This window comes from Ipomoea nil, unplaced genomic scaffold (genome assembly GCF_001879475.1).
Source record: "Ipomoea nil cultivar Tokyo-kokei standard unplaced genomic scaffold, Asagao_1.1 scaffold1932, whole genome shotgun sequence".
In the NCBI taxonomy this organism is placed as follows: domain Eukaryota; kingdom Viridiplantae; phylum Streptophyta; class Magnoliopsida; order Solanales; family Convolvulaceae; genus Ipomoea; species Ipomoea nil.
Window position 1 is genome coordinate 479,774 of NW_017618360.1, and position 276,772 is coordinate 756,545.

The window sequence follows — 276,772 nt, forward strand, 5'->3', positions numbered from 1 at the left end:
TAGCCCAGTAAAGGCGAATATCTAGGCGATAATCACGGAGGAGATTATAACTGACATACCTGAGCCGGATTAGACGGATGACGCGAATCTCTGTCAGAGATTAGTTCCATCAGATCCGCCCGGGAAGAGCAAGATTTGCACGCCAACGCAGAGAATATTGGATTTGCCCAAGATACGGGGAATCTTGCAGGTGTCAGACTGAAAAGAGTCTGATGATGTGACCGACTCCTTGACCAGTCGTCAGGATGGATACGCAAAGAAACACGACAAAACATAAGGCAAGGCGAAAGTAGCATTTATTATTATTATTATTATAAAAAAGGAGGGTACAAGTAGCAAGGAGCTTATTACAATAAGGAATATGAAAATGCTCCTAAAAAAGATTCCTCCGAACTATGGCCGACTCTGGTACATACGATCACTCGCCGGGCGAGGAAGAGTCGCCCCCAAAGAATCCCCCCGGTGGTCCAGGTGGGGATGGACAGAACGAGTCCCAGAAAGCTGGCATGAGTGGTGGCGCAATTGGCTCCTCATCATCCGGATACGCCTCCAGGTAGCGGGCGTAATCTTCATCATTCATTAGGCCCGTAACTGGCCCATCCAGGTCGTCCAGCGGGATTGAAAAGGTCATTCTGAAAGTAAGTTGCTCTGGAACCGCCACCTCAACGAAGGACCCGTCTTGAGAAGTCACTCGGGCAGTTGTGGGAGTCGGCGGAGGGCGTGAAGATGGAGCGACCTCACGTCGAGGAGGAGTCGGCGGCTGAGAAGCTGAAGGAGTAGCGCCGGCAGGAGATCTCTGAGAAGCCGGGCGAGGAGTCTTCTTTTTGTGTTCCCTTTCAGGCCGAGTCCGCTTGGAAGGCAGCGGACGCCAAGGGGACCCAAAGTCAATTCGTTTTTCTTTCAGAGGAGAACGACCCATGATGGACTTGTGAAAGAAAGAAAGAAGGGAGGAGGCCATTTATAGGTGCCAAGTCTAGACAGAAGAATCCAAACGGCCCCGTGAGATCCGGAGAGAATGGCTGATGATCCGGACGTTACAAAAGGTTATTCAAGGCGTGGATACGGTGATTGAAGGAGATGGACAGTTGCTACTTTTCCAAACCCAGGCTAGCGTACCGGGTATGAAAAAGTGAGGGACTAGTTGATGGGGTAAGGACCCCGGCCCAAGAGATAGGGGCCCAAAGGAAATGGGTCGAGACAGGAGAAGTGGGCCAGCGTCCGAGGAGCCCGAAGAGCAATTGGGCCGAGTCCTGGAGTCGGCCCAGGCCCAGGCACGGGCCTGGTTCAGAACTGCTAAAGAGGAGCCCAGTGGGAGCTTAGGCTGAGACGAGGAGTCGACCAAGGCCCAAGCCCAGGGAAAGACTCGGTTCAAGGAGCCGTTGAGAGCATTGAAGAGGCTCGTTTAAAAGGGAGCCGTTAGGGCATTGAAAGCAGGACTCGGTCAGGCTGTTACAAGCCTGGAAGAGCCGTTGGTCGACCAAGTAATGGCGTCCAACGGCTCCATATCTTGATTAGTCTTGAAGTCAGCCATTAAGGGCCTTCAAGTCGGTAGAGGAGGAGCCGCTATTTAAAGGCTCCTCCACTCTTGTAAAAGGACAGACGATTGAATACCCGGAGAGGGGAGAATACCAAAGAGATTCCGAGCGCTAGCATTATTTCCAATATAGGCATACATTTTTATTGAAAGGTGTATCCTCCAGCCGAAGGTTGTGTTGGACCTCCTTGGGCCTGAAAACCCAAAAACCATCACCGAGTAAATTAAAAGGATAAATTTCTAATTACGCACTCCTATTCCACTCGCATTCTTGTAAGTTACAGCTACTCAACTATCTCCAGCTAGCTACTACGTAACAATTTCAAAATGAAAACCTCTTCAAGAAAGTGATTGTGTCTATAAATTCAAATATAACTCAACAAGGAAATCCATTAAACATTAAACTCTAATCGCCTTTCTAATTCCACGGCCAAGAGCTTGCAATCATTACGTATATATACAAACTCAGAGAAATAGTGGTGGAAATTTGATTTGACTTAACTAAAATATTCGATGTTTGATTTGACTTAAACTTGGAAGGTAGGTAGTCGGCTCCATGCATTATTTGAAGACTGGATAAGCTGAGCAGTGGTCCAATAAATGCGTGCGGACGGAATTTCACGCGTATGTACCACCCACAATACTTATAATAATTTGTATTTTAAAAAAAAATTCTCAATCACTACTCGGTTTTGTGATCATGATAGACAAAAGATTGACAAAAATTACAAAAAGATAAACCAATTTGTCCATAATTGACTATCTAGTTCAATTAAAAAGGGTCAATAAATTATTCAGGTTGAAAATTGAAATTGTAATCTTGTGATTATCATTTTTATTTTTTATTTTCTATTCTAAACCATTATTGTATCCTTGTTTTAGTAAGCAAAAAGCTATCCCAAAACGAGTATCCTCCACTTCGTGAAAGAGACAAGTGGCAATTTGGATGGATGACCACAAAACCAAATCCTTCTTTTTCGTGAATGGAAACCAGCTATATATACATTTGCTGTACTTCTGTTGGGCATGTTCGATCAAATCAATTATTGTATTTTAATGTTAATTATTTAATTAACAATGTTGCTTATCTCGTACACTATTACCTAACCTTTTCATGTTTGTTTGATCAGATCTCTCCATCTATAAATTCAAACCAGCTTTTGTACTCAGCTGATAAACACCACCATTCTTGTAGTCTTCTACTCTGATCTTAATCACTCCATTATCATCTTCCATTCTCGATCTCAAGATTGATTTTGTTGTTTGAGATTGCAGAGATATATAGATGGCTAAGTATGATATCTTCACAGTGATGTTTGTGATGAATGTAGTACTGAATGGATGGATGCATGGAGCTATTGTGGATGGTCTGAGGATGGATTACTATATCTTGGCATGCCCCATAGCTGATTTGATCATTAAGAACACTGTAAACAGGCACTTGCAGAAAGATCCTACTCTTGCTGCTTCTCTCGTTAGGATGCACTTCCACGACTGCTTCATCCAGGTTCTCTCTCTCTCTATATATATACATATATATAAACCTTGCATGCATGCATGGAATAATGGAATAATACTGGGAAGGGCCAATCCCATATAATACTCCTAATATGAGTAGCTAATGGTTTTTTTTAGTTTAAGTCAATCAGTTATGCGTAACCTAAGCTGCTTTATAGGGATGCGATGCATCAGTATTGATTGATTCAACCAAGGACAACACAGCAGAAAAGGACTCCCCGGCCAATTTGAGCTTAAGAGGATACGAAGTTATAGACGACGCCAAGGATGAGCTCGAGAGGCAATGCCCCGGAGTTGTTTCTTGTGCTGATATTGTCGCCATGGGTGCCAGAGATGCTGTTTTCTTTGTAAGTCTTACCCTGTTTGCTAAATGGCTGTTAGCTGATCCATATTAGTTGATTGGGTTAGAGGGCATGATTAGTTGATAACATTAGCTGATTGTAAAAAAATGTTTTGGTAAATTAGCTATTAAGTGATAGTTGTTTGGTATAATTTATTTTCTTAAAAAGTTAATTGATAATTAAAACGGATTAACCAAACATATATATTGAATTTTTAACCATGTCAAACAGTTAATAGTGGTCAAATAAGTCAAAATTGACTATTAAGCTAATTATTTTATTAAACAGTGGCATAGTGTCGGTGTTCAGTTATCTTTTTTGAATATTCTTTTATCTATTCCATGCATATATTAGGCTGGGGGCCCATATTATGAGATACCCAAAGGCAGAAAAGATGGAAGAAGATCAAGAATAGAAGACACCATTAATCTACCATTCCCCACCCTCAACAGTTCTGAGCTAATTGCCACGTTTGGGCGGCGCGGATTTACCGCTCAAGAAATGGTAGTCTTGTCGGGCGCACACACCCTGGGAGTCGCGAGGTGCGCGTCGTTCAAGCACAGGCTGAGCAACTTCGACAACACGCATGACGTGGACCCCACCATCGACAACCAGTTCGCGAAAACCCTGTCGACAACATGCGGCGCCGGCGGCGACGCGGCGGAGCAACCCTTCGATTCAACGAGGAACGCATTCGACAACGATTATTTCAACGCGCTGCAACGAAGGAGTGGCGTGCTTTTCTCCGATCAGACACTGTACGCCAGCCCTGCGACACGTGGCCTGGTCAACAACTATGCCATGAACCAGGCCATGTTCTTCCTCCATTTCCAGCAAGCTATGGTGAAGATGGGCAGGCTCGACGTCAAAGAAGGGTCGCAAGGAGAAGTCCGACAGAATTGTCGTGTGGTCAACTGATCTCTCCATTATTTTGTTTTTTTCCGAAAAGATTTATTATGTGGTCTCTCGTTTTGTAAAAATGACATTTATCCCCTCCATGTGGACCATGTATGATGTATGTGTGAAATAAATAAATATAATAAACAATAAATAAAAATAGCGTTACCTATATTATATGGTCTAATGGTACCCGGGTTAGACTTCTCTGTGTTTCAGTAGGTTGAGAAAGTATATGAACAGATATAACAATGTAATAATAAACCTTTACCGACTAGAGTCACAAAGTATAATTTACTTAATATACATCATTGAATAGTAATTGCGAATTTCCTTCATCAACCAAAAAAGTAATGGGAGTGTTCGATAAATAGTTGTTAGCTGATTGGATTGGTAATTTAGTGGGTTTGACTAGTTAATAACATTAGTTGATTGTAAAAAGATATTTGGTAAATTAGCTGTTAGTTAATAACTGATTACATATAAAATGACTTTCTCAAAAAGTTGTTTTGAGTAGCTTTTTGAATTTTAGTGTTTTGAAACAATAAGTTGTTATACAAAGTTAATTAATTAAACATGCATATTGGTTGTTTAACTAAATCAAACAGTTAATAATTGTCAAATAAGTCAAAATTGACCGATAGACTAACTATTTTATCAAACAGGGCAATGACTTCTACCGTTGGTGAACAACCAAAACCATATCTCATAAAAATTAAACAACCAATAATATTCATGTTGACAATTAAAGGACTAAAAGCTTTATTTCATGTAACTATGGGGCGGGGTGGGTGGGGTGGGGTGGTTGAATTGCTATTAAGATATGTAATGCTTAAGAAACCAAAGTGCACATGATTTAGTATATTACAAAACCAGTATTTGCAGTTTTGCACACACAGACTTCACAACCAGTTTTCAGAACTAGTTTACATAGATCTAAGAACGAAATTACATTTTTGGGCTTAGGAACAAAAACTACAAGCTCTAACGCCCAAAGGCAGTCCTCCTCATCATTCTCATGAATTCCTCTGAGCTAACTTCTCCATCACCTACAACATTTCACAAGGCTTCAAAATTTAATTCATTGTCCATTTTGTATGAAGAACACAACACTTGCAAAAAGTTTCAAGTAAAAGATTGAAATCAAGAAACAATAATAAACTTACGATCTTGATCAGCTCCCTCAATCATCAGTTGAATCTCTTCATCAGTAAAATGCTCGCCCAATTCCTTGGAAATACGCTTAATGTCTCCAGCGGAGATTTTCCCCTGCATATAAAGAATTTTAGACTAGGAAAATAGGGCATCACACGTTGCGGGACTAAAGATGGCTAGATAGATAAATACATTTTTATCTTGATCAATGATCTGGAATGCTTTTGTGAGTTCTTCTTTAGTGCTCCTCTCCCCAAATTTATTAGTCATCATATGCACAAACTCATCGAAATCAATTGCTCCACTGCCATCCTTGTCAACTTCCGCAATCATTCGGTTGATTTCCTGGAATTACAAATTCAAGTAGATCTTAGCCATGTTATCACCGACAAAGGAACCACACGTTTGAACATATAAACATAAATGTGTAATCCAACTATCAGCTTAGGCTTTTAGTTGAGATGGAGCACATGTTTCAATTGTGACATCAATTTAATTGGGGACTGGGGAGAGCATGAAATGTTCACAAGATGAACAAACAAAACTAACCGGTGAATCTAAAAACAAAACCATAAAAGAATCATGTAGTAGTACCACAAAACCAACTATTTCAAGTAGATTCATTGGAATTTATAGTTACCTCTTCAGTTGCTTCAAAACCCAGAGCCCTGTAATAAAACTCCGTTAAGTTATATATACTCAAAGAATATCCCTTTGATACTAATTAGTCTTTCGTCATCAACAATGGAAAATTTGTGAAAAGCTATACAAACCTCATGGCAACATTCAACTCTTTGGCATCTATGGTGCCTAAAGAAGACGACATAAAGAACATATATAGTTAGCATAATTTCAGGAGATAATTGGTATATATAAAGTTATCAAAGAGGTTATAATACCAGAGTTGTCAGTATCAAAGAGCTCAAAGCATTCCCTTATCTCTTGCCTTTTTTGTTGTGTTAGACCATGGTGGCGTCCTCTGGGCTTCTCTCTCCTAGAATGGCTTGTCTGCATCGTGTTGTTAGTCCAAGAAGTTGGTGACAGAAAACAGAATTACAAATAGAGGGCATATGATAATGAACAAAGGGAAGTATAATACGAACAATTCCCTCAAGGCTCAATGCTAAATAGTGAGTTTTTGACAAGTTCTTTATATTTGGATGCAATTAACTACCGCCATTCTTGATTACAAATCACAACTAACTTGTAGAGATTCACTTTAAAGCCAAGATCTCAAACCGTACTATACATGTCCTAAACACATACTCAGAGGAGGAAAGGTTAGACTACTAAATGGAAATTTCATCACAAACAAATAGGAAAGAAGAACGTTACTAAAGAAATGCTATGCATTCATGGTAATTTTCTGGAAAACTAGTCAAAACCATGGATTCAAGCTCTTATAGACTGAAAATCTGCATTCACTATTGCCCACTAAGCCAAATCTCATATAGCTTTAGCTGACTGCCTAACCACAAAGAAACCGCATATACTGAAAGGCAACTTTAGTTAATTCTCAAGTATGCAGAAAACACAGTTCAAACAAGACATCTACGTATGTATTTCTTAAAATCAAAGGGCATAGCATCTGATGTGAAAAGCCTTGACTTGAATCCACCATATTTGACACTAGCTAAGTTAAATTCTCAAAGATCTAATTGTGCCCCATCCAAAGAGTAAGTGAATAAAAACAAACAAAATTATGAAGATAAGCATAGAGAAAAGGAATAAACTTTACCGTCGTTCGTTCTTCCAGAAAAGTCTGCAGTCAAGCAAATTCAAAAGAAAAGCTTAAGATCAGTAATCACAGATTAATTCAATACAGGATAATTGAAGAGGCAGCCAGACGGAAAATTTACCATGGCGATCTAAGCGAGAGGAGGAGGGATGCGGAAAATGCTTGATTTTGGGAGGTTTTGACAATTGTCTTTGTGTATCTTCAGAAACAGGCACTGTCGGAACAGTGAAATAGTTTTTTTTTTTTTTTTTTTTTTTTTTTTTTTTTTTTTTTTTTTGGAGTTCTATTACACCATTATTTGTACTATTAAATTCTAATCAAATTTTATTATTTGATACAGCAGTCATGATTGAAAATTGCTGCCTATTTTATATTATTTTTTAAAAATTTATTTAAAATTTATTAAGACTTGATAATTATAAATTATTTAATACTTTAATAGTTAATATTAAAATATAAAATATAAACATTAAAAATATGAAGGACAACTATGTGGTCTAATAGTATCTAAAATGGACTTATATTTGGAAGGTTGTAAGTTCAAGCCTCAGAAAAAACATTAAAAACATTCATAATTTAAACAATTTAGAGCTATTCACTCAAAATGGCATCGCACTTAGCGTCTAGTCATCGATTAATCAACATTAAAAACATTCATAATTTAAACAATTTAGAGCTATTCACTCAAAATGGTATCGTTTTGAGTGAAATGCCGCCTAAACCACCAATTATGGTGGTGATACATTAGGCGGCCGGCGTGGTGATACATTAGGCGGCCGGCAGCACCTAGCGTCTAGTCATCGATTAATCATCTTTCTTGTCTAAAATAAGGTCTTATTTTACTAAAACATTTGTGCTACATGGGACTGTTGAAATTGGTCTAATGAACCTTAGACATGTATTTTTGGCTTTCTCAAATCTTGATAATTATATGAATATTTTGGTTAAGGGTCTGAACAGAGATAGACGGACATCACACAAATTTTTGTCAAATTAATTAATGTAACAAATGAAGCCTCCGGATTCATGAAGGACGGACCGGTTCAATTTAGGATCGCGTAAGGCCATAAAAGTATAAAAGAGCGAACGGCCTAAAGAGAGCCGGTAGATCCCAACTGACGAAGAGCAGTATAGACGTATAGTCCTGAATTGAGTGCGTTGATCCGTCCCCATCTTCATCTTCCGTTGATTTTCGACCTAGCGCAGAGGTGAATGTCTGTACGCACACATCTGTAGCTAGAGAGAGAGAGAGTGTGTGTGTGTGTATGTATCTGTGGAAGGAGCGAGACAGAGAGTGCAGCGCAGAGTACTGTTGAAGTGCTACGAAGCGGAGCCGATACGGTAGGATAGAGAGGTAGAGAGAAATGGAGAAGATGAACCAGGCGCTGGAGAAGATGAAGATGCTGGTGGGAATGGATGTGGAAGACGATGAAGCTGATCAGCAGCAGGATTCGTCTTTTGCTTTCGTCGACGACTTCAATCGCAACTGCACTCTCTCCACCAAGCAGGTTACAAGCTCTTAATATCATTCCATCACTATTTCTTTTGAACTTACTAGCGTTTCCGGTTTTTGTAATTATGGTGTAGAAAGGTGGAATCAATCCTAACTAATTAATTGAAAGGGTTTTGATTCGTCTTGAAATGCTGAATCTCGAGCTATTTAGTTTGAATGATGAATTTATATTGTATTAGTAAAACGAATTATTCTCTAGATCAATTAGAATTATACATTGGAACTGTGGCTTATTTTTCTGCATAATTGAAATTAAGCATGAAAATTACTGTTTAAGCATCATCATTATTATTGTTAGTATTGGTACTATCATTATTTCTGCCATTTTTAATTTTATTTCTACTTACAGAACAAAAAAGATGTTATATATATACTGACCAGCAAGCATAGTGTAATTGCATTTCTTATATGAAAATTAATCTACTCTGGCTTGGATTTGCATTTAAGTATGATGTGAAACTAATTCAGTTCATATGTTATTGGATGCTGTTCTTTTGAAAGAACACACTATTAGATGACATTCAAAACAAAAGTACTATGTAGTTTTTTAAGTATCACCATATGAGTTATAACTTATATTAGATTGGAGAGGTGATATAAATCTATGATGTAAAAGGCAGTGGGGAAATGAATAATTTAAGTCAGGAGTTGAATAATAAAAGAAATAATAGGCCTAGATAGAGTAAGATTCAACTGATGGTTGTACTGCTGGTCTACTAAAGTTATACTCCGTATTATGATGGCATTAAAAGTATTTGTTTCTTTATGTGAATGTCTTATAAGCTCAAACTTGGTCTTTATTTCATTTTAATTTATCTTCTTTTACCAGAGGCTTTATGGATTTGCCATTTGCTTCGCTACTGGTGTTGCTTGTACACTTTTGGTGAGTTTCTATGTTTAATATTCTTAGTTTCTTATTTCATTCAATGCCAATATTAGTTCTGCTTCTTACTTTTATACGCAAGTAAACAATAGATGCATGAGCTTGGATCAAATTTTCTATTTTGAAAATATATCTTAGTTATAGTGGCATTTTCTAGTTTAACAAAACCTCACTACTATTGAAACAATATATTTCTTAGCTTTATGGATCATTAGCTTGGTTAGTGTCCATTTTTATAGTTTGTGTTGACATAATTATGTTACACTTTTTACTGGATGATGAAGCAGTCAAAATGAGGACTAAGATTATTTTTGCAAGTAGTAGTAATCTATGCTGTTGTGTACATATGAATCTTTGTATGTGTAACAAGGAAAAGGAAAATGAAAAGGAAAAAAATAATGATAGTACAAAACAAAATAATTATGTTGGCTTTCTGGGCTTGTGAGCCTGTCTCTTTGAGCTTGCAAGCTGATCTGATTCATTTACACCTGTATATTGCTTAGATAAGTTTATTTCTCAATTTATTTACTGAACAATGAAGCAGTCAAAATGAGGACTAAGATTATTTTTGCAAATAGAAGTAGTAATCTATGCTGTTGTGTACATATGAATCTTTGTATGTGTAACAAGGAAAAGGAAAAAAATAAGGATAGTACAAAACAAAATAATTATGTTGGCTCTCTGGGCTTGTGAGCCTGCCTCTTTGAGCTTGCAAGCTGGTCTGATTCATTTACACCCATAATTTTGCTTAGATAAGTTCATTTCTCAATTTATTTTTTGTACTATTTACTGATGAGCCAAGGATCTAACACATTGTTTTTTTATTTTTCTATGTGATAGTCCATGTTGGTGTTTTTTAATCCAGTCAAATTTGGAATAACATTCTCCTTTGGCAATCTGCTTGCACTTGGAAGGTTTGAGTATCAAATTTTTATGATGCGTGGTTTTTATTTTGCCTGGAAAAAAAGATCTATACCATCCTACAAGACATAACAGAAAGACTTTTACTATTTTTCATTTGTAAATTAATTCATTAGAATAGATGGTTAAATGTCACAGTTTTGACACTATCATATCTATAGTTTCAACAGAGATTTTCTTTGACAAAAGCTTTAAAAATCATTTCTCTATGCACTAAATACTGTTTTGTGGTAGATATTAAGTCACCTGTTAAATTAGATTCTTTTTATGGCAGCACAGCGTTCCTTATAGGACCTAAACGACAAGTGACAATGATGCTGGACCCTGTTCGTATCTATGCAACTGCTATATATCTTGCAAGCATCATCATTGCTTTGTTTTGTGCTCTATATGTGAGTTTCTGGGTCCCTTTCTCTGTTTCTTTGTCATTCCCTGATATAGACAATGCCTTTTCTTACTGCTTTTTGAACCTGTTCTTGCCTGATCTTTTTGTATCAGGTGCGGAACAAGCTACTTACACTTTTGGCAATTTTATTGGAGTTTGGTGCTCTTATTTGGTATGTCAGTAAGCTCTCATGTCTCTTTATTTCTTCAGACTGATTAACCTGCACTCTCTAATAGTTTGAGTTGGGAAGACAGAGTGCAGCAGGATTTTCTAGTTTGTGACCACTCTAAAACCAAAAAATATACTGCATTCCACATCTCACTAAGTATGGTGAAATCCAAAGTGAATCTTCATTGCTTTTGAAGTCCCCACATCTGTTGATCATTGGAATGCTAATTGCCTTAAGTCAATGTTAGCACAATTGCCAACAAAGTTGGTCAAGTCTCACATAGCTACATCAGCTAGGTTCATAGGATATTTAGTAATGATTACTGAAAGTCTTGCTCATTTGTTATATACTAAACTAGATTTCTTTGATAGATTTTGCCACACATTGCTGTTTTTAGCTGAGAATCTTGTTTGCTTCTGTAATTTCAACAGGTATAGCTTGAGTTACATCCCATTTGCAAGGTCCATGGTCTCAAAAGTTATGGTTGCTTGCTTTGATACCGAATTCTAAGTGGCATACTCATGAGAGGGGTTCAGATTTGCAATTTCTGTATAGTAGCATGAATCTCATACATGACAAAACCTGGTGTTCTGATCCAGAGATCGGGTTAGGTGAGTGCACCACCTGTGTGTAACTAACTAGTTACAATCATTTTGACTGGACCAACTGCTGGTGCCTATCAACGCTTTTTCTTTCTGCTACGTTGTGCTAGGGATTTGTTTACCCTTGTTAACAAGTGTTATTATCTCTTCATATGGTCGATGCGTTTGGTACAAGATTGTATTACATACAGTGTTGCAAAAAACGTTAGGCGCTCCCTAGGCGGCAAGGGGCGCCTAGGTGTCAATTTTTTTTTTTTTTTAATTAAAAATAAAATTAAAAATTAAAAATTTTTAAAATTTAGTAATAAAATATAAGGTTTCCATAGTTATTTCTCAAAGATTATTTAGGAAAGTGGTTGTAAAATTGTTCAAAAGATTGTTTAAATGATTTAAATACATAAAAAACTAAAATTAAGAGCTAAAGAAGTATTTTTTTGAGAAATTAGTGGACCAAACCGCCTTCGGCGTTTGCGGTGGATAGATCTCGAAAAAATACGTGATTTGAAAAAAAAAATTGTCCAAAACGGACAACCGAGTCAAAAGTTATGTCTTCCCGAACTTTTCGCAATTTAAAACTCAAAAAAAAAAAAAAAAAAAAAAATTAAATTGCCGGTTTAGCCGGCTAGGCGGCCGCCTAGCCGGTCGGCCGCGGAAGAGGCCGATTCCGGCCTTCTTCGCGGCGGCGGTCGGGCGCCTAGGCGCGATTTTTTGCAATCATGGTTACATAATAACGAATCAATCCAGAGTAATCACTCTCTTTATGTTGAGACGGAAGAAGTCAAGTCAATTCAGACCAAAGAATACCAATACGTTAGAATATTATGTGTATATGTACCTATATATATATATATATATATATATATATATATATATATATATATATATATATATATGTTGAGATGGAACTTGGAAGAAGTCAAGTCAATTCAAACCAACTTATAAATACAAACATGCACTGTGCTCTACTTAACTTTTGACATGCATTGCTAAGTAATCTTAAAGTGTACCGTCAAGCATTTCTAAATGCATTAGAGTTGACAATTAATGAAATTGCTTAGCGATGCATGTCAAAAGTTAAAAATCAATGACTACATTTCTAAATGTACTAAGCACTACCTAATTGTCGTGCATTTAAAAAATACTTTATGGTGCATTGTTACTAACTAGACAGTGCATCCGCACATTCTTACGGAAAGGCTTGTCCGCACCAGAATATATATATATATATATATATATATATATATATATATATATAGACACACACACTTGACTTGAAAATAATATACCTAATACGACAAAATCACTATGATATCATCACTGACTCTCTGTACATGGATATTACAATTGAACATGGTTTCCTCTAATTCATTAATTCTTAGCTAGAGCTTTAAACATTGTGCCTGTCTTTTGCTAGAAAATGCAATCCTGCCCTTCTTCAACTCTTTCTTGCATTCTGCGGGTAATTAACGTCAGCTTTTAAGTACCATTTTTTTTTTTTCTATTAAAGTACAAAGTCGCCATTCTATTCAGCAGTCTGTGATGCCCGATTTTCTTGTCTGGGGTTACCTGCTGCATAAACTTGAGCATGGTCTCTGAATATGGAAAGGAAGGAGTTGACACTTTCAGAAGTAGCACCCCCCAAAATCCACAACAGTAAGGAGCTAAATGGATTCATGGCTCCGGGGTTGGGGTTGGGGTTGGGGTTGGGGTTGGCTCCGTTCTCAGGTGGGCGGATATCAGGCTGTTCTCCAATTTGAAGGGGATTTCCTAATCTATCTGGGTTTCCATTTGCTGCTACTACTTCACCTCCTGAAAATTCTGTGCTGCCATCTCTTGGCACTGCTGCTTCAATTCCTGCTCTAGGCCCAACTCCAGGAGGCAAATCTGCATTGACTGGACTGGGATTCCTTGTATTTAGCCTTGTGATATGTAGGGTTGATGCAAGAAAAGTCTGTGATGTGATGTGAAAGTCCGGTTGCTGTTGAAAATGTGAACGTCGGTTTTGCATATACCTCTGCAGTGCTGGAACCTGAGTGGAAGTCACTATCAATGACCAATTGTTTTCAACTCTGGTAACATAAAACATTCAAACTTCAAAGTCATGAACAGGATCTCACCTCAAAACGGTTCCAGAAGTACATAATTAGGTGGTTCACGAATGCAGCAGTTGCAGAGAGTGCTAGATAAGAAAACCCTGGTAAAAAGTGAACTACATAATAAGAGAGCAGGTAGAATTTGGATTTAAAGAATTCAATAATGTCTAAAGTTCATTCCACTGTACCGTAAGTATAGGAAAAGAAGTAGATGTGGAAAACCAGAAAGTAGAGCAAAAAGAAGCGGGGAAAGTATTTCATTGATATTGGTGTACGTACACTGCAAGAAATTAACAAGAATGATTACATTAGAGAGAGGGTGGGAAAAAGGCACATCAGAGTGGTTGCTTGCAAGGAAGTGTCACTTTTATTTATTTATTTAAAAAAAAAAAAAAAAAAAAAAAAAAAAAAAACAATTTGGAACTGAAGTGTAACTAAAGAAGGTATTTGAAGTAATTGCTGTTTAATTGAAGATCCTGGCACAGCAACTACAGTAGAAAATGAAATCCTGAAGAGAGCAGACAAGTAGGTATGTTTCAAGAATTTGATTAGCTTTGAAAAAAAAAAAAAAAGAACTGATAAAATAATGGTTTTTGACTTTTTGTTGTCTTCTCCAAAATTCCCTTTTATCAGCATCATCTAGACTTCAACAATTATTACAATCAATTTTCTCCTAAACTTATTTGATTCCATAACTTTTACCACCCCCAACCCAAGTGTCCATATTATTACAGTGTGATTCACACACCTATGAAGATGCATATGATGCATGCGCACACACGTAGATATAGAGATATTTAGAGGGAGGGAGGGAGAGAGAGAGAGAGAAACCTGATTAGCGTAAATAGTTCACAAAGCCAAACAAGAATCAAGACCATGAAAGCCAATAATTGATCATCATAAAACTCAAACAGGAAAAATAGGATACCAATCATTATCTGCAATTCAGGAATGAACTTTTCAGGAAAGTATCATAATCAATTGCAAATTGTGCACATGTCAAGAAATAAGCAAATTAATTAATTAAGAAAACAACATGAGCGGCTTACCGGTACAAAAACAAGGGATTCAATTACATGCACAAAGATTAACTGAAAAGTTGGAAGCCTATGCCGAGCATGATGTTGGAGCTGAACTGAAACAATGTTTGCCAAGGAGACAATGAATAAGAAATGAGAGGCATGGAATGTGGTGGCTCAAAACAGACAGACAAGATATATCCTCTCTGGCAGCCAATACAACAAAATACATTAAGAATCATCTAAATAGGCAATGAAACTGTTCATTTAGGCATGAGATTAAAAGAATCAACAACATGACTGCTAAATAAGTAAAAGCCTCCTCTAACAGTAGTATAACATAGTGCTTATAAAAAATAAAATAAAAATGTAGACTGGCATCGCATGTAATTTTGGACGTACATTGTTAGGATAAAAGGGGCCTAACAAATAGATATGGACCAAACCTGTAAACTTCAGCATGCGAGTTTGGGTCTCTCTTAGTGTAAATGAAACTGACATTGTGGTTGTGAAGAAAACAAAAAGTGACATCATTAGCACACCACACTTTGTCACAAGGTAATCTGCAAGAACAGAAAGCAAAATGCAGTATCATATTTATGCTCATATGACTTATCAAACTGAAAAGAAAAGTTGTATGCTGCACTTATTACTGCCCAAAGTAAGATATGTATGCAACAAAAGCATTCTTAATGTCTAAAAGAAACAGGAATTTCACAGTATGCATATTTAGCTAATTACCACCAATAGTCAAACATCTGATTAAACATAATAATCTTCACAAAATTTCATCATCATTTTCTTCTTTGGACTACATTTCAATAGTGTCTTATATGATTGGTTTTAATTGCAGTTGCTCTTTAGAAACCATGAGAAAAATAAGCCTTTCATTGGAGAAGCACACTTTCAGTTAAATGTTTTCCTAGGCCTGAATTTGAGCATTGTTCTCTGTTATTTCTTTTACACTAGATGCACAAAACTCTTTCCTCCCACCACCAGCACATATATGATCTTCAACTTTGCATAAACACTATGTTGATATACTAAAGTCTGGCAGTATTGAATTGAACTAGCGCAAAGGCATGCATAAGCATGGAAGTATTGGACTTTGGACTAATTTTTTCACAGCAACAGTAAAAAATGGCTGTCAGATGCGCATGTGATTCTCATAGACAGAAAAGAAATGCATGGTTCAACAATCACAGACCTCCAAACCTTGCAGAACTTTCAGGTTGCTCATGTGCATAAGTAAGATTAAAGAACTCCTTTGTTTGGTGATTATAAAGATAGCCTGCATGCAAGTTCCAAATAACCATCATAATCATGGAAAAAACAATATGAACCATATGCAACATATACCATATACTCTTCATAATAAGTACTTTAAAAAAAAAAAATCAAATTCAAAATGAGCATGAGATGTGACTCATTTTAATAGGAACACTAATTCCAAAGCAAAATCATAAAACCAAATAAGTAATGGCTAGTAATGCATGTCAGAAATGGTGAAGGCCTGAGGCAAAACTGCAGAAAGGGGACCATAAAGAAGTGTTAAGGAATTGCACTACAGAAATAAAAATAAAATGTGCATTAAGAATGAGGCATGTCAACCTGTTGCATATGTAATGATGTGACTATTCTAGGGTACAACAAAAGAAGAGAACACAAGGTCTGAAGAGGAAAGCACAAAAAACTGCGTCATATTTTGTCCTGTATGCAATAACTGTAGTATGAGATATAGAGAACTACTTAATACCTTGACCCGGAGAACTCAACAAACTATTAATCAGAATAGTATCATATCCAACAAGCCTGTTGATAAGAAGTTGCTGCCACCTGAAAGAATTAAGTCCATTTAAAAAGGTTATGTGTCATTATAGTATAAAATTGCTAATTCTCCACTATACATCTTTAGAATCAAGAGTCTCATATCTTTTAGTCCAATCAAATTATTGTCAAGGTCTTTAAGGAGGGAGAATTGTAAGAAGAACAATAAGATCTATTGGCCAATGGTAATTTTCTAAACAGAGGGTGCCACACATCAAGGTGAAATCTGCTATTGAGAAGTCAAATATAAAAATGAGGTCTACAGTAGAAGGTGAACTTAGTCAAACTCAAATATGTTACCCGAACTCTTAATTTTAACCTGGCATATCCATGGCAACAACAAACTCATATCCAAGATGGGTCCTTTAAAACACACTTACACACCACAAACTTGGTGCAAGTTGGGCATATCCATGCAGTACAAAAACCTGTATCTGGCATGGATACCTCATACCTTCCGTGTGTAAGACTGAACTAAGTGCCCATCCCTTCTACTCTGATAAACTATAAATCATTTAGCTATTTATAAAAGAATGCCATTAAGATCCTTTTTTATTTTGGTGCTGCTTTGTATGTTCAGTCTCCTCTACTCTTATAATATTTTCTCTCCTTTGGAGCGACATGAAGATAATAACCTGTTTCCAAAGCATGGATGCTCAGCTGAGATGCTTATGTTGATTGCACGAATGTTGTGTTGTAACCTGGCTTCTTCTGGAATCAAGAAATAACCCTAAGGAGAAATATCACATATGAATAAACTTTAACAATGACAAAATGGATTGCAACATTAATTCAATAAATATTAACGAGAGACTGGAAGGATAATCTGAAAAACAGATGAAACAGATTAGGAGTACAACCTTCTCCACTGTGTATATGAAAGTTGGTTCATATGTGTTGCTTCTCCTCTCAAGCCATTGTACTGTAATATCCATATAGCAAAATTAAGCATTTCCATATTTCATGTACATGCACCCGTAAAATTTGTTCATGTGACATAACTATAACAATGCCAATAAAAATATTACCAGCATAGGAGTTAAGCCTGTGCAAATGCAGCGTTTTAAGCAGCTCTGGAATATCAATTTTCAAATGTATACCAGCAATATCCTGCACATCAAGAGTTTGTTATGTGCCCTCGTCACGGGCAGGAAAGCACAAAAGAAAAGAACAAAGAATAGTAAATCAAAAAGGAAAAGAAAATGTTGGGTTTGCTTGCAACACAAAAATCCCTTGTCCCTTAGTTTAGGGTTAAATTTCCACTTGTCTATTATTATAGGGTTGATTACAAGGATTCGTAAACTAAGAAAGCTTAATGATTTGATAGGTTCCAAATAACTAAACTGCCTAACTAATTCGAAGACTAAGAGCAATAAACGAAATAATTATCTAGTAGTTTCTAAATGAGAATACAAAGTAATAAGCTAAATAGCTATTTAGTAATTTCTTAATAACTAAACTATGTAATGTAATTTTAATAAAATAAGACTTCTCCAATCATAGCAACTCCCTAAATAACCATGTACCCCAGAATGTATCAGAGTTCAACACTGTTCAATAAAAGCAGTTCAGCAAGATACCAACACAAGGCAATGAAAGCATGAAAGCTTCATCAAATGAATCAATGTAAATTAAATCAACAAAGAGAAAACTCTGAGAGTTAGGCTTTACTTCATTACCATTTAGCTTATCAATTTAACATCACCAGAACTTAACTCTAATGCCAATTTAGAAAACACAAAATGTCATTTAGAAAATATTTTAAACTACACTCTGAAAAAGTAAAGTTGAAAAATAAACCAGACAATAAAATATGTGCAGCTTAGGCATTAGGATTAGTTCATGTTTCAAGATGTTGAATTTATATATTTTATGAAAGGTCCACATTTTCATGCAAACAGTTGAGTGGGTGTGGATGTGCAAAAGTGTGCGTCCATGGCACTTTTCCTGTAAGTGAACTTTGAAGACCTGCAGAATAGTGATGTTTTCAGTTGAGTCAAATGTGAATATAAAATTTAAAATGCATTATTACACGACCTTTAGGCTTTTGAAAAAAATAAATAAAGCATGATCTTGTTGGCCATTAAATATTGAATGTGATTTTCCAAAATCACAACAATTACAGAATAAGATAATAAAAACATTCAAGGTGAGCATGGTAAGAAGTATAAGCACATCACATTAAGTTTGAAAAATAACTCTTCTTTCAAAACTATACAGTAAGCATTCCCTCTTAAGAGCTTTCCTTTTGGAGATTAATATGAAAAAATGCACTTTCTATAGTAATTATCAACTACTTAATTAGTTATTTAGTTAAGCGCATATTTATCTCAATCTTTAAACCACTTACCCATAATCCTCCAACAACACGCTTTATAAATCTCCAAAGGACAGACAAACGCCCATGCCACTTTCGGCCGAGCTGGGATATAGCTGCTTTGAGCGATTCCTTTGGTGAGATAAGAAGCCGGCTAAGTGACCCATCTTTACTAATTTTAAGAGCAGTATCATCACCTGCTGACTTAATGCTATCACTGCCGGTAGAAATTTCAGGTTGAGATTTCAGAAATTCACTATCTGCCTTCCAAAATTTTGGAGGAGATTTACCCGTCCAAGCTCCAGCAACAAGCCAGTTCAACCATAACTTTGCTGTCAGAATAACTGATCCATCTTCTACAACATGTATGACTTTCAGAATCTCACTATTACTTTCCCCACTAGAGACATCAACTTCATTATACTCCGTCTCATTCTGGAACCACAAGCCAGCACTGGTAATCTGTAGCATGAAGTAGCATCTTGTAAGTGGTACCTTAAAATTATATCAATTTAACCGACATATTACTGCAACCAGCATACTGCATAAACTCAATAGAGTAGCAAAAACCTTGATTTGAATAATTTGCACATCTGAGATGTCCACTTTTGACAACTCGCTCGAACAGCCAGGCTACAAATCAGCAAAATTAACAAAGTCACAACTCCAGAACCAACTGAAATCATCAAGGCAATTCTCGTAACGACTAATACCATAATGAATTCAATAATAATAATAATAGTAATAACAACGCAGATCATTCCCGATAACCCTAATTCCTTCATATATATAACTGAAATTGAATTCTATAAAGTAATTAGAAATCAAAACAAGGGAGAAAATTATACCTGCTGAACATAGTTGGCGTGCATAACAACGAGAATACAGAAGAGAGTGACGGCGACGAAGAGCAAGAAATATTCGAGTGTAGCTCGAATCCTCGGACTCAGCATCTGAGAGAACCGTTCCTGTACGCGTATAAACGTCTGTTCCGGATCCATCGATTATCTACGCCTATATACACACACATATACATGCATACATACAAGTGTGAAGGTTTTGTATGTATCTACGAGTATCAACACAATCGTATACGCTCAAATTCAATTGCTACAAATTTATGATGCAAACAACACCGTGTAATTAATCTCTGTATCTTCAGAGGACACTCAATAGAATCATAGGTTCGCCGATTTTGCTGATCGGCCAAGTTTTAGGATTAGTTTTGTGCTGGAATCGAAGCTGAGAGTTTCTTCCCCGAAGATGCCTGCACTTGGGGAGCATCGTCAAAGTTCAAAGATGGAAGCCCAGTGTAGGATGGCGTTCGCGCTAATGGGTCCCGCTGTGCCAATGCTTTTCTTCCAAACAATTTTCAACATACCCCTCATATTTAATAAATTATCCCTTAGACGCCCTTTATTTTAAGTTTTGGCCTCATTTGGTTTTTTGTTTTTTGTTTTTTGTTTTTTTTTTTTTAATGTGAAAATATTAATATGCAAAGAGTTAAATATAACATCACAAATAAAATAAGGTAAGATGTATCCCAAGTCTCCCTACCATATTAAAAACTCATAGGCTTTACTACCAAATAAGTTATATTCTATAAGCATTCAAAAAAAAGTTATATTGTATAATTTATTGATTTTTTAACATGTGAATTAAACAAAAGCAACGAATGTAATTTAAAATAGCCATACAACATGTGTCTTTTATTTAGTTTTTACTTCCCTTGTTATTTGTGGCTTTTCATTATCGTATTGATTTAATAATTTTGGCTACAAAATTATATAAATGATATAATTGAAATAAGTCAATTAATTGCTTAAGCTAAATTTTATAGCTTTCTTGTTCTATAAAAGGTTGAATCTCTAACAGCAATAGCCTCCCACCTCAGTCCGATAGAGTATTTGGGATGATGTTAATCATAGTAACTAAGTAGCTCAGCAGATATGACTAAATGTCAGTATGTATAATAGATTTGTCCATTCTGAATATAATTTCACATTACTGTTATTGAGTTTCAGATCTTGATCTCTTGTCCCAAATATTATCTATTAAATTGGTGAGTTAAACTCGCGTGAATGACCTATGGTTTGAAAACCTAAACAATAAACCCTAGAAAGATAAAGCCAGGATCCCAAATCATCAAAAAAAATGTCCCAATCAACTAGTTGAAACCAAGGTTGGAATATGTGCTAAGTGCCCATTGAACAATTGATGGCCCCCTTGTGCTAGTCCCAAATTGAAACTAAAATCATAACTTGGGATTTGCAAGAGAAAACCCTATTGTATAAAATAAAATTAATAAGTGAAAAAGTAACACTCAAGCGATTAGAGTTTTGTTTTTGATTTGAAAAATTAAAAGAGAAAGGAAAAAATTACAGTAAAAAAGAAAAATTGAGAACTTCTAGAGTCGATTTGGATTTGGATGTCTGGTTGTTGATGACGTTCGATGAGCAACGACTTAAATTTATTAGCAATTACGACGATGGCGTCTCAATGTTAATCGTCGACTACTGACATGCCATGGCGAGCGAAGTTGCTTTATCAATTACGGTCAGCGATGGGATCGTTGTGAGTTGTGCAGCAATCTATAGAATTGGTAAAGGTTGAGTTTTGAAAGAGAGATTTGCTTGTTTGATTTAGTTTAGTTGTTTGCTCTTCATCTTTTCTTATACTCGATTATGGGATTGCTTTGTTCAAAACTATGTCGTTTTGAGCAAAACAACTTAATTAAATAAATTTAAAAATAAATGGTTAAACATGTGATTTGTCCAATTAATTGCCTGAGTGCTCGACTAGCCAACTAATTGACCAAAACAACCAACTAGTCAACAACCAAATAGAATGGCCAAATCGACTCGGGCTAGAGCGGCCTAATGTATAGCCAAAAACCTAGACCAAGTTTTATAAGGCATCCTTAATTTTTGTGGTTTTTGAGGTGCCAATTAGGATAGAGAGGAGGGAAAGAAGAAGGAAAAAAAATAAATCTGACGCATTGCAGGAAAAAAAGCCTCTTGATGCACCAGCCCACCTAGCTAGGCAATGTCTACGTGCAAAAATTGAGCCTGTACGTGCAAAATTGAGCATCTCTTCTTCATTTTCTTTCTCTCTCTTGCGAGTTCCACATACAAAAAATCGCGTTACGTGCAAAAATTGAGCCTCTTTTCTTCATTTTCTCTCCTGCGAGTCCTACATACAATTTACAGGACATCTCTCGCTCTAACAATCGTCTAAACGTGCTGAATTACATAGATAATTGGATGATAGTCTTTCATCAATGAGACCCATCACATAAGTCCACTTGTCATCTTACTTCAAACTTACCAATCACTTTATTCTCGTTCAATCAATATATTTTCGTATCCTAAGTAGAAATATTATAATTGATCAAGGATTGGAAAGACAAAATTATACATAAAGAATTATATAACAATAACAATGCACTGAGAATATTCGATTTACATTATCTTCAACCAAAGACAGGATATTCTAGTCATCACTGTCACATGGTTTATTTAAACTCATCACCAACTCCTATCCTGTTGAGTAAATAAACTAGTACAATATTTAAATTCATCATCCACTCTTATCCTATTGGGTAAATAAGCTGATACAATATTCATAACAATACATTAAACAATGGTTATTATGCACAAGCATTGATCTCTGAAGCGCTATTCTGTGAACTTCAAGGAAGTATAGGAGAGCGAGCCACCATTGCCCCAGCTATTGTGAATAAGTTCCGCTCTGGGGTTTCCACCAGCAGCACCAATTGCAACATGTAATGGATAGAAGTGTTCTGGCCATGGGTGATTAACTTTTGCATGTGGTGCCTTTACTTCATACTGGTTAATGTCTTCATACCTACACAGCGAAATCACAGCCATGTCAAGAAAAGCAAGAAAGAGTTTGCAACGCCAGAGGCAGAAGAGAGTCTTCGGAATATGACATTGTCTGGTGGAGAATGTTGATACATTCCAAATTACCAAAATCTTGACAGATAGCATGTAACAAATGAAAGATATAGGTCAAGAGATGTTAACTACAAAGAAATCAACATATCAGAACAAGGGCATTGATGATGATAGGTAAATATAAATATACTAGATAAATAACCTGCCCACAAAAGACAAAATCTCTGGCCAAACAGGATAGTGGAGGGCTAATGGGGGACCAGTGCTACTAGATAGATAACTACTAGGATGATTGAATGCCCCCTATCCTAGCACACTTTCCTGAATCGATTGGCTAAATGTACATTCAGTCAAACATGTTTGGACATATTCAATCCATGGTCAACTAGTAGACAAACAGCATTTTGGTGATTTGTCACATTTGACAGAAACGAGTTTCACTAACAAGTCTACTTGATCATGGAAGCTAGTCATGGCTAAATTAAGACTAGTTTCTCCAGATGCAAAAATTATAAAAGAAAAACAATAAGTATCCGCATACTATTGTGAGGGACTAGATCCAAATGACATACCTTCCATTGAGAGTAGTATCCTTGAGCCAATCATCAAACTCTTTAGCCCAAGAAGCAGGAGGGCCATCACGGGGAGCCCTTAAGTTATGAGTGGCAGATCCAGAACCAAATATGAGAACACCTTCTTTCTTAAGAGTAGCCAAGGCTTTACCCAAATTGTAATGATAGGTTCCGTCCATTTGTGTCTGGACAGAAAGCTGGCAAACCGGGATGTCAGCCTCTGGATACATGAGCATAAGAGGAACCCATGCACCATGGTCCAAACCACGTTTAGTGTCTACATCAACTTTCTTGACCCCGGAGGACTCGAGCAATTCAATTGCCCTTTTTGCCAACTCTGGAGCTCCAGGTGCGGGGTACTTGAGCTGGCATTAGAAACAGAGGTATAATAAGCCTATACAGGTCATGATACAGATAGATGATAAGCTCACTCCAATTAATGTTCCAAATAGGAATTTGAACTCTGATAAGTAATGAATTTCATCACCAAGATGAGTTGAATCACAACAGATAATCAGATTCACTAATTAAACGGTCAAATCAAATAAGAAAAGGTAACATCAGCATTAAACCAAACAATTTCGAGAAATGAGGAAAGATCAAAGCAAGGAAAATGAAGTCATTACTTCCTACCGGAAGACACATGAGTCATGATTCAACTTCCTAGTCAAATCAAATACCTCCTAGTCTGCACAGAAGATCCAGTTTCTAATAATAGGCCTTTATTATGAAATCAAATGATTTAAACTCTAAAATCGAAGCGATCATCTTCAGATCATGATATTAACAAGTCCCAACTACCAAAATACATAGAATATAGGGATGGCTGACCTGATACATTTGCTTGGGGAAACCGTAGAAGTCATGGATGGTGTCGTTGCGGCCACGGATGACGTTGATGGTGGGGACGGAGGTCTCCCAGTGGGCGGAGATGACGAGAATGGAGGTGGGCTTCTGCGGGAAGACTTTCTCTCGGAAGGCTTTGAGGAAATGGCGGGCTGGCAACGAATCATCGATGGAGAGAGTCGGCGAGCCATGAGATATGAAGAACGTCTCGTTCAAAGCCAAAACACCAGCCATTCTGCAATTCGATTCACTTTTTTGTTTTTTCTATCGCCCCTTTGACCTTCACTAGACCTCTTTTTATAAGCCTACCTTCCTTACCGCCCTGCCCTATATGGCTATATTTCCTCACTTCATCCATCCGCGATAAACACGCGTGTATTTTTGGTAGTTCGAAGATTCCAATTAGTTACGGAGTTTTTTTTTTTTTTTTTTTTAAATTTAATTATTATTAAATCATTTTTACTCAAGATTGACAACCATTACTTAATTTTATTTATTTTTAATTGGAATTAATACATACGTCTGACGTCACCCATGAGCTCACTTCCTACAAAATCAAGCCAATGCCCACGGCTGGTTACCCATAGCTTTGCATAATTGTATTTGACCAAAAGAATTTAATTCAAAAATAGAATTTCAAATCGGAATTGAAATGAGTTTTAATAAAACTAAAATTTTATTTAAAAATAGTTAAATAAAATTGAAATTTACTCCTTTTTTATTTTTCCTTGAGGGAGTGTTGATAACATTGACTTTTATAGGTGAATTGTTGGTATTTTGTAATTCATTTTTCTGCAACTATAAATTAGGCTCATCTATACATAAAATATGAAGGACAACTCTAACCAAGTTGGTCAAACAATTAACTTAATGACTACAAGATTACAAACTCAACTCTCAACCGGAGTGCTTTACTAATCATCTTAATTTGAACTGATCAACTATAGATAACTTAAAATGGTTTACCTCCTTATGATTCTTTGACAACTAAGATCATTAGACCCGGTTTCCCTGTTAACTAAAAATAAAATAAAATAAAATAAAAATCTGAACCTAATTAAGTAGGCAGGCAAATGTCCCTTTACTCTGTTTCTAAAGACTTGAAGAAGAATTTGAAGGGGGAGATGGTAAAAATTGAGTGCTTCTAGATATACACTTATCATCCAGATATAAAAAGATACATGTTGGTCAGAACAGGAATGGGTACATATGCTACAAAGAGAAGTATATAGAAGGTGATGAAATGAAGGAAAGACAGATGCAGCTATTCTAAGGTTCCTACTTCTAAGATTTTAAGCAGTCTACATAATCCGGCTGCTTTCCTTCTTCTAAGTTTTTAAGCAATCTAAATAACCCAGCTGCTTCCCTAATCCTTGAGAACTCGATACAAAACGCTTGGACTTCAATAAACAGATCTTTAACTGCAAAATGAATCAAAATGTAACTTGATTAAAAGCAAAGCAGCAATGTGTTACTAGTTTTGTATAAATTTTTGCATTTATAATTTCAACTTTATTCTTCAATACCATTGAAGAAGATCTGGAAATATGACCTTTAGGTCAGATGTTGGTTTATTTATCTTGCCAAGGTGCCATTGCCTCTCACAATAAACAAACTCATCGATATCCCAATACAATTAAAAAAAAAAAAAAAAAAAAAAAAACTTTTCCAGTAATTTTGCATTTTATTAATGTTGGCATATTAATGGGTGAGTTTAATAGTGTTGATATTCTGCAAGAGAAATGAGAAGTGCCACCAAGCTAACACCTGTCGAATACTTTTGTTCTTTATATTGGGATACGTAAAACCATAAAAACCCCTGGTACTACTTTCAAATCATGAAGCAACATGAACTGATCCACAAAAATAAGAGTTCCAATTAGAACATTTACTTACCATCAATTATTTTATTCCGGATCAAGCTCTGCAGGAAGACACAGACAAGCCTTACAAGTCTGTTCTGCATATACCTATCCTGAAATTTGGAAAAGAAAAAGAAAGTGAATATGTAAAAAGAATAGACTATTAACAGCAATCATGCTCAGAATATCACTTCAATAAAATAGTTGGTAGTAAAATGTAAATAAAACTCAGTTCTATTCATCCACTTCCAAGAAGGTTCTTGGTGTATTAGCAGAGTAAGAACTAAGAAGAGAGCACTAATAATGGTGTGGTGTTATGTAAAAAGTATTTAATGGTTATTGGGATTATAGATTAAACAATCTAATTTTTACATGCTCAGTAAAATCTATAGATTAGGCATCCCAGAATAATTTAAACTTATATAACAGAAACTAAACTAAGGTAAGAAGCAGAGGCAATAAAGCAACCTTGATATTCTCACAGGAAGATATACAGTTGGTGATATACATATGTATGAATTCAGTTGGCAAATCAACTGCTTGGGTGAGCCTGTTAACTACTTCCATAGAATGAAGACTCATTTCCATATTGACAAGAACTGTAAAGTATCTGCAACCACAATTACCACATAGATAATTCATTAACATCAGACATTCATCAAATTGAGTACCAGAACCACTAGTTAGAATTTCGTAATATATAATCAATTGAATTTATGAAGCATTAAAACAAGTGTAACAGGAATATTAATCAATAAATAAGGATAAGAAAGACATACTCGGCAATCTCAGGTGAATTCACTAACTTCACAAGAACTTCTACTGCAATAACAGGATTGTTCTCAACGAGCTCCTGAAATCAGAATATATGAACTTTAAACACTCAAAGACACCTATATTCCCAACTTTAGGTTATGGTACTTACTGGAAGCTTTCTTGGTGTCAAACCACAACGGTATACAAGCTTTGGGTCATTTGCCAACTCCAGTAGAACTTCCTGGAAAAGAGGTTAAGAAAACACATCAGAAATGCTAATGCAGTGAAACAAAGAACTAAAATAAGTAGGAGGAATTGAAGAAAAACCGCATTGATTTAAAAACAATCAGTGATAAGTAAATACGGAGTAGAAAAATGTGATGAAAATTAATCTTTAAAGAGAACTAGAGATGGCAAATTAGCAATGCAGCCTGACAGATTTTAACTACACTAAACTTGTGTATTGCCCACACTATCAATCGATCAGTCTATTACCACACTATTCTAAACCATGGGTTGTTTAGATACACCCCCTTTGCTCCATTCTAAAACAGACAAACATTCTAGAAATATGTTTTGACAGCACCAACACAAAGGCAATTAAATTTTCCAGACTCCTGAATATATAAAGATGTTGCATGGCTATATAGAAATAATTTTTTGTCTGGCTATGGGAAATTGCACACTGTTATTCATATCTAGATCTCAGACACCAAAAAAAAAAAAGAATATTTATCTTGGTTTTGTGAATCATTTCATTCCAATTGCAGAAAGTCTTAACAGGATATGATACAGGTTAAAGATTCAAACAGTAAAGGGCACAACACCTCTTGTTGGGTAGGAGCAAGTGGTCCCTTCAAAGCTTTTGCAATCAAATCTCTCATTGCTGCCCCTCTAGTATCAGCACACATTCCATGATCCCACAAAAGCTCATAATTGTAATCAGGGTTTAGCCACACTAGCTACAAAATAAAAGTGGCGTATATTTAGTTGTATGACAGTATGACTCATTGACTTGTATCTAGTGAAATTGGAAAATAGATCAAACTTCTTTTAGAGAAATTTAATAGAGTATTAAATATGTGCTTACTTCACCATCCAGTACTGGAAGCCTCGGAGGGCGAGGCCTTATCCACTGAGGCCCTAAGCCTTCCAGTGACAGATTTGACAAGAGTCCAGTTATAGTCTCATTGATATCCCCAGATCCAATCTTTGGTTTAGATCCTGGTTGTAAATCAAACCTGAAATTCCACAATGCTATGCTAGATGAAAAAAAAAATGACCAAGAGATATAAAAAAAAAATGTTGTTTCTCAATTCAGCTATCACAATTACAACAGTCACTTCTTCCTGAATTGACCTTTTTGTCAAACATTAACTGACCACCTAACTAGATGGAAAAACAAATAAATAAATAAATAAATAAAGAGACTCATACTCTGGTGAACTGCTATCACAACCATGCGGCAAATCAGGATCTGGAATGGTATTTTTCACCAAGTTGCTCTTGAACAAGCAGCTAAATGGTTCTGGCAAAGCTTTACCTTCATACTTCTCTTTCAACTGTCCGCGTTGTGGGAAAGACTAGCCATTCAACAACGAAAGAGACAAGGTCGGTAAGTGATAACAGTGCTAAAGCAATCCAATGATACTTTGAATATCAACACTAGATACTTGGAAATCTGTTACTCACATGTCGTGAAGGTTCAAAACTTTTCATGTAATCTGTAGCAGACTGTTTCAAAACCTGCAGGTATGAGAAATTGCTCAATTAAAATGGGTGAATGTGAACAAACAATTGTATACAAATAGCTTTTGGAGAATCCCTTTTGGTAAAGTGTGGGACAGTGAAAAAAAAAAAAAAAAAAGTACTCCGTAATAAAGTTGTTAGCTACTCCATACTCCACTAATCTGAAGTTATATATCCATTACACTAAACAGACTATTTGTTTTTCTGTTGACAGGTCAAGATTGTTACAGTGGAAGAAGTTATATGCAAGGGAATGAGCAAGTACAACCTCTTTACTATTGGCAGAGTTTAGCAACTGAAGTATAAATGCCCTTTCACATTTTTCAGCTTCTTCTTCAGATGCTGCCTGCAAGTGAAAAGAAACACATGAACACCCCATTCATTATTCCTCCCCACCCCCCGGGCAGACTTTCACATAGTAAGTAAAAATAGCCACCACAGAACGAACATAGGAATGTGATGTAAAGAAATATGCATCTAAAGCCACTTCAGTTCACTTTTTGCCTTTCTTATGCCATCTTGTCACAATATACAGATAAACATTTGGCTCTATTCTCATTGTACCAAGATTAAACATTCTGAATTGGGCCAAATCCTATCAATTTCTTCTCAGTAAAATGAACCACTGTTTAGAAATGGCATATAAAAGGACCCTAGAGTTTTGGAATTGGAGGACCAGTGTTTGCTGATTGACACTATATATTAATGAGATTGACAGAAAACAGAAAATCTGCCAAAATCTTTACCCATGTGTATACCAACAATCAAGCATAGACAGAAATTCTCCCACATTTTTATATTGTCAAAGATCATTATCTGGCTACTAATGCTCTTCTGTAATAGGAGTAGCATGTGTCATTAAATACACTTAGTAGGCAAAATAATTGCATTCGAATGGAACACTTACATTTACAAGCAAAGAAATGAAGGGATTTGAAGAAGGCTCCTGGGAAGAATACACTCGATAAAGAATTGCAAAAGCAACCAATCGCTGAGAAAGTTTAAGAAATTTCCCCTGCAAAGAAAAATTTGAACAACCCAGTATATATGCATTAAGTTGAAAAGCTTAGCTTCTCAACACCACACAGAAACTAAAGGATGTGAATTATTCCTCCTCTACCTCTAACTTGAAAAGTTTAACTTTTGAAAAATCCAGTATAGATGCATTAAGTTGCAAAAGCTTATCTTCTCAACATCACACAAAAACTGAAGACATGAAAAGTTCTGGATTGTTCCTCCTTTACCTTTAACTTGAAAAGTTAATTTCAAAAAGTTCAGTGAGTTAAGTCGACTTCAATTTCAATTTAATTACAAAAATTTGAAAAGAGCACCCAGCAGCGAGCTTTGAATGAAAAAAAAAATAAAAAATAAAAATAAAAAAACAAATAAAAAAAAAATCGCACAGAAACCCTAGCTTAAATTGGAAATCGTTCAAAGCGCGTTTATAAAAGACACATAAACTTATGCACATGGGTTTTGGAGATTAGGTATTGACCTCAAGTATCAAGGCGAGGGAGATGCAGGCATTGAAATGACGAGAAGGAGGGAATTTTGATTTGAAATCGGCGACGATCTCTTCCAACGGCCGTTGTTGATCTTCTCCGGCATTGAGTAGCGCCAACAGCTTACCAGATTCTTCTTTTCCGAGCATTTTCGCTCCAGGAGTACGACGACTCAAAGTCTCGCGCTCTCAACAAATGATTGTCTTCTTCTACAGTTATTTTTCTCAAGTCAGCGAAATCCTTAATCCCAGGGCCGGATACCGGTGGATCGGAGGACGTTTATTATGGGCAAATTATTATATGGACCTGGATACAAATGTTCACAATTTACCATTTAAAAATTTATAATTTATATACTATCAACATGCAATATTAAAATTTATGTAATTAATTACCTTATTTTATATTCACGAGTTCCGTTCAAATACTGCAGTCAAACAATATTAACATATTATTATAATTTCCTTCTACAATTGTTATATGTTTTGATTTAGAAGTGCAATTTATATTCTAGAAGTTCACTATTCTAATATTAAAAATACAATTTATATTCTAAAAGTTTACAATTCCAATATTAAAAATATACAATTTATACGCCATTTAGGACCATATACATCTTGCAAGGTGGATCCTTGTCCATGATATAACAACTCTTTATTATGCTTGCGGGTGTAGCACAGTTATTTGTTGACTCTCCCTAAATTGGGCAAATTATGTTGAGCAATCGTGTGCACCATGCATGGTGCACACGAAATTGAATCCATAATTTCTATAGTATAGATTCATAATTTCTATATTATAAATTCATAATTATTGAACTCTATATTCATAATTACAAAACTCAATGTTCATAATTTTCAATGTTCAAAATCCCAATTGTTGAACTATATATTCACAAATCACTGAACTATATGTTCATAATTTGATAACTATACAGTTTTACAGTTTAGAAATTATGAATCTACAGTATAAAAATTATGAACTATAGTATAGAAATTATGAATTCAATTCTGTGTGCACCTTGCGTGGTGCACACGGTTGCACAGCATAACGCTCCCCTAAATCGTTACCCCTCGCTGTTTCAATAAAAAAAAAAATCCAAAATGCAAAAAATGTTAGTGCTACTTAAGTATAATATTGTTAACAATTTAAATTTAAAAAACGTCCAATATGCAAAAATGTAATGGTACATAAGGAAAGAGCTATATTTCTTTCAAAGCCAACATGACGACAGAAACCTTGAGAAATGTTGTTATTACAGGGGGGTATGGACAACATCAATAACAAGTTGTCCTGCTAATTACTATGTCCACCATATATCTTTGACAGAAAATTTAGGAGAATAAAGCATTTTCTAAAAGATAATATTCAAGTAAAAAATAAATAATAAAATTCAGACAAACAAGTCCGTGCAAACTTATACGAATGATTATCAAATAGCAATTAGACGAGGATTGAACTTTTTCATAAGCAAAGTTACTAATCTAAGCCATACATCATACATGTTGGGTATTAAATTCGAAAGAACATTGATAATGTTAGACAGTGATCAATTTTCATTTAAACCAGTCTGAAAAAAAAAAAAAAAAAAAAAAAACAATGAAACAGCAAACAGCACAGCATACTCAACAGTTGTGCTGACAAGAAAAATTGGCAGCATAATACATTAATACGCACAAAACTTAACGATAATAAGATTGAGTGGGTTTCACTGGAACTCTTGAAGATCACATTAAACTAGTTAGACTCAACAAAACTCTCAAAAGATGACATGTCAAATGTACTTTCAATTGTAAACCGAAACCGGTAGCCAACTAAGAGCTATCATTCAGGAATAAACTGATCATTGTCAGCATCGCCTTCCTCCTCAATTTTAGGCTTTGATGGACCTTGGCTTGCTCCAGGGGCTTGTTTTTTCTTGATTCCACTAACAATGTCATCGATGCGGAGAAGCATGCAAGCACCTTCAATGGCAGTCTTAAAAGCTTGTGCCTTCACGGTGAAGGAGTCCCAAATCTGAATATTATAGTGCAATCAATGCGGTTAAGAAAAAAAAAGGGTATAACATAAAAGATTTATGCATATAGGAAATCAAGCTCATAATATTTGGTAAAATTAGACTTAATAGAACAGAAAGAGTTTTAAAATCTCCACAATTCATATAGACAATAATAACAACAGAATATAACACTGCATAGGGGTAAGGCCATACCTTCTTCTCCTTCATATCAGCAATCTCACCAGTCACACCATCTATCCCAATCCATGCATTCTCACCATTTGCATGCTGTAAAACATCAAAAGAGTAACGTACCACATTGCAAAAAAAAAAAAAAAAAAAATAGACAAGCAAAGTTGTAAAAGAGCATTTACCTTGCCCTGAAGGGCAGTCATTGTCCGAATCACATTAACCCCACAGTTTTGGGCCAAAGTTCGTGGTATTGCCTCAAAAGCAATTGCAGCAGCTTCATATGGCCACTATTCAAGTATAAACTAAATAGTTTAGTTAACCTCATCACAAACTTACAATCATCAAAATGGTGTCACTTATCAAAGATTTGAAGTATTAGATATTGTGATTTCTCTTAATACAACAACATAACATTGCATAAAGTAAAACATTCCTCCATACAATAGCAGCACAAAGCAAAGCATGATTTACCTTCTCTATGCCTTCAATGGATGAGCTCTTTTGCTTCAACATAGCAGATACAGCCAACTCACTTGCACCACCACCAGGCAACACCTTTGGATTCTTAATGATGTTTCGTGACACAGACATTGCATCCTGCACAAGAATTCAGATGGAAACTTAAAAATGATTCTTATGCAAAGTAGCAAACAAAAATCAATCCTCAAACAAGTATGAGGATCTAAGTATAAGTTCAAACAAATCCTCACCTGTAGATTCCTTTCCACTTCATTAAGTAGATCTTTACTAGCACCTCTTAGAAGCACTGTACAAGCTTTTGGATCTTTGCATTCAACAATAAAAGTAAAGAACTCATCCCCTATTTTCTTCACCTCAAACAGTCCAGCACCAGTACCAACATCAGATTCCTGCAACTCATCTGGTCTATTGACAATAACTGCTCCACACGCCTTAGCAATTCTGTTATTGTCAGTCTTCCTTAACCTTCTTATTGCACTAACACCAGCCTTGCTCAGAAAATGGCATGCCAAATCACTTAGCCCCTTCTCAGTAATAACTACATCTGGTTTGAACTTCAGTATCTGTGCACACATGTTCTCAATGTATTCTTCTTCCATTTTCAATAGAACTCCCCAATCTTCCTCTTTAAGCAACTCAGCATTGGTTTGGTTCTCACCTTTTTTGTACTCCAGGGGACTATCAAGGAGAATGATGCGAGGATTTACAATCTTTCTTCTCATTTTACCAGGAGCGATTACATCTTTGTTAATCATAACTCCTTTAAGCACCTTAGAATCTTCCAAATTCCCACCAGGAACCTTCTCAACCTTAATGTACTTCTTAATATCCACTTCACGTAATCCCTGGCCAATTTCTACACCAACAGTTGCTGTTGCATCAATTGCTAAATCCTACAAGTGATCAAAGACATTTCAAATTGGTAAAACCAAACATAAGAACAAATAAAGCAATAGACACCATGCAGGGATGAATGCCAGTAAAACACCATAAAACACTACCAGTCTTCATTGCATTCCAAAATTATTATTGGTGGGATCTAACTGAATACTTCAGATTAATTACATAATCATTTTAGACACACACATAAAAGAGTAGAGGTCATGTTTATTCATTTGTGGGAAGGGAACAAATTGATAAACTCCTAGATGCTAGAAAGTAGAAACTTAGGTTCCTCATGTATATATTTTTCTCTGTACATTATTATAATTTATAAGATGACATCCAACCACAACCCAAAACATACTTGCCAGAATAACAAAAAAGGATATAGATTTCTTGTAAACACTGACTAATTCCAAGAATGTACTTCTACTGCTCAATAGGAAAATGACATATTTATTAAGTGGAATAATAAATTAAAATTCTAGGTAGTATAACATCAGCGCTATGAAGCTGAAGTTGGATGTAAAGTACTCCTTTATAATGGTAAAGAATTTCCAGTTCCACAACTATATCAACACCTTTTAACCATCTTCTCGTTTTCTTTTTTCAAGGTAGAGAGAGGAGGCTAGTAATGAGCTATAAAAGTACCATTGGATCTAAAGAATTTTCAATTTCACAACTATGCCAACCACTTTAATGTATCTTCTCTTTTTAATTTTTTTAAGTGGGAAGGAGGAGGCTAATATAATAATACAGTACAAGGGAACACTTACTGCAATCAAATCCCCATATTGGCTAGTGAATTTGGTGCCAATACAACTCTTCACCAGCCCCAACATTGTAGCACCTAAGAAAAAAGCACTTTACGGTTAGACTTCCAAATACATAACATTAAATGCTTGTGGAAAAGACGAAAAAGTTCAATATTATCACCAAGTATAAACTTGTGCCATTGATAAAAACATTTCCTTTTTGTACCCAGTAAACAATGACTTTGAGAACATAAAATATCAACCAAAAAAAAAAAAGAGGTAAATAGGAACTTACGATCCTTGACATCAATGGTCATTGCAATTTTCTCTAACACCGTAACAGCATCCTCTAGAGCTCTATTATATGCTGCAAATGGAAACACAATCAAAATCCAGATATAACAGGAAATAGATTATAAGCATGAAACTACCTTGGCATATTACAGTAGGATGGTAGTTCTTGTCAATGAACGCTTCCGCCACATGAAGCATCTCACCACCTTCAGCGAATTATTAGTTATCACAAAGTTAAAAATCATTAGTTTCTTTACAATGTTTTCATTAGAACTGAATAAATGAGCATAACTTGTTCATGTAGAAGTATATATAAGTGGTATACAAATCCAAAGCAAAAAAATCAATGTATAAAATGAATACTATAATTGAATCATAACTAGACCATACCAAGAACTACCATTGAAGCCAAAGTTGAAAAACAAAGCATAAAATGAATGACAGAGTAGAATAATACTTGGACCATACTAAGAACTGCCATTGAGGCCAAAGTTGAAAAACAAAGTATAAAATGAATGACAAAGTAGAATCATACTTGGACAATACCAACAACTACCATTGAAGCCAGAGTTGCAAAACAAAGTATAAAATGAATGACAAAATAGAATCATACTTAGACCATACCAAGAACTATGACTGATGTTGTTCCATCTCCTACTTCTTCATCTTGGGTGCGACTTAGTTCAATCATGGACTGCATAAAAAATGGAAAGTTCAAGAATGACAGAAGACCCTTTTATGAATAAAGAACCAAGTAGCAAAAATTTGGAAAAGGGCATGATCACTCAGGAAAAATGAGGACATGGAAAGAGATTATACCTTCGCTGCAGGGTGAGCAAGATCCAACTCACGAAGAATTGCATTCCCATCGTTAGTTACTACAATTCCTAGTAAAGACATACAGAGGATAAAGAATTAGCAAAAGGAGCATAGAAAGCCAAAAATAAACAAATTGAAGATATTTGCACTCATGTCTAGTAAGCATATTATTACATTTAGCCATTTAGGATGAAAGAAAGAGTACCTCCGGCAGCATCAAGCAGCATTTTCAACATGGATCGTGGACCCAAAGTAGTCCGTATAATATCAGCAACAGCCTACCAAAAAGAGAATAAGATATAAGCAAGACATGTTTAAGTTATTAGGACTAGGTCATAGATTCCAAATGCATATAACTCTCTAACATTTCCATTTCCTATGCTACAAATGATTAAGAAGGCAACTTGCAAACACTTAATGCTGCAGATACACTAGCACCAACATAGGTAATAAAGTTTTAGTCTCAGCTCTTTCTCAAATGATTGAAATAACAATCTGCTAAGTTAATAATGTTCCTTGAAATGGAAAAGACGAGTAAAACTTGTGTCACCTTAGCTGCTTGAATATTGGCATAGTGAACCTTGCGCCCTTGCTCGCGCTTTAACGAATCCTCTGCACAACAAACAACGAGTTTAAACTAAGTAAGTCGAAAGTTCGGACAAAAACAGCATCGAAACAAAAATACGAAAGATCAATGCGAAAAAAAAAAAAAACAAAAAAAAACAAAAAACATACTGAGAACGAGAACTGGTGCTTGCATTTCCTTTGATTTGGTCGAGCGAAGAGTCTACAGACGGATGCTCGGCCGATGTGGTTGCAGAAGGAGCGGATCGATGGAGCTTGCGGGTGTTTGCTATTTGAATAAGGAATGAAGACTGAAGAGGAGCTTGATTTGATTTTGCAGCTTTTGATTTGCTGTGCTTCACTCTATTCGGTTATGTCGAAAACCCTGGAAGGGTTTGGGCTATGCTACTGTAAATGCACTCTCACTGGGCTTTTTTCTAAGCCAATTACTGTTCGCCACGTTTCAGTATAAAATTTAGAGGCTCTGCCATCAATTTCTTCAAATATTCTACATTTACCCCTATAAAAATTTACCATGCTCCTGAATATATACCTCCATTAGAGTCATGCACCCTATGAAATTATGGTTACTAGCAAAACAAAATTTTTCAATTTTTTTTAATTGAATAACCATTTAAGCTGTGCTCCATACATATTTTTCATATAGTTATAATAAGCCATACATGTTTTTCATATAGTTATAATAACCCTATAAGTTTATTTATAAGCCTTATTGATAAAACTAGCTAGATCATGTGATGTATAAATAGGTTATAGGTGTCCAAAATTTTATTTTGTTTCGTGTGTGTATATATATAAAATATAATCTAAATCTAATCTAACAATAGAATAAATTTCAATCCAAGCTATATCCTTAGTTAGCGCACTAGACCCATTGGGGGTGCCATGGCCAGAGGTGGCCGGCGGGCCAGGCCGCCGATCAGTCGTGGCATGTTTGTGAATTTGTCAGCCCGTTGAAGCCGGAATAAATATAAGCAGTAACGACTTAGTACACAAGAGATGGAGTGGTTTAATGGGTTGGGTTGCGGGTTTGATCCCTGTTGGCAGCACCCTTTACTATTTTACTCCAAGCTTGCTATGCTACCTTCACTTGGCCCGCTAGTGGGCGCCACCAGTCCGATGTGACCCACACCGCGAGTCGTTATGCTGTGCATATGTGTGCACCATGCAAAAACGACGTCGACTTAAAAAAAAAAATTAGAATTGCATAACTACACATCATAATTTCATAACTATACATCCAGAATTGCATAACTATACATCCAGAATTGCATAACTACACATCCATAACTTCATAACTATAAATCCAAAATTGCATAACTTCATAACTATACATTCAGAATTGCATAACTACACATCCATAATTTCATAACTATAAATCCAAAATTGCATAACTATACATCCATAATTTCATAACTATACATTTAGAAATCATGCACAACATAATGTTGTTGACGGAAATCGAAACTGTTTTTTTTTTTTAAAGTTGGACGCGCGTTTTTAGTCAAAACGACGTCGTTTTTGCATCTGGTGCACACGGATGCACAGCATAATTTGCCGCCACCGTCGCTCACGCCTCGCCGCGGGGATTCCGGTGGGCCACCTCGCCGACCGCCCACAAGCGGTTTTGCCCCGACAAACTCCTTCTCTCGTATCTTTTGGTGTTCTTTTTTTTTTTTTTTTTTTGTCACCATATCTTCTTATTCCAATAAGATTTGGGCCAACCTCCTTCATTCACATCCACTCGGGCCAAAACTTTCCTTCAACATCATTCTTTAGATCAAGACTCTCCCAATAGTATTAATTTATTTTTATTTTTTGGTTACGAAGAGAGGGCACAAGCCCGGAAGCAAAACTAAAAGGGCACCCTGCTACTCACACAGGCACCCACCCTATCCTCCCACAGCAGGTCATCTAAAAAATGCGGTTGTGTTGAGATGATCCTTGTTCCTAGCCCATGATTAAGAGCAGTAGACGCAAGCTTGTCTGCCACTCTGTTTAGGTTACGTACCACATGGTTGAACTTCAATATTATAAATATTTTGTATAGGACATCTAAATTTTTCTTTTTTTACATTTTTTTAATTGAAATTCAAAACAAATAAATTAATACTATTTGGCCATTAATTATAAGCAATTCAATTTATTCAACATTAATACTAGTAATTTGAAAGAATAACTTTTACAATACCAAATAGATTTACGTTTTAAGTATTATGCATTATATAGTTTTTGTTTTTCTTTATATTCACGGTTCACCTATATTATCTTTTCTGGTACAAACGCAAATAAAGTTAGAACATACAAAACAGCCAATGTTGGAGCATAAATTTTTCGTATCAGCTAATCGACTAAACGCCAGGAGACTGCTTTCTTAAGCTTCACTGCTTTTCCTCGACCAAAAAAAAAAAAAAAAAAAAAAAAAAAAAAAAACCTCCAAGTTTAACCAAACTTAATGCATTTTCAAGAATCTTGAACACAATTCTGTACCAATATACACTGGTAACACTATACATTTTACTCCCCTCTGAGTTTTTTTTTTTCTTTCTTTCTTTCTTTCTTTTTTTTTTTGGGAGTGGGCGGGCGGATGCGTAGAGCAAAATGGCATCACCTTGTCAATAAGACACTAACATATGAAGATTGATTCCTCTAAGAATGCTGCTGGTAACTACAAGCCCGCATTCAATACGCACTACACACTTTTCTGTGATTGGAAAGAATCATCCTCACTTAAAGAACAAGCCCCGTTTCCTACTTTTCTTCTTCTCACCAGCCTGCAAAAATTAAGTGACACCACCACATTAAGATCAAAAGAAAGTTATAAAGTTGTAGATAAAGGAGGGTTTTGGCACAATATAGTTGGGGTTTAGGACTAAAATTGACCAAATATTTAAACTTCCACATGATAAAACAGTCAAGATCATCTTTTCTATTGACTATTGTCATACTCCCCACTTAAGCTGATTTACAGCTTAAACAATTTTGGAAACCAAATAGAAGGTACAGCAGTTGGCAAACTAAAAAATAAAATAAAAAGATGCACTTCACTTTGAACATCATATTAATAAACAGTACAAATTTGAAAATTATACCTTGACAATGAACAATCTCATAGTGAGAACAATTGTATCCCTGGAACTGCATAAGTTCAGCGGTAGAAAACATTAAATAATAAAACTAACAAACTATATTTGAGAAGATGGGGAAAAAAGCAACTGAACAGTTCAGAGACAAGAAAATTGAGTGAAATAACCTAGACCAAGTTGACAAGTTTATAGCATGCATGGAATGGCTTAATGAGGAAGAAAGGATAATGAGGAAAACAAAGGGGTGAAATTGCAAATTTATATCAACAAAATTGCTGGGTCAGGAAATATTATGTTTGGATTATAAAATTCTTAAACAATACACCATGGTTCAGGTATACCAACAATGTTTTTCTACATCTATAAGTTTGTCATTTAAAACATTCCATCAACCTATCTCACCATGATAAATTAGAAAAGTATTACAAATATCACCAAAATCTTTGTGCCCAAATAATCTTTATTGATTTTAAGTTTTATGCATTAACATATTTACTCATCAAAACCTGTGTTAGTCTTGGCCATTATACTGCTAACAACTTTTCTTTTATGATATGCTTTCCAGACATTATGCAACATTTTCAGGTAACTCGTAGGATTACAGAAAATGGGAACACAAAAAGTAAATTACTTTTCCTTTAAATGGCAAAATGAAACAATCAAACTAAAAAAAATTAAGTTAACCAAATTAAAGGTTAAAAAAACCCAATAGAAATCAATATACTATCCATATAGTTGTCCTACTTTGAGTAGGCTCCAAGGTTAAGAAAGATTGTAATGACTAAGTTCGTGAAAAGTTAAAATAAAAGTTTATTTTCTCCCTACATTAGAACTTTTAAAGTGCCACAATGCTCTGATAGTAATGAAAAGCATAAAGAAAACTGAAAACAAAAACTTGGACAGCATTTGCCAATTGACCAAGACGAAGGGATAATGCAGTTGATAAAAAGGGAGTATAAGTTTTGCCAACAAGCAGTTTCAAAATTCAAAGTCACATTAACCAAAGCAAGGCACAGCCCTTTAAAGGAAGAAATTATCCCCTAACAGGACAAGAAGATGGAAGCAATTTTTCCTTCACTCAACAGCATAATCACCTAAAGGGCCATGCTTATTCTTGTGTATAAGGGTTAAGGCATTATCCACTGGGATTATCATTTCAGAAATGAAGAATCCCATTAGCCATTTCTACATAGAAAAGGAAATTTTCCATACACAACAAACAAAGCAAACAAATATGACTTTACCAGCTAATATCGGACGGATCATTCCCTGCCTTGAGACGACGGTCATCTCCCAAACTATCAGTTATTACAAATTCTGTAGGACTTCCGTATGGAATAGAAACCTGCCAGAGAAATTTAATTTAAAATAATTCTTTTTTAAAAAAGGAAAAGAAAAGGAATGGATAGAAGACCAATATTAAATTAAAGATATTATAATTAAGGACGAGGAAAAATATTATTAAGGCCTGGTCTGCACTATTTAAAAAGAAACGGGCAGTGTCATTCTTCAAGACACAATAATCCCTTTACAAGAATATTATCAAAATGATTCTTTAAATAGAACAATGGACAAAATCACCTAGTGGCAAGTCAATGGTGAAACACCGGCATTAAAAGAAAGCACGAAACTATATAATGTAAGGCCGGTGTGGTATATGTGCTTCATTTCTGTTAGTCTTGTGTTTTCCATGTTCATGCTGAAAGAATAATTAGATTGCAACAGAACATACATTTATAGATAGTGAAAATTTCTCAGTTGCAGCAACAGCATTAGGACCACTACACTTGATGCTAAAACCATCCCTCTTTATGGACAAGGTAGCTGGCTCCCATATATCAAGATATCCTGTCTGTAGAATGAGAAAATTAAGGATAAAAGAGTGTCAGTGTCAATGAGCAGGAAATCTTTAACAAGTGAAACCTGTGCAGAATCATAGTAACAGATTCCTACCCATAGGAACAGTTTATATGAAGCATGACCACTAGAAAGTGTTCTCTGTATGCACTTGTGCATTTCTGGAACTGCACCCAAAAAAAAACCCCCACTGTAAACCATAGGTCTGAAAAATAGTCACAAAGTATAAAGAAAACTAATGTGAAAGAAGGGACAAATTAGGTCAAAGAACTAGGTTCCTATATACATGTTGATGACAGTTCTAGAGAGAAATGCCATTGTCTATTGAACAAATGAATGGTGATCTACCTACTCATAGTAAAGAGTGATTAATGAATGATGTGAATAAACACCCAATTCCCACTTAGCTTTGAAGATTGTTTATAATCTATTCTACATGATAACAAAATTCAAACTACAGTTACATATATTGAATAAAGATCCAGCTGCAATTACCACAACTAATCTTCATATGGTCATTAGCAAAGACCTTCACCAATTCACCCTGGAAAAGAAGAGTAATGAAGCCATGTTAGTAACTTTCAAGAAGGCTTCACTTTTGAAAGTACTGCTCTTGCTTCTTTTCTTCTGGAAAAAGAAAAGTGGAAGGATACTTCACTAAAAGATGCAAACAATAATCTCACAAATTTAAATACACACCACGTTTATCTTTTACAACAACAGCGAAGAACAGAAAAAAGAAGAAGACTGAAAATTACCTTGCGCTTCCTATTATCCAGTGGCTGAACTTCAATGGCAAGATATGTATCAACATCATCAGCAGTAACAAGATACGTGGGTTGCTTTGCACCTGCCACCAATGTCATATGACTCCAGGTGTTCAAATATATTTATTTATGTGTGTGTGTGTGTGTACACGCATATGTGATTAGATGAAGAGATAGAGATTTGTAAGAGTAATACCAAGAATATAGTTAAAAGATCCATCTTCCATATGTCGTACCCACTGTAAGCTCAAAAATGAGACAAGAAACATGAGAATGAATTCTGACAGATATCTGTAACAGCATGAAGCATTCTAAGGTAACAAAAATAAAACAGACATCAACAATCAAAAAGAAACAACAGAGCAGAATTCAAGCCCTGAGGTAAGCCACACCTCAAAATTGCAACTGGTTGTGCCATTAATAGAGTACCCAGAAGCCTTAAGTTCCTGTCCGGGAAATGCTTCACCTGAAATTTGAAGACCCTCAACTGCAGGTAAAGGTTCATCATCTGCAACTTAGCATTGCCTCGAGATTAGTGCACATCAAGCAGCAAGATCCTAAATACACACAGTAACAATAAAACACAAAGAATTTTTACCTTCTGAGAAAGAGGATGCAGGTTCCTCCATAACAGGGGGTAAATATGGGGAGTGAGGGTTCAGATCCTCAAGGGGATTTGTATAAGGAGAGCTTTTAGAGTGCCAACTGACTGAAGGCTCTCTACCATTTTGGAGTCTCTCCATATCATAATCATCCATCTCATTATTGCTGATATGATCCCTAAATTTTACTTGTTTATTTGGTATTTCTTCGCTTCTTGATTTGGAAAGAGAATCATCCTGGCTTACTGCATGCTGAGCAGATAAATCTTGTGATATGGTATTCCTACAAAACAACATATATTCAGCATAAATTAATCAAACTTGAGGAGCGGAACCATGAAAGAGAAAATCAATCATATATTGAAAACCTGCATATCATATTATCATGCAGGCCATCGAGGAAGTAAAGACGAGAAAAAGGAATCAGGTATATCCTCTATTTAGTTTAGTATACGCTTAGAGGTGCAGAACAAGATAAGATAAATTAAGGGTTCTAAACAAACCAGAATGCCAAACAAATGAAGAGACAACTACAACAGAAAAGAAGAGAGAGAGAGAGAGAGAGAGAGAGAGAGAAGAAGAAGAAGAAGAAGAAGAAAGACAGCCACAGCAAGAAAACATTTAACGTCCTACTTCAATCCACTAAATATTTACATGACTGCACAACATTTTCTTTAAATAGGTTTGACAACAACCATACTAATAATATTCAGTACCGAGTTTGACCTTTCCAACCACATTTCACAATCTTATTATGGTGATAGGAAGTAAGGAACTGCAAAATCTATAAAACTAACTTCCTCTGGAAACAAGATCAAGTTGAAAATCAGCTCAATGTCAAGCAGAAACTCCAGTTTGTCTGGACTGAAATCATGACACAATCTTATCTTCTCCTGACACCAATCTATTTTATGTGAACTATGGGGAAAAAATAGACAAAGGCAATAGACTTTAAGCTAAAGCTGATCAAATTCCATGGTTATGAATCATGAGACTGTAATGCGGCCTATCCAGGGTACCAATGATGTTATTTCTAGCAAGGAACAATCTAACATAAATGCATTCTCCATTATATATATCAATATCTCTTATGTTATCATATTACAAGAAGAAAATATAAAAAGAAGTTATCACTGCACGTAAACAATGATTCACCATCATTTCCAGTAAAAGATATTTAAGTCCTTCATCCATGAAAGCCAGAATGGCAAAGTATTATTGTCACTCATGGCAACAGAGAAAATTCAATTGAAAACAGAACCCACCACCAAAAGCAGATGGTTTGAATTGTAATTCAGTTCACAGTAGCAGTCTCCATTTGAACAGGCTCACCTGCTTGCAAGAGGTGAATATCTCCCCAACTCATCACCCATCACATTTTTTGTTAAATCACCAGTACTATCAACCTGGGGATGTCCCAATGAATCCCAATCTCTACTTGTCTGTGGGTCTGAAAGAATAGGTGCCTTTTCATTAGTGTATCCTTGTTGTGGTACCAGTTCAAGTCCATCTCTTATCTGGCCAGGGATAGACAAATCTGTTTAGTATATCTACATCTAAACATGAATCTAAAGAATTTTGACATAAGTGTATGTCAAATATACCGCACTAAAATCAGAAGGTGACTGAGCAAAATTCGAGTTAACATCAGAGGGCCAAGGGGTCATTTGGTACTGAGACTCCTTCAGCTTTGCCTATGAATCCAACAACTAAAAATTAGATACCGTCAACAAGAACCAGTGCATTAGAAATAAGAAATATCCCTAGTTGGAGTTGATGACATACCTCAGTAACTAAAAGCTTCTCCTGCAGATGTCTAAAAAGAATCTGCAGCAACATTTTGTTTATATAAGGGGGGAAAAGGTTATTAGTGGAAAATCGAATGCCACAAACATTGACCAAAAAGATCTTCAAGCTAGTACATGTAAACAAAATCCATCCTATCACTGACTGAAATTTGATACCATCCTATTTCAAATTCTCAATCATAGTTCAAAAGATAGGTGGTTCATGTGGACCACGAACCTCCTCCCCCTATCATGCTACTCATCAACATAGCACGTACATTGTTAAATGTAGAAAGGTAGACTGACGCAGTGTGTATTTCATATCTTGCTGTACAGGAAAGCCCTATATATATACACAAGCTAACTAAGTGCTAACCACAGAATTTGAAAAGAAGAAACACTAGGATAGGAGAGAAACTCTAAACTATCTCTAACTACCCCTTATTTCTCTAACATACATCATGCCTTCACAACAAAAATATGATGCCATATTTAGCAAAGGAATGGGAAGTCAAGATAGCAGAATTCTTTCTTCCTTAGCTCCCTCCTCTGCTAAGAAAGAGTTTTACAATCAAGATATTACATCTTTCAAATTTAAAACTCTGCAGTTTCTTAAACCTTAAAAGAAGGTTCAGTTTTAGCATTTTCTTTTTCGTGATTAAATTAAATATTATGCAGCAACAGAACTTTACATAGAGACTATTTCTCACATCAGACTTTAGTACAACTCATAAACAGCTCAACTTTTCAAACAAAACTTTACTTGCAAAAGAGGCACCAAGATGGTGAATACAAGCTATATGGAGTAAATTATGCATGGAGCTTAAAAACTCCATGAGATATTGTAACTTTAGACCAAATAAACAAAGATTTCTTGAAATTGGATGCTGTCCATGCACATAGCAATAGAATCATCCACATACCTGTGGGTATACCCCAAACTAGAAATAGTGTCAGTGCCTTATATGATCTACAGCAGCAAGAAAGTAACAAAATGTACAAAGAAAAAGACCATCAAATTACACTGACCAAGATTCATTTTCCATGCATAGAGAAAAGTATTGTGCTGACCTTTACATTACTGACAATTGACTGAGCATCAGGTACAGGTGGCTGAAGGTAATATTCTGCAAGGAGTGGTAATAAAGATGATATAAATGTTGATCTCTCTTGTTGTGCAGCCTGACAAAATCATAACACAAACCCTAAAATATGTTAGACAAATTACAGAAAATCAAGTGGTTAAAATTTGAGAAAAACTTTCTAATTACAATATTCATTTTATCAAAATTACAAAAATATGCTTAGTGCCTTTAAAAAAAATAATAATAATAATAAAGGACAAAATTATTCGACCTCAAATCTTTGGTAAGGGGTGGGGGGTGTGCATAGAGAATTAAAGTTTACAGGACATGAAAATACCTGCAATAAATATGTAAGGTGTATATTCTCTTCAATTATGTCTTGTCTATAAGATATTGCTTTAGATGCAGCATCTACCAAATCCTGTTGCTGCTGATCAAAGGCCTATACCAAGAATTTGTAGCAAATAATCGTTGTCAGTTTAGATTAAAACAAATATAAACAGACATAGGGCGTACCCGATAAAAAGATTTGAGATATATGGAGTAGTACTTAACAAAAGAACTAGAGACATTCATCATACCATGCGCATATAAGCAATGCGCTTTTCCAGAACATATTTCTCATTGCTTATTTGTTCTTCCTGCCCAAAATAAATAAATAATTTATGTCAAAGCAATAGTTAAAATAATCATGGTGAACATTAGAAGCATAGAGTCCTTACTTTGATTGAATATTCTTCAAGATGTTTCCTCAATTGGGAAATCTCTTGTTCATGAGCCTGGATCTTCAAAACAATATCCTATAAAGATATATTGAAAAATGAGCCAGGTAAGAGGATTATAAACATTTGGACCATAAACAAGAGATACCTGCTTTGTGCTGTTAGAATCATTCACTTCAGCCATTGGCATAAAGCCCTGTCCAGATAAGTTAAGCTGCCTGTCTTGCTCTCCTGCTATTTGATACCTACCTAAGCCAGTTCAATTGTCAGTTTCTGCTAGTATTAAAATAAAATTTTCAATATAAAAGTCAAGTAAACAAATAAGTCAATACAAGAAATTCAGATAAGATGCCCTCGCTCCCATAGAGAACCTAATGCCTTCAATGATTATCAGATACCTGCTAGGAGAAAACGGTGATTTTGAATGTGATGAGAAATGAGATAAGCCAGAAACATCAGAAGTTGTTTGAACCCCAGTAAAAGTCACTCTTTCTGTACTATTGACTTTGCCATAATCGGAGCTGCTCTCTGCATGTTGCATAGTGGAGTTTGTATAATTTTGAACAACATTATTAGGTAAACCAGGGCCTATACTGCTATTCGTGTTTCTAGGACCATCAGTCTGATCTCCAGAATGCAAACTTGATTCAAAAGCTCCAGGATGACCATCCCACTGTTCCACAGAATGAAAATTCCCAATTGTCGGTTCACCTGATTTCTGTCAAGGAGGTAAATTAACCATACAGTCTGTTGAACGTGATATACCATGCATACAAAAATAAGTTGAAAAATGTCAACAAAGCAAAAGCAAGTACTCAATAATCAACAACCTTAGTACATACAACAGCACAATTTCAATCTTCAAAAAATGCAGTCACAAGGTTGGACCATAAGAAAAATTTAATAACAGAACACCAAGACAAATAGATCCCAATTAGAAGTTAACTAGAATACACATCTTTAAAACTTCTACTAGATAATAGAAATTGCATATTCAATTAGCAACTGACAGCCATGAGAGGAATCATATGTAATTTTCAGAATGTGTCACCATGTGCTTACAAATTTTTCAAGTTCCTGAATCTTTTCTTGCAGTTCAGATCTCAACCAATCATTCTCCTCCACCTAAACAGCAATAGAAGATAAAAATCAACAGCATACATGTAGGAAAAACTATGAGCTCTAGAAGCAAAACAAGGATTATATTTTCCAAACTATTAATGATTTATACCTATAAAAAATACTACGTATCAGTATACTACACTGCAAATCTTCTTCTGCTAGTCTAATAAATGAGATGCTCATAACTTAGACTCGCCAACACTGCAAGCCCAGTAGCCCACAACTATATTAGATAATAAGAATCTACAAATGTAGATAAGTTCCATCCTCTCCCCTCAAACTCAACCTGAGAAAATTTTGATGAACAGAATTTCCAGGTGCTAGTGCCTTGATTAGAAAGTCAGTATGAACTTTGGTATTCAATCATCGTTAGAAGCAAAGTTTAGTACCCTAAGCATACTAGCACGTTTGGCATGACTGGAAATCCAGTTGATAAAAAAATAACTTGCAAGCTTTTTTGTTTGTTGATGATTCAGATACCTGTGTATCCGGACTTAAATACCAGGATTTTCAGAAAGTTGAGAGGCCAAATCATGACATCAGGAGAATTTCTAGTTTTACCATCAGATATCCAGTTCATGAAATTCACAATTTACCATGCTTGTCTGCTATTAATAGTTTCAGACTGATAGTTCACATTTCTAGTTCTACCATTAATTCCTCTCAGCTCAACTTCACTAGTAATTAACCATACATGAATTCATTTATAAACAACTATAAGAAAGGATGGGTTTAAATAAATTTAAAAAAAAAAAATAAAAAAATACCTGTTGTTTAATGGTGGCTTCAGCTGCTTCAACAGCTTTCATGACCTGGGCCAGCCCATCACCGTTGGTGGAATCTCGTAAAGCCAAACCCGAAAATTTACTCTCTAAATTTCCTCCTCCATTTTCCATCTCTTCCCACTTCCTTCTTCAAATTTCCATTTTCAATGAAAGAATAAGTGATGATTCGGAGAAGGGAAACAATTAGCTCCACCAATATATGCGATTAAGATATTAAATACATGGAAAAACCCTAGAGACAAATTTTTATTTACAAAATCTACAAAACAATCTTTAAACGTAGATACATGCTCGCCTACGTACGGGGAAATTGAAATCGAAGCAGACGCCGTTATCTTACAAGATATGCATACATACATACATACATACATACAGAGGGAACGAAGAAGAATAATTCGGAATTGAAGACCAACGCAGAGATGAGGTTTTAGTCGGGTCAGGATCAGGGTCCAGAACGCCGAACGCGGGTTTTTCTCTCTATATATATCTGTCTGTATTTCGTGCTCCCTTGTCGTCTTCTTCCCTTGGTTCCTTTGTTACCTTGCTGGAATGAAATACACTTAGTATGAAGATCCGCATGGTGCACCACTGTTAAAGTCAAATCCCGTAAATACGATCTTAATTATATCCAAATTCGATAATTTCCTTTTAAGATTTGGAGCATGGTACGATTTTAACTGCTTTTTTATCCCACTCCCTTTTTTTTTTTTTAAATCTTGGTAAGCAGAATATAGAATACAGTTGTCGTTCTGCTGTTGCATGGCGTCTTTTTCGATTTTATTTGACAATTGTGATTAACCGTCCAAGTTTTTTATTTTCTTTATCGATTTGTTGATACGAAAATTTTGTGTAATGGTTGAAACTAATATAAATGCAAAATGTAAAGAAAAATGCTCTCGGAAGAGGATCTTGATCTCTTGGTGCGGAGCACCAAGAAATCGAAACAGGATGCGGGGCGCCATCAGAGACGAGGATGGAGCTGGTGGAGGCTGTCTCCGAGGCGCCCATGGAGGTGTTCAAAGCGTACGCACCAACAGAGACTCCACCATGTAGCTTGTCGCGACCCGTGTTGTACAGAGACACGATAGCTGGATCGTGTGATACGCGATCTGCCGCGGTAGAAGAGACCCCTCCTGATGACGAGGCCTTATCCGATGGGGAGGAGGATGAAGCGGATGACGATCCATTGTGCCCAGTCATCAGGCTGACCAACAAGGAGAAGGAGGAGCTCCGAAGGCCTTGGCGGCAGGCACTGATCGTCAAGGTCTGGGGTAAGCAGGTAGGATATTCGTATCTCCATCGCCGGCTGAGTGCACTGTGGAGGCCGAAGGGTACAATGGATCTGGTGGCTTTGGATAATGAATACTACTTGGTTAAGTTCAGTTCGGTGGATGATCTGGACTATGCAAAGTACGAGGGCCCCTGGATAATCCTCAATCACTACCTAATCGTGAAGGAGTGGACGCCGGATTTTGACCCAATGACGGACAAGATGGAGAAGGTTTTGGTATGGATTCGATTCTCGTGTTTACCTATAGAATACTATAATCCAAAATTTTTGCAAAGGATCGGGAAGAAAGTCGAACGGCCCATACGAGTGGATCACGCAACGGGACTGGCGTTGCAGGGGAAGTTTGCACGGATGTGCGTGGAAATCGATCTGTTCAGGCTGCGGAAGCGGATGCGATTTATTGCATATGAAGGGATCCATCTAGTATGCTTTAATTGCGGGATGTATGACCACAATCACGAAACTTGCCTGAAGGAGAACACGATGGTTTTCAGCAGCGACGCTCAGTGGCATGTATGCCACAATCACGAAACTTGCCTGAAGGAGAACACGATGGTTTTCAGCAGCGACGCTCAGTGGCAGAAGGGGAAGGCGGATGAGGCAGATGGCAGCAAGCTGACAACAGGGGCAAGTGGCACGATGACTGCTAAACCGAGGATGGCAGAGGACAAGGCACCATTTGGATCGTGGATGCTGGTAACCTGGGAGACGAAACGACCAGGAGCACGTGCTGGACAGAATGGAAGCAGACGCACTGCCGGGGACCAATCGAGGCAGACGCAATCTCGATTTCTGCCCCTGGAGGTAGTGATCGCTGAAGACGCTGACCCAAATGCAGCTCCAGGAGCATGTAACGAAGCCGCATAACAGGATGACGGGGCTGCACAGGAGCATCCGACTGAAACGAACACATTGGTGGAGGGTCAGAACGCACCAAATGGACGGAATCAGCGACGGGACAATGTTGTGGTGAACGAGAAGCAAATAACCAACCAAAGAGAATCCAGAGTGACAACGCCGACGAGTGGGACTGAAAGGCGGGCGGTACAGAAAGGAGTTCCGCGGAGGGCGACGGAAGAAGACGAGCATGTGGTGGTCAGGGGATCACGAGGGGGTGCGCACATTGAATCGGATAGGGTTACAGTGAACTTGCTAGCGAGTGCAGGGCCAATGCGCAAGCTCGAAAATATGGGTGAACACCACAATGATGACCCTACGGGCATGGATGACGACGGGGACGCGGTTATGGAGGGCGCGTCTGCGGTGGTAACTTGAGGTTTGCAGTGTTATTTCGCTTATTCTCTCTAGCTTTTTGTGTGTTTTGGGTTCTTGCTCTGTTATTATGATTTATATGACTTGGAATTGCCAGGGTGCCGGGGGAAGGGGATTCCATGCATTTTTAAGAATCTAATTAAAACTTACAGGCCGGACGTGTTAGGATTGGTGGAGCCGAAACTCTCCGGATACCAAGTTAGCGCCATCTGTTCTAAGATGGGTTACGAGGATTGGGTTCGAGTGGAAGTCGTGGGCTTTAGCGGAGGAATATGGGTTTTGTGGAATAAACCAATCGAAATTTCTGTTTTGTATACTCCCCCTCAATTTATCCTAATACAAGTCAATGAAGACGGGGCTACACCGTGGAACCTTGCGGTTGTGTATGCTAGCCCGGCACATCACTTGCGAAAGCGACTTTGGAACGAGCTACAGGCCCAAAAAAGGGAAATCACAGGCCCATGGATGGCAATGGGGGATTTCAATGCGGTAGTTTGCAAAGATGAAACCTTCAACTATATGGCGTACTCCCAACAACGAAGCATGGACTTTGTGGACTGGATTCACATGGAAGGGTTGGTAGATTTAGGTTTCAGTGGACCTCGGTTTACCTGGATGCGAGGAGTTGAGGGGACAGCTACAAAAGGAGCGCGATTGGATAGAGCGTTGTGTGATGTGGGATGGAGGTAGCGTTTCCCCGAAGCGACGGTTCGCCATCTACCCAGACTATATTCTGATCACGCACCTGTCCTGGTGCAAACGACGACGTAATCCGAAGCTCTTGGACCGTGGACCACGCCCTACAGGCGAATATTACAAAGGTTAAAGATGCGCTCACTAAATGGAACAGGGACGTTTTTGGCAGCATTGAGGTTAGAAAAATTAATCTGCTTGCACGCATAGGAGGAGTTCAACAAAGACTGGCTAACGCCTATCATGGTGGACTTTCAAAATTGGAGAAAGTTGGAAAACGTGTTGTACGAGGAAGAATTGCAATAGTTTCAGCGTTCTAAGGAGGAGTGGATCGTGTCTGGCGACAGAAACACAAAATTCTACCACGCGTCGACACTGGTCCAAAATTCTCGTAATAAAATTGCAAGCCTGCAGGACGCTGCCGGGAATTGGATTACGGAGCTCATTGAGCTGCAGCGGCACGTGACTGATTTCTATGTGAATTTGTTTAAGGATGAAGAGGGAGTGAATGTCACAAAAGCCGCGACGGATTTGTTTCCAATGCTTGGATGTTTAGATTGGCGGTGGTTTAATAGAGATGTGACCAAAGAGGAAATTCGTAAGGTTGTTATTGATATGAGCCCATTGAAAGCACCAAGACCGGATGGCTTCCATGCGGCTTTTTATCAACGCTCATGGGAGGTAGTGGGAGACGGCGTTTATGAATTGGTGAAGACTGCTTTCGATACGGGGTGCCTCCCGGAAGGAATTAACGACACCCTGCTAGTTCTTATCCTGAAGGTTGCGATGCCAGAAAATATTAAGCAATTTAGGCCTATAAGCCTATGTAATGTGTCTTACAAAATCATTACAAAGACAATCACGAACAGATTCAAGACGATTCTGCCCAAGCTTATTGGCCCGTACCAAAGCTCGTTCGTCCTTGGGAGGCAGATTTCGGAAAACATTATTATTTACCAGGAAGTCATGCATACTATGCGCACTAGACAAGGGAACAAGGGGTTAATGGCTATTAAAATTGACTTAGAAAAGGCCTATGATCGCCTTTCTTGGGACTTTATTAATAACTCTATTTTGGATGCAGGCTTCAGCGATGGATGGGTGTGGATTATTATGCAATGCGTGAGTACAGCGAACATGCAGATTATTTGGAATGGGACACGTATGGAACGTTTCAAACCAGGAAGGGGAATTCGTCAAAGTGACGCCATGTCACCAGCTTTATTTGTTCTTTGCCCGGAACGGCTCAGCCAAAGTATTTCGCTGGAGGTGGAAAGAGGCACGTGGAAGGGTATTCGTCTGTCCACTGGCGGGCCGACGCTGTCCCACATGTGCTTCGCGGATGATATGGTCATCTTTTCGGAGGCTTCGCTTGAGCAGGTTGCCGTCATTAAGCAGTGCTTGGACCGTTATTGTGAAGCCTCGGGGCAGAAGATTAGCCTCGGCAAATCACAGGTGTTCTTTTCCAGAAACACAGGGCCAGTGTTACAGGACACAATCGCCACCGAGCTTGGCATCCCACCCACCGCCGACCTAGGTAGATACTTGGGGGTCCCGTCTTTGCATGGAAGAACCACGTGCGCCACTCTCGCGGGCCTGCTCGACCGAGTGGCGACTATACTAGATGGCTGGAGAAGCAAAGTGCTGACGTTTGCGGGACGAGTTACGCTAGCCAAATCCGTACTCAATGCCATACCAACGTACACAATGCAAACCGCCATTTTGCCTAAGGGAGTGTGCACCAAATTGGAGACTATAACGAGACGCTTTATATGGGGTGGTGATAGTGAGACGAGACGGACAAGTCTGGTAAATTGGGAAACTGTGAAAAAGCGAAAGGGCGACGGTGGCTTGGGAATAAGAAGCCTTCAGGATGTTAATATGGCGTTTGTGGCTAAACTGTGCTGGCGGATGCGAGTTGAGCACGATAGCATGTGGACGCGAGTTCTGTCCACCAAATACGACACTGTTGGGGGCCGGAGACAGACGGAGGTGTACAGTACAGCGTCGAATGCTTGGCAGGGAATTCAGGGCGTGACACCTGCTCTGGAACGAGGACTGACTCGGATTGTCCGCAATGGTAGAACAACAAGGTTTTGGATGGACATTTGGACACATAACCAACGCCTTTTACGACTGGATGCGTCGGCCAGTGAGCTTACTAGAGTTATACGCGAACGTGGCAGATTATTGGGAGAACGGGAGGGGGTGGAAGTGCATTTTGCTCACAGGCATTTTGGACGAGGGGTGGAGGACGAAGCTTAACGCGATTGTCCTCCTTGAGGATGACGACGCGAACAACGGGTGGGGATGAGGTTTGGAAACGAGTGGGAGGTTTACCATGCGGTCAATGTATGAGACGATAAGGGCGGAACCACCTGGAGATACGGATATATATTGGGATAAATATGGAGGATAAGGCTTCCGCATAAAATGATCCACTTTTTGTGGCTGGTTAAACATGGGAAGATAATGACGAATGTGGAGCGTTTCAACAGACATTTCACGACTGATAAAATGTGTGCTTCTTGTGCAGGTATACCGGAGACTCTGGATCACATGTTTAGACGATGCCCAGAGGTGGCGGGTTTCTGGGAGTTGCTACTTCCCCACAATACAGCGATGCAGTTGATGGAATTGGGGTGGGATGAGTGGTTGTCCACGAATCTGGGGGCACATAAGCGTAATGATTTGGGGGAAGACTGGCCGGTGACTTTAGGAATAAGCATGTGGTGGAACTGGCGGTGGCGCAACGACAGAGTCTTCGCCGGAAGGAGATTGAGCCTTTAGCAACGGCGGGCTTGGATCGAAGCACAAAGGGTGCAGATCAAAGCGGCGTTTAAGAAAAGATGGACGCCTGGAAGAAATGGCCAACCGCCTAGACTAGAACTCGTCACGTGGGCGTCACCGGAGCACGGATGGTTGAAGCTTAATGTTGACGAATGCTGTAAAGAACCAGGAGTGCGGGCTGGCTGTGGAGGCGTGCTATGGGATCATGTGGGCGTTTGGATAAAGGGTTTTACCTACAATATTGGTTCTCGTTTTGCATAACATGCGGAGAAATGGGCGGCACTCCAGGGAATTCGTCTAGCAGCGAGATGGGGAGTTAGGAGACTTGTCGTCAAGAGTGACTCGTTGAACATGATCAAATGCCTCGCCGGAGACCTGCACGACATTGGCACGCGGTGTAACATCCTGCAACTGTGCGCACGCGAATGCCGGCTGTTTCAAGAGGTGGCCTTTACATGTGGTCAGAAAGCAAAGCAGAGTTGTGGACCGTCTCGCCGCCACAGCTTTGCTTCATGATCGGGGGTGCGGGTGCTCGACAATGCACCTCTGGTGGTCGAAGACGTGCTTTGGGAGGACATGATTGGAGCAAGGGCCTACCGTGGACCACCGATTTCGGGATCTAACTAGGAAGCGCTAAGCCGGGTTTACCCCTCTTCTGGTTAAAAAAAAAAATGCAAAATGTGTACTTTCAAGGAAAATTCCAATGGAATTGATAAAACAATTTTTTGTCCGTTTACCGTTTTAGTTATGCCGATGAGTTAGGGTAGTAGTTGAACTCATAGCATATTGATGGGGATATTGGGTATGGGCTCAGGTTTATTGGATTTACGTTATTGGGCAGGGGAATGGTGGTTGAAGTGGGCTGGAAAGACAAAGGACAATGTGGGTCGGAACAAGAAAGGGGGGAGGCGATGGCGTGTCCAGCGCGCCTAGGGTGGTTGTGCGCCTCTGCGCGGGATGCAGCGACAAAGCAGGGTAGGTGGTTGGCCGGCGTTGCAAGCGGCCTCACGATCTGCCGGACAGGGCGATGCCCCCGGCCAACCTCGGCGCGACGGTGCGCCTCTCCGCGCGCTCCTTGCGCCCCCATTCCGGTTGGTGTGGCGTGAGGGGGGTGGGGTGGTGTGGGTGGTACGATGTGCTTTGAGACATGGGGCACATGGTGCTTTTGAGATGGATTGTGATCGTGGAACGTACACGTGGACGGTGTTGGGTGAAGCTGGTTCACTATAAAATGGGGTGTCTGGCTTCCTGTTAGAGGCATGTCTAAACACTACAAGCACGTATTACATTATAGTGGTCTTGGTCTTGTACTCTCAACCCTCTTGTTTGGGTTTGATTCCTATTGATAGCTTATTTATTTGTAGCCTATCCCTTGGGCCTTGTCCATTGTATGCGTATTTTGGTCACGTAAAATAAACATTAAAGAATAAACTGCAAAGAATAAGAACATTTTTAATACACGTGGAAAAAAAATGCAAACTATAATAATGTTGAACATGTCACACCAAGCATGCTATCCATAAGCAAATATATAATATCATTCTTCCAAAAGACTGAATCCCAACCCTAAGGCCCCCCACACCCCGACCCGACAGAGCATTTGGGAGGATGTAAATATATAATATCATTAACGGGGCGTTTGGTTGTAGGGAGGGAATTACATGGGAAACGAATTGTAATTCAATGGGAGATGAATTACAGGGAATACAGTGAGAATTCCAGTGTTTGGTTTACAGGAATAAAATTACTGGAAATTTAAATTTCAATGTTTAGTACACATGGAAATTGAAAGGGAATAAGTAGTATAAAGTCCAAAATGTCCATTGTTGTTGTCATGCATCAATTTTAAGTTAAAAAAGATGAGAGGTAATTTTGTCTCATCATTATCTTTTTTTTTTCTTCCTAAAATCCATGGAATTAAAATCCCAAGGGGGCATATGATTTTAATTCCATGAAAATGAAGGAATTGTAATTTTGTGAAATTGCAATTCTTCTAACCAAACTAAAAAATTTAGTGATCTTTAGAATTAGGTGAGAATTAAGTATGAATGAAATTTAAATTCTTCTCCAACCAAACGCCTGAAGGGGTATGGAAAATCACTAACCATCTTGTAAGGGCTTGATACACTTATTAATTCATTGTAAACGTGTTTCACACATGACTCACAATCTTGACCGTTGAACTCTCTAAGTGTCTCAAGCAAATGAAATTTGAGATCATTTGACTTGCTAATCACATAAAACTGATGAAGCACAATATATTATTCACTTTTTGCATTTAATCTGTATAAAATTACATTCCCATTAGAACTTTAATTATTGATAAATATTCAAGAATTTAGATATGAAGTATAAGCCCGCCACTCGTAGAACATAACAAAATCAATTATCTATTCATCTTGTAGACTACAAAAGTACATACAACACTTTTGTATCACCTTGATAAGTTGACATTTAACCATTAACATTACAATTCACAACATCTTACTTATATTACAACTAACTTTGGAGTCCTAACCTTTATTTATTATATTCACAAAGTAAGTTCTTACTTGTAGCATGCTTTCATATGACAATTATAGATTTTCTCTAAATCAAAACATGACATGCACCGACGAGTTTCTCATGGTGGGATTAGTTAAGTTGATATGACTAAACACTTTAAAGTCTTGCTTTAGCGCTAAAGTGTAACTTAAGAGTGTATCAGATTCCTAACGTTTATTAGAAGACCTTGATCGAAAGGAGTTCTAGAGGCTTTTAATTCGTAAGTTGAGATAATTGATACTCTCTCCGTCCCGTTTTATGTCTCGAATTTGATTCACGAAACTTGACTGAAGTTATTTATAATTTAATATTGCATAATATTAAATTTAGAATTAGTATGTAAAATTTATATATTTAGAAACTACATTAAAGTAATATTAAAAAATAAAAAATAAATTTAAAAATTATAAGAAAATGCTAATAAAAATAAGCAAGGAAGTAATAGTTAGTTTGACAAATGAATAGTAAATAAGACATATAAAATAGTCAAGAGGGTAGATAAAAAAAAAAAAAAAACTACCAAAGCCAATAAGGCATTAAGGCATATAAATAAAAAATAGTTCGCGATCATCATGGCCACTTTGTAGCCGCTGCGAGTGGTCGGCTCAATTGTGGTAATCATCCATATCTTGCTGAGGCAATGACGATCAAAGAGGCCTTATCCTGACATCGTGGTAGCACCAGGTTTGTTTTGGAATCAGACTATTTAAATTTTTGTTACGTTTTTAATTCCGTTATTTTAGACCTTTCTTATGTTGGTACGATTGTTCAGCAATGTCGTAATATTACTAAGGATACGAGAAATATTATTATTCACCATACTAATAGATCAGCGAATTATATGGCTCATGTACTCAACAAATTCTATGTCTGTCCTAAGTTCGTGGGCTACTGCCCCTCCTGATTGTATTTCGAACTTTTTCTAATATATTATCGTTTCGTTGGTTTTCAAAAACAAATACTCGGGGGAAAAAGTAATACTAAAATGTTAAATACCGAATAATTTTGCCGGGAAAAAGAAGGGTGACACTTGTAAAGACGTGAGAAGCCGAAAACAGCTCCCAAAGTTATAAAGCGCCACGTCAGTGGGATCCAGAAGCTCCCGAGTATAGCAAATGTCTTGATCTTCGTCGGCGTCCGGAAACAGCCGTTTTCTCTGCCGCGATTTTATTCGGAGATCGGAGCTGGTAGTACTGCAGTCCGTAATTGGTAATTGCATCATACTTGCTATGGCGTACTCTCGAATTGCCAGTGGGAGCGACAGCGAGGGAAGTGGGAGGGGTAGCGAGAGGACGAGGAAGGTGTTACTTGGGATAGGGTTCTGGGTGCAGGGGTTTAGGTGTTTCCCATGGATGGGGGTCAACTTCTTCCTCAAGGACAGTCTCGGGGTCGACTCTTCCACGCTTCAAATCCTCCAGAACTCTGCTAATTTCCCCATGGTAGCCAAGCCCTTCTACGGCATCATTTCCGATTCTTTCTACATCTCTGGCCAGCACCGGCTCCCTTACATTGCCCTTGGAGGTACTTTGAATTTTGAACAAGTCTTGGCTTGTATCTGCTTTCTAACTCGTTTTTATACTATGGAACTCTTACATAGCGTTTGAATGGAAAGAGAGAATTAGGGTGAAATGAATTGTAATTTGTGGGAAAAGTTATAAACGGGGAATTTAAATTATATTGTCTGTTAGGAAGGAATATAATATCTGAAAATTGTAAGGAAGAAGTGAATAAGGACTAAAATATCTTGTATAATAATTAAAAAAAATAATCAAAAGAAGGATAAAATGGTAATTTAACATGAAATTATGTGGAATTGCCATTCCTAGGGGATACTAGGAATTGCAATTCCATAGTTGGAAGGAATTATAATTCTGTGAATTGCAATTCCCTCCTACCAAATCACGGAATTGTAATTCCATGGAGTTTGGTAGGAATGGAATTGCAATTTAATGTTAGAAACTTGCTTTCAATTCTCCGTGAATTAGTAACTCAAAGCTTGATTACCACAATCATTTTGCGAATTGTATGTCTACTGTATAGAGTAGTTGACTGTTGTCTTGGATGTACATTGTAGATAGGAGTTGATGGGGAAGCTTTTTATAGTATCTGCCGTTTCCTCAAGCTTCCTGTCACTGAGTAAATGCCTGTGGTAATGGGATTGGGAGGCACTTCTGGTGCAGGTTTGTTGAAGTTTTCAGCAATAGATTTTATGCCCATTTTCACTCACCAGTGATTGTTTTCTTTCAGCATTTTTGCAAGCAGTTTCATGGCTGGTTCTTGCACTGTTTTCCCCTTCGAGTATCTCGTTTTTTGCTATCACTATATGTCTACTCATCGGAAACTTGGGTGCTTCAATTTCTGAGGTTGCCAATGATGCCATTGTTGCGGAGATAGGAAAGCAATCCAGTTCTTCATCCAAAAACGCGCAATCTCACCCTTCAGGCGAGGTTCAGTCTTTTGTTTGGATGGCCTCTTCCCTTGGTGGAGTTCTTGGAAACATACTAGTTGGTATTGCCATGAACAGATTTTCCCCACAAGCTATGTTCCTCGTGTTTGGCATTATCGTCTCTCTCCAGTATCTAATAACGGTTTTCATCAAAGAGAGCTCTCTGGGCCTCCCAAAAGCTCCACCTAATCCAAGGATCAGAAACCAACTCTCTGAACTCCTTGTTGTATTGCAGAAACCAGAGATCTCTTACTCAATACTTTGGTTTGCAGCTTCTTACGCCGTTATTCCAGCCCTAACGGGGACCATGTTCTACTACCAAACACAATATTTGAGGATTGAATCATCGGTATTGGGTATTTCGAAAGTGTTTGGACAGGTAGCGATGCTGTTATGGGGAGTAGTCTATAACAGTCACCTCAAGTCTATTTCACCAAGGAAATTAATACCCGCAATTCAGGCCTCTATGGCTGTATTCATGGTATCGGATATGTTGTTCGTGAAAGGGGTGTACAGGACGATGGGTATTCCAGACTCCTTATACGTTGTGATTTTCTCGGGCTTTCTGGAGGTGCTATACTTCTTCAAGATTCTGCCTTTTAGTGTTTTAATGGCTCAGCTTTGCCCGCCAGGTTGTGAAGGATCTATAATGGCGGTTCTTATGTCCGCCATAGCTCTTGCCTTCATAGTTAGCGGGTACCTTGGCGTTGCCTTATCATCGTTTCTCATGGTGACGGGAAACGACTTCTCGGGGTTGCCATATGCCCTTATGATACAGGCAGCTTCAACACTTGTACCACTATGTTGGTCATCATGTATACCAGATGGTTTCAAACTCAAAATGAACTGAGCTGCAACGATTGGCAGGAGGGAGCCAATTCAATCTCAGCATATGAAAACTTTCAGCAGGGATTCCATGTAAATTATTCACAAATTTATACACACTACTTCCATATGTGTTTCTCTTTGCCCGGTTGTAAATTTGTAGTCAAGTTCTTTGGTCATAGCTATTTACTTCTTCTCATGCTTCTGATAGTCTGTTCTATTTTACTTCATCTGTTTATTTAACCCATCCTGTTTTGATATTAACTGGTCAAACAACTCTTTCTTTTTACTTTTAAATTTGATTTTTAATACGGAGTAATATTTTTAATGTAATATTTTTAAATATATAAATTTTATATACTAATATTAAATTTAACATTATGAGAAATTAAATTAACAAAAAAAAAAAAAAAGTCTCGTTAATGGATTTAAACACAAAATGAGATAGAATGAGAAAAAAATTTATCTCATATCTTAACTTGATATAGGCTGGCAGAGGTTGGTCCTTTTTTTTCTTTTTTTCTTTTTTTTTGAAAACCATCTTGGTCCCTTTGAATCAATAAGAACAGCCCGGACAATGTTAGTGTTGTCAATTACTATAAATTGTTGATAAATTCCTTACAAATTTATAATCATGGATTTCCTTACAAATTTTTAAGAAATTAACACATTGAATTATAAAGAAAATGTATCTTGTGACTACTCGTTGCACGACACTTGGAGGAGATGCGAGTGTGAAGTATGTATACCCTAGCCTATCAAATTAACATGACAAATATCCAAAATATGCATAAAGGCAAGACTTACTATAAAAAAAAAGTATTTGATAGGGAATATAACTCAGTTTTCGGCCTTCTTGCTCTAATGGCATGTTCGGTTCGGATAGTCTTGAGATTCGGGCAATTTCCCGACCTAAATAATCGGTAAGTAGCCCCTGACCGACCCGATCAAAAGGTTAAATTGACTCGTTGGCTTGATGGACAGCTACCCTAATTTTGATGTGTTCGGTCCCGACCTCATAGTTCACCTGAGACCCTAAGTACATATACTTAGCACATAAACATAATTCCAATAAAGCGGTTAGTTATTCAAACACACCATTACACGTGCACGTTTCACTTCAGCTGACCTGATTGTCATGTGCATGGAGGACACGTAGCACTCATCATGCGGCTTCTCAACAGTGTCCCATCGAATCCCTGTAATTCTATAAATACCCCGCATGATACTGGTAGAAGGGACTTGCAAACACTCTATTACTTTATTCAGCCCGGGAATCTATGGCCTTAGATCACATCTATAACCGAGCTTAACACATTAAACCAACAAGCATGCGATTCGTAGTATAAACTCGTATTTACTACATTAATATTATCACTAGAAAACATCGTTAGTCGCTATCCCCTCTTAGCTAATAAGAGCATCCTTATCAGTTGGGGTTATTAGGGGGAGAATGTAAGAGTGAGTAGGAAAGAGAATAATGTGGGAGGGGAGGGAAAAAAAAATCAAAACTGATTTTATAAAAAAAATATATAAAAAATAAGCATGTCATTTCTCCATTGGTTCTTTATCCTTCATCATTAATTATTTTTCTTGGGCAGAGCAGATGCTCCCCACCCCTTCTCTCTCTTGATTCTCTCTCTGCCACCATGGCATTTTGGCCTCAAAAGTAGTGAATTCTCCCCTATTTCTCCTCTGATGTAGATGCTCTAAGAGTAATTTAATCCAAATTGGTGCTCGTAAATAAATAAGAAATGTCCTGTTATAGGCAACTCTAACTGAATTAGTTAGACAATTAATTTGCAAAGTTAAAAATTTATAATTACACATATAAAAATTGTATATTGATTTTTTAATTTGAGCCAGAATATTATTGTTGATGTTTTATTGTACTAAAAATATATTCATTTTAATGGTTTGTTGGTTTTAATAATACTGTGTCATTTTCGCATTTCATTTTTTAATTAGGTTAGAAAATGGTTAGCTTTCATTTCAAAAAATAAAAAATAAAAAAACCCTAAGAAATTTAAAAAGAAAAAAGCTCCGTTATATGTAATGACTACTGAGTATCAGGTAAGAAATTAAGAATTGAGAAAAGGATACACAGACATTCATCATACGAGAATCCAGTAGCTGTGTACCTTCTGTCTCGGAGAGTGTCTATGAACATGAAGAGGTGGTATATATGAACAGTTCCCTTTCCTTCTAACATACAAATTCACCGCCGTAGATTTGCAGCAGAACGATTATTTACTTATTGTTTGTTTTCGCTATCCCGTTCAATTAGTGCTCTGTAGTAATTCCAGATTTATATATTTTTGGTTAGTTTTACTATTTCTACACGCTTATAATCATCAAATTCAGAATTTCATAGCACGCTTGAATTGAGAAAGAGAGAATCGATTAAACCAGATATGTGTATAGGCGAATATTGAGGTGATGTTTTGTGTTTATCCTTCATAAGGGAGCGTATTGGGGTTAATTGATTGCGTCTTTCGCCTTGTCGGGATGTCTGAGCGGAAGGGGCAAACTCTCCTTGAGCTGTAAAATGTGACTTACACTCTATCCTAACCCAAGGAGTGCCTGTTTATATTTCCATATTTATTTGCTCCAATTCCAATTAGGGTTTTTTTTGGGGATTAATTTGTGCTCCTGTAAATGCCCTATTGTTTTTGTTTCAAACCATTCTTGATTTCTTGATAGTATATTGTGAATCACTGTGAGAAGCAATTATATGGAAACTTAAAGGTATATTGGTCTTGACCGATTTCCTTTCACATTTGATAGAGGATCATCCTTATTTTCTTTGGAGATTAGGGCTTTTGGTGTACAATGAAATGACTTGTGATCAATATGGTTTTGATAACTCTATATCATACTATTCACTAGAGGAAGTTTTGAAATGCATGGAACAGTTGATGAAGGGATCTAAGGCGTTATGGCTCACATTGTAAAATTACACCCTAACTAGTTAGTTAATTGCTATTGCTTCTCTCATTTCACTCTCCATCTGTTTTTTGTAAAGAATATTGATTTTGTGATTGGTTAGTTGCTTGGTCTGACTGCTGCATAAATTTGGGTTCTTTTTTCTTATTTTCTATGTACATAAAAGTTGGGCTCTGTAGAGGTGTAGTTTGAAAAAGAAAGAGGAAGTTTATTGGTTCATGCTAGTTCTGTTAGCTTATAATTTATGAATTATGACATTACCCGGTGTGTTGTTGGGGTTCTAACCCTAGCCAATCAAAGCCATCTGTCATTCCCATTGAATATGTTACTGTAACTTGCACTTATAGCTATTTTAGTCTTTTCTTAATGCTGTTATTGACTTATTGGATAGTTATTAGCTTGGGCTTGAGTAAAATGGGGAACTAGTTTATATGTAAATTGTTTAGACTTTTGATCATCTAATATAATATTTGTTGATAGAAGATTAGTCTCTGCAGTGGGTGCCTAACTTGTGTTTTGCCGGCCTTGCAGATCGTGCTAGCATATTTACAAGTCTACTATGGAGTCAAAAGTTGATGAATCATTAGAGGAAACACATGTTGCAAATGCTTCAAGTTTCTCTGTGAATGATGTCTCTTTTGCTAGCAAAAGTAGGAAGAATCCAATCAGGGAGAATACTGAAACAGCTAATTTAATCAGCATGAATTCAAGTTATGTTTCTCCATCTGAAAATTCGGATCATAAGCCGAGCACAAGGAGCCCTGATGTATCAGGTACATCAGATGTTTTTATGGTTCCAAAGATGGAAGACCCCAAAGCTACAGAAGACCCTGATGATAGTATGTCAGGCATTGTTACAGGTGGTGAAACCAGAAATGATCTTCAAACCCTTGCTATGGAAGGGAGTGATGACTCTGATGATGAAGAGCATGATGTATGTGGGATATTTTAGCTATTGTTTCATCACCTTTTAAATTTTTCTCTTTGAGCCTGATTTATTGATGAGGAGTTCAATTTGACATCAATTGGCCTGGATGTCATCAAACTACCTTAATGGCTAAACCTCTTCTAGAGCGCCGATAACTGACTGATTAAAGTACTCAAAGCAATTTTACTTATTCTTTGCCATTGACATCCTGAGTGATTATTCCATTTTGACATGTCTCACATTTTCTACTATAATTATATTCTTGTGTTCTCTAAGCATTAAATTCTTTCTCTTGAAAATAGGTAAAAGTTTGTGATATTTGTGGGGATGCTGGTCGGGAGGATTTACTTGCTATATGTTGTAAGTGTACTGATGGAGCTGAACATACGTAAGCATTGAAGTTGGTTTATTGTCCATCAATTCTCTGCTATTCATGTAGTGCCATTTATGACAATTTTTTTTGTTCCTGTTATAGTTATTGCATGCGAGAAATGCTTGAGAAAGTCCCAGAGGGTGACTGGCTTTGTGAAGAATGCAAGTATGAGCAGGACATGGAAACTCAAAAGCAAAATAAAACTGGAAAGGTTAATGGAATTAATAAAACTTATCCTTCTGGACAACAAACAACCATCATTGATTCTGATCACCCTGGTAAGGCAGAACCAAAGTGTCCTGATTTTAATGGAGAAGCAGGTACTAAAGAATATTCTTATCTGAAAGCCTCTGGCAAGAGACGCATGGACAATGCTGAAATTTCTTCTGCACCAAAAAGACAAGCTCTCGAATCTCTTTCAGGGTCACCAAAGGCACAAAGCCCCAACAAGGTTTCTTCACTTTCTCATGAAAGCTCATTTAAGAACTCAGAGAAGGGGAAAGTGAAAGTACATCCATTGTCTACTGGTGCAATACTGACTAATGAGGCTTCAGCTTCAGACCCCCGGCTAAAAACTTCTCAAGGTAGTAATGTTGTTCTGTAATTATGCATGTTTATGTGTATTATGTGCTAAACTGCTAATTGAGTGTCTATGTCAATTCCAATTTACTTGAAGCTTAAAAATTTTCCATTCTTTGGTGGCTTTTGGAGAGCAATTAAGTAGAAACCTCTCTGCAGGTACTTTTTCAAAGTCCAATTCATTCAGCTCCTTGATTAGCAATCCAAAAGTCAAACTCGTGGATGAAGTTTTTCCTTCAAAGCGGAAATTGATTAGAGAAACTATTTCTACTACTTCAAAAGAGGGGCCCATCAGAGCAATGGGGAAATCGATGTCTTTTAAACCCACCAGCTCAAACCGTTTCAGTTGTGCTGAATCAGTAGGCAAGATGTCATCACCTAGGTTTTCTCATGATCAGGATATGAAAGCGAAAAAACATACAAAAGAACAAAGTTTATTTGAAAGGAAGAATTCTCTAAGATCGGAAAGTATGGCTGGTTCTACCATTTCATCCAAATTTGATAAAAAATCAACATCCCACTGTGACATCATGAACAACAATAGAGACTATAAGGCTATCAATCCTGATGGCAAACCAATGACTATCTCAAAATCTTCAGGTGCTGTTCCATATATGGGTGCTTAACTATCAATATATTTATGTCTTATTTTAATCATAATATGGTGCCTTCTATATGTTTCTTGCTTATTTAATGATTTCTTTCATGCATTGATGGTTTTCCCATCCATATCAGATGAAGTTAAGAAACGGGTGTTGCATTTTGATGGAGATACACCTGCCAAGGGAGTTAGCAATTGTGAAGAAAAGCCTAATCAGGCTAATCCAAAGGAAGACTCCTCCTCAGGTTCTTGTGTTACTGAGAGACCGCCGTGTGTTGCTAATCAAGTTCTAGTAGATGGATCATTGCAGCCCAAGGAATACTCTGAGGAGAAAACATGGGAGAGTTCTGGGAGTCACTCAAATCAGAACATAGCTGCCAATGAAAAGATTTCTTGCCAGAAATGTAAAGGAAGTGACCATTCGGCCCAATTTTGCAAAGTTGATAAACCTGTGATAGATGCACCTGTTGTAAAAAATTCAAGAGAGGCCACAAATAGCACTGATGATTTGAAAGCTGCAATTGAGGCTGCAAGGCTTAGGAAGCCTGGAATTTGCCGGAAGAGTAGAGTTCCTGACCAATCTGAAAACTTTTCTGCAGTGAACGTGAACAGTGGAACTAGTTCTCAGGATCAGTTAACCAGTGCACACAGCAAGAGAAATCTTAACTGTGCTATGAAGGTGCATGAGAGGCTTGCAATATCACGGGCCTCTACTGTCTACTATTCTAATAATGCAAAGCAGTTGGGGGTGCTTCCTGCTGAAGGTCCAAGAAGAACAGGAGATGCAGGCACCATTGTTGTTTCTAATGAAAATTCTTCCATACTTCATGTCCAACAACATTTTCCAGTTGCAATGTCGATACTTCTGAAAGCAGTCATTCCAGAGCATCAGTACATATGGCGGTATGAACTTTAACCTTTTCACTTGCTGCTATTGAATTTCAAGGGGGAGCTGCTGCATACTGAAAGATGCGTACCTTATATATGATTTTCTTGTGCAGAGGAGATTTTGAGGTTCTCAAGAGTGGGAAGACGCTTGATCTATGTGATGGGATTCAGGCTCATTTGTCAACTTGTGCATCTCCTAGAGTTTTCGATGCAGCTAAAAAGTTTCCTTGCAAGGTCTTGCTAAATGAAGTATCTCGTTTGAGTACATGGCCAATGCAGTTCCGGGAGTTTGGCGTTAGAGAAGATAATATAGCCCTCTTCTTTTTTGCAAAGGACCTAGAGAGGTAGTTCTCCTGATCTTCCCATGAAACTACATTTTAAATAGTATTTGTTTTTTCCATCTTGAATTGTTTATTGCTATGGTGCAGCTATGAGAAGAGCTACAAAGCACTGCTCAGGAATTTGATGAAGCATGACCTAGCTCTTCAAGGGAACTTTGGAAGCATTGAGCTGTTGATATTCCCATCTAACCAGCTTCCTGAAAATTTCCAACGTAGGGATAATAAACATGCTTTTTGCTATTGCATAAGTCAAATTGTTTGTCTTTGTTGTCATTCTTGTTTCATGATCTCTCTGACCAGTTAAGGAAATATATTATTCTTTTGTGGATTGATTCACTATGAAGAACATGCTCCTACTGATTGCTTGCTTTGCTGCATATAATAGGCAGGATTATTCATTTTAGTATGTTACATACTTTGATCCTTTCTCAATTTTAACTATGAACAGATGGATAGATTTTGTTGCTAGCTGAGGCTGCATGCATTTCATTCTTGTGTGTACTTTTCACTTTCTGTCTAGTATGGGTAGAAAATTATCAACTGGTATTCTTAAATGAATTGTGCATGTTTCCATCCCTTGGATGGTTTTCCTATGTTATTAGCATTTTAAATTTGTTGTATATATTAACCTTAACCCTTAAGCATTTGACTTATCTTCCTTATGGTTTTGAGCACTTAATCTTAGATTATTTCCTCGGTTCTTATTTGCTTATCTGGTATATGCAGGGTGGAATATGATGTTTTTCTTATGGGGTATATTCAGAGCGAAGAAGGCAAGTTGTTCACAACGTGTTCCTGGTGTTGAGAAGCCACTGACTCAAGACATTCTCAGGGCAGTTGCACCTTCACCTGAAAATATGTGTTCCGCTGGGCTTATGGAGACTTCTGTATGCAGTACTCCTGCTTCAGATACTGAAATCCCTGCTTCAATAGTATCGAAATCTGAATCTTCACATAAAGTGGTAAATTAATTCTGCAGCACCCAAGTATCTCCCCGTTGAGTTAGATTTGTGTATGCACATACATGTTTTAGAAGGTGGTTAGTGTAATTCAATTAATATAAGTATTTTTTGGTGGGTGGGTTAGGGATCACAGTATGCTCTGGGGTTCTGAATGCTAACCTAAAAATTTGACTTATGCACGTCTGCTAGGAGAAAGCCATTGTTAGTAAACTGAGTAACTGACAGAGAACCAATCCCAGTTAACTTTGGTACTCTCTAAATGTTTTAGGAATCAGTACACTATCTTGCTGTCAGAAATGGCGTTTTCTTGGTAGAACTATTGGATGCTGATGAGTAATTTCTTTGTGTTAATGTGTTCTTGTAGGTTGAATGCATTGCTTCTGACTGCAAATCAGAGATGGAATGCACTTCTGTTCAAAATGCTGAAGGAGATAGTAATCCTAATACTCGTGACCAGATGTCAGTTCCTTCAGCTTCTCAAGCTGATACACATAATACACTGCACGACATAACTTCTGTAGGAATTTCATCAAAGGAATCTAGTAATAACAATGATGCAACTCCTAGTGGTATATCTTTGGACTATAGATCTAACGATGAAAGCGCCCCTTTGGTGAGAGACAATATGAACGAGGACCCTACCAAGAATGTGCTCGGTAGCTCTGGTGTAAACCACAATAAACGATCACATTCCGAATCCTCTGAAACAGATCAAGCAATCCCAAGTTCCGGTCATACTAACAATTTTGTTGAGGAAGTACATTGCAACAAAAAATGGAAGCCCACTTCTAGTGGATCTTATGGAGGCAATGACCAAACTAGTACCTTGGAAGGCTTGGGGAATGCTGAGAAGTTTCTCTTCCCGGTTGATCCACAACCTATTGGTAGCTCCATACAATGGAAAGTGCACGATCCTTTGCAGGATAATCAATTCCATAACAAGGTCCCGAACCTCAACCTTGCTTTAGGGGCCGAAACAAAACCAGAGATCCCGCCCTTCTTAGTTGGGAAAGAAGAGAAAAAAATAATGGAGGACTATACTACTTCCGACAGTGCAGCAACTAAAGCCAGTGAGGAGGATGCTTCTGCTTCTCTTTCCCTCTCGCTTTCATTTCCTTTCCCAGATAAAGTAGTGCAGCGTAGTTCTGTTTCAAAGACCGAGCTGTCACCTCTATTCCATTTTGGAGGCCTCGGGGAGAAGCCGGACCAATAACAGGCCATGTATCTTACAAGTTAGAACATGTTCACAAGTTTACATGATCGACATTATAATTTTTAGTCAGTAGGAGGTTCTGTTCTTGCACATAATTTTAGTGTAAGAAGTAGTGAAGTCTCTTGTATACAGGAAAGGATATTAGCCGTTATGATACATGATACCTTAGAATGATTTCAATAATTTCATCGTTTGATAGGAGTTAGCTATTCCAGATTTGCTGCCTATCTATCTTTTGTTTGGTTATCACCCTCGTTCCTGGATTAAGCATATACCTTTGTACTTTTAATATTCCGATTTTCACGTTAAGCGGGAGAACAAAAAATAGTAATGCTTTGAATCATAATTCATAAGATAAATAACGTTGAATTGTTGACGTGTTGAGACGAGAGGCATGTCAAAATCATATAGTATTACATTCTTGCCTTCATTTTTGGTGGATATTTTGGAAAGAAATGTTTATCATCTAAAAGCTAAAAAGATGGTTACCACTAGTATTGAGCGCTTAATCAATCCATCCCGTCCGTCCATCAATTGAACTGTAGTAACTGTTAGCTCTCATGGCGACTGGCTTAGCTCCTTCTTCCGTCTCAGGTAACTGCAAGTGTTAACGATTCTGATGTAGCTGTATCTATAATTTCAATATTAGTATGCTTTCTTCCTCCTTTTGCAATTGAGCTGCGATTTTGGAGAGAATTCCACCTCAGCTTGCGTTTGGCTCTATCTATCTATCGATCACTGTTCACTTCGCCGTACTTCATTTCTACGCCTTTTTTGAAGCTTTTCGGAATTGTGCTTGTGGTAGGTGATTAGATTTCATATGGACTGGAGATGTAACCTCCTTGGACAAAGAAGTTCATCATCATATTGTTTGATTCAAATACGATTTTTATTTGTGTGAATATTCTCTGATTGTGAAATAGATTTTAGTTAACGGATATCTTCATCCTCAAACTTTATGCTTTATCTGCTTTACATGTTGAGTAATAACTTCTCATCTTGATACAGGTACAGCTCATTTGAAGACACATGAAGTTAGGTCTGCGAAGTCCTCTTCATTTGTCAAGACATCAGTAACAATTCAGAGGAAGTTGAATCATCAAAAAACCAGTAGCAACTTCGCCATTCGGGCAGAGTACAAGTATGTAATTCTTGTCTTTTCAATTCATTACAAAACACTCAAACATCTCAATATAGATTGAGGAGTATTGAAACATGGAGGGGCTTAGGTCCATAATCATGTGACTATGTGAGAACCAACCTTAACCTGTGAACTGCGAACTTGTGAAGGATTGCATCGCACCCGGATACGATCCGGCAAGGTCCTCCAGGCATGTCTGGGAGCCGTAGCAGTGCAATTATGTAGTAGTTGCAGTGTAATTCTTCACAAGTTTGCAGTTCGTAGGTTAAGGTTGATTAGAAATCGAGGGGCTTATATTGCTTTCTATCAGTTTTATCTGAGATATCTCTTCTTTGAATGCTATATATGTTGCCCGTGAAAGAGGTCTATATGGGTTTTAAAGTGTAAAATCTTTATTTGTTCAGTTTCAATTGTTTGCTAAAGGAAAACTTATTAACAGCCTATTAACAAGCTTAAATAAAATACTTAATTGACAGATGTGAATTGGGTGTTTTAGTTGACAATTGTCTGTTTCCTCTTTTCCATTCAGGGATCAGAGACGTGCTGGTGGCAGTGAATTCATTGCTGGACTCCTTCTGGGAGGTGCAATATTTGGAACGCTTGGATATGTTTTTGCCCCACAGGTGATTATATGACATCAGTTCCACTAAACTTTGGCCCTGTTTGGTTAAATAGTTAGTCTATTAGCCAATTTTGACTTGTTTAACCATTATTAGTTGTTTGACTTGGTTAAACAATCAATATAAATGTTTGGTTAAGTAACTTTTTATAACAGCTTATTACTTCAAAAGGCTAAAATTCAAAAAACTGCTCAAAACAGTTTTTTTGATTAACTTTTTTGAGAAAGTTATTTTGCATATAATCAGCTATCAGCTAACCATTAATTTACCAAACATCTTTCTACAATCAGCCAATACTATCAACTAATCAAACTCACTAACTCAATCATCTAACAGATATAATTGTCCTATTTTGCAATTATATTTTGTGTGTTTCAACAATCTGCTTGACAGTTGATGCTTTATGTTAGTTAGGTGGATAGGTCCAAAATCTGCCTGCCGTTATATTATCATATGACATATTGTTAGCCGAATCCTGAGTTTTTGTATTGACTACTCCGTTTAAGGCATTATGGATGTCAATTATGCATACGAAAGCAATACGAAAGAAAGATATCTACCTGCAAAGGTAAGAAAGCAGGGACTGAAAGTGGTCATACTGTCAACAATGTATAATAAGATCACTCATGTTTCAATGGAAAAAGGATGTTGAAATTCATATCTTTAGGAAACATAATGTTATGTTTGGACTTTGGAATGTTACAAATGAATTGCCAACTTGGCAAACACTTGTGTAATCCAAAGCCTCTTCTGGCCTGGCTTGCTGCTGTGGAGTCATTTTGGAGTTTGTATAGCACTGAAGTTTTCTGCCAACTATTTTCTGTGTCATATGTTACTAGATAAGAAGATCACTGCTAAATGAAGATGAATCTGGTTTCAGAAGGGCCAAACGACCAATATACTATGATGAAGGTTTAGAGGTGATTATAATCTCCACACAATACACTTTGTGCATGCATATACTATACTTGGTCTTTTCTGTTTCATGCCATATCCTACTTGTTTCACTCATGCAGAAAACCAGACAGACCTTAAGTGATAAGATAGGCCAACTCAATTCTGCAATTGACAATGTCTCTTCCCGGTTGAGAGGTAAGGACAATATGCCTCAAGTGCCCATGGAGACTACTGACCCCGAAGAAGCCACCATGTAAGATCTACATCAACTTAGTTCTGTTTTTGTACAAATGGTAATAGAATAGAATCCAGGAAACACAAATTTTTTGCAGACTTTTGAATGAAACTTATTGCATCAACACAGCATAGTATTTGAATGATGGTTCATTTGAGATTATACTTAATCTGTGGAATGCTTAGAGACATATATAGATAGACATATAGTGTTGAAAAACCCAGAGGTCGGATTGAATTTGAGATGTAATCAAGTATAACAAAACATGAAGGGGTGAGAATAATGAGTGAGTTTCATCAACAAGTATAACAAAACATGAAGAAATGTTTAATTAATGATTAGAAATGGCGGCATCACTGGGATTATGGCGGATGAAGAGGCTAATCTGATCTAGGAAAGAGAGGTGCTGAGGTCTATCTTTGCGTCTGATGTAGCCACTGGACTCGATCTCGCCGTAGCAGCTGTAGCCCTTCTCGCCGCTCCTCTTCCACAGCTCCGCCGCGTAGCTCCGGTGAGCATAGTACGCCTCCACTTCCATCAGCTCCTCCTCCCCATCCCCTCGCCGGAGGAGCGTGATTGGGAGCCTCTCGTAGTGGCCGCGCGTGGTGCCCTCCAGCTCGTCCATCCGGGCTAGGGTTCTGGCCGAGACGGCGTAGAGCTCGCCCCAGACGCGGTCGCCGGAGCCGGGGAGGTTGAGGAGAAACGGAACTCTGTAGGGCCCGCAGACGAGCGGGAGCTTCTCCGCGGTTTGGTAGTCGCCGAGATAAGCAGCGTCGCCGGAGTCAATGAGGTCTCGCAGGAGGCCGTGATTGGAGAATCCCCGCTTCAACGTTCCGTATGTGAATATCAGCGTCCCCAGGTCGCCTATCGCCGCCGGGGCCATACCTGAAATATGCAACACGGAGAGGCGAAGAAGAAATGGGAGAGATTTAAGAGAGGAGGATCAGACGGCAATGGCGGACAAATCTGGATGGAATATTGTGAGAGGGAGAGAAAGAGATCCGTACTTAAAACTACTATGGAGTAAAAATATTCGACGTACTACACATTACGGAATCAGGAAAGAGTCAAACTAGCTTGTATAGACAACTGATTATATAGATAAAATTTATCATAAAAAATTAATATGAAGTCTCACTAGTAATAATGTGAAAATAACCTCTCAAAATAATTTTTTTTTTTTTATACCTAATGAATAAAAGTATAATTTTTCCGTGATTAATCCCTTCACAAACGTGACAAAAGAAAGAGCAAAGATGCTTACGAAAACTGTGGGGGCCTCTTTTTCTGGCTTATTCATTGGCACAGACTGCAATACTCCTCATTGATTATTCGTTATTTATTTATTATTATTCCACAAGAAGAATATTACATTTGAAAAATTATATGTGTAAATTTCACGAGTAAAACTCTGTTTTGATTTATCAAAGGAAAAAAATGAAGCACAAAAATTTAAAATTTTGTATAATATCAAGAATCTTTTTTTTTTTTTTTTGATTAAGAATCTTGTTTACTAATATTCTACTTAAATTATCAAGAACAATTAGTATTTGCATATACAAATGTCAACTTTAACACTATAAAATAGTGAAAGTAAGTAAAGCATTATTTTTAAATTAAAAAGACATGCCACCTACCATGGGTAGGTATGAAAAGAAAATTGTATTTTAAGGTTATAATTATAATTGCTTTTTGAGAAAAAAAAAAAGATTTGTTTTTGGGTTTCCTATTTAGTATATTATTTAAAGCATTTCCTCTTTTATGTTTGACATAATTTCTACATTTTATAGCAAATAAGATATGAGTAAAAAAAAGAAATAATGAGTCACTCAAGTATAAGTTATTCTGTAGAGTTAATTCCAGCAAAGATTCGCTGAGTATAGTGATTTTTCACAATTGGTCCCCGTCTTTTAATTTGGACAAATTTGACACTTGACTATCAAAATCTTTTCAATGTTGGTCCTTTCGCTAAATGGTCGTTATTTAGACTAGACCTGGTAATTATGGACACGACACGAAACCGGACACGAAAATAACGGGTTGGTGTTTTGTCTTAATGTGTCTCGGGTCGTTAACGGGTTGACTCGTTATATTTCGTGTCTCAACGGGTCAACCCGTTAAACCTATTAAGAACCTGTTTAACCCGTTAATATTATCGTGTTAACCCATTAACACGAACCTGTTTATAACCCGCTAAGAACTATTGTCATTTAGGTAAGAACCATTGTCATGAATGAGATTACAAAAGATATTATGAACATGACTAAGGATGAATTTACTATATTAGGCCAAGATCCATCAATTGTTGATGCTTAACAATTTGAATTTTTTTTTATTTTTTATTTTTTATTTTTTGTGTTCAATTTTATTCTAAAAACTAGTATGTACTCTTTTAATTATGTTTTTTGGATGTTATTTTATCATTTTATAAATGTTATGAATTAAATATTTTTTAGTTTGTTTGATGGATTGAACTGTAGTTTTTTTTTTTTTTGTTTATATAACTTAACTTTAAATTTTAGTTTTTTAAATATATTAATAGAAATAACGGGTTTCGTGTCGTAAAAAGACACGACTTGAAACCTGTTAACAAAACGTGTCAACGTGTTAACAAATCATGTTCGTGTTAAAAAAAATGAACCCGTTAACCATAACGTGTCGTGTCCGTGTTTAGCCTTATCGTGTTCGTGTCGTTATCGTGTCGACCCGTTAACGGACCCGTATACACGAATTGCCAGGTCTAATTTAGACGTCAAAGTGAGGGGTAAAACTATCCTTTCATCTGTTGAGTGTCTTCTTCTTATTCGTTAGCCTCTTTATACGAGACATATATGCTGATAAAACTCATTCCAATTCTGTCTTTATATTAACATCTTGCTAGATAGAAGATGTTTTTCTATTCTATCCTTCAGGTTTTTTTGCAATGATGCAAAGTTTTTCAATCCTTAATTTAAAAAGAAAAGATTATCTCTTTCCTTTCAAAAAAAAAAAAAAAAAAAGATTATCTCTTTCCTTTCAAAAAAAGAAAAAAAGATTATCTCTTTCTTTGAAAATTCATGTTGTTTAAATTGCCAGTTAGCTTCCTATCAAAATGTCGTGAAACAATACATTAAAATTACACCCCCAAAAAAAAAAAAAATCTTAGCATTTTAATTTAAAAACTTGCTACTTTTCTATTACAATAATTTTCCCTTTTTACTTTTGTTTTGGTTACGAAAAAAAGGGAAAAATACAAATGAACTCATTATGTACTGCAATGAATAAGAAAAGAAATTGAATGGTAGCACTATAAAAAATCACAGTGACATACAGATGAGCAATAAAGAAGTGTTTGACCGAGTCCCATCAGAAGGGACAAACGCCAAACTGAACGACGGCAAACTTTTCGGCGGAGTCCTTGACTTTGAGGCACCAAATGTCATAGCAGTCAAGCTCAAAGGACGATTTTACCCCTTATTTTAAGGTCCACGTAACGATCATTTGACGAAAGGACCAACATTGAAAAAATTTTGTTAGTCAAATATCAAATTTGTCTAAATTAAAAGACGAGGACCAATGTAGAAAATCATTATACTCAGAGACCTTTGGTGAAATTAACTCTACTCTATATTAAGTAATTTTGTGAATTATAATTTTCTTGAATTTCTCTCAGTTGACGAAATCAAAAGTAAAAAAATATTAACAATAATAATAATTAGCGTCCTACACAGCTACACTCCTGCCTAGTACCTACCAAATAAAAGACTTAGCAGACCGTACGTACTTACTACTATAAACAAACAAAACAAAACATAAAGCAAAAGAATTCCCACGACACGCGCCAAGTAAGGACACAATACTTTTAGTTGGCTTCTTATTTAGATCTGTTCATAATTACAATGAATCTGAATGTACAGGTGTTGAAGACTGAGAGTTCTACCCTCGAATTCTACTTTCTTACTTTTACTCCCTACAGGGATAGGATATGTTCATCACGTGGATCCCAAGAAACGTGTAATTTGTAAGAGGGAGTATAAATTGAGAGTAAAAAGTGGGAGTATTTTTCCTGGCAATAATCAACTTGCTAAAACAACTAAAATTCAATATAGGACCCGACCTTTCAGTTGCTACAAGCTATCCTATATCTGACCACACCGAGGAGTTCTCCTGTTGAAGTGCAAACGCTTTTGCCAACGACACCGCGTCGTGTACCCTAAGCCGAGTTCCTTGCTGCCCTACGACTATGGACGCAACCTTAGCCGCCAGTGAACCGATGCCCTTCAAGTCAGACATGCCCCGCAATATGCCATACAAAATACCAGAGGCATAAGCATCCCCCGCGCCACAACTATCCACGGGCACACATGGGGAAGGAGGAATGTAAAGAGCTTCGCCTTTTATACCAATGTAAGACCCTGATCGACCATCTGTGACCGAGACTAGTGGCACAAAATGGCTTAGGTACCTCGTGGCACAAACAGGGCTTTCCTTTGACGAAAAATGGCAGAAAGCCCTGGCTTCATCGCTGTTCGCAAAGACAATGTCCACATAATTTGCCATGATTTCCCTGGCCAAAAAAACGAATAAGTTGCAAGTCACAATAATATTCTGAGAAGAAAAAATGGCTGTCTTCTTAGGCCCTATTTGGTAAAATAGTTAGCCTATCAACTAATTTTGGCTTATTTGACCAAAATTAGTGTTTGATTTGGTTAAACAGTCAATATGAGTGTTTGATTAATTAGTTTTTTGTAAGAGTTAATACCATCTGAGGTCCTTCGAGTATAGTGATTTTGTCACTTTTAGTCCTAAACTTTCAAATTGACCATCTGTGGTCCTTCGACTTTTAAATTTAACCATTCATGGTCCAAGTTAACCACTCATGGTCTTTAAACTATTAAATTTTAACCAACCATGGTCCTTTCAAGAGGACCACAACTGGTTAAATTTCGAAACTTGAAGGACCATGGGTGGTTAACTTGGACCGTGAATGGTTAAATTTGAAAGTTTAGGACTAAACGTGGCAAAACCACTATACTCGGAGGACCTCATATGATATTAACTCTTTTTTTGTAACAACTTATTGCTCCAAAACACTAAAATTTCAAAAAATTGCTCAAAGCAGCTTTTTCTATCAACTTTTTGAGAAAGTCATTTTGTATTTAATCAGCTATCAACTAATTTACCAAACATCTTTATACAATAAGCTAATGCTATCAACTAGTCAAACCCACTAACTCAATCAACTAACAACTATTTACCAAACAACCCCTTATTCTGTGTAAGTAGTGGAACAATCATAGTTATATCAACTCGCGATAGCTAGTGAACTGCAGAGTGCATGCTAAACTAGAAGTACTTTAGAAATAAGGCAAAGAATCGAAACCATTTGCTGTGATACATTATTTTTAAAATAATTAAAAAAGAGTAAAACTAAAGGCTTACCAGAAATCATCATAATGTCTCTCAATACAGGAAACATCTGATGCGGTGATAGCAACCAATGCACCAGACCTGTGGGCATCTTGGCATGCTTTTGTGATTGTTTTTACTGTATCCGGAGTTCAAATAGATATCCCTCCACAACTAATATATTCGTCTTTGAAATTGCGCCGGCTAAGAATGGATCATAGTTAATGGTTGAAGACATACCCTAATACAAAATTCACGAACACGAAATATTGTAAGAATGGAATTTATTGTATCAAGCAATTACTCATTGCTCTTTTTCATTGGAAATTACTCTTCTAAAGAATGGTTTTAGTTTAAGGAATTGCAACATGCACAATTGCAGATAATCTAGTCAAGAGAAAGGGTCTTAGGTTTACATAATTATTAAAATTATCTACATGGAGCCTCAGCCGTAGGGGTGTAAATGAGCCAAGCAACTAGCAAACCGCTCGGTCAAAGCTTGGCTCAAGCTCGAGCCGACTCGTTTCATAATCGAGCCGAACTCGAGCTAAAATGTTTCAGGCTCGTGGCTCGTCGAGCCATATACATACATACATACATACATACATACATACATACATACATACATATAGCCGAGCGGCTGGTGAGCCGTGGCTTGGTAAAAGCTCAGCTCGAGCTCAGTCAACTTCGAGCTCGAGCCGGCTAGTTTCATAACCGAGCTCGAGCTTGGCTCGTTTACACCCCTACTGGCTCAGCCACAAAAGTGACAAAACAATGAACTCCAGTCACTATGACATCGTGACTGACCTGATATGCGAGCATAGTGCGCTGAGCGTCTGGAGTTGTGAGAACTATTACTGTTCCTGTTGTTCCATCCTTGACTGGTTCAGACAAGAACTTCACATTTGCTCGTTGAAGCTTGGACCTGTATGAGATAATGCTTTAGTTTGAACACCTTTATTAAGCATTTATCACTAAATATACCCTCTATATATATATATATATATACATGACTTATATGTATGCATAGTTACATTATATTGATAGGTACATTTGGCACTCTAAGATGTTTTCCAATCATTAGAAAGGCATAAAACTAAGTGGGGAAATATGACAGAAGTAGCACAATAATTACAAAACGAGTTGCTCTCCTTGTAAAGAAAAGAAAGAAATGCAGGGAACATTTTAGGATAGGGGCATGAAACAACCTGTAGAACCCACCGAGTGGATCACTTCCAACACTGCCCGCCATAGCTATGTTCAAGGGAGGGCCTCCAATAGCCTGCCCACCGAGCCTGGCCAATGCCACCAGGCTATTGGAAAGCGATCCACCAGCTGCAGCCTTGTAGCTGCATCCATCCATCGCGCGTAGGACTTTACCCCTCTCCTCATGATTCACGACCTTCCTTGTGCCCTTCTCCAATCCAAGCCTCTCAAGAAAATTCTCATCGACCGTGCCAGAAAAATCAACCTACCATCAGAAAACAGAAAAAAGTTCATAACTGAATATGACAGTTTAAGGACTATTCTTGATAAGGCCAATAAAAAAGCACTACTCTAAATGAATGTATGATACAATTAAAGTCTAGAAGTTCTGCAGTTTCTGACTGTTGATGATAATTGACCCTGTTTGGTAAAATAGTTAGCCTATCAGCCAATTTTGGCTTATTTGACCACTATTAGCTGTTTGACTTGGTTAAACAATCAATATTAGTGTTTGATTAATTAGTTTTTTGTAACAACTTATTGCGCCAAAATGTTAAAATTCAAAAGCTACTCAAAGTAGCTTTTTCAATAAGCTATTTGAGAAAGTCATTTTCTATGTAATCATCTAACAGCTAATTTACCAAACACTTTTCTACCTATCAACTAGTTTAACTCACTAACCCAATCAGCTAACAGCCATTTACCAAACACCTAAATTATATAAAATACATTTTAGTTTACAAACAATTCTTAATTCCAAGTCTCCAAGCATCCAACAATCTCATTGTATGGAACAAATGATTCAACCCAGCCAAGTTGACTTGATAACCACAAAATTACAAGTTTGACTCCAGGCCTATTAGCCATTTGAGCACAACTTAGGCTTGCTTAGGTCTTTACCGGTTAGGGTCACAAGGCAGGGCAAGGTTTATCCCTTGCACAACTATATCCTTACTCATTCTCAGCATTCAAATTCATTGCAGAGAGGATTAAACAGGGATATACAAAGAACTGAATTTGGGAAAGGGAAGTTACAGGTAAGAAGAAATGATTAGAAAATACCATAGCTTGGCCAAGGCCCAAGACATCCCATCTCTGAGGCAGAACGGACACGGGACTGGTACTATCCTCATCTTCTTCAACCCTTACTTCTCCATTGTCTTCGTCATCACTTTCTTCATTCCCACCGGAAAAAAAGTCTCCCCTTTCGCCGTCAAAACTGTAAGATGAGGAAGAAGACGACGCTCTACGGATTCGGGCATTTCTCCCAGTCGACATAGAGCAACAATTGCTAGTATAATTAAAGGAAAACGCATAATTAGGGCACTGGGGTTTCTTGATAACGGAAGAGAGAATGGAGGGTGGGGGCGAGAGCTCGGGAGGGATAAGAGAGAAGAAACCGCGGGAGGAGGAGGTAGAGGATAACGAGGAGATAGCGAAAGACATGGCTTTTGTTTTTCTTTTTCTCTGTCTTATTTTATCAACAATAAAATAAATCCTTATTTGCTAGTTGTGGATTAGGATGGCGGAGAAAGAATCATTTCAGATTCTCCGGCCAATTTTGCCGACCTTAAAAGCTGCAAAGCTCCGGATAACGTACTACCGTTCCTGCTTGCTTTTATCCCTTCGCCGGCCGGTGGCTATCCGCATTTGTTTCAGGTTGTGATTTTTCTCATAGATCCTCGTAGTTTATAAAAATTACGCATATACTCCTATGTGTATTTTATGGAGTCACGAAAAAGTGCCAAATAAACTTCAAAATGCAATTCTAACTCCTAAGTACAAATATTTTCGGACTAATTATTCATGACATCCGTTCTCTCTTAAACCAGTTACACTCAGTTACATTACATTTTGTCAAAAGGAATGCAAACACCTTAGCTCATGAAATTGCATAACGCTCACTGTTTGATGAAGGGATGGGCAGGGTAGAATATGTGGACTGGATTCCTAGATTTATCTCTTGTATTGTTGGTGCAGACCTTTTGGGAAATTAATATACATAGTTTTGTTTGGTTTCAAAAAAAAAAAAAAAAAAAAAAAACTACAAATATTTTTAAGAAAAACTAGTATTTGCTTCGTGCGATACACTGTACGGACAAAAATTTATAAGTATTGTTGTAATGTTATACAAAGTAGAATTATTTTTATTAAAAATGTTAGTTATATAATGTAATATTTAAATGTTAAAGATAATACATGCATTCATATTGCTAATCTCATTTGCAATAATAATCTTACAAAGTTAAACATACAGAGAAAGACCCAGACCACCTCGTGGTTTACAAACAAAAAAAAGAACAATGATCTTACAAATCTATTAATATGCATTCACACTTGGACGAAATTTTTTTTTCCCTACTTTATTTTAGTTTACCTAACTTTCTTTGTAAATTATTAAAAAACTAATCAAAATTACAAACTATTAAAAAGTTATTGTATATATATATATATATATATATATATATATATATATATATATATATATATATATATATATATATATATATATATATATATATATATATATATAGATTTTGGATCAGGTGCACACCCCCTTGGCAGATGAGCTCGTGAGCCTCTTTTTAGACCATTAATTAGTTTAGATGAATGGTCCAGATCAATAGGGAAAATTCACACGTGTATCAGCTAATTTGTAACATAAGGGTTTTTTTTGTAAATTCACATTAGCTTTTTATTATACGCTGTATTTAATTAGCCTTGGAATCTGCAATGAGATTTAAACCATTTGTATTCTATGTCTGTCTCTTCCATCTGCTAGAGTACTACTCCCAGCGCATATCTTTTTTCTTAGAGTTACATCAATAGGTGACCTCTATCCTCTCTCCCTCTCCATCCAAAAATCTCGGCGGTGAAACTCGTCATGGTGGCGTCAATTGTACATCGATCGAAGAGGCAACGACGGGGTAATGGTGGTTCCATCGAAGGTAATCGCAATCTCCTGTAATTTTGTGTTTTTTTTTTCGTCGGATGTTTGCTCCAATGGCGGTCGAACTGGTTCGCCGTTTTTTTGCCTGGAGTTTGGGGGTTTTTCGTGGGTGCGTGGCTACTGGGCAGACGCTGCATGTCCGGCGTCTGGTCGGCGGCGGACCCGGTATTACCCTGGGAGGCGGGGTATGGCAAGCTACTTGTTAGGGTTTGGGTTTAGATTTAGGGTTTTTTGTGGTTAATCGTAAGTTATTACAACATTGGGGGTTTTGGAGTTCTGAAGTCAAGTATGGGGTGTCTTGCATGTCTATGGTTGTCTTCTTGTTTTTCCTCGCAGGTTTGTGCTCCAATGGTTGCCACTCTGTGCCCCGTGTTTTTCTATGGGTTGTGGTTTTTTTTTTTTTTTGGTTTGGGGCTCTAGTGTTTGCTGCATTATTATTATTTTTTTTTTATCCTGTTTCAGAATTTTTTTGGTTGGGCTTGTTTTTGTAAATGTGTTAGGGGGATAGGTTTAATTGCCTGCGATTTTGGAATGAAGGAAGATGCATATTAGTGATATAGTCTGTGCGTCAAATATAAATTCTGTGGGATATAGTATGTGCATATAGGGTATATTGTAATTGCGTTAAGTTTGGTCAAACATATTTGTGTAGTTTTAGTAGTTTGGTTTTGTAATTTTAATTTTTGAGCATTTTAAAAATGAATACTATGGGTGGGGTATGGGCGCAGTAGTGACTATGCGTGTGCATTCCATGTTAGCGTAAGTTATGTTCATTGCACCCATGTTACCATCTTTTACAAGCACATTTCGTGCATTTTGCCTTTTTTTTTTTTTTTGTGGTCTTTTTTATCTGTATATTTGCTTGGGCTTTTTTTGCTATTGTTTTAGGGGGATAGGCAGAATTGCCTGCGATTTGGAATGAAGGTAAATGCATCTTTGGGATATAGTATGTGCGTTCCAGTATAGTTTTGTGGGATATAGTATGTGCAATTAGGGGATATTGTAATTGCGTTAAGCATGTCAAACATATTTGTGTAGATTTAGTATCGTGGGTTTGGAATTTTAATTTTGAGCATATTAAAAATGAATAATATGAGATGGGTATGGGCGCAGTAGCGACAATGTGTGTGCATTTCTGTTGGTGATATCGCACTATACAAGTATCTTCACATCCCTGCTTTGCTGGTATGCTTTTTTAACAATTTAATTCTAATAGTATATTCAATATATACTTGTGTAGTTATAGCCACACTGTCATTTTGTTAAGGACTAGGATGTATTATATATTAATACAATGTCATTTTTGTAGCATGAGTTCTTGACCGTTTTCTTGGAGGATGTGGAGGCCACCGCAATGTTTTTGAAGGTCACTAGGTTCACGCCCCGGAGGGTTCCCTCTCGTGTCGCGATGCCAAGAATAAAGTAGATTGTGGTGTGTTCGTGATGCGACACATGGAGTGTTATGTTGGACAGCCCTATGCTTCATGGGATTGTGGTCTTTGCGGAGGTGACGCACGTGCCTTGAGTGCCTTACGCACACGATATATATGTATGATATCCTGCTGTTTCAAAACAACACCCATCGCCGAATGAATTTCAACTCTGCCATGAGGACAACTGACTCGTCTCGTTGAACACCTTTATTATATTTAGTATTATTATTCTATCCCCAACTCTACGTTTTTGTTTGTATTTATGTATTGCTTCGGGCTTGGACCAGATGTCATTTCGAGTTTTCTTATTAACAGTGCGATAAAACTTAAATATGAAATATTATTCGTCCATTTTACACTGCCTTTCGCACATGATATCAAGTGCGCAACTATGCACGTACCTTTCGTCTACAACGCATTCCATACATGCACTTTTTTTTAGGTGTACTAATGCATATATTATTATAATTTGTTGTCTATGCATTGGTCCACAACGGTTTGTGCGTATATACATATATATAATATATATAAGTGAATTTGTCCCCGCGATGACCAATTTGGTATTACGCATTATTTCTATGGTCAATTTGCTATTACCGTTCATTACCCAGCTTTTTGGTTAATGCATGGTTATTTAAATTTTGAAATTTGCATAAGTAGATGGAAATGTGCATAACACACATATGTAGTCCGTGCATTTACACTATGTAGTATATTATGTAGTCCGTGCATTTTAAATTATTGTATGTGCATAGGCCCCAAGGTTTGTGCATTTTTACATGTATATATATATATATATATATATATATATATATATAAAAGATTGAATTATGTACAGACCTGTTTCTTAAAATGCTAACTCCTGTTAATAAAAAAAAAAAAAACGCAACGTTCCAATCTCGGACACCCCCCTTCATCGTCCAGTTGATAAGCAATATTCAAAACGACTATACGCACAGACTCGAACCGTTCAAGCACTTATTGGTACAAACCAAAAGAATACCAAAATCACGGACACAGAGCAGGTTTTTTGTAAGGTAGAACGGCGTATATGTTATAAGCATTATACAAAAACCAACATATACACCGACACGAAGTATGTACGGACGAAAACAAAAAACAACCTAATATGCACGGACAAAAAAGTACACATGCACTGAGCAGTACAAGGCAAAGCAAAAACAACACATAAACATCTCGATGGAAGTATATATGTACGCACAGGCAGGTGTACCCGGACGCACACGGGGTGTGAACGCATGCTAACGACCACCCCTAGACCCTTTTCACATCTCAACCATTACCAGAAAAACCAGAAAACGCACAAACTATGCTGTGTATATGCACTTACCGTGACTGCCAATGTCCATTTGTTGAAAGTCCTAACTTGCTGCTCCTACTATCACCAGCTTATTCACGTTAAATATGTTATCTAATCTTTTTATTAATAGAATCTATTAATTTCCATCCTCAAAAGCATCAAAAGATGAATCATATTCCTTTTAAATTAATTCATTAATTAAATCAGCTAACCAAATTACTAATCTAACCTTACCATAGATAATAACTGAAAATATTTCTTTTAATCTCAACCATAGATGGGAATCTAATCAATGGGTATTATTAGGCCTCATGAGCTCATCTAATTAGAGGGGTGCACCAGATCCAAAGCCTATATATATATATATATATATATATATATATATATATATATATATATATATATATATATATATATATATATATATATATATATATATATATATATATATATATATATATATATATATATATATATATATATATATATATATATATATAATTTAATAAAAATAAAAGTTTTAATATAACAAATATTGGGCCAATATATAATTACATTTTTTTAAATTTCTATGCCAAACTTATCTCATTGTTGTAGCCCATTTTTCCAAAAGTCCATTCATAATTTTGGAGGGAAAGCTAGTTTTGGAGGGAAATCTTGGATTCTGCTTTATTATATAAAGATATTCAACCCTCCAATTTTACCTAAAAAGTTAATTAAATTTTAAATTTTTTTAAATTGCAATTAAACTCATTAATATCTCATTTTGATGCAATGAAGTTCAAAAATTGGTTAGTGACTAAGTATCACAGGTCACTAAGGTTTCGGTCAATATTTTGACAAATTTTGGTGATATTCCGACTAACTCCAACAATATTTCTAACAATAAAGCGATTGACAACCGTTCTTTCAATGAACGGCGACGACAACTAGTGGGTTGGGTTGCCTTCTCCGAAGAATGGCGACCAATGGTCGCCCTCTTTCTCGGTTTCCTGGTGACCGACGCCCGTTCGCTAATCGTTTTTGTTGTTGGAAACATCGCCGAAATCATAGTGACCTGTGATAGCAGTTTACTAACCAATTTTTGAACTTCATTGTGTTAGCAATATTATTATTATCATTTGTTATTATTTGTTACATCTTTATTAGTCATTGTAATAAGTTAAGTCTTCTGTGGCTTTCCTGTTAGATAGGGTTTCTTTACGCTGAGTTGTTTATAAGCTATTAGTATTGTAGTTCTTATCGTTACGCAATTGAATCGATAACCAATTATCTCATCCATTGCACTAACATACAATATTGATGTGTATAATTGACTTCTTACTTAATGTTCCAGAGCCTATTGATTTACATCCTCCCAAATACTCTGTCGGGAGTTACCATGATTTACATATTCCCAAATACTCTGTCGGGGTTGGGGTTCAATCTTTTGGAAGAAGAATGACATATTTACTTAATTTGGATTGGTCAACTATATATGTATAACCTAATTAATCTAGGTTGATAAGCAAGTCGGGTTTAAACTTTAAACAATACACATCATTAGATAGTGATTACGGATTTTTCTCAGCATTCAAAACAATTTTTACCTAACCCTCTTGCCAATTGTGTACTATAAATTAAAAACAAACGGACATGCACGCACGTTCGACCAAGAGTGTGTTTGCAAAAATCCAACTTATAACTTTTTTGTACAGAAATTACTCTATCACCCGCTCACTTCTGTGGGGTTAGAAATGATAAAGTTGCATGCTGCTAAGATTTGTTGTCAGCTGTTTCATTTCAATTGGCATTGAGTTTAATACAGAGCAATATATATGTATGTATGTGCATTATCGATCCATGCGAGTCCCATGCATTTTGAATGCAGATAGATGAGCCGCAGTAAACAACAGATGTATACATAATGAATGAAGTAATCGAAAACATGATCATATCGAACGCAGACAGCAGAGCAGACAATAAGACGTGGGTACGTGTGATCGATGTGAAGATGTAAACAAAGTTGTACGAAACAACATACGAGGAAAAGAGCTAGTCAATGCGTTATTAGTATATATTTGTCGCAGATGATAACACAATCATGAGACGTAGGGTTGATAAACATCCATCTCACTTTAATTTCCTGCTGTATTCCATTCACAAATTAAAGAAGGATTTTGTGGTACGGTGCAATTGCCGCAGGTTGATTTTCTTTCTCAACAGAAATCTGAAACTGCTAATTCAATTCTCTGTTACGTTGCCTTTCTACTTCTCAGGTTATAATAAAAGAACATCTTGCTAGCTGCACACACACACACACAAAGTGCCCAAGGTGGGAAATGATATTATTGTAATTAATTTGTGGTGTATATAATGTCACCTGCACTTGCATATAATAAATTAAATCTCATTTCAGGCTATAAAATAATTGGGATCACAATATGCATGAGGATGAAACAAAAAGGACAATGATGAATGCTCCATCCCCTTTTCTTGTTTTTTTTTTTTTTTTTTTTCTTTTAATTTGTTTCCTTTCTCTTTTCTAAAAGCTGCATAAAGCATGCATGCCTTTTCAATAAAGAATATATTCCCAACGCATTATTTATTTATTTATATTATAAATATAAATATACACTAACATCATTCAAACTTTTATTATGATAGGAAATTAATTAATTAATTTACTAGTAGTTGATTGATAGTAAAAATTATACTAACAGGACAGGGTCCATGACTTTGCTACATTTAGATTGACACAATAATAGAGATAAGGAGAGTAATGGACTTCTTATTATTTATGAAATACATTAGAGGTGGACTAAATACTAAATACTCAAAATAATAGTTGGATAATTTTGGACTCTTACAAAATATACAATTGAGATGGAGATGTATGTATAAGCCATTTATAGTAAATCCTGGCAACTTGTGTCACGATGACAAATTGCAAGTGAGTTAAGAACTTCCCATTATGTAGCCGTGGCTAGGCAGTAGGCAAGCAATATGTTAGCGTAGTGAGATAGCCACAACAACTTAGCTTAACCACGTCAGAAGCTTAAGTCAACTAGTTTGAAATAAATCTTTCCAACAAAACAGGTTGATCCAATCATCCAAAACATTGACATTTTAATTTTGACTAGATCCATCTAACTTCTTATCTAACTAAATTGGCCCATTGAGTTGTCTTATAATCACACACATCACTAATAAATATAATGAAAGACTTCCATTATAACACATGTATAATATTTAGTTGCTGTCACGTTACAAAGTGAATAATAAAATATACAAATTAAAATTTCTTTTACCGAAATAATGATTCTGCAAAATTGGGCTTGCAGGTGCACCAATTGACTTCATGTACTAAAATCACTAGTGTACTAATTAGAAGCAACCAAATATGATCTGTTCGTTAGTTTGGGTGTCGTTTTCGTACCAAAATAATCAAGTGAATATTGTTACTTTAAGTGTGATGTATAAGGACACGTAACTTGGTGAAATGGTAAACTATTGACATTTGACAACATCCTTCTACATACACATGACATATGACGACATTTGTTCCTGTGGGTGTTGTGTTTGAGTTAAATTAAAGCATGGCAGTGATTGAGACCCAACCAAAGTGAAGGTATCTAAGGATATATAAGGAAACAAAATGTCACTCTTGCCTTTAGCTCCATCCCCACTTCCCAACTCAACTCTTCCATACTCCCTTAGCTTTTTTCATTGATTAATTCATTCCACCTACTTTGTAATGCAAATTATCTTCTCTAATTGCATTTCAATTTTGCCTAAAAATACACAATTTATATACTGAATGTTCACAATTTAGTATGTAAATTGTAAATATTCGATACTATATAAATTGTGTATTTTGACCCGGGTTCATATTGCAAGGTGGACCCGCCCATACCATTTACGAATTGGGCCAGCTGGGCCTGAAGTGGCCCAAACCACCTCTAATCCAACTATCAAAGTTAGATTTGTATATTAGTAACCGTTGGATAGAGGTGAACATGTAACTACCAGGTACAGATATCCATATTATCAGAACTCAACGGTCAAAGTCCTTTTTATCTTTTTTAAGCGTGGCGGAGTAAACAAACTTGGATACATTTCTCCATATACTTATCAGATTTCTTTGAGGGAGGGGCATATTTGTAGTTTCACATCCAGCATTTCATCTGGCGGCAGATTGAGACAGATGACCATGCCTTGTGAGAATGATACACTACACTTAGTACAACAAAGTAGAGTGGCCATTCTTGAGAGTTGAGACAAACAACACTCCCCACACCAATTATATATTCTGTAAATTCTTCATTTTTCTCAGTCTACTGTCTGTAAATACTACCTTAATTCAATGTTATAATATTATGGTACCTCTACGTTAATCCTGCAGATGATGTACTCGTATCTGGTGTATATATAATCTGCTAAAACTGTCTTCTTTCTTTCTCTCCCCAGCTCACATTCTCAGTCTGCATTTTCCAAGATTCTAGTGGAATAAGAAACCCTTTGCTTTAATTTGTTTTCCTGGAAGCACTTCTCTCATTTTGCGGCTACCAAACCAATCTGCTTCTAACATGTCCTCCAAATCCAAGTAAGTTAAGTTTTTTTGTCTTTTGTCAGATCTGATTTGCGTATGTTATGGACTTTGTCTGCTGGATGTTTGGGTTTTATCTGTAGATATTGTTTTCCTGGAAGGATCTTGCTAATTACTGTTCTTACTTTTAGCATCTTTCTCAATTTTTTTGGGTAAAGAATGTGCCTTTTTCCGACCCTAGCCCCCTTGTGGTTTTGATAATTCAGCATTTCTTACTGGTGGGATTACTTGGTTAAGTTTGATTCAAGGGTTTGACTTGATGGGACTGGATCTGATTACTTTTTCAGTTCCAATTTGCCCTAATTTTCCAGTCCAGCTTAGCAATTAATAGTTGATAGTTGAGAATGATGGTTGAGGGGACTTAATTTTGGGGTTTAGATTTTGATCCATTATTGTCTGATGAATTCCTTTCCTTGGATAATGTGGATGTCTATATTTGGATCTTGAATTTACTGACAGATTCACCACAATTCAGTAATGTTTTCTGTCTTTGGCTTCTGATTGTGGCATTATTTGGAACTTGAATCAGATCTGCTCTGGCTGAAACTCCCAACAATAATAAACCAGCAAATGCAACTCCTCGGGCCAGTAAAGCGACGAGCAGAGATGCAGCTGCTAAATCTGATACGGGTTCGCCCTCGCCTTTGCAAGCCACGCGTTCTGTTGACAAGTCTCCGAGATCTGTTGTTTCTAAGCCATCCGTGGAGCGACGTGTCTCCAAGATTGGTACCCCGCCTGATGTAAGTGATTCATCGTTCTTGCATTGCTCAGAGTGTTATTTATATTGTGGGATATATTAAGCTTCTTAATATGTTGGCTTGTTCATTTCCTTTAATAATGTCATTTGGCTCATCCATCCTTAACCAAACGTTAAGTGCTCGATCCTTGGCCTTGGGTATGGAGCAGCTTTAAATCTTCAGGCCAGTTGTCTCGCCCTTTAGAGGTGACTACAGTTCAACGATGGGATTAGACACTGTATCTGACGGTAGATACCCAAAAAAATGTCATTTGGCTTCTGCAAAGTTGCAATGCATATTCTAATTGAGTTAGGCTATCTACAAATCTTTTTTATGTTGTGAAGCTTACGAATGCTGATCTGCGTGGCTATTTGATTTTGATTGCTCTCAGAAAAAGCCCACGCGGATCCTGAAACCATCAGAATTACAGGGGGAACTAAATGTTGCCCAGGAGGATCTTAAGAAGGCGAAGGAGAAGTTAGCTTTGGTTGAGAAAGAGAAGTCACAGGCTCTGGATGATTTGAAGGAAGCCCAGATATTGGCTGAGGAAGCGAGCGAGAAGCTCAGAGAGGCTTTGATGGCGCAAAAATGGGCAGAAGAGAGTTCCGAGATTGAAAAGTTCCGAGCTGTTGAGATCGAGCAGGCGGGCATTGAAGCAGCTCAGGAGAAGGAAGAGGAGTGGCATAAAGAGATCGAAGCTGTGAGGAGCCAGCACGCTTTGGATGTGGCTGCTCTTCTCTCGGCCACTCAGGAACTGCAACGGGCAAAGGAAGAGCTCGCGATGACTAGCGATGCTAAGAACCAGGCGCTCAGCCATGCCGAGGATGCCACTAAGATTGCAGAGATTCATGTGGAGAAAGTCGAGATTCTGTCTGCTGAACTGGTGCGGGTGAAATCTCTGCTCGATTCCCAGATAGCGAACGAGGCTAACGAGAAGAACAAGCTGGTGGAGGAGATGAATCTCGAGATAGAGACTCTGAAAGACGAGTTTGAGAAAGCCAAATCTTTCGAGACGAAAGTGATGGAGAAAGAGGCTGTTTTAGAGCAGCTCAATGTTGAACTTGAGGCTGCAAGAATGGCTGAATCATATGCACATAATCTCGTGGAGGAATGGAAGAACCGAGTCGAGGAATTAGAGGCCCAGACTGCAGAATCACATCGGAACGAGAGGTCTGCATCAGAATCTCTCGAATCAGCAATGAAACAACTCGAAGGTAGCAACGATTCACTGCACGATGCAAAATCTGAGATTTCATCTCTCAAGGAGAAGGTAGGCCTTTTGGAGATCTCCATTGCCAGGCAGAAAGTGGATCTCGAGGAATCAGAGCGCGATCTTAAGATGGCAAAGGAAGAGGCCTCTGAAATGACAAATAAGGTTGAATCCCTCAGCTCTGAACTGGAAACTGCAAAAGAGGAGAAAATACAGGCTTTAAACAACGAAAAACTCGCAGCCGAGAGTGTACAGAAGTTGTTGGAAGAAAAACACAAACTTCTGGGCGAATTGGAAAGTTCTAAGGAGGAAGAAGAGAAAAACAAGAAGGCAATGGAGAATTTGGCCTCCGATTTGCACGAAGTGTCTTTGGAAGCAAGAGAAGCCAAAGAGAAGTTGATATCTATCCAAGCCAAAAATGAAAACTACGACTCACAGATAGAAGATATGAAGCTCGATCTGAAAGCCACAAACGAGAAGTACGAGAGAATACTCAATGATGCAAAACACGAAATTATTCTTCTCACCAAGTCAGTTGAACAATCTAAACAAGACTACCAGGGGTTGAAGACCGGGTGGGAGGAAAAGGAGCTTAGTTTGATGAATCGAGCCAAGAAAATCGAGGAAGAGAATGCTTCAATGAACGAGGAAATAAGCAGACTGGTAACATTATTGCAAGAGGCACAGGAAGAAGCTTATACTAGGAAGGAGAATGTTGCTCATCTCAATACTTCACTGAAGGAAGTGGAATCCGAGGTTATTTATCTGCAGGAGGTTCTCGGTGAAGCAAAGGCCGAGAGCACGAAGATGAAGGAATCGTTAATTGACAAAGAGAACGAGCTGCAAAATGTTATACAGGAGAACGATGAACTTCGGAGTAGAGAGGCTGAATCTTTACATAAGGTTGAGGAGTTGTCGAAAATGCTCGAAGAAGCGTTAAGCAAGAAGCAAGCTGAGGAAAACGGGGAGCTAACAGACAGTGAAAAAGATTACGATATGCTCCCTAAGGTGGTCGAGTTTTCTGAGCAAAACGGTGGCAGAGAAGAGCAGAAGCCCAAAGTCGAGCTCCCTCTCCCGCCTCTTCAACCCGAGCAATCTGTAAAAGAAGAACCTCAAGAAACGAATAACGTCTCTACTGATGAAGCCCGAGGGTGTAGTACAAATGATGCCGGAGAAGTGGACAGTAAAGCTACAGAAACCGAGAACAAAGAAAAGGATGATGGTGAGTTTAAAATGTGGGAAACGTGCAAGATTGACGAGAAAGACTTCTCCCCCGAGCGAGTGCCCGAGCAGGAAGAGGAACTGGAAACAAAACCAGATGCCAGCGAGAACCACGACCAACCAAACGGTCTCTCTTCAACAGAAAACGACGAAAATGGAAACACTTCCCCATCGAAGCAGCAAAGTCAGAAAAAGAAGAAACCTTTGCTAAGTAAATTTGGAAGCTTGCTTAAGAAGAAGAACACAGGCATTCCAAAGCAATAGAACCAAGTACTCGCCTATTCAATGCCTGACCCTTAGAGATGCATTTGCTTCTTGATTTTTCGCGCCTCATTCTTTTCTCTGCTTTCTTTTCTAGCATGTATAATTGTTACGTTTAGTACTGATTTTTTTTCTCCACTTCAGAGGATATGTTTCTCAATGTGATATGTAATGTTGGTGAATATTCTTGGTGTTTGATCATTCTTGGACATGTTTTTGTCAACCCTTAATGTATAAAACACAAAAAAGTTCATATTAAAGCATGAATTTGACTAAAAAGCACTGTTGCAAAAATCGTCCAAAGCGCTAGGCGCCGTGGTGATTTTTCCCCTAGACGCCTAACTCAGCCAAGTTAACTCGTCTAATTTGGTTTAGTTAACTGAGTTAACTCGGTCGGTTCGGTCTTGTTAATTTTTTTCTGTATGTTATATATAATATGACATACATTCATACATGTGCACGGTTAACGTTTAGGCCGTCTAGGTGCTAGCTCGCTACTCTACCGTCCAATTAGAGCCTACGAACTACTGCAACCATACTAAAAAAATTTGCTAATAGTGAAGGTTCATTATCACATTAGCTTGATTTAGTACTCTAGTAAGATATGAGATAGTGACAATATTACCGTATTAAGGACTCATACTAATAAGTTTTGAAGGGTATTATAATACATTCTTACATTATAAGTTAACATTGAAAAAAAAAAAAAAAACTTCAAATCAGTGTGGATGGGTCACCAACCCTTATTGATCAAAGTTTAGGAAAAATTGGAAATGAAGAAAACGACTAGTTGAAAACTCTAAACCGCCACAAAAAGCTACGCTAGACGGAGTATTTTTATTACGTCGTATTGTTTACGGAGTAGAATACAGCGTTGGCGGCATAACAGTGGCGGGATAGTATGTGGGTGGAGCTGATCTGCGGGCTCGTAGCTTTCCGATTGCTGAAACGCTTCTTTTGCGATGACGATGATGATCTCGATGGTGAAGCCGGTCATGCCAACGCGAACGCTCTCTTCTCCGTCGCCCGCCAGTAATTTCTCTTTCTTTTTCTCTTTTCCGGCGAACCGATCAGTTTATCTTCTGCTGCATTCTCGTAGATAGTATTAGTGTTTGTTTGTTAAAGCATATTATTTGCTTTTTTTTGGGCGTAGGCTGGAGAAGCTTTACGGCGGTAAGGTTTTCGTAGGGCTCCAAATTCCGGATGCTGATTCCGGGTCTCGCCGGAGTATTGATCTTGTTCTCGTTACTCAACGGTGCCTTTTCTTACTTCCTTTCACGAAACCTGATCACTTTACACTTTACATCTTCTTTACTGTCTATTAGCTGCTAATGCAATTATTGGTGTCATATTAGCTTTTCATCAACTGAAAGTGGACACACAAACATCAGAATTTAAAACGCCTCATATTGTTTGAGCTTTTCAAAATTTGGTAGATGAAGACTGATGTATCAAATGCTTGTTCCAATTTCTAACTTTGGAGTCATTTGGTTTTCTACTAAACCGTAGCATAATGCATCCAGGGAAGTTGCAGTAATCTCAGTCAAGAATGTCTCAGGATCTGTACATGTTGATAAGGATGGGAGTTGGGTTTGTACTGGCAGAAAAATGCATAAGACGGAGCTTATTCCAGATCCTGTAAGTTGCAAATCATGTCTTGTATAAGGCCTTAAGGCTACTAAACTCAAGTATGCAATGCGTTCTTGTATGCCCCACTGCTGCCCCCCAAGGGACTCTGGGTTGTCTCAGTCCCAGTGTGGCTGAATAGTATGTTGAAAGCAACTGGCTTCAATCTCTGCTGTTCCATGTCCACTGTTGATCCACAAGCTTTGCTTTCTGGCCACCTCTATGATATAGACCTTCTCATTGACAAAACCTCTGGATAAAGTTGACATTGTTGTATCATTTCCATTTGCAATATCCTATCTCTGTAATATTTTGCAGGAAATTGAATTGGGTTCCTCATTTTGTTTTGTTTTGTTTTTTTTTTTTTCTTTCATTTCTGTCTTTTTGAGCTTCTTTTTGTCGTGTAAAGTTTTTCTTTTTAATCACTATCTCAAATTTGTGCATTTCAGGTAGCAGAAACAAAACAACTAGTTCCTATTTTGGAGTCATACCTTGAGCAAAGGGGAGTCCCTCTTCCAGAGGGATATTTGTCTTCCAAAGTCATATGTCCGAATCCCAATTTTCGGTATGATTCTCAGATGTTTTGGTGCATATGGTAACTTAAATAAAAATTCAGCTATGGTTCATTCAGTATCATTAATGTGGATCAGTGCTTCTCGAGTTGGAGTTGGTTAATATACCATATACCACATATATTTTTCATGTCTCAAACTAACTACTTTGAAATTTAAGTAAGACAAGTGTTAAAAAAATCCAAAGCTTTGTCACTTGTGAGTTGTGACAATTCTAGCCAAAGCTTTCAACTTTGGTGATTAATAGCAGCAGAGCTCATGCCTTCACACCGAATATCTTCTCCATATCTCCCTATCTTCTTCCCTAGAGAAGTAGAGAATATGTCTCAGCTTGCCCCTTCTATTTTTTGCAGAACCACTCATACAGACTTTTTTCCATCTGAGGTGATTACTTATGACCAGTGGATACAGCTAAAGCCAGAGCATAGGAGCCGACTTTCTGGTTGGATTAAAGGTGCATTTCACGGTGGAAAGAAAGAAATGCAGGAATCAATGCAAGAGAAGCTTAATTTTATTCTCAGCACTGCTCCAATGTGGGATCGGTATGTTGTGCCTTCTTTCTTCTAATCTTCTTTTCCCAATTATGTTTTCAACTTTCAACAAGTGGATGCAGTTTTCCTGTCAATTTATTAGGATATATACTTGCATTTGTGTGCTTTGGTTTTTTTATGATGACTATTTGTTTCCTCTATGTCAAGTGTTAAATCTCTGTTTGATTCATGCAGGTTAGAGCTTAAAAATAACAAATATGTCCTAGGAGAGTTTTTGGAATTCAAAGGAAAGAAGGACGATATCTTGGCATTAAGAAATATCAAGAGGTCAAAAGTTAGTCAGTTGGCTATCCAAACGTCAAGCATATGTTGTTTTGGTATTGTAATCAGCTCTTGATTCCTTGTTTCATTTTCTTGTTCTTTATTTGCTAATGGGAATATTTCCTTCTGAACTTGGTATCTGTGAATTTAGCTTTCAAGTGTGCTGCATCTGTACATGATTCTTTTTTACTGTAATATGTTATGTCGATTTGTCTTCTTGTAGTAAAGTTGAAAACTATGAGACCTAGAACCTGCTTTTCACTCTCACCAAATCATCGTTTTATATCTGCAGGCTGCAGCATCATGATTCTCTTTTCTTTCCGCCTATTTTGGTGTCTTTCTTCTCTTGTGCTTTTTATTTTTAATGTTTCTTTTGATCAGGATTACGTGAAAGAGATTCTGGTTAGGTTGGAAAACAAACCCATTATTTGCAAATCGTTAACCCGATGATTGTTAGTATGTGTGCATATATTTTAATTTATGCTTCTTTATTTCCAACGTCATGCCTTTTAGGCATATCTATTTGAGGTTTTTCATGCCTGAGCTGATTCTGCATTCATTTCTGCTCGCTTCTCAGTCTTAAATGCCTACTGTTTTGATAAAACCCTCTATATTTCTTGCGACACAGCTCATTCAAAGCTTCAAGTTCTCTATTCTCCTCGAGACTATCGCGGTGAAGGGGCATCCGCTTCTGAGTGGAAGGAAGTTTGTGTTTTATCTAGCACGGAGGTTCTATTTCAACCTCAAGGTTCGAGTAAAGTGTGCAAATATAAGTTGTCTTCAGTTTCTTGCATGTCACTCAGTGCCTGAGGTTCTTCTCTCTATACTCAAATGACATGTGAAAACATTATTATATTTAATAAAGATAATATTATCCTTACATTTGACTTACAGATATTGCTGTTCTTTATGTAGTTTTCTTTTGTCATGTTGCAAAGTGTCATTACATCTTTTGATGATTGTATACAATGAATCTGAGTTAATTATGTGAACCAAATCAAGCAAGAGCCAGCTAATCACCTGCCAGAAACAATATTCTTGAACTAGGTACAGCAACATACTGTTAAAGCAATAGAATATGATTTTTTTTTTTAAACATTACATATACAATTCTGGGAACTGTGACAAAATGCATTGTAAGACAACCCAAATTTCATCAAAGAATGATATGCCATTTGGTAGTCAGAAAATAATACTACTGGGTGGTGTATCTAATGAAATCTTGTCTGTATATATAATTGCATATGTAAGTTTCTAGCTCTCTCTCTGTCATCATTCTCAGCTCCTGAAAATACTTTATACTGTCAGCCCTCAGTCTCACATATGGATTTGAAGTGCTCCACTCTCAAACCCTAACATGAGCTTGCTTAATTTCTGGTTGCTTATCTTTTGCTGGTGCACTCTGTCATCTTCCATTTCCATGCTGTAAAACCATTCAGACAAAGTTACTTCAGGAAAACAAAAAACTTCCATTTTTATCAGGATTTGGTATAATCAAAGGAATCCACACGGGTAGCTCAGTTGGTTATTGGGTGGTAGGTTGTGGGCAAAGACACAAGGTCTAGCCCTGACAGACGTAGTGTGAGAGTTTTACCCTCTTGTGAGGGTGGCTCCTTATGGGCACTAGACATTGGTCTTTTCACCTAATAGACCATTGAATCATTGTAATTTTCAAAATTTTGTCGGCTCAGGGTATGGAAGCCCTTAGGGCGAGGAGTTTTGCCTTTTGTAGGGATGGGCAAGGTATAACCAAATGACGAAAAGTGTCATTTTTCTTCTTCTCTCAAAAGGTTTAAGGACAAAGCATTTGGAATATCACCAGACTGGATTCAACAGACAGAGCCATCGGTGCTCACAAGGGATCTAATGCCCACTTAGGGTATGATCCCCACACTGCTGTCGCTAAGGTTTAAACGTTGGTCTCTTTTTTGAAATATTGCCTACTGAACTAGAGTTAAGCCCATGTTAAATTTTTAATCGAAAAGCACTGACCTTTGAGTGGAGTGTACAGATAGAGGATGTGAAGGGTTTACTGATAAAAGTATTTTGGCAAGCTTAGAAGTGTCTTCACTGCAGTTTATAACGCGGTTGAAGCATAGGTATCTTCCATAAGATGAGACATCCTCAAAGACACAAATGTGGGCATCAACCAAGAATCCTAAGTCTACTGCTACAAAAAATCCCCCCTCATACATCTCTGCGGCGCCTTTCAGATACGGATCTTTCATGCTCAGCCCAGGGCTCATTAACAAGCCTCCATTAATGGACACCATGTTTACCTCTCTGTCCATTGCCAGAGCCCACGCCGCCTTCTCCGCCACCGTCTTCGACAGCCCATGCCACAGCTGCAAAGATTCCGGCGAAGTAATGTAACGTTACGATGGTTTTATGTCGGCAATAAAACAATTTAATGCGTGCACCTCAGTGGGTGAAGTTTGGAAAGAATGACAGTCTCACTAACGACAGTGTGAAGTAACCTCTCAAAGTGAGAGGACTCCTTGTGCACAGTAAATATGTCTCTGTGTTCAGCTGAGTTATCATGATTTACATTCTAGATACTCTGTCTGGGATTGGAGATTCAACCTTTTGGAAAGAAGAAAACAATTTTTTTAATTAACCTTGTTGGAATCATCCTAGTATGTACCTACCTTAAAGTTCTTGCAGAAGTTGACGTCGCTCCAGTTTCTTTCATCCAGGGGGTGGAGGGCATGCGCCGCAGCGGCAGCGGCCACGGTGGCGGCGTTGCGTTCCCTTCCCCATACCACCGCCGTGGCGGAGGACGTGAAAACTACTTTATCTATGGTGCTTGTCTGCGCACAAGCTTCCACCACGTTGTGTGCTGCTCTTACCTCAATTTCTCCCATGAATTCCTGCACCAAATACATTTATTTTATCTTCATCAATGCATCTGGCAACAACTTCTATATAACTCAACTAATTCTTAATATCAATCTAATCAACCACCCACTATCAATACATACTAAATGATGGTTTCTACCCCAACGGGAGCGGCCTATTGGCGCCGATCAGCCATGGACAACCTCAAGTATTTATAGGCTCACACCGTTAGATAATGACTACGGATTTTTCTCGTTATTCAAAAAATATATGTATTCCTGTCTTAACTAAAAATTTAAACGGCTATGGTCAAAATTCACTATTACTAGATCTACTTCAAAAACTCCACTATCCTTTTAGTATGAGGGCCTCAAAAACAAGTTTATTTCACCTTTTGTGAATAAGATCTAATTTAAAAAAGGGAAATAGTGAAATACAGAAAAGCTTTTAATTTAATGCCTTTTCAAGAACTTAAAGGGTTCAAAAAAGGGGATAAAAATGGAAAGCTTACATCATAGGTAGCATAATCAGATGGAGGTTCAAAAGAGTAAAACAAGCCACAACATCCCTTGACAGCCTCCAATATGCTGTGGTAGTCCAAGAGGTCAGACTGGAAAACTTTCAATCTGCTACTGCTGATTTCTGCAGCATATTGCCTCTTCAAAGACTGCATCAAATCATCATCTGCAAAAAAAGGGATTTTTTCAGCCATGATTACCACCAAAAACAGTGAAAAAAAACTCACAAGATAAACCCCAGAATCTATTCAATTCAATTCAATCTAACCATGGGTCTGGAGAGCAGCATGGACTGTGTATCCTCGGAGAAGAAGGCATCTGACCAGAGCAGAACCCAGGCAGCCTGCAGCATCCATCACACAAACACTATTCCCCCCTTTCATTTCCATGGCTGAATTTGAGGTGTACTGATTACTGAAGCAAGAAACAGAGCCAACTAGCTAGAAAACTTGTTTTGTCTTTTTCTTGGTTTTGGCAGAATGATTAAAGTGGGGGAGCAGATGATGGGGCAGTGTTGTGTTGTTGGCTGTTGAAGAGGCAAATCAGTGGTGGCTGAGAATTCAAAACCTCAAAAAGGGGAAATTAAAGGGGTATTAGCAATGCAGTTATTGAGTAGATTATATACAGAGAGATGAGGTTGGCGGTCCAAGAAAGAGTTACAGTGAGGGTGGTGTGTGGGGGTATTTTAAATGACAACAATGAAGGTGGAAAGGCAACATTTAAAGAGTGTGGAAAGTAGATGGTTGGGCAGGTGGCAGTTAGCCACAAGGAACTCAATTTAATACTGTGTAACTGTCCTACCCTTACCCAATTATCCGCCAACTGTATCATTTTATCTTTCCAATTTCTCTTTTGCTTCTCGTCTTAATCATTCCATCTCATTTTACTCCATTAATTCACAATCGCTATAATTTTCTTTAATACTATTGACTCTATTACAATGTAGTATCTGTTCTATACTTTCTCTATCTATTGCAGCCCAAAGAGTCAACCCACCATCGGGATTCGATCTTGTAACCTTCCTATAATCACTATAAGTGATTCACCAAATATGTCGTCAATTCACCAAATAATAATAACAATTGTAAAAATTATGGTAAATACGTGTGTCAATTGACTTACAATTCATACAAACTCCTCTTAGTGACTTCTCCCATGTGGGAGGTCATGAGATCGAGCCTCAGTGAAGGCGTTGTTGACTATGTATAGTCTAATTGATATATTAGAAATGGATTCGAGGCAAACCGACCCAATGAGAGAAACGATGACAACCCAAGCTTGGGGCGACCTTGGCCTGAGGCAGCCTCAGCCCGAGGCAGCATCGACGCTATACACGCGAACGCAATCAAAGAGGATCAAATTGCCCTCCCTATTCTCATGGAGGCGGTTAAGAGGAAGCCTTAGTATAAATTAGCTCATTATTGTCTTTTTAAGACATGATTCAACCAATTCATTCACTTGTGATCTTCTTACAGCATCCATTAGTACAAGATTTGTCTCCGTGACACATATTCCTTATCTTTTTCACTATATTATTCATATCATTATCCATTTATTTATTATTATTATTATTGGGTTATGTAATTCGGGATACCCGGATTAATTTGATCCATCACCGTCCTTAGCAATTTTACCTTTGTTCCATATGGTTTATGTTTAAATGGCTGTTGAGTGCCATAGGTCATAAAACCAACACACCCTATGGTATGTGATATAGCTTTATTTACCTATTAATTGTATTGGTGTGATAGTGCCACAACTCTATTACTCCGCATTTAACTTGTCCTCTTCACAACTTTTTAAAACAAAAAAACCTGTCACAAAACTTGTGTTATTTTACTTATCTTTTATCTGTCATCAACACTTATTATAATTATTATTGTCATATATAATTATGCGTGTGGTTGAGGTGAACATATCTTATACTTCAATGAGGATAGGAAGTACTTTATTATTATACATTAATTGACAACCAATCAACTTGATGAACTCTTAATTATATTTGAATGGACAAATGCAGCTATGACAAGATGGTTCAATAGCGACATAAATAAATGAATAAATGATCCAAAGAGGGAGTTGGGCTGCCGGGCTGGCGCTGTGACAACCTTAGCATCCAACCCCCATTCCTCGTAGTCATACCTAAGCTAGTTACTTCCAACTTGGCACATTTATTATCCAGCTTGCACTTCTAATTATTATTGATGCCGTGGATCTGCTATAGTACTCCTCCCTATTCATAAATCATATTTTAAATGAGTAATTTATTTCATACGTTAAAGTTTTTAATTTAAAGCATGGGTTGGTTCAAGGGGATTTAAATGCCAGATATTATATATCATAATTTGTGGAGATTTTCCCTATGAAACATAAAACAATAATATTGTTCTTACGAGCTTAGCTCAGTGGTTCAGTAGATCGTATTTGAGAGAAGAGATCAAAGTTCGAATCTTGACAGCGGAAGTGTGAGGATTATGTCCAAAATTGGGCAGATATCTTGTGCGCACTGGCATTTGGCCTTGTCTGCTGAGTCATTGAGTCACATTGATTTACATCCTCCCAAATGATTTGTCGGACCCACTGTTGCAAAAATCGGTCTAGGCGGCACTAAGCGCCCCTAAACCGTGACGATTTACCCCCTAGGCGGTCGGCCGCCTAGACGCCTAATTTGGCGGCGAATTCGGTCGAGTTAGCTGAGTTATAACTCGGTCTTGCTAATTTTTTTTCATTATATATGAATATATAATATGACATACGTACACCCACACATGTGCACTGTTGTTTGTTTTAGTTAGTCACCTAGACGTTATGCACTACTCTACCGTCCAACTAGGGTCTACTGTAACCATGGTCGGGCTGGGGTGTAAGGGTCTGAAGATTCATCCTTTTTGGAGAAGAAGAATAAAATAATAATATTATAATAATATAATTTCATACGTTAAAGTTTTAAAGCATTGGTTGATATGATTCAACGGAATTTGAATGTCAACTATTATCATAAGTTCTGTAATTTGGAAATTTATTACATCTCCGTGAATTTATTTTGTAACATACACGTTTTGTATATATATAGTCATGATATTTAATTTGTTCTTTCCGTTGGAATAACATGTAAATGAGTTAGGCGTGTGGGGCTTTTTTATGAAACGGAAAAGAATAATATTACGGAGTATAATAATAATAATAATAATAATAATAATATTCTAAAAGTCAAATAAAATTTGATTTACGTAATCATGTATTAATTGATACTATTAATTTAGTAAATCTATGATTTAATGATTGTCGAAGAAAATAACAAACAGTATTGTCCTTCTATCATGGCATGCAATAGAAGTAAAAATTGCACCGTGATTTCCGAAATACTCCTCTAATAATGGAGAGGACAAAGATCGAGGCAATTAATAACGCAATCGTTATATTGTGGACCATGATCTGTTATGCATAATGTAGATTCTATCCATATTATGCACTTAGATTTATCATATTATATATATTCATTTTACAGTTAACATATTATGTGCCTTTAATTTATTTACATATACATAATCAACTAACTAGAGACACATAATACATTAACTACACATATATAATGTAGACCAAGATCCATAATGCGCATGTTGAACACTAGTCTAATATATAATTTGCGTTATTAGTGGATCACAATTTATATATAGATCAGGGTCCACATAGAATTATGGATCCTGGATCAAAACGTCAAAGTACAAAATTCATAGCTGTAAGGTACAAAATTTCATAACACAAGACACAATAAATCATAACACAAGACACATACACATGTTATATATTTACTTATTTTTCAAATTTTATTTAGGTACATAATTTGTGTTCATAGGCACAAAATTTCACAAAACAAGATACAAGTTTATAATATAAGATACAATTACTAATTTGTTCCAGGTACAGAATTCAAACTCTTAAAATATACTGGAGTATAATTTCGTAACACAAGACATAAAAAGTCACAACACAAAACACATACACATGAACCATGATCCACATTGTAAACCCTGGTCTATGGTATGCTGATTGTTAACGGCAAATTATGCTGTGGACCGGGGTTATATTAACAATTTTTGAATTCTATATTTACAAGTTTAGAAATCTATATTCACAATTTTAGATCTCAATGGACAAAATTACAGAATTTAATATTCAAAATTTTTTAACTCTATATTAACAATTTTAGATCTCAATATACAAAATTGCAGAACTCAATATTCAAAATTTTTTAACTATATTCACAATTACAGAACTCTATATTTATAATTTCATAACTCTATATTCACAATTAAAGAACTCTATATTTACAATTACAGAACTGAATACTTACTCGTTGAGTTGTTTTCAACAATTTTTTTAAAAAAATCATTAACTGTAGAAACGATATCATTAACAGCATCGTTATTTTTACACGCGCAAATTACATCGTTTTGGACCTGGCTCCAGGTATAACTATTGATTGTTAACGGATGACCAAGTTAGAATAAAAGAATTTATGATTTGGATCCCTTTGATTTTATCCAATCCAAGCTAAAATATCCCAAAAATAGTTGTTGGGCCTCAGTTTGGTCTAGATTTCGTTATGAATTCTTGGGCCTCCAACAAGGTTTGTATTCCATAATATTAATAACGTGGCATATTAATTGCAATAGATATTATAGAAGTTATCTTGGCCTAAATTCATGTAGTTATCGATTTTGTTATATATATATATATATATATATATATATATATATATATTAGAAAAATGTAAGCTTTAAAAGAGTGATCAAGTAAGTTAAACATGATTTATGTATATGATAATTACAAATTTTATAACATATATCGAGATCAAGATTCATAATATATATGTGAATTTTGATCCACAATATAATAATTGCATGGGTTCAATTTCTTTTCAATTTAGACGGTTAGTTGTGATGTGCTCTGTATTTTATGTTGGAGCATCCTTTTAAAGTTGTCCTTATCCCAACTTATCTTCTTCTTCTTATCCCAACTTATCTTCTCTTTACTAGATGAGGTGATACATTGAAAAAATTTCTTTATATTCTTTCCAAACAAATATTTTCTCCGAACAAGTATTACAGTGATGTAAAAAATAATAATAAAAGAACTACAAATTTAATGATGAGTAAAAAACAAAAACAACATTAGTTTTCCCTATATTTGTAATATATAAAAAATAAAAAGAACTAAATAAAAAGAAAACATTAGAATGAATGCTCACACCTAGGGGTGTAAACAAATCAAAATTTTTTAATTCGAATTCGAATACGAATTAGAATATATTTTATTCGACTAATATTTAAATAAATAAATAAATAAATAAATAAATATATATATATATATATATATATATATATATATATATATATATATATATATATATATATATATATATATATATATATGCATTTTAATTATTCGAATCTAAATTCAAATGCCCGAATCAGAATATTTTTTATTAAACTAAAGTATTATATTAATATAATATTAGTAGATCATTTTATGCTATTTAAATTTAAATTGGCCCAGTCTAAGAAGAGGGGAAGATTACCGCATCCCAATGGTTTGATTGAAGGTTTCAGTGAGGCCCTAGAGGATTGTGGATATATTGTTGTCTCTTCCTATGATTGGTTATTCGTTTACTTGGGAAAGGGGCAAGGGCACTGTGGACTGGGTGGATGAGCGGCTTGATAGGGTTGTGGCTTGCATGGATTGGCTGGGGCGTTATGATAAGGCTAGGCTGTATAATATTCGTACGGACGCGTCGGATCATTCGACTCTATTTCTTGATATATATGAGTCAGTGCAGGTCACTAGGCCACGTGGTTTTCGGTTTGAGAATGCGTGGTTGTTGGATGAGGGGTGTAGGGGAGTGGTGGAGCAGGAATGGGCTAGTTCACATGGGGTGGAGTTGCAGTCCCGACTTGCCATGTGTGGTAAGGGTTTGAAAGCATGGGGTGGAGACCGACATCACAAGTTTGGGAGGCGGATTAATGAGTTAAGGAAGGAGCTGAATGGGTTGCGGGGTAGGCGTGATCCTACTGCGCTGGCACGCTTTAGACATCTTGATAGTTGTCTGAACCTGGCGCTATCTCAGGAGGAGGTTTTTTGGAAGCAGCGTGCTAAACAGCACTGGTTACAAGGTGCCGATCGTAATACCAATTTTTTTCATAAGTATGCATCTCACCGGAAGAAGAAGAATTATATTGAGAAGTTAAAAGATGATGAGGGGGTATGGAAGGAGTGTCAGGCTCTAGACACGCTGGTTACTACTTATTACAGGCAGATTTTCACGTCTGGAGGTTCTCCCGGGCCTTTCAGGGTGGATTCTATGCGGTCTCGTGTGTCTGAAGCTCAGAATGCTCATCTGCTGTGTCTGTTTGAGCTGGAGGAAGTCCGGGAGGCGCTTTTCTCTATGGGCAAGGATAAATCCCCAGGTTCTGATGGCATGAATCCTGGTTTTTTTCAAGCCTTCTGGAATGTTATCGGTAAGGATGTCACATCCTTTGTGCTTAATTGTCTTTCTCAGTCTTCTTTTCCTGATTGTTTGAATGACGCAAATATTGTTTTGATCCCCAAAAAATGTATCCATGAGTCTGTGTCTGATTTACGCCCGATAGCTCTGTGCAATGTGCTATATAAAGTTATGGCTAAGATGTTGGCCAATCATATGAAACCATTATTAGAAGATATTATTTCAAAATCACAAAGTGCCTTTCTCCCGGGGAGGTTGATTTCAGATAATATATTAATTGCTTCTGAGGTGGGTCACTACTTGAGAAGGAAGCAATTAGGCCAGGTCGGGTGGTCAGCGCTTAAACTTGATATGGCCAAGGCATATGATAGGATGGAGTGGTCGTTTGTGAATGACATGTTGGTGGGCCTGGGATTTGATGCTAAATGGATACAGTTGCTAATGATGTGTATTCAAACTGTGCGGTATAGAGTTCTGGTAAATGGGAGGCCTTCCGAGGAAATAGTGCCTACTAGGGGTCTCCGTCAAGGGGATCCCTTGTCTCCTTACTTGTTTATCATTTGTGCCGAAGTATTATCTTTGCTATTGCAGGACTCACAGGCGAAGGGTCTTATTCATGGGTGCAGAGTGGCCCGGGGGGCGCCACCGATCTCACATTTGTTTTTTGCAGATGACAGCTTACTCTTCTTTAAAGCCAATCTGCAGGAAACTCTGGAAGTGAAGAGATGTTTGAGTGTGTATGAATCTTATTCTGGCCAAGCGGTGAATTATCACAAGTCCAGCGTGTCTTTCAGTCGGAATACCCTTGGGGAGATGCGTGACCTTGTCTCGGACACCTTAATGGTAGTACAGGCTGAGGATTTTGGCAAGTACCTAGGTTTGCCATCAGTTGTTGGCAGAAATAGGAGGGCGGTTTTTGCATACATTGAGCAAAAGCTGAGGCAGAGGTTTGGCTCTTGGAATAAGAGATTGTTGTCTAGAGCTGGTAAGGAGGTTCTCTTGAAAAGTGTTGCGCAGGCTATGCCAACATATACTATGAGTATTTATCTGCTCCCGGCGACTTTATGTGCCTCTTTGGAAAGATTGATGAATAGGTATTGGTGGGGTCAGAACGGCAATGATAGTAGCATCCATTGGTTAGCTTGGGACAGGATGTGTAAACCCAAGAAGTTTGGAGGTATGGATTTTAAACGTTTGCATGAATTTAATCTCGCATTGTTGGCAAAGCAAGGGTGGCGCCTACTCACAAATCATAGCTCCCTGATGGCTCGTGTTTTTAAAGCAAGGTATTTCCCTACTACTTCTTTCTATGAGGCTGTGGTGGGTGGCAATCCTAGTTATGTATGGAGGAGCATAATGGCTAGTCAAAATTTGTTGAAATCAGGATGTAGGCGCAGAATCGGCAATGGCAGAGCTACTCGGGTATGGTCGGTTCCTTGGGTTCCGGACTCACACAACCCCTTTGTCGAGACCGACCAAGGAGCTAACGGCCATGATTTGTTAGTATCTGATTTGATAGACTCAAACTCCGGGAATTGGGATCATGAATGTTTGCATCAATTTTTTAATGCTCGGGACGCAGGTTTAATCCTACAGCTGGCTGTGAGTCCGGATCATGATGACATGTGGTATTGAGAAGGGGATATAAGGGGCTGTTATTCGGTAAAGGATGGTTATAACTGTTTGTGCATTCTGAATACGCAACCATCTTCTGTGTGGAATAATGTATGGAAGTTGCAGGTCCCCCCTAAGTGGAAGGTGTTCTTGTGGAGAGCACTCCTGAATATTTTGCCTACACTTGATAATCTGATAATTAAGAGGGTTGTCACTATTAATTCTTTCCCGTCTTGTGGTTTAGATGAGGAATGTGTGATGCATTTATTTTGTTCATGCCCTTATGCTTTAAATGTTTGGCAACTTTCTCAATTGCAAATCCCCCCTATTGCCAACAGGAATTTTGTGCAGTGGACAGAAGATTGGCTCGGTGATTCGTCGGGATACTCTAGTGAAAAGCGAGGACAAATCTGTGGCTTGCTCCATTGTATTTGGGCCGCTAGGAACACTGCCGTGTGGTATTCGGCGCTACCGTCTCCAAGCATCTTGCATAGGCGGTTTGTGGCGAATTGGACAGCTTGGACGGAGTGCGAAGGTAGGCGGGTTGTGGCGAATGGCAGGCTGGCCGAGACATCACCGGTGCACCATCCCTCGAGCATGCCATTCCCCTTTTCTTGCTTTATTGATGCTGGTTTCCATGGACCGCAACGAACACCCGCGTTTGGGTTTGTGGTTTTCGGGGGTGATCTTTCATTTGTGGCAGCGGCAAGCGGACCTATGGAGTGTCCGTATGAACCCCCTCTGGCTGAAGCTATGGCGATGTGTGAAGCCCTCTCTTGGATGAAGGATAACGGATATTCAGGTGGCGTAATTTACACGGACTCTTCGGTACTGGTTTCAAGTCTTAAGAATGTTAATTCGTTTCGTAATTATTTTGGTTACACACTTATGTCTTGTAAACGGTTAATTAATGCTTTGCCGGGTACTGTAGTACGCTTTGTGAATAGGGATGCCAATAAAGTGGCACACTCCTTATCTAAACATGTAGCTGCTATAATTGAACGCTCTGTCTGGAGGGATGTACCTCCTTCTTTTATTGAGCCCATGCTGGCTAATACAATCTGATTCATTTGGCTTTCAAAAAAAAAATTAAATTTAAATTTTTATTACATTTTTTCTTAATTTATTGGTAGAATTGAAAAAAAATTAAGTTAGACATTTTTTTTAAAGAAAGTTAGGGGGCCGTTTAGTAATTGAAAATTTCTGAAAATTTTCGAAAATTGGAAAATAGAAAACAGAAAACATATTTACTAACACAGTTTTCCATTTTGAAAACTGAAAATGATTTCTGGAAATTTCTGGAACACTGAAACACACTTAAAAATTATTTTCGAAATGGAAAACAGAATCATCTATCATCTATTCAGTTATATGTCACTACTAGTTCTTTTACGCGCTTTGCGCGAATGAAATAATGCCCAATGATTATTTTTAAATAAGTATTTCAAAGTATATCAATGCAATATTATATCGGAGATGTTAATGCATAGGTAACTAAAAATATTGAATTTGTTTATTTAAATCGGTAATTTAAAGTATATAAATGCAATATAATATATGAGATATTGATTTTATTGTCACTAAAATAAATGTTTGCAACTTTGTAATAACGCTAGTCTAAATACTTAGTCTAAAAACGATAGTCTAAATAAATACTACTTTTGATTTAAATTTCTATAATTCTTCTTAATTATCTTTTGGGTAGCATTGTCATTGTCTTCATCTTCAGTATATATCTTTTTTTTTAATTATTATTAGTAGTGTGTCACGTGCAATTGGGTTACTGGTGGTACCGTGGTAGCATAGATGAATTCATCGTGCAATGAGATTATGGTGTAGGAAGCTTTATATTCGCATTGTTGTGTATATGATGGGATCTTAGTTGTACTATTAACTTTTTATCTAACAAGCACCTATTGATATTTGGTAGTGGTCGTTTTTTCCTACATGTTCCATGCGTTGTGAGATATGTGTCGTAAGTTATCATGTGAAAGTATTGAACAGAATATTAATATTTATTATATTTGTATAAAATATTTGGTAAATATATATATATATATATATATATATATATATATATATATATATAACATATAACATATTTTGTATTATAACTTTGATATTTAATTACAAGATAATGTAAAAATAAGACAATGGACAATGTAGTGAATATAATAAATTAATAAATTTGAAGGTAATGAGTCTTTGAATTGTAGAAAATAAAAATAATATAACTAATGAAATTATATCACTTTTAAAATTTTTTATAATGAATACTTTTTTAAGTAAAGGAATTTCTTAACATATTCGTAGTATATGTTTAACAATTATGTCAACTTTAATTGAGATGAGGTTTGAACCTAAGACCTTGCTTATAGAAATTGATGAGTAAGTTAAAAATAATAAATAGTTAACGGAATATTCCGTTACTAAAGTTTATACTAACGGAATTTAGGTTATTTAAGGGAAGAAAATAATATAATTGAGGGTAAATAAGGAAAATCATTAAAAATACTAAAATCAAAATAATATGAATCATTCATTTTAAGAAACAATAGACCATTTATTTTAAGAAACAATAGGACCGGCATTTTTTTATTTCAGTTAAGGGCCTAACATTATTGGCTCTTATTAGAATTGTATTGTATGTATGTATGTATTGTATGTAGATGTAGATGTAGATAGATAGATGTAGATGTAGATTGTAGATAACCACATTACTATGATTACATTCATTATCATCTTATTTTACTTATCACTATCTTCTATATTTTCTACTTACTTTACTTATTTAAACATAATTTATTTGCTTACACTTTAAAGTTAGACATTATTTATATTATCAAAATTAAGATTAAACTATATATGATGCTTTAGATTTTGATTGAACTCAATACATTAGTAGTTCGAATATTTTTAATTATGTTACATCATAATACAAGTTCGGTCCAGATATCAGATATTGAAATCTCACATATATTAGGGGGTGTACTGTATTCAATCATGACTTTCATAGAGTTTTAAAGACTTTTATGAACTTTAAAAGTTTGGAGGTATTCAATTCAAACTTTTAGAGAGTCTTTAAAAGTCATGCGGTATTCAATCAAGATTTTTAAAGAGTCTTTAAAAGTCGTGTGGTATTCGATTAAGACTTTTAAAGAGTCTTTAAAAGTCATGTGGTATTCAAAAAGTTATGAACTTTTGTATACTTTTTAATTTTAAGACTTTTGTAGACATTTCCTTCTCAAATATAAATAGTTTGAAATCCAACCATCAATCCCAAGATTTTAAATTTTCTTTCTTACCAACTTTGAATGTTTTCTCACTCTATTTAAACTCTATTTTATCTCCATATTTAAACTCTATAAACCTATCTAAATTCAATAAAATTATTTTTTTTCTTCATTATTCTAAATTTTCCTCATACCTAAACTCCACCAATTTTTCTCTCTCTCCTAAACTTTAGAATCTTCATCTAAAAATTTAAAATAATATTATTTTTACTTCATTATTGCTTGTTTATATTGATTTTTATTGTTTTCTATGAATTTTTTTTATCTCTAACTTTCTCTAATTATCCATAAATACATGAACAAAGCAAAATTTTTATCGTCAAATTTTAGTATATGTTTCATAATATTCATATAAATACTTATATATTTTGATTTTTATTCTTTTTATGTTTATATTCGTAATATATATTTTCCTTTTTTTTTTAACAATAGGTTACTACGAATAGCGAATTACTGTTTGCAACAATATTTTGGGGTTGCAAACAGTAGCATCTTATTGTTATTTGCACTCTCAAATTGCTATTGAAAATAATAGTTCTTTGCGTGATGCCTAGCAATATATAAGTATAATTTTATATATATTATTAATATTAGATTTTTATTTTTTTATTTTATGCAACTTATAATTATATTTTTAAATATTTTATTTGATGAAGTCTTTTATTATAAATTTTATTGTTCTATATTGTTATGAATTTATAATGAAATAGTTTTTTTTTTGTTGATATTTATTAATAATATATATAAGTAATTAGCATATAAGCCTTAGCATACTATGGATAAAAATAATAATGTTGAGAATGTTGATGTGGGTGAAGAACTATATAATAAGAAGAATTTTATGATATATTATAAATGTTTTGTAAGAAAATTGTAAATGATAATAATCAAAATCATTTAAAGTTTGTAAGGATGTATTCAATTTAGAATTTTAATGACACTTGTAGACTTTTTAAAATAAAAAGTTGATAAAAGTCTATGAATGTTTTGTTTATATAGACTTTTATAGAATCTTATAAAGTTTTAAAAAGTTTTAAACGACTCTATGAAAGTCAATCAAAGTTTGTTAAAATCCATCACTTTAAAAGTCTTTAAAACTCTACAAAAATCATGATTGAATACACCCCTCTTAGAATTCAAAGTAAAAGTTGGGAAATTCTATTTGCACCACCCATTTTGCTATTTACACCTCCTATTTAATAGGTGTAATAGCTTTATAGGTGGTGCAAATAAAAAAGTGCTATTTGCACCACCTCATTAAATGTAGTCAAACATTAATCTTTTTATTTTTATTTAATAATCAATCTCTTTTATTATTATTATTATTATTACTAGTAGGTGCACCCGCGCGATGCGCGGCTATATATATAGTATGATATATATACAGTATAGAATATAGTTATTTGAACCTGACAAAATGTGAAATGAAAATTTGTGATTTTATTACACATTGATAAATATAGTAATTTTATTATACATAGAATATTACGTATAATAATATAATAATAATAAGAAACCTAGTATTTAAAAAAATACTAAATTTTAAATAATAAATTCTGGAATGTTATTATACATTATTGAAGACTTCGTTGTACACAACATTTTTAGTCGTACTAAGACATGGTACACTTTCCCCGCAAATCAAAATTTTCAAACCCCTGGGGTTACTAACTCTTGAAACAGCTACGTACAATTGTCCATGGTTAAAAACAGGTTTTTTCAACAACAACCCCACTTTAGCAAGTGTTTGTCCTTGACTTTTGTTTATTGTCATGGCATAGGATAGCATCAAAGGGAATTGCTTTCGTTGAAATTTGAAAGGCAATCTTGGATCTGACGGTGTAAGTGACATTCTAGGAATCAATACTCTGGTTCCTGCATTTGTACCGCATACCGGTTATCCAAGGCGATGTCATTCTTTGTAATTGTCCTCCCATTGTCCCTAAGTCTATATAGGGGATATCCATCATCATCAAAAGTAGAACAATCCAAAAATCTCTTAGGAAAATGTTTGGAACATCGTCCTTTTACCATACAGTTCGAATCTTCGCGTCGAATACAAAATGGTGGACTATGGTGCTGGTACAAAGGTCTCAAATACTGTGCATATGACAACATTAGTGGAAATTGCTTTCTTTGGAACTTAAAAGGCAATCTTGGATCAGATGGTGTTAAGGACATCCTTGGAACTAAGACCTTTGTAATAACACTTGATCCGCACAGTATTTGAGTTTCTAAAACATGATCAGCCAACTTTGAAATGAGCATCCTTGTACCATTGCACAACCCCAATGAGTGATCAATATTTCTCAAAAACATAACTGGTGAGCCTACTTTTAGAGTCAATGAGTGATTTGGAACTCCAGAACATCGAAATCCATTTAAAAATTCCGGTGTGTGCATATCAGCAAGCATGTCAACATTAGAATCAGATTTACAAACCGAATCACAACTGAGATACGTCATTCCTTCAGCATTATTATAGGCATTCATGTATTCATTGACTGTATCAACAATATCCAAAGTTGGGGCCAAAATAGCACGATCTTTTAGATATTTAAGATCTCTGTGGCCACTGCGAAACATAGGGAATGTGCTATCAACAATTGTAGAAATAGGATCCTCAACACATGTTAGTAAAATTCCTCAGGAATGTTTATCTGACATTCTCCATCCATTGAATCACCCATTGTTCCATCACTTATATTAGCAATCCACTTTGCAAATTCTGCAAATTCTTGCATCGTGCCCTTTGGAATTACTGGTAGAATCTCTCTAAAATCTCCACCTAACACCACGGTTTTTTCCACCAAAAGTCATATCAAAGCTGTTTGGATTTTTGACACGCATTATATCTCTCATCGTTCGGTCCAAAGCTTCGAAGCAGAATTTATGCATCATTGGTGCCTCATCCCAAATGATCAACCTACTTTGCATGATCAACTGTGCCAAAGTACTACTTGGGCTGATATTGCAAGTTGAATCTTCATTAACAGCGATTGGTATTGCAAACCTTGAATGTGCAGTTCTTCCCCCTGGTAATAGAAGAGAAGCTATACCACTTGATGCAACTTTTAAAACTATCTCACCATTTGACCTTAAAGCAGAAGACAATGCTCTCCACATGAATGTTTTTCTCGTTCCACCGTATCCATAAACAAAAAATAGTCCTCCAACATTATTCTCATCATCTTGCAATACATTGTCATATATGGCCCTTTGCTCTTCAGTTAGTTGCTCCACCAAACTATCATTCTCTTCCTTCATGACATTAATATCATATGTTAATTTCTCCTGTATCAACAGATTGGGTGTTCTAGCATGATTCTGTATCAACCGATTAGTTGTTATAGCATGATTCTCAAAACAAACTCACGTGCAAGAAAGAAAAATAATAAATATAGTATAAAAAATAAAAATTATATTAATTTAACTCAAGAAAGTTTATACATTAATCCTAAATACAGTATAAAAAATATATGAATATAATTCATATTATTTTTCAATTTATACAAAATTAACCAATAAATAGATGATGATCGATGATGAAAATCATGTTTTGATGCCTTATAATAATTCATTAGCTAAGAAAGCCCACATTGTTTAATATGACAAATTATTGTGTGGACCATGGTCCACACAATTGTATGGACTATGAATATCATGAACATTTTTATATATATTAAAAGTACATTATTTTTGTACTCAAGGTATATTATATAAAATAATGTATCCTTAGTATATTAAAAATGTACTTTAAAAATTTACCTTATATACATAGATAATGTACTTTTAGTATATTAAAAATGTATCTTTTATTTATGGTCCATGCAATAATGATTAGTTTAATATATACTATCCTATCATACTAATTATTTATTAATCGGCTATTTTTTGTTGTAATCAATTAAGCATATGATGATATATTAGTATGGTACTATTCTCAATCCTAATAAAAAGTAAACTAACATTTTCTTATTAATAAGAAAACCATCTCAACTAAATACTACAATTTTTACACTATTAATTATAGTTGAATGTGTATACCTTAACTGAGCATAATAGGCCTCATTTAAAACTAAATTATTATTTTTTAAAAAAATGTATAACAGTTTCTAACTAATAAGATAATTATTGAAAGAAATCAATTGTTTTTTCTTTAAACTTAAATTTCATTGAATAAATTCAAATAAAATAAAAATGACCTATAAACCTTGTGCTATTATATAGTCCCAATGATTGATCAATATTTCTCATATCTTTTTATAAGCTGTCTTCGAGATTTAATCGACTCGCAATCGTGTGTAAGCTGATGTTGAGTATTGGTCAACACAAGAATTTGTACATTTTCTCAATAGTACTAATTATGATTAGGCTTAAAATAAAATGTGCAACACATAATTTATTTATTATATACCAATTTTATCTTTATTAGCTTCATCAAATTATTATTTAGCTGTATAATATATAAAATAATGTATTATTTGACTATCATGAGTTAAATTACTCATAACTAATGTATTATTTGGCACCACAACCCTCCTAATAATAAAAGAAATGGATGAAGGATCTAGAATAACACCATCACGCCAAACACACCTCAGTCCTCACCATTTCTTCCCCAACTTGACGTTTCTATCTCTCATTCGCTCTGTCTGACTGTCTCTCTTTCTCTATTTACCATGGCATGAAATGACTTTTTGATCCTGCGGTCTCTCACCCCTATCGTCCTCTCTCTGTCTTGCAGCCTCTCTGCCTCGGCATCCAAAGTCTATCAGCCCTCTGCGTTTCCAGCTACCCACCTGTTTTCTTCGCACTTCTCTGCAATTCCTCTCTCCCTCTAAAAAAACGGAGATCGTATCATCTTCCATGGCTACAGAGATCTAGCCCTTCTAATTCCGAAAATTACCCATCGCAAAACCTAAATAAATAGTACATCTTCATTCCGTCTAAGCCCTAAATTGTTCGAACAACATATATCTTGTTGCATGGCTATAGAGGCATATTCTGTAAGTATGGTTTCTTTACTTTCTACCAACAAACATATAATTTTGTTCATTACATTGAAACCCTAACTCTTTCGTTTACAGATCTTGCTACATCCGAAAGTCAATAAAGGAAGATATATGTTGAAGAGCACTGGAAACAGTTGGACCTATACATGCAGAGAGATTAAGAATTCTAAACCCTTCTCTCAAAATTGTCAAAGAAATTTTCCACAAGATAAGTACATTCATAGCTCAAATCTGTGCTAATCTGCCTAAAATGAGTAATGATTACTTTCAGTTTTCATCATGCCCATAAAAATTTCATTTTCAATGATGAATGTGTGTTCTCTTTGATGATTATTACATTAAATATCTTTATTGTTTTGTTGGTATGCCAGGTTTAGTACTTGCAATGTTTTATTTTATTTTTTTCCATTTTACTAACATTTTGTTTTCAAGTTGTTGGCATATGATGAAATTAAATTTCTGATGCCCTATTTGTAAAATCGCTTCACAATAGTATTGATAGATGCAGTTCGTGTACTATATGTTTGGCATATGATGAAATTCTAATTCTGATGCCATAGTTTAAAGGTTTATTTACATAAGTCTCTACCGGTTGGCAATTGATGCAAACTCTATTCTGATGTCACGATTTACATTTATGTTTTTATACTTCAGGTCTGGCAGATAAAGAGACTAATATTGTGTTTTAACTTTATTTTTTTTATTGAAGAATATTGTTCCAATGTATTTTTTGATTATATAATTTCATAAACTTGTTTTCTCAATTCACAATAAAGAATTGTGTAGAAATCTAATTTTCACTTCAATATTTTAATCCCAGAGTTGAGTTTGCATTGAAGTGTATTATATGAATATCAAGATGTATTTTTTTGTTCACTTACAGTGGTTTTTACAACACTGCTAGAATTTATCACAAAATATGTTTTTTCATAAGGATTTTAAAAGTGCTTCATCATTTATGAACTTTAATTTAATTGTAAGTATGGCCAGTGAAAGTTGTACTTATTCTCAACTTCGATGGTTGAGTGAATCAGATGTATTTTTTTTTTAGTGATGGATCAGTTGTATTTTTTTAGTGAATTTGGTTACACAACAATCAAGAGCTTTTGTGTCTTAAGGAGTGCAGACTGTTTTTTCATTAAAAAAAAGCCATGTGCAAACTTACATTAGATGAAATGCCTTTCATACAAAACATTTACAATAGGTGAAACATAGACAAAATAGATCTAAGTGTTGAATTCCCATACCATTTGCCTTTAGCTCTTAATTACTTCTTTAGGTTGTAATGCCTTGAAAGTTCTAAATTTTCAGCATGATGAGTAAGTCTTCCAACTTCTTTGTAAGCTCTTGATTCCTTCTTTAGGTTTTAATGCCTATGACACTTGTCATTTTTCAGCATGCATGTGTACAACTCTTCAATCTTCTTTGTAACAAATACCACTTGAAAACAGAAAACTCTCATAACAGCAAAATATTAGTAAATCAGAGAAGGAAAAAAATAAAGAAAAGTAAATCATTAGTGATCACCATAGAGTTAATATCCCAATTCCCAAGTGTCTGCATTTGACAAATCAATAACACGATGTGTCTGCATTTGACAAATCACACACAAACTTGAATTACATTTTCTCTTGTTCCACAGCAACCATTTTTTACTTTTTAAGTTGCCTAGATGAAGAGAACTGGTCAAGCAGACATCTTTTTCCACTGTCTGAATCTTCACAATCTGCATCCCTTAAATTCTTTTGAGATGCAGCCACTGGACTATTCACTTCATCTACTTTGGAGCAATCCTGAAAATTCAAACATATTAGTGAATACACTAAGATTAGAAGGTAAGCTTTAAATTTGATATTTAATGGTGTAAATACCTTAGACATTTGAACTGCATTCCGAACTGAGTGAACTTCGTTTTTAGACATACAGAGATAAATAATACAACTAAAAAAATCAACAGTAAAAGTAGCTTATGTATTAAAATACTGAAGCAATACACCAGGCAATGAAAAGTCTTCTCAAGTTCAAATAATTCATAAACTCCAATCATTGCAATTATTTTTTTCATTCTTAGGAAGTCCAGCTTAGCCTTCTTAAGTTCTCAGTTCACTAAAACTGATCCATTAGGAAACTTTGGATAGAGTTTGCTTGATCCTATTCTCATTCTTTAGCAATCCCATGAGCTGCAATGGTTGCAATGTTTACTACATCACCTGCAGAGGATTCCAAAAATATAAAAATTAGTAGAGTATAAGATTTAAAATAGGATTCCAAAAAAATTAGTTTGATTGTTTACTTTTTATTATGGATAATTGTGAGAAGCTTGAGTGACATGCTATTTGTATCACACTTACTTTATTGCATCCTCTTATTGTTTTTTATTTCTTGAGTAATGCAAAATTGTATTACTAACTACATAGACTTATGAACAATAATCCTTTAGTACAATTACAGAATTAGATGACTACTATACCATGAACACACTTCTCTTTCACTCTCTCTGTGTGTGTGTGTATAAACAGCTATCTATTGTTTTTAACTTTTCTCTTGCTGAATATTTCTGCAGCAAAAATTATATCCGAAGCATAATACAGCTAACAACCATACAATACTGCCTTAATTTCAATCAAATAATAGTGATAAACACTCACCTTTCTGCATCAACTGAGATGTGAAGACTGAAGAATATCCTAGGCACATACATCAAGTCAGGATGCTTGCTTTAGTCAGTAGGTACATTTTAATACCCAACAATATGATTTTCATATTTCTAGAATTCTATTCTTTTTCATAAGAAAGTTGAAAGAGGATATGTAAAGCTTTAGCAGATATGGAGGTGTTCTCACCTTAATCTTCAAGAAACTGTGTTCTTCATTAGTTCCTCCTCGTAGATGTTTTCCAAGGTGTATCATCAGTCCCTCTCGTGGATGCTTTCCAAGGTGTATCAGAAGTGGATCACATGAGAATATGGGTGTGCATCTTCATATCAACAAAGCTTTATATAGAGGCTGAAGATGTAGTGCTCTGTATTGAACAGCGAAGATAGATTCATGTCTTGGAAATATGAAGACTAAGCAAAACGTTTCATAGTCCAAGATTACATTCATTATATTTGTGTTCAAATAATTTAAATTTCAATCTGATGTATCTTGATGTATAGTTAGGCAGGTTGGCTTCTCGATGTATTTATTATTCTCTAATGAATATTATCTTTAATTAATTAGGCTGATATTGGTATTAGACAATAAAAGAATGTAATGGTCCAAGATTAATTATGGTCGGCAAAACCACGTAGAATACTGTTACACAATGTGAACAACAATAAATGCGAACTGATTTATTCCATAGAGCAAAACGACAGCGTTTCTGTTGGGCGGGAAACAATAATTGGCAAAACTTCTTGCTTTATTATAGAGTTAGATTAGATTATTATTATTATTATTATGTTTTAATGCCTAATTATTTTGTGCAATATTTTTTTAAGTTTTTATTTTCAATACATATATATTTTTTAAGTTTCTTTTTTCAATACATCTTTTTTTGTTCAATACATGTTTTTTTAAGTTTATATTTTCAATACTTATTTTTGTTTATGTTTTAATTTTAAATAAAGAGAAATAATAATTAATTTTGTTATTCTAATATTTTTTATAACTCAAATTTGTTGTATACATTATTTTAAATTGATTTAACTATAAATTGAAATATAAAATGATTACTAGTGATATTTGAAATGAATAAATATAAATTGATTTTCTACCTATCTTTTTATACTGTAAATACCGTAACAATTTTATAAAGATATATGTGGGTTATAGTTCTAACAATTTTGATGTAGTTAAAATTCAATAAAGATATGTGGGTTAGAGTTCTATTGAGACTTTGAAATATAAATTGATTTTCTACTTATCTTTTTATACTGTAAATACTATAACAATTTATAAAGATATGTAGATTAGAGTTCTAACAATTTTGAGGTAGTTAAAATTCTAATCATAAAATAAGTGGAGGTCAAGGCTTCTAATCATAAAATAAGTCTACTGCATGCGTTCCTACACTCTTTCTATTTTGAATTTTGTATTTATGGTTGTCCTTCCGTCTCTGTAGAATAGTTTCCTACAATTGTGTATTCTTTGTAGTATATATTGCTATATGTACTCAATATTACTCAATAAATTGATTTTTTACCTATCTTTTTATACTGTAAATACAATAAATTGATTAATTTACAACTATATTCACAACAAATTAAATTAAGGGAAAATGACACTTTTTCCCCCTAAGTTATATACTTATAGCCATTTTTCCCCCTCAATTATTTAGGTAAACACATTAGCCCCCTCAATTATTCTAAAAGTGATGATTTTCCCCCCTGATATATTAAATTGACATTTCTACCCTTAAAGTAAACATTTTATTTATTTTACTTCTCCAACAAATTATCGCGTATACGTAGGGATGACCACGGTTCAGATCAAACTGAACCGGACACTATAGCAATTGAATTAAAAGTTTCCGGTTATGATTCAGATCTAGAACCTAATATTTGGATTTCAATTTATTAAAATTATGAATAAAAAAAATTGGATCTTGAACCGTGAATCGGCGGTTTTGGATCCGGTTCGCAATTTTGAACCGTCTTTATTTTAAAATTTTATTTTTTATTTTAAATAGTCTAAATTCAACAATAAATATATTTTATTTTTCAGTTCGGTACATGAATCGTCCGTTCCGATTCGCGATTTTAATAAACTCTAAATATCGAGTTTCGATTCTAAATTATAATTGGAATATTTCGGTTTGGTTGCTATAGTGTTTGTTTGGTTTGAACCAAATTATTGTCATAATTTGTTGGAGAAGGAAAATAAATGAAATATTTATTTTAAATATTTATTTTAAGGGTAAATATGTCCATTTAACATTTCAGGGGGAAAAACAGCCACTTGAATAATTCAGGGGGAGAAAGTGCTATAAGTATATAACTTAGGGGGAAGAAGTGTCATTTTCCCTTAAATTAATTCAGTATATAGATAGACTCACCAGTCACCCAATAAATAAAATCCCAAATTCATTACTCTTTATACTATAATTTTCTCTCTTGAAATGGATCAAAGAGATTGTTATTTAGTCAATTGAGAAATTATATCTAATTTAAATGAATCCTAATTACCTAGCAAGCAAGAACAAAGTGGCTTAAAATACAAATAGCAACACCAATAGAAATAAATAACAATTCATTAACAATTCAATTCTGCCTATTTGCTTATACTGTAAATACAATAATTGCTTAATTTACAACTATATTCACAACAAATTAAATTAATTTACAACTATATTCACTAAATTGATTAATACTATAATTTTCTCTCTTGACATGGAACAAAGAGATTGTTATTTAGTCAATTGAGAAATTATATCTAATTTAAATGAATCCTAATTACCTAGCAAGCAAGAACAAATTTACTTAAAATACAAATAGCAACACCCATAGAAATAAATACCAATTCATTAACAATTCAAATTCAAATAACAACTTAAAATACCTCATAATGTCCTTGACTTTGATTTTGATCATTGTAACTAAGTAACTGGCTTTGATTCTGATTATTTTAACTAAAAAAATCTTCTATCCAATCATCCATGGCTTATAGATTGTGTGATACATATACATAACACACACCACACATATATATCGAGTCATATAAGTCCAATTTGTATTCTCTGCCGCCCAAATTATCAGTAATTTCATCTCACAAACATCAATATTGACTAATTGTTTAAAAAAATATGTATTAAAATTATAAACTTAAAAATATGTATTGAAATTAGAAACTTAAAAAAAAATTATTAAAATTAGTAACTTAAAAAAATATGTATTGAACAAAAAATATATATATATTGAACAAAAAAAAAAGATGTATTAAAAATAGAAACTTAAAAAAAAAATATTTATTGAAACTTAAAAAAATATTGCATAAATAATTAGGCATTAAAACAAACAAAAAAAAAAAAAAAAAAAAGGAAAGCAGTGACTGGATTCATCTTAAAAACATGTTTTAATTAATTAGGTTTGAATTAAAATATTATTAATTATACCTCATAAATGAGGTTTGGTCAAGGTGGTGCAAATAGCAAAATAAATCTTTATTTGGCTATTTACACCACCTATGCAATTATTAAAAGTTTTCACCTTTTTTACAATTTCAAGATACTTTATATCTACTTTTGGTCAAATAAGTAGATACTTTGTAGAGACGGAAGGACAACCATAAATACAAAATTCAAAATAGAAAGAGTGTAGGAACGCATGCAGTAGACTTATTTTATGATTAGAAGCCTTGACCTCCACTTATTTTATGATTAGAATTTTAACTACCTCAAAATTGTTAGAACTCTAATCTACATATCTTTATAAATTGTTATAGTATTTACAGTATAAAAAGATAAGTAGAAAATCAATTTATATTTCAAAGTCTCAATAGAACTCTAACCCACATATCTTTATAGAATTTTAACTACATCAAAATTGTTAGAACTATAACCCACATATATCTTTATAAGATTGTTACGGTATTTACAGTATAAAAAGATAGGTAGAAAATCAATTTATATTTATTCATTTCAAATATCACTAGTAATCATTTTATATTTCAATTTATAGTTAAATCAATTTAAAATAATGTATACAACAAATTTGAGTTATAAAAAATATTAGAATAACAAAATTAATTATTATTTCTCTTTATTTAAAATTAAAACATAAACAAAAATAAGTATTGAAAATATAAACTTAAAAAAACATGTATTGAACAAAAAAAGATGTATTGAAAAAAGAAACTTAAAAAATATATATGTATTGAAAATGAAAACTTTAAAAAATATTGCACAAAATAATTAGACATTAAAACATAATAATAATAATAATAATAATAATAATAATAAAAGAGATTGATTATTAAATAAAAATAAAAAGATTAATGTTTGACTACATTTAATGAGGTGGTGCAAATAGCACTTTTTTATTTGCACCACCTATAAAGCTATTACACCTATTAAATAGGAGGTGTAAATAGCAAAATGGGTGGTGCAAATAGAATTTCCCTTATATATTCATATACATGTCATTCAAATGAATATATATATAAAAAAATATTTTAAATATTAACTCAAAAAATTTTAATATTATCTAAACTAAATTTTAAGTGAAAATCGAAAAATTAGAAATTAGAAAACAGAAAACATAAAACAAAAAACAGAGAATGAAAATTGAAAAGGAAAACAGAGAACAGTTTTCTGTTAATAAACTGACCCTAGGCATTTCGAATTCGAATATTCAAGTCGAATTGAATATATTCAAATAATATAATCAAATCGAATACAAATAAAATTTTAGATTCTAATATTTATCAAACACGAATACGATTAGTTTTCAAAATAATCAAATTCGAATGGAATAATAAGATATTCGACTCCATTTGATTAGTTTACACCCTGTCCACACCACACGTGTATGCTGGAATCTCCACCGCACTAGGGGCAGCTGCCACGTAGTCCTCGTGGTTTCTAAGCTGACACTTGTAGACTTTTTAAAATAAAAATTGATAAGAGTCTATGAATGTTTTTTTATATAGACTTTTATAGAATCTTATAAAGTTTTAAAAAGTTTTAAATGACTCTATGAAAGTCAATCAAAGTTTGTTAAAATCCATCACTTTAAAAGTCTTTAAAACTCTACAAAAATCATGATTGAATACATCCCTCTTAGAATTCAAAGTAAAAGTTATATATTCATATACATGTCATTCAAATGAATATATATATATATATATATATTTTAAATATTAACTCAAAAAATTTTAATATTATCTAAACTAAATTTTAAGTGAAAATCGAAAAATTAAAAAACAGAAAACATAAAACAAATTTCTAAAACAGAAAACAGAGAATGAAAATTGAAAATTAAAAACAGAAAACAGAGAACAGTTTTCTGTTAGTAAACTGACCCTAGGCATTTGGAATTCGAATATTCAAGTCGAATTGAATACAAATAAAAATTTAGATTCTAATATTTATCAAACACGAATATGATTAGTTTTCAAAATAATCAAATTCGAATGGAATAATAAGATATTTGACCTGTCCACACCACACGTGTATGCTGGAATCTCCACCGCACTAGGGGCAGCCGCCACGTAGTCCTCGTGGTTTCTAAGCTGACTGACAAGCTTCAGATTCTGTGTTTCCAACCCAATCCAGATTCCAGAGCTTATAGGAAATCCTCTTTCGCCTCCCCTATAAATATAATCTAGGTCGCTTTGGGTGGACATTGACATTATTATCAGCAACCATGTCGGAATCAGTTGTAGTCGGTGAGGCACCGGAATCACTCGCCAGGGAGAGGTTTCGCATAGGATATGCCCTGGCGCCGAAGAAAGTTCAGAGCTTTATCCAACCTTCACTCGTCAGCCATGCCTTCCAAAGAGGGGTCGATCTTGTCCATGTCGATCTCAACAAGCCGCTGGTCGAGCAAGGGCGCTTCGATTGCGTCATTCACAAGCTGTACAGTGACGATTGGAGGAATCAGCTTGATGATTTCTCCCTCCAAAACCCTAGCGCCGTGATAATCGACCCTCTCGACGCCATCGCGCGCCTCCACAATCGGCGTTCCATGCTTGAAGTCGTTAGCGACTTGAAGGTCTCATGCGAGAGTGAGGTTCTCGGAATTCCGAAGCAGGTTTTCATCCCCGATGTTGATTCCGAGTCCTTGTCCGCCGCTCTTACTCGCGAGGGATTGAGGCTTCCGGTGATTGTCAAGCCGTTGATTGCAAGCGGGAGTGCTGGCTCTCACCAGATGTTTCTGGTTTTCAACGAAGAGGGGTTGAAGGATCTGAAACCCCCGATTGTATTGCAGGAATTCGTCAACCATGGCGGTGTCATTTTCAAGGTATACGTCGCCGGGAAGCACGTGCAATGCGTAAAGCGACGATCTTTGCCGGACATATCCGAGGCTAACTTCGGTACATCCGCGAATTTGTTACCGTTCTCTCAAATATCAAATTTAACTGCTCATGATCAAAGTGATGACAGATTTGCCAAGTTGATTGAGGAGGCGGAGATGCCTCCATTGAGTTTCGTAACTGAAGTAGCTAACGAGTTGAGGCGTGCTTTGAAATTGAATCTCTTTAATTTTGATATGATTAGGGACACTCGAGCTGGAAATCGGTATCTTGTTATTGATATCAATTACTTCCCTGGTTATGCTAAAATGCCTTCCTATGAGACCATTTTGACTGAATTTTTCCTTGACATTGCACACCTGAAGAAAAACAATCTGTACCCTTTTCACGGATCTGAGATTGGTTCAAAGGATGACAAGCCAGCCTAGTTGTTTTGTGCTTAGAATTTGGACTGCAGAGCTTTGTTCTTGACTAAATGAAGGAAAAGCTAACAGAGGCTGCCCTAAGGTTTGAATGAGGAAAGACCTTCTAAATCCTTTAAAGGCGCGGATGCTGATCATAGACTAGTCTTAGATTCCACTTCTTTGTCTGTCAGATAGCTGGGTGAGCCATGCTGACTCTTTCTTCTTTCCTGTGTTGGACTTTGAAGCTGGTTGTATGTCTAAACATCTTGCTGAATTTGGTGTTTTAGAAAACATTTTAGGGATCTTACAAGGAGTGAGAAATTCAATATTTGATCTTGAATCTATGTATACATTTAAGTGTATTTGGTTTATAATTTTTCTTTTTCCAGGATTCATTGACCTCTAATTTGCAATGCTGTTTCATGGGCTGAATGATAATGTCTTTCTTGTTTATTGGATTGAAATATTTTAATTTCCTACATAATGTGGTAAAGGCAGGGAATTGTTTTCTCCCTTTACTATTACTAGAAATAACTTGTCAAACTGAATTGCCTGAAATATTACGTGGTAGAGGCAGGAAACATTGTTTTCTCCCTTTACATGAGCCAAAGGTGATAAGCAAGTATTAGTGATAACAGATCAACCGGGAGAAATGATGCAGCATGCCAGCATCATACTCCAAGAACCTCGACAAAATTATGTTTTTCTTGACTTGATTGTTTCCTCAAACTTACCATCTGAGGACTAACGTAAAGCCAAAACAAAACGAAGTTTCTTAATTCATGGTTTACATTAAGGGCTGTGAAAACTTTCTTTATGAAAGCATGGAATTGGATACTTGTGAAAATCCCGTGTAGATAACCTCCCGTGCAGACTTTAACAATGACGAAAGGACAAGGTATAGCTTACTGTATCTATGTTATCATTACAGCCTTTAATACATGAACTTCTTATTGACTGGCAAGCTATCTTCTTTGCCCTGTTTCAGGCTCGTGAGCATATGGATACATTTGGTTTGAATAGCTGATGCTACAAACACTTAATATGTTGATTTTTCACCTCAAAAGTTATGAAGATGGCAATTAACTTTTTGTGTCACAATATGCCATTCAGATTTTCAGGTAGGTATATACTGCTTTCTCTATTACGCACAGCAGGACGATGCATAGATACCTGTATATCTATATATAAAAATTTCTGTGTGTTTGTGTTAGGTGTAAGGATTATGTTGTGGTGTCATGAGGTGAAATAATGAAACATTTGTTTGTTAAAATGGTTGGTAGAGGTTAGTTCTATATGGCCAACAGTACTACCTACTAACTATCAGGAAGGTCTTGGTATTATACAAACGTGTAATGGAAGTTATTTTTTAGCAAAAGGATACTGTTATAGAATGCCATAGAAGCCACTAAACAATATTAAGTCATATGTCATATGTCATATGTTATGGTACATAAAATTCAAGACACTTGCACACATATAGAACTAACCTCTACCAACCATTTTGCGTTAGTAATAATATGGTTATGCTTTGAGCCTTTGATATGTATTGATGGAAATATTTCAACCAGCAAGATAGGTGCGATAATAATTAACAATAAATAAATAGAAAATAAAAAAAAGGCAGAGCTTATGAGTAGCAAATAGTTCCATCCATTGCAAGACGCAACTAAATTGGAGGTTTAATACCTGCCAACTGAGATGGCTCAAGAGGTTCTATAGGGGGTTTATAATTTTCTCAACTCTTTTATATAAGTATCAAAACTCAAGCTAAACACTTTGGTCTTTGCTTTGGTTATATAGATAGTAACACAAGCAAATGTATTTTTGTGTATATCATATACTGTCCATAAAAATTAGCACGGTTTTTGGTATTAGTAGTTAAGCTAAAACACCTTTTTATGGTTTTCCTTTGCATTTTCAAGTAGAAAAAATGGAGAAATGACTTGTTTATTTACCAATGTGTTTGCTTGCATGTACTTCAATTTCTTCCATGGTTTATGTGGTCTTTCTAATGCTTTCTTCTTGTCTTTATGGAGATCAAAAGTAATTAATTCTCAGCTGGCAGATATATAAGAAGGAACATATAGGTTGTATTTCTTACACACACACACACACACACACACACACACACACACACACACACACACATATATATATATATATATATATATATATATATATATATATATATATATATCCATGTTGGTGCAATAGGCTATATATAGACAAAACAAAAATGTTTAAAAGGTATTGAATAATTGAGTCGATGATGTTTGGCACGGAGCCTGTATACAATGGTTACCCAACTGTAACATACCAATAAGAGCGTTGTTCCTATATAAATAGATTCAACATCTTTTTTATCCCTAAACTGGTGATAGAAAAGGAAAATAATGTTCCGTCATATATTCTTTATTTGTTCTTGTCTAGCTACAAACAAGCCACTAAAATAATAGTGAGCATTTCTTTACAAGAATTTGATAATATAGACTGGACAGTAATCAGGATCAATTGGTCAGAAATTCTTGTCTGCTATCAAGCAATGAAAACCGCTGGTTTGTGGAACTGGTTATGGAGAAAAGGTTTGGCTGCAAAAAAGAAATAAAAATTAGGTTGAAGAATTATAATCTAACGTAAAATGTTTATATAATTAGTGTAGGAAAGTAGGAAACGTATTAAGAAGTACTCAAAAGACTTGGTTTAAAGTTGAAATAAAGTTCTACTTACTATAAGATGTCTTGCCAGTAAGAGTCGGTTGCTTCATCATCATCCACTTTAATGTCTCTCCAAGCTTCAAAGGTGGTCGTTGCATTAGGCACATGGTTGGGAATATCGTGCTTCAGGTTTGCTGAAATAGTATATTTTTCTTTGTCGGTTTCCCAATCAATACTACTGCTTGGATTCTCGGGGAAAGGGGATGCCGGGATTAGTGCGGGAAATATTGGATTACTAGGAATGTCCTCGCCACTGGGAACGTTTAATGATGATGATGACGACACTGTGAAGGCATTAGTCATGAGCTTATTGCTGTCGTCATTAATTCTGGAAACGTTGGAGTTGGTTGTTTGCCTTTGATTAGTCTCGTTTGAGATGATACCGGGATGATGAATTTGAATCTCTGAATTTTGAGAGGTTGATGAAGTGGCAACTGAACCAGAACCGCTGATGTTTGGCGGTAGCCTACTAAAATTGTATGAGCTTCCCGGATTACACAATCCCCCCTGCAACTGTGGGTTCAGTAATGCGAGATGATCAAGAAGCTGGTTCCAGGAACCAAACTGAGTTGCTAATTCTGGAATTTGGTTCTGAGCCTCGTTCGTGGTATTGTTAACACTACCCCGGAGTTGTAATTGAAGTGCCATGAAATTCTGCAACAACTGGAGTTCATTTGCTAGTTGTGCCGCATCTGAACATAGCCTGAGAGCGTTAATACTGTCCCAAAGAGGATTTGCGACATTGCTGTTATTGCCCATGTTGGCAGCGGCAACGAGCAGCTGAGGTAGATTTGCAAGGGCGTCGATGAAGTTGAAATCAGTTCTTGGCCTATGCGTTACCGGGTCAATACCCATTTGCAGCAACCTTTTACGAAGATGAGTATTCCAGTGATTCTTGATCTCGTTATCAGTTCTTCCTGGAAGTCGCATTGCAATGGCTGACCACCTGCAGATTATTAGCACACACATCATCATATATGGAGCATTAAAGGTAAGCTAATCACAATATTTTCAGCTTATTTCGGTTTTTCTTTTGTTAGACCACTAGTTGTCTAATAGGCCCTAACTATAAGAGGCACTTTTAAGCCTGTACCATACTCAGACTAATTTCTTCGGTCACTCAGCCAACCAAGCTGGTTCAGCTTATTTTTTTTGGTCAGACCACGAGGTGTCCTAAGCAGCAGGCCCTAACTGTAGGAGGCACCTTTAAGCCCGAATCATACTTGGACTAATCCCCGTTCGCACCGGGCCGGCCCAATTAAGGGGCAAAATTTTGGCCATATTGGATTTTCCATACGAGAGGGGTTCGAACTCCCAACTTCTTTTGAGGGACAAGAGTGCATGGTCACTCACGCCAACCAAGTTGGTTAGCTGGTTCAGCTTATTTTAGTTTTAATAGCTATAACTACTGATTATTGCATGAGAAGTGATTTACTTGTTTCCCAGAACCGAATGAAGCTTGATGATGAGTTGTTCTTCCTCCTCAGAGAACTTGCCCCTCTTGATGTCAGGCCGGAGATAGTTCGTCCACCGGAGGCGGCAGCTCTTCCCACAGCGGTTAAGCCCAGCGAGCTTGGGGACTGCTCTCCAGCTTCCATGCCCGTTCTTTCGGATGTAATCTACCAGTTTTTCATCCTCCTCCGGCGTCCAAGGCCCCTTCTTCACACCACCGCCATTCTCATCTCCCCTGCCGCCACTGCTGCCGCTGAGCGTCGGTGATGACGGCCGCCTCATTGTGCTGGCCACCACCTGCATGTAAGGAGGAGAAGAAGAATGAAGGGGAAGTTTGCTCTTTTGGCTCTGTACGAATGTGGGATTGGGGGTGGTTTATATGGATATGGTGCTGTTTGAAAATAGGAGTTTTGACACCCTAAAGTGTGATGAAGAAGCATTACTTTTAATGACATGGACACCAACTTTAGTTTTCACTATTCTTTTATTTTCTTTTCCTTTTTGAGGGACAAAATCTAATGGTTAGAAGAGTTGGAAAACCTAATTGATCTACTTCCAAACAATGTCAAAATGAAACAACACAAAGTTTGTCAATGACATCATAATCTAACAATATTAGTATATCATTTTAGTATATGAAGTAATAAATTTAATCTTTTAAAAATAACACTTTCAGTTAATCAATTGTAGATTTAGTTTTTAGTATAAATTTAGACTCTGAATTTTTTAGAAAATAGCATGTTGAACAATATGTTTATTTTTTTTGTTGTCCACGGTATCCCTCTAGCCGACAGTTAGAAGACGTCTCAACGGTTATCGTTTAAGAGATAAGGTGATGAACCACCACGCCAAGTATATTGGTTTAAACAATATGTTTATAAAAGTGTGTTGGACTATTTTTTTTTTTCTTTTAATTATATTTGATAGTATTTGATGATATAGGAGTGCATTAGACTAGTTTTTTTTTTTTTTTTTTTTTAATTGTATATTTTTTTGGTGGTGTCTTTATTGTATGTTATTTATAATTGTATATTAACTAAGTAAAGTTATTATTTACTGCCTAGAGGGAGTAAATTAAGTTTACAAAAGTAACATTAAATGTTATTATAACTAACATGGTTGGCGTGGTGGTTCAGCACTTCGTCACTTAAGAACCATCTATGTGAATGGAGCAAAAGCACCATCTATGTGAATGGAGCAAATCATTTAGCCAGTCCCTTACCACTTAATGTGCTGACTGTTGAGATGGAGGATTAGTGTTTGATTGTCGGCAAAAGAAAAAACATTAAATGTTATTATCATGTATATACGGAAATTAAATTATATTAGTTCAAATTAAGAATGTTAATAGACTAACTTGTCCAAAAATACAAAACTTGTTACTCCGTATTATATACGGAGTAACATTTTATGAGATACTAAATACGAATGTATTTCTTGCAAAGCATACATCAATCTTAATCTTAATATAGTTAAGAACTTGTCCTCGTACATAGACAGGTGTCTTTCGTTCACAACAGAGGTTTGTAATTTGTAAACGAGGTTGAGTAGGTTTCACTTCATTAACAATATAATAATCACGATTGAAAGAGATTATCTTATCGCGCAAGGAAATTAAGTTAAGCATTTCAAACTGGATTACCGACTTGCGTTTGCATGCATTTGGGGAGTCGCAGCACACGTGGCGTACGAACAATGGATCAGAGGCCTTCCATTGGGTCCCACGAGGCTCAAATATAAAATTGATTAGCATGGAGAGATTATATTATGTTTAATTTACTCAGTATTTTTTTTAGGAAAAAGTACCAAATAACTTACTAAACTTTTTTTTTTTTTTTTTTTTTTTTTTGGTGTAATTGAGCCACTGAACTTAAAAATTGTGCAGTTAAATCTTTAAACATGTAAAATATGTGCAATTATGATATTTTACTAATTTTTCTCGGTAAAATTCGATCATATAATTTACATGTTATGTACTAGTTGGTATGAACGATTGAAATATTTTTAATTTAAATTGTATTAAAATAAATCATAAAAATGTCTCAATTGCACATATCTTACCTTGTTTGATAGTTCTATCGCACACTTTTTAAGTTCAGTGATCCAATTACATATAAGCGTCAGTTAGGTGACTTATTTAACACTTGTTCCATTTTTTAATAACATAAACTTTCAGAATTCGTCAGACTATATTTTAAATCCTATAACCTGCCATCAAATTCATGAAGAGGTAAATTCAATCAGTCTAGTTTCGATACTCATCACCAAATTCTTTTTTTACTATATGCACGCACAAATTAAAGATCAGAATCTAAACCAAATCTAAATTTTCAATTTTCAATATTCATAATAGGAATCGACCTACACCATATTGCTGGATTATATTTAATTTGTTTATTTTGACCCCATGATTACACATTCTTGCAAGTAAGCTCTGATCTTCCGGGCGGGATTACCCAAGAAACCAACATTAGTTGATTTAGTTCTAACGGCACATTATTATAATCTATCCTATGGATGCTTATGTATGTACCTCCGTCGTCTCATGTTTCCTCATACTAGGATATGGTCGGGAAAACCCTCCGGGGAAACACTGCGCACACAATATATAATGTTTTATTTGTTTTGTTTTTGTACCAAAAATCCAAAATAATTAAATCTGCAGTACAGAAATGCTGAGTTACGTTTTCGATTGTTCGTTATGGAAGTAGGCTTCCTTTTTGTTTGTTTTTTATTTTTTTTTGTGCTCCAGCTTTTGTCCAATGTATACGGTACATAACTGCTTTTTAATTTTGAGAAAAAAATATGTACAAGAGGGCTATATATATATATATGTGTGTGTGTGTGTGTGTCAACAACTTTTGATTGAAAAAAAAAACCATAATTTTCGTTAAGCAGAGTTTTAGATTTGAATAATATATATATATATATATATATATATATATATATATATATATATATATATATATAGGATTGTTTCTAGCCACAGGCTCTAAATTTTTAAAATTTTTTTGGAGTTTAATTTTTTTAATAACCCCCAAACTACACATGAAAAGTAAAATGTACTGGGAATGTCTTGTACAATAGATTCAACCGAGAGAGTATTGGTAAGAATTAACTCGTGACATTTTGATATGAAAATTATGTTGCATCACTTGGTTATTAACTTATTACCCCTTTCCAGGGCTGTGCAAACCTGACCCAACCCGACGCACCCGTCCGATCCAAAATCTGAAACCAATGCATCCGACCCGACCGTCATCCGAAATTTCATATCCGATCCGCAGCCCTATACGACGTCAGATAAAGAAGTTCGGATAGGGTTTGGTTTTTTCCCATCCGACCCGTCCGATTACCCGAAGATTGCTAGGGTTAGGTTTTATGTGTATGCTAGACGACGTCGTATGAGGTTAGTATATATGTATGTTGAACGCTCTTGTGAGCCAGATGCGCAGCTCTCTAGTCTCTTCTCTTCTCTGAGACTCTCAGCTCTCTTCTCTCGTTCTCTGTTCTCTGACTTCTCTCTACTCCTCTCAAATCTCATCCTCTGAGTCTCTCACAGTTTCACCTCTCTCTAGTCTCTACTCTCTGAGAGTCTGACTGTCTGAGACTCTGAGTCTCTACTCTCTACTTTCTCTATCTGAGACTCTGTGGAGTCTTCGATTGTTCGGTGGTGGACTGGTGGAAGCCCTTCTCGAGTTGGTGGTGGACCGTGGACTGGTGATTAGAGGCCCTTGTTCTCCGGGGAATATTAAGGGAAAACCAAGTAAAGCAAAAACCCTAGTTTTAGTTTTTGTGATCTGTTGATTATTTTCTCTCCGCATGTTCAGAGGTTCGTATATTTGTGTTAGTCTGTTAGATTATGCTATGTTTTGTTCTATTTTATGATCTATTATGGTGGAAGCACAAACCCTAGTTTTTGTTTTTGTGATCTGTTGATTATTTTCTCTCTGCATGTTCAGATGTTCGTATATTTGTGTTAAATTATGCTATGTTCTGTTCTATTTTGTGATCTATTATGGTGGAAGCACAAACCCTAGTTTTGTAGTTGTGATTTGTGTGGACTGTGATATTGTTATCTGTTGAGAAGTTCCAGATTGCATGTCACTTGTCTAGTTGTCTCTAATTTGTGATACTTTTGATATTTTGATAAGGGTTTATGTGATTGTGATTTCTGTGGACTATGATGAATTGGTAATGTGATATTGTGATCTGTTGAGAAGTTCCAGATTGCATGTCACAGACTCACAGTGTCACTTGTGTATAATTTGTGATACTTTGATAGTTTGATTGTGTGGACTGAGATAATGTTTTATTGTTAATACTTGAGAAGTTCCAGATTGCATTTATTGAATTATTGGTGGAAGTCATTAAATATTTAAATGATAATATTTGCATAAAAGTTAAAGGCTTGAATGTGAAATTATCAAGTTTCAAACTTGAAATTTCCATTTATTGGTGGAAGCCATTAACTGAAATCCAGATAATGATGAATTGGATACAATTCCTGAATCTGGATTTCTTTCATTCTTTGAGTATGTTTATGGATGTACTACCCTTAATTGAATGTAAATATGTAAATATGTAAATATGAAAATGTGAAATCTTGATACATGATGACACAAAAAGTGTCTCAATCTTGATTTCTTTGTATGTTTATGTGATTGTTGGCTTGTTGCCTTTGCTGAGTTCTTGAAGTACTTGTATTTGTTGGACCTTTAATTGATGCCCATCATTTTAGATGGAGAGCATCAATCTTCCTGACTCTGGACCTCAACCCTTAACTCAAGAGGGACATGGAGGACAAGCCCAAGGCACTGAGAATCTTGCTCAGCAGCCTCAGGTTGCTCCTGCTGTTCCTGCAAAAAAGAGGAGGGTGGTTGAGTCTAGATCTCCAGTCTGGGATCACTTTGAAAAGATCAAAAACTCTGAAAATATAGTGGTTAAAGGCAAGTGCATTTACTGCCTGAAAGTGTTTTTCTGTGAGTCTAAGAAACATGGCACATCATCTTTGAAAAATCATATGCTGGCATGCCTTAAAAATCCTGTTTCAAAGGATACTAGGCAGCCCCTTCTCACATTCAATACTGTTTCAACTTCTGCAACAGAGTCTCCTGTGGGGGTTTTGGGGACATGGGTCTTTAATCAAGAGGCCATTAGGAGGGAATTGTGTGAGATGATCATCATAGATGAACTCCCTTTTAGGTTTGTTGAGGGTCAGGGGTTCAAGAAGTTTATTCTTGTAGCTTGTCCTAGGTTTCAGATTCCTTCTAGGTGGACTATTTCTAGGGATATCTACCAAATTTTCCTAGATGAGAGGTTGAGTCTTAAGAAGTTGTTTAGGGTTGGCACCCAAAGGGTCAGTTTGACCACTGATACATGGACTTCTGTCCAAAGGATTAATTATATGTGCATTACTGCACATTTTATTGATGACCAGTGGAGGCTGCAGAAAAAAATAATTTCATTTGTCCCTGTTTCTTCTCATAGGGGGTGGAGTATATTGCCAAAGCCTTAGAGAGTTGTTTGTTGGAGTGGGGGATTAAAAATGTGTTCACTGTGACAGTGGACAATGCTTCTTCTAATGATACAGCTATGAGATTTTTTAAAAGCAAGCTGTTGTCTTGGGGTTCTTCTTCTGTTAGGGTGCAGTATATGCACATGAGGTGTATAGCCCATATCTTAAACTTAGTGGTTCAAGATGGCTTGAGGTTTGCAGATGAGCCAGTTAAAAGGGTGAGGGATGCAGTGAGATGGGTTAGGAACTCACCTGCTAGGTTGAATAAGTTCAGAGAGCTTGCTGAACTCATTGGGGTGGAAGCCAAATCAGCTTTGCAGCTTGATGTCCCTACAAGGTGGAACAGCACCTACATTATGCTCAACACTGCAATTCAATATCAAAGTGTCTTTGACTCATATCATCAAAATGATCCTTCTTTTTCTGCTGACTTGGGTTCTGCACCTTCTTTCCTTGATTGGGAGACTGTTGAAAGCTTAATGAAGATTTTGAAAACTTTTTATGAAATGACAGTGAGAATATCTGGTTCTCTTTATGTCACTTCTAACACATTCTTCTCTGAGATCTCTGATCAAAGTTGCATGCTGGAAGATATGACTAAAACTGAGAATACTGAAAAGGTAAAACACTTGTGTTTATTTGTGTAATTGTGTATAACTTGCCAAGTTGTATGTGTTTTTAAATGTTTATGCTTTCTGAGTTTGTGTATTTATTAGGCAATGGGGACAAAAATGAAAGACAAGTTTGATAAGTACTGGGGAGATCCAGAAAAAATGAACCATCTCATTTTCTTTGCCAATATTCTGGACCCGAGAGATAAGGAGGAGTACATGCCTCACTAGTTTGTCCAGTTGTATGGAGATGTCAAAGGCAAAGAATGTTTTGCCAAGGTCCAAACTGCAATGGTTGCATTGTATAATGACTATGCAGCTACATACTCTGACAGTTCATCCTCTAACCAACCTGTCCAGTCTCAGCCTACTACTTGTACAGTTGGTAGGCCTGTCTCAAGGATGATGAGTGAACTTTAAAAAAAGAGATTGGAGAGTGGTGGTGGAAGCAGTAAGCAGACAGAGCTACAAATATACTTGAGTGAAAATCTGGTTGAGGATGATGAATCTGTGAGTTTTGATGTTCTAAAGTGGTGGAAGAGTCATAGTGAGAGATTTCCTATTCTCTCCAAAATTGCTAGAGATGTGCTTGCAGTTCCTATTTCCATAGTTGCATCTGAGAGTGCATTTAGTACAAGTGGAAGGGTGCTTGATGCATTTAGGAGTTCCTTGACTCCTAAAATTGTGGAAGCCCTACTGTGTACCCAAGATTGGTTGATGTTACATAATCAGCCAATCACACTTGAGGAAAATTTAGATGAGGTTGAAAGATTGAAGAAAGGTAAATATATATTTCTTAAATCATTTCTTTTTTACTTTTGTAACTTGTAAGTCTAGAACTAACTACTTATACTTAACTGTTTTGCAGAGTTACCTATTGGAGCTGGAACTACTCTACCATCAATGCTGCCATCCATTCCTGTAATGTTTTCAGTAATTATTATTTGTTTAACTAATTATTTATCTTTATATGTTATAGTGTTGTACTGTTGTTTGCTGTTGGCCTTCACAAGATGAAACTCTAAGAGTCTTAAGTGGCTTGACAACTTTCTACAATTATATTATAGAAATGTTGCCCCACTTAGAGTTGAGCAGTATTCAATATTCAGTACTGATGTCCCATACTCCCATTACATCCATTCTGGATCTCTGGTATTCCTCTCATCCTCTGAATTGATCTTTGTTCAGTTTTAATGCATTATTATTTATTATTACTTATTTTTTTTGGCAATGATGATACTTCCACCACTGTCTGAACAAATGGTATAGTGTTGCTATGTTGCTCATGTGCTATTATAACACATTTGAGCAATTTGCCACTATCCTTACTTGAAAAGGAAAATTGCAATCTGAGCCTATAAGGCTATTAGCCTAATGCCCCTACAACATAATATTGTTACTTAGTTAGCTGTTTACTACATATGTTGTCTAATAATCTAATATTGTGTTAAGTTTTCATATTAACAGGAAGAAGTGTAGAAATGGTGATTGATGTCAGCAGATTTGCTGAAAAGGCCTAGACTGGAATAATTGCTGAAGTTTAACTGTTTAAGTGATTAACTTCGAATTTTTGATGTTTTGGAAGTTAAACACTTAAACTTAGATTAATATTGTATTGGTTTACTTTTTGCAATTTTGTTTGTAAACTTAAATTATTTAGTTCTGCAAACTGTCCATTAAAAAGTTGTTGCATGTTTTATTTTGTTAACTTATTAGTTATTACTTATTTTGTTAATAGAAACTTGGTAGATTAGATATTATCATATTAAATTAATCATATTATGTTTTTTCAGTTTTTAATTTTCAATTATTAATGAACTTTTTCAAATCCGAATTAGGTCCGACATCCGATCCGAATAATCCGAAATCCGACATAGCATATCCGATAGGGTTTTAGTTTTAAAAAAAAAAAACGGATAGGACTTCAAAATTGCAATCCGCAATCCGATCGGATGAACGGAAAAACCATCCGATCCGTCCGATGCACAGGCCTGCCCCTTTCGGACCATGATTTTTATTTTTGTTGATATTGTTAGTATGACTCATTCTAATATATATATATATATATATATATATATATATATATATATATATATATATATATATATATATATATATATCTTTATTGGTTCTTTGTGTGATTCTTTGATTCTTTGTAGTGAATAAACTCCGTTCATATGTAATAATACGCCCACAATTAATTAGTTTTTGTTTATCCTTCTAGGGTATATGTGGCGTATTAAGGAAGCATTTAGGTCAAATATTCTTTCAAGTAATAGTTAAACTTTTATCGTCACCAAAATCCGAATCACTCGGAAATTTTTTTTTTTTTTTTTTTTTTTTGGGTACTAGTGTGATATCCTATGACAAGACAAAAGAAAGAGATATGTGCTCATCCTCAACCACTATTGCAAAAATAGGTCTAGGCGCCCCTAATCTGTGGTGATTTCCCTCCTAGGCGCCTAACTCGAGTGAGTTAACTCGTCCATTTTGGTCGAGTTAACCGAGTTAAACCGATCAGCTCGGCCTTGCTAATTTTTATTATTATTATTATTATTATTATTATTATTATTATATATATATATATATATATATATATATATATATATATATATGCGTGTGTGTAATATGACATATATATACCTATACATCTATACAACACTTTTTTTTTTTAGTTAGCCCCATAAGCGCCCGCCTAGACCGTCTAGACACTAGGTGTTCCTCAACCGCCCGACTAACGCCTAGTATCTAGTGTCCTCAACTACTCCAAAGACGTCCACATTACACAGTTGATCTTCCTCGACCAACCCTGTACTATACGCAGGAACCTAGCCTTCTGCTACTTTGATCTCCATACGTCATGAACGGCTAGCACACAAAATATAACGTTTTCAAGTACTGACGTTATGCATATTATACATACGGAGTACTAAAAATAAATTGCAATCAAATGCCCCGTATAACGGCCAGAAGAATAACTGCGAATCAGTCTTCGATCTGATCTTAACCGTACGTATTATATATTTATATTTAAGCATTGATACAATTTAATTAACCAGGTTAAAAACATGCCATTTATTATTTTGCATAATCTCATATATCTTCATAAGTTCATGTTCTTTATACTTATATTTGGAATAACAAAGGCAATCACAATCAAGTTGGTCGAACAGTTGACTTGAGAGCTGTCTATTGTCAATATGCAACCTAAGTTGATTTACTTTATTGTGGTCTGTCGATTAAGGTCACAAAATAAACTTCACTGATAACGTATTTTTGAGTAGTATAACTCCTTGTGGTCCGTTGCCGTTTGTAATTGATGGAAAGAAAAAATGTTGCAATTCGTAATGGATAATGGAAAAGAACACACTTTACAACATGTGAAATACCCATAAATTACATATTAAAGGTAAATCATACTGAAAAAATCTTATACAACGGGTTCAATTGAAATGATATTGACAATAATAGAACTCATGACTTTTTTATACGAGAACCATATTCTCATCATACGGTCATCCTTTGGGAACAAATATACTCAATTTTTATGATGAAGTTAGCCGGCAAGGACACGATGCCTTAGATGTTTGGAAATATAAGATAGTAAAAATGTTTTATTTTATGATGAACTAATAATTTTGTACTAGTGCATGGTGCAATTGTTCCTAATAGGTGCTAATTTTAATATGGCAAAAATTTGTGTGAGATTGTCTCACGAATCTCAATTCCTGACTCGTGAGATGAGTTAGATTTTTGATTAATGATGTCAAAAATTCAACCCATTAATTAAAGATTCGGCCCGTCTCATAGATTAAGACCCGTGAGAGGGTCTCACGCAAGTGTTACCTTTTCAACATTAGTGGTTTTTTTCACAAGTTTTTAGACAAACAAGAATGATGTAGATGAGAGAGAAATTTCGGCTTATTCTGTAAATGGTGGTTTTTTTGTGAGACTCGCACGAGAGAGAAAAGGGAAGGAAAAGGTAACTTTGCGTGCGTTTGTTGCACATATCGCGCCTAGCGGGTGCTTGTAGTGCTTCCATTTTTCTTCTTCTTCTCTGTTCTTACTCTCTTTCATAATTGACACCTTAAAAATCATTTCGAAAAATTCACTATTAAGGATGTCCTAAGAGGTCTTTTGTTTTTTATTTTTATTTTTATTTTTATTTTTTTACGTGAAAGCTAGACTTGGGAGTTGGCATCGTTTCGTTAATACCCAAAATCATCCTCGACTATAGTAGTTTTTCTCAATTTCGTCCTAAACGACTTTGGTGACCTAATATCGTCCCAAACTTTTGTGTTTTGCTCAATTTAGTCCTAGACTTTTGTGTTTTTGCTCAATTTAGTCCCTCATTTGTTATTCTGTCCATTAGGTGTTAAATAAATAGACAATTCAGTAATTTTAATATTGGCACCTCTTACTCATAGACATGTGAACTGCGAAATCCTTTTTTTTTTTACGAATTACTCTCAGAATTACTCCTAAAACTGCGAATATAAAATTTAATTTGTAGGTCCGGGAGTAATTCTGGGTGTAATTCGTACAAGAAAGAGGAATTTCGCACTTCACAAGTTGAAAGAAAAGAGAGATCAATATTGACGTTACTGAATTGTCCCTTTATTTAACACCAATTTGATGGAATAACAAATGGAGGACTAAATTGAGCGAAATACAAAAGTCTGGGACGATATTAGGTCACCAAAGTCGTTTAGGACGAAATTGAGAAAAATCACTATAGTCGAAGACGATTTTGGGTATTAACTCTTTCTTAAATAGTCAATCTGGGCGTTAGAGGGATGGTAGACACTTGCTGGGGTTTTCCTCACTTCTTACCTCATTTCTTTCCACTTTCCCCACATTCACAAGGTATCCTTTTAATTTATAAAAAATGATAATAAAATTTTATTATGTCTGAATCCATCAAGGAATACAAAGAAGTGTGATAAAAGAGAAAACTCTATCTACTATTTCATCTTAATTTATGGTTATTTTTAATTCTTTTTTTTTTTTTGTGAAGATTTTTAAATCTCTCATTGATTGGTTATTTAGATCATCACCAAAAAAAAAAAAAAAAAAAAAAAAAAAAAAAAAAAACCTTATTTCTCTTTTAAAGATTTTTCACAAGCTATCATTTTAAAAGGATATATATCAAATGTATTTTTTTAATTGATATGTAAAAGTACAAGATTTTGTCATATTGCAAGATGGTAATTGTAGATACTAGATAGACATGATCACAATTTGGTTCCAAGTGAATTGTCTAACCGTCTAAGAGTGTAATTAAACCTGAACTTAAATCGTAAAAGGATTATATTAAATTATTATATTACTAAAAATTAACATGTACAGGGACGGAGCCAGAAATTCGGTTGAGGGGGGAGGGGAGGAGGGAAGAAGTACGAACGGATTCAGAAAATTTTTCCAGTAAAGGCGAAACATTAAAACAAAAGTAATAAATTTTTTTTTTTGGGTTGATGTCAAATGATTTGAACCCTTAACCTTTACCATTACCAAACATGTACTCTGCCAACTAATCTAATTTATTTCTTATTAACATTTAATAATTTTTTATATATATTTTTAAAATAAAGAGCTAATTCATTAATCATAAGTTGAAACAGTTACAATAAAGATCAATAGAATGATAAAACATTCTTTACCGTCAGACATAGAAACAACTTTCCTAGCAATATAATGATAAAAGAAACTTGAATCGCAAACTGTGTTACAAGATTGAAGCTGAATTCATTGGAGGAACCTGAAGCTTCTTTGATGTTGGTAATGATCTGGCTATCCAAAACTGACTCTGTTTGAGAAGTCTTGCATACCACCTGAGTAACTATTGCGGCTCTTCTGTCCGTAGACAATATCTTCATTAATCTGAACTGCATATCATGGTTCAGATCTTCTTCGTTGCTCAGGATGAGATAAACATACGCCATGATCAAATCGTTTCACCTTAATGAAAAAAGAACTCGCCAAAGAAACGAGAGGGAATAACTCGCCAAAGAAGCGAGAGGAAATAACTTATGGAAAAAGTGAAAAACACATATATGTAGATTAAAAAAAAAAAAAAAAAAAAAAAAAAAAAAAAACTCCACGTCTTCTCCTGTCAAGAAGACACCATGCCTTCTTGTCCTTGATCAAAGCACAAAACTTCCTGCCGTTTTTCAGAACTCAAAGCCTGCATTACCTAGATTCAAGAAAAGAACACTGACACAGAGCCTTCTTTTCCCTTTTTGTTGAAAAATAAGCGTTGACAATGGTGGGGGCCTTCTTGATTATATCTGGTGCTGGAAGTTGTGAAACTAAAAAACAAATACTCCCTTGTCCCATTTTGCATGTCTTACTTTCCTTTTTAGTTTGTTCCAAAATATTGTCATCTTTCCAAAATTGAACATCACCATTATTTTACTTTTTCCTAAATTACCCTTATGACTTTTGCTTTTATTTCCAAAAGTGAAAAAGCAAAGGGCATAATTTAAAAATACATAACATTTATTTTAATTCATTAAAAAGCGTGCATAAAGTAAATAAGACAACCAATTCGGGACGAAGGGAGTGCAAAAGAACTGCGGAAGTATGAGACCGCCGGTCAAGGACAGAGTTGGCCAATGGCCGGCGGCCATACTACGAAGGAACAGCAAGATGCAAGGTTTGGGAGGACAGAAAGGCAGAGAGGTTTTTTTTTTTTTAGTTTAAGAGAGGCAATTTTAATAATTTTTTATATTAATACTAAAACATGTACTATATATATATATATATATATATATATATATATATATATATATATATATATATATATATATATATATATATATATATATATATATATATATATATATATATATATATATATATATATAAAGATTATATATGGGATGATGGTGGGGTGAGGAGGACAACTGCCCCCGCTTTGGCTCCATCCTTGAACATGGATCAGAGTTAAATAATCGATTGTGGTAGCGCAGATGCAAAAAGTCGGTCAATTTGAGACAAGGGCGTCGGCAATTGTGAGATCCAGTATCCGCTCTGCTCTCCATCCGCGATGGCGTTTCTCGCCGAGCTCCAGCTTCCAAGCGTAGCTTTGCTTCCTCCGCCCATCAAGACGAGGCCGGTCTGTTCATATTCCTTTTTGTATTTTTATCGCTATAGATTCTCGTTTCCCTGGCTTTGCATATCTTTTCGTCTCTTCAGTGTTCCTCATAATCGAGTCTGGTGTAGAGTTTAGTATTTTACATTTCACGCGCACATCTTTATTTACATGTAGATTTAGGGTTTTTCTTATCCTCGATATCCGATCACGTCGTGTTATTTGAGATGACTTTTCAATCCATTCCGCTTGATCTAGTATATGAGATGCATGCATTGAATGTCATTTCGTGTAATATAATCTATTTTGTGTGTTTCTGATGTCAGATTGTGAACTTGTACATGTTTGTGTCATCGCAATTGATTGAAATTCGAATTGTTTGTAATGGTTTGAGCGCAGCGGAATTGAAGCTTCAAATTGGGAGAAAATCACCTATGCTGGAATAGTTGCATGTATTATCCTTGCAGCTGTTAATCTTTCCCACAATTGCTTTAAATATGAGCGATAATCAAGTGTAACGGCTCAGGGAATTGGTTGAACGAAATAGGAAGCAAAACGACATCGCATGAGTGTGACGGTTAAGGCTGTTGAAGAAGTCATTGGAAGCCAGAGCTAAACGCCGTCGTTTTAATAAGTCAGCTTAGCGGTTAGAATCGTTAGTCTTATATGACGTCGTTGTAAGGGTGGTTGCTAGAAGGGATTAAATACCCTGAAATTGTACTGAGCAGTTATGTTTTTGGAGTAATGCAGATTTATTCTTCTCCAACCTCTTATCTCTCTCTCTCTCTCTCTCTCTCTCTCTCTCTCTCTATCTCTCTTCTGTCAACCCTAGAAACCATTACATTTGGTATCAGAGCTCGTAAATGGAGGCACGCTTGAACCAGCTCGAACTAGTGGTGGCCGATCTAAGTAATCAGATGGAAGAACAGAAGCAGACCACTTCAGAGTTGCTGGAACGATTAGTTGCTCAGATGAGCGATTGGAAGAACGAGATAGCTGAAACAATCAGGCTCAATCGTCCTCAGCCTCCGATCCTCAGCTCCGTTCCAGGTGGATCATCGGTGAATGGAGCAAGACGTGATCCACCAGCTTACTCCCATCACAGGCCGGGAAAGGCTCCCGCCGCACAAACTATAAGGCAGGACGAAGTACTGGAAGGAGCAGAATCGGACAGTGAAATCGAGCCGGCGGAGTTCGCTATGGACTGGACAAGAAGGAAATTCCAAAGGCCAGTTAGGGACTCTCCTCTATTAAGGTACCGTTATGATTTCCCTGCCTTTGATTATGAGCATCCGAGGCTATGGATTAGTAGGTGTGAGAGATTCTTCTTGTTGGCTTATATTCCAAAAATTGAGATAATGCATGTATTGTATGTAAACCTAACCGGAAAGATAGGGTTATGGTTCGAAGGATATCTGACTGGATTAGACGAACCTTTCCAGTGGACTCACTTTGCAGAGGCAGTGGTTAGGAGATTTGGGGAAGATAGTGGGGTAGTGATGGAAGAGATCGCCTATTTTAGACAGATTGGAGGGGTGATGGAATTCACAGACAAATTCGAGGAGTTCAGAAGCCAATTAATACAAAAACACCCCACCCTCACTGACCTATACTTCTTAGAAGCCTACTTAGCCCGACTTAAGCCCCATCTAAGATGTTTTGTTAAAACATCCCAACCCAAATGTCTAGCTGATGCAATGTGGACTGCTAGACAGCTGGAAAAGGGCTTGAAATTCAATGAGCAACCCACAAAAAACCCTGCCCAATATATAGCCAAAAATTCCCAACCCATAACCAACCTTGCAAACCCCAAGCCCTATAGCCAAAATACCAATTCTAAACCTTATACTAGCCAGGGAGCCACCACCTCTAGTGGCAGTAACAGCTCTGTCAAGGGTCCTGAGTAGACCAAGACTAGATTGCAGTTGAGAGAACAAAATAAATGTTTCAGATGTTTTGAACATTGGCAGCCTGGGCATAAATGTAAGGGATCCACTCTCCACAATGTTGAAGAGAATGAATTCCAAGATGCAAATGATGAATTAGCCACTGAGGAACCAGGGGAGGAACCGGCTGAGGTTTCCTTGTATGCTATGATGGGGGGTGAAGGACTGAATACTATTAAGCTATTGGGAGCAATCCAAAGGCAACCAATAGTCATTTTGGTAGATAGTGGAAGCACACATAGCTTCCTAGACCCAAAACTCCTCACACAATTAAGAATGGAGTCAGAGAAAGCTCAGGTTCTCAGTGTGACAGTGGCCAATGGGGAACAGCTATGGTGTGATGCTATCTGTAGAAGATTGTCCTGGCAGATGCAAGGGGAAATGTTTATGAAGGATTTCAGATTGCTGAAACTAGGAGGGTGTAATATGGTCCTTGGAATGGACTGGATAGACCAATATGCACCTATACAACTCCATACTAGACCCCTTGGGCTATCATTTTATAAGGATGGCAAGAAACTGTTGTTGAAGGGGTTGGGTAGAAAATCTGAAAGGTTACAAGCAGCATCCAGCAGTGAAATTAAGAAGTGGGAGAAGAATGGAGTGCAAGGCTTCTTAGTCCACTGTGAGGGCTTGAATAATGAGACCTTGAAGGTCAGAAGAAGTATGTTGAATCAGGTGACTGTGCAGACTGAATACCAGGAATTATCTGAATTGATCCAAGAGTTCCAAGACTTGTTTAAGGAGGCTGAAACCCTTCCACCAAGGAGGTTGCATGACCATGCTATTCCCTTAATGCCTGGAGCACAAGCTGTGAATATAAAGCCATATAGATACTCCTTTGACCAGAAGAATGTTATTGAGGAAATGGTAGGAGATATGCTCAAATCTGGGGTTATAACTGAAAGTGTGTCTCCCTTTGCATCCCCAGTCTTGCTAGTCCCTAAAAAGGATAATACTTGGAGGTTTTGTGTGGACTATAGAGCCTTAAACAACATTACCATCAAAAACAAGTTTCCCATCCCAGTGGTAGAGGATTTGTTTTCTGAGCTAGTTGGGTCCAAGTATTTCAGCAAATTGGATTTAAGGGCAGGATATCACCAGGTTAGGATGAGGGAAGGAGAAGAATATAAAACTGCCTTTAAAACCCACCAAGGTCTCTATGAATTCAGGGTCATGCCTTTTGGGTTGACAAATGCACCAGCTACATTTCAAGCATTAATGAATGTTGTATTCAAACCATTACTGAGGAAATTTGTATTGGTTTTTTTTTATGACATATTAGTCTACAGTGCTGAGTTGGAACTTCACTGGGAACATCTCAGAAGGGTTCTAGAGCTTATGAGGGAGCACAAGTTGTTGGCCAAGCTAAGTAAGTGCTCCTTTGTACAGAAAGAAGTTGAGTACCTAGGCCACATCATCTTTGATCAAGGCCTGCACACTGATCCTTCCAAACTCCAAGCTATAGCTGAATGGCCTAAGCCTGAATCCATCAAGGCCCTGAGGGGATTCTTAGGCCTCACTGGTTATTATAGAAGATTTATCAGGGCATATGGAGTCATTAGCAGACCTCTAACAAGCATGCTTAAAAAGAACTCATTTCAGTGGAACAAGGAAGCTGAGAATGCCTTTGATCAGTTGAAACAAGCATTGTGTGTTGCACCTGTGTTAGCCCTTCCTGACTTCCAGAAAACATTTATAGTAGAAGCAGATGCTTGCCACAAAGGTATGAGGGCAGTACTAATCCAAGAGGAGAAACCAATTGCCTACTTCAGCAAGGCATTTGGGGAAAAGCATCTAGGCCTATCAATCTATGAGAAAGAGTTTATGGCTATCATCAATGCAGTAGAAAAATGGAGATCATACCTGCTAGGGAGGCACTTCATTATTAGGACTGATCACCACAGTCTGAAATTCCTGCTGGACCAGAAAATAACAACTTCAGCCCAGCAAAAAGGGTTGTCTAAGCTCCTAGGATTGCATTATACAATCCAATACAAGAAGGGCAGTGAAAATTGTGTTGCTGATGCCCTTTCCAGAAGAGAAGTGAACCAAGAAGCTGAGCTGAAAGCTGTTCTAAGTATAAGGCCACAATGGATGGAAGAAGTGGCCAACAGTTATGAGGAAGATGATTGGGCCCAGGATAAGTTAACAGCAAGTCTGATCAACCCTAGCAATGATCCTAACATTGCCATAGTGGAAGGACTCATCAGGTATAAACAGAAACTGTATGTTGGCAGTAAGGGAAATCTGAGAACTGAACTAATCTTACAGATGCATGATTCACCCCTTGGGGGGCATTCTGGGCAACAAGGGACTTATCACAGGCTGAAATCCCTTTTTTTATTGGCAGAAGATGATGAGTGATGTTAAGGCAGTAGTAGATGCTTGTGATACATGTCAAAGATGCAAGTCTGAAAGTGTTGCATCACCTGGATTCTTGCAGCCCCTTGCCATCCCTGATCAAGCTTGGAAGGGGATAGCAATGGACTTTATTGAAGGGTTGCCTAGATCTCAAGGAAAGGATGTGATTCTTGTGGTAGTAGATAGACTCACCAAGTACAACCATTTTATTTTTTTGGTCCATCCATACACTGCTGAAAGTGTGGCCTCAGTTTTCATGGAAAATGTGTACAAGTTACATGGACTACCATAGTACATTGTGACTGACAGAGATAGGGTATTTCTCAGTAAGTTTTGGCAGGCCATATTCAAGCAACTCCAGGTCCATCTGAGTATGTCTACGGCCTACCATCCCCAGTCAGATGGCCAGACTGAAAGAATCAATAGATGCTTGGAGACCTACCTAAGATGCATGGTGTTTAGCAGACCCAAGGCCTGGGCCAAGTGGTTGCACTTAGCTGAATATTGGTACAACACCAACTTCCATTCATCCTTGCAGTGCACCCCATTTCAAGCTCTCTATGGGTACAAACCCCCTATGTTGGCCTTAAGCACTGAAGGTGAAGTGGGAGTGGAGGGATGGATGGCTGAAAGAGCAGCTATGTTGGCAGTTCTCAAAGACAATTTGAAGACAGCCCAGGAAAGAATGAAGCAACAAGCTGATAGGAAGAGGAGTGAAAGGATCTTGCAAGTAGGGGACTGGGTCTATCTGAAAATTCAGCCCTATAGGCAACTCTCTGTGGCTATAAGATCTAACATTAAGCTCACATCCAAGTACTATGGGCCTTACCAAGTTATTGAGAAGGTTGGTCCTGTAGCATATAGGTTGGACCTGCCAACCAGTGCACAAATCCACCCCGTATTCCATGTATCTCAGCTGAAGAAGAAGGTGGGAAACTCAGCAGCCCTGTAATTGGAACCCCCTGTCACAGGTCAAGAAGGTGAAGTTCTTGCTCAACCAATTGCAGGCTTGAATAAAAGGCTTGTTAAGAGGAATAATAAGGCTGTGACACAAATCTTAGTTCAATGGGCCAATCTGCCCGAAGAAGCTGCAACCTGGGAAGATTTCTATCATATCAAGAGACAATTTCCTGGGTTTGATCCTTGGGGTCAAGGATCTCCACAAGAAGGGGGTAATGTAACGGCTCAGGGAATTGGTTGAACGAAATAGGAAGCAAAACGACATCGCATGAGTGTGACGGTTAAGGCTGTTGAAGAAGTCGTTGGAAGCCAGAGCTAACACCGTCGTTTTAATAAGTCAGCTTAGCGGTTAGAATCGTTAGTCTTATACGACGTCGTTGTAAGGGTGGTTGCTAGAAGGGATTAAATACCCTGAAATTGTACTGAGCAGTTATGTTTTTGGAGTAATGCAGATTTATTCTTCTTCAACCTCTTATCTCTCTCTCTCTCTCTCTCTCTCTCTCTCTCTCTCTCTCTCTCTCTCTCTCTCTCTCTCTCTTCTATCAACCCTAGAAACCATTACATCAAGATCAAACTAGTGTTCTTTGAAAGGGTGTACCTATGAACGATAGCTATGGAAGGAGATCTAATATAAACAAAGAAATGAAGATAGATTAATTAATATTAAAATCCAAAGCTTTATTCTCAAATTCAAATCATGATAGAATGTTAAATTAAAATTGCTATTATATCACCAGTATAAGTCCAAAGCTATTATTATTAGGACTCTATGTATCTGAGTATATTTATAACTTTTTATCCCTGTCACACTGTGACTCTCTATTGTATATATTCACATCATCTAATCTCATTGTAATCAAGTTCAGTAAATACAATGCAATCAGTTCTCATCTGGTATCAGTAAACTAGAGTTTTTTCTTTGTCTCTCGTCTCTATGGCTGACGGATCTGTTGATTCCTCCGAACGGACCGTGTCTGATGCTGCTATCCACCGCACATCAGATCACTTCATCAGTACTGTTGATCCCGAGAGGGTGGCGAGAATTGAAGTCTAGAGAGAAGGGGGGGGGGGGGGGGGAGGTGAATAGACTTCTCAAACTTTTCTTAGATACACAACACTTTGGTAATTTCAACTCTAAATAACAAAGTATAAAGAGCTAAACAACTTAGAGTATGCACAACGGAATAATTAACGGCAAAGTGTTATGCTTATTTGTGCGGTGCTTCAAAGAAAGATCCAAACATGCAGCACGTTAGAATGACTTGATATGGTTTAAAGATGATATGTGAAAAGATTGGTTCGCATGCAAACGTGAGAACTATCAAACCCAGACAAATAAAGATATGCGATAAATCGTTACGGGTTAGTTCGTAGTTAAAGCATGCAGATAAGTAAGCGAGCAGTAAGTAAAGTAAAGAGAGAGAAAGGTTTATAGTGGTACGGAGACATGAGTTTTGACATCCCATTAGCATCATGCTTAACACTACACAGGATCACCTTCTTCTTCAGTACCAATTATCTCCACGCTCTGTAGGGATGATCGCAACTACGGAGAGCTTTTAGCGTGCAAATACTGAAAGCAACACTTTTGTTTTTTGTTTTTTTTTTTTTCGCCAAAATCGGGCACCGCCACAGCTCCCATGGCCGAGGGCAACCTTTGACCCATGCGTAGACACGGTTACCGTTTGGGACCGTGTTCACCATGGATGGTGAACACGGTTCCATAGCATAACGATTGGTAATTTTGATAGCAAGAATGTCAATGACGCCTTCAGACCCGAGATTGCCGTTCAAATTCCAGCGTAAACAATCCCAGTTATGCTGTCATATGCAATGACAATCAACAAAAGTTAAGGGCAAACTTTGGCTCATGTAGGCATGTTGTTGAAGAAGCCGGAATTTGTACATGGTCAATTGTATGTTGTGGCATCCAAAGTAACAAGTCCAAAAGGCTTGAAGATTGTAATTTTTGATGAAAATGGTCAGGATAATAATTTCACAAATAATGTTGTTTACAAAGATATTTTCAATAATCTATAATTTAATTTGATACATTCTTTATTCATCATCTTTATTATTAAGTTCTTTTGTAGTTCTTTATATATATAATATAAAAAATAATATTATTTTTTCATAATATTTAATATTACAATATACTTAATTGAATGTTACAATATCCATAATATACTTTAATGTTACCAAGAATTATTACAATAACTATAATAAAATTTTAGTCCGTGCATAGACATATTAGTAAGAGAAAAAGTGTTATTTTTCCTACTTAAAATTTAAAAATTAAAAGTAAGAAAACCCTAAAAATCTCTCGCTACCTCTGGACTCTGGAGACGCCACTGCCGCCGATACTTCTCCAGTGCTCCCCGCTGCCTCTCGGTGCTGCCGACGACGACGTAGAATATCAGACGCCACCTCCCGCTCGCTCCAGCTCCCTCTCGCTGCCGCCGCCGACGCATCAAATCAGCCGCCAGTCCGCCACCTACCGCTGCCTCCCGGTCCCTCTCACTGCATTTGATTCGGTAAAATTGCAATTTGCAACATAGTTCAATTTTGAACCAATGTTATCTGTTTACAGGTGCATGCAGTTTTTCATGAACTAAATATGAAAATTTGCTGCTTTTATTTAGTGCTAATTAGTGACTTACAATATGATTGGAGTATCTTAGGCTTCGTAGCAATGGTTACCTTTGCAAATACCTTAGATTGTGTTTGCTTTAGTTGCTAATTAGTGACTTGCAATATGATTGGAGTATCGTGGCAATGGTTACTTTTCCAAATACCTTAGATTGCGTTTGCTTTAATTCTCTCATTATAGTAAATGCACACTTATCTTTATTCATTTACCCAACACAAATATTCGGTTTAAATTGTATGATAATGACAGTGGTGATGCTGTTTATTTCACTAAGAAATGATGGAAATTGGGGGAAATAAAAGACTTGTGGTGAATTTGTCAGGGTTTTGCACAATGTGTTCTGTGAGGATATGTATGTTGTTTGTGCCATTAATGGTGAACTTTTGCCAGCTGATATACAATAGCCCATTTAGCATGTATAAATTGAAGATTTAATATTGCCTCAGGGAACAAAAATTGTAATTTTCACAATTTATGAAAGGTTATGGTTGAAAAGGCTAATTAAGCCTCAAACACTTAGTTAATGGCTTAATGTAAGAATATTGTAGAATAATAAAATAAGTTAACTTTTATGCTAAAGGATGAATTATCTTTTTAAAACATTTGCTTAATTATACACTTGTTTATTTTTATTTTTATTTTTCTCAAAAAGAGAAATCATATCAAGAAATTTATCTTCCGGTATCCAACTCATGAAAGTAAGTTACACTTTTTCTAGATTAAGCTAAAGTGTATTTCAAGGATTTTAGTGCTATTATCAAATTTGTTTTGGATTTAAAATCTAGTAGCATCTTTGCAGCTATCATTGCTCTTTCAATTTGAGTTTGTTCTTGTAGAATATTATTGAGACTTCAATTTTAGTACACTTACCCTGCTGTTTCTTTTGATGATAGCTTGAAGGACATAACTCTCTATGCTCAAACTGTTCAGTGAGCACCTGGGATATAACTCTCTATATGCTCAAACTGTTCAGTGAGCACCTGGGATATAACTCTCTATATGCTCATTTTGCATTTATATTTTAGTTAAGTATGAGTTGAGCAGACCAATATTAGTTGGTGTTGGTGATGATGCTTGTGACTTGAAACAACAGAAGTCTGGATGCGGTAGATTAATTTAGTTGTATGGTCTATGAATGTGATGTATTAGGATTAATTTAGTTGTATGCTATTAATGGTGATCGATTGTTTTGGCCATTATATCTTTTCAACGTTTTCGTGTTACAATAATAACTGCATCATGACTATAAAATGCTTTCTACCTTATAGTTCAAATTTTTATTTTGAAATTTTCTGCACTTTCCTTTCTTAAATGTTTTTTGGTCAGTTCAGGTTTTAAATATACCTCTAGGGTTTAAGGTTTATTGAATCCAATGCTAACTTGTTGTAACAAATGGATTTTTAGAGCACAATCATGGGAAAGAAGCGAAAACACAGCGAGGAGATAGCCGCAGATGCTAATAAAGATGAAAGTGTACAGGAGAGGCCCAAAAGAACCCTTTTGGGATGGAAAGATGAAGGTGAACCTGAAAAAGAAAGCGACTCTGTGGGTGTTTTCAGAAATAAAGAGAAGGTTTTAGTCACCTCTAGCCGCCGTATTAGTTACAGGTTATTATTATTGTTATTATTTTGGGGGTTTATTATTGGCTTTGTTCTATTATCAAAAGTTTTTATGGTATTTAGATTAATTCTTTCGATTTGGGGATTTCAGATATCGGCATCTGATGCTGAATTTGGTGTCACTATTGCCACATTGTAAGAAAGACAACAAAGTGGAGTCAAAGAGCAGTAAAGGTGCAACCTTAAATGAGCTGGTTGAGCTAAAGAGCTGCTCATCTTGTTTGTTTTTCGAGGTATTTGTGACTTTATCATCAGATTCTTGTCCAAAGGTTTAACTTGTGTTTTGTAAGTATGATTTGGTTAAGCTAAGGAATTGCTTGTCTTGTTTGTTTTTGAGACATCTCATGTTTATTATCAGATGCTTGTCTAAATATTTATGTTAGTAGTGTCTGTAGCCTGTGGGTGATTTTTATTGTGTCATTGGAAGCTTTCACTTTTTCAAAGTTGCATTTACATTTTTCCCCGAGTCTTACTGAATAAACTTGCTTTATGCCTTGCTGAATATGTATAGGCATGGTTTCTTCCCCAAAAATATTAATGTTTGCCTTTCTCCCTTTACAGTGCCGGAAAGGAAAAGACCTTTATTTATGGATGGCCAAGTGCCCCAATGGTCCATCTGTGAGGTTTTTAGTCAATGCAGGTAATCCAGTACATCAGTAGCTTGGATGAAGTATAAACCCAGTGTATGAACATATTTAATGAAGTGCCCTTGGCCATGTTTCTCTCAGAAGTCTGTTATTTTTTTAATGCAGTGCACACAATGGAAGAGTTGAAGCTTACTGGAAATCACTTGAAAGGCTCGCGCCCTATTCTAACTTTCTCAAGCAATTTTGATAAAGATCCATATTGGAAGCTTTTGAAAGAGATGATATTGCAGGTGTTTATCACTTGCCTCTGCTTGAATTAAAGTTCTTGACACGTTAAATGTGACTTTTGAACTTCAGTATGGATACATATTTTTCATTCATAGCATTTATAGGCTCTATATGCAAGGATACTACTAGGTGATTTCCAGAATAAGATTTCCAACTTGCAGATATCTTCCACCTGAAGGTTCTTCACTTGCTAATTAAATTCACCCTTAATTAAAGGATGCCATTTTTAAGTATATTCTACAATCAGTATTCAACAGTTCCTCATTTTGATGCATGGTACCTTATTGTCTATTAAGGATGTTGCTTTTTTGCTCCATTTTGTTGAGTCATATTTGTAGTTCTTATTTTTTGTTTGCATTAAAATATTATTAAACATCTAATTTTTTTTTTTAAAAAAAAGTGCGCATATTGTGAAGTAGTTGTGGTATCATAAAATGTTCAGGGTTTGGTTAAACTACACTCTTCATTGCTAATGTCCCAAACATATTTCATGTTAGTTAGTACTACTATAGGAACGTTTAAGATTGTTGGCTTGTTGTTGAATTAATAAAATATGGTTTTATTAAATTAAAATCAACCAAGGGATAATAGTTCATTATATAAAAAAGTTGGACTATTGTATGTGGTTTCAGTGTAAGAAAAGGGTGCTATTTTGCAAGTGTTGAGCATTACTACAGTCTTCTTATGTGTCACTGTTTCTTTTTATTGCCAGATATTTGGAACTCCTAAGGATCAGAGGAAATCCAAGCCTTACCATGATCATGTATTTGCTTTCTCTATCGTTGATGACCATATTTGGTTCCGGAATTACCAGGTTTCTAATCTTCATTTCTCCATTATCCTGGTTTATGATTCATCATTTCTCTTGATCTTGTAATACCCCCTAAAAGTTTATTATACATGTTATATATGGCTTTTGAACTTTGGTATGGATATATATTCTCATTCATAGCATTTAAAGGTATGCTATTAGAGTTCTTGGTGAATTCCAGAGTAAGATTTTCATCATACAAATATCTCCCATCTGCTAAGAAAATTCACCTTTTAAGTAAAGGATGTCATTTTTAGTATTTACTGCAACCATTATTCTGCAGTACCTGTTTCTGATGCATGACACTAGACTATAAAGGATGTTTCTTATTTCTTAAATAAGTACTGTTATGAGTGTACATCTGATGACCACTACATGGTGTTTTAGGGGTTAGCTACTGAATATTTTTTTTTATGAAAATTGGGAGATTTTATTTCTTTATTCTCTGTCAATGATTTTTGTGGGAGAAAATAAATATAAACTATGGGTATATGCTAATGAAGCCCCACACATTTTTCCAAATGGAAGTTTTGTGCTTTATATGCCACTCAAAAGTAACCTCTGTTATTTTTAACATTAACACATTATGCACTTGTCTTAATTTTTGAACAGATCTCTTGTCCCCACAGTGGAGCACAAAAATTAGACCGTGGAGACCTAGAGAAAATGACCCTTGTTGAGGTTTGTAATCATAACTCTTATTTTTATATAGCAACAATTAAATCCTAATTATTCCCTTTCCCATTTCTGTGCATAGGTTGGTCCAAGGTTCTGCTTGAATCCAATAAAAATATTTGGTGGTAGTTTCGGAGGCCCGACACTTTATGAGAATCCATTCTATGTTTCTCCAAACCAAGTAAGTGCCATTGCTGTTCTCCTATCTCTGCATGCAGAACCTAAGTGCATTGCTTCTAGATGATGTAAGGCTGCTTGGAGAGTCTTTGACTCACCCATCAGGTGACCTGATTCTATCTATTGCTTATATAACCAAACAAGGTTCACCTGACCTGATTCAGGTCACATGAACCTTGTTTGGTTATATAAGCAATAGTTATAGCTAGGATAAATTGCTTAAATTAATCCTTTTAGGATAAGTTCTTTTCGGCAAGTTAAAAACAGCTCGTATGGTTGTATGGGGTTAGTCAGATCAACTGGCTTCTGAAAAGCAAGCTTTAGTGAGCTCATTCTGACATATGTATGTTGAAACAAATTATATAGATGAGCACAAACTAGCTTTTTTGGTAGCCATATGATATTCTTATTAGACTGTAAGCCTTTTCGAACATTCCTAGTATTTATGGTAAGTATTAAGGGGAAATAAGCTGATCGGCAAATAATATTATGGACCATGGTCCACATTTGCAATGTAGGCCACAAATAAATGTTCATTTTTATTACACTGAATGTTCATTATTAATGTACTGAAAGTACATTTTTTGGAGGTATACTTGAAAACGAACCTTTAGTATACAAAAAATGAACATTCAATGTACTAAAAATGAACCTTCATTATACAAAAAATGAATCTTATGTCAATAATCCATCTTGCAAGGTGGACCATGGTCCATGCTATAATGATTGTAAGCTCATCTAACTGGGCCAAAATAGTATAGGATGACACTTCCATTAATTCTTTAGTGAATCTTGAAAGAATATGTAATACCATGGAACCTTGATAATGCATAGAGTCTGTAGTTTTGTAACCTCTCATGCAGTTTTTACTTAACCCATTTGTTCAGTAGTCATATTTTTCTTTCACGTGTGGTTCCAGGTACGATCATTAGAGAAAAAACAGAAGGCTGGCAAGTATGCAAAGAAGGTGAAGGCAAAGACTAGGAGAAAGATGCATCAGCTGTCAAATCCAATGGAACTCGATGAATTTGCAGATATGTGGAAGGATTGATGAATCGTTTGTGGATTCACAATTTTGGTTCCCAATACCAAGTGGCAGCAACTAGCAATCTCGAGATGGCAGTGAGGAATCATAGTCTCAACTATGCAATTGGTTGCATTTCCAAACCAGCTCTTTTACCGACCCCTCTTTACAATCTTCTCTCATCTCGCCATTGAATTGCACCATCATCTATGTTGCCATACACACTTGTTTTTGAGCAAAATTAGTATTGGTATTAGAAAGGATAACAAAAAAGAAGTATGTGATGTTTTTATGCGTTTTCAGCTGCCTGCAGAGTTGTTGTATCATGGAATTCACATCACTCCAAATTTTGAGTTTTTGAATTTCTTTGGTGTCTTTGCATTGTGTTAGATCACCATTCACAAATACATGATTTTGTTTTTTTTCTATGGTTGCTTGGCTAGTTGGCTATATATAAAAAGTTCTTTCTCCCTTATATTCGATCGGTCAGATGTAAATGCTCGTAAAAATTTGTAATTATTAAATATTAGCAATTATCATATGTAAATGCTCGTAAAAATTTGCAATTATTAAATAGTAGCTTATAATTGCTCGGCAATTATTAAATAGTAGCTTATAATTGTTCATAAAAATTTGCAATTATTAAATAGTAGCTTATAATAAGGAGCTTTTATTATAGAAATGCTTGTAAAAATTTGCAATTATTAAATAGTAGCTTATAATAAGGAGCTTTTATTATAGAAGGGGAAAGAAAATGACAAAACGGCATAAGCTTCAGTAATATTCAATTCTATAACAATTCAAAAGTTGTCATTTAAATGATTAAGATGGGAGAATGAAATTAAATTTTCATATGCATATTACAGGAATAATTCGTCACTTGTGTAGAAGGTGTAGAAGGAATTAGCGATGTATTGTTAGTCACGTCCATAGAGAGACTAATGTAATCTATTTGCTTATTGGATGACAAACTTTCATCATCATGGTGAGTATATGCTTTGATATTTTGAGGCACACATTGAAAGACTCAAATAGTTTCTCTTTCCCAATCTTGTTAGTGTTGCGTGACCTAAATTGATGTATGATTTGTTTGGTAAATGGTTGTTAGCTATTAGCTGATTGAGTTAATGAGAGGATATAACTAGTTGATAACATTAGTTGATTGTAGAAATGTGTTTGATAAATTAGGTGTTAGCTGATAGTTGTTTGTAATTTTTTGAAAAAATTTCAATTTTGGTCACACGACTATAGAAATTTTGTTAATTTCAACACATAACTTTCAAAAGTGTCAATTTAGTACATTGAGTATGTAAATTTTGGTCACTCCGGCCAAATTGCCGGCCAAATTTGACCGAAAAAATTAATCCAACATTTATTTTTAAATGTGAGGGGCAAAATCTTCTTTTCTATCATTTCTCCTAATTAAGTTGACCGAATTAAGTTGTTGACCCGGTTCAGCAACAAAGACTCCTTCGTTGAGCGAGATAATTCCTTCGAATAATAGCAACCTCCTCCCGTTTTGCATAGATTGGTGTTTGTTATTTTTCTAGTTTAAAGTTTGATGATCTTAGCGGCCTTCATGGGATTTTCTCGGGCGGTCGCCTCTCGGCCAGCAGCTTTGTAGTCGTAGCTGCAATCATGTCGGTTAGAGTACGGTCAATCCTACCTTTCTCCGACAACCAGAACACCGGCTCACCTCTCTCCTAGGCGGAACTGGCGAACTATTGACCTTGGCTTCATCACTACCTGCTAACCTCCAATCTTCTCACGTTGTTTCCGGCGACGACATCCGGACGATAGATCTAGGAGATTTGTCGGAGAATTTATGAGGAATTGTCGACATTGAGGCGAAAACGGAGGTGGAGACCGCGTTGAAGCATTTCTGGCAGAGATTGTTGGTGGCAGGGTTTCCAGTAACGCCGCAGTTGTTAACGCACGGCACAATGTTAAGGAAAGCTTCTTCAAACAATAGGAGTCTTTGTTGCTGAACCGGGTCAACAACTTAATTAGGAGAAAGGATATAAAAGACGATTTTGCTCCTTAGATTTAAAACTAAATGTTAGATTAAATTTTTTCGGCCAAATTTGGTCGGAAATTTGGCCGGAATGACCAAAATTGACAAAACTTACATACTCAAGATACTAAATTGACACTTTTAAAAGTTAGGTGTTGAAATTAACAAAGCCCATATAGTCGTGTGACCAAAATTAAAATTTTCTCTAATTTTTTTTCTCAAAAAGCTAATTGAAAAAGTTATTTTGAGTAGCTTTTTGAATTTTAGCATTTTGGAGTACAAAAAGCTAATTAACTAAACATTTATACTGATTTTTAAACCAAGTCAAACAACTAATAGTGATCAAATAAGTCAAAATTTACCTATAAACTAACTATTTTACCAAATAGGACCGTAATGTTTTCCTTTTTTCTTCTTTTTATCACATAAAAAAAAATAACTCAAAAATCTTAATGTTTATTATATATGGTTCATAAGTATATGTCTCATGCCCTTGACGTAAATCCAATTGATTAGCCGGTCTAAAATAAGTATGTTAGAATCCTATAAATGAAAAGAAAATGTCATTGTTGTGTGAACTTGGAAATCTGCAGGCCAAATTTACCTATTCAACCGGTCTCAAAGGTAAGAGTGGTACAACTTAAGAGGGTTTATCATCAATTTCTTAAAACATCAAGTGGTTTACAAAATAAAACGAAGTAGGCGGGGTGAAATTTGTAACGAGTGAAAACTAAAGGGCCGATGTTTAAATGAGACTTCCAACACAATTCTCGCGCGCCATTTCCCAATTTTCCACCGCTTCGACTCCATATGTTCTCGACTTCTCGATCTCTCCCAGGTTCATTAATCTCTCTCTCACACACAGGTTCATTCATCTCTCTCTCCCATACAGGTTCATTCATCTCTCTCTCCTTCTCTCTCACCATAAACGTATAGATTTGAGATTTCGATAGTGTGTGTGTATATATGTAAGTGTATCCTTCTCTCTCACCATAAACGTATAGATTTGAGATTTCGATAGTGTGTGTGTATATATGTAAGTGTATGGTTCGTGAGTACAGAATGAGAAATCTTTCTCAGGATAGTTCGGGAGACATGGTTGGAGTTCACAAGAGCACCGGTGGAAAGGCAATCGCGAACTCGCCACCGCCGTTTCTGTGTAAGACTTATGACATGGTGGACGATCCGTCGACCGACGCCGTGGTATCGTGGAGTAAGAGCAACCAGAGTTTCGTGGTTTGGAATGTGCCGAGGCTCACTAAAGATATTTTGCCCAAATACTTCAAGCACAACAACTTCTCCAGTTTTGTCAGACAGTTGAACACTTATGTTAGCATCATATTCCCTTTTTGTGTTTTTATCTTCAATTCAGTCTTCGTCTTCTGGTTTATGCTACATTTGGAATTTTTGCTGCAGGTAAAAATTACTTCTAATAAACCCTAATTGACGCACTTCTACGTTGATGTAGTGGATTTGCTTAATAATTACATAATTACTTTCTCAGCTTTCCCCCGTTCCTGCTTTATACCTAAATTTGTGTCTGAAGCTTTGATTATGTATGCTTGAATGGTGGCCTGAAAAGTTATATGTAACTAAGGATATAATCTGTATTTGGAAATTTTGAGTAATATATCTCTTGCTTGAGTCTGGAGGGAAACTAATTTTTTGTTTTAATAGTCTTCATCTATCTTTTGGGTAATCAGGGGTTCAGGAAAATTGACAGTGATCAGTGGGAATTTGCTAATGGGGGATTTTTGAGAGGTGATAAGCATCTGCTAAAGACTATAAGCAGGAGAAAGCCATCCCACTCTCAGGTACATCAACAACCACAGCAAGTTCAGAGAGCTACAGTTGAGCCATGCATTGAAGTTGGGATGCTTGGGCTAGTGGAAGAGGTGGATGCACTTAAAAGAGATAAAGATTTTCTTATGCAGGAGCTTGTGGAGTCTAGACAGCATCAGCAGGCAACAGATCACATGTTGCAGAGTGTTGGGCAGAGGGTTCATTTGATGGAACAACGGCGACTGGAAATGATGTCGTTTCTTGCAAAGGCCATTCAGTGCCCCTTTTTTCTAGCCCAATTTGTGCATCAACAAGGTGACAACAACAGGTGCATTTTAGGGGTAGATAAGAAACGGAGACGACTTCCAACCCAGGAAGAAGAAAATTTTGTGTGCAAACCAGTTAAAGATTGCCAGGTTCCAGCCTCTACTGAATGAAGCAGGTTCTGCTAGGCTTGAACCAAAAGTTAGTATTGGAATTGGAACTTACATTAAATCCTAATTCAGCACCTATTTCAGAAGTCCAATATTTTTCTGATCTGGTACCCCAGGAGGCTAGAGTGAGGCAGTTTTCAGAGATGGATGCACTCACTTCTCCACTGGATAAAGTTTCACTTGAATTTTCTCAAACACAAGGATTCATGGCAGAGATCAATGCCTGGTTTTTTGACTTTTTGTGATGGCTCCGGCCTGGATTTTCTGACCCTGATGAGAGCTCTGAACTGCCTAGGATTAATGATGTTTTCTGGGATCAGATTTTTTCACTACAGACACAGGTGAGGATAACTCCATATTGGAAGAAGGAACATGATCTACAAGCAGTGGGAGAAGCTGTGCATCAGAGTCCTATGTTGTATGATTGAATGTGATTGTACATTTGCTTCCCTACTATCAGAGTTAAAAGTTCAATAATCACACATTCGAAAGGCTGCAGACTTTCTGGTAAAGTAAATCAAAAAGTTATAAAGTTCATTCCGCCACTTTCTATATGGGCTTAATCCTTTCATTCTTTCATTTGACTTCAGTAGAGATGTCATACCATGGGTTCATCTTGCAAGGTAGACCTTGATAGTAACCGATGTATAAATTGTGTATTTTTAGTATTAGAAATTTAGAATTGTGAACTTTTAGAATATAAATTGTGTTTCTAAATCAAAACACATAATGTTAAATTCTGTTAATATTGTGTGACTGCAGTATTTAAAATGAACTTGTTAATACAAAACAAGATAATCAGTTATGTTAATATTTTATATTCGTAGTATACAATTTGTGAATTTTTAAAAAGATAAATTGTGAATATTTAGTATGTGAATTGTGAACATTTAAATTCGGGTCACCATGTCGAAGATACCATCCATTCATGTCTTTTTTTTTCCCTATTGAATTTATGTGGAGGTGAAAATATATATACTTAAAAGGCAAATTATTGTTGGATCATGGTCCACACAATAACAAAATATATATTTTTAATATACTAAATGCACATTATTTGTTTACTAAATGTACATCCTATGAATACAATGTACATTTTTAATATATTAAAAGTACATTATTTTTGTACTGAATATATATTATTTTATAGTATATAAAATATAATCCGCACAATAATGATTGTAATTAAAAGTAGCTAGGTTTATTTGGGGCGATGTTAGAAGCCCAATTAGTGAATATGACTAGCCCATTGCTTTAGAAGTAGTGAAAAGTAGTTGCCCAAGTCCAATTGAATTAAGAAAAAGTATGAATACAAGTATAGAACTCTTTAATGAGAAAATAAGTGATTTTATGCATATAAATAGGGACATGGTTTCCATAACACATACTCCGCATAACTCAACATTCCTAGCATAATTATCGAAAAACCGACAAAATTGATAACTGATAACCGAATCGACCGATAATTTCGGTTATCAATTATAAGACTAAAAAAAATGTTGGTTAATCCCTCTAAGAAGACGTTTCATATCAGCATTATTTCATCTTGTTTCTTGAGCAATTGAGGAGGCGAAGCGGGCTGCTTGTCTTGCCTCGAGCCCATAAGAGAAGTACTGTTCTGGACTAGGACGGTGCTGTTCTGCTTCAAACTAGGCTAGGAAATGGGCCTAACTCCATTCGCTGATGAACCCTGAACCTCGGGCGGTATGCTTGGTGACGCGTGCCGTCTACTATGCTTTAGTTGCGCTGACTGGGCTGCTTCTCACCGTGCCAGGTCAAAGAAAGAAAGAGAGTGAGAATGCTTGGCTAAGTAGTGATGTTGTCTCACTGAAATGGAATGCCACTAGTTCCACTATCAGCTTGCTTCTCCTAATAATTATTCGGTTATTTATCAGTTATAAAGGTGTAATAACCGCGGTCACCGAATAACCGACACTATATATATATATATATATATATATATATATATATATATATATATATATATATATATATATATATATATTACTTGTGGATGTTCGATTATTCGGTTAATCGAAACGGTTTCGGTCGGTTAAAAGTATATGTTCGACCGATTATGAAGATTTAAAAAATATCATCGGTTATAGGTCGGTTATTAACCGTAACCGACCGATGCTCACCCATATTCCTCCTACCATCTTTATAGTAGTAATACCATATTCTTAGCATTTCCAAGTTTTATTTTTATTTTTCCCTTTATATATAGAAAATTCAAGGTTAAATTGAAAATTGAAATTATTAAAATTTTTAAAACTGAATTATAATTTAATCTAAGTGCTTGAAATAAATAATGACAGAATGTTTTATTGGAAGGAATGAATTAAGGAATAAAGGAATTGTTATTCGGTAAAAAAATAATAAAGTTGGAATTCAAATTAACATCAAACTTACATTGTTTGGTGAGGAGAAATATAATTACTAGCAATGTGAAGAAAAGAAGTCGTATAAAGAGCTAATATTAACCTCCCATATTAAAAAGCAACTTAATGCCATGAAATTAAATTACAATTACATCTAACTAAAAAATCCATGAAATTCTTTAAAAAAAAAAAAAAAAAAAAACCATGAAATTTACTAATGTTAGGAAATGTTAAATGAACGCATCTCGCCTTTATGCAGTTTGTAACAAAAAAATCTTTTTGATTCGGTACATCCCTCACATTTATGACGTGAGTACCTCGAAAAGGAAACTGCGTGACCACTCCTCCAAGTCCGACCCTTTCCACCTGTCTACGTCATTGACCCCACGCCCACCCGTTTCGCCAGCCCGCCCGCACCCGACAAACACGCCGCGCTCTCCTCGTCCAAATCTTATTCTTGGGTGTTAAGCAGAGTAATAAGGTCAAGTTCCTCCTAAACCGACTGTTATACTCTACTCTCTCTCTCTCTCTCTCTCTCTCTCTCTCTCTCTCTCTCTCTCTCTCTGTCTCTATCGATCTGTATATATACACAAAACACTCGCCGCAGTATTACACGGAGAATACTGACATTCTTCTATTAATCAGCAGGAGTTTCGTTGTCTAAGATTCAATGTCGGTCAGTCTCTCAGCGATCTCTTTGACCGCAACTAATTTCATCCTTTGTTTTCGGTGAATTGTTTCCTGCTTTACTGAATCGATTTGTTGCGGATGTTGGTGAAGTTTTACGGGATATGATAGTGTTAAGAAATCCGTGTTTTATTTCATCGATCTGATAGTTCTCTTGGCTGAATTTACTGCTGAGATATTTCGTTGGAGCTTTGATAGGTTTTTAAACTCAGCTTTGTTGTGGTCAGGCAATCAGAATACTACGAGTAAAGTTGTTGAAATCACTCATAGAATACTGTGGCGGGTAGGTGTAGTTAATGATATAGGAAAGAGGATGCTTCCATATAAGCATGAAGGGGGGTGCCTCTGTTCAATAGTTTATCCTTCTTAGGAGGGTGGATGAATCTCTTAAAAAGTTGAGCTAATGTAGGAACAGTGTGTTTTTGGATGTTAGGGTTATTTAATAACCAATTTCTATTGTTTAATTTATAAAAAATTTTCATGGCAGGTCAGAACAGTGAAAGTAAGCAATGCTTCTTTAGGTGCTTCTGAGCAAGATATCAAGGAGTTCTTTTCGTTTTCTGGAGATATTGAGTATGTGGAAATGAAAAGGTTTGTTCTCTTGGGGCATTTTCAAGATCTCTCTGGTATTTTGTTGCCTATTTATATCAACAAAAGCCATTTATTTGGAATATATTGGTGTCCATTTTGTGATGCCAAGTGATTTTCATTATGTTCACGGCATTAATGTAATTTACCTTTACCAGTGCTGATGAACGGTCTCAAATTGCTTATGTGACTTTCAAGGATCCTCAGGGTGCAGAGACTGCTGTGCTTCTTTCAGTAAGTTATAAAATCATCGTTTTTTCGGTGCTGATAAATTTCCTAGTAATGGATGGTTTGACTATTGTTGTGTTAGTTTTGTGTTCTTACTGCTGCATTTTGTCAACTGATGCACTAACTTGGTGTATCTTAGGGAGCTACTATTGTTGATCAATCAGTCACTATAACTCTCGATCCCGAATACAAGCTTCCACCTCAGGCTTTATCAACACCAATTGTATGTGTTACATATCAAGAATCTATGATGTTCTATCAACTGCATCATTGTTCTTAAGGAAAATGTTTGATATATCTACAGGTTGCTGAAAGCCAGAATGTGGGTGGTGATGGATCTGGATCTGGATCTGCAATCCAGAAGGCGGAAGATGTTGTGAGCAGCATGTTGGCCAAGGGTTTTATCCTGGGCAAAGATGCAGTTAACAAAGCCAAGTCTTTTGATGAGAAGCACCAGTTCACTTCCACTGCCACGGCCAAAGTTGCAGCTTTGGACCAAAAGATTGGATTCACTGAGAAAATTGGGTTGGGAGCGAACATTGTGAATGAAAAGGTTAAAGAAGTGGACCAGAAGTTTCAGGTTTCCGAGAAGACAAAGTCTGCCATTGCTGCCGCGGAGCAGACTGTTAGCAATGCTGGATCTGCCATTATGAAGAACAGGTACGTTCTCACCGGGGCAACTTGGGTCACTGGTGCCTTTAATAAGGTTACCAAGGCTGCTGGGGAAGTCGGGCAGAAGACAAAAGAAAAATTGGCTGAAGAACAGCAGGTTAAAAATGCAACAGAAGGCTATACACAGTTACATGCTTCTGAATCCCCAAAGGCTTCCGCTGCTGAGGAACAAAACAAGTCCACTGTTCAGGGTTTAGTCCTTTAATTTGTGTAAATGTGTAAAACCCAGATATTTAAGTTTTAGAGGTTGCCTGCCATTTTCACTCATATGCTACTTAGAGACTTTGAACTGTAATTGTGCACTGTCAGAATTCAAACATGCTTTTTATACATCAAAACTTATTTAATATTTTTGACTGGATAAATGATTAATGGCATTTTTCTTTGAAAAGCCATAGATGGTGAAGTGCAATCACTGGTACAAGGATTTATGATATGGTCTTAACAGATGTTGGCTCCACCAGGAACAGAACTCAGAGGTGAAACCCTGAGTGAACTTGTGGAAGCTGGTGGGCTACCATTGCCATCAGTTTCAGCTTTGAGAAGTGCCTCATTTCTAGAGGTTGTTCACTTGATGTATAGCCTATGAATAGGATGGGTGGGAAGTTCAAGTGAAAAAGGGAAGCTTTTAGAGTTGCAGCATGAGGTTACTAAGTTGGTGCTAAAGTGCCAAAGAGCATTGATTGAAAGTTGGTCTTTTGCTTACAACATTCTGTATCTCAACCATGTAAAGATTTATTCGGTTTCGGCTTGAGGTTGCTTAGTTGGTGCTAAAGTTTCAAGAGGTTAGATGAAAATTTCAGTTTTTTATATACATCCAATATTTCAGTTACATTAAGACTAATTAATGAGTTAATATTTGATTTGGTTTGTCGACTATTAAAATTTCACCATTTTTGATCATCGACTTTTAAATTTGCTCAATTTCATCCAAAACTATACAATTGTTAACCAAAACGATCCTAATCAGAACTATTTTTGTTTGGACAACGGACTAAGTTAGGTAAAAATTGCATAATTGATGATGAAATTGAACAAGTTTGAAAGTCGATAGCCAAAGTGGTGAAATCCTAATAGTAGGGCGGAGAGACCAAATTGGGTATTGACTTTTTAATATATGTTTGAATCTTGCAGATGAATAAGAGTTTTAAGTGGAAAAGTGATAACAAATCCGACCTTAGCTCAGTTGGTAGAGCGGAGGACTGTAGTTGTCTAACAGCCAATCCTTAGGTCGCTGGTTCGAATCCGGCAGGTCGGATGCTTTTTTAGTTCGGGGCCCACAATTGTGTTTTGCCTGTTGGCGCCTCTATCGATTTGATCAGCTGCTTTCTGCATACGGCATAGATATTTTGGACTTGTCAAATGGACCCAGAAATTGGTGTCCCATAAAGTTGATGAGTTTGTCAATATATGTTTTCTGGCAATGCTTATAATTTGGGCCTAATCACATCATTGGTGAGAGTGTGAGACAATACCTAATGTTTTGTTCGCATATGAAAATTAAATACTTGATAATTAGAATGTATTTTGGTGAAAATAGTTTACATATTTGGTAATATGGTGTAATCAGAATGATTACTAATATTAATATTTGATTATGTATGACTCTATAATAATTATTAATATTGATGTTTTCGAGTGTGACCGTACAAAACACACCCGTAATCTTTTGAAGTATTGAAAGAATTTCATTTTTGTTTTTGTTATTTTGTATTTCCATATGATTCGTTCAATAGTATCCTCTTATGTTGAATTATGGAAAGTTGTTAGTTTTGAAAGTGGGTCAGTGACATATTTTGTATTTTTGAAGAAATAAATATATGTATTCATTATTTGATCAATATAGGAAATAAGCATTTAATGTCGTATCGCATTTTATAACCGTTTAGTTTAGATGTTAATAGAGTTGAACTTTGTCCGCACAAGTTTAGTTCACTAGTTCATTCAGGCATTTGAAAGAAGAGACGAATGTTCAAACCTCGGCAGAGGCAATGTAAAAAACATCCTCCCAAGACCCAAATGCTCACTGGCTCATAATTACTTTCTCATGAAACACAAAAAGCCAATTTGTCTAGACATATACATAATACCAAATGTGTTTTTTTTTTTTTTAATTTTTAATTATTCCCCCATACAACCTACTTTGCCTTATCCAAAATGATTACCAAACACACTCACATTGATGCTCAATTGGACTAATATCAAATCAAATTTAAGATGGAGCAAAGTCAACCTGATCACAAGCTTCAAACTTGAGAAAATACTCCGTACGAAGTTAGGAATCGTATAAGACACAAATACGTACATTATACGTAGGGAGCAGTTGGTAAAGTTATTTATATGAAATAAAAAGAAGGGAAAATGGCACTTTTTACCCCTAAGTTATATACTTATAGCACTTTTGCCCCCTCAATTATTTAGGTAAGCACATTAGCCCCCTCAATTATTCTAAAAGTGGTGCTTTTTCCCCCCTGATATATTAAATTGACATTTATACCCTTAAAATAAACATTTTATTTATTTTACTACTTCAACAAATTATTGCGTATACGTAGGGATGACCACGGTTCGATTTGAATTGAACCGGATACTAAAGCAATCGAATTAATAGTTTACGGTTATAATTCAGATCTAGAACCCAATATTTAAATGTCAATTTATTAAAATTATGTATCAAAAAAATTGAATCTTGAATCGTGAACCGGCGATTCCGGATCTGATTCGCGATTTGAACCGTCTTTATTTTAAAATTTTATTTTTTATTTTAAAATAGTCTAAATTCAACGATAAATGTATTTTATTTTTTCAGTTCGGAACATGAACCGTCCGTTCCGGTTCACGATTTTAATAAACTCTAAATATCAAATTTCGATTCTAAATTGTAATTGGAATATTTCGGTTTGATTGCTATAGTGTTTGTTTAGTTTGAACCAAATTATGGTCATAATTTGTTGGAGAAAAAAAATAAATTAAATATTTAGTTTAAGGGTAAATATGTCCATTTAACATTTCAGGGGGAAAAACAGCCACTTCAATAACTTAGGGGGAAAAAATACTATAGGTATATAACTCAGGGGAAAAAGTGTCATTTTCCCTAAAAAGAATTATAAAGAAATTAGATTGAATACAAGGACGCGGCCTGCAGACCTCCGGGAAACATCGGAAGAAAAATACGAATAGTCAGTCAAGTCGTATCTGTTGTCATCGCCATACAAACCGTACTACAGAAACGCTTCTATTCAACGATTTCTCGCCTTGCTTTCTACGGTAAGCGACTCCTACTTTTCTTGTTTAATCGCTGATTTTTGTTTACTTTTTAGTTTTTGTTTTGAGGAATTTTCCAGTTGATCTTCTTCTGCTGCTATGTTTTCCGATTGTTTGACTTGTCGGTGCCTTCTAGTTGTTCAATTCCTTAAATTATTTGCGTAGTCAATTCGTAGTAGGTATTAATTCGCGAGTCCAAGGTGATTGCGAGGCTGAAGTTTCATATAATTAGTTGTTTTATGATTTGGTTATGTATCTGTGCTGTGGAGCTTTGAAATAGTAGCCGGATTTAAAAAAAATAATAATAATTTTGAGAGTGTTGTCAGTTACGAGTTGGATTTTCAGGTGTGTTTTTTTGATCTGCTGGGAAAGGGTTTGTGAAAGATGAGCGACAATTTGATGGATAAAGTCAGCTCTTTGGGAGAGCGCTTGAAGATCGGAGGGTCAGAGGTGGGGCAAAAAATTACTGCTGGAATGAGCTCCATGAGCTTTAAGATGAAGGAGTTTTTCCAAGGCCCTAACCAGGCGGATAAGCTTGTTGAGGAGGCGACGGCAGAGACTTTGGATGAGCCCAATTGGGCAACGAATCTTGAACTCTGTGACATGATAAATCATGATAGGGTCAATAGTGTTGAACTCATACGGGGCATAAAGAAGCGGATCCAGTTGAAGAGCCCCAGGATTCAATACTTGGCCTTGGCGTTGCTTGAAACCATTGCAAAGAATTGTGAGAAGGCATTCTCGGAAATTGCAGCTGAGAGGGTGCTTGATGAGATGGTGAAGTTGATTGATGATCCTCAAACTGTTGTGAACAATCGGAACAAGGCTCTCATGATGATTGAATCTTGGGGTGAATCATCAAATGAGCTTCGCTATTTGCCTGTTTATGAAGAGACTTACAAGGTACCTTCATTTTTCTATTCATATTTTGTTGTATTGATTGTGTTATTTGGACCATAGCAAAATACTCAATATAGATGATCATATGATACTTTTGGTAAATAAAGTGATACTACAATATTTTGTTTGTTAAATGTTTAGCCCCAAATTTTCTTTTCAACCATTTGATATGAAAGGCTTAAGCTACCTATTTCAGTATTCCCTGGAGAATTTGATCTAATCTTCCAGGTGTTATCCTTAAATTTGATCTAATCTTCCAGGTGTTATCCTTAAATTTGATTGAAGAAATGAGATTTGTTTACTTAACCTATCCTTGATGTCTGATGGATAAGATGGTTTGATTAAATTTGTGATCTGAAAAAAGTTTCTAGTTTTTGTGTATCCATGTGGATTAGACATCTTTATATTTATTACTCTGCTGATATATGTTTCTTCATTGTGATCTTGTGTTTTCATTATAGAGTTTGAGATCAAGAGGTGTACGCTTCCCTGGTCGTGATAATGAGAGCCTAGCCCCCATCTTCACTCCTCCAAGATCTGTAGCAGCTTCAGAATTAAATGCCACTCTTGCACAACAAATGCATAATGATGTCCCACCTCCTCCGACCTTGTCAGCTGAACAAACCAAGGAGGCATTTGATGTGGCAAGAAATAGTGTAGAGCTTCTTACCACTGTTTTATCCTCTTCACCTCAACAAGATGCTTTAGAGGTACTTCTGTTCTCTTCCTACTGTCAATGTGAATGTTCTGTTGAAATGGTTGCCGTCAATTATGATCATGTGTTAGCTTTCTAAAAGCCTAATTAAAATAACACATGCCATTTTGAAATTTGGATCTAGTGATTCCATGTCCATTTTTCTTTGGTACATCTAATGTGAAGGTGGACTGAAGATTAGACCTCATACATAGAGTCTCGGGTTGATATCACCAGACTATAATGCCCTTGGTGTGCCCTCTGTTATACTAAAACTGAACTAATATGTCAACTCAAATGTAATCTTTCTCCAAACAAAAGTATTATAATATTTTACTACTTGGAAATGTCTTTGACTGGGAAAAGTTGATGGAGGACTTGCAGTAGTAATGGTACCTTCACTTGCTGTTCATGTACACACATGGATGCCGTGGAATAATGTAATTGATGAACAGGCTGCTGAAGATGAACTTTAGATATGCATGCTTGTTAATTTTGATTTTCTATAAGTACTACTAACACTTCACCTTTTGTGTTTTTGGACTATTTAAGGATGACTTGACAACTACGCTTGTACAACAGTGCCGCCAGTCCCAAAATACTGTTCAGAGAATCATTGAGACTGCTGGAGATAATGAGGCCCTCCTTTTTGAAGCTTTGAATGTGAATGATGAGATTCTGAAAGCCCTCTCAAAGTATGAAGAGATCATAAAACCTGCAGTAGTTCCATCAGCACCGGAACCTGCTATGATACCCGTTGCTGTTGAGCCTGATGAGTCCTCCTACGTGGGAAAGGAAGATTCTTTGATCCGAAAGCCTGCAGGCTCCCGTCCTGGCGCTCACAATGGACCCAATGATGAAATGATGGACGATCTTGATGAGATGATCTTTGGTAAAAAAGCGGGTGGTTCATCTGAATCAGGGCACGATCAAAAGAAGCAGCAACCACCAAAAGATGATCTCATTTCCTTTTAAGTTTCCTCAGCAGCGCTGGATTATATTTGAAAACCTGTCTTTGCTGGTGTTAATACGATTGGCTTTTAGATGGTATTGGCAGATCGTTCAATCATTATGTCTTTCTAAAGGAACCCGACAATTTGTCTTTCTCTTTTCACTAACATTTGAACTACTGCTATTTCGACTTTTTATGTTTGATGAACTTGGATTCAATTGCTTGAATGATACAGGATGATATGTATTTGGTATATACAAGGCTTACTGTGTGCCTGAGCCTTTACATTTCTTGCTGGCAGATGCTTATAATGCGTAAAATCCGAAATGTGCTATGCTAGGCGATAATAGTCTTCTAAAATATACCATATAAGAACACAATGTTATAGATGAATGAGATATGTAAAAGGAGTAGGTTACATTAAGCAAATAGTGTACAAAAGCTTGTAATATTGATCTCTTGATTACAAGGAATAAATTAAATGCATTCTGACAGTAAAGTTTACGAATTAGGCGGCCTACCTATTGGTTAGGCAATCTGTTTCTATGTCTGATTGTTTGGAGTAGCTTTCATACTTTCCCATCATTTGCTATATTTTATCCTTTGATTTGAATTAATGTTACCGTTATTTGTGCGTGTGTGTGTGTATATATATATACACTAGCGGGACGATGAGAAAAATATTATTGTAAAGATTTTTCGAACGCATCCATGGTGAATATGTGATGAGTTTGTTAGAAGGTCAGCGAATATGGTAGCTCATTGCCTTATCCGAACTGTATTTTCTGTGTCTGGCGTTCAATAGTGAAAGTTGTCTCCACCTATCTTTATTCCGAATGTAATTGATAATTCGATACAGATTTAGTTCATTAATGAATTACTTTTATTTGCCCGCATGGGTAGCTCAACTAGTCATAGAGGTGAAACTTTGAAAAAATGACCAGGGATTGAGTCTCACCAGCGGCAGTGTGGGAGCAACCTCGGGTTTCTTGTGCGCAGTGAGCACCGGTCTAGCCTCTATGGTTCATATTCAGTTGAGTCACCATGATTTACACCGGTCTAGCCTCTATGGTTCATATTCAGTTGAGTCACCATGATTTACATCCTCCCAAACGCTCTGTCAGGCCGAGGTGTGGGGGCACCGGTCTAGCCTCTATGGTTCGTGTTCAGTTGAGTCACCATGATTTACATCCTCCCAAATGCTCTGTCGGGCCGGGGTGTGGGGGGCCCTTAGGGTTGAGGTTCAGTCTTTGGAAGAATGAATTACTTTTATTTTCTAAAAAAATGCATTTATTTTAAATATTTTTTTAATTAAAAAATGAGAGTATTAATTCTTTCTTTCTTTCTTTCTTTCTTCTTTTTTTTTTTTGAAAACAGAGTATTAATTCAAAATTAAAAAAAAAAAAAAAAAAAAAAAAAAAAAAGGTAGAATTGACATTTCCAGTTCAGTAAGCCCAAACCGCTGTTACACACTTACACCAAAGAATCCCAAACCCTACCTTAAACCCTGAACCTTCTTTTCGCAGATCTCATTTCACATTTCTATGGCGGTTGCTTGTTCTTCAAGAACCCACTAAATCCTAATAACCTCTTACATCTTGGAAAACGATAAGATCGAAAATGGCAAAAGGCAGTGCAGCTGGACTTATCGCTGCGCTAGCAGCTGCAGCTCTCGGAGGACAACCTGCCTACGCCGATGGGCCTTTCAATTTCTCTCCGTTTTCCTCCTCCTCTTCTTCTTCGGCCCAAACTGCTCCTCAGGTTCCGGCGACTGACTCGCCTCAGCCGCCTCAGCCGCCGCCGGCGGAACCTCCAAAAGCTCGCAATGATAATCCCAGAACCACGTCGGCTGGGTTCGACCCGGAAGCTTTGGAGAGAGGTGCCAAGGCTTTAAGAGAGATTAACAGCTCCTCCAATGCAAAACAGGTACCCAATTCGGTTTAATTTTTTGTTGCTTTTGTAGTAGCTTATATCCCTGCCATACGAGGAAACTTATACTGGTGTGCTGGAAAAGATTGGAAAGTTAAAATGTTTGTGCTGTCGTCTGCTTGAAATTAATCATAGTAACGAATTTTGTGTGTGTTCTTTGGAGTAATTTTCTGATCATGTGAAGAAAAATACATTTGTAAGCTTCAATTTACAGAAACGTCTTATCTATTTATGCAGCTTAAGAAAAATAGGATGGATAATTTGATCATAAGGGCTTTTTGTGTGTGCTTTCACATTCGCATTATGCTGCAAAAATTTTGTGATTATGTGCAAAGCATTACATATACAAACTTGCTGAAATGACTCGTCTTTTTAACTTGTTTAGAAAAGTAGGATACACAATGGGCTATGAGTGATTTTGAAGGGGCATTGATTTATTGTAGGTTTTTGAGGTGATAAGAAAGCAAGAGGATACAAGGCAAGCAGAGTTATCTGCTAAATTGGCTGAGTTTAAGGCACTGCAAGCTCAATCTGAAACTGTAAGATTGCTTTCTCTCATGCTTCATAGTCTGGCAAGCTCAACTTAAAAGCTTGATTGCTTTAATGGATTAGTTTTATTATGCCATTGGATATGTCAAAACCAAGAGTTTCTTGTTTGATAGGAGAGGCAAAGGGTGATATACGATGAACAGAAAAAGCTAGCTCAGCAACAGGCACAAATCAAATCACAAATGGCTCGCTATGAAGATGAATTAGCAAGGAAAAGGATGCAGGCATGTGAAGATTTTCTATATAATCCATTCAAAGTGAAATTTGCATAATGGTTAGGAGTATAACTTCTCTGGCAATTCTGCAGGCAGAAAATGAACATCAAAGAGGAAGGAATCAGGAATTGGTAAAGATGCAAGAGGAGTCAGCTATGAGACAAGAGGCAGCCAGACGAGCAACAGAAGAGCAAATTCAAGCACAACGCCGGCAAACAGAGAGGGAAAAGGCGGAGATAGAACGTGAAACCATCAGAGTGCGAGCTATAGCTGAAGCAGAAGGACGAGCACATGAAGCTAAGCTTGCTGAAGATGTTAACAGAAGAATGCTACTAGAGCGTGCAAATGCTGAAAGAGAAAAATGGATTTCCGCCATAAATACAACTTTTGAACACATTGGAGGTATCTCTTAGGGAACTTTTTTAGCCATGCTACTGTGCATCTGAACTTGGTTTTTCTTCTGTCCCCTCCCCACTGCACAATCTATTTCTCTTGCCAACAGAAGATTATATGAAAGAAAATGTAGATATATTCTGGAATTTTGAGGAGAGCTATCCACCTTTTGCAGGGGGGTTGCGTGCAATATTAACTGATCAAGATAAGTTGGTTGTGGCTGTTGGTGGTGTGACAGCCCTTGCTGCTGGGGTATACACAACAAGGTATTTAAAATGTTGTGAGTAATAAATAATACAAGGAGTTTATATATTTGGAAGTTATTGTTGCTATATTAACTACTCATGGTTAATGAGCTCATTCCTATTCATGTTTACATTTGCTTTTCTATTTCAGAGAAGGTGCAAGAGTAATTTGGAGTTATGTGGACAGAATACTAGGACAGCCGTCATTGATCAGGGAATCATCCAGGGGCAAATACCCTTGGTCAGGTTTCTTTAAACGTGCCATGAGTAGTTTCTCACGAGGTGGTTCTGCATCTCAGGCTGAAAAAGGGCTTGATGATGTCGTTCTAAACCCTTCCCTTAAGAAAAGAGTTTCTCAGCTTGTTAGGACTATGACTTATACGAAGGCACATCAGGCACCATTTCGTAATGTCCTTTTCCATGGCCCTCCAGGAACAGGCAAAACATTGGTTGCTAGAGAGATTGCTCGCAACTCTGTAAGTGATTTTGTAACCTTTATACCATCCAGACCTGAGATTTTCCTATTTAATTTGCATTCAATACTCAATGTGATTGGAATGTTATTTTGTCCTTGGTTATCTCTGATCATTTTTTGATATGTTTCCAGGGTCTTGACTATGCATTGATGACAGGAGGTGATGTGGCACCCCTGGGACCACAGGCTGTCACCAAGATACATCAACTCTTTGACTGGGCCAAGAAGTCCAATAAAGGCTTGTTACTGTTTATTGACGAAGCAGATGCATTCTTATGCGAGTAAGTGAGGTTTACCTGTTAAAATTTTCTCTTGTTTGCTTCTTATGTTTGCCACAAATAAGGGAGTCTAGATTTTTCATTACCCCTTAGAGATTTTTGATTGGTGAATATGATTGTGGTGTTTTTATATGGGTACATACTACATAGTGTGATCTACAGTTAATATACAATTAATTTGAACTCTTTCTCCAAGTGTAAGGATAGCATGCTGAGGTTGATGAATATCATTATAGCAACTAGTTATTTCTGGACTGAAAATTGTGAATTTTTGTCAAAAACCTTAAAACTTACTTTATGGTATTCCCGTGAAACCATTTATTTGTATTGTCTATTATGCAAGCAACCTGACTGTTGGACTTTGTAATTTGACAAACTTCAGGCGGAATAAAACCTACATGAGTGAAGCTCAAAGGAGTGCTTTAAATGCCCTTCTTTTCCGAACGGGCGATCAATCTAAAGACATAGTCCTTGCTCTAGCAACAAATCGCCCTGCTGATCTTGATTCAGCTGTTACAGATCGTATAGATGAAGTTCTAGAATTTCCCTTGCCTGGTGAAGATGAACGCTTTGAGTTGCTGAAACTTTATTTGGATAAATATATAGCTCAAGCTGGAGCAACAAAGGCTGGTATTTTAACTCGGTTCCGTAAACAAACACAGAAGATAGAGATCAAAGGTTTGACTGATGATATTCTTAAGGAAGCTGCAGCGAAGACAGAAGGATTTTCGGGAAGAGAAATAGCGAAGCTGATGGCAAGCGTTCAAGCTGCCGTTTATGGTAGTGAGAATTGCGTTTTAGATCCTGCTCTGTTCCGGGAAGTTGTAGATTACAAAGTTGCAGAGCATCAACAAAGAAGAAAATTAGCTGCTGAGGGCAAGAGTGCTTGATTCCACAGCATTGTGGTTCTGATTGATACTTTTTGCTCCGAGGAATTAGCACAATATTATGCTATTGAAACAAATCATTTTTATTGTTCCTCAAGGTTAAAGTAGCCTATTCTTTTACCTTCATGGAATTTTGATACTGACCACTTACCAGTGTTCTTGTTGAGCATGACCTTTTGGAAGTGATGCTGTTAGGATTCTTTTCCATATTGTAATGTTTTCATTCATATCATACTAAAATAAATGGAATTCACAATCCTTTCTTTGTTTGCTTCCAAATTTTGACACTAGACCCTTGAGATGACAAGGAAATATTCATTTAAACAATCAAAATCATTATGTTCACAAAAGAACAAAAGACCACAAGGAAATATTCATTTACACAATCAAAATCATTATGTGCACAAAAGAACAAAAGACCACAAGGAAATATTCATTTAAACAATCAAAATCATTATGTTCACAAAAGAACAAAAGACCAAGGATGTTGTTCTTATTATAGAGACTGCAACCTTGCAACATTAAAACGAGTTACAATACAATTAAAAGAGGGCCTGGTCTATTTAGAAAACTTGCAAAAGAACATAATTGATCATGGTTTATCAAAAAAAAAAACATAATTGATCATGCAGCCCCTTAGTGGTGATGTCCGTGATCTTGGAAGTAGCGCAAGCCACAGTACTTGCAAACAGCGGGTGCATCCAAATCAAGGCATATAAACTCAATCGGGTGCCCAAGAGCAGGGTCGCTATCTGCATCAGGAGAGAATGTTTCATACATCAAATCTTAACGGGATACAAGCGACACAAGAGGGATTATACTATGATACTATCTGCATGTTTACCTCCTTCACAGGCAACAATCCGGCCCTCCACCTTAATAGGTGGAACTTCATTGATCAACTCCATAGGAGATTTTCTGCCAGTATCCTACCAATAGAGCACAGAAAACCATGAAGACAATTTAATCTTGGCGTTTGACATGCAAATGACAACCAACAAATATGATATGCTCTGTAACAAGGATAAAAGGTAAAGAAACGAAGGAACAACATAATAAAGGAACCATTATTTACAGTGCAGAATGTAAGACAGTCAGATGCTTCACATGTTCACCGGTGGGACGCAATTTAAAGTACTAGTTTTTTTCATAAAGTCCAAGTCAAAAAGATTTAGTTTCTCATACATATATTTTCCCTACACAAGGGATTCACATTCTCAGTAAAGGAGCTAAAGTATTCCAATGGTTCAATCAAGAAAAATTGTGCAGTGAACATTGAGGTAAGAACTGAGAGCTTTGCACAGAAAGAAGGAAAGAAACAAAATAGAATGGGACAATCATACAAGTATATGAGGCCAACTAGCATATAGAACCTAAGCAATATAGAGGCGGACTATTTTAGATTTCTCATCCATTTTTTGCATTCAATTTATTTATTCTTAGAAGAAAACCTTAATAGCACAAAGTGGATTCAAGAATTAAGAAAGGACAAAGAGTCTTAAATTATACACAAGACAGAGTAAGACCAAAAGAAGCAACCCATTTTTTTCTGCTGAGCATTACTGCAATTTCATTGTTTAACTTAAATACATAATCATAAAAAAAACAATGATCAGGACAGAATTCTCACAGCAGTAGACCATGACAAGTAAAGCCATAAATAGCAGGTTGTTAGATCAATGAAGTTGAGATGTATCTAGTCTTAAGAGAAGAGATAAAAAGGAAGAATAGGAGCTTTAAATTTTGATTAGTACCCAATAGAACCATAAAGCTAAAGCTTGCTGAGATGATAAATTTGAACATGATCGATTCTTCATACCTTTGATTTGAATAGAATACATGTATGCAATTGTGAAACATAATCACATTCAATGCATTTTATCAAATAATTGATTTCAAACACTATCAACATGCAATTTCATAATGTTATATTGTTATGTGTTCAAAATAGCATTGTATTCCTGTTTTTTTCTTATAGAAAAATATTGAAAACTGTGTTAAAGGCTGCAGATTTCAGATGGAAAACAAATGAAAACAGCAATCAAAATGTGCTTTGTGAATTTCTATTAGCTTGACTCCTTAACTCTCCACCAAGAATCCAAGATCATTATCCGTCTTGATATCTTCATATAATATAACCCAAATATTCTATCCACATATCAATAACATATGAAATGATAGTTTCGATTAAACCCACCCAAAAATCCCTATTAAACAAGACTGATTCACGATTATTCATCGAGAATGCATTCAATATGCAACGCGACATACGGTTTCAGTGATTGATTGGAGGAATCAAACGGTTTACCTGCATCCATTTAGCAGTGTGAGATGTGATGACCTCGCTGCTACCGATGCCGGCGGCGGCGCTGACACCCCTCGAGCCGGATGGGAAATTGGGCACCGAAGGTCTCGCAGTTAGGGTTTTCAATAGATTGGTAAACATTGCCACGCCCTGCTTCCTCCCGAATGAAGCCATCATTTGTTCAGGCCTGAGGAAAATTACACGAAGGAATTTAACAACGCCGGATTCTTAATCAGATCTTTATTCCTGCACTCTCGCGTCGCGTATTGAGTTTGAGCAACGATAATTTAATTTCCTTTGAATCCCTTATTTTTTGTAAAATTACATTTCTCTTATTTGTATTTTCTGTTTACTTTTCTTCTCCCGATCGAGCATTTAGGAGGATGTAAATCACGGAAACTCAATAACTCAGCGAACATGTTAAATATTAGTACGCACAAGGAATCTGTACATTTTAAACATAATTCACTCACTACCGCTGTCAAAACGGTTGAGTGTCTCGTCCCACGAAAAAATGAAACACATTTTTATTTTTCAGACTTGTCAGTCCCTCGCTCAATATTTGGTTAAACTAGAGACTTTTAATCAAATTGATCCGACTATGAGAACTACCTATTAATTTTCATGGTTTAAACTAACTAATTATGAATAACTTGAGCTTCTTGTTTTTTTTTTTTTTGTTTTTTTTTTTGGGAAAAATGTGTTCTAACTCGATCTTTTGCATGTTAAGGTTAAAGACGGATTGTCTAAAGTTCAACTTCAAATAAAGTTTGCATACTTTTCTACAGGTGATTTGATTAGGTGGATTAATTATAGAAAAATAAAAATTGTTCGTCTAGCATCTATTGAGGATGTAAATCATGATAACTTAGTTGAACGTAGACTAGATTTTTGTTTATTGCGCACAAAGAGTCCAGCCCTTCACTTTGAGATGTTGCTCCCACACTGTCGCTAGTGAGATTCGATCTTAGGTAGGGATGGCAATGTGCCCCGCACCCGACGGGGATCCCCGTACTCCGCCCCGATAGAGATGGGGATGATAAAATTTTTCGAGGAACGGGGACGGGGACGAGGATGGAGATAGCCCTCCCCGCCCCGCCCCGTCCCCGAATATATATATATATATATATATATATATATATATATATAAGTTCAGGTGCGGCGGTGTCTTACGGTGCAGCATCACCAATAGTTCAACAAATATACACCATCAATGTTAGGAAAATACACTACAAAAAACAGAGGAAAATTAGGTACGCATCACCAAACACGCATCATTAGGTGTGAGTAAAAACACCATACAATATTTGAAAATACACCATTGTAGGTGGTGAGTTATATGGTATATTTTTTGGGATCTGTTGTGTATTTTTGATGTTTTATTGCATTTCATTATGGTGTATTTTTCTTACACTGTTAGTGTATATTGTTAACACTGTTGGTGTATTCTGAAATTCCGCCGCACGAGAAGACCCCGCCGCATTTGAACTTTCTTTTATATATATATATATATGTATATATATGTATATATATATATATATATATATACATATATATATATATATATATATGTATATATATATATATATATATATATATATATATATATATATATATATATATATATATATATATATATATATATATATAGTATTTTAAATTTTTTTATTATTAAAATTTACAATTATCTAACATTTTGACTAGAAGTTGACGGGGAATGGAGAATTTCCGTCCTCCCGCTTAATTCTTTGGAGGGACGGGAATGAGGAGTATTTTGAATTCCCCGCCGGGGCCGGGGCTGAGGCCGGGGTACTCCCCGTCCCGTTGCCATCCATAATCTTGGGTCATTATTTTCAAACTTCACCCATGTGACCAAGTATTAAAATTATATAGAGTAATTAAATTCTTAATTTATGATTTTAAAGATTTTTCTATTAATATTATTTTGATTTTGATTTGATTAAACTACTAATGCAAAAATAAACATTTCAATTTGGTACGTAAAATTTGTGACTTCTGTTAATTTTAAACCCCAAAGAATTCATCGATTCTGTTTTGGTCCCTTCAGAGTTCAGAGCTTCCTCTTTCGTCGTCGTCGGAACATTGGAGCGAACTTCCCGCGAGTAAAGAGTAGAAAACCAATCAATGAGTAGCACAGGCGGTAATGCTTCGTCAAGTACAGCTCCCAAAATCCTATTAGCGAAGCCTGGACTTGTCACCGCCGGCAAGTTCAATCGCGGCGGCGCTGATGACGATTCCGCCGCGCTCCGTCCTCGTATTCCGTCAATAGGTTCACTCAACCTTCTCTCCGACTCCTGGGACTTCCACACCGATCGTTTCCTCCCAGTAATTACACTCTCTCACTTTTTTCTGTACTCGCTAGGAAAATCTCTGTATTACTTTTGATGAAGATGCATATGTTCGTATGTTTTTGCAGTTTCTGACTGATAATACGGATTTTACTGTGGTTGGGGTGATTGGTCCGCCAGGGGTGGGCAAGTCAACTATAATGAACGAAATTTATGGCTTTGATTCTAGCTCTCCTGGTATGCAATTTTTGTTTAGTCAATCCAGTAACAGTATTTGCAACAGCTCATTCAATTGATAGATTGGATTGTAATTGTTTAGGAATGCTTCCTCCATTCGCAATACAATCAGAAGAAATAAGGGCAATGGCGAAGCATTGTACTGTTGGAATCGAACCTCGGGTTTCATCTGAACGGATTATACTTCTTGATTCACAGGTGTTTAATTCATTAGTTAGTAACAATCAGTTTTTGGTGTTTTACTCTTTCCTTTATTCACTTGAAGGAAGTCAGAGAAAATTATCTAAGATCACAGAACTTTTTCAAAGAGAACTCTTATACTGGAAAGAAATGACGAAATCTTATTTACTACGCATGTTTTCTTAGTTCACTTGTTGATGCTAGTTAGCTATCAACACTTCCTCCTCAATTCTGGAGTTTTATCTGAACCTTTCTTTTCATTTCTGCTTCGTTATTAACACTTCTCATTTGCAGCTATTATATTCTCCTTTTTTTAAAGAATTCACATCTATATTGAATGAAGTCAGAGAAAATTATCTAAGATCACAGAACTTTTTCAAAGAGAAGTCTTATACTGGAAAGAAATGACGAAATCTTATTTACTACGCATGTTTTCTTAGTTCACTTGTTGATGCTAGTAAGCTATCAACACTTCCCCCTCAATTCTGGAGTTTTATCTGAACCTTTCTTTTCATTTCTGCTTCGTTATTAACACTTCTCATTTGCAGCTATTATATTCTCCTTTTTTTAAAGAATTCACATCTATATTGAATGCAGCCTGTTTTTAGTCCTTCAGTTTTAGCTGAGATGATTAGACCAGATGGCTCATCCACAGTCTCCGTGATAATGGGCGAGTCCCTCTCTGCTGAGCTGGCTCATGAAATGATGAGTATCCAGGTAACTGCCATGTTATATACTTACTATTCCTTTGCAGTTTCATTTCAATAATCTCATCTTTTTTATTTACCTGGTATAGTTCATTTTGAAACCTTTTCTTCATAAATTTCCCTTTACACTTAAAAGGTCTAATAAATGACTATCTCATTTGCGTTTATGCAAGGGATTTCTATAGCTTGGTGTTCTTCTTGTCTCCATTTGTCACATTATCATAGTGGTATCTGATGGTGTTCATGATCTGAGCATGTGGCGCTTAATGTCCACGGTATCTTTTTTTATCAGCTTTGTACTATAGAATTTCCATTTGTTGTATAATAGAAATTGCTATCATAGCATCATTGACTTAGCAGCTTGTTATCACAATCAAAATTCTTCCCCCTTCTACTTGTTTTTTTTTTTGGGGCATCGGACTTATAGTTTTTGCAATTTCTACATCTTGTTTTCTTAGTGTTGCTTTTTCTTTTTCTTGTCACTTTGGATTACAGGTGGACTTACTAAAACATGGCATACCTGACCCATCATCTCTATCGCTCTCCCATCCTCAAAGTTCTAGTTTTCTCTCTGAAAAGGAAAACAAAGATAAAAATGGAGAAGGGGGGGAAGAGTACATGGCTACTCCAGTTTTTGTGCATACAAAGTGAGTTGATGTTAACCTTTACCGTGAATGTTATGAATATAGAAGGTGAATGTTGACAGTTTAATATTGTTGTTCGTCTTTTTGCTTCCCCTTTATTGCAGGTTACGCGATGAGGATCTTAGTCCACACAATCTCGCACAACTAAGGAAGGGATTGTCACAATTTTTCGGTTCTTCTTCCTTTATGAGGTCAAAATGCCATTATACATCAAAAGACACTAATGTTTCTGTCCATGCCAACTCCCAAAGTCACAAGGTGGACTCTGACTCCCAGTTACTGAAATTATTCTTACTGCCATCTAAGCACAAAGACAATTTGCCAAGGGCACAGTATGAAAGCTATGAATCAGCATTCTGGAAACTTCGGGATCAGGTTTCTCTTTCTCCCTCACTCTCTATCAAAATAAAATAGAATGAGAGGCTTTCTGAAGTGAGACTGTATCCTCCCTTATGCTATAACATGCTTTTAATGTAAAGTTACTATATCCCTCAGGTTTTATCGATGAGTGGCCCATCATTCTCAAGGACCGTCTCTGAACGCGACTGGCTGAAAAATTCTGCCAAGATATGGGATCTTGTTAAAAATTCTTCCATCATTGCAGACTACTGTAAAACCCTTCAAACTTCGGGCATGTTTAGGAGGTAGTCATTAGTCATCTCTTTGTTTTTAAAGCTAAGCAGAGATTTCAACTGAAACCAAACTTATTAATGTTAAAACCATTACTATTCTGTTGATCACTTTCCCAGTATTTTTACTCATCTGCAATTCTGCATACATTGGTAACAACATCAAATGCTTAACCTTACACTGGAGTTGAGTCTGGATTTGTACTTGGCACAGTTTTATCATTCTGAAATATTCACAGAAAGCATTTCACACTACAAGATCCATTTTACTGAGACAAGCATCTAGTGGAATCATTAATAGGAACAGTTTCATTTCATTCATTCATGATTGGGCACCATTGCATACAAGAAATAAGATATAGGAGTGAGCAAAAACAACTTGAACCAGACTACATTGTCAAACTATGTAGTTAGTACATGATTTTATAATAACTCCACATTCTGCTTTTGCCTTTCACTCTACCATGGCATCCCCAGAAGTCTCTGCAGCTTGTTTTTGGGATTTTGTTTTGCTCTTACCTGTAAATGCAAGAGGTTTTAGTCAAACAAGTAAGCAGAACAATAACTATGTAAACCCAGAAGGCAGTAACCAGGAAGAAACTTGCCTTTCTTCTTCTTAAGCTGCTGCTTCAATTTAAGCTTTGAACTCTTCTTTACGCGGAAGTTCACAGGATGCTTATTGGCCTTCACGGCTGTCCCTAAATTGATCAAACAGTAAAGGAGTTGATCAGTTTTCAACTAATGAAAGCAAACTATAAACATCAGATTCAGCAACTGATCTCAAAGACATAAAACTATAAAAGCTCACCATCAGCCACAGCCATCTCAACATCTTCCATAGTGATTAAACCTTTCTCCATGGCCTCCTTTTGCTCCTGTTAACATCAATCACAGCTTTCAATTCCTAAATTTTTACACACTAACAAAGTTGATGGATATGATTTACTATAACAGTCACAAGTTTGATACTCCATAATCAAACGCAATCCAGCTTTAGACTTTAGAGTAATGAGTAATGTGTCGTGCATGTAAATATCGTTTTTGTTCCGAACTGTACAATTCACTAACAATTCCTCAAATTAAACTGTGTTTTAAACTGGTATAGTTAAGACCGGAAGGAGGTGAAAACTGACCCTGCGCCATTTTTTGAAGAGCTTGCGCTTACGCTTGCCGGAGACGGAGAGTGGTTGAGGTTTCAGCTTAAGCTTTCCGGTGACGGGATCACCGTGTATCACTCTCTTTCGCTCGGCTATTGCCGCTCGCCTCTGCTTCTGCTGCGCGTTAAAGCTCGGCATCGTAAAACCCTAGCCGTTCTGATTCTCCACACGACTCCTTGCCCTTTTATTTAGAAGTTACGAACTTACGACTAGGAGAAGGAGAGTACTTAATGGAGTATTGACTTTAAATTTTGATAGAAAATTTGATTTAAACAAAAAAAAAAAAACGCAAAAACAAATTCTATGCTAATGTAATACTCCGTATGTTGTTATAATGCAATTAATTAATTGAATTCAAGATTAATTTTTTTAATTAATTAATTAATGACAATATTGGATAACGCTAATGACTTAGTTAAGTTTTTGACAATATTAGCTTTGAAAAAAAATTGTAAACATTTTTATTAGTCAAGTGTTATTTATAATAACTCTAAGTTGGTCGGATAATTGACTTTGTAATTATAATGTTCAGGGTCGTTCTAATAAAAATTGAGGCTTGTGTAATATCTTAATTTGAGACATTTTAAAGTAATTTCTATATATAAATAATAGTTGTTCAAAAAGTTGTATCAAAATATAAATATTGTATAAAAAAATACATCTACAATTTCATTTAAAAAGTGACATGCGCTGTGCACATTTAAACACAAAATCATCTACCAAACTTTTGATATCAACTTCTTCCAAAAGATCATTTTCCATGAAGATTAAAGTTGATGGGGAGACAAGTACCTTGTATTCAGATGACATGTAGTGACCTCTTCCATGTGGGAGGTCATGAGATTGAGCCCCAGTAGAGGCGTCGTTGACTCTATGTGTTAAACGATATCAAAAGTTGTTCATGGGAGGTTGACTTGTTGGCCTCAATTTCACCTTATCGCAAATTGGTCCAATATACTATATATACATATAATTATTATTTTTTAATATGAGTCCCTAAAAATTGGGAGCCTGTACAATCGCATATTTATACATGCTCAGAACCGTCAAAAGTTGTTCATGGGAGGTTGACTTGTTGGCCTCAATTTCACCTTATCACAAATTGGTCCAATATACTATATATACATATAATTATTATTTTTTAATATGAGTCCCTAAAAATTGGGAGTCTGTACAATCACATATATTATACGTGCTCATAACCGTAGCTGATAGTATTCGATTCATTGAAAATATGGAGACCATGAAAAATATAGTTATATGTGTTACCATTCAATCCACTCTTATATGTTTTTTTGTTTGGTGGCACAAAATGAAGCACCTAAATGACTCCATAGAAAAATTGTGCATACCCTTGACAATACTAATTTTTATTTGTAATGAAGGCTCAAATAAACTAATAAGTTCGCTACCAAATTTATGTTTTTAAACACATGCCCAACATTGATCTTTCATTATTTATCAATCTCTCATTGATTAATCTTTAACCGATTCAATAACAGACTATAATAAATGTTATACATCTTTAATTACTTAATTATTAATTTAAATTATTTTTAACGATAATACATCAATTATTCATATCTCAATACAAAACTGGTAGGGAATATCCCGACCGCCATAGTTCCACCACGACCGAGGTGCCTTTGTCTTTGTCTTTTTGTCTTTGCAGGTAGCAGGTCGGGCTTTTTATGAAAAACTCGGTCGGGAAGCGACCGGGAATTGCCCGAGCGTTAGTGTCGACCACCGAGCGGTAGCCCTTTGGCGAGAGAGCCGACAAAGGACACGTGGCAGCTCTTTACGACGACAGACAGGGCACCCGGGAGGATGACACGTGGTGGCTACGTGGAGGACATGCCGAACGACCGGATTCTTGCCCCCGGCACAGCGGCTATAAATACCCACAGTAGCTACAGTGTAGAGGACTTTTAGACGATCGATAGGTTGTTGCTAGAGAACCCCGACCGCAGTCAGTCGGTACTCAGAGCAACCAAGTAGATTGTACTTAGGGCCTTTACTGTAATCAATAAAGTCTTTTACTTGCTTTAGTCGGTCTCGGGTTTATTTTATATTGCTTACGTAGAATTAGCAGTATCATTTTGGCGCCGTCCGTGGGGATACGTGCGAGAAAGCAACGTCTTGACGAGCACCCGATCCCTTCGCAATCATGTATCTGTGGGCTTACAACAACTTCGCCGACGACCAGGCGAATGCAGCGAGCTCATCTGGGCACCATGCCACCCAACAGCAAGGTCAGACGGTGGAACTGAATCTCAATCTCTCACCACCACACCCGTCTAACACATACCCGGTTGCCCAACAACCGGTGAATTACATTCAACCGAGGTACCCAACACCCGGTCAGCCATATCAGCAGCAGCCGGTGATGTATCCCGGGCAATATCCATACCCGGTCCCACCTCCGCCGTATGGGTATTGGCCTGGCCAACCGATGTACTACACTCCCCCAGTTGGGTATCCACCATATACGCCTGCTTACACGGCTCCAGCCGCCGCCCCTCCAGTTCACCCGACCGCACAGGTAGAGCCGCAGCGTCGGTCCGCTTCCCGGGCTCGACGCTCGGCTCATTCGCGGTTGGGGTCGGGGGGTGCTGATGCGATGGAGGCACCAGGGCAGGCCCAGCAAGCGGCCGAGGTTCCCGTCCAGGCGGAGGACCCCGAAGAGACTGCCCGAGCGGCAGCTTTTGATCGTCTTCGACCAGAGATGCGTCAGCGTTTGGGACCCCAAGACCCGAACCACCATCAAGAAGACGTACAGATGCAGGAGGCCAGCCAGGAGGCTTCATCCGGGTATAGCGGGTCGAGATCTCACCGACGGCGACGCGCTCGGGATATAGCCCAAGCTACTCAAGCCGCCGAGCTCAACGAGACCCGAGGATTACTCTATAACCTCCAGGCGGAGTTTGCGCAATTCAGAAACGCGCACCCTGCAACACCCCAGGTCGATCAACCGACCCTGCACCAGACGCCTTTCACGGCGGCGGTGATGGCTCAGCCTTACCCGCTCGATTTAAAGGTCTCTGGAGAGAAGAGTTATGATGGCCGGACAGACCCCGAGGTTCACGTCAACGATTTCTACAGCAATATGACTCTGAAGGGTGTGTCAGACGCCGTAATGTGCAGGGCTTTCTATTCCACGCTTACCGGTCGGGCGGCGGAATGGTTCCGAACTTTGCAGCCGGGTTCGATCGACAAATTTGACACCCTGGCGATCAAGTTCTTGAGGAAGTTCATCACTTCCAAAGTGGTGAGGAAGCCCTATATGTATCTGGAGAAGGCCAAGCAACTTGAAGGCGAGAGCTTGACCGATTTCCTCATCAAGTGGAAGGCGGCGGTCGGGGAGGTTGAGCCCATGGATGATGCGACCGCCACTCACATGTTACACATCTCTCTCCGGGCGGGGTATTTATATCAGGATTTCATTTTACACCCCCCGGCCACGTATGAGGAGGCCCTTCGAAGGGTCACAGATTATGCCAATGCTGGCGAGGCGAACGCCGTGAAGCGCTCGCAGGAGGTCGGGTCTTCGTCCCGTAAACTGGCCGGCCGGGCGGAGCACCGATCGGGTGATGACCATCCCCGATCCCGCACCAGGACTGGCGAGTTTACGGCCTTGAACCGATCTGCAGCGGAGGCCATGCAGTATGCCCAGTTTTGCAATCTCATCAAGCTTCCCCATCCCGATCGAGATGGTCCTGACAAGAGTAAGCATTGCGCTTACCATCGATGTGCTGGGCATGACACTGAAGAGTGTACCCACTTGCGCCAACTGTTGGAGGATTTGCTCAATCTTGGGAAGTTGGACAAGTGTGTGGGGAGGAGAGAAGACCCCAAAAGGAATACCGATCGGAGAGATCAGCGGCGCTCCCATCACCGCTCCGACCGGTCAGGTCAGGACCGAAGAGACGATCGAAGGGATGATCGTCGCGATGACCGACGGGACCCTGACCCTCCATCTAGCAGTTGACCAGCAGGAATGCCGACCATCCACGTTATTTTCGGTGGATTGGAAGACGCTTCCCGACCGCTGAGTAATTGCCCGGTCGCTATAGTGGATTCCCGGGAGACCGGGAAGAGGCAGAAGATGGAGCCCATAACCTTCACCCTGGAAGATCAACCCAGCAGCGGTGACCACGGCATGGAGGCGCTCGTGGTCACAATTGATGTGAAAGGGACGGATGTCCAGAGGGTTATGGTCGACACTGGCAGCAGTGTGAACGTCCTTTATTTGGACGTGTTTGAAAAGCTTGGACTAGACAGGAAGGAGCTGACTCCGGTCGGTGTACCACTGTCTGGCTTTACCGGGGCTCTTATTTACCCCGAGGGAAAGATAACGCTCCCGGTCGAGATCGGCACAGCCCCGAAGTCGATCAAGACGGAGTTAGAATTCGTTGTGGTCAACCTCCACTGCGTCCACAACATTATCTTGGGCCGACCCGCCATTATGAAGATCGGTGGGATAATTTCAATGCCTCACCTGTGCATGAAATTCCCCACCCCCAATGGGGTCGGTGTAGTCCGTGGCGATGTCCAATCCGCCCGGAAGTGTTACACCCGAGCGGTTAATAGACACGACTCCGGTTCGTCTTCCCGGGTGAACACCATAGCCAAAGAAGAGGCTAAAGATCGGAAGGAACAGTCAGAGCCTTCCGAGGAGATAGAAGAAGTTCCCCTATCCGAGGACCGACCGGATAGGAAGATTAAGATTGGTCGGGCCCTTACCCCCGAGCTCCGAGCAAAAATTTTGGCCATACTCCGGGAGTATGCCGATATCTTCGCCTGGGGGCCCGAAGACATGCCCGGGATCAACCGATCGGTAATTTTCCACAAGCTAGCCGTTGATCCCGCAACAAAGCCGGTCGTGCAAAAAACCCGGCACCTTTCTTCCGATCGCCGCGAGTTTGTTAGAGAGGAAGTCAAGAAGATGGCGGCGATCGAGCACATCCGACCAGTGATCTATCCCGAGTGGGTGGCTAATATAGTTCTTGTTCCTAAGCCCCCAGCGTGGAGGATGTGCATTGATTTTACCGACCTCAATAAGGCCTGTCCGCTCGACCCGTATCCTCTACCGAGTATCCACCAGATGGTCGACGAGACGGCCGGGGCCGAATTGATGAGCTTCATGGATGCATTCAAGGGTTACCATCAAATCATGATGCACCATGAAGATGAGAGCAAGACAGCCTTCGTGACCCCGGACGGGCTGTATTGCTACCGAGTGATGCCGTTCGGTCTCCGCAACGCAGGAGCGACCTACCAGAGAATGGTCAATATGCTTTTTGCTGATCTGCTGGGCCGAACAATGGAAGCTTATATTGATGACATGCTGGTCAAGAGCCGGGACCGATCCGACCACACTCGGGATCTCCGGGAGTGCTTCCAGATCATGAGGAAGTACCAGTTGCGGCTGAACCCGACCAAGTGTACATTCGCGGTTCAGACCGGCAAGTTCCTCGGCTATATGATGACTAAGAGAGGAATTGAGCCTAACCCGGCCAAGGTGAAAGCGATTCTGGACATGCAACCACCTTCTACCGTTCGGGAAGTCCAGCAATTGGCCGGTCGGTTAGCAGCCCTCAGCCGATTCCTCTCCAAGTTAGCCGAGCGCGCTCTGCCTTTCTTTAAGGTATTGCGAAAGGTTAATGGATTCTTTTGGGACGAAGAATTCCGAGCAACTTTTGATGAGCTGAAAGAGTATCTCATGTCACCAATTGTGCTCTCAAAGCCCGAGCTCAGAGAAGAGCTAGACGTATACCTCGCCGTCTCCGATCGTGCAGTAAGCGCAGTATTGTGCCAAACCGATCCGGAAGGGGTCCAGCGACCGGTGTACTATGTAAGCCACGCGCTACATGGTCCCGAGCTCCGGTACTCCCGGTTAGAGAAGGTCGTCTACGCCTTATACATTGCCGCGAAGAAGTTGGCTCCCTACTTCCAGGGTCGAGCAATTCGCGTGTTGACCGATCAGCCGATCGGGCCAGTCCTCCGAACTGCTTCATCGTCTGGTCGCCTAGTCAAGTGGGCGTTGATGTTGACCCAGTACGCGATCGAATACCAACCGAGACCAGCTATCAAAGGTCAGGCCCTAGCTGATTTCTTGGTCGAGTGCACCGCCCGGGATACCCGACCCCCCGAGGCCGCGGATCCCGAGGCTGAGTGGTGGTCGTTAGCTACTGACGGGTCGAGTAGCAAGAAAGGAGCAGGAGGAGGAGTAGTAGTCACGAGCCCGGAAGGATTCAAAGTCTATTTTGCTCTCATGTATCAGTTCCATCCGACCAATAATGAAGCCGAGTACGAAGCCTTTGTTAACGGCTTACAGTGCGCTCGAGACTTGGGAGCTGACTACCTTCGAGCTCAAACAGATTCCGCGCTCGTGGTCGGGCAGGTTCTCGGAGACTATGAAGTCAATGGAGAGCGTCTGCAATTATACCGGGACCTAGCCATGGAGAAGCTTGCTCAGTTCTGGGGATATACCGTCCGGCACATCCCCCGATTGGATAATGCCGACGCGGACATCTTGTCAAAGTTGACTCAAGACGCCCCGGAACATATGTCGAAGATAGCACGAATTTTGGTGATCCCGAGACATAGCATCCATCGCCTACCGGTCAATCCGATCCAACCGGTAGAAGACAATTGGATCACCGATCTAAAGGAGTTCCTCGAGCACGGTCGACTCCTAGACGACCCCCAGCGTACTCGGAAGGCCAAGCTTAGAGCCCCAAGGTTCCAAGTCTTGGACGGTCGTCTCTACAGGCGATCGTACGGAGGACCTCTTATGCGTTGCTTGACCGCATTTGAGGCTGATCTGGTCATGAAGGAATTGCATTCGGGAATTTGTTTTTCACATCAAGGAGGCCGATCGTTAGCCCGTCGTATCATGCTGATCGGGTACTATTGGCCGTCCCTCCACCTAGACTGTGAAAAGTTAGCTCGGGAATGTGAGACGTGCCAACTGTTTGCCCGGATGCCTGGACGACCGGCAACTTTCTATCAGCCGGTAACGACTGCAATTCCCTTCGCTAGGTGGGGGGTAGACATCTTGGGCCCCTTCCCTCAGCTCTCCGGTCGGAGAAAGTTTGTGATTGTCGCCATTGATTACTTTTCCAAGTGGATAGAAGCCGAGCCCTTAGCCACGATCACTTCTCAGCAGTGTGCTCGGTTCCTTTGGCGCAATGTGATTTCCCGCTTTGGTGTGCCTGTGCATCTCATCAGCGACAACGGCCGCCAATTTGTGAGCCAATATTTTCAAAACTTCTTGGCCACGATCGGGACGACCCACGTCCGGTCGTCGGTGGCTTACCCACAGGGAAACGGACAAGTGGAAAACGTTAACCGGACGATTTTGGAAGGTCTAAAAAAGAAGCTACACTCGGTTGGTCGTAGTTGGGCCGATGAGTTGCCATATGTGTTGTGGACTTATCGGACGACCCCGAGGGAAGCTACTTTGGAGACCCCTTTCGCCCTGGTTTATGGAGCTCGACTCGGATGTCCCCGACGAGCTCGACGATCCTTCTGGCTCGGGGGCTCGGTCGGGTGTGTGTTGTGGTCGTTGCTCGACCTCTGGAGAATAGGACATGATGTCCACCTCCTCGCTGCTGTGCTCGATCGTGTTGTCGTAGTCTGCGATCGAGGCGTTCTGGCTATCCGAATCCGACATGTTTTCTACCTAAAGGTCGGTCGGGGTTAGTACAGGGTTCGGGAAGTTAGTTCGAAGTTAGTTCTATCCTAACCCTACGCAAAGCTAAAAGCAAAGTAAAAGCTAAAGAATTAAGAGCTTACCGGTTGATGATACTTGGAAGAAAACTTGAAGCTTGGTGGTTTGCTCGATTGGTTCGCTGAACTGCTGCTCGGGACTCTCTGAGGGTACCGATTGCTTCAGTGGATTGAGGAAAGTTCAAATGAAGGCCTCAAGGGCCTATTTATAGGAGAGCATTTAGGCGGGAAAACGAGTCCACTTGCGTGACACGACCCGCACTGATTCCGAGGCGACCGTTGCGGTCGCCGAGGCCGGCAGTGGCCGACACGTGGCGAGGGAAGGAATGACAGCTGGCAGGTCGGTTTGATGGCTGACGTTTGGGCTTCTTCATCCCGTCTCGTTTTTTCCCGGACGGTCAAAAAGGCCCGGGCTGGGGGGCTTTTGGTAGGGAATATCCTGACCGCCATAGTTCCACCACGACCGAGGTGCCTTTGTCTTTGTCTTTTTGTCTTTGCAGGTAGCAGGTCGGGCTTTTTATGAAGAACCCGGTCGGGAAGCGACCGGGAATTGCCCGAGCGTTAGTGTCGACCACCGAGCGGTAGCCCTTTGGCGAGAGAGCCGACAAAGGACACGTGGCAGCTCTTTACGACGACAGACAGGGCACCCGGTAGGATGACACGTGGTGGCTACGTGGAGGACATGCCGAACGACCGGATTCTTGCCCCCGGCACAACGGCTATAAATACCCACAGTAGCTACAGTGTAGAGGACTTTTGGACGATCGATAGGTTGTTGCTAGAGAACCCCGACCGCAGTCAGTCGGTACTCAGAGCAACCAAGTAGATTGTACTTAGGGCCTTTACCGTAATCAATAAAGTCTTTTACTTGCTTTAGTCGGTCTCGGGTTTATTTTATATTGCTTACGTAGAATTAACAGTATCAAAAACTATAAAAATTGCTTCAACCTACATAGAACTATTACATAAGATTCACTTAAGATACTTTGATTTACGTTAAAATTTATAATTATTACTTGAAAGTGCATTTGATAGAGATTCATATATGGGAAGGTAAAATAGAATTGATTTTTTTATTAAAAAGAATCAATAAAAATAAAAATATAACATAAAAGGGGCATTTAAGTGGTGAATGAGTTTCTTTGTGGGACGATTATATAAATAGTTCGATTCAATTTTCACAAGTGACATTTTGATTGAGCCAATTCCTATGCATTTCGGAGCAAAAGAGGATGGGTGAACATGGATCATAAGACGGACAGCGAAAAATTTGGAACACTTCGTGATTAAAAAAAAAAAAAAAACATTTTCCTTAAAAAATTAAAAATATCTTTTTTATTTTGGTCAATGACGGGTTGAAAGTAGAATCAAGTGGAACCGAACGCATTCCCAATTGCGATTTGTGTCTCAAATATGCCAATTGCTAGACATGTGTACACTTGGCACCGCTCTATTGGACAAATGCACGAAAAATGACGCGCAAGCAAATCAAATTTGGAACATCGGGAGAAACAAATATTTATTTCTTCGAATTTTCTTCCCAGTTCAATCAAATTGAGAGCTGATTTCGTTTGTCTGGTTATCCTCATCAAATCTTTTGTTTCAACTCTCCAGCAATCGCCTTCCCGCGATTGTTAACAACTTCGAGTCAGCTCCGCCATCTATCCCCGTACGTATGCCCTCAATCCGTTTCAAACCTAGGTTTTTCAATTCCGGCATTTCTATATTATCTGATTGTATTCGCATGGTTATGAATTTGTCTATTGATTCATTTTTATTTATTTATTTATTAATGTTTTCGTTCTTACGGTGTCGGCGGGTCGGAAGAGGGTTCGCATTTTTCGATGCAATCATCTCCTTAAAAAATATTTTTTTTAATGGAGTTTTGATTATTTAGCTGTTTATGATTCAAATTATTATTGTAATAAATACAGTGCAAAATGATGCACTTTGTTTTCCTATTTGCTATGTACATGGGATGATAGTTCAGTTAGCTTGTTGGCAATGTGCCAGACCGGAAAACAGTGAGTAGTGGTATACATTAGTTGTATAGGGACCATGGATAATTTCAATTTCAAGGTTTCCATGTTTGTTTTTTTTAGGCTGATAAGCCTGGTCAAATTGATTTCATGTTTTGGTCTCGAATGACCAGTTTGATTGATTGAGAGATGTTTTGTCTCAGGGTGCATAGAGGAGCCAAGGGAAAATGTTGAGGCTGCAAACATATGCAGGGCTTAGTCTAATAGCCACACTGGCTGTTATTTACCATGCTTTCAATAGTAGAGGCCAATTTTACCCAGCAACGGTTTACTTATCAACCTCGAAGATCTGTCTGGTGGTTCTGCTTAACATGGGTCTGGTCCTTATGTGCATTTTGTGGCAATTAACAAAGAAAATATTCCTTGGTTCCCTTCGGGAGGCGGAGGTTGAGAGGCTCAATGAGCAGTCATGGCGGGAAGTCATGGAAATACTTTTCGCCATCACAATCTTCCGACAAGACTTTTCAGTTACTTTTCTTGCTATGGTTACTACACTTCTGCTTATCAAGGCTTTGCATTGGTTGGCTCAGAAGAGAGTTGAATACATTGAAACAACCCCAACAGTTCCTTTGTTGTCCCACATTCGCATTGTCTCCTTCATGGGATTTCTCCTCTTTATAGATAGTCTCTTTTTGTACAACTCCGTAAACTACTTGATACAGACAAGACAGGCTTCGGTTTCTCTCTTCTTTTCATTTGAGTAAGTTGTTCATTCTTCTTGCTAGTTTGGTGTTTTTGCTCCATTTTTAACTTTCTTAAAGTTTTATAGATTTGGAGATTTGACATTACTGACTTTTCTGAAAGACTGCTCATTAATTATAGGCTTCCACATTTGCATATTTATGGATATGGAAATTTTAGTCTATTCTATTGTAATTTGATCTTATACTTAATCATGTTAGCTTATGGTAGTTTGACCATATATATATATATATATATATATATATATATATATATATATATATATATATATATATATATATATTCATTTATTTATTCCTGCGCCCTGCCCCCTCTTCGCTAATCAACTTTTTTGGTGGTGTGTCTCAGGTACATGATCCTTGCAACAGCTACTGTGTCAACATTTGTGAAATATATATTCTATGTTAGTGACATGCTTATGGAAGGACAGTGGGAGAGAAAGGCTGTCTACACATTCTACTTAGAACTTATCCGAGACTTACTTCATTTGTCTATGTACCTATGCTTCTTCCTTGTCATTTTTATGTAAGTATCACCATTCAACCTTATTGTTATTCATGATATGTGCTTGTTATGCCTTGCTTATTTTGGAGCTTACGTGCTACAAAATGTAGAAGTAGGCCAAAAAGTAAGAAAGAAAATATGGAAGGCCTTTTCTGCAAGAAGCACCACATTGAGGCTTTTAAGAAAATCTTCTTTTTGAAGAAGCTATCATCTGGGCTAGGCAGCAAAATAGCATAGTGCTTGCTGGCCAATTGAATTGTATTATTTCAAGTTTGACCTATGCACCTAAGTCTTTGGGTCATTTATTTTCTCTTTGCACATAGCTGACTTTGTCTTCATTGCATGCTTGTGCTACATATAGCTTTGCCTATTAGATGTAGAAATTATGATATGTTTAATTTAGAATTTTTTTCTGAAAAAGAACGGGAGATCTTTGATCCTATAGGAAGAAGAAGAAATGGGACATGGTTCTGAAAGATTCACATTGTTTTGGTAGACACATCCTTGGGTATTTTTTCCCTGATGATTTGACATTCCTAGTGGCTTATGGGTAGCCTTCTTTATTCTAGTAAAGTTGATTTTCTTTTTTACTAAATGATTGTGACTTATCTTCTTTATCCAATTATTCTAAAACCCCTTAAATCATTCCAGTAGAACAGATCACTACTTAGTTTTGCAGTTCTTCATTATTGGTCTACAGTTTCATAAATTTTGTCATGTTTTAATTTTGAATTGTTTAGCAACTATGGTGTACCTCTGCATTTGATTCGGGAGCTTTATGAGACATTTCGCAACTTCAAAATTCGTATTGCTGATTACATACGCTATCGGAAGATCACTTCAAACATGAACGATCGTTTTCCAGATGCTACACCAGAAGAACTCAATGCGTGAGTTGTTTGAAATAAACTTTTCTGTGCATTCTTTCTTCATAATCATTTTCATCACATTTTGTGATCCTGCAGAAGTGATGCTACCTGCATCATTTGCCGTGAGGAGATGACTACCGCAAAGAAACTCATTTGTGGGCATCTTTTTCACGTGCATTGCCTCCGTTCATGGTTGGAAAGGCAGCACACCTGTCCTACCTGTAGAGCCCAAGTTGTGCCTCCTGAAAATGGGACAAGTCAAACTGGGCCAACAGGACCACGAGCTGATTCTCAGCAAGGTATAAAACTTGTTTCACCATTGAGCTGTTCTTGATCTTCTATGTTCTTTGAAAAAATTTACAACCTTGGACTGAAAAGTTTACTTTTCCAATATTGTGTTTGGCATGCCATTTTTGTTTAGAGCAGATGAAATACTGAGTGTGTACCTTTTTTCCAATAATCTATTGGCTGTGTTACCAGTCAATAATAAATTGTTGTCCATATACGAGTTGAATGGAAATAGGGGACAGGAACCCTTGTGTAATGTGGTGTTGGTATGAACTTATGACAGTAGTTGTATATTACTTTAGGGAGGTTACTTTTCTATTATGTGTTTTCAGAAGCATGTTGTTACAAGCATTTCCGTGAACATGTTGAATGGAATCAATGGGGAAAACTATTTTCTCCCACAACAATAAATAAATGCATGGCGTATGGGCACTCTGTCTCCCTCTTGCTCAATCAAAGTCTCCACTCTATTGCTGCTTTTCTTACTCTCTCTCTCTCTCTCTCTCTCAACCCATGAAAGCCAATCCCTCTTGTTTTTTCTTGCTCAGCTTTCTCTTCTTTTTCTTAGCTTCAATTTGAGATTCTTGAAGTTTTGTTCTATTTTTTGCCCTAATGATATTAGGGCTCTATCTATATGCATTAAATAAAATAATGGTGTGCTTTGCTTTTTGCTTAAAGTGCCAAGCGGGTTTTGCACTTCAATTCTCATTGTGCTTGTAAAAACCTTTCTTCAGAAAAAACATAGTAGTTAATTTATGCACATGTTTGTGGACTGATTTGGTACTTGGAGTGCATTCACTAATTGCTGGTTTATCCTATTACACTATCTTTTCAAATTAAAGTTCTTGGTTGGATGCAGGACCAAGTGTTGCAAGTTCATCCCAGGGTTCACAAGCTGATGGTGAGCGAAATAGCAATACTAACCAGCATCAAGCTAGGATACAAGCTGCTGCTGCTGCTGCTTCAATATATGGGAAATCTTTTGTTTATACTAACACTCCCTCACATGCACAATTGTGGTATGGATTTTCTCCATTTCAGTCTTGTATGAGTACTAATATTCTACTGCACAAGTACTTCTATTACTGCATAATTGTGTGTATTTTTCCATAAATATAAAATATCTTAAAATCATGACTCTCCTTCCCTCGTCCATTTTCTTCTCTATAGCATTACTCAATAATTTTTTATTCAAATTTTATGGCTACAGTTCTGTGACAAGGACAAAATTGGTTTAATATTCTCATGCTTACAGGTCCCCTGGATTTGCCTTGCGTCCTCCCCCCAATAAACCTTCAGATGGCTCTGCTAGTGTAAGCTCAGGCGGTGAGCATGCTCTGGGTGAACATTCACAGCCACGTCAGTTCGCAAACGCAAGCTTTACTCAGTTTCCACAGTATACTTTTGTTCCCTTCCAACTTCCTGGGCACGCTGACATTGGATCTAGCAGTGGCCCCCCTACTGGAGATATGCATCCCGAGGTTAAGAAGAAAGTCATTGAAGAACAAATTAAGGTGTGATGTTGTGTTAATGAGCTTTTATCATCCTTCCTAGCTGCCTTGAACCCAAAATTGCCTTCGCCTTTTCTTTATACTTCGCTAATTACTGCAAAATTAACAATGATCACAGGCTCTGCAACACGAGCTCACTCTTCTACATAAGCCAAATACCGAGAACAAGACTGCTTCTACAGAAACTTGCGACGGCAAGGGAAAAGCCGTGTCCTCATCATCTTAGCCGATTTCTGACAATCTTGCCCTACTGTAGATGTGTGCAAGTGGGCAGAGACAAAAGTGAGTTCAATTTTAAGATTTTATGAGTTACTATGAGACCCTAGGATCTGTTGTACCCTTTTGAAGAACAGACGAGCAGATGATGAATGTTTGCCTGCAGAGCGCGGATAACAAATGAAAGAAACGATAGTTATGTAAATTGTACAGCTTTTGATTTCCAACGTACCTTTTTTTCCCCTCAATGTACTTTCAACTTCTAGATTGTTACAATTTTCTGGACAAATATGCCACAAATAGATCAAATAGGACTGTTTATCTTTTTGTCGCCGTTTATTGCTTATTATTATGCATATATCGGATTGCCAATGTCTTTGTGGTTTAGTGGCATGAAATGACTCTTCTAAGTGGGAGGTTATGGGTTTTGAACCTGTTTGGTAACATAACTCATAAGCTAATTCAACTTATTTGATCATTATTAGCTGTTTGATTTGATTCAACAATTAACTAAAAAAGTTGTTCAAAATAACTTTTTCGATATTATTTTATATGTAACAGTTAATTTATTAAATATTTTTTTTAACAAATTATCAATTAATAATTAAACTCACTAATCTAATTAGCTAATAACTATCGTATAACCGTTATTTATCAGACACCTCATAAATAATTAAACTCAAAAAAATAATTAGAAATGTTGACTTTGTAGAATTGTAGTGACGCTATTTTAACACTTATATATTGCGTAGTAAAGAGATCTTTTTACAATAAGGGAGCGTTTGGTTCAAGTTATATAAGAAAACCAATGTTATATTTATTTGGTAATATAAGATTTTCATGTTTAGTTCAGGTTATGTAACTTTCTCAAAGGATTTCAGATAATTTTCAGATTAAGTTTTTATTTTAACTATTAGAAGAGAATTGAGATACCCTCAAATTTTTTAGGTAATCTCATATTTTCTTGTCTTATTACTGATGTTGGGCTTTAGACATTTTTATTAATTTATTTTATTACCGTTGTCTAATTTACATATCTTAGTTTTAAACTAAACACAAAAATCAATATTTTCAGCTCTAACATTCCTTAAAATAATATAACTTTCCATGAACCAAACGCCCCCTACTTGACATATTATTACGGATGGCAAACAAACTTTCAATTTCGTTAAATATCGTTATGGCGAGCTGAAATTTTCCGTGATTTTTCTTTCCATCGTGACAGCGCAGAATTGGTAGTCCGTACATAAAACCGATTCACGCACAACAAAATAAAACAAAAATAATACACTGGAATAGTTTCAGACAGAGAGGAGAGAGAAACTTGGAATCAACGCTACCCTCTCTTCAGCACCGGCGTTCTCCGTCGGAGAATTTTCAACTCGATCGTCGACTTCTTGTTCTGGATCACTCACTCTTGCAGTAGCGGAGCTTGTCTCTCCGATCGCTGATTGCTTTTTCCTCTCCAATTCCATCTGATTCGCGAGGGCGTTAGAGAATAGAGAAGAACAGATGGGACAAACTTTCCGCAAGCTCTTTGATACCTTCTTCGGCAACAGCGAGATGAGGGTGCGCACTACCGAACACATGCACTTGCCGATTTTGCACATTCTATTCATATGTTTCCGGTTAATTTTAGTGCTGTTCTTCATGTTTTATCGTGGAAATGCTCCCTAGTCCCTATTGGTGATTACTTGTTTACTTCATTAATTTTCCTAATTCGGAGCTGCTTCTCGGATTCGTTCTATTAACTGTCATTTTCAGTAATACACACACATACCGACGGAGTTTTATTTGTATTTTTCTTAAGGTCTAGCTGAAAGTTGTTCTTGTGTGTTTGTGTGTTTTTGAAGTATTTTACGGAGTATTATTTAGTATAAGCAGTTGTTCTTTTATTGAAAACTGTAGGAAACTTGAGCATGCATCTCTAATGCTGATCAGTTACCACTCATCCTTTTGGCACCTGCTTGTGCTGTATGTAGTTTATTGAAGTTTGTCTGGTAGCAGTAATTAGTGCCAGCATTCTGTGGGAGATACAAGTTTTATGTGTGTATCACTTAGACTCCTTTGCTTTGTTTTTGATCTGCGTTTATTTATATAGGTTGTGATGCTTGGGCTTGATGCAGCTGGCAAAACAACCATACTGTATAAACTGCACATAGGAGAAGTTCTATCAACAGTTCCTACCATTGGTGAGTCAATTTGTTATGTACTCCGTATCATTTTGGTTTGGTTCAACAAAGCATGTTTTGGAACTTGGAAGAGGAGACTGACTAGATTGCTAACAATTACGGAGTATTAGGTTAACCTATAGTTTGGACTTCAATATCAACTTTGCTGTTCTATTAATTCCTGCCTCCGATTTTCATGGTTCTCAAAATGCTTAAGAGTTGTTGAATTTCACAATGTTTGGTTGAAGGGAGGGGGAAGAGAACAGAAAAACAGGGCATCTTCCCTTGCGGCTAGAAGCATTTAACCTTTTACTGAAAGAGTGAAAAATAGAATGTTATCTGATAAAGCTAAAAATGGAAGATTTTTTTTTTTTTTTTTCAAATTTTGCTAGTAAGCTTCAAGTATTAACATACACTGGTATTTCCTGTCTTCTGTCACTTTTTTTTTTCCTAATCTTCCAATTGTTAAACAATAGGGGTGCACATGGAAAAGATGGGTAGCTTAGTGTGTTCTACTATTTTTTACTATGCATATGAATTCTGAAAGTGGTCTTATTGAGGATAAATTAAAGAAAAATCAACTTTGTGGTTTGGAATATGGTACACCTATCAGAAAGAATGATGACATGGTAGTAATAGGTCATAGGAAAGGAAGTGATATGCCAAAAGTTATTTGGATTGAAGTTATGGGGAGGATATGCTAACACAAAAGCTTATGATGGTTTTAATGCTTGATATAATGGAATGGAAAATTAGAGGCCGTGTAGCCTATGCCAACTTAATATGGATTAAAGCTCTGTTAAAGAATACACAATTTGCAAGTCAGTGCATGGAGTCATGTCTTACCAACCTCCCCAAACTTCAGATATTGTTTGATTGGTGTTAACTGTATTAAATAACCTAGCATGCATACATATAGAGCACAGTGAAGATGATAACATTCTGCTGGCACACAGGTTTCAATGTGGAAAAGGTGCAGTATAAGAATGTGATGTTCACTGTCTGGGATGTTGGTGGACAGGAGAAATTAAGGCCACTCTGGAGGCATTACTTCAACAACACAGATGGACTGGTAATTATGTTCAATCTCTTTTAAACGTCATTGGATTGAACTATGTTTCTGCTTTACCTCATTTGGTTATAGCTTTTCGATAAGTGTTTCTTCATATGTTAATATGTTATTGATCCTTTGCACACTTTTTTAAATGTATTTAATGTCTATCTGATCAATTCCTTTTTTTAAATTTAATCTAGATATATGTTGTTGATTCTTTGGACCGAGAGAGAATTGGAAAGGCCAAACAAGAGTTTCAGGTTGTATATGTGAGCAGTATGTCTAAGTGATCCACGTGCTTCCTCTTTGGCTTACCCTTTCAAGTGTGCTTAATTTTCTCAGGCCATCATCAGAGATCCTTTTATGCTTAATGCAGTCATCTTGGTTTTTGCTAACAAACAGGACATGGTAAGTTGCATGATTAAGTTCATTTTCTTATCAATCAAGTTCAACTTTATGCATCTTTTCTCTTTCTGCAAAGTGTTGGTTTGTTTCATGAACTTTCACGCATGTAATTTGCTGCTGCCTTTCAGAGGGATGTCCTCCTTTGCCCTTCACCTGAAATATGAAGAATATGCTTTAAAATGCTCTAACTAGTCTATCTTTCAACCTCTCATTGATATATAGCTTACTTTTGTAAAATATACATATGAAATTAGAGTGTCTAAAAAAGTAAAATGAGAATACCATGACAAATTTGTAGTTACAATATTACTCCGTAATATTTGTATCACAAAAGCTTTTTTTTTCTCAAATTCAACATAATGGCAAGTGAACGTTCTATATTGATTTGTGTACCTGTTTGTTTGTCCAATATCAATCAGTCTCTCATTATCTATTTTGTATCCTTGTGATCCATTTAGAAAGGGGCAATGACTCCAATGGAAGTTTGTGAAGGCCTTGGTCTCTATGACCTTAGGAACAGAAAATGGCATATACAAGGGACATGTGCCGTCAGAGGGGATGGACTTTATGAGGGACTGGACTGGTTGGCAAGTACACTGAAGGAGCACAAGGCTGCTGGGTTCTCCTCAGTAGGCCCTTCAACATTTTGATTCGTCAGGTTAGTACATCTTTTATTTTACCTGAGATTTATCAATATTCTATTGCCATATAGGCTTCATTTGAGTTGATCTTTATCCCTATGGCAGGTTTATTCAAGTTCCGGGTGACAAAAGCTGAGAACCACTGCAGTCTAAAAAAGTTTTCCCTTATTTTACAATCTAATTTTGAATACTTGCTCCTAACATTCTTATTATGAATGTTTTGACTGTGTTGTGTATATTGGAAGATGGACCTTTTGATTGGTATCTGTTGGTTAGGGGATGTCACTTGAGGTACTATTTTACTATGTATATTTTTCTGTGTATAAAGTGGGTGATTAGATACACGGCTTCCCCTCCTCCCCACAGTTCTTTGCATAGATAATAGCACTCAAATCTTGTGATTGGCCTAGTCGTTTTTTGTTGGTTTGTTTGAAATACGTTAAGATGCTTGTGTTGATCGAATTCTCTCTGATACAAGTATGAATTAGTTACCAAGGACCCTGTGGTCCATTGGTACCTGGTTGCTCTCCTATGTGGGAGGTATGGTTCGAGCTTTAATAGAGGCGATTATGGTGTCATTTGATGTAATAGGTTGTATATGTGGGTATCCTCTTCCCTTATAAAAAAAAAAAAAAAAGTATGCATTAGTTAAAATTTGCAGAAGTTTATCCCTCAACTTTAAAAAAGTTTGTTTCAACTATTTAAATCAACAACTTATCAAAAGTCCTAAGTTGATGATATTGTCAATTCTTGAGATAGCAATCATATAATTCAAGCCCTAAAAAAAAAGAACTATTTAAATCAACTACTTAAAAAAAGTCTTAAGTTGATGATATTGTCAATTCTAGAGATAGCAATCATATAATTCAAGCCCTAAATATAAAAACAATCATATAATTCAAAGTGCAAAACTAATTTAATAATGAAACACTATGAATAAACGCTACAATAATTTTGTCAAAAAATTCATCTTGATAAGATCATTGAATAAAAGTAGCACGAAATACTTTTTTAACAATATGAACCGCCAAGTGCCAACCCAACCAAGAAGGTTGAACTCTAATGCTTATTTATTTAACCCAAAAAAAAAAAACGAATATAATACGGTATTGACAAGCTGGTCTCTGCTCCACCATCCTAGTCTTCAACGGTGTCAACCAAACAGTTCTCTTGTAGTTGTTGCAAAGCTGACCTGGTAGCTTCCTATTTAATTCAAATGAGCAACAATAATAACAACAAAGATAATTATATGGCGCACGTGCATTTAATAATTTCTCAAGGAACAGCAAAGCAATAATACAAAAATTAAGAGATTAGGAGGATTTTCTGACCTTGGTGTTAGCATTGCTTTTTGTGATCTCCTTCGGGCTGCAATCTTCATGGTGCTTTTTCTTGTTCTCCTTAATACGAACCAGTTTTCTGCCACTGTTATCAACATTCTCCTTGTCATCCGACACAGACTTCACTCCTGCTGACAATATGGTAATTGGTGTTTTCGTTGGTGTCGAGCAGATGATCTGAATGGTGTGACCTAAATTTGTTCCTGCCGAGCCAGTAGGGATCTGCTTATGATCAAATGCCGAAGCTGAGAGTGGAGTGTCGCCTTTAGGGACCGAAGATTCCAAGAATACAAAAGGAGTCTCAGCCACATTCTGCAATCCTGATGCTGGTTCTTTTCCTGCAGAGTTCTGCATATATTCTTGCACTGTGTTTTTATCCCCAATAGCAGTATCCATGTTAGTTTCTGAAGCATCTTCCAAAAGTTCAGAACTTTCAATGTTCTTGCTCTCTGCCTCGTTGTCACCTGCTGCAAATTCACTCAGTGATTCTTTTCTCCCTGAACTCGCAGACCTAGCTTCTGTAGCATCTTCAGAATATGAAAGCCCTTCATCCTTGGGTTCTTTCTCATCACCTCTCAAATTCTCCAATGACCATTCTCCATCTAAACTCTCAGAGTTAGTGTCTATACCATCTTCATCCTCATAATATGAAAGCCCTTCATTGTCGGTCTCTTTCTCATCACCTGTCAACCTCTCCAATGACACTTCTCCATCTAAACTCTTGGAGTTAGTGTCTATACCATCTTCATCCTCAGAATTGGTCTCTTTCTCATCACCTGTTAATTTCTCCAATGACCCTTCTCCACCTAAACTCTTAGAGTTGATACCTATAGCATCTTCATCCTCAGAATACGAAAGCCCTTCACTGTTGGTGTCTTTCTCATCACCTGTCAATTTCTTCAATGAACCTTCTCCACCTAAACTCTTAGAGTTGGTACCTATAGCATCTTCATCCTCAGAATACGAAAGCCCTTCATTGTTGGACCCTTCTCCACCTAAACTCTTAGAGTTGGTACCTATAGCATCTTCATCCTCAGAATATGAAAGCCCTTTATTGTTGGTCTCTTTCTCATCACCTGTCAATTTCTCCAATGACCCTTCTCCATCTAAACTCTTAGAGATGGTACCTATAGCACCTTCATCCTCAGAATATGAAAGCCCTTCATTGTTGGTCTCTTTCTCATCACCAGTCAATTTCTCCAATTCTGCGTCCGAATTCTCATCTGAACTCTCAGAGATACCTTCCATAGTATCTTCATAGTAAGAAATTCCTTTGGCCTTTGGCCCATTCTCATGACCTCTAAATTCTTCCAGTGACAGCTCTTCGTCTGAAGTCTCAGAGCTAGCTTGTGTAGTACCTTCATCCTCATCAGTTGTAAATTCATACAATGGTCCTTCACCTACAGGGTAAGAAATTTCTTTGGGGTTTGTTTCATCCTCATTGTCCAACTGCTTGGATAGAACCAAGTGATTATCAACAACCTCTTGGACCCTGCACTGATGATCAGCATTATCATCTTTAAGGTCAGAAATTTCTTCAGTGTTTGGCTCATCCTCATTATCTAACTGAACCATGTCATTGCCAAAAAGCTGTTGGCCTTTAGACTGAAGATCAGCACCTTGAACTTCACAGTCAGAACCGTGTTTAATGTTGTCATCCTTGCAAACAACCTCCTGGACTTTATACTGAAGATCATTTTCTTCGGTGTTTGGATCATCCTCATTACCTAAATGAACCATGTCATTGCCAACAATTTGTGGGCGTTTACACTGAATATCAGCACCTTGAACTTCAAAGTCAGAAATGTGTTTAATGTTGCCATCCTTGCCAACAATCTCCTGGACTTTGCACTGAAGATCAACACCTTCAACCTCACAGAGGTTAGTGTTGGGAGCATATAATTGCTCGGTTAGACCCATGTCATCACTTACAGTCACGCATTTGTACTGAAGATCGGCATCTTCTACCTCACTGACAGAGATTTGTTCAGTGCTGGGCTCTTTCAATTGCTTGGGTAGAATCATGCCATCACAAACGATCACCTGGCCTAGTTGCAATGAGGAATCTGGACCAACATCACCATCATATAGATTGGACAAGTTCACACCGCCATCACAGTGTGATTCCTTTCCAGAAGATAAACCTATACTCTCTGAATACCCATCCGGGCTCAAATCAGCATCTCCAGCCTCACATGTAGAGATTTTGTTAGCATTGTGCTCATTGGCTCTACCAATTTGCTTAGGTACCATGTCACTGTTAGCAACCTCCTGATCTAACCCTGAAGAGGATTTTGGAGTAACATGGGCATGTGGATCTTGCAAACCTACTTCAACATCACATGAATCAGGCAGATTCAAACATTCATCACTATGTGATTCCTTGCCATCAGATAAACCATTATTTGTGGAATTCTCAGCCAACACAAAATTGGCAGGTTCAACATCCAATGAGCTATCAAGTTCCTTAGCTTTGTCATCATTCAACTCTTCCCCTTCTCCTAGTTTTTTAGACAGTAGCATGTCAACTGCAACCATATCATACAAACAGGAAAACCCATCACGTATGTGAACAAACTTCCAAGAAGCAGTAGCACTTAGTAAATAACAAAGGGAAGAAATCAAAACAATAAATAGACGAACAAACTTACCATTATTTTCAATGATTGCGTTAGAGTTGTCACTGGTAGCTAGATCTTCAGAGCTTTTAGGCATATCAACTTTCAGTTTGTTGTTTAACAGGTTTAGATTCTCAAATTCAAATGAGAGGGCACCGTCTTTGGCTTTTTTACTATTGAAACCCTCCTCAGATGCTGTTTTCAAGTCAATACCTGCATTATCACAGCAAAAATTCGGAGATCAAGTGAGTACTAAGTATTAGAAAAGAGATATAACTCAGCATATAGTGGCCTAGTGAAGGCATACCAGCTTTCTCTACTTCATCCTCGAAGTGAAGAGAACACTTCCCAAAGTCCACTTCCAAACCTTCAGTCGCTGCTTCAGAAAAGTTATCGAATGTAATGGTCTGATCTGATCTTTCATTATCCTGTTTGCCTGATTCCTTCAAACGTTTTGCGGCTAACCTTGCTGATCTTCGAATGCTGTATACTTGGCTAACTGAACTCTTCTCCTTTGCTTCCCTTTTTTGGCTAGTCAGCACAGCACCTGGTGTCTTGTGAACATCTTGTTTTCCTTTTGCTGCTGCACTTCGTCCAACAGTTGGCGCAATCGGAGTCTGAGAAGTTTCAGTTTCATTTTTAACCGTCTTTCGCCGTGCAGTTCTACGAACGGTTGAAGGAACACTTTGTGAGCTTATATCTGACTTGTGAGGTAATTCAACCGATGAAATTGCAGTTTCATCAGCTTCTGACGGTTTCAGGAAATCTTCAATACCTTCCACCTGGAATAGGCACATAATGAGTAAACGACAGCTTTTGAAACAAAACACAGAAGGATAATCGATTATCAAAGATGTTATATGTGATCGGAAGTCTCATTTCAACGACTGAAAATTTAATAAGCAACAAGCTGAAAACTCTCTCTAGGTTATTGTACTAGAAAGCTTTCATCACAAGCTCAATTTTAAAACGAAACAAAAATTGCACAAAAATGTTGATCGATACAGAAACTAATCCTAACTTCATTCATTTATCATTTCATGTTAGTTTCAGATGAGTATAAAAAATCCGCACAAGAAAATATGGAAAATATCAAAACTATACAAATCGATGATATTCATATTAGTTTCATCTGAGTTCAAAAAATCTACACGACAAAATATGGAAAAAATATCAAAACTATACAAGTCGATGATATTAAGTTGGAGTGTTAGATGCAAATCTTACGAGATCAAGCGCCTGCAGAGCGTCCGCCATGGCAACATTGGTGATGTTCGCATGAATTTTGTTCTTCTTGCATAGAGCTTGGAGCTCTCTCCTGGTGAGGCTTCGGAAATCCATGGCAGAAATCGAACTGAAACGAGATCGACTAATGTGATTTGCTATGCTTTTGAATTGCTGATCGGAGAGCTAGATGCTTTGGCGAATATAGCGGGAACGGTAGAGAGGTATATATATATACATATATATAGTGTTGGCGTGGGGTTAAACCCTCGTCTTCAGCGTAACCGTTGTAGCGAAGATTCAAATTTGAAATTTAAAATAGCTGGCGGTTTATTGTCTTACCATCTTACCATATATCAGTATATGCGGGAAGATGAATCGCTCCTTCTCGTTCATTCACCCTTAGGACTTAGGAGGTTTGGTTCGTGAGATTGTTAATGCTAAAAAATTTGATAAATTTGTCACGTAAAATGTTTTATGAGTTATAAATTTATAATCAATTAACATAAAATAATAATATTGCATGTACTACTCATTGTAAAAAATTATATTTGGTGAAATGATCAATTATTCAGTTAAAGCTCTATTCCATTCAAATAATGAGTCATATAACTGATTGCCACCCTTTAAAACTAGTTCTTTACATTTTCTCAAAAAAAATATATAATTCTTTACATTAACAACAAAATAAGATTATGGGGAGACACATAATTAAGGAGTGACCTAGTTGATTCTTACACATTAAAACTAGTTCTTTACATCAATGTAACAACATAATAAGATCATGGGACACAAGTTAAGTATATAACCTCTTCACAATTCACCTAATACTCAAGCCATGCATTAGAGAGGTTCATGCAAGCTGATCACTAACTTAATTCTATTCTCTAAAAATGTGACAACTCCTCAATTCACCTAAGGCTCATGTCATACATTAGAGAAATTCATGCAAACTAGTCAATAATTCAAAAATGCTTCTGACTTCTACTGCCTTTCCATCATAAGCAAAGCTCACCAATTACCCTTTACTGACCTTAATATGGTACATGTGCGATTTGATGGGTATAGTACTGTCATTAATTTGTTTTAAAAGCCATTGTCATTGTGGTTCTTAAATTAAATATAAAAATATCACTATAATTGAAACACCATTATATCTAATTATAGCACAATGGGAGCATATGAGCACATTAAACTAAATGAAACAAGGCATGTTCACAAAATGGAAGAAATTTCATTTCCTCCAAAAACAAAGCCCTCTGCATACATGAGATTTAGAGATAAGCTAGTGTTATAGACTTGTAGTACTACAGCAGTGGTATTGACAATAAACAATCAAGCAAGTTGCCTCCTCATGTAAGTATCTTCATGCACAAAAACTGGTTCCTGACTGGTTTGAGGAGGAAATTGGGGTTGCCCCATTGCAATGCCGCCTTGACCCGAAGGAGCCGGTGGACACCATGGGTCGTTTGTGTTCTTCGCAGAAATCAGGGTGAGATAATAGACAATCCCAAGAGAAACACTTGCAAGGGACAGGACAGCAGCTCCGGCAAAAACTCCAGGTTTAACTACGTAGCAGTAGTAGTTGCCAAAGTACATGTTCTCTTCACCATGTTGTTCATTCAATGCTGCACCCGTTAGCAGAAGCAGAAATGCTATGACAAATGTGAACCTGCACAAGGAGCAAAAATCGGTATCCAAGTTTTTCACTGGAAAATGATACTCGAGTACCAATAGTGAATCCAGAAGTTCATGACCAAATTACCAGGAAACAACAAAACAAACGAGCGCCAATGTCCAGTTAGAGTTCGACTGATGTGGACCTTTTCTGCAACAAATACATCCAGTTGCAACATTCACAACAATTTGAGCAACCATGAGAGCTACAGCTGCAGTCAATCCAAGGCCCAGTGCGGGACTCCTGGGGTATACACATTCCGAAGGTGAAGTGAATTCAACTTGAGAACCCTGAACAATTGGGCAATCAAATCAATGGTGGCTCTTAGAAAGCTTCGAGTACGAGCTGCAACCACAAGAGCACAGGACAAATCCAGAGAGTTCGACACATAATACTAAGGAACTTGTCCCATCTGCGCACTTGCATTATACAACATTACACCTAAACACTCCCCCAACTTAATCAAACAGCTATACACCAGTGCACAACATTCATAAAATCTAAACATAATCAACTAGACATTTTGACCTTACACCACTAAACCAGTCTTAACCAGATTTGAATATCCTACTTCTACTAACATCCTAGGTATCCTTTCCATGAATTGCAGTAGCAATGTACTACCAGCCGACATAAACAGAAGGCATGATATCATCTGTTTTGACAAATTTCTCAAAACATCACTTTTTCATTGAGTTATCCACAGCTATATGCGCATCTTCAAGACTAGAAACATAAATCTAAAAGAGAAACACATTAAGTTACCTTGCACCTAAACTAAACCGAACTAAGCTGTAATCCCAATCTAGGTAGAGAATATCAACTAAAAATGACCACAGGCACGAAAATCGAGCAAATATTTAGTAGATTGAAGCATATACATACAGCAGCAGCTATGCATACACATAAATGGGTGTTTAGCCCTATGAATACCTTAATCCTCGTGGCTTCAGCAGCAAATCCGGTAACAGCAGATAATATCCCTAGGAATCCAACTACAGAGCAGATTAGTAGCACATTTCTTTCCATTTCCTCGACTTCCGTTTCTTCTTCTTCTTCTTCTTCCTCTCCTGCCGATAAGCAAAGCTCTGCCTAAGATTCGCTGCACTATCCAAGCGTGGGAAACGAAGAGGAGATAGAGAGAGAGAGAATATGCTTATAAATGAAGGAAACGTAAAGCAAATGATGTTTTATCATTTTGAATTTTTTTGGAAATGAGTTTTGTCACAAAATAATGGGGCAAATTATGCCCTGGACCCGTGTCCACGTTGAATTGTGGACACGGGTCCAAAACAACGTCGTTTTTTTAAAAAAACGCGTCATTTAGTTAAAAAAAAAAAAATTCGCGCGCGTTTTGCCGTTAACGGCGTTATTTTTTTTTTTTGGATTATGAATGTACAGTTATGCCGTTATGAATATACAGTTATGCAATTATGAACACAGAGCTCTAACATTATGAACTTACAATTATGAACATATATAGTGATAAAATTATGACCATGGAGCTTTAAAATTGTGAATATAGAGCTTCGAAGATTATGAATGTACAGTTATAGAGTTATGAATGTACAGTTATAGAGTTATGAATCTACAGTTATGGAGTTATGAATCTACAGTTATGAGATTATGAATCTACAGTATGGAATTATGAATGTACAGTTATTGATCAAATTATGAACAAAGAGCTCTAACATTATGAACTTACAATTATGAACATATAGTGATAAAATTATGAACATAGAGCTCTAAAATTGTGAACATAGAGCTTCGAAAATTATGAATGTACAATTATGGAGTTATGAATGTACAGTTATGGAGTTATGAATGTACAGTTATAGAGTTATGAACGTACAGTTATGGAGTTATGAATGTATAGTTATTAACATATAGTAATAAAATTATGAACATATACTCTTACAATGAAGCGGTCTGAAATTTATAAAAAAGAAAAAAAAAAAAGAAAAAAAAAAAAAGAAAGAGATAACAGTGCCTAACGGCACTGTTACCCGTGTCCAGCAAGCATGCTGGACATGGGTCCAACGCATAACGATTGAAATAATGGACTGTGGGTTGCTGTTGTGTGGCCCAGGATATAGAGCGAATCGGTATAGTCCTTAATTGTTAAATGAGTTATAAACTTAATTTATTAACTAACGAATTGTAACATTTTATAAATTTGATTGTTGTTCAAATGAGAGGTTATGAGTTTGATTTCTAGTGGAAACAGTATTAACTATTTCTACTTTAGTAAATTGAGAAAATAAGTGCGCAATAAATAAAAATTTAGTCTCAGTGTTTAGCCGAGTTTCATATAAATTATTGTTTAATGAATTTTTATTGTCTTTTATTATTCACTATTAACTCACATTAATGTCGTCAACTAAATGCGAATAAATCAGTATAATATTATTATCGTGTCAATAATTAATTATATGCTTGTCAAAATAAGTAAGTATTGAGTTTTATGTTAACAAGAATATCAAATTATAATGATCATATTGTATTTAAGAAAATTAAGATCTGTTGTAATTCGGCCTATCAACTCGTTAGTTCTCGCGTGATAGTTGCACGGTAATAGCTTGGAGATATGCGTGTATATGTATGTATGTATAAAGTAGAGAAGTAAAAGAGAAAGGAGAAGAAGAAGAACACCAAATGTATGGCACAACAACCATATCATTTCATTAGCCTTCACTATCAATTTATAGGAATCCATACAACCTTTCATATCCTTAATCATAAACAATGTAATAAGTGGAAGGCAAATGAAGAGACTTAAGATTAATGGCCATAATGAAATATTTATAACACTCCCCCTTGGCCATTATCTTACCACACTCATGCCTCGTTAAAAACCTCGCTAGAAAACTCAGTGGGAAAAACTAAATGAGGAAAAGAGTACACAAAGTATGTTAAACTATTGTGTTGCACTGGTTGCCTCATTAAAAACCTTAGCCTAAGAAAACTCAGTGGGAAAAAACTTAGCCAAGGAAAAGAGTACAACCATAAGCCTTCTGGGCATAATCTTCAAGATTTCAATGGTCTTCAGGACTATCCACTCAAGTGCACCAACATCAGTTGCCTCATTAAAAACCTTAGCTAAGAAAACCCTGTGGGGAAAACTTAGCTAAGGGAAAAAGAGTACAATCATATGCTTTCGTAGCATAATCTTTAGGATATCAAAAGTCCTCTAGATTGTCCATTCTATCACAGCTAGGGGTTGTCGCTCCCCCTGAAGATAACAATCTTCTAAGCCTATGCATCCCAATTTTATAAACATATTACTCAAAAGTAGATGTAGGCAGAGACTTAGTGAACATATCTGCAAGATTGTTCAGTGGGGAAAATATTCTCAACAAGAATTTTACAACTCTTCTAGAGTTCATGTGTGTAGAAGGATTTAGGTGCAACATGTTTTGTAAGGTTCCCCTTAACAAAACTATTACTTGCTTGTGCAATACAATCTTATTTGTCCTCATATGGGACATTGGGGGTAAAAATATAGCATAACCAGTTTTGGACTTGGCATCATATGGATCAAATAAAAGAATCAGTGCCCAAGTTGCCCATCAAAACCACATATGGGTTTCTCACATAAACGTCAAAAACTTTGTAACTCGAAGGTGCTGGAGGATATGTTAAATATCATTTACAATTTTCATTGTAGGAGGAACACTAAATGTTGCTAGCAATTTCATCGCAAATTCAATATCAGGCCTGATGCGATTATGGAACTTCTAGTTTAATAATAGTGCTCCAATAGCAATGAAGTAATGGATTTCCAGTCCCTAAATATCCTCATTATAATCTTCGAGTCTAAATGGTCATTTATCTACTTCAAGAGATTATTGGACAACCATTTATGTGATAAGTAAATAATACTTGTCTATATAAAACATCTTCAAGATATTTTTCAAGTAGGCTAACTGGTGTATAAAACTTCTTCAAGGAGAAGCTTGATCTTCAGGTCGAGACAATACTTGGATTTCCAAGTCTTTTATTTCAAAACTTCGTCTTTCAACATGAGTTGATATCACCAAGCTCTCTATGTGTTTCAATGATATTTAAACCATCAATATCGACTATGATAATAAACAAATAACTCCATTAGCAATTCTTTAACGAACACGTAATGGTACATATTTGCATATTCCTTCTTCGGGTGGAAAAATACACAGTCAACTCAATCATTCAATATGCATTCCTTCTTCAGGAGGAAAAATACCCAGTCAATAATATCCAATTCTTACAAAGAATTTTGTAATTTAATGATACACGTTGCGATTTTCACTTTCCACATTCCAAAAGTGTTCAATCCATCAGGGATTTACAAATAAATATTAGCGTCTAATGACCCATAAGTTTGCGGTCATGACGTTCATCAACTGCATATTTAAATTTATAATTCACTGCCAATAATGTTAATTTGCGGAACGTAATGCCATATGTTCTGGGAGAGAATATTTGATCAAAATCAATTCAGGGTCTCTGCGTAAACCCTTAAGCTACCAGCCTCGCTTTATATCATACCACCATATTGTTTGTATTTCTCTTTCGTACAAACACCCATTTGTAACCTACAGGGTTAACATTAAATGGTGTACGTGTTATAAAGAGAATACAGTTTTAGCGAGCTGAGCTATACATGCCTTAATTGCTCTTTTATACAATAAAAAATCAAGACACTACTGGTGCCTAGCACTGGATCCAGATTCTCATATACTAAGAGCAATTTATAAGGCAATTGTGTTGTCGACAACTATAACATTTTTCATAAATTTCTCCCATATATATAAAATAATGGCAATTTCTAATTCAACCAGACTCTAGCCATTTCCCAAAGATATTTTTATCTGGTTGTTCCGCATCCCCAATATTATGATTTCGGGTGCACCTATAATTTTACTGGGATTTTTCGCCTTTCGGACGAATGTCTTCTGGACGAATATCTGCAGGACATACTTCTTTAAGCGATTTCAAGAGTGACACCATTTTCTACTAGATTTAGCTTTTCGCGGATTATACCAACATGTCTCCACGCTTCTGGCGTCAAGGAGCATTGGTAGATACATATGGTCCAAGTTGGGGAAGATATATAGGACCTAGTCACTCTTTTATGATCAATATATATATTGGCAGATTAATTATCTTCTGAACTTCCAGTTCAGTTTACTTCTTATGAACTTCTAGTTCAGTCTACCTAGTACGTGGATTTAAATATTCTGAACTTCTAGTTCAGTCTACCTAGTACGTGGATTTAAATATTGAAGATCTTTTTCATCAATCATCCATAGACTTTCTCGGCATTCTATTAAATTTGAGATTTTATCTCCCCCTAATGCCGTGAAATGATCTTCATAAAGTGTGCAATCAGCGTACCTAATTATATATTGATCCCTTATCGTGGGCTCTAAGAATTTAAATAACAGATGAAGGTTTATAATCAATATATACATGCCCACAAAGGTACGCTATGGTGGTGATATAGGAAAAAGACTGCACACTGTGAATAAAACGCAGATGGGAAATGTTTGGTTTTATACCACGTACTAGGTTCTAGGGGGAATAATTATGATATGCAGTAGGTTAGATTGTGATAACCACAATAACATATAAAAATGATGTCCCCAACAAGAAAATATATAATTGCCCAAGGTGACGCACTTTAAAAATATATCGCAACATATGAAGTACCCAAACCATATATGCAATCATCTAAGAGTAACATATATACTCAGATATGAAAGCATACATAACAAATGATATTATAAGGGTACACAACAATCGTAAGGAAGTTTGAAGCTTGTCAAATAAAATAGATCTTCAAGATCTTCTAAAAATCCTTATCCTGAACTTTACATTAGGTCACTCACTGGTTTGGGAATTGTTTCGTGCAAATTCACATGATATAATTCACTCCCTCATTTGCTTCGGGCAAACTAATATGAAATAATTTATTCCTTCGTTTGCTTCAGGCAAATTGATATGATATAATTCGCTTCTATCTTCCAATCTAAATCAATCATATCATGTATGACAATAAGTCAAAAATCATTTTTATAAAGGAGTATACCACTCCTTAAACAACACAGAATTGCACTAAGCCATATTCTGAGAGAATTTAGTCATGTTGACATCATAAATTTAGTCAAAAGAAGATTATCATAATTTGTTGATAATAGCAATCCTTCCGGGATTGATAATAATTCAATCTTGAATTAGCAACCAGTCAATTTCATATGAGAGTCATGTTGCATGCATGAGAAAAAATTCCATAAATAAGCATGCAAACTAAGAGAAGTAACTCTAAGGAGTAAACTTCCCGAATAGTAAATTTTGAATATTTAATCCAAGTAGTAAAATCAACAAAGTGAAATCACATTGCCCTCATAATAATTTGGATCCAAAAAAATTAACTTTGCACTCAAAACACATTTGGAGTGTATATACTACTCGGTTACGCAATCAGTTATTGCGGCCATGAATTAACTTGTAGAGTGCTTCAGGCAAAAACTAATTTCTCAGATGCTTCAAGCATGAGTTAACTTCTCGGATGCTTCATGCTTCAGGCATAAACTAACCTTTTTATCCATGAATATATTTTGATGAATTACCCAAACATTATCATGACACCAATCATTTCTTCATCAATACCTCATTATTTCATTATCATCATGTATCACAGTATTCGCTTCCGGAAAATTACCTAAAATCATCAAGATGATGCGCATTCTTCGACGACCAAATGCACCCACATTGTTAGCAAACCTGCTTCTGGCTAGGATTTTGCCTCGATGAGTTTGGTCGTCCTTGAATATATTGACCACTTTGTTTCTTATTCTGAGCTCGAAACTCATATCACACCGGTTATAATTTCGACTGCAACCCCTTATAAAGTTGCTCAACAAGGTAACATTATGTGCTCCAGGCACTTGTGCAAAAACCGACCAGACATGCATTTTGATTCTTCATCAACAACTAGTTATGTTTCTTAGCCACAAGGAGTGCTAAAATCAGCTTAGAATGCTTCTCATAATTTGTTGTCTTGTACTACTGCTGGAGTACAAATTACTCGCATGAAAAGTTGGCAATGTCTTTCCAAATAAATATTTCTCTGAAACTTCTTGTTTAGAGTTTCACTTGCGAGACTATTTTGTGCATAGCTGAATTATAATTAATCACTGACTTACATTATAATCTCAAAATTAAACATGAGATTAAACTAGTCAAAATATGTCTGAGAAAGAACATTTGATGACTTCTGGTCAGAATAGTCCGTCAGGGACTTCCATTAATTCAAGGGGTTCTTTTTCAATCAGATACTCATTTTTTTTTAAGGTCGTGGTTCAAGTGGTGACGTATGAAAATGAGATCTCGTGCCTTCTAGGCACCGGTACTCTGTGACTTAGCAACAAAAACTTGGCTCAATTCTTTAGATGCCGAATATATTTCAATATCAAGAGCCCAAGCTAAATAACTGCTTCATTCATAGGTGAGCTCAATAAATTCACATTTGGCAATGGAAGGGGTAATCTACAAAATATATATCATATGTTCTCATATACATTCATAATATCACATGTTCATAGCAAAAATAAGGAATTTGACATCTTCTAGATGCAAATCACACTTTCAGAGATGAAGTCGAAAGGTAAAGTCTGAAAGAACAAATTAACCTTTCGAAAACACACAAGAGACCATAAAAATGACCTTTCGAGTATTCAACCTTTCGGCAGAAAACAAAATATCATTTCGGATCCATGCAAGGAAAACATAATTTTCCATTTTCAAACATGAAAACAGTTTGAAGCATTGCAACCTTTCGAATAACATGCTCATATTGCAGCAATAAAGTACAAAATAAGTATGATCAACATCCATGTTTGTCTTTGTACAATTTAATTTGAATGTTCTTACGCACAACATACATTAATTGATATATGCAAGTAATTAATTAACTGCAAAGAACAATAGACAAATTTTCTAGAGAACAAGACAAGTGAATTTGAGAGAAATAAGTGACAGTATAATGCTTTACACTATGCAGCATGCTTATAATTATTCTGCACAAATACTTTATGATCAAACTACCTGACGATTTGTGCATTTGAAATGAACACTTGCTCTCATCCATGTTAGAGAAAAAACAATAAAGGACTAACCTTTTGGGAATTCCTAACACCATCCAGGACAATAAAATGAATTTTTAAAATTGAAGTACTTTGAACATTTAACTTCAATGGTTGCATAGCATACAGATATATATAATAAAATCAAAAGGAATATATATAGTACTCATCCCTCATAAACAAAGATTGAAGAGAATCTAATTCATATATAGATGATCACTATGAACAAACAAAGTCGTAGATTCTGGAATAAAATGCACAAGACAAGATACCATGCATACCGTTCACCGAAGATTACGATAGAGACTCGTGCTGATAACGTGTTGTAATTCGGCCTATCAACTCGTTAGTTCTCGCGTGATAGTTGCACGGTAATAGCTTGGAGATATGCGTGTATATGTATGCGTGTATAAAGTAGAGAAGTAAAAGAGAAAGGAGAAGAAGAAGAAGACCAAATGTAGGGCACAACAACCATATCATTTCATTAGCCTTCATTATCAATTTATAGGAATCCATACAACCTTTCATATCCTTAATCATAAACAATGTAATAAGTGGAAGGCAAATGAAGAGACTTAAGATTAATGGCCATAATGAAATATTTATAACAAGATCCTAATTATTGATTTTTAAAGAGCATAATTGCATTTGTTCAAAAATCGTTGTCAAGCGCAGAAAATACTTAGCAATCATTTTTATGGAATGAACTGACTTTGTTTAGAAGAATATATAAAAACAAAAAACTTTTTGACATGTCTACCCTTAGCCCCCACTAAATCATAAAGGAATACTGGCAGTCATTTTCCCCTGTTTGCCTTAATTAATGGAAGGTAACTTCGCTGGACCTCGTTGTTCGTGACTTCGTGGCACTGCATTAGTTGGGGAGATTTAAGAGATAATGTAAGAGTGATTAGGAAAAAGAATGTGGGAGGGGAGAGAAAAAGAAAGAAAAAAACAAATAACAAAACAAAAATTGAAAAAAAATAATAATAAAACCCTGTCGCGTCAGGCGCGCTGGCAGCACGCCTGACGCGCTACACGGGCGCGTGCAATAGACATTGGCTGTGCGCATTTTTTTTTCTTTTTTTTTTTGACATTATGCTTGAATTTGCAGAACAATTATTTTCACAAATAACTCCACCCCACATTTGTTATTATCCCCACCCAAGATAATTTATATGACAATATCTCCATAATATCCACTGATGTGGATGCTCTTACATAACCATCTAGGATAGCAATTTGTCCCGTTTTCATTGGAATTTTCGATTTCAATCTCGATATGGATAGAGATAAAAAAAAAATCAAAATACAAAAACGAAGACAATCAATATATGTAAAAAATTAGGTGATATTATTTATACGGAGTGGTATATTTATACGGTCGTAAGCAAGGCTCGGATCTCTCACGTGGGTCGGGAAGGTCCGGTCTTGCCTCCTCCCCCAAAAGTCCCTTTCACAGTGCATTTAATGCGCTATTTATAGGGTCAGAAAGGTGGGTCACGCCGGGCATCCGGCATGTCAGACACGTGGTGGGCATGCACCGGGCGTTACCTGCGGTCGCGTTGACGTCTGCCACGCGGCGCTAAAGGTCTAACTCCTCCTCCCCTTAGCCGAGAGCCATTTAGGGACCTCCGGTCGGGATCGCCCGGTGAATCGATCACTTCCCGGCGGGTTCTACGAGGTGTCTCGCTGATCGGGGCTCGATCATGCCTACCGGTCGTGCCCAATCGGGGAGGACAGGAGGGCTTACTCCCAAGGGTCGGGTAGTGACCCGGTCTCGATACGGTCGGGTACCGGGCGTACATCCTTAGGGTCGAACATATATCCCTATCATTAGGGATGACAATTTATCCCGTCCTCGACGGGATCCCAATCCTTGCCTCGCCTAATTCGCCACGGATCCCAATCCTTGCCCCGCCTAATTCGCCACGGGAGGAATCAGGAATGAGAACTATTTTTAATTCTCCGTTGGAGATGGGGATAGGGACAGCGACGGGGACGGAGAGTATACTCCCTGCCCCAGCCTCGTTGACATCCATATAACCAATGCACTAGAGCATTTAGGTCATCTCCAACATAAAACATCAAACTATGAACCAAATTTTATCACATACTCTTCTGTTTGATCCGATAAGTTATGAGTAGTAATTAAAGACGGGTTTACTCCAAATATGAAGTAAAGTGTCAAATATGAACAACTTAGGTTGATGATAAGTACACTTTGAGAGTAATTGCCATTAAACAGTTCATATTCACTCTTTCACTACATAAAAGACAGGCTCTTGCCAACATTAGCCTTTGCAACATATATGCATTTCTAAGAACACATACATTGGATATGAAGATTAAGAATGAGGTGGAATATTTTGAACATAGGATTTCTTCTCTGGTTTTTCTTCATTGAAGTCCATAAACTAGCAGAGCTCCAACACCACCGATCCCAACTAAAAGCCCGATGATGACTCCGATGGGAGGCAGCCCTCCGCCAACCGCTTTTCCAGTGTTGACATCATACGGTAAAAACCTCTTCTTTGGCGCCCTGCATTGGGGACATACGTAACCATCCGGCTGCAGAGAACAACAAGACAACCAAAACCACGTATCAGAGAATAGGTAGGGAAGATTCATTTCACTAATCAAAGCTTTTCTTAGGATAACATAGAAGATTAGGGTTATAGCGCACATGGACCAAACCACACTAAAAGATTGAATACAACCAATAGCTAGTCTATCCCATTACCTTATAAACTCATATGTTCTCTCTTATTTTGTCAATGTGGACTCTTAACGGAAGGAATCTCAGTTTTCTCGAAAGAAAGGAAAGATATTTAATTATGAATCAATATATATGCCTAGTTAGATTTCAAAGCAACCATATCAACCTATAAATAAGAGCATTGTCTCCATAACTTGTATTTTCATCATTTTTCTAACGACTTCAAGACAATAATACCGTGTTGTATTGCTTTCTAGTCCTTTATCTTGGAACTACTCTACTCTAGTTTCATCGATGCTATTATAACTGCAGAGTAAAGAAGCTTGCCTGCTCTTCGAAAGGCTTCTGCAACGTGTAGATGTATCCACAATCAAGGCATATGTGCGTTGCTCGGGCCTGAGGAAAGAAACCATGAACACAAAGAATAATAAAATGGATATAGGGAACTACAGATGCAAAACCAAACTTGCCTTTTGAGCATCAGTTAATTTCCTTCCAAAGCGAGGAGGAGCCGGACGCTTTGGCAGTCTTTTAACATCTACATCAACTCCCCTACACGAAAAGATAGGCGCCAACCCCGCCAAGTAATAGATCAGATTCATTAAACATTTCAACCAAGAGTGAATAGATCGGGTTCATAAAACAATTCAGCGAAGAGTGCATAGTCTCCTGAATCCTCAAAATCGTAATGTATAAAACATTTCTACCACAATTGCATGTATACTTCGGGAGAATTGAATCCTCAGAGCCAAAGACTAAGATCAGCAAAGACAATAGGATCCTAACCTGCTAACAACGAAGTACACAGATTCGGGCACAGCCTGGATTGCTGTCTTTGTAAACCCGAGCTTGTCAGCTGGCCAAAGTTCATCTCCAAAAAAGCTGCTGGTGTAGATCACTTGGTCACCAGCCTTGAGCCCTGCTTTGGCAGCATTTCCACCATTTTCCACAGCCTAAACCATGAACCATCAATCTATAACATTCCTTTCTGACTAATTACAGTTGACTGCAATTCATTTCTCAAACAAGTTAGCCTATCAGCCAATTTTGGCTTATTTGACCACTATTAGCTGCATGACTTGATTAAACCATCAATATGAATGTTTGATTAATTAGCTTTTTGTAACAAGTTATTGCTCCAAAATGCTAAAATTCAAAAAGCTGCTCAAAATAGTTCTTTTGGTCAACTTGTTGAGAAAGTCATTTTGTATGTAATTAGCTAACAGGTAATTTACCAAACACTTTTCTACAATCAACTAATGCTACCAACTAGTCAAACCCACTAATTCAATCAGCTAAAATCATTTACCAAACACCCCATTAGCCAACTTTCATGTTCAATTGTAATCAAGACATTAACCAACCAACTAATACTAGCTGATTTTCAGATAACACAATCAGCTATCAACTAATTGGCCAACTAACACAATCAGCTATAAGCTAAACCAATCAATAACGGCTAATTGCCAAACACCTCATTGGTAGGAACTAGGGATACTAATTATCCCCTTGCATTCAATGAATTAGTACTAATATGTGGCAAAAACAAGTGAAGAATTCATATTATGATGGCAGGCTTTAACAAAAGAAAATTGGAAGTAAGGAAGAGCAAATTACTTACAGTAATGACAACCCCACCACCAGATTTTTGACCAAGAGTGAGTCCCAATGGCTTGTCAACTTCAACCTCAATGTTCTTGGCAGCAGTTCTTGCAGTGATCACAAGGTCTCTTCTTCCTCTTGTAACGCTCAAACTAACACCCTTCTCAGCCAAGAACAAATTGGAGATGCCCCTTCTCGAGTCTTGAAGTGATACCCCTTGAAAACTAGTTTTCTACACACATATATATAGGATGGGAAATTTGGAACAAGCTAGACTGGTAAATAAGCACGTAAAAGAGTAGGGCGGGAAATGGAAGATCACCTGGCATTGGGGAGCGGAGGGAGTGGCTCTGTTGACTGATCTGCCTCGGGAGTAGGCGGCGGAGGAGGTGCCGGCGGCGACCACCGTTGATGACATGTTCACAAGTAATTGGATGGTGGCAGATCAGAGAGAATGAGGCGGTGGTGTAGTCTCTTTGTTGGTGTGTGGTGGGTGAGTGAAGAGTGAAGAGGATAGTAAGTAGACGTGGCAGAAAGTGCTTACATGGGTTGGAATTTTGTGGATAGAAGTGCCACCTCCCAGATAACATTCTTGTGGCCCGAACACACAAGCCACACGTCCCTCTTTCGGCAAATTATTTTATTTATTTATTTATTACTTTACGTATCCAACTTAAGCTAAACTAATTCTATTTTTTTGGACTGAACAAAATTTAGACCCTAAAAAGTCCTTCTTTACCACTTTTCAGATAGAGGGGGTGAAAATGATGTATCTTTTCTCAAAATATATTGGAGGAGGTAAATTATGAGTTATCATATTTTTTTTAAGTTCTCACCCCATATTATACATTTTGTGTATAAAAGGGTCTTCATCTCCTTTGATCGGTTAAGAATGTACACTACTACCGGAGCAAAATTTTAAAATGATTAGTTAACTAACTGAGCTAGTCCTATAAGGCACCTCCTCTTTTTATTTTGTGTTTTTTCTTTTATCATTTTTTTTTTCTTTTGGGAAATATATATACAAAATGAATTATCTTAAGAGGCTTTTGATTCATGGAGTATAAGATTACCTTACGCAATGGTATTATATATTACATATTGAAAGGTAATGTAAGATTTTGAAAATGCAAGTTTACTTAATATTAACTTGTTTGATTAATGATTCTTTTGTGAAATTACAAAACAAAGTTGAAGACCTTTTAAATTAGGATATCTAATTTTCTCATATTCATAGAGAAACTAATACGTTTGCAATTTATTTAATTATAGATCATAATAATTTGATGTTTTGGTCAGACCACGAGGTGTTCTGAGCAGACCATAACTGTAGGAGGCACCTTTAAGCCTGTATCATACTAATTCCCGTTCTCATATGGTCGGCCCAATTAAGAGACAAAGTGCTGGCCATATTAATTTTTCCATACGAGAGAGGTTCAAACTAGGGATGGCAACGGGGCGGGGCGGGGCCGGGGAGTGGGGTCCCCGTCCCCGTCCCCGAATTGAATCCCCATTCCCCGTCCCCGCCCCGTTCCCCGATCGGGGATGGGGAAATATCCCCATCCCCGTCCCCGCGGGGATTTTTCGGGGACGGGGATTCCCCGCCCCGTTTTTTTTTTTTTTAATTTTTTTAATTCTTAATATTTAGGCCAATTTCATTATTTATGTGTTCACAATAGGTAATTAAAGGATATAATGTCATAATGTGCCTAACCAATCAGATAGCCATTAGGTCCAGCGAATTCTACATAGCGTATCTTGGAAATACTAGATTCTTTAAATGGCAATTATTCAAGCTCTGGACCATTCAAGAATGAAATACAAATTTGCTGCTGCTTTCAACTAGAAAATATTTCGACTGTTTTCAAAACAAAATAATATATATCCACTTAGAAACATTAAACTAATCACTATACGTAGTGTCTCATAGAAGCACCAGAACAAGTGTGCATTTCTGGCACTCAAGGTTTAATAAATTTATTCGGGGAATCGGGGACGGGGACGGGGATCGGGGATCGGGGTCGGGGTCGGGGCGGGGGATGCCCTCCCCGTCCCCGTCCCCGTCCCCGGCGGGGATGGGGAAATTCTCCCCATCCCCGCCCCCGTTCCCCGAAAAAATTCCCCGAACCCGCCCCCGTCGGGGCGGGGATCGATTTTCCCTATCGGGGGCGGGTTGAATTGCCATCCCTAGTTCAAACTCTCAACACCTCTTAAAGGACAAGAGTACATACAATCACTCATGCCAATCAAACTGGTTAATCATAACAACTTGATGTTTGGTCTTTACATTTATCATAATTCTCATGTTGGACTAATATCTTGTTGCAATTTAATGTGATTGTCTTCATTTGACTTAAATTTATGTAATTTATTTTGTTTTGCTCTTCATGGTATGAAAAATACATACTACATTTTTTTTCAAGACAACTTAACTGGTCGTGAATAGGAGAAGATGGCAACCTAGTGGGGATGAAGCAGGGGTGAGGATAGCAGTAAAAGTTTTCAATAAATAATTAAAAAAAAAAAAAGAAGCAAAAAATGAGTTGAATCTTTAAAGATATTACTCAAGTCATTTAATTGTAGGGTGTTCCAATTTTTCTAAACTCTATACAATCTTAAATGATGTCTAAGTATAATTATTATTGGTGTGAAAATGAGGAAAAGAGTGCCACCCTATGACTAATTAATATACTAAATTACTAATTGCCAAGTTTGAAAATGGTGCTTAATTTGATTCCTTACTCAACAAGACACAACCAATTGACTAGCGAATTTTGAAAACAGATTAAGGAATAAGGAATATGCCTTTTAAACTGAATGAATAAGATAAATACAAACTGAGTATTTTAATAGTGGTCTTGAATTGCCTGAATCATATTCTGATAAACATATTCTGAGTATTTTAGTTTTTCCTTTCAAAAAAAAAAATATATCAAAGTTTGACTAAAATTTGCCGTTAAATTAATGGTAGCTCTCCAAATACTTTAACTTTTCCGTAAATGATTGAGAAAAAAAACTTTTTTTTTCCAAAAAAGTCTACAATTATTTTTAATTTGAAGAATAAAGGGAAAATGGTCAAATAAGTCATTGAACTTTAGCTGGAAAGTCAATTAGCTCCCTAAATTTTTAAATGTGCAATTACATCCATCAACAATTTATTTTGATGCAATGAAATCCAAAAATCAGTTAATGACCTACTCTTACATGTCATTAGGACTCTGACAACCCAACGACGAGATTCCGATGAAATTTCATGCAACAAAGTGATTGCCGAATGGTCGTCGGTAACGGAGAAGGCGACTACATTGGTTGCCTTTTTTGGTGAGAAGGCAACCTTGGTCTCCTTCTCCGTGATTGGCGATCATTCGCCGGTCACTTTGTTACCTGAAATTTCACTGAAATCTCTCTGTGGAGTTGTCAGAACCTTAATGACTTGTGATAGAAGGTCATTTATTGGTTTTTGAGCTTCATTGCATCAGACGAAATTGTTGATGAATGTAATTGTACCTTTAAAAAAATTAAGGGGTTAATTGACTTTTCAGTTAAAGTTTAAAGACCTATTTGGCTATTTTTCTCAAAAATAAAATTGAGTTTACTTTCTTCTTCTTCTTCTTCTTCTTCTTCTTCTTCTTCTTCTTTTTTTTTTTTTTTTTTTTTTTTTTTTTTGCAACTAACTAATATTTGCAATTTTGCATTCCATGATATAAGAATACAAGACTAATTCAATTGAATTTTGATGGAATTATTTTAAATTCAATTATTTAATTACATTTATGTTATGAGTAAATAACTATTTGATACAAATGGGATGAAAGTATTTTTGAGACGGAGGCAAATTACCATTCATTATTTATGATTTAGTTATATTTTCATTACAAGTAAAAGAGATAAATTTAATGCTAACTTTTTTTTTTTTTTGAAAATAAATTTAATGCTAACTTATTATGTCCAAATCTGATTCACACAAATGGAATGAAAGTAGTATTTTTGGGAGGGAGGCAAATGATCATCCAGAATTAGTGTGTTATCCTTCATCTAATCATCTTTAGTAAAGTGCCAACTGTCAACATATAAAACCCCCATAAAAAGTAGTTCCAGGGCGGAAAAGTCATTTCAGCAACACCCCTGCACGGCGATAAATGCCGTTACAGATCTTTCACGCGAAAACATTTCCGTTAATAATCCAAATGACCCGGCTTTTCCCCTCGCAATGTTCGTTTTATGGTTCGGGGCCATCTGAGTAATCTATATTAATTTCGAGAGATACAAAAATTAATTTAAAGAGAATCATTATTTATGAGAATCAAATTCGGACTATTTAAAAAAAAAAATCACAAAGAGAACACATTTATTATTTGAACTATCTTATTGGATTGTAATATGACATTATCACACTATTAAAATAACACATTCCATACTTAAATTATAAGAACATAGCATTATTATTATTTTATTATACTAAAATTGTGATGAGCTTTAATATTGAGTTGTGAGCTATCTATCGTATTAACTTATACCTAATTTAGTAATATGTTCTATGAGATATACAGATATAACATTGGAGAGTCATTTATAATTAATTATTGAAAAATACTATCGATATAACATGATCACTTCGTGTAGAGAATGGATGAATGATAACAAAAGCACAAAAGGTAATGCACATGTACTGTGAGTAAAATATAATGGTTGATTTCATGATCAACCTTGTTATTAATGATAATATATATGATTTGTTATAAGAGCATCTCCATTAGTTTATTTTTTTTGTTGATTTTTAGATTGCCACACTCCCAACTTGGCGCGTGGTGTGCACCCGCCCGACTGGGCGCTTCTGGTGTGCCTCACGCGCACCCGAAGACAACTTCCTTTGTTTGCGGTGGGCTCCACTAGATCGGATAAAATCAATATTTTCTGCAATATCCTATTTTATTCTCTATTCCTTCTATACGCATTTTCATCTCAAAAATCTATCCTATTTTATTCTCTATCCCCTCTATACGTATTTTCATCTCAAAAATCTATCCAAAAAGTACTATTGTACTAATTACCTTAACCTTTAAGTTGTGAATCCTCCCAAGTTAGAGGAAAGTCGTCTATAATAATAATCCGTAGCATGGATGTCATGAGAACAAGAAGATTATTTGAGGGAGGCTGCTAAGATGCCATCGGATATCCCTCTATTTGATTTAATAAAAAAAGACATTATTGCTAGATTAGATTTAAAAAAAATATTTGTTGGCTAACGGCAACCGTCAACAAACGGCATCTCAACTTTGACGGAAACGGAACTCCGTAACCGTGGTACTGGGTAGGTGCTGACTGGGGAAAAAGAGACAGATGTCCGGTAGGCAACAAGGACAGTACACTCGTACCCTCCCAACTTAATATAAATGGGGACTACTACCAACGCTTTTTTTTATCCGACGGAATTTTTTCCAGTCTCTTCTTCACTGCCTTTTCCTCTTCTCTCTCTAGAATCAGTACGGTTACTTTTCTCTCTCTATATCTAGCGCCGAGAAAAACTGTATTGTATGGCCGCCAATTTGCAGAGCCGAGGAGTCGCGAGCTTTGGGAAGCTATTCGTGAGCAAGATCAGCTCAAACACTCGCAACTCCGCTTCCCTCTCTAGGTATTCGACTTCGCACATACTCACACACTGCGCTATATGTATATATAACGATTTATTCGCTTTTGATGAATTGATTCGCTGTCATACATGCATACACGATCGATTTTGTATGTGTTCGTGTATCTGTGAGCTCGTCGCCGTCTTCTGTTAGCTGTATTTTTGTGATTTATAACATTCATTTCTGTATTGTGTAAGGGTGAAGTTTTCAGTTTTTGGAGCTTGTTTTGATTTTTGATGGATACTTTCCTGCATAAGCAAGCTGTTGGAAAATTTTTGATATATAGAACTTGGAGTTTGGTGTTAGGCTTGAAGGTAATCTTTGGAAATTTGTTAGATCTGCCGTAGCAGACGATCATCACGATATACGAGGGCAGTACCTTTTGTAGGTTTGAGTATTTGGCCTGTTGAATCTAGAGTGGAAATTAAGTCTTAATTGAATGTTCTTTTTGCATGATGCTTTTTATTATTGCTCGCCTATGGATTATGGTACCATGATGATCTTTCTACTAGAACTAAAATCTGAAATTTTCTTATTTGTATAATCGATAGATTTGTCGTTCCTTTTTACTTTTCCCTGATTGTTGCAGCTGGGTGGTAGGTGGTGGGCGGTGGGTAGTGAACTACAGCTTTACTGGCTAAAGAATTGAGATTTTTCTAATATTTTTTTGGTGAGATATTTTCTTTAAGGGGTGATTTTTGAGAGTCCAAATTTAGTCTTTTTTTTTATTAGAACATCCATTTTTGGTCTTAGTATCCATTTTTATTCATTTTATCAACAAAATAGTTTAAATATCCTTAAATATAAGGACATTTTTGGTCTTTGAATGTTTTCAAAAAAATAAACATAAAAAATATAACGATTCAATATACTTTATATAAAAAAGATTGAAATGTCTTTGTATTTAAGGATATTTCAACGATTTTGAAGATGAAGGATTAAAAATGGTCATGTCACAATAATATTATGACCAATTAAGGATGATCTAATTAAAAAGGATTTGTATAACTCTTTAGTCATGGACATTAAAAAATACCATGTTGGTCTTGGGTGGGCGAATGGAAAAGGACAATTGACCCATCCTGATGGCAAAACCAAGGATTTTTGCCTTGTAGCAGGGTATAGTTGTAATTGCCTCTCTACTCTTCTTTAAAGTATTGATGCAATCCAAGAGAAGAGTACGGTTTTCCTATCTAACCAAACAAAGTTAGTAGCATCGGATTGGACATGTGGGGTTGAAGTTATCTCAACTTTCTGAAGTTTTCAAGGTGGTTGACTGGTTGTCCGGTAGTTGGTTAGTGATAATCCTCATTGAAGGGCACTTCTTAATGCCCATGTGCCCAACACAAAAAAGATGAGTAAAAAGTTAATCTTAATAAAGTAGAAAAGGAAGAAGAAATAGCCATAATAGCTGATACATTATTCATTTAAATTTCTCTTCTCCCAAACTATGTGCTTCACTGCTTGTTGAATGATTTGATCTACCTGCATCTCTATTCTATGGTTGACATATTGATTCAAAATCTTGTTTAAGGCTTTTAGTGATCAACTCCGAGTTGCGCTTTATGCTCCCAAATTTGGTCTGGTTAATCTAGTAAAGCTGATTCTGTTTCTGTGCATACATGAGCATTCTGTTCCATATTTAGTTCTGCTTTCCCAGCAGCTTATAGCTTTTGATCTTATCTAAAGGCAGGCCACTGATATCAATGTAGAATCAAATCTGTGACATGTGTAAGCTTTTGATCTACTGTAATTGTTTGCTGTACTGATCACGTGGTTATTAGCCAATGCCTGCGGGCACCAAAAATCTTGGCATGTGACTACCTACCTCGTGTCTGTTGGTCATACCCACAACTGGTGTAATATTTATCTAGTGTTGAGATTGTAAAAAAATAGTGTTGGGACCCAAAGGAGGGAACACAAGTAGGTGGCTGTGGCAATATGTATTAATGTCAAATGGATCATTATTATTATTATTATCATATTCTGACAAAACCAAACCTCATTTCTCCCTTAATACCTTGGGCGTTTCTAAATCACTTTGATTAAACTTGTTCAGGAGGGGTGTACACGTCTCTGTCTACGACAAGAACCCAGAGGAGAATGCCCAGGCATCTGTGGTCCCAGATGAAGTAATCCAGCCCCAATCCGATAAGTACTGGGCTCCTCATCCTCAAACTGGGGTGTTTGGCCCAGACACTGACAACAACCCTGCTGCTGCAAGTGGGGAGCGTGGTTTCCACTCTGCATCGCCTGGCACTGTTGACTCCGTTTTGGAGCAGAAAGCCTTCTTCCGCCCCCTCGAAGATCTGGAGAAACCTCAAGTCCATCCCTGATTTCTTCCAGACAGCTAAATCCTCTTTATATGTTATATCAGATTAAAACTATTGTGGAATAGTACTTAAGTAAGCAAGGATTGGTTGATCCTTCTATGTGTGTGTAGTATATAAACCTAAGTGCAGTAGAGTTAATACTGCTGCTATGTTCATCTGGTACTGTAATAATCTCTGCTACTATTGCGTACTGTGGATGTGTGTGTCCTTGGTGTGGCTTTATATAAAAAAAGTTAGTACTTTTGTCATCTTTAGTTCGTTCTTTGATATCTTGATATTTAGTTGCCACGTGAGTAAAGCGAAAATTGTTGAGGTAACCTATTGGCCCCAGAAGATAGTCTGTTGCTCCTTCCTAATCTATCTCCACATCAAGCTGAATCAGCTCGGCCCTATTTGGATGTGTAATTGGGGTCCTCTACAATGCGTGCGTGTCGCTACTAATGGTGTTTCTAGAAACCAACCCAACCCAACCCCCGGCGTAATCTAATTTAGTGACTCATTAATTGCTTTTTTGCCACGACAGTGCTCTATATATAGACCCATGCCGTTAATTTCGGATAGTTATGCTGTGGGCTCGTGCCCAGCGTGCTTCATGCGCACGGATAACGGTGCCGTCAGGCACTGTTATCTTTTTTTTTTTTTTTTTTTTAAAAAAATTTAATTTCAGACCGCTTCGTTATAGGAGCATATATTCACAGCTTTGTGTTCATAATTTCATAATTGTACATTCATAATTCCATAACTGTACATTCATAATTCTATAACTGTACATTCATAATTCCGTAACTGTACATTCATAATTCAATAACTGTAAATTCATAATTTTCGAAGCTCTATGTTCATAATTGTAAGTTCATAATGTCAGAGTTCTATGTTCATAATTTTATAACTGTACATTCATAATTCCATAACTGTACATTCATAATTCCATAATAGTACATTCATAATTCCATAACTGTACATTCATAATTCCATACTGTATATTCATAATTCCATACCGAACATTCATAATTTTCGAAGCTCTATGTTCATAATTCCATAACTATACATTCATAATTTTATAACTGTACATTCATAATGTCATAACTGTATATTCATAATTTCATAACGAATATGCCGTTAACGCCGTTAACGGCGTTTCGAATAATTTTTTTTTTTAATTAAAACAGCGTCGTTTTTACGGAAAACGACGCCGTTTTAGCGCCGTGCGCATAGCATAATTTGCCGTTAATTTCTGTCTCTATTAAATTGACTTGACCTTAAATTGTTTTAATCACCACTTTCAGGCAACAATTAAAAGACCCAATTCCGCAACCAATACGTATGATATTTACCACTTTCAGGCAACAATTAAAAGACCCAATTCCGCAACCAATACGTATGATATTTACCACTTTCAGGCAACAATTAAAAGACCCAATTCCGCAACCAATACGTATGATATTTTTTATCTTACTTTCTTGTGATGTTTTATCAGTTGAGGATCGCAAGGCAGAATTTATTCAATGCACATTTTTAAAATTAATAAAAGATATTTTCGTCACTAATAAAAGATAATTTTCATCTAAGTGTCTCAAAAGAATGGTAGAATGAATATAATATAACGCTTATATTTAAAGATCTTGATTTTAATTTTTGTCAACACTCTCTTGATTGAGCAACTCATTATTGAAGAGTTATCCAATGTGTTATTAGATAATCTTGATTATGGTTTCTCTCATAATAAATTTAAAAATAAATGAATAAAACAATCGAGTGTGCACAGCCCATACGCAATAGTTATGCTGTGCAACCGAATGCACCATGCGCATGGTGCATACGATGCAAAACGACGTCGTTTTGACTAAAAACGCGCGTCCCATTAAAAAAAAAATCGGGTTCGATTCTCGGCAATAGCATTATTGTGGATATATAGTTATGAATTTCCGGATATATAGTTATGCATTTATGGATATTTAGTTCATTCATTGTGGATATTTAGTTCATTCATTGTAGATATTTACTTTATTCATTCACTGTGGATATATAGTTATGAATTTATGGATATTTAGTTCATTCATTGTGGATATTTAGTTCAATCATTGTGGATATTTAGTTCATTCATTGTGAATTTTTACTTCATTCATTCACTGTGGATATATAGTTGTGAATTTTTACTTCATTCATTCACTGTGGATATATAGTTATGAATTTGTGGATATATAGTTATGAATTTATGGATATATAAAAATACTATTGCCGAGAATCGAACCTAATTTCTTCTTTAAGTGGGACGCGCGTTTTTAAACCAAAACGACGTCGTTTTGCATCGAATGCACCATGCGCATGGTGCATTCGGTTGCATAGCATAATTTGCGGCCCATACGCATATGGATCTAATACTATGAAGTCTTCACTTATTGGGCCTATTTGGATTGACAATTTTACACAAGGATAAACCAGCCCGGAAAGCCGTGGCTCATTTTTGCATTAATCTTTTCGTCTATTGTATAAGAGGCTAATACATAAACCCTAGCTCGGTTTCTTCTGCCGAGCAACAAAGCCGAAAGCTCCTTTACCTGTTTCGTAAGTCTCAACCTGCACTTGAGCTTTACCTTAGTTTTTTTCTCGTTTACGTAGCATTTGTTGGTTTTGTTACATTTTTCGTGATATCAATTTGCGTCAAAATTTGGTATTGGCATGCTTTTATTGCGTAGTTGAGCTGAATACGGTTGCTTAGTCCAAATGGGATGCAACACTTTGTTGATGTTTAGTATCGTATGCAAGAAATTATAGTACACACTGTTTCCCTGTTCATTATGTAGTTCAATCTTGAGATTAGTTTAGCAGTTATTATTTTTTTGCATTGGGTAATGGTTTTCAAAAAGTTTGGGTTATCATATTTCTGTGTTGTGGTGTTTGATGGCTGCATGTTTCAGCCAATTGTCGTTTCTGTCTCTCTGCAGTAGTTGAAATAACATTTCTATCCTAATTTCATAGGATTAGAGGATTTGCATTTGTTTCATTTTTAAATTTATAGATTATTTGTTCACTTGCGGTCCTATATATGATTAGTTTTGAAGCTTTGGACTTGCCCATAGCGTCTAAAGATGTGTTGTGTTTGTCTTGTAAACAGTAGGTGAGTAATGAAACATAACAATGTTGTGCCCAGTGGGCACTTCAGGAAGCACTGGCAGAACTATGTGAAGACATGGTTCAACCAACCTGCTCGCAAACAAAGGAGGAGAGCTGGTAAAAGTCATAGTTCCCTTTTTATTTTTTTATTTTTTTTAAAAGTATATATTAAGGTTATTGAGTTAATATCATATCATATGAGATCCTCCGAGTGTGATTTTGCCACATTTAGTCGTAAACTTTCAAATTGACCATCCGTGGTTCTTCGACTTTCAAAATGTAACTAGTCGTGGTCCTGCCGGACCATGGGTGGTTAAAATTTAATAGTCAAGGATCACGGATGGTAACATTTTAAAAGTCGAAGGACCACAGGTGGTCAATTTGAAAGTTTAGGATTAAACGTGATAAAACCACTATATTCGGAGGACCTTAGATGGTATTAACTCTAAGGTTATTATATTGTTATATGTTGTAACATGGTAAGATTTTGAAGATGTTTTTCTTCATCCCGCATTGGTATTGCATAATCGTGTAGCTTCTTATATGGCCTTTTTCACTGACTACTAGATTGGTGATGCTCAGTTTTCTATCTTATTTTCAGCTAGACAAAAAAAGGCTGTTAAGATTTTCCCCAGGCCAACTGCTGGAGCCCTTCGCCCAATTGTCCATGGGCAGACACTCAAGTACAACATGAAAGTCAGGGCTGGTAGGGGATTCTCCCTCGAGGAGCTTAAGGTGGGTTGGGTACTTGGGTCGATTTGTTTTTTTTCCATTATTTGCTTTTCACTAATGTTCTTAATGGCATACAAAAGGTTCCTAGTAATTTACACCACTCAAGGACCAGCCTTTGCCCCACCTTCCTTCAAAATAAGAAGAGGGCATACATAAATGAAAAGAATTTGTTGCTTTAACAATGGTTGGTGTGAGTGGCCGTACACTCTCATCCCTTAAGAGAGGTCGGGAGTTCAAACTCCCTCGTATAGAAAAATCAATTTGGCCAGCACTTTGCCCCTTTATTGGGCTGGCCCCGTGCGAATGTGGATTAGTCTGAGTATGGTACGATCTTAAACGTGCCTCCTACAGTTAGGGCCCTACTCAGGACACCTCATGGTCTTAACAAAAAAAAAAAAAAAAACTCTATGACTTGATGGTTTACCTTTCAACGAAATATTATAATCCTTGTTCATCTTACACCAGGCTGCAGGTATCACAAAGAAACTGGCACCTACAATTGGCATCTCAGTTGATCACCGCCGTAGGAACAGTTCGCTTGAGGGTCTTCAGGCTAATGTTCAGAGGCTGAAGACTTACAAGGCCAAATTGGTTGTCTTCCCAAGACGTGCTCGCAAATTTAAGGTCTCAAATTGGTGGCTTTCACTTGGAAAACAATGAAATGTTGTCATTTTAACACTACATCTCATTTCCTTTATTCTTTTATCTTGCTTCAGGCTGGTGATTCTACTCCCGAGGAATTGGCCACTGCAACCCAAGTCAATGGTCCTTACCTCCCTATTCTACGTGAGAAGGCTTCAGTGGAGTTTGTTAAGGTCACAGACGACATGAAGTCATTCAAGGCATATGACAAGCTGCGTCTTGAACGGACGAATGAGCGCCATATCGGTGCCAGGGCAAAGAGGGCTGCTGAGGCTGAGAAGGAGGACAAAAAATAGTGTCCAACCTCTTCACTGCGCAAGCTAAATGAGTCACTGCTCTTTTTCTTCTGAATCATCAATATTAGCAATTATACTATTGATTGTGTATGAACTTCAAGATTTTCAACATTTATGGATTTGGATACCTGTCTATGAAATGTGTTTTCATAATATTCATGGGTGTTCTACTCTCTTGATCCATGTCAGTCTCAGTTAGCAATTTTAGTCAGTATATATGTTTTTTTTTGTTTGATTCTTTAACACTCTTGTTGGATCTTCTGACCTCAATATATATTTCAATGTACCTAAATTGTTCTTTCTATATGTGAGTAGCCGGAGTATTCTATTGACCTTTTTGGTTTGAGTCAGCGACTTATGAGCGGGTTTCTTGAATTCATCAACGTGCAGAGATGTAGGCATGTGGTTTAATGGTGACTATGTCGCCAACAAACAATTTGTAACAACGTTATGACAGGTTTCCTCGTGGAGTCAAGATGCAACATAGCTAATCAATCACGTGCTTCACTGACTGGTGAGTGCTGGACACGTCTCTCCTTCTCATGTAGTCATAGATCGGGGTTGCTGGATTTATCACGTGCTTCGGTTGACTGGTGAGTGGTGACCATGTCTTTAAATGGTTGAATTGAATGTTAAAATGCATAATAATGACATAGTTGTACAAAAATATGGGTATGTTATAAATATTATTGATTATTGATTGTGGATATTATAGCTGGATTGTGTAACGATCGTAACGATCAAATTTATGTCCATCATTATTATTTTTATGTCTATTATTAATACCTTTCGTTATATATATATTGTTTTAGTATGTAAAAGATTGAATGAATGAAATCTTTTTACTCTCATTTTCTCTCCTTCTCCGTATTGTTTTGGACAAGCATTAGTTTATAAGATGAGAATATATTTTCTGTATATTGATCAAAAGCAGCGGATACAAAGTATATAAAGACATGAAATAGAGATCTAGTCTAATACTACTAGTATAATCCTAATACTCTCCCTCAAGCACAAGGTTGGTCAGCCAAAACATTGAGCTTGCAACGGAGTAAATTAAAATGCACAGACGAAAGAGATTTAGTAAAAATATCCGCTATCTGATCTTTGGTAGAAATAAAATTGACTTGTAATTCATTCTTTGCCACTTTATCACGAACAAAGTGGTAGTCGATCTCAATGTGCTTGCTGCGAGCATGAAACACCGGATTAGCACACAGATTGTCACACCAGAGTTTTGGCACAGAAGGTGGCGCAAACCCGATTTCCTTCATCAGAGAGACGAGCCAAGTAACCTCTGCAGAGACATCAGCCAGTCCTTTGTATTCAGTCTCAGTTGATGAACGAACCACAGTACGTTGTTTTCGACAAACCCATGAGACAAGATTGGTCCTAAAAAACACAGTAAAACCACTAGTAGATTTGCGATGACGCTGTTTTCGTCAAACCCATGAGACAAGATTGGTCCCCAAAAACACAGCAAACCCACTAGTAGATTTGCGATCATCAGGATTGCCAGCCCAATCCGAATTAGAATATGCATGAATATCCAGAGAAGGAGAATAAGCAATCTTAAGACCAAGATGTAGTGTCCCATTTATATACTGTAACACCCTCTTGAGAGCCGCCCAATCCGGAGTAGAGGAAGAGTGCATGTGCTGACACAAACGATTGACTGAGTAGGAAAGATCAGGCCGAGTTACCGTAAGATATTGCAGAGTACCTGCAAAGCTGCGATACTGAGTGGGATCAGCGTATGGTACCACGGCATCAGTCTCGGCCTTCGTGGTTGAAACCGGAGTGGCCACGGGCTTGCAATCAACTAATTTGGTAAAATAGTTAGCTTATCAACTAATTTTGGCTTATTTGATCACTATTAATTGTTTGATTTGGTTATAAAATCAATATAACTGTTTTGTTAATTAACTTTTTGTAATTTCAAAATGTTAAAAATTCAAAAAAAAAAAAAAAAAACTGCTCAAAGTAACTTTTTCAATTAACTTTTTAAGAAAATAAATTATACTAAACAACTTTCAGCTAACATCTAATTTACTAAACACTTTTCTACAATCAACTAATGTTATCAACTAGTTATACCCTCTAATTAACTCAATCAACTAACAACTAACCGCTAACCGCTAACCACCATCAGCTAACAATTATTTACCAAACACGGCCTTAGACTTTTATAGAGGTTTAAGTCTATTGGTATTCAAAAACTTAATAACTTTAGATCTTATCAGAATAGGATTTATGTAGACTTTTCTTTCACAAATATAAATAGTTGAAATTAAATCCTTCAACCCAAAACTTTTTAATTTTCTTTACGGACATTTTTTCTTTATCTAAATCGGGCAAACTTTTTATCTCTTCCTGTCAAAAGTTTATGGTACGTATACACTTTTTATTGTAAGATTGTAGGAAAGTGTATGAAAATTCTGAAAGTAAAATTATAAATAAATTAATTAATTAAAAAAAAAAAGAAAAAAGAAAAAAGAGTAACTATTGAATTCTATGATACTTCAATGAGACTGTTTTGTCATATGATATCTGTGATTACCTTAACCTCTAAACATGGATTGTTAGAACGTACAAATGGGCATGTTTGACCTTAATTCTTGATCATGGTCGGCACGACAAAAACCCCAACCAGTCAATCAGTTGCTGGCCTGTTCTTTTCAAAATTCGCCACCTCTGAATCAAATTATCAAACACTTCAATAATTATAATTTGATACCAAAACTTTAATCCCTTCTACTCCATGAAACCAGATTTCAGACAGGACGAAAGCGTTTCGTTTCCGAGGATAAAGTATGGCAGCAGGCAACGCTTATTCTGAATCCTTGAGGCGGAGCTTTATGGGAGCAAGCAGAGAAGGACTGCTATCCAGAGGTGGGTGTTCTTCAGAATTGGAATGGGGGATTCCGTCTCAGTCTACAAACCGAGGTTTTCTCCACGGTTTTCGCGACAGAGTGTCGGCGTTCTTCGGAGATGTTAAGGAGACTTCGATCAAGGCGTATGAGATGGGGCGCAAGGATCCCCGCAAAATCATATTTGCAGCTAAAATGGGGCTGGCTCTCTCGCTTGTTTCTCTGCTCGTTTTCTTCAAGGAACCCCTTAGCTACATTGGGTCTAAATCGGTTTGGGCGATTCTCACTGTTGTTGTCGTCTTCGAATTCAGCATAGGTACCCAGAACATTCTTAATTTTTTGTTCTTGCCCAAATTTGATACTTCAATCAAAGTTCATCAGATTCGAGCTAATAAATGGCAATTCTTATTTTTGGTATTGGGTTCTCTCCTGTCTCTTATAGTTGCTGATTTGTCTGTGTATTATTGACTAGGGGCAACTCTTAGTAAAGGATTTAATAGGGCTCTTGGGACTTTTTCTGCTGGTGGATTATCTTTGGCAATTGCTGAACTATCTTTCCTGGCTGGCAAATGGCAAGAAGTAGTAATTACTATCAGCATCTTTGTGGCAGGTCAGTGATGTGGCTTCAATCTGTTCCCACTACTAGGGGGGATCAATATGGTTTTTTGCCGGTTTACCTCCTTGTGGTCTTTTGCTGGCTCACACCCTCGGGTAGTGGCTGGGGTTTCCCTCATCACCCAAATATGGTTTTTGATTTGTTGAATTTAGAAACCGAATTGAGCCGGCTGATTCAGTTCAATCTGTTTTCCAACCAGTTTGATTCTGTTTAGGTTGGTTTTTGGTTTCTTGCTCACCACCATGAATGGCAACTATGGTGATGCTTTTCAGTTGAGTTTTTGGTTTCTTACCAGAAGGGGCGTTAGCCAACAGAGCTTTCAGTAAACTACTCGTGTTCGTGTTCGGTAAGCGTTCGTTTATGTTCGTTTACTAAGGTAAACGGGCATAAATGAACAAATTTTAGAGCTTGGTTCATAAACGAACAGAGTTGTAGGCTCGTTTGCTAAGAGCTCATGAACAAGCAGTTAAGCATATATATATATATATATATATATATATATATATATATATATATATATATATATATATATATATATATATATATATATATATATATATATATATATATATATAGTTATATAGTTGTTGTGCTGTTTAATTTGTTTGGTTATTCTTTGTGAACATAGATTATTTCTTGTGACCTTGTATCTAGTGGCACCAAATTGCTCTCCCATATGGGAGGTGGAGGCGGTATTGACTCTTTGTGCTTTAGTAGGTTGAGAAAGTAGTTATGAATAGATACTGCATTGTAACAGAGTCAGTACTACAAAAAAAAAAGATTATTTCGAACATGAATACTCAAAAAATCTTTAACAAACGAACACGAACAACCTCTGTCCATTCATTAACAGCCCTAACCACCAGTCAACCAGTTTCTACTTCTTCTAACATAAGAATGTGCTTCTTTTCTTTTCTGTTGGCTTTCTGGTTTTCATTTAAATATGTTGTTGGTGTGAGTCTGTGACTTTAACTCATTTGCTGTCTTTTCCCCTTGGCTTTTCAGGTTTTCTAGCATCTTACTTTAAACTGTACCCTACCATGAAGCAATACGAATATGGATTCAGGGTGTTCTTGTTGACATATTGTATTGTCTTATTATCCGAATCATCACAATTCATAAAAACGGCTGTCTCCCGGTTATTGCTAATCGGGGTTGGCGCTTGTGTCTGCTTGCTAGTAAATGTATGTGTCTATCCCATTTGGGCCGGTGAAGATTTGCACAAACTAGTCGTGAAAAATTTTAAAGGCGTCGCAGATTCTTTTGAAGGTAATCGGTTTTTTTCCCATCTAGTTTTAAGCCTTTGCTTCTTTGACTTCTGCAACGTTTTTTTTAGTTACAGAACGAGAAAATGAGCTTTACTTATCCAGTGACACATTGTATTAGGTTGTGTGAATGGTTATCTGCAATCTATTGAATATGAGAGGATACCTTCGAAAATTCTTCTCTACCAGGCATGGGATGATCCTGTGTACAGTGGGTATAGATCTGCCGTAGAGTCCACAAGCCAAGAGGATTCTCTGGTAACCTATGTATTACCTGATTTATTTATTTATTTATTCTTGAATTCCTTGATACTCTAGTAAAGTTTGGTTTTCATATGATCCTCCTTCAGTTGAGTTTTGCGGTATGGGAACCGCCACATGGTCGTTACAAAATGTTCAGGTATCCTTGGAACGAATATGTGAAAGTTAGCGGGGCATTGAGGCATTGTGCGTTCATGGTCATGGCTATGCATGGCTGTATTCTTTCTGAGATACAGGTTAGCTTATTCTTCTACTACCTGGCTTCCCCGGTTCCCTTAAATGTATATGTCGTATATTTTCTCAGTTGTCTTTTGTATGTATTCTTACAAATTCATTGAATTGTATGTGCTTGTTGAACTTAGCAACCTTCTAAGAGCTCATCTCTTTCCGTGTGTTCTTCCAATAGTTTTGTCTTACAAAATCGCTATTCTGGCTTATGACTAGCGCTTGCTTGACACATAGCTTTTTTTTAAAAAAAAAAATAAATAAAAAATAATTGGCCTATAGCTTGTCTACTCAAGAAAACATATTTTGATCTCAAAAACTATGGAGACAACGGCCCTGTTTGGTAAATAATTGGCCTATAGGCCAATTTTAGCTTATTTGACCACTATTAATTGTTTGATTTAGTTAAAATATCAATATAAGTGTTTGGTTAATTAGCTTTTTGCAATTCCAAAATGCTAAAATTCAAAAAGCTACTCCAAACAACTTTTTCAATTAGCTTTTTCAGAAAAGAAATTATACCAAATAGCTATCAGCTAACGGCTAATTTACCAAACACTTTTCTACAAAAGCTAATGTTATCAACTAGTTATACCCTCTAATTAACACAATCAGATAACAGCCATTTACCAAACAGGGCCAACATGTGTGGTAACATAGTTAGCTTATCAAACAATTTTGTCTTATTTGACCAATATTAGCTATTTGACTTGGTTAAACAACCAATATAAGTGCTTGACTAATTAGCTTTTTGTAACAGCTTATTGCTCTAAAACGCTAAAATCAAAAAGCTGCTCAAAGCAGTTTTTTCGAACAACTTTTTGATAAAGGCCCTGTTTGGTAAAAAATTGGCCTATAGGCCAATTTTGGCTTATTTGACCACTATCAATTGTTTGATTTAGTTAAAATATCAATATAAATGTTTGGTTAATTAGCTTTTTGCAACTCCAAAAGGCTAAAATTCAAAAAGCTACTCCAAGCAACTTTTTCAATTAGCTTTTTGAGAAAAGAAATTATACAAAACAGCTATCAACTAACAGCTAATTTACCAAACACTTTTCTACAATCATCTAATGTTATCAACTATTTATACCCTCTAATTAACATAATCAGCTAACAACTAACAGCTATCAGCTAACAGCCATTTTACCAAACAGGGCCAAAGTCATTTTGCATGTAATCAACTATCAGCTAACAGCTAATTTACCAAACATTTTTCTACGATCAGCTATTAACTAGTCAAACTCACTAACCCAGCCAACTAACCGCTATCAGCCAACTAACAGTTATTTACCAAACACCCCCAAAGGCTTTCAAAAACAAAAAGGCCCTTTTTCTTCAAGAAGCTCCGCGATCATGACTTTTGAAAACCTCTTTTTCAATAAGCTTCCAGTTGGGGTGAACCAGTATTTTATAGTAGTTTAATGCACATTAGATAACCTCTTTTTCAATAAGCTTCCAGTTGGGGTGAACCAGTATTTTATAGTAGTTTAATGCACATTAGATCTGTTAAATATACACGACATATTCTACGAGTAATCATTTATCCTTTCTATGATCTAAAGATTTTGTGTTAGTCATTTTATCTTCCTCTTGGGGTCTTGGGCTCCCTCTTTCGTTTTGCATGAATTGATACCTTGTGTGCATTGCCTATTCAATCGTTTTTCGTATTTTAGGCAGCACCTGAACTAAGGCAGGTCTTCGAGAAGGAGATTAAGAGAGTTGGGAGTGCGGGAGCTAAAGTGATAAGGTATCTCGGGGAAAAAGTAGAGAAAATGGAGAAACTAAGCCCTGTAGATCTGCTCGAAGAAGTACATGAAGCAGCCGAGGAGTTGCAGATATTGATAGACCAAAAATCGTACTTATTGATCAATGCTGAGAACTGGGAGCGAGGGAGGCGGCCAAAGAATTTACAGGATCCCGAGGAGCTTCAAGACCTCAAGGATAGCCAGCAGAAACAACCAATGCTGATAAACTCCCTAAGCGAAGCAACGCTCAACTTGAGGTCCATGCAGTCGCTAAAGCACATCGACGCTCAAAACCCGAACATGAGTGTCATTTCGCAATGGGAATCGACTAACGACATGCTGAAGCAGCAGATGAACTGGCCCTCCCGCCTCTCGATGCTCGGGGACACCATTCTCAACGAGCGGGAGGTCAGGACTTACGAGAGCGCGAGCCCGTTGTCACTCGCAACGTTCACTTCCCTGCTGGTTGAATTCGTTGCCAGGCTTCACAATCTCGTGGGGGCGTTCGAAGTTCTTAGCGAAAAGGCCAAATTTAAGGAGCCAGTAGATGATGATGAAGAAAACTGATACATAATTAAGAAGCTTTTTAGGTAGGTTGAAACTCAGAGAGTGGATTCTCAATTCTATCCCTTTCTGGGCTCATGAAGGTTTGAAGTCTCTGATATGATTACCATCTACCTACTGAATTTGTATCTTTACTGCAGTATTGCAGAAATGGTGTCTGTTGAATCAGATATGAAGTTCACAGAAATTTGTTTATACCTTGTTTGGCTGAATGTAAAATCCTGTATTTGTAATATTCTTTTGCGGAATCCAAAGTGGAGGAAACTTTATTCTTTATGTATTTTATATATATATTTTTTCATGCTGACAGTAAATTTGAATAATTAGAGGGTATTTTCATTAATGGTCTAAATTTAGAATAAATGGAACTGAATAATTGAAGGATTGAATTTGCTCTACTTAATATACAGGGACTGAATTTATAAAATAGAAACAATTCAGAGTCAATTTACATACGGAACGTTCACAATTTACATACTGAATGTTTACAATTTAAATTGTGAATATTTAATATGTAAATTGTGAACATTTAGTATGTAAATTGTGTATTGTGTATTCGAGTACACATTGCAATGTGAACCTCCCCAAGTCCACATAATAATTTGTCGGGCAGTAAGCAAGGGCTTATGAGCCCCATCAATAGGCTCAACACCATATCGTCTAGTACTATGAAGATACAATGAGAGTAAAGGGACCAAGTCAAACAGTTAATAGTGATCAAATAAGTTAAAATTGACTAATAAATTATTTTACCAAATAGGGCCTAAATCGCACTAAGAAGATTTTATACAACAAGTTTGACTAAGAGGGGTGTCATGGCATTAATCTAATGGATTAGAATTTTTACCTTACACTTGCTTCTAGCGGTAGGGTAGGGCTTCAATTATTGTCACCATTGTCACAAACATTGAGAGTTTAGATTTAGGCCATCCATATTAGTGCATCATTCATAGATATTAAAAAAAAAAGAAAGCCAAGTTGGGAGAGAGAGAGAGGGGCAAGAAATTCATCCGCAAGGAATGAAAATAATGCAGAAAAGTGAGACCTACAGGAGAAATGGAGCATTGTGATAGCCTCGCGTGGTTGTCACAAGTGCGCCCAGCGGGCGCATGCTGACAGCGCGTCTGACACTATTATTATTTATTTATTTATTTTGTCAAAATCAATTTTACTTTTTTTTCCCCTCTTTTTTCTCTTCCCTCTCATATTCTCTTTCCTAATCACACTTACAAAAACTTGTCAAAAATCACTCAAAAATAAAAAATAAAAAATTTCTACTATTATGGATGCTCTTAGATTAGGTTCTTTGTACCCTTGTCACAATTGTCACAAACATTGAGAGTTTATGTTTAAATTAGGTTCCTTTGTACACACCAATGTACAATTTGGTGTTGAATTTCGATTTTTATCACAATGGGCCTTTGGACCTTCAAGTGGGTGATAAAGTCCAAAATATAGTCTAACGAAGTTAAAAAAATTTGGTGACATTCTAATACAATAATTATAATTTAGTGCTCCATCTATTCGGTGAACTTTTTCAATGCTACTTTTGTTATTCTTAAGCTACTAAGATATTATTATGCATCAAAAGCTGGATTTATTAATATAATTATGTTAAACCTATCATTTGTCAGCCTTCTTTGTTGCAACCACTTGGACTCGCTGCGTTCTATGATAAGTATCCACGCATTGCATATAGTTGGCTTAACATAGGTTGATGGTAGGTAACTCTGTTGATGATGTCATCATCAGTTCAATAACACTCTAGACTCTACTACCTATAGAATATAAAATGCAATTTTCACTTTTTAAGAAACATATTTTATATATATATATATATATATATATATATATATATATATATATATATATATATATATATATATATATTAGAATATCAAATATCTTTTTTATAAAATTAGAATAAGTGATAAAGTTTATCGAGTTATAATATAGTGAAACACATGTACTCGCAATGTGTATCACATTCATTTAGAATAATGAATATGTATATTTAGAAAGTCATATATATAGTATTTTACAATAAGATTCTTATGAAAAATGGCATAATAACATAGGAATAATATACATAAGTTTATTTAATTCATTCACAATTTCTATAACGTTAAAATGTAACAGCTCGTTTGGTTCGTTGAAAAATATTTGATGAAAAATGGAATTTAAATTTCATGGAAAACAAATTATCAGGAAAATAGATTCCATTGTTTGGTTAGTGGAAAAGGAAGTACTGGGAATATGAATTTTGTTGTTTGGTTGGGTTTGGAAAGGTAAGAAATTATGAATATAAAGACCAATATGCCCTTAACAATAATATATATATGTGTAATTAATAAACATTGATGAGGGTAAAATAGTCCAACATTGTTATACTTTCTTCCCAAATCTTTTGGAAAACAAAATACCAATGTGTTGTTAGGATTTTGTTTTCCTTCAATTTTAAGAACTCAAATTCCAATGGAAAAGATTTTCCTTCCAACCAAACAACATAAAACAACATTTTCCTATACTTTTAGGAAAACATTTTCCATGGAATTTGACTTCCATCCAACCAAACACCCCCTAAGTATTTCGGGACGAGAAATTTTGTTTTTTTTTGCACAGTTACTTTAAATTTTGTTCCCCAAAAGATTGAATCCTTAATCCCAAGAGTCTCAATGCCTCTACCTGACAGAATATTTGGAAGGATGTAAATCATGACTCTCACGTCTCGGTTTGACAAAGCATCTGAGATGATGTAAATCATGGTTTGAACATAGAGGATATACATTTACTTAATGCGCACAAGCAGCCCTCTCACTTTGAGAGGTTGCTTTTACATTTTTGCTAGTGAGACTCGATCTCGAGTCATTATTTTCAAACTTCACCTATGTGATTAATTGAGCTGTCTATGTGGGCCAGTTGTTTTAAATTTTGTCTTGATGAAGGGAGAAATAGGAGTTTAGGATGCATTTAATTCAATTACGAAATTCCTAACCAAAATTTCGACCCATAAACATAAAATGCACAGTTGGAAGAACAAACAAAATTAAATTCATCGGTTCGGCTACCGCCAGAGGTTCTCTGCGTCGCTGGCCCCATTTCTTCATCGCTCTCTATAACACCTTCTGATTCTGCTTCACTCTCCACCGCTTCCCGGACTCCGTCGGAAAATATTCCTTCCATTTATTCGCAACTGCGTTTGCACAACGATACTACGAATTGAATACATATAAACATAGATAGAAACATATTTATACAATTATACGCGTTTTTAATCTTATAGAATTTGGGGGAGGTCGGATTGGGGAATTGAATCGGCGATCCGATGGGCGACTCCACGGCGGAGGATTTGAACTACGCGGAGGAGGTTCCTAGGCTGGTGGAGCAAGCTAAGGAGTTGCAGGACGCTGCTGGCGCCCTGATCTCCCGCACTGCTCGCGATGAAGAGTCGCTCCGCAAGCGAGCCGCCGCCCTCGATGCTCACATCCAAAGCCTTCGTAGCTCCATCCGATCTAGGAAGTTGGATTCCATACAAGCTGAAAAAGTACATGCATGTATTATTATTGTGTATTTTCTCGCTGCATGTTTCTGTTTGTATTCCAGCATTTTTATTTTTATTTTTTGGGATAATTCGAGTAATCATTAAGTGTTTTTTTTGGTTAAACATAATTATCTGTATATTTGTCGTTTAGCCATTGCTTATCTGTGTACTATCTACATATATATTTCAGTGGGAAGAGGAATTAATCAAAGCTAGGTATATATTGAGCGAAGGAGATGCGGCAGCATATCTTCCAAGCAAATCTCATGGTATTGTACTTGATGCTACATTATTGTTTATATAATAATTGAAGTGTATTCATTGATAGGTTTAGTTACTTATTGTGCTTCATACTGTGGTTGGTTACAGGGCAGTTCTTGAGGATGTTTCTGGGTCCAGTTAATGTTCGTGCTAATAGGAAGGATGTTCAGTTGAAAGTAAAAGAGGAATACAATAGTTTCAGAGTATGTCATTCACTTCATAATTTTAGGAAAATTTGTCTGCTTAAATCATTCATGGGTATAGTTTGGATGTATTGTGCTTATTGACTTTGTACTGGAAATGAGGAATTTTGAATAAGGTTTGATGTTAGACTAAATAGTGGTGTAAAAAAAAGCTGTCTTTCCACTTTCATGAAGGTTTTTTTTGGGGCTTACTGTTTCCATATTAAATGAATAAATCTTACTTGTCTTAGATATGAGTGGATGGTAATGTAATTTATATATTCGAAGTGGGTACCATGTTTTACCATGAGGGTAGCACATTATTGTTTGACAGACAATGTTGACCTATTTAGTAAGTGGTCTCATATTTGTTAGATTAACTTTATAATCTAAGAAAATGTCTTTGATGTGTTCCCTTTGAAGTGTGCCAAGCTAATGTTGATGGTTTCAGTTCTCTAATTAGCCCCCATCCCCTGGCAGTATGTTTTCAGAAGATTGTGTTCCTTTGTCCCCACGGTTTGGGCCTTGGGGCTGTGAACTAGATGACACATTACATGCAGAGTTGTAAGTAGTACTAATTATTACCATCTCTCTGAATAACAGGATCGGACAGCATATCTCTTCCTTATATTCCCATCACTGCTTCTTGGATTAAGGTCTTGGATTTGGGATGGATGTCTACCTGCATTGCCCGTCCAACTTTACCAGGTAGCATATTTGTCTTCATTTCATATTTGTTGCCACTGTTTATTCCATAAAATTAACTAGGCTGGGTGTTCCACTTTCTTCAGGCATGGTTGCTTTACCTCTATACAGGTTTAGCTTTGCGGGAGAACATTTTGAGATTGAATGGAAGTGATATTCGACCATGGTAAGTGAATATTATCTTTCTCTTGTGGAAGGTTTAGTCTTCTGATCTAAACCTCCAATTACTCTTCAACTTTTGTTCAAATGAGAGAAAAAATATTTTTATTATTTTTTCCTTGAAGTGGAAGTCTTGAACTCTGATTCTTGTTCAAGTGAAGAACACTGTGGCTGTTCTTTTGCAGGTGGATAAAGCATCACTATTGTGCTATGGCTATGGCACTTATAAGTCTTACATGGGAAATACAAAGGGAACCAAACTGTGCCCAAAAACAGGTTTTTATATATTAACATGCATTTGTTTTTGTGTTGGATTATTTACTGGTTTTTTCCCTCATTCTTTCTCTCTCACACTGTCACACACAAACTCACAAACTTATAATTAAGTGCTTACTGTAGAGAGGAGTTCAACTTTTCCTGCAATGGGCAATTATGCAAGGTGTTGCAATGCTTCTTCAAAATAGATACCAACGGCAAAGATTGTATACACGTATTGCTCTGGGCAAGGTATAGTATGGCCTCAGCTCTACAGAATAACCCATATTTCCTATGGTTTTGTACATTTTGTTGAGTTATGTAATTATAATATTGCTTTTACATTTAGATCTTTATTTTGAATAATCCTATTATTGATATCCAACTATGGGTGTTTTCTAAACAATATTTTTAGTCCCATAATTTTAAAGCTGCCTTTTCTCCAACTTAATATGAACTCTTTGCAATCTAGTCAAGATGATCATTCAGACTTTCATTTGCAGGCAAGGAGAATGGATGTTGTTTGGGGGGAAACTGCTGGGGTCAAGGGTCAGTTGTTGCTGTTATTCCCTATACTATTCATTTTGCAGGTAACTTGTTTGCGTTTGACATTTAGTAACTGAATTTCTGCTCTGAATTTATAATGGTTATGCTACCAGTGCAGTGCTTTCTTTATTGGGTATATGAAAGATGCTGTAGTGATAATGTTGGATCGAGAGGTTACCAACCTCTATGATCAATTTATCAATTTGAGTTTCGTTAACACAGTTTCAAGCAGAAACTATAACTATATCAGTGCTCATGGTTTGCTGATTCAGATTTGGATTTGGGCCTCTTGAAATAATATTTGCTCCTAATGATTAACATCTACTCCATTTTAGATGTTGGACCATCTTATTGTGCAACCCAGTTTCACTGTTCACACACACAAGTAATGTGATGCAGTTGGAGAATGAGGTTATATGTGGTTGTTTCACTACAGATCTGTAATATATAATGTGATGCGATTTCTTTGGTTTCAGGGGTTTGAAGCATATATTGGGGTCTTATTGCTTAAAACTGTTGCAATGGGCGATGTCTCTGAGTGGCAGGTAAAATAATGCTTCTAAATCACACCTGATAATTTCATGCTTAGTTTATTATATATATTTGGGTAGTGAAAATATGGGCTAGCCTGTTAAAGCCCATAGATTCTGTGGCACAACTCTGAGCAAGCCCAAATTTTGAAAATGGTTGGGCTGTGGCTTCCCCAAAAGGGGTTTGATTTGATTTGATTTGCCAACTGTATAGGTAAGTCTGAAAAGCTCAATGGTGATATAATACATTAATAGGTATGAAGAAGAATGTTGATATAATTTGTTGTTCGTTTTATCCTACTATGCCAGGTTGTTACCTGTGGGGTCCTTCTAATAGCCATGGCAGTTGGGAACTTTATTAACACTGTGGAAACCCTTGTCACAAAATCTAGAGTTAAAGCCAAGATGAAGAATAGCAAAAGCAAGCATGACTTGAATCCAGAGTCTGTAGCTAAGGCTTTGTGATTTAGTTTTGGTCAGAAGATGTTGCTGCTACATTGCTCCATTCTCCAACCTTGAGAAGAGCAGGCATCTGGTGATATCTTGCCACCCACTTGTGACTCCCAAGACAATGTTTTCTTTCTATAGTTGTATAAACATCAAAATCCATGCTGGATTAATCTTAGCCACTAGAATCTTTCTTCACATGGGATATATGTCCAAATTATGAGAATTTTGGTAATTGTTATTTGTTCTATGAAAACTTCCATTATCCATGTCATCATTTCTGTGCAAGTTTTGGTGGCTTTTGTCAGTGATTTTTGTTTTCTTTTACACTTCTTCTAGGAACTATAATACCCCAATCAACTCAGGCTCAATGCCCAAATGCCTCCAGATTTCCATTATTCCATATACAATGCTCCTCTCTCTCTCCCTCTCTAAAACTTTTGTTTCCCATTCCATAATGCACAGATTTACCCATTCGAATTGGAACAGAAAGAATGTTGTTTTGTTGGGAATTTTGAGAAGGCAGTAAATTCATAGTTGGCAGGTTAAGGTTGTTTTCATATTATTGACTTCCGCAAATTATTTAATAGGTTTGGTCATCAGACTCGAGAAAGCTAAGGTGGATAAGATTAGAAAATAAAATTCTCAATATGAAAATACTCCACACTCAAGCTTAAAGATACATATAAAGCGCCCTGCATGGGCAACATAGTTGGTCACAGTGGTGAAGTGACCCGGAATCGAGTCTCACTAGTCGCAATATGAGAGCAACTTCACTTGTGGGCAGTTCAGTTAGTCACAAGGGTGAAGTGACTCGGGATCAAGTCTCACCAACGGCACTATGAGAGCGACCTCTTAAAGTGAGGGGCTCCTATGCAGTAAGCAAAAGTTTATGTGCAGTAAGCAAAAGTCTAGCCTGTGTTCTGTTCAGCAGTATAAAGCCAATGGGTCTATATTTTCATGTTTTTTAAAGTCGATAACCAAATAAAGCCAATGGGTCTATATTTTCGTGTTTTTTAAAGTCCATAACCAAATAATGTGATACGGAGTATATATTTTATTGTAAATAATTTATGATTTTTTTTTTAATCCAAGGTATCATTAAATCTGTAAGAGAATATGCTCAGTAACATGTAAAATGATACCTGGATTCATCCGAACAGATAATAATCAAATAACATACCAGGCCAGTTATTACATTTGAGAAACTCGCCAAGGACATACGATTTTCCCAGTAAAATTCACCACTGCTGACGTCACTTCAAACTTTCACTAATTTAATCAACACTATTTATGTTCCTTAGTACCTGTTTTTTTCACACTGTGACGCGGCTGCAGTTTTCCTTCCTACTCATTCCCAGATTTTTAACTGTAAAAATGAAAGCATATCCAGCGTATATTCATAAGCTAAGACGGCTCAACATGAGTACACCCATGCAACGACAATGGAATCATTCAGGAATGGCTGCTATTTATAGCCACGGAGTTGGTGTTCATGGAGGCTGCAAGAAAGAGTAGTGAGAACTGAGAGGACAGGTTAGAGGCCATGAAGGTTGTTAATGAGTATAGAAATGTTAAGGAAGAAGGAGAAGCAGCAGGAGAGAAGAAGTGTGTGGCTCAAACACTGCCATTTCACAGGCTGCTGAGCTATGCTGATGGGCTGGACTGGACACTGATGGGTTTAGGCACCTTGGGGTCTATAGTTCATGGCCTCGCCCAGCCTGTTGGCTATCTTCTGCTTGGCAAAGCCCTCAACGCTTTCGGGGATAATATTCATGACACTGGTGCCATGGTTCAATCCCTCAAAAAGATTGTTCCTTATGTCTGGTACATGGCCTTTGCCACATTCCCTGCTGGAGTACTAGGTATATATATTTCCTACCTTTAACATGCTACTTAATCATGTTTTGACACCATCAGACTGCATGCTTGGTTTCATTAGTTCCTGCAAAAATCCTGTCATTTTTTTTGTTAGGAGGAAAATCCTCAGCCACTATATGAGGGTATGCACTAGGTAAACCCTTCCTAATAATTATAAGAAGATAAACCAGCTTAGGGCAGCCACTACCTAAGGGTCTGTCCTGGGTAAACACTACCTAGTGACCCTAGCCGGCAAAAGAGGTAAACTAGCATAGGTTGTCTATAGCTGACCGGTTCAAACCAAGAAGTCCAATAGGTTGTTCCTACTAGAAGTGGAGTTTATAATCTTAAACCAACAATCTGACCAACTTAATTGTTGTTGATGGATATATTGGAGACGTTCCCGACTCAGAGGAAAGCGGATCGAAGGAAGACTCGGGCTAGGAGTGGCCCCAAACTCGGGGCGGCCTCGGCCTAGGCCGACCCCGGCCTGGGGTGGCCACCTTGTGCGCTACATGCGCAGACACAGTCAAGGAGGTCCAACTGCCCGCCCTATTCTCATGGGGGCGGTTAGGGGAGGCTTTAGTATAAAAGAAACCATTATTGTCTTGGTTAGGACATGTTCAAATGTTCAATCATTACACGTAATCTTCCTACAACACTATCATTAATACAAGAATTGTCTCCGCGGCATATATTCTTTGTCTTTTCCCTTTTATTATTCATTTATTTATTTCTTATTATTATGGGGTTAAGTAATTTGGGCTACCGGGATTAATTTAATCCATAAGTTGTTTTGGGTACTGAAGGAGTGTTGATTTTGCATGGTGCACAGAGATAGGATGCTGGATGTATGCAAGCCAGAGACAAGTTTCGCGTCTGAGATTGGAGTTCTTCACAGCAGTCCTCAGACAGGACATTGGAACTTTTGATACTGATTTAACAACTGGGAAAATAATCATAGGAATTAGCAACCACATGTCAGTCATACAAGACACTATTGGAGAAAAGGTATACATACATTCTTGATTTCTTCAAACTTGAAAAACTCACTGCATATGAATATATGATGATCCTGTTGTTGTTGTTCATAATGTCTGATCTGATGATGCGTTTGGGATGACAGTTGGGGCATTTCTTGTCCTGCTTTGCCACATTCTTTTCGGGTGTCTTTATCGCTTTCATAGCCTGCTGGGAGGTGTCTCTGCTTGCCCTCTTGGTTGTTCCCATCATACTGTTAACTGGTGCTACTTACACTAAGAAAATGAACTCCATTTCAGTTATCAAAACCACATACCTCTCAGAAGCCACTGCAATGGTAGAACAGGTAATGTGTAAACTTTTTTTTTTTTTTCTTGATGATGAAGGAAACACGCAGCCACTACTTGAGGGTATGTCTTGGGTAAACCCCGTCTTGTGACCCTAGCCGTCAAAGGACCACAAGGAGATAAACGGTTGTCCATAACTATCCGCAACCATATACACTTGGTAAACCATGCCTTGTGATCCTAGTCGTTAAAGGAAACCAGCCTAGAATACCCATAGTTGACTGACTCAAACTAAGAAGGCTAATAAGTGACTCTTACTGGAGTAGAATTTGTAGTTTTATGGTTACTAAGACGATAGTTTGACCAACTTGACTGGGGTTGCCTAATGTTGACTGATGTTTGTAACTATAACATGTTGAAAACATGTGAAATGACTGACGTTTGGCTGTTCTGTGACAGACAATCTCCCAAATCAAAACAGTATTTGCTTTTGTTGGAGAGAAGTTGGCAGTGAGGTCATTTACAGAATGCATAGAGAGGCAATTGAAAATAAGCAAGAAAGAAGCACTGATAAAGGGGTTTGGAACAGGTATGTTTCAAGCTATAACATTCTGTTCCTGGGCTCTGATTGTTTGGGTTGGAGCCGTCGTCGTAACCGCCAAGAGAGCAAGCGGAGGAGATGTAATAGCTGCAGTTATGAGCATTCTGTTTGGAGCAATGTAAGAGCCAAACAAACAACCAACCAACCATATTTAACTGCAAACAAACAGAAACCAACCATTAAAGTAGTGTCATTTTTAAGGTTTTGTTCTTTGTTTTTGTGTTTTGTCTTGTTTTCCAGATCACTCACTTATGCTGCCCCAGACATGCAAATATTCAATCAAGCAAAAGCAGCTGGAATGGAAGTGTTTGATGTAATCCAAAGAAAGGCAACTATAAGTTCAGAAACAGAAGGGAAAACCATGGAAATTATTGATGGCAATATTGATATCTGTGATGTACATTTTGCCTATCCATCCAGGCCAGAAAAACTGGTTCTTCAGGGGTTTTCACTGTCGATTCCAGCCGGAAAAGTTGTGGCACTGGTGGGAAGTAGTGGGTGTGGCAAAAGCACTATCATCTCACTACTAATGAGATTCTATGATCCCATCAAAGGTTTGAAATCGTTCTGTCTTAACTAAAAGTTTAAACTGACAGTATATGCTCAGCGATTAGTTCTAAGTCCTAATCAAGTTCGTAACCCTCCAGGTGAGATTCTTCTTGACAACCAGAACATTAAGGATCTTGATTTGAGGTTTCTCAGGAGAAACATAGGAGTGGTTTCCCAGGAACCATCACTTTTCAGTGGCAACATCATGGACAACATCAGAGTAGGAAACATGGATGCAGATGATCAACAGATCGAACGAGCAGCAATCATGGCAAATGCTCATTCTTTCATATCCCAGCTACCAGATCAGTATCTAACCGAGGTCCGCCCGCCACATAATCGAAGGATATGTTCTGTTTCAACTAACATTTATACATATTATTATGCTCAATATGCATTACCTATAATAGAATGTGGTTTACTAATTTAGGTAGGACAAAGGGGTTTTCAGTTATCGGGTGGACAGAAGCAGAGAATCGCGATAGCAAGAGCAATCTTGAAAAACCCGCCAATTCTGTTGCTCGATGAGGCCACCAGCGCCCTCGATACAGAATCCGAGAAGCTCGTTCAAGATGCACTCGAGGCAGCAATGGAGGGAAGAACAGTCATCTTGATTGCACACAGAGTTTCAACCATTGTAAATGCAGACATGATTGTAGTTGTTGAGGATGGAAAAGTTACCCAGACAGGAAAACATCATCAGTTAATCGCTAAAAGTACATTCTACAACAGCTTATTCACCATGCAGGACATCAGCCAAGATACCGAGAAAAGGTTAAGCTTTTCATAGAGCTAAAATAAAACACTGAAATGGTTAACTTACTCTAATGGTTTATATTGCAGGGTGGGACATACTGCAGAAGAAAACGAAGCTATCGAGCAAAGGGCTCGCCTCAAAGCACACGTCTTGAAGATTCTCCAAGAAACGAGGAAGAAGAAGGAAGAAAAGACTTAGACATATTCTTCAAAATCTGGTATGACTTGCAGAGGAAAGATGTGATTAGGACTGCTATTGGCTCATTGGCAGCAGCTTTTTCGGGCATTTCCAAACCAGTTTTCGGATTCTTCATCATAACAATTGGAGTAGCATATTATGACAGTGATGCAAAGCGAAAAGTTGGATGGTACTCGGTCATCTTTGCTTCGATAGGACTTCTTTCATGGTTCACCAATACTTTGCAGCATTACTTATATGGAGTAGTTGGAGAGAAAGCCATGACAAACCTCAGAAATTCTTTGTACTCAGGTATCATTTTCCCTTTTTTTTTTTTCCCTTTCTGAGTGTTAAGAGTCCCACATTGAAAATATAAGAAAGAACATATGGATTTATAACTAGCTAATTGATTAGATTCAGTCTTTTAGTGTGATTTGGCCCATGTGCATTATAGCTCAGTTGAGTGACCATAGTCAAGATGAAAACTTATCGAAATTGTATCATGCAGCCACACTCCAGAATGAGTTAGCTTGGTTTGAGAGGCCAGAAAACAATGTGGGATCATTGACATCAAGGATTGTGAATGAAACATCAACGGTCAAGATCATAATCTCGGACCGAATGTCTGTTATAGTCCAATGCATCTCGTCCATAGTGATTGCAACGACTGTGAGCATGATAGTCGATTGGAGAATGGGGCTGGTAGCGTGGGCGGTGATGCCATGCCACTTCATTGGCGGCCTGATTCAAGCCAAGTCGGCTAAAGGCTTCTCGGGTGACACTACTGCAGCACATTCTGAAGTCGTTAGCCTCGCTTCAGAATCTGCAGCCAACATCAAAACAGTCGTGTCATTTTGCCACGAGGAGCACGTGGTTAACAAGGCCAGAGTGGCGTTGCAGCCACAGCTGCATAGAAGCAGGAAAGAGAGCATCAAATTCGGGATCATTCAAGGCACGTCTCTTTGCCTGTGGAATATCGCCCACGCTGTTGCCTTATGGTACACGACGTTGCTAGTACAAAGACACCAATCCAGCTTTCTGAATGCCATAAGATCATACCAAATATTCTCCCTCACAGTGCCCTCCATCACAGAATTGTGGACACTCATACCCACCGTTTTATCAGCCATTGGCATTCTAAAACCCGTGTTCCAAACGCTTGACAGGTGCACACGGATCGAACCAGACAAACCCGAAGAATCGTTGTCAGAGAGCATAGAAGGGGAAGTCGAGTTTAAAACCATCAAGTTCCATTACCCATCAAGACCAGAAGTAATGGTACTTAACGGATTCAACCTTAGAATCGAGGCTGGAATGAAGGTGGCCCTGGTTGGGCCAAGCGGGGCTGGGAAGTCTTCCGTTATCGCCCTTCTCCTTAGATTTTACGATGTCGATGAAGGAAAGGTTCTGATTGATGGAAAAGATGTAAGAGATTACAATCTCAGAAAGTTAAGGGCTCAGATTGGTTTGGTTCAACAGGAGCCACTTCTGTTCTGCTGCTCCATCAGAGAGAACATCTGTTATGGGAGCGAAAGAGCTTCTGAAGCAGAGATAATAGAGGTCTCAAAAGCAGCAAACATACACACATTTATAAGCAATTTGCCCGAAGGATACGATACTGTTGTAGGGGAAAAAGGGTCCCAGCTTTCTGGAGGACAAAAGCAGAGAATAGCCATAGCAAGAGCATTGCTTAAAAGGCCCGCAATAATGCTACTAGACGAAGCTACAAGCGCCCTAGATTCAGGATCCGAAAGAGCTGTGGTGAGTGCACTGGAATCATTACAGCAGCATCACAAGTTTGGTCGATCATCGCCTTCCAAAATGACACAGATCACGGTGGCACACCGGCTATCCACTGTAGTTAACTCAGACATCATAGTTGTTATGGACAAAGGTTGTGTTGTAGAAATGGGAAGCCACTCAACCCTCACCTCACAACCTGATGGTGTCTATTCCAGACTTGTTAGTCTGCAAAGCATGAAAGATCACTAACATACACAGTTACACGAAGGTGCAATTTTATATGTATATATATATATATATATATTATACATACTTGTGTAGGTAATCAGCACCACATTATGAATCCTTTGGCCCTCTAAGCGTCTACCCAACAATATGTTCCTTTGTTGGTGTATTTGAATTATGGGTATAATAGACAGTTCAATAATAACAGATACTGCATTGTAACAGAGTCAGTAGTACTAAAAAAAAAAAAAGAAGACAGTTCAGAAGCTTTGGTACAATGATCTTACAAGAAGTCATAAAACAATTCAAATAATTCCATTCAGTAGTTGTTGATGTCAGCAAATTGCAGAGTACAAAGGTCACCAGTTTTGCTATGACTACTTTTCATTGTCAGGTATGTACACAGTTTGGTTAATCTATATATCCAATTACAGTAAGAATCAAGAGCACCATTTTAGCCAAAACCTTATATAAAAAAATCTTGTCTGGTAATCTCCATTAGGAGCTCACATGGCCAAATGGAATAACTCAGCAGGCTAAGAATCAATAATCTGCCTTGCGGACCGACTGAGTTGCACTCTTGGAAAGAAGAAGATCCTTTAATTCTTTGTAAGCTCTGAGATCCTCCATTGCATCTGAAATCTTTCGAGGAGCAGAAAACCCGGAAGAAGTACCAATTTCTCCCTCCGGATCGATTTTCACAGAAGATGGGGAATAACAGCTAGAATCTTGGCGTAATGGAGGAGCTGTCTTCAGCATCTGAATAACCGCACCAACAGCAGCATCTTGAGATTTTCTGGTTCCTAGGAATGCTTGTGAAGGAGATTCTGAGTCCTTCTTTGCATTGAGGTTTTGACTGCATAACAGGAAGGAAAATGCTCTAAGTTGGAAACAAATTGAAATGCAGCGTAGTAAGATGCACAAAAAGCATGTAGTCTTGAAATCAACCACCCTTCCAAACAACATGCCTATTTAGGAGTTGCTAGCACTTGTACCAAAACCATCACTTTTCACATATAAGGAGCTTGATCCACAATAGGCTTCCCATTCATGAAAGATAACCAAATCACAAAGGTTCACATATTTGCACATTATTAATGGGCAAGGGGGATACAAACAAGGTCATAAACTTATGAGACAACATATAGGAGAATACATACATACATACATACATACATACATATATATATATATATATATATATATATATATATATATATATATATAGAGAGAGAGAGAGAGAGGAAAAGTACCTGGCTTGGGAATCAACATCATCGACAACAAATGGACAAGAAAAATCATAGTCATCCAAGTCGTCTGGGAAAGATAATCTACTAGAACTCCTAGAGAATCCAATACGTGGTGAACCACTTGAAGAATGCAAACCAGAGAAACGTCCTGAATCATCTTTGGCATCTCTTAACACCTGGCCATAGGCTTACAAATGAAAATTTGCACCAGGCACAGTACTAATATTGGAATAGTATAAGTAAACAAGTAGGTTCAAAAACAATAAAAGCCAAGAATAATTTTCAGAATGCAGACCTACCTTCAGACCCAGGTTTGCAGTCCCAGAACTTGACTCTCCAGCCCTTGTTGAATCTGATTTCTTTAATGACCTGATTCCAGTAGGGAATTCATGATGTGAGGAATCATGCTTTATGCTTCTGGGGGATTGAGGTGGAAGTGAGTGCCTGTTTGGGTCAGAAAAGTTAGGAGAAGGGAATCCAGAGTTTCTGCTAGCCATTGGGTGTGGGATATTGACAGGGGAAGTTTCTGAAGACAACCGAGACAATGCAGGATTTCCATGTGAGACGTGTGTAGGAGGGGACAGTGATGGAGATGGAGATGCTGAGAATGGTGGTGAAAGCTGGTAATCTTCAGAGCTTATTGTTCTATGGTGAGTGGGAAATCTGGAGTTTGATATCCTTCTGCCATGTACATTAACAGGTGGAGATGATAGGTCATATGGTGAGCGATACAGAGGTGGAGATCCTAGACTTTGTTCATTCTGAGCTAAAGAGGGCCCCTTGTGGAGGCCACTTGTCCAACTATGGGGACGCTGAAATGGTCCTGAGGCAGATGATTGTGACCGTCTTAGTGGATATGATGTAGCACGGACACCCTTCTCTGATGAAGTGGAAGGAAATGACCTCATAGGATCAGCGAGAGGACTACCAACATAATCTGTAATAATCTCTGGAGGAAAACATGCAGAAGTCTCCAGGTTGAAGTCAGAGAGATTTTCACGATATGTCAAAGATAAAGAAAAACAACCATGTTGAGCATCAACGGGAATAAAAGAATAATGTTTTATCAACGGTTCCTCCGCCCTAGAGAATGGAACAGAAAACGAAGAGACCTTGTAATTAAGATCAAAATCACAACTCTGAGAAGAAGATAGTTTCCGGAAGGCCTTATAAGCTGGAAGGAGCCTTGTCATTGAATAAAGGGACCGTAAAAGTATAATTAGTTTCTTGTATGTTTTCTTGTAAGAAGAATCACCGACTTGAGGAGGCAAACTCCTCGGATGCTCATATTGAACAACCCACCTCTCTATAACAGTTTCTGTGAATGTATCCCCTAATGTGGTACCTGAATACTGCTTTGCTGAAGAATTGGCCTTGTCTTGAACAAGTATAATATCAATAATCATAGGCTCCATCAAATTTCTATGCCAAAAATTCAAATTATCAAGAGCGGCAGGACGATCTCCCAACACTATATTGAACCACTTGTCACTCTTTTTCACTTCCCTGGTATGTCCATAAGATCGGATAGAAGGAACAGGAACCCTCGAATCCAATATTATATGCAAACTCTTCAAAAGAAACTGAGAAAGAATCTGCTCAAATCTTCCATACTCACCCTGAGGATTTCCATGTAAATCCATTCCCACATACAAAACAGATACCAACCTTATCTTCTTTCCTCAAACATGTCCAACCTTCTTATCAAAAACCCTACTTCTAAGTTCTAACCACTGCAAAACACATCAATCTCCATAGAGAATCCTAAGATTCTCTAATTTCCCAAACACAATCTGAAACAAAAACAGCTAATCTGATAAACATAATATATTTAATCCTTAGCAATAAAACTATACAAATACACATGAAAATTACCCAAAACAACAGCACAAATTATTCCATATCACTCATTCACTCTAAAATCCCATACTTTCCATGTACACATACAAAAATTCACTACATAACATGAAAACACAGCAAGTGTGAGCTCGATGCTAGAAAGGACGAGCTCGAAAGCTCGAAATTCACTACTACACACGAATAACCCAGAAAAAAACAGATCAAAACAACAATAAGCTCGAGAACATAGATCAAGATTCAATATTCAAAAAACAGAACCTTGAACTGGATCGGATAAGAAGCTGGGAATCATAAGAGTAAAGAATGATAGAGACGACTTACTTGGAAGTAAAAGAAAAGCAGGAGAAAAAGAGATTGCGTGGAGCGCCGAGAGAAGAAGGTGAAAGCCTTTGGCCAGCCGGAGAGGAAGAGAGAGAGAGAGAGGGGAATAATAATACTTAAATAAATAGTTAATTACGATAATTAATTAGCATTGGTCGAGAAGATGAAATGAGTAATGGATATGTATTAGTGGGTTTAGCTTTATGCGAAGGCGCGCTGCGGAAGAGAATGAATTTGCAGCATTATACCTTCATACGTTTATCATTTTTTAAAATAGTATAATCCTATGGAAAAAGGTATAAATAAATCATCAAAATTTATCTAAAAGTGTAATTAAATATTCAAACATTAAAAAATGTAATTAAACATTTGAACTTATCATTTTGAATTTTGATACATTTAACCTCAAATGATTGGTTGTTCACCTGAAACACCCGGTCATTAAGTTTCGGTCCATCATTCCAGCGATCATTGAACATCAAGCTAACCGCGTCTTAAAATTCTTTTCTCCGGTTGTCTTCTCCAATGGGGAATACAATCACCTGGTCATCTTCTCCCATCCCCGGGCCCCTCGTCTTTCGTCTTCTCCAGAACGACCGGCGAAGGTGATGATCGTTTTTCTTGCGAAGGTAACAGTCGAAATTTTTTTATTTTTTAAAATTTTAATTAAGTGATTTAGGGCATTGAATAACCGGTAACTTATTAGTTACCAGTACACATGATTTATTTGATATATTTGGATAAGTTTAAATGTTTAATTTAATTTTTTTTTTATATTGTTGAAATTCACACACACACACACACACACACACACACACACACACACACACACATATATATATATATATATATATATATATATATATATATATATATATATATATATATATATATATATATATATATATATATATATATCTAAAAACATAATAAGTGTCAATACAAGTTATGTCCTTGATTTTTGTCCATTTTTTATATGCTAATAAATATATACATCTTGCTTTGATTGTTGTACATTTAATTTGTATTGGACAAAAATACCCTTACACCGTTATAACACCGTTAGTATTTAATATATCCACCAATCTTACCATAGACCTACATCTATCATATCTTTTTCCTATTTTTAGTTATCATTTTATTGAAATTATCATATAACAATTAATTTAATTATAAATTATATTTTAATTAAATATTTATATGAATATTAAATTTTAATTATAAATAATATGTATATACATTATTTGTGTATACATATCAATATATCATATATGTGGGTGTTAGCTTAGTATTATTTGTAAATTATATATATATATATATATATATATATATATATATATATATATATATATATATTTGGTCACTTTAAGGAATTGTGAAACATAATTTTAACTAATTTTTTAAATTTTGTTACTTAACAATATTTTAATATTGGGCATAAGTTTTCGCGCATCGCGCGTACAAAATGCTAGTATATATATATATATATATGTGTGTGTGTGTATGTGTGTATGTGTATGTGTGTGTGTGTGTGTGTATGTGTGTGTGTGTATGTGTGCGCACGCGCGCATAACATTGATTTACAATAATATCAAATATTAAAAATATAAAGTGACATGACACATTTTATAATTTTATAAAATGTATAAAATCTTTTACCATTCTTAATATTTAAAGTTATTGAAGTTAGAATATATAATAGGCCACCAAGACCACCAAGACTATGTGATCTAATGGTACCATGGTTGGATATCCATTTGAAAGATTGTGAGTTCAAGCCATATTACATTGTAATAGAGTCAGTAGCATTCCAAATTAAATTTTAATGATCAATCTATCATGCACTGAATGCACAATATTTGTGCAACCGAACCTAGACATACTCAAACAAAATACTATCATGCACTGAATGCACAATATTCGTGCAACCGAACCTAGACATACTCAAACAAAATACTTTAATCAATTAGGCTAGGATATGTATGATCATCCGAAACATGCGCTCGTGGTGATAATAAATGACTCAATTCAAAAAAGGTAAGTATTCATATATTAGATTGTATAAGTTATATTATGGCACTACCTTTCCTTTCATTTGTTGAAGTTAAAAGACAAATCATTAAAGTGTATAAATAACGAGTTTTAACACTCAATAAACATGTAATCCGTTACAAACATATTAACACTCTAATTGTTTGTAATCAAATTACTTATTTGTAATTCTAAATTATTTGCACAATATATATTAATATACAACTAAAAAATTTATAGTTTGCTATAGTTAAGAATCTTAAGATCACCTTGTTAAATAAAATCTTCATTACAAAAAAAAACAAAAAAACAAAAAAAAAAAAAAAACAAAACAAAATTGCATATGTTACTTCTAAATAAGGCCTACGAAATAGGATTCACAATCTAGTACCAATCAAAAGCATTTTCCTTTTTTTTTTTTGGATCGGTAGTTCATGTTACTCCGCTAACTCCTCACAACACGACACGTGTTTATTAGCAGCCCAGGTTCGTTTCTATCAAGGCCCAATAGCCCATAGGCCCTGATAAATATCTTCCAATTGTTATGCCGTGGAACCGTGTCCACCTAGATTCTATGTTCATAATTACTGAACTTTATGTTCATAATTATAATAAAACTCTGTGTTCATTATTTTTGAACTTCATATTCACAATTATTAAACTCTATATTTACAATTATATAACTATATATTCATAATTACTTAACTCTAATTTCATAATTTTCAAACTTTATATTTGAATTATTGAACTTTATATGCACAATTACAAAATTTTATTTTCATAATTATAAAACTCTATATTTATAAATTTTTAACTTTATATTTACAATTATGAACAATTTTAGAACCGTGACCACCTTGCAAAGTGAAGACAGTTCAATAGCCAATCGTTATGCGTTGGACCCGTGTCCAGCATGCATGCTGGACACGGGTAACAGTGCCGTTAGGCACTGTTATCTCCTTTTTTTTTTTTTTTTTTTGTAAATTTCAGACCGCTTCGTTATAGGAGTATATGTTCATAATTTTATTACTATATGTTAATAACTGTACATTCATAACTCCATAACTGTACGTTCATAACTCTATAACTGTACATTCATAACTCCATAACTGTACATTCATAACTCCATAACTGTACATTCATAACTCCATAATTGTACATTCATAATTTTCGAAACTCTATGTTCACAATTTTAGAGCTCTATGTTCATAATTTTATCACTATATGTTCATAATTGTAAATTCATAATATCAGAGCTCTTTGTTCATGATTCGATCAATAACTGTACATTCATAATTCCATAAGTGTAGATTCATAATCTCATAACTGTAGATTCATAACTCCATAACTGTAGATTCATAACTCTATAACTGTACATTCATAACTCCATAACTATACATTCATAATCTTCGAAGCTCTGTATTCACAATTTTAAAGCTCCATGGTCATAATTTTATCACTATATGTTCATAATTGTAAGTTCATAATGTTAGAGCTCTGTGTTCATAATTTCATAATTGCATAACTGTACATTCATAACGGCATAACTGTACATTAATAACGGCATAACTGTACATTCATAATCCAAAAAAAAATAACGCCGTTAACAGCAAAACGCGCGCAAATTTTTTTTTTTTTAACTAAATGACGCGTTTTTTTTTAAAAAAAACGACGTCGTTTTGGGCCCGTAATTGTGGACACGGGTCTAGGGCATAATTTGTCTTCAATAGCATAATTTACTTATATCTTCTCCTCTTTATATTTAAGCCCAACTATCCGGCCCAACAGATTGCACGAAATGAAAATGGGTTATGGAGATTGGCGGTCGTTATATCCCGACGTTATGCCATGGAACCGTGTTCACCATTCATTGTGAACACGGTTCTAACGGTGTTAATACACCGTTATTATTATTTTTTTTTTAAATTAATTGCGTGACTTTTCTTCTTTATTTTCACATTTTGCGGTTTCACTTTAATTTGAGGTGAACAAAGATTTCGGACATTCATAAATTATGAATTCATGCCTGCACATTCACTTTGGAACCATGCCTACACATTCCCGTCCGAAATCACGGACAATCATAAATTATGAATCCATGGCTGCACATTCACTTTGGAACCATGCCTACACATTCACTTTGGAACCATGAGATTATGAATTTTCTGTTATAAGATTATGAATTTTCTGTTATGAGATTATGAATTTTCAGTTATGAGATTATGAATTTTCTGTTATGCGATTATGAATTTTCTGTTATGAGATTATGAATTTTCATTACATTCATAATTTCGGACATTCATAAATTATGAATTCATGCCTGCACATTCACTTTGGAACCATGCCTACATATTCCCGTCCGAAATCACGGACATTCATAAATTATGAATTCATGCCTGCACATTCACTTTGGAACCATGCCTACACATTCACTTTGGAACCATGAGATTATAAATTTTCTGTTATAAGATTATGAATTTTCTGTTATGAGATTATGAATTTTCAGTTGTGAGATTATGAATTTTCTGTTATGCGATTATGAATTTTCTGGTATGAGATTATGAATTTTCATAAAATTCATAATCACATAACAGAAAATTCATAATTTGATCAAACGCGCGCCGTTAACTCCACATCCGCGAAATTATTTTTTTTTGCCTAAAAACGACGTCGTTTTGTCCTGTGTTCACCATTCTCGGTGAACACGATTCCATGGCATAATTTGCGCGTTATATTGTGGTGCACTGCGGTCAAAATGGCACCGTTTCTTTAAGTAAAGAATCGGAGCGCCGTTAATTTTAACGGAGCGCGCATTTTTTATATGTTAATTACCAACTGACACTAACTCACGTATTATTTTTATATTATCAAATGAAACTGCAGTTATATCAAAATGATACTGTAGTTGTGGTAAAATGAAACTGCAATATATATAAAATGAAACTGAATAACATTTCACATATTTGAGTGTATATTGTACAATGAAGCTGTAATTATATCAAAATGATCATGTAGTTGTGTTTAATAAAACTATAGTGTATATAAAATAAAATTAAATAATATTTTCACATATTTGAGTCTATAAATATCGAATGAAACTGTAGTTATATCAAAATGAAACTGTAGTTGTGTTGAACTGAAACTGCAGTGTATACAAAATTAAACTGAATAACAGAGTTACTTTTTGCGGAATGGTGCGGAACGGCGTGAAACGAATGTCGTTTCTTTTCATTAAACAAAACGACGTCGTTTTGATGCACGGTGCACGATATAATTTGCGGGAAATTGGGGACAAATAACCTGGGTTAGTTATTTTGGCGGTGAAGAGAATGTAGAGTACATGCAATTTTGAGTTGTTATACCATGCACCAGGATTCACATTTCTAGGTGGATCATGGTCCTAAATGACATATAAATTGTATATTTTTAGTATCGGAATTGTAAAATTTTTAGAATATAAATTATGTTTCTAAGTCAAAACACATAACAACTGTAGAATGAAATTTGTAAATACAATACATGATCATCAAATCCTAATCTGTTAATATTGTGTGACTGCAGTATTTGAAAAGAATTTGTAAATACAAAACAAGGTAATTAATCATATATATGTTAATATTGTGTGTTCGTAATATACAAATTATAAATTTTTGAAAAGTAAATTATAAACATTTAGTATGTAAATTCAATTCACCTATGGACCCAAGTCTATATAATAATTTACGTGCAATTTTTATGTAAATATGCAATGATGTAACATTTCAGTATTATATTATATTATGGTCACCCAAAATAGGCACTACGAAATGAAATGTTACAGTTTTGATGTTGACACCATACCAAATGAAATGTATCTCTCCCACGTGAATCGTTGCGCAATTGAATTGCACAAATTATTTTATTTAGTTAACGGAGAGACGTGTAACTATTATTTAGTGTGCACACCGTAAATTTCACTAACAAATTATATAATAAAGTAAATTAAATTAAAAAAAAAATTTTACATCAAAAAAAAATTAAAAAAAATTTGTGTGACATTTTAGTAACAGATCAATTTTCTTAACTTGATTATTAACTTCATGTTATAAGAGTGAGCATGATGCAAATTATCACAGATTTATTTTTATACTTCGTGTAATTTTAAAAGATGTGACAAAATGAAGTACAAAATCATTTTAAGAATCTCTTATATTAGTATGTAAGAAATACTTTATACGTTAATATGTCAAACCCGAAAACAAGTTAGTAAGCTTAGAAGCTTATAGAGCCCAATAGATAGAAGAACTCAAGGTGAAGTCCATGTATTAATCATGCAGAATGACTGACAAGGTGCAAATGATTGAACCAAATAGAAAAATTATGGCAAGAGATGTCTCGATTAACATCAACCTCAATTGATTCAATGAGGAATTAGGCATGTCAATTTAGCTAGCTCCTCAATTGAGTCAATTATATTTTCTCAACATACCGAAACACATTGAATTAATATCGCTCTAAGTGAAGATCAAACTCATTACCTTTTATTTGAAAGAGTCACTTCGTGCCGTTAGACCAGAAGATATTAACATTGTTACATAAAATGAAGTCCTTAGATCCGGTAGAAATTTCTCTAATTTTGATTATTGGTTCGAAAATAAAGGCAAAATCTCCTGAAATTTCAACGCCGGTTAACGATCGTATCCAATGACGTTATAAAAAACCAATTTACACGACACCGCGTCACGTCTTTCTACATAGAGGAAAAGTCAATTGGTGAAAATTTGGAGCTGGGCGTGCGGAAATGACAAAACAGTCCCTATTCTTATTTTCATTTCCATCTCCTCATCAGATACATTGAACCTGGACACACTCGCAATCTGCTTGACTGTTTCTATAAAGCCGCTTAGTACTCAACGCATCTTCCCACCATCCACAAGTCTAAGCCACACACTAATTTCATCGGTCCAGAGCTAAAGGCATCGATCGATGGCTCCAACACTTGCCGTGCGGCGCCACGAATCTCAGCCGGGAGCGGCGGCGGTGGCGGAGGAGGAGCTGAGGAGGAGGAACGAGGAGCTGGAGAAAGAGCTGAAAAACAGTCGAGACAGGGAGGAGAAGATGCGGAGAGAGATGGAGAGAATCTGGGAGAGATTGAGGGTGGCGGAGGAGGCGGAGGAGCGGCTGAGCTCGCAACTCGGCGAGCTGGAAGCGGAGGCCGTCGATCAGGCTCGAGCGTACAGAGCACGCGTTACGGCGTTGATGGATCAGCTCTCGGCTGCGAACAAGCTCATCCAATCGGCTTCTTCTGTTTATGTTAGTTGACAATTGACGATGGAGCGAGTTAACTCATCTCAGCTCATGTTTTTTTTTTTTTTTTTTTTTTCAGATTGAGATTTGATGTGAATTTTGTCTAAATCTATATATTGTATTATACAAAGTATGTTAATCCTTGTTAAAATATGCATTCCCAAATTCCACGATTGTTGGAGTCTTGGAGATCAGATAATAGCTTCCTTTTTTTACTAATTGATGATGATGGTGTACTCTATTTTATTTTGATCTAGGCATATATATATGGAGAATTTTACTTATATGATTATCATTTTTCGTCTTAATATTATTGCTTAAAACCAGAAAGTAAATGAAAGACTAGATGAAAAGAGCATAATAATGAGCCGCAAATGCTGCTTCTTTTGATTTTGGTACTTTATTTAAAGAAATGGATTAGTGGTGTCCTCATTTTGAATCGGAAGAAATAGTACTCTATTGAAGTAAAAAGTTGTGTTATGGTATTTGGACATATTACCCTTAGACTCAAAGGTATACTTATTGTCTTGAGAGGCGAGTTTTATTTTATCAATGACCATATTTAGTAAGAGCATCCACATTAGTTGGAGAGAATTGAGGAATAATGTAAGAGTGATTAGGAGAGAGAATGTGGGAAGGGGATAAAAAAAAAACAAAAAAACCAAAATAAAAAAACAAAAGCAAAAATAAAAAATAAAAAAAGAACTGTCAGGCATGCCGTTCGGCGCGTGCTTTGCACGCGCCAGTGTGGGCGGGCTGCTGTGCGCGAAACACGCACAGTAGCCCCATGTTTCTTTTTTTTTTTTTCTTCCTCTTTTTCTGTCATTATTTCCTATTTTGCAGATGAATTCTTCCCTAATTAATTCTCCCACACATTAGCTATAAACTTGAATGGAGTGAATTAATGCTACATTCTGCCCACATTATCCACTAGTGTGGATGCTCTAATATTTGGGCACTCTTTCTATATGATCTAAAAAAATAGTCATGTTATTAGCATATTAAGTTCATTAGTCAATTTTAGTTTATTGAATCACTATTAGTTGTTTGACTTTGTTAAACAATCAATATAAATATTTGATTAATTAACTTTTGGACTTCCATATGTGAGGTTGTAAGTTTGAGTTTCAGTGGGAGTGTTATTGGCTCTTTGTGCTTCAGTACGTTGAGAAAATAGTTATGAACGGATACTATATTTTAATAGAGTCAGTATCATTAAAAAAAAAATTTAACTTTTTAGTAATAACTTGTTGCTCCAAAATGCTAAAAGTCAAAAAACTATAAAAATAATTTTTTTCGATCAACTAATGCTATTAATTAACCAAATTCATTAACTCAATGAGCTAATAACTATTTATCAACACCCGCAATACCTTCTCAATTGAGTCTGACTACCTGCTTTTGTTAATAAGAATATAAGATAAGAATGGGTCAAATATATAATCCTTAACACGCCACAAATTTTGGGGTCACAGCTCGCTGATTGGTTGGAGTCTTATCCAAGAAACCAACACTTCACAATAATTCACATGGTGGTCGGTGGAGTCACAGTCTTCTTCTTAATTTATAAAATGAGCAAATTCCATAATTGTGGGATTGCTATATTTAATCTTATTCTTTTAATTTTGTCATATTACATCTTTAATTTTGAATAAATTTCACTTTTACAGGACGTTTGGTTAGAGGGGGGAATTATGTGGGAAAAGAATTGTAATTTCATGGGAGTTGAATTACTGGGAATAAAGTGGGAATTTAATTTCCAGTGTTTGGTTGACAGGAATAGAATTACTGGGAATTTCAATTCCAACGTTTGATATACATGGGAATTGAAAGGGAATAAGTAGTATAAAGTCAAAAATGTCTATTATTGTTGTTAGACATTAATTTTAAGTTAAAAAAAGAAGGGGTAATGTTGACTCATCACTATCTTTTTTTCCCAGGAATTAAAATACCAGGGGGGACATGGGATTTTAATTCCATGAAAATGGGGGAATTGCAATTCCATGGAATTGTAATTCCCTCCAACCAAACTACGGAATTTAATGGCCTTTGGAATTAGGTGGGAATTAAGTGGGAAGGGAATTTAAAATCCCTCCAACCAAACGCCCTGTTAGTCTCTAACTATTATAGTCTTATCACATTTAATCATATTTTTTTTTAATTTTGTCATATTACATCTATGACTTTGAATAACTTCCACTTTTAATCCTTGATTATTGTGGCATTATCACATTTAGTCTTATTCTTTTATTTTTGTCATATTACATCAATGACTTTCATTTGATTGTCACCATTAATCTTTTGTTAAAAATTCTATTAATTTACCGTTAGAATTGACAAATAACAAATGAAATAATCCTTATACAAAGAACAATTTTATAATCGTGTCCACCTTGCAAGGTGGACTCGATTCCACAACATAATTTGTCGTACACATTTCACTGGGGCACAAATTGTGCTGTACAACCGTGTGCACCATCTGTTTTATGTTTATAATTACTGAACTATATGTTCATAATTATAAAGTTATATATTCATAATTTTTGAACTTCATATTATAATTATTGAACTCTATATTCACAATTATATAACTATATGTTCATAATTTTCGATGTTCATATTCTCAATTGTTGAACTCTGTATTCATAAACCACATAACTATATGTTCATAATTTGATAACTATACAGTTTAGAAATTATGAATCTACAATACAAATATTATGAATCTGCAGTATAGAAATTATGAATCTACTGTATAGAAATTATGAATCTATTGTATTTAAATTATGAATCTATTGTTTATAAATTATGAATCTACAGTATAGATTTTATGAATCTACAATATAGAAATTATAAATCTATAAAATAGAAATTATAAATCTATAGTATAGAAATTATGAATTAAAATTGTATGCACCTTGCATGGTGCACACGGTTGCACAACATAACGTTGGCCAAATTATATCGTGCACCACGGTTCATAATCGATTATGCACCGTGCATCAAAACAAACTCGTTTTATTTAATGAAAAGAAACGGGATCCGTTTCGCACCGTTCCGTAAAAAGTAACTATGTTCTTCAGTTTCATTTTGTATACACTGCAGTTTCAATTCAATACAACTACAGTTTCATTTCGATATAACTACAATTTCATTCAATATTTATACACTCAAATATTTGAACATGTTATTTAATTTTATTTTATATACACTATACTTTCATTAAAACACTACTACATGATCGTTTCGATATAATTACAGTTTCATTGTACAATATACATTTAAATATGTGAAATGTTATTCAGTTTCATTTTATATAGAATACAGTTTCATTTCACCACAACTACAGTATTATTTTGATATAACTGCAGTTTCATTTGATCATTTGATAATATAAAAATAATACGTGAGGCAGTGTTGGTTTAGATACACTGTAGTGTCACTCCGTTAACGCTAACACCGCGCCATTTATTTACTTAAAAAAATGGCGTTATTTTGATGCGCGTTGCATAATCGATTATGCACCGCGGTCCACGATATAACTAGTGATAACGTTGCATACCCCTGAAATTACAAGAAATAAAATGCAATGCACCTCAATTAAGAGCCCAAATTCTAAAGCATAAACAGCCCAACGGCTGAAACAAAATTCAAAAACATATCAAGGACACAACCAATTGGACCGTTAATAAGATTAACAGTCCAAATAAAGCATAAGCCCACTTAATATTAATAAAATAATAAAAAGTTAACAGGTGTTTGGTTGGGATTAAGGAATTAGAGTGGGAAGGAATTACAATTCGGTAGGAAAAGAATAAGGTGGGAATAAAATAGAAATTCAAATTACATTGTTTGGTAGGGATGAATAGAATTATTGAGTAGGGAACGAAAGAAGTGATATAAAAACTAAAATGTCCTTGTGTTATAATAATAATAGTAATAATTAAGAATACTTTTGTCATTTCATCCCTTTTTTCCCACAACCACCAAATTGCAATTCATAACGGGTGTCATGAATTACAATTCAACAAAAGTTGAAATTGCAATTCTCTCCAACCAAACAGCATAATTATGATTTCCACTGAATTACAATTCAACTATAGCCAAATTACGTCCAATCAGAGAAACGAAATGCTCTCTAGAACAAAACCACCGGAAACTCATGTGAGAGCCGTGACGACGGCGCTAAGGACAGCGGAGGATCAAGACCTCCTGGAACGAAGCACCAAGAAACCAAAAACCACGGGAGTGGCACTAACACCGGAAGAAGAATGAGTTGATATGGATGGGATCGAACAAACAATGGGAGAAGATGGCAGGATCAATGATCAAGCCCCTCCTTATGAGATGCACCAGAAGGATGCATTGCCATGCGTGAATGGTTTGACAAATAATCAAGTGCCTGGGACTGAGTTTCAACAGAGGAATGCAACGCCTGTTGGAGGTGGCTCGGGGACACAACCTGCGACGCATCCACCACCTACTTCCTTTAGAGACATGCTTACTGGGGGAGCGTATGTGGAGAAGGAACCTGAGTACTTGGAGTCGGATGATGATGAAGTGGACCCAGACGAGGATCCAGAGTGCCCAGAAATTCCCCTAACAAGGGAAGACAAGATCAGAATGAGGAAACCATGGCGGCAATCCTTAATTGTAAAGGTACTAGGCAGAAAAGTTGGCTACACCTATCTTACTAAACGCCTGAATGCAATCTGGAGACCAAAATCAAGGATGAATGTAGTAGCGCTGGATGACTTTTATCATGTGGTCAGATTTTGGTCTGTTGAGGATTATGAGTTTGCCAAGTATGGAGGGCCTTGGTCGGTGATGGATCACTACCTAATTGTCCAGGATTGGAAGCCAAATTTCGATCCTAAGACGGACAAGACTGAACGAGTACTGGTATGGGTTCGGTTCCCTGATCTTCCAATGGAATACTATGACTATCCGTATTTAATGAAACTTGGAAGGAAAATTGGAGAACCAAAATACATTGACGAAGCCACGAGCATAGGATCAAAAGGCAGGTTTGCTCGAATGTGTGTGGAAGTTGACATTACAAAACCGCTCCTATCTAAATTCACTGCCAAAATGAAGGTGCGGAAAATAGAGTATGAAGGCATGTACCAAATTTGTTTCCACTGCGGTGTTTATGGACATGCGGCAGAAAACTGCCCCCAGAAAGTGGCGGAGGAGGAGCATGGTACGGCGGCTGCAGACGATGCTCAGGGAGACGGAGGAAGACAACCAAGTAAGGAAAGGAATCAATCAGTGCAAATCAGGCCTGAAATTGTGGAAAAATACGGAGCGTGGATGATTGCACCAAAAAGATCATACCGACAAAATCGGACGTCTAATGGAAAGAATAAAAACCAAAAAGGCAAAGATTGGGAAGGAACTAGAGGCACCAACGGCTCTATTAGTGGGGTCAAAGAAGTGCAGGTTGGAAACAAAAAAGGGAAGGAATTAGAAGATCAAGGATTTGGGGTAGCATCTACTTTTGCAGTTTTGAGTGAGGATAATGTGGAGGAAATAATTGAGCAATTTGTGGAGACTTATGAGGGTGGTCAAGATGAGAATCACGCAAGGAGGATCGAAAAATCAGGAACTAAAAACAAGGAAGTGATCAGAAGACCCAATGTGCAAATTTCAGAAAAATAATTAATGAATGATAAGAATGTGAGACCAGTGGCCATGCAATTAGCACGTAGAAACAATGTCACCTCCTCTAATGTGACAGGACCTTCCAGAAAGCAAACCAAAAGCAACCAAGCAGCTGCAGGAGACACTCACACGGTAGCCAGGGGTAATTTAACTGAGCGATCCTCGGTCAGTACCACCTATCTTAATACCAATGATATTTCCTCTCAACTGATAAGCTTAGATGAGGAAAATATGGAACATCATATGGATCCACCAGAGCCTAATGGTGAGCTTATGGAGGACGAACCATGGCATGAATGTGCGGAGGATAGTAGCCGTGGTGGCACCTCGGAAGAGGTTATCGCTTAGGCCATCCCCTGCGTTTTTTGTTTTCTTCTTGTTGTCTTTTTGTTGTTGCCCTTGTTGTGTCTTTCTATGAAGATCATAACTTGGAATTGCCAAGGCGCAGCCTCTAAGAGATTTATTAGAGCTGCCCTTACAATCATTAGGCAACACAGGCCTAATTGCTTTTGTATTCTTGAGCCAAAATCATCAGGTATAGGAGCGGATGAGACATGTGTTAAGCTTGGTTTTGACCAATGGTTACGTGTAGAAGCGGTGGGAATGAGTGGAGGTATTTGGATCCTCTGGAACGACTCCCTCAACCTAGCGATCACGCATACCAATCCTCGATTTGTCACTTTGGAAATTACAAGTAATAAAAACATGGTGTGGAGTGTTTCTATTGTTTATGCTAGCCCTGCCCATAACTTGAGACGTAACTTATGGGTGGAGTTAGGTAGACAGCAGTGCAGCATGCATGAAGCCTGGGTTACTCTTGGGGACTTCAACTCAATCACAAATAGTGAAGAAGTTAATTGCCCGGAGAGTTTCAATGAAAGACGCAGCAAAGACTTTAGAGAGTGGATTAGCCGAGAAGGTCTCATTGATCTGGGATTTAGCGGAGCGCGGTATACTTGGAGACGTGGAACGACTGTTAATACTTTCAAAGCAGCCCGCCTTGATAGATGTTTATGTACGGAAGCTTGGCTTGATTTGTTCCCGAATGCAGCTTTGATGCATCTACCAAACTTGACTTCTGATCATAACCCGATTATGCTGACCCTGGAGGATAAGATCATCAACAACAAGCCGAGAAGATTCCATTTTCAGGCAGTTTGGGGGTTACACGAGGACTTTGGGAATCTTGTCTCTAGCACTTGGAGGAATTCTTTCAATAGTGACTTTGACTCTAAACTCAATTTAATGAGAGAAACCTTGCAATCGTGGAGTAAGACTGCAATTGGAGACTTAGAAAAAAAAAAAAGGAAACGGATTATTGCTAGGATCGACGGAATTCAGCGAGCTAGAAGCTATAGAAAGAAAGGAGGGTTGATTAAGTTAGAAGCAAAACTGAAGAACGAGTTAGATGAAATTCTCTATCAAGAGGAGGTTGTTTGGTTCCAAAGGTCGAGAGAAGAGTGGATAACGTCCGGTGACCGCAATACTAAGTACTACCATGCCATAACGAAAGTTAAAAAAGCAAACTCCCAAACTGCGAGCTTAAAGGATAGTAGTGGGAGTTGGGTCTCTGATGAGGATCAAATTAAGAAAATGATGCAGGATCACTTTCAGAATATCTTCACGAGGGATAACATAACTTCAAATACAAGGTATGATTTCCCAAACTTAAAACCACTTGAGAGAACTAATGTTTCTTTTTTATGCAGGAGAGTCACTAAGGAGGAAATAAAGAATGCTTTATTCGAAATGGCCCCTTACAAGGCACCAGGCCCGGATGGCTTCCATGCTGGCTTCTACCAAAAAACTTGGAGTGACATCGAAGGGGACTTATCTCGCAAAATTATGGAGGTTTTCACCACGGCAAAGCTGCCAACTAGCTGGAACGACACGCTTCTGGCGTTAATACTGAAAGTACAGCATCCGGAACTTGTCACCCAGTTCAGACCGATCAGCCTTTGCAATGTCAAGTATAAAATTATCACAAAAATAATCACTAACAGGTTGAAGGAGGTCATGACCCAAGTAGTGGGAGATGAGCAAAGTAGCTTTGTCCCACAACGTCAGATCATTGACAATATTGCGGTGTACCAAGAGCTTCTCCATACCATGAGAACAAAAAGGAGGGGGTTAAAGTCCATGACTCTAAAAATTGATCTAGAGAAAGCCTATGATAGGCTTTCTTGGGATTTCTTGCATGAGACTCTACAAGGCTTAGGCATGGAAAGTCATTGGATTGACATTATAATGGAGTGTGTAAGGTCCCCAAAGCTTGCGATACTCTGGAAGGGCTCACAATTGGATTGGATTACACCCACGAGAGGCATCAGACAAGGAGACCCAATCTCCCCCTATCTTTTTGTGCTTTGCATGGAACGTTTGAGCCGGATGATAAAAAGATGTGTCCAGGAGAAAACATGGAAAGGGGTTAAGCTCTCAAGGTATGGACCTGAACTTACCCATCTCTTTTTTGCTGATGATATGCTTTTGATTGCAGAAGCATCCGTAGAACAAATGCAGGCGATCAAACTTTGTCTACAAAATTTCGAGGATGCCTCAGGCCAGAAAGTCAGTATACAGAAGTCACAAATCCATTTTAGCAAAAATGTTGATCCTACTTTGGCACAGGCCATCACGCAAGAGACAGGTTTCGCTCATACGGATAATATGGGAAGGTACCTTGGCGTACCTTCAATTCATGGGAGAGTGACTCATAATACTTTTGCGCCTCTATTGGAACGAATAGATGGAAGGCTGGAGGGATGGAAAGGGAAAAATCTGACGTTGGCAGGCCGAATAACCCTCGCCCAAAGTGTACTGAATGCTACGCCTTACTACATGATGCAATCCATGCTCTTCCCTAAAGGCGTATGTGACGCTATAGAGAAGATGATTCGACAATTCGTCTGGAGAGGAGGCATGCACTTAGTTAACTGGGAAGCAATTACAAAACCGAAAGATCAAGGTGGTATAGGACTCAGAAGGTTAAAGGAAATGAATTTAGCTTTCCTAACAAAGCTGGGATGGAGGCTTCATACGGAGAAACATAATCTCTGGGCTAGAGTCATTAGGGGCAAATATATGCATAATTCGGAAGACATTGCTCGTCTAAAGAAAAATGGGAGCTCTAACCTCTGGAGAGGAATCTGTGATGCCCAGCCCATCCTTTTAGAAGGAATGTGCCGTAATGAAGGGAACAATGATTTCAGCTGGAAACTTGAACCTAATGGACGTTGCTCGGTCAGTACTGCTTATGATATTGCACTCAAAACAAACTCTGAGGATAAGGATCCTATCTGGGCTAAAATCTGGAAGCTAAAACTGCCTAGGAAAATCAATACGTTTGTCTGGCTTCTAAAACATAGGAGGCTAATGACCAATGTGGAGAGGAAACGGAGAGGCTTCACGGTAGATGCAAGATGTACGTTCTGCCACGTGCAAGACGAAGATATATTGCACTGCCTTCGAGACTGCGATGCGGCAAAGGAACTATGGGAAGTTTTCATACCTTGCAGGGCTAATAGGTGGTTCTATTGTGTGAATTTTGATACTTGGCTTAATCGTAATGTAACAGGTAAAATCAAAGGCGTAAGAGATGGAGACTGGACAGTGCAATTTGCGATAATTGCATGGTGGACTTGGAAATGGCGTTGCAGCAGGATTTTCAAAGATGAGAATTGGAGTGTGGCAAGAAAAGTTGACTGGATCAAGGATCAACTGTTGTATGTAACTCAGGCTTATGCCCGACAGAAGCCGCCTAAGGCAACTTTACATAAGACTGTGGAACGAAGGATCACCAAACCTGACTGGGTAGTGCTCAATACGGACGCTTCCTTCTTCCCTTCGAACTACATGACTGGATGCGGAGGTATGCTCAGAGACTATAACGGGAAATGGATCAAGGGGTTTAGTTGCATGACGAGAACTGAAAATGCTACTGAGGCAGAACTTTGGGCGATTTACTTGGGGCTCAAGTGGGCTTGGAACCAAGGGAACCGGAAGATCCACCTTCTGAGTGATTCCAAACAAGCGGTAGAGTGGCTCAATGAGCAACGAGATATACTGGGCAACTGCGGGATCTTAATTAGATGGTGCAAGGATTGGATGAAGAAAGATTGGTCAGTTATTGTTGAACATATCCCCCGTGAGGATAACATGATGGCAGATTGGCTGGCCAAGGAAGCCCCCAGAAGGCATTACGATTGGTTGGAGTTTCACCTTCCTCCGAGAGAAATTTGTGATAAGCTGAGTGCCAATGGAGAAATCCATGTGTCTGCTAACGTTAGACATTAGCGTTAGTTGGGTACTCCCCCCTTCCTTCTTCCCAAAAAAAAAAAAAATTACGTCCAATCAAACTGGCAATAAATATTGACCAACTCTAAATTTCCTAATCGCATAAGCCACTACGCAATACTCCAATCGAACGCAGCCCGCACTGAACGTCGTAGGCGACTTACCGCCACCGTAGCCTCACCGTCGTCTACCATTGAAGTCCGACCGGCGACCAGAGGTATGGGGCTACTTTCTTTTTATTTTCTAAAACCTCTATCTTTTTTCTCCTTTTGTTTGTTGCCATGGCTTTTACCAAGTATACCAGAGGTATGTTTGATTTTTGCTTCTGTAATTTTGTTTATGATTGTTGAAAATTTGAAATGTTAAATGTAGTGGAAAACACGGTCATTTTTTTTTTTTTTTTTGAAAGATCTTGTTGGAACAACCAGGAATGAAACATTCCAGTTTATTAAACTGGACGTTTCTGGAATTTCATTCCAGTTTGTTTAAACGTTTATGTGTTGAATATTTGAAAGCATTGTTTTAATAATTTTTGTTTTCAAATATTAACTATACAAATTGAAAATTAGAAAATGTTGAAAATTGGGGATAGTAAACTGAACAACTAAAAACCGAACCCACCAAGCTTTAATATTAAAATGGTTTCATTTTTTTAATACCGAAATACCAAAAAAAAAAAAAAAAAAAAAAAAAAAGAACTTTGATTGATGTAAGTGCTTACTGCATTTCTGCTGCTAATCTCTTCTCCCTTCATTGTCAATTTAATTACTTCCTTTTCTAATTTGTTTTTCTATTCTGTTACCCCTCCAATCCAATCTTGTTCTGAAATCATCCAATGGAATACATCACCCTTTCTTTCGATTTCCCAATGTCTTGTAGTGTTCTGATGATTCGCTTTTTGCAGCGAAAGGGTTACAATTATGCCGTCTCTTCAAACAGCACTGCCTCCCGAACTTGCCAATAACACCATCCGAGTGTGTTTCCTTTTCATTACTTTGTATTTTTTCTCCATTTCCACCATTAATACCTTATTTTTGCTTTCCATTTAATTTGTTTATTTTCTGTGTTTTAGCTCTATCGCGAATGTCTTCGTCGAACTAAGTATATTGGTAGTAAGGTATGCTATTTTATTTTATTTTATGTTTTTTCTATTTTCAGGCCTGACCTATTTGTTTCCTCCTCCCATTGTTTAAAAATCCATTCTTGCTGGTATTCTCTAGGATTGATTATATTGTTGAAGTGTTTGTTGTTGTAAGTTCATCTGTATAAGTTTTGGTTATTCTTGATTATGTTACTTTGAGGAGTGAGTATCAGTATTTGTACTAGTAATTGCATTTCTGATGTTATTCTGAATCCCAAATGCAAAACACTCAATATATTCGGCTCATCATTTTGAGTGACGAGAGAAATCTATAGTCACTATCCATGTGTGTGCACTAGGTAAACCCTAGCCGGCAAAGAACTAACTAGCCTAGGTTGTCCATAGCTGACCAACTCAAACTAAGAAGGCCAATAGGCCACTCCCGTTAGGAGTCGAACTTTTAACCTTGTGGTTATCAAGTCAACAGCTCGTGATATTTGTTCGTATGTGGTTGGCCTATGCTGTTGCCAAAAGCTCTAATCTTTGTCATTCAACTTTCTTTTATGAATTATTCCTGCATATTCATGGTGCGTCTGAACTTTTTGAGCAGTGGTGTCTACTTATTATAATTACGTTTGTGCCTTTGTTGAGAGTGATTCACCTGGTCTTCCATAGGTACAGGAATGGTTTTACGTTCTAATGTAGTCTTGGAGAGAACTTACCATTTTAGCGGTTGCTATTATGATGTTACCATGCAGCAATACAACACAAAGCTACTCATTGATATGGTAAGGCAGCAGTTCAGAAGGAACATGCACGAGAAAGATCCAGAGAAGATTCAAAAGCTCAAGGACGAGTGAGTTAACCCGCTATTGCCCTTTTCTTTATACATGTCAAAATTGGCAGAGCTTGTTGACTCTATTGAACTTCATTGCTTCAATAATGTTTGTTAGTGTAGCTTAGAAATCCCTTGTTCTGCCTTGCCAATACCACCAATTCTCACGGTTTGTGTACCATTAGCCTGCACAATCATTTATTTTTCTTCACCATTAGCCTGCACAATCATTTATTTTTCTTCCCGCGTGTTTCTGGGAGTGCTAATGTAGCTGTTTGGTTCTGCAGTGCTGCAAGAGGCCTCATAAATCACATGTTATACGAGTCTGAGCAGTTGAGTGGCCGGAAATTCAGCAAGAGCTCATAGAGAGCGTTTAAACCCTCGCAATCGGC

The 276,772-nt window shown here is 36.9% G+C and overlaps 40 protein-coding genes, 1 long non-coding RNA gene, 1 other non-coding gene and 2 pseudogenes across 61 annotated transcripts in view; 27 read left to right on the forward strand and 17 right to left on the reverse strand.

The window, feature by feature from the left end:
* Positions 1-2,637: 2,637 nt before the first annotated feature.
* LOC109146585 (peroxidase 47-like) lies at positions 2,638-4,458 on the forward strand. Its single transcript, XM_019294263.1, has 3 exons — positions 2,638-3,041; positions 3,211-3,399; positions 3,748-4,458. The coding sequence occupies exons 1-3, from the start codon at positions 2,820-2,822 to the stop codon at positions 4,309-4,311; spliced, it is 975 nt and encodes a 324-aa protein (XP_019149808.1). The 5' UTR covers positions 2,638-2,819; the 3' UTR covers positions 4,312-4,458.
* A 642-nt stretch (positions 4,459-5,100) lies between these two features.
* Positions 5,101-7,432, reverse strand: LOC109193804 (probable calcium-binding protein CML20). Its single transcript, XM_019344620.1, has 8 exons — positions 7,305-7,432; positions 7,184-7,207; positions 6,345-6,453; positions 6,219-6,255; positions 6,086-6,113; positions 5,638-5,790; positions 5,457-5,559; positions 5,101-5,339 (listed from the first exon to the last, which is right to left on the reverse strand). The coding sequence occupies exons 1-8, from the start codon at positions 7,305-7,307 to the stop codon at positions 5,275-5,277; spliced, it is 522 nt and encodes a 173-aa protein (XP_019200165.1). The 5' UTR covers positions 7,308-7,432; the 3' UTR covers positions 5,101-5,274.
* A 750-nt stretch (positions 7,433-8,182) lies between these two features.
* On the forward strand, positions 8,183-11,827 carry LOC109194103 (vesicle transport protein SFT2B). Its single transcript, XM_019344989.1, has 6 exons — positions 8,183-8,691; positions 9,526-9,579; positions 10,420-10,493; positions 10,775-10,892; positions 10,999-11,057; positions 11,486-11,827. Exons 1-6 carry the CDS (start codon positions 8,548-8,550, stop codon positions 11,562-11,564), a joined length of 528 nt encoding a protein of 175 aa, XP_019200534.1. The 5' UTR covers positions 8,183-8,547; the 3' UTR covers positions 11,565-11,827.
* Positions 11,828-12,927: 1,100 nt separating this feature from the next.
* Positions 12,928-20,246, reverse strand: LOC109194102. Its single transcript, XM_019344988.1, has 15 exons — positions 20,027-20,246; positions 19,761-19,926; positions 19,483-19,545; positions 18,946-19,374; positions 17,624-17,705; positions 17,456-17,517; positions 17,231-17,325; positions 16,525-16,604; positions 15,976-16,059; positions 15,215-15,331; positions 14,799-14,884; positions 14,581-14,687; positions 13,938-14,029; positions 13,774-13,850; positions 12,928-13,685 (listed from the first exon to the last, which is right to left on the reverse strand). Exons 2-15 carry the CDS (start codon positions 19,911-19,913, stop codon positions 13,179-13,181), a joined length of 2,034 nt encoding a protein of 677 aa, XP_019200533.1. The 5' UTR covers positions 19,914-19,926; positions 20,027-20,246; the 3' UTR covers positions 12,928-13,178.
* A 2,124-nt stretch (positions 20,247-22,370) lies between these two features.
* On the reverse strand, positions 22,371-24,530 carry LOC109146545 (extradiol ring-cleavage dioxygenase). The gene is made up of 3 exons (XM_019294209.1): positions 24,233-24,530; positions 23,402-23,766; positions 22,371-22,779 (listed from the first exon to the last, which is right to left on the reverse strand). The coding sequence occupies exons 1-3, from the start codon at positions 24,479-24,481 to the stop codon at positions 22,590-22,592; spliced, it is 804 nt and encodes a 267-aa protein (XP_019149754.1). The 5' UTR covers positions 24,482-24,530; the 3' UTR covers positions 22,371-22,589.
* Positions 24,531-25,352: 822 nt separating this feature from the next.
* On the reverse strand, positions 25,353-30,403 carry LOC109146563 (CCR4-NOT transcription complex subunit 11-like). The gene is made up of 12 exons (XM_019294228.1): positions 30,110-30,403; positions 29,522-29,629; positions 28,883-28,960; positions 28,558-28,611; positions 28,303-28,448; positions 27,956-28,106; positions 27,693-27,827; positions 27,035-27,106; positions 26,889-26,962; positions 26,578-26,719; positions 26,144-26,222; positions 25,353-25,668 (listed from the first exon to the last, which is right to left on the reverse strand). The coding sequence occupies exons 1-12, from the start codon at positions 30,263-30,265 to the stop codon at positions 25,532-25,534; spliced, it is 1,332 nt and encodes a 443-aa protein (XP_019149773.1). The 5' UTR covers positions 30,266-30,403; the 3' UTR covers positions 25,353-25,531.
* Positions 30,404-31,590: 1,187 nt separating this feature from the next.
* LOC109146522 (T-complex protein 1 subunit gamma) lies at positions 31,591-36,461 on the reverse strand. The gene is made up of 13 exons (XM_019294188.1): positions 36,273-36,461; positions 36,088-36,149; positions 35,743-35,815; positions 35,538-35,605; positions 35,343-35,412; positions 34,856-34,924; positions 34,720-34,791; positions 34,446-34,519; positions 33,018-33,680; positions 32,779-32,904; positions 32,490-32,594; positions 32,329-32,403; positions 31,591-32,132 (listed from the first exon to the last, which is right to left on the reverse strand). The coding sequence occupies exons 1-13, from the start codon at positions 36,295-36,297 to the stop codon at positions 31,941-31,943; spliced, it is 1,674 nt and encodes a 557-aa protein (XP_019149733.1). The 5' UTR covers positions 36,298-36,461; the 3' UTR covers positions 31,591-31,940.
* A 2,102-nt stretch (positions 36,462-38,563) lies between these two features.
* LOC109146515 lies at positions 38,564-48,410 on the reverse strand. The gene is made up of 22 exons (XM_019294178.1): positions 48,309-48,410; positions 47,918-48,062; positions 47,091-47,153; positions 46,427-46,746; positions 46,177-46,273; positions 46,029-46,106; positions 45,888-45,947; positions 45,644-45,748; positions 45,293-45,403; positions 44,220-44,261; positions 44,039-44,128; positions 43,767-43,951; positions 42,431-42,717; positions 42,225-42,346; positions 42,029-42,071; positions 41,824-41,915; positions 41,561-41,609; positions 41,162-41,232; positions 40,941-41,060; positions 40,453-40,553; positions 39,215-39,260; positions 38,564-38,896 (listed from the first exon to the last, which is right to left on the reverse strand). The coding sequence occupies exons 2-22, from the start codon at positions 48,044-48,046 to the stop codon at positions 38,849-38,851; spliced, it is 2,259 nt and encodes a 752-aa protein (XP_019149723.1). The 5' UTR covers positions 48,047-48,062; positions 48,309-48,410; the 3' UTR covers positions 38,564-38,848.
* Positions 48,411-48,908: 498 nt separating this feature from the next.
* Positions 48,909-53,981, forward strand: LOC109193862. Its single transcript, XM_019344694.1, has 5 exons — positions 48,909-50,076; positions 50,596-51,184; positions 51,349-51,496; positions 51,606-53,343; positions 53,728-53,981. Exons 1-5 carry the CDS (start codon positions 48,909-48,911, stop codon positions 53,979-53,981), a joined length of 3,897 nt encoding a protein of 1,298 aa, XP_019200239.1.
* A 3,572-nt stretch (positions 53,982-57,553) lies between these two features.
* On the forward strand, positions 57,554-60,026 carry LOC109193791 (probable folate-biopterin transporter 7). Of its 3 annotated transcripts, none has more exons than XR_002056343.1 (3): positions 57,958-58,046; positions 58,600-58,674; positions 58,773-58,863. XR_002056343.1 is itself a non-coding variant. In XM_019344604.1 (3 exons), exons 2-3 carry the CDS (start codon positions 58,666-58,668, stop codon positions 59,819-59,821), a joined length of 1,089 nt encoding a protein of 362 aa, XP_019200149.1. In that variant the 5' UTR covers positions 57,958-58,046; positions 58,600-58,665; the 3' UTR covers positions 59,822-60,026. The 3 variants fall into 3 exon arrangements, 2 of the variants coding, with proteins under 2 accessions (XP_019200148.1, XP_019200149.1); XM_019344604.1 differs by having other exon boundaries at positions 58,600-58,705; positions 58,773-60,026; XM_019344603.1 differs by lacking the exon at positions 58,600-58,674 and having other exon boundaries at positions 57,554-58,046; positions 58,773-60,026.
* Positions 60,027-61,861: 1,835 nt separating this feature from the next.
* LOC109194010 lies at positions 61,862-68,876 on the forward strand. Of its 4 annotated transcripts, none has more exons than XM_019344847.1 (10): positions 61,862-62,114; positions 63,273-63,676; positions 63,973-64,058; positions 64,146-64,627; positions 64,782-65,222; positions 65,358-66,126; positions 66,225-66,455; positions 66,540-66,664; positions 67,179-67,414; positions 67,779-68,876. In XM_019344847.1, the coding sequence occupies exons 2-10, from the start codon at positions 63,302-63,304 to the stop codon at positions 68,625-68,627; spliced, it is 3,594 nt and encodes a 1,197-aa protein (XP_019200392.1). In that variant the 5' UTR covers positions 61,862-62,114; positions 63,273-63,301; the 3' UTR covers positions 68,628-68,876. The 4 variants fall into 4 exon arrangements, with proteins under 4 accessions (XP_019200392.1, XP_019200390.1, XP_019200393.1 ...); XM_019344845.1 differs by having other exon boundaries at positions 61,863-61,975; positions 63,274-63,676; XM_019344848.1 differs by having other exon boundaries at positions 61,863-61,972; positions 63,274-63,676.
* A 153-nt stretch (positions 68,877-69,029) lies between these two features.
* On the forward strand, positions 69,030-71,665 carry LOC109194016. Of its 3 annotated transcripts, XR_002056359.1 has the most exons (6): positions 69,030-69,221; positions 69,636-69,768; positions 70,298-70,391; positions 70,895-70,956; positions 71,056-71,308; positions 71,405-71,418. XR_002056359.1 is itself a non-coding variant. In XM_019344857.1 (5 exons), exons 1-5 carry the CDS (start codon positions 69,188-69,190, stop codon positions 71,540-71,542), a joined length of 480 nt encoding a protein of 159 aa, XP_019200402.1. In that variant the 5' UTR covers positions 69,040-69,187; the 3' UTR covers positions 71,543-71,665. The 3 variants fall into 3 exon arrangements, 2 of the variants coding, with proteins under 2 accessions (XP_019200402.1, XP_019200403.1); XM_019344857.1 differs by lacking the exon at positions 70,895-70,956 and having other exon boundaries at positions 69,040-69,221; positions 71,228-71,308; positions 71,405-71,665; XM_019344858.1 differs by lacking the exon at positions 70,895-70,956 and having other exon boundaries at positions 69,046-69,221; positions 69,642-69,768; positions 71,228-71,308; positions 71,405-71,665.
* Positions 71,666-71,729: 64 nt separating this feature from the next.
* LOC109194015 (putative gamma-glutamylcyclotransferase At3g02910) lies at positions 71,730-72,599 on the reverse strand. Its single transcript, XM_019344856.1, has one exon. It carries the CDS (start codon positions 72,401-72,403, stop codon positions 71,852-71,854), a length of 552 nt encoding a protein of 183 aa, XP_019200401.1. The 5' UTR covers positions 72,404-72,599; the 3' UTR covers positions 71,730-71,851.
* A 2,746-nt stretch (positions 72,600-75,345) lies between these two features.
* Positions 75,346-79,802, reverse strand: LOC109194012 (annotated as a pseudogene).
* An 8,175-nt stretch (positions 79,803-87,977) lies between these two features.
* Positions 87,978-92,114, forward strand: LOC109194011 (WEB family protein At3g02930, chloroplastic-like). 2 transcript variants are annotated; one of them, XM_019344850.1, is made up of 4 exons: positions 87,978-88,179; positions 88,268-88,403; positions 88,936-89,146; positions 89,535-92,114. In XM_019344850.1, the coding sequence occupies exons 2-4, from the start codon at positions 88,387-88,389 to the stop codon at positions 91,836-91,838; spliced, it is 2,532 nt and encodes an 843-aa protein (XP_019200395.1). In that variant the 5' UTR covers positions 87,978-88,179; positions 88,268-88,386; the 3' UTR covers positions 91,839-92,114. The 2 variants fall into 2 exon arrangements, with proteins under 2 accessions (XP_019200395.1, XP_019200396.1); XM_019344851.1 differs by having other exon boundaries at positions 87,978-88,111.
* A 474-nt stretch (positions 92,115-92,588) lies between these two features.
* On the forward strand, positions 92,589-95,773 carry LOC109194013. Its single transcript, XM_019344852.1, has 7 exons — positions 92,589-92,867; positions 92,989-93,090; positions 93,359-93,473; positions 93,911-94,026; positions 94,387-94,575; positions 94,759-94,901; positions 95,474-95,773. Exons 1-7 carry the CDS (start codon positions 92,737-92,739, stop codon positions 95,653-95,655), a joined length of 978 nt encoding a protein of 325 aa, XP_019200397.1. The 5' UTR covers positions 92,589-92,736; the 3' UTR covers positions 95,656-95,773.
* A 93-nt stretch (positions 95,774-95,866) lies between these two features.
* LOC109194014 (cinnamoyl-CoA reductase-like SNL6) lies at positions 95,867-98,904 on the reverse strand. 2 transcript variants are annotated; one of them, XM_019344855.1, is made up of 6 exons: positions 98,470-98,904; positions 98,195-98,367; positions 97,494-97,715; positions 96,838-97,190; positions 96,149-96,268; positions 95,867-96,111 (listed from the first exon to the last, which is right to left on the reverse strand). In XM_019344855.1, the coding sequence occupies exons 1-5, from the start codon at positions 98,588-98,590 to the stop codon at positions 96,163-96,165; spliced, it is 975 nt and encodes a 324-aa protein (XP_019200400.1). In that variant the 5' UTR covers positions 98,591-98,904; the 3' UTR covers positions 95,867-96,111; positions 96,149-96,162. The 2 variants fall into 2 exon arrangements, with proteins under 2 accessions (XP_019200400.1, XP_019200398.1); XM_019344853.1 differs by having other exon boundaries at positions 95,867-96,268.
* Positions 98,905-122,798: 23,894 nt separating this feature from the next.
* LOC109146505 (inositol-tetrakisphosphate 1-kinase 1-like) lies at positions 122,799-124,439 on the forward strand. The gene has a single exon (XM_019294164.1). The coding sequence runs from the start codon at positions 122,973-122,975 to the stop codon at positions 124,008-124,010; it is 1,038 nt and encodes a 345-aa protein (XP_019149709.1). The 5' UTR covers positions 122,799-122,972; the 3' UTR covers positions 124,011-124,439.
* A 1,787-nt stretch (positions 124,440-126,226) lies between these two features.
* On the reverse strand, positions 126,227-128,731 carry LOC109146504 (transcription factor MYB76-like). The gene is made up of 3 exons (XM_019294163.1): positions 128,139-128,731; positions 126,717-127,649; positions 126,227-126,577 (listed from the first exon to the last, which is right to left on the reverse strand). Exons 1-3 carry the CDS (start codon positions 128,456-128,458, stop codon positions 126,559-126,561), a joined length of 1,272 nt encoding a protein of 423 aa, XP_019149708.1. The 5' UTR covers positions 128,459-128,731; the 3' UTR covers positions 126,227-126,558.
* A 7,582-nt stretch (positions 128,732-136,313) lies between these two features.
* Positions 136,314-154,851, forward strand: LOC109146506 (ribosome biogenesis protein BRX1-like). Of its 2 annotated transcripts, XM_019294166.1 has the most exons (10): positions 136,314-136,319; positions 145,547-145,555; positions 150,702-150,904; positions 151,008-151,149; positions 151,478-151,556; positions 151,669-151,793; positions 152,504-152,605; positions 153,215-153,283; positions 153,360-153,458; positions 154,374-154,851. In XM_019294166.1, the coding sequence occupies exons 3-10, from the start codon at positions 150,711-150,713 to the stop codon at positions 154,503-154,505; spliced, it is 942 nt and encodes a 313-aa protein (XP_019149711.1). In that variant the 5' UTR covers positions 136,314-136,319; positions 145,547-145,555; positions 150,702-150,710; the 3' UTR covers positions 154,506-154,851. The 2 variants fall into 2 exon arrangements, with proteins under 2 accessions (XP_019149711.1, XP_019149710.1); XM_019294165.1 differs by lacking the exons at positions 136,314-136,319; positions 145,547-145,555 and adding an exon at positions 148,969-149,181.
* Positions 142,241-146,639, forward strand: LOC109193863. Its single transcript, XM_019344695.1, has 4 exons — positions 142,241-143,266; positions 143,348-145,536; positions 145,730-145,862; positions 145,980-146,639. The coding sequence occupies exons 1-4, from the start codon at positions 142,241-142,243 to the stop codon at positions 146,637-146,639; spliced, it is 4,008 nt and encodes a 1,335-aa protein (XP_019200240.1).
* A 1,104-nt stretch (positions 154,852-155,955) lies between the features above and the next one.
* LOC109193864 (zinc finger A20 and AN1 domain-containing stress-associated protein 5-like) lies at positions 155,956-157,418 on the reverse strand. Its single transcript, XM_019344696.1, has 3 exons — positions 157,383-157,418; positions 156,248-156,462; positions 155,956-156,132 (listed from the first exon to the last, which is right to left on the reverse strand). Exons 1-3 carry the CDS (start codon positions 157,416-157,418, stop codon positions 156,030-156,032), a joined length of 354 nt encoding a protein of 117 aa, XP_019200241.1. The 3' UTR covers positions 155,956-156,029.
* Positions 157,419-157,587: 169 nt separating this feature from the next.
* Positions 157,588-159,360, forward strand: LOC109193983 (heat stress transcription factor A-1b-like). Its single transcript, XM_019344819.1, has 2 exons — positions 157,588-157,821; positions 158,196-159,360. The coding sequence occupies exons 1-2, from the start codon at positions 157,588-157,590 to the stop codon at positions 158,709-158,711; spliced, it is 750 nt and encodes a 249-aa protein (XP_019200364.1). The 3' UTR covers positions 158,712-159,360.
* A 2,121-nt stretch (positions 159,361-161,481) lies between these two features.
* Positions 161,482-163,655, forward strand: LOC109146569 (binding partner of ACD11 1-like). The gene is made up of 5 exons (XM_019294241.1): positions 161,482-161,765; positions 162,264-162,367; positions 162,523-162,598; positions 162,732-162,815; positions 162,897-163,655. The coding sequence occupies exons 1-5, from the start codon at positions 161,760-161,762 to the stop codon at positions 163,467-163,469; spliced, it is 843 nt and encodes a 280-aa protein (XP_019149786.1). The 5' UTR covers positions 161,482-161,759; the 3' UTR covers positions 163,470-163,655.
* A 780-nt stretch (positions 163,656-164,435) lies between these two features.
* Positions 164,436-164,522, forward strand: TRNAY-GUA. Its single transcript is given in 2 exon segments — positions 164,436-164,472; positions 164,487-164,522. It is a non-coding gene; the product is annotated as a tRNA-Tyr (tRNA).
* Positions 164,523-166,379: 1,857 nt separating this feature from the next.
* LOC109146494 (TOM1-like protein 2) lies at positions 166,380-169,331 on the forward strand. Of its 4 annotated transcripts, none has more exons than XM_019294147.1 (4): positions 166,380-166,536; positions 166,901-167,431; positions 167,890-168,138; positions 168,675-169,331. In XM_019294147.1, the coding sequence occupies exons 2-4, from the start codon at positions 166,913-166,915 to the stop codon at positions 169,095-169,097; spliced, it is 1,191 nt and encodes a 396-aa protein (XP_019149692.1). In that variant the 5' UTR covers positions 166,380-166,536; positions 166,901-166,912; the 3' UTR covers positions 169,098-169,331. The 4 variants fall into 4 exon arrangements, with proteins under 4 accessions (XP_019149692.1, XP_019149691.1, XP_019149690.1 ...); XM_019294146.1 differs by having other exon boundaries at positions 166,380-166,533; positions 166,898-167,431; XM_019294145.1 differs by having other exon boundaries at positions 166,380-166,531; positions 166,874-167,431.
* On the forward strand, positions 167,438-167,785 carry LOC109146495. The gene is made up of 2 exons (XR_002048455.1): positions 167,438-167,656; positions 167,689-167,785. It is a non-coding gene; the product is annotated as an uncharacterized LOC109146495 (long non-coding RNA).
* Positions 169,332-170,538: 1,207 nt separating the features above from the next.
* On the forward strand, positions 170,539-174,314 carry LOC109146509 (ATPase family AAA domain-containing protein 3-like). Its single transcript, XM_019294170.1, has 8 exons — positions 170,539-171,000; positions 171,447-171,542; positions 171,666-171,776; positions 171,860-172,169; positions 172,336-172,426; positions 172,557-172,881; positions 173,013-173,161; positions 173,541-174,314. The coding sequence occupies exons 1-8, from the start codon at positions 170,695-170,697 to the stop codon at positions 174,046-174,048; spliced, it is 1,896 nt and encodes a 631-aa protein (XP_019149715.1). The 5' UTR covers positions 170,539-170,694; the 3' UTR covers positions 174,049-174,314.
* Positions 174,315-174,461: 147 nt separating this feature from the next.
* On the reverse strand, positions 174,462-176,631 carry LOC109146510 (NADH dehydrogenase [ubiquinone] iron-sulfur protein 6, mitochondrial). The gene is made up of 3 exons (XM_019294171.1): positions 176,354-176,631; positions 174,890-174,974; positions 174,462-174,797 (listed from the first exon to the last, which is right to left on the reverse strand). The coding sequence occupies exons 1-3, from the start codon at positions 176,525-176,527 to the stop codon at positions 174,682-174,684; spliced, it is 375 nt and encodes a 124-aa protein (XP_019149716.1). The 5' UTR covers positions 176,528-176,631; the 3' UTR covers positions 174,462-174,681.
* A 1,750-nt stretch (positions 176,632-178,381) lies between these two features.
* LOC109193777 (protein SMG9-like) lies at positions 178,382-181,167 on the forward strand. The gene is made up of 8 exons (XM_019344586.1): positions 178,382-178,696; positions 178,788-178,896; positions 178,979-179,094; positions 179,674-179,793; positions 179,969-180,058; positions 180,279-180,430; positions 180,532-180,802; positions 180,923-181,167. Exons 1-8 carry the CDS (start codon positions 178,496-178,498, stop codon positions 181,073-181,075), a joined length of 1,212 nt encoding a protein of 403 aa, XP_019200131.1. The 5' UTR covers positions 178,382-178,495; the 3' UTR covers positions 181,076-181,167.
* A 175-nt stretch (positions 181,168-181,342) lies between these two features.
* LOC109193778 lies at positions 181,343-182,414 on the reverse strand. The gene is made up of 4 exons (XM_019344587.1): positions 182,190-182,414; positions 181,865-181,931; positions 181,662-181,754; positions 181,343-181,575 (listed from the first exon to the last, which is right to left on the reverse strand). Exons 1-4 carry the CDS (start codon positions 182,349-182,351, stop codon positions 181,511-181,513), a joined length of 387 nt encoding a protein of 128 aa, XP_019200132.1. The 5' UTR covers positions 182,352-182,414; the 3' UTR covers positions 181,343-181,510.
* Positions 182,415-191,447: 9,033 nt separating this feature from the next.
* LOC109146511 (ERAD-associated E3 ubiquitin-protein ligase HRD1B-like) lies at positions 191,448-196,413 on the forward strand. Of its 2 annotated transcripts, none has more exons than XM_019294173.1 (8): positions 191,448-191,620; positions 192,130-192,686; positions 193,037-193,213; positions 193,933-194,082; positions 194,158-194,360; positions 195,209-195,368; positions 195,605-195,863; positions 195,979-196,413. In XM_019294173.1, the coding sequence occupies exons 2-8, from the start codon at positions 192,154-192,156 to the stop codon at positions 196,084-196,086; spliced, it is 1,590 nt and encodes a 529-aa protein (XP_019149718.1). In that variant the 5' UTR covers positions 191,448-191,620; positions 192,130-192,153; the 3' UTR covers positions 196,087-196,413. The 2 variants fall into 2 exon arrangements, with proteins under 2 accessions (XP_019149718.1, XP_019149717.1); XM_019294172.1 differs by having other exon boundaries at positions 191,450-191,616.
* A 916-nt stretch (positions 196,414-197,329) lies between these two features.
* LOC109146575 (ADP-ribosylation factor 1-like 2) lies at positions 197,330-200,805 on the forward strand. The gene is made up of 7 exons (XM_019294251.1): positions 197,330-197,645; positions 198,178-198,268; positions 199,204-199,319; positions 199,502-199,561; positions 199,644-199,709; positions 200,165-200,364; positions 200,453-200,805. The coding sequence occupies exons 1-6, from the start codon at positions 197,589-197,591 to the stop codon at positions 200,354-200,356; spliced, it is 582 nt and encodes a 193-aa protein (XP_019149796.1). The 5' UTR covers positions 197,330-197,588; the 3' UTR covers positions 200,357-200,364; positions 200,453-200,805.
* Positions 200,806-201,454: 649 nt separating this feature from the next.
* On the reverse strand, positions 201,455-205,603 carry LOC109193850. Its single transcript, XM_019344683.1, has 6 exons — positions 205,533-205,603; positions 204,613-205,087; positions 204,339-204,518; positions 202,704-204,215; positions 201,679-202,421; positions 201,455-201,550 (listed from the first exon to the last, which is right to left on the reverse strand). Exons 1-6 carry the CDS (start codon positions 205,560-205,562, stop codon positions 201,485-201,487), a joined length of 3,006 nt encoding a protein of 1,001 aa, XP_019200228.1. The 5' UTR covers positions 205,563-205,603; the 3' UTR covers positions 201,455-201,484.
* Positions 205,604-206,669: 1,066 nt separating this feature from the next.
* Positions 206,670-208,376, reverse strand: LOC109194085. Its single transcript, XM_019344958.1, has 3 exons — positions 208,141-208,376; positions 207,295-207,497; positions 206,670-207,201 (listed from the first exon to the last, which is right to left on the reverse strand). The coding sequence occupies exons 1-3, from the start codon at positions 208,234-208,236 to the stop codon at positions 206,865-206,867; spliced, it is 636 nt and encodes a 211-aa protein (XP_019200503.1). The 5' UTR covers positions 208,237-208,376; the 3' UTR covers positions 206,670-206,864.
* Positions 208,377-217,474: 9,098 nt separating this feature from the next.
* Positions 217,475-220,195, reverse strand: LOC109194084. The gene is made up of 6 exons (XM_019344957.1): positions 219,980-220,195; positions 219,677-219,889; positions 218,842-219,008; positions 218,526-218,607; positions 218,383-218,451; positions 217,475-217,907 (listed from the first exon to the last, which is right to left on the reverse strand). The coding sequence occupies exons 1-6, from the start codon at positions 220,073-220,075 to the stop codon at positions 217,737-217,739; spliced, it is 798 nt and encodes a 265-aa protein (XP_019200502.1). The 5' UTR covers positions 220,076-220,195; the 3' UTR covers positions 217,475-217,736.
* Positions 220,196-225,059: 4,864 nt separating this feature from the next.
* On the forward strand, positions 225,060-227,874 carry LOC109194088. The gene is made up of 2 exons (XM_019344962.1): positions 225,060-225,289; positions 227,347-227,874. The coding sequence occupies exons 1-2, from the start codon at positions 225,192-225,194 to the stop codon at positions 227,621-227,623; spliced, it is 375 nt and encodes a 124-aa protein (XP_019200507.1). The 5' UTR covers positions 225,060-225,191; the 3' UTR covers positions 227,624-227,874.
* Positions 227,875-230,107: 2,233 nt separating this feature from the next.
* LOC109194087 (60S ribosomal protein L13-1-like) lies at positions 230,108-232,578 on the forward strand. Of its 3 annotated transcripts, XM_019344959.1 has the most exons (6): positions 230,124-230,200; positions 230,502-230,506; positions 230,736-230,851; positions 231,336-231,469; positions 231,932-232,090; positions 232,183-232,577. In XM_019344959.1, the coding sequence occupies exons 3-6, from the start codon at positions 230,746-230,748 to the stop codon at positions 232,402-232,404; spliced, it is 621 nt and encodes a 206-aa protein (XP_019200504.1). In that variant the 5' UTR covers positions 230,124-230,200; positions 230,502-230,506; positions 230,736-230,745; the 3' UTR covers positions 232,405-232,577. The 3 variants fall into 3 exon arrangements, with proteins under 3 accessions (XP_019200506.1, XP_019200504.1, XP_019200505.1); XM_019344961.1 differs by lacking the exon at positions 230,502-230,506 and having other exon boundaries at positions 230,108-230,185; positions 232,183-232,578; XM_019344960.1 differs by lacking the exon at positions 230,502-230,506 and having other exon boundaries at positions 230,144-230,194; positions 230,728-230,851; positions 232,183-232,578.
* A 2,358-nt stretch (positions 232,579-234,936) lies between these two features.
* On the forward strand, positions 234,937-240,233 carry LOC109146567 (aluminum-activated malate transporter 4-like). Its single transcript, XM_019294234.1, has 6 exons — positions 234,937-235,590; positions 235,747-235,884; positions 236,896-237,159; positions 237,277-237,413; positions 237,506-237,652; positions 239,318-240,233. Exons 1-6 carry the CDS (start codon positions 235,218-235,220, stop codon positions 239,954-239,956), a joined length of 1,698 nt encoding a protein of 565 aa, XP_019149779.1. The 5' UTR covers positions 234,937-235,217; the 3' UTR covers positions 239,957-240,233.
* A 2,758-nt stretch (positions 240,234-242,991) lies between these two features.
* On the forward strand, positions 242,992-246,887 carry LOC109146564 (transmembrane protein 120 homolog). The gene is made up of 10 exons (XM_019294229.1): positions 242,992-243,497; positions 243,685-243,763; positions 243,864-243,958; positions 244,541-244,645; positions 244,729-244,808; positions 244,987-245,077; positions 245,201-245,308; positions 245,560-245,646; positions 246,079-246,147; positions 246,442-246,887. Exons 1-10 carry the CDS (start codon positions 243,279-243,281, stop codon positions 246,595-246,597), a joined length of 1,089 nt encoding a protein of 362 aa, XP_019149774.1. The 5' UTR covers positions 242,992-243,278; the 3' UTR covers positions 246,598-246,887.
* A 1,210-nt stretch (positions 246,888-248,097) lies between these two features.
* On the forward strand, positions 248,098-253,947 carry LOC109146528 (annotated as a pseudogene).
* Positions 253,948-254,052: 105 nt separating this feature from the next.
* LOC109146527 (autophagy-related protein 13a-like) lies at positions 254,053-257,356 on the reverse strand. 3 transcript variants are annotated; one of them, XR_002048459.1, is made up of 5 exons: positions 257,191-257,356; positions 255,309-256,802; positions 255,013-255,185; positions 254,711-254,799; positions 254,524-254,615 (listed from the first exon to the last, which is right to left on the reverse strand). XR_002048459.1 is itself a non-coding variant. In XM_019294193.1 (4 exons), the coding sequence occupies exons 2-4, from the start codon at positions 256,650-256,652 to the stop codon at positions 254,303-254,305; spliced, it is 1,830 nt and encodes a 609-aa protein (XP_019149738.1). In that variant the 5' UTR covers positions 256,653-256,817; positions 257,191-257,356; the 3' UTR covers positions 254,053-254,302. The 3 variants fall into 3 exon arrangements, 2 of the variants coding, with proteins under 2 accessions (XP_019149738.1, XP_019149737.1); XM_019294193.1 differs by lacking the exon at positions 254,711-254,799 and having other exon boundaries at positions 254,053-254,615; positions 255,309-256,817; XM_019294192.1 differs by lacking the exon at positions 254,711-254,799 and having other exon boundaries at positions 254,053-254,615; positions 257,191-257,354.
* Positions 257,357-264,106: 6,750 nt separating this feature from the next.
* LOC109193816 (protein RESPONSE TO LOW SULFUR 3-like) lies at positions 264,107-264,799 on the forward strand. Its single transcript, XM_019344641.1, has one exon. It carries the CDS (start codon positions 264,187-264,189, stop codon positions 264,520-264,522), a length of 336 nt encoding a protein of 111 aa, XP_019200186.1. The 5' UTR covers positions 264,107-264,186; the 3' UTR covers positions 264,523-264,799.
* A 10,352-nt stretch (positions 264,800-275,151) lies between these two features.
* LOC109146572 overlaps positions 275,152-276,772 on the forward strand; it is a 1,673-nt gene continuing 52 nt past the window's right edge. Inside the window, exons 1-5 of one of the 2 annotated variants that reach the window (XM_019294245.1) lie at positions 275,152-275,173; positions 275,369-275,438; positions 275,537-275,581; positions 276,304-276,401; positions 276,668-276,772. The exon at positions 276,668-276,772 is cut by the window's right edge and continues 52 nt beyond it. In XM_019294245.1, the coding sequence (XP_019149790.1) occupies positions 275,385-275,438; positions 275,537-275,581; positions 276,304-276,401; positions 276,668-276,746 (276 nt within the window). In that variant the 5' untranslated portion in view covers positions 275,152-275,173; positions 275,369-275,384 and the 3' untranslated portion in view covers positions 276,747-276,772. Of the gene's footprint in view, positions 275,174-275,215; positions 275,439-275,536; positions 275,582-276,303; positions 276,402-276,667 lie in introns of those variants that run through there. The other variant, XM_019294244.1, reaches the window with a different exon arrangement.

Coding starts and splice junctions, on each gene's coding strand:
- LOC109146545 (XM_019294209.1), bottom strand. CDS start 24,481: ATGGCTGGTGTTTTGGCTTTGAACGAGACGTTCTTCATATCTCATGGC. Junction 23,767..24,232: donor TCCCCAAGCAAATGTATCAG/GTCAGCCATCCC, acceptor TTCTAATGCCAG/CTCAAGTACCCCGCACCTGG. Junction 22,780..23,401: donor GATACTACTCTCAATGGAAG/GTATGTCATTTG, acceptor TTCGCTGTGTAG/GTATGAAGACATTAACCAGT.
- LOC109146515 (XM_019294178.1), bottom strand. CDS start 48,046: ATGGAAAATGGAGGAGGAAATTTAGAGAGTAAATTTTCGGGTTTGGCT. Junction 43,952..44,038: donor CACCTTCTGATTTTAGTGCG/GTATATTTGACA, acceptor ATCCCTGGCCAG/ATAAGAGATGGACTTGAACT. Junction 41,916..42,028: donor ATCTTTTAACTATATTCTTG/GTATTACTCTTA, acceptor CATTGGTGGCAG/GTGCAAAGCAACCCACGTAT.
- LOC109146567 (XM_019294234.1), top strand. CDS start 235,218: ATGGCAGCAGGCAACGCTTATTCTGAATCCTTGAGGCGGAGCTTTATG. Junction 235,591..235,746: donor CGTCTTCGAATTCAGCATAG/GTACCCAGAACA, acceptor ATTATTGACTAG/GGGCAACTCTTAGTAAAGGA. Junction 237,653..239,317: donor GTATTCTTTCTGAGATACAG/GTTAGCTTATTC, acceptor TTCGTATTTTAG/GCAGCACCTGAACTAAGGCA.
- LOC109194103 (XM_019344989.1), top strand. CDS start 8,548: ATGGAGAAGATGAACCAGGCGCTGGAGAAGATGAAGATGCTGGTGGGA. Junction 8,692..9,525: donor GCACTCTCTCCACCAAGCAG/GTTACAAGCTCT, acceptor TTCTTTTACCAG/AGGCTTTATGGATTTGCCAT. Junction 11,058..11,485: donor GAGTTTGGTGCTCTTATTTG/GTATGTCAGTAA, acceptor TAATTTCAACAG/GTATAGCTTGAGTTACATCC.
- LOC109193983 (XM_019344819.1), top strand. CDS start 157,588: ATGGTTGGAGTTCACAAGAGCACCGGTGGAAAGGCAATCGCGAACTCG. Junction 157,822..158,195: donor TCAGACAGTTGAACACTTAT/GTTAGCATCATA, acceptor TTGGGTAATCAG/GGGTTCAGGAAAATTGACAG.
- LOC109193816 (XM_019344641.1), top strand. CDS start 264,187: ATGGCTCCAACACTTGCCGTGCGGCGCCACGAATCTCAGCCGGGAGCG.
- LOC109193791 (XM_019344603.1), top strand. CDS start 57,755: ATGGCGTACTCTCGAATTGCCAGTGGGAGCGACAGCGAGGGAAGTGGG. Junction 58,047..58,772: donor CCCTTACATTGCCCTTGGAG/GTACTTTGAATT, acceptor GTTTTCTTTCAG/CATTTTTGCAAGCAGTTTCA.
- LOC109193778 (XM_019344587.1), bottom strand. CDS start 182,351: ATGCCGAGCTTTAACGCGCAGCAGAAGCAGAGGCGAGCGGCAATAGCC. Junction 181,932..182,189: donor TCTTCAAAAAATGGCGCAGG/GTCAGTTTTCAC, acceptor TGATGTTAACAG/GAGCAAAAGGAGGCCATGGA. Junction 181,576..181,661: donor GCAGCTTAAGAAGAAGAAAG/GCAAGTTTCTTC, acceptor TTGCATTTACAG/GTAAGAGCAAAACAAAATCC.
- LOC109146504 (XM_019294163.1), bottom strand. CDS start 128,458: ATGCAGGTGGTGGCCAGCACAATGAGGCGGCCGTCATCACCGACGCTC. Junction 127,650..128,138: donor CATTCGGTTCTGGGAAACAA/GTAAATCACTTC, acceptor AATAATCTGCAG/GTGGTCAGCCATTGCAATGC.
- LOC109146511 (XM_019294173.1), top strand. CDS start 192,154: ATGTTGAGGCTGCAAACATATGCAGGGCTTAGTCTAATAGCCACACTG. Junction 193,214..193,932: donor TTCTTCCTTGTCATTTTTAT/GTAAGTATCACC, acceptor TGAATTGTTTAG/CAACTATGGTGTACCTCTGC. Junction 194,083..194,157: donor ACACCAGAAGAACTCAATGC/GTGAGTTGTTTG, acceptor GTGATCCTGCAG/AAGTGATGCTACCTGCATCA.
- LOC109193850 (XM_019344683.1), bottom strand. CDS start 205,562: ATGGCGGACGCTCTGCAGGCGCTTGATCTC. Junction 204,519..204,612: donor GGATGAAGTAGAGAAAGCTG/GTATGCCTTCAC, acceptor GTGATAATGCAG/GTATTGACTTGAAAACAGCA. Junction 204,216..204,338: donor CGCAATCATTGAAAATAATG/GTAAGTTTGTTC, acceptor ATATGGTTGCAG/TTGACATGCTACTGTCTAAA.
- LOC109146509 (XM_019294170.1), top strand. CDS start 170,695: ATGGCAAAAGGCAGTGCAGCTGGACTTATCGCTGCGCTAGCAGCTGCA. Junction 171,001..171,446: donor GCTCCTCCAATGCAAAACAG/GTACCCAATTCG, acceptor GATTTATTGTAG/GTTTTTGAGGTGATAAGAAA. Junction 172,882..173,012: donor GAGAGATTGCTCGCAACTCT/GTAAGTGATTTT, acceptor ATATGTTTCCAG/GGTCTTGACTATGCATTGAT.
- LOC109146506 (XM_019294166.1), top strand. CDS start 150,711: ATGGGAAAGAAGCGAAAACACAGCGAGGAGATAGCCGCAGATGCTAAT. Junction 150,905..151,007: donor AGCCGCCGTATTAGTTACAG/GTTATTATTATT, acceptor TGGGGATTTCAG/ATATCGGCATCTGATGCTGA. Junction 153,284..153,359: donor AGAAAATGACCCTTGTTGAG/GTTTGTAATCAT, acceptor TTCTGTGCATAG/GTTGGTCCAAGGTTCTGCTT.
- LOC109146575 (XM_019294251.1), top strand. CDS start 197,589: ATGGGACAAACTTTCCGCAAGCTCTTTGATACCTTCTTCGGCAACAGC. Junction 197,646..198,177: donor TCGGCAACAGCGAGATGAGG/GTGCGCACTACC, acceptor TTATTTATATAG/GTTGTGATGCTTGGGCTTGA. Junction 199,562..199,643: donor AGGCCAAACAAGAGTTTCAG/GTTGTATATGTG, acceptor TAATTTTCTCAG/GCCATCATCAGAGATCCTTT.
- LOC109194013 (XM_019344852.1), top strand. CDS start 92,737: ATGTGGGTGGAGCTGATCTGCGGGCTCGTAGCTTTCCGATTGCTGAAA. Junction 94,027..94,386: donor TGTCCGAATCCCAATTTTCG/GTATGATTCTCA, acceptor TATTTTTTGCAG/AACCACTCATACAGACTTTT. Junction 94,902..95,473: donor GTCAAGCATATGTTGTTTTG/GTATTGTAATCA, acceptor CTTGCGACACAG/CTCATTCAAAGCTTCAAGTT.
- LOC109194010 (XM_019344847.1), top strand. CDS start 63,302: ATGGAGTCAAAAGTTGATGAATCATTAGAGGAAACACATGTTGCAAAT. Junction 66,456..66,539: donor TTTGCAAAGGACCTAGAGAG/GTAGTTCTCCTG, acceptor GCTATGGTGCAG/CTATGAGAAGAGCTACAAAG. Junction 67,415..67,778: donor CTGAATCTTCACATAAAGTG/GTAAATTAATTC, acceptor GTGTTCTTGTAG/GTTGAATGCATTGCTTCTGA.
- LOC109194016 (XM_019344857.1), top strand. CDS start 69,188: ATGGCGACTGGCTTAGCTCCTTCTTCCGTCTCAG. Junction 69,222..69,635: donor AGCTCCTTCTTCCGTCTCAG/GTAACTGCAAGT, acceptor ATCTTGATACAG/GTACAGCTCATTTGAAGACA. Junction 70,392..71,227: donor GATATGTTTTTGCCCCACAG/GTGATTATATGA, acceptor ATATGTTACTAG/ATAAGAAGATCACTGCTAAA.
- LOC109146494 (XM_019294147.1), top strand. CDS start 166,913: ATGAGCGACAATTTGATGGATAAAGTCAGCTCTTTGGGAGAGCGCTTG. Junction 167,432..167,889: donor TTTATGAAGAGACTTACAAG/GTACCTTCATTT, acceptor TTTTCATTATAG/AGTTTGAGATCAAGAGGTGT. Junction 168,139..168,674: donor CTCAACAAGATGCTTTAGAG/GTACTTCTGTTC, acceptor GGACTATTTAAG/GATGACTTGACAACTACGCT.
- LOC109194085 (XM_019344958.1), bottom strand. CDS start 208,236: ATGGAAAGAAATGTGCTACTAATCTGCTCTGTAGTTGGATTCCTAGGG. Junction 207,498..208,140: donor CTGAAGCCACGAGGATTAAG/GTATTCATAGGG, acceptor CCAATTGTTCAG/GGTTCTCAAGTTGAATTCAC. Junction 207,202..207,294: donor GTTTGTTTTGTTGTTTCCTG/GTAATTTGGTCA, acceptor CTCCTTGTGCAG/GTTCACATTTGTCATAGCAT.
- LOC109194084 (XM_019344957.1), bottom strand. CDS start 220,075: ATGTCATCAACGGTGGTCGCCGCCGGCACCTCCTCCGCCGCCTACTCC. Junction 219,890..219,979: donor CCTCCGCTCCCCAATGCCAG/GTGATCTTCCAT, acceptor ATATGTGTGTAG/AAAACTAGTTTTCAAGGGGT. Junction 218,452..218,525: donor AATTAACTGATGCTCAAAAG/GCAAGTTTGGTT, acceptor TTCTTTCCTCAG/GCCCGAGCAACGCACATATG.
- LOC109146563 (XM_019294228.1), bottom strand. CDS start 30,265: ATGCTCGGAAAAGAAGAATCTGGTAAGCTGTTGGCGCTACTCAATGCC. Junction 27,828..27,955: donor TTCCAGTACTGGATGGTGAA/GTAAGCACATAT, acceptor TTTATTTTGTAG/CTAGTGTGGCTAAACCCTGA. Junction 27,107..27,692: donor TTGCTCCTACCCAACAAGAG/GTGTTGTGCCCT, acceptor CCTCTTTTCCAG/GAAGTTCTACTGGAGTTGGC.
- LOC109146585 (XM_019294263.1), top strand. CDS start 2,820: ATGGCTAAGTATGATATCTTCACAGTGATGTTTGTGATGAATGTAGTA. Junction 3,042..3,210: donor TCCACGACTGCTTCATCCAG/GTTCTCTCTCTC, acceptor GCTGCTTTATAG/GGATGCGATGCATCAGTATT. Junction 3,400..3,747: donor CCAGAGATGCTGTTTTCTTT/GTAAGTCTTACC, acceptor TGCATATATTAG/GCTGGGGGCCCATATTATGA.
- LOC109193862 (XM_019344694.1), top strand. CDS start 48,909: ATGGAGCTGGTGGAGGCTGTCTCCGAGGCGCCCATGGAGGTGTTCAAA. Junction 51,497..51,605: donor TACGAGGAAGAATTGCAATA/GTTTCAGCGTTC, acceptor GCAAGCCTGCAG/GACGCTGCCGGGAATTGGAT. Junction 53,344..53,727: donor ACGACTGGATGCGTCGGCCA/GTGAGCTTACTA, acceptor CTTCTTGTGCAG/GTATACCGGAGACTCTGGAT.
- LOC109194102 (XM_019344988.1), bottom strand. CDS start 19,913: ATGGATCCGGAACAGACGTTTATACGCGTACAGGAACGGTTCTCTCAG. Junction 19,546..19,760: donor ACGCCAACTATGTTCAGCAG/GTATAATTTTCT, acceptor GCTGATTTGTAG/CCTGGCTGTTCGAGCGAGTT. Junction 13,686..13,773: donor ACTTCTGGAACCGTTTTGAG/GTGAGATCCTGT, acceptor ACTTCCACTCAG/GTTCCAGCACTGCAGAGGTA.
- LOC109193777 (XM_019344586.1), top strand. CDS start 178,496: ATGAGTAGCACAGGCGGTAATGCTTCGTCAAGTACAGCTCCCAAAATC. Junction 179,095..179,673: donor TTATACTTCTTGATTCACAG/GTGTTTAATTCA, acceptor TATTGAATGCAG/CCTGTTTTTAGTCCTTCAGT. Junction 180,431..180,531: donor CCAGTTTTTGTGCATACAAA/GTGAGTTGATGT, acceptor CCTTTATTGCAG/GTTACGCGATGAGGATCTTA.
- LOC109194011 (XM_019344850.1), top strand. Junction 89,147..89,534: donor AGATTGGTACCCCGCCTGAT/GTAAGTGATTCA, acceptor GATTGCTCTCAG/AAAAAGCCCACGCGGATCCT.
- LOC109146505 (XM_019294164.1), top strand. CDS start 122,973: ATGTCGGAATCAGTTGTAGTCGGTGAGGCACCGGAATCACTCGCCAGG.
- LOC109194014 (XM_019344855.1), bottom strand. CDS start 98,590: ATGGAAATGAAAGGGGGGAATAGTGTTTGTGTGATGGATGCTGCAGGC. Junction 97,716..98,194: donor CTGATTATGCTACCTATGAT/GTAAGCTTTCCA, acceptor TATTTGGTGCAG/GAATTCATGGGAGAAATTGA. Junction 97,191..97,493: donor ACTTCTGCAAGAACTTTAAG/GTAGGTACATAC, acceptor GAATCTTTGCAG/CTGTGGCATGGGCTGTCGAA.
- LOC109194087 (XM_019344961.1), top strand. CDS start 230,746: ATGAAACATAACAATGTTGTGCCCAGTGGGCACTTCAGGAAGCACTGG. Junction 230,852..231,335: donor CAAACAAAGGAGGAGAGCTG/GTAAAAGTCATA, acceptor TCTTATTTTCAG/CTAGACAAAAAAAGGCTGTT. Junction 232,091..232,182: donor GACGTGCTCGCAAATTTAAG/GTCTCAAATTGG, acceptor ATCTTGCTTCAG/GCTGGTGATTCTACTCCCGA.
- LOC109193864 (XM_019344696.1), bottom strand. CDS start 157,418: ATGGTGAGAGAGAAGGAGAGAGAGATGAATGAACCT. Junction 156,463..157,382: donor AGAGAGAGATGAATGAACCT/GTATGGGAGAGA, acceptor GACCCGGTTCAG/CAACAAAGACTCCTATTGTT. Junction 156,133..156,247: donor ATGTCGTCGCCGGAAACAAC/GTGAGAAGATTG, acceptor GTAGGATTGACC/GTACTCTAACCGACATGATT.
- LOC109193804 (XM_019344620.1), bottom strand. Junction 6,114..6,218: donor GAGTTGAATGTTGCCATGAG/GTTTGTATAGCT, acceptor GTTTTATTACAG/GGCTCTGGGTTTTGAAGCAA. Junction 5,340..5,456: donor TGAGGGAGCTGATCAAGATC/GTAAGTTTATTA, acceptor GAAATGTTGTAG/GTGATGGAGAAGTTAGCTCA.
- LOC109146569 (XM_019294241.1), top strand. Junction 162,599..162,731: donor AGACTGCTGTGCTTCTTTCA/GTAAGTTATAAA, acceptor GGTGTATCTTAG/GGAGCTACTATTGTTGATCA. Junction 162,816..162,896: donor AGGCTTTATCAACACCAATT/GTATGTGTTACA, acceptor ATATATCTACAG/GTTGCTGAAAGCCAGAATGT.
- LOC109194088 (XM_019344962.1), top strand. CDS start 225,192: ATGGCCGCCAATTTGCAGAGCCGAGGAGTCGCGAGCTTTGGGAAGCTA. Junction 225,290..227,346: donor AACTCCGCTTCCCTCTCTAG/GTATTCGACTTC, acceptor AAACTTGTTCAG/GAGGGGTGTACACGTCTCTG.
- LOC109146527 (XM_019294193.1), bottom strand. CDS start 256,652: ATGGATTTACATGGAAATCCTCAGGGTGAGTATGGAAGATTTGAGCAG. Junction 255,186..255,308: donor CTGCAAACCTGGGTCTGAAG/GTAGGTCTGCAT, acceptor GCCTATGGCCAG/GTGTTAAGAGATGCCAAAGA. Junction 254,616..255,012: donor GATGTTGATTCCCAAGCCAG/GTACTTTTCCTC, acceptor CCTGTTATGCAG/TCAAAACCTCAATGCAAAGA.
- LOC109193863 (XM_019344695.1), top strand. CDS start 142,241: ATGGAGGCACGCTTGAACCAGCTCGAACTAGTGGTGGCCGATCTAAGT. Junction 145,537..145,729: donor ATAGTGGAAGGACTCATCAG/GTATAAACAGAA, acceptor TACATGTCAAAG/ATGCAAGTCTGAAAGTGTTG. Junction 145,863..145,979: donor GAAAGGATGTGATTCTTGTG/GTAGTAGATAGA, acceptor GGACTACCATAG/TACATTGTGACTGACAGAGA.
- LOC109194015 (XM_019344856.1), bottom strand. CDS start 72,403: ATGGCCCCGGCGGCGATAGGCGACCTGGGGACGCTGATATTCACATAC.
- LOC109146522 (XM_019294188.1), bottom strand. CDS start 36,297: ATGCAAGCACCAGTTCTCGTTCTCA. Junction 34,792..34,855: donor TCCTACTGTAATATGCCAAG/GTAGTTTCATGC, acceptor TTCCATTTGCAG/CATATAATAGAGCTCTAGAG. Junction 32,404..32,489: donor TGACTGCCCTTCAGGGCAAG/GTAAATGCTCTT, acceptor GATGTTTTACAG/CATGCAAATGGTGAGAATGC.
- LOC109146510 (XM_019294171.1), bottom strand. CDS start 176,527: ATGATGGCTTCATTCGGGAGGAAGCAGGGCGTGGCAATGTTTACCAAT. Junction 174,975..176,353: donor ACACTGCTAAATGGATGCAG/GTAAACCGTTTG, acceptor CTCTATTGGTAG/GATACTGGCAGAAAATCTCC. Junction 174,798..174,889: donor GATTGTTGCCTGTGAAGGAG/GTAAACATGCAG, acceptor CTCCTGATGCAG/ATAGCGACCCTGCTCTTGGG.
- LOC109146564 (XM_019294229.1), top strand. CDS start 243,279: ATGGGCGACTCCACGGCGGAGGATTTGAACTACGCGGAGGAGGTTCCT. Junction 243,498..243,684: donor ATTCCATACAAGCTGAAAAA/GTACATGCATGT, acceptor TATATATTTCAG/TGGGAAGAGGAATTAATCAA. Junction 244,646..244,728: donor TGCCCGTCCAACTTTACCAG/GTAGCATATTTG, acceptor CACTTTCTTCAG/GCATGGTTGCTTTACCTCTA.